A 227,814-nucleotide genomic window follows, 5' to 3' on the forward strand; every position below is an offset into this window, starting at 1 on the left:
TGTTTTGTTTCTGTAATGACTCTCACTGTGCCATCTGCTGCTTTCTATTCCTGAACATGGCGGGTGCCGTGTAGGTAGCCACCAGCTCGGGTGCTCGCTCCCTCAGCGGCAGCCACACGCCGGCAGTGCTGAGGCCTGCGCCCTGGGTGAGCACTAGCAGGACTGCCTTGCTTCCTCGGAAAGGTGGCCAGATCTTTCCACACCACACAATCCACACCTCTGTCATTTTACTCACCCATACTTTGAGGGTCTGGCACGTACATTCGTGCTTAAAAACACAGCGGGCCTCGGCACCCTGCTGGTGTTAACAGGCCTGAGTCCCTTGGCATTTGGGAAAGCTGGTTTACACCGACTGGCAAAAAGCTGCGTAGTGTTTAAGACATCAATAGCCACAGGCACAGACATTTTACGTTCTTAGTGATGAGTGGAAGTGAGATGAGAGGGCTTGTCCCACTCCTGCGCTCATTTTACCTACATTCGGTGCCACGGGTTGCAGCAGAGCTAGCCTGGATTTGTAAGTGAGCAGACCTGGGGGCTTCTGTTCTGCCCCATGTCACTCAGCAACGTTTGTACCTTACTTTCACCCTTTTAAATCCTGACCACAAACTGGGAAAGCAATGGCAGACTGTTGCATCATACTGCCCGTTGGTGTGGTTTCTCACATCAGTTTTGTGCCCCGTTCATTTCAGGACATAGTTAACCACTATTTGAGACAAGTTCGGAACACACTGCTGCTTGGAGAACACCTTTGGATAATCAAGTTTAAAAAAAAATAAAAATAAAAAAAAAAATCTGTCAGACTTCTGAGAACTGACTGAAAGTCTCTCATAACAGTGGCGTTCCAGTTTAGCTAACTGGAAATACTTGAAAGCTTCTGCACCCCTACAAAAATGATACTGAAGTTTTGCATTAGTTTAATTTTTAACAGTTGCCTTCATGTGTGGCATTCTTTTTGGCTATTTTGGTCTAATATTTGTTGACTTGAGTCTCCTAACAACTGTGTGGCCTAACGAAAGTCCATAGACAGTGATAACACAGAAAATTTACCTTATGGTCTATTAGCTATACTAGAAAAGTCTTCTTGAAGGTATCCATGCCAGATGTTTGGCTTGGCAAATATGTGGTTTGGGTTCCTTGATGTCTGCAGTTTGGCTTCCAAACATGCTGCCCAGGGAGGTTGTGCAATCTCCAAATTTAGAGGCTTTCAAGCCCCAACTAGAGAAAGCCATGGCTGACCTGTTCCAGTGTTGGAAATGATCCTCCTTCGAGTGAGAGATTAGAAAAGAGCTGTCTAGGAGGAGATTTCTGTTATTTTGAATCTGAAATCAGCTTTTTCCACAGCCATGAAAATTTAAAATTTACTCTTACAATTACATGAAGTCATGAAAGCATGAAGGAAACCTTCTAATGTTGAAACTTGAAATAACAAGTGTGGTAGTACTAAAGGACAGTGGTACCTGAGGTTCGCTTCATAACAAATTTGAACACAGCCTCAGCAAGTTTCTGGCTTGACTTTGAGAACTAGCCCAAGAAAAGACACTTTGGGACCTTATTTTAGGAACATTGGACTTGACAAAGTGACGATCTTTCTTGAATGTATCTGGTACAATAATAAAGACCTGTCCCAGCTGCATAATCTTAGCACCTGTCCTGTGGGGATTCAGCAAGAATAATTCCCTGAGTAACATGGAGCTCCTATGAGTACAAACACCTTCCTCTTTATCGAAGTATGTGGGAAAGTAAGGCTCTCGGCTATATAATGTGCTGCGGAATCACCGGCGTAACAATTCTGATCAAAACTGACACCTCCCATCTGTTTCTATATGCAGTCTGTTCAGCATAAATCATAAACAGATGGTGTCATGGTGTCAGTGTCTCACAAGTCATGCTGCAGTCACTGGGTGTTAGCTAGGGCTCAGTCAATGATTAACTTTGCCACTTTACCCTTAATTGCCAAGTGTGTTTCATCCATAGAAATAACCTTTTATCCATCTGAAGCCAACTGCTTGCTGGTTTCCATGGTGTGGGTGGCCAGAGAACAAGTTTTTCCACCAGCCAAGCTGTTCATCTTCCAAAGCTGCCTGGCTGCAGTACCATTGTCAACAAGTTTTGCAGAGGATCAGGGGCTCGTAATGCACGCCGACTCCCTCCAACCCATTTCCCATCTCTTTGCCACCCACATAGTTAGCCTGATTCTCAGAGCAACACATGCTTTCACTCTTTCATCCTACTAATTTGTTAGCTGGGGTAGCTAGTCATCTTGCTTTACTCCACTTGATCTTGCAAGCTAGGCAGAGTTTTGGAAGAATAGCCTACCTTCACATAAAAAGCCTTCCATCAGTCAAGGATTTTGAAGGATTGGATAATGGTGATGTGAGGCTTAACCCTTATTATTTGTGACTACTGTTGAACATCTGGTACTTTAATAGTTGTTGTTGCTGGCTCAAAATCCAATCAGCTAAATTCCTCCTCTCTGATTTCTCCCTGAAGTTGTAGCTGAGCATATTCAACAGCATTTGAATGACTGACATTAATTTTTCTCCTTTGTGGTTTCCTATTTGGCCATATCAAGGACTAAGCTTCAAATTCATCTCTGCTGCTCTGATTTAGAGTCCAATCAGCAAAGCTGGGGCAAACTCCAGTTTCTTAATTCTCCTTGATGTTGTTGAGAATGAGAGTCTTGGCTATGTCCTGTTCAGAGAGAGGTTGCTGCTTCAAAGCTTGGATGTAAGTCCGGACCCAACAAGCTCGAATGGCTGGGAATCATCTGTGCCTCAGTTTAACTGGTACCTCTGTCAGGCTACTGGGCAAAGACTTTTAGCAATGCAGCTGCGACCCTGTGATGTGACATTGACTATTGACAGCTCTGTCCCAGAGCCCATGGCCCATGTCCAAAGCAGAATGAGTCATAGTTTGCAGAGACAAAGCTCCAGGAAATTAATTCTTCACCTCAGCAGCAGCTTCAGCTCTTCTTGGATTTCTTTAAAGCCTATGAGAAAACCACCCTGTGAGCATCAACAACACCTGAATGTCTTGCAAATCAGAACAGCCAAAGTTCACCTGCTGTCCTCTCGCTTTGACATGAGTGTCAGTGTGTTCAGACGTGAGGCACCACATCAGTGATTTATTTCAAATAAAGCAACAGCGGATGAAACCCCAAAGCAATTTTCAGCCTGAGTAATCACTGCAAATTTGCTCCAAATGTTGAACAGATGGAATCTGTATATGACTTCTCTGAGTATAAACACAAGCACCCTGTCATATTTCAATTGCTGATGTAACAACATAATGTGGCTCTTTCTAAAGCGAAAGTACATGAATTTGGGGGGTCTGATTATTTGTTTTCTCGGTGCAGTAAAAGATCTGGTGTATTCACTTGCAAATAACACATGACAATTGCCAATTGGTTCCACTCCATTCAAATATTTGCTCAGCAATGCGGTAGTATGAGTTCTCTGCAAAAGGTGTATCCTTGATATCAAAACCAACTTATGCTTAATTTGGCTCTGCTATTGCCACATTTGGTCACTTCTGATATGCAAACCAGCATGAGAACAGAAGTGAAAGAGAGGGAGTGTTTTCTTGAGTTGTGGCCTCCTCCCTGCTTGAAGAGGAAGGAGGCCTGGCAGTCCCTAAACAGGGCTTTCCTACTGTCTCTTCACTTGCTCTCTGGCTTTAGGAAAGTCACTTACCAGTTCAAGCCTGTGTCTGTGAACTGTGAATAGGTGGTTATTTTCCTTCCGTAAAATGTTTTGAGATCAGTTGATAAAAAATACATAAATTAATATTCTTACTGTTATGGCTTAACATAGACATTTCAAATGGGGAGAGTGAGGCTCTGTTCTTCCTCTGCAGTCAGTGTTTTTGACCCTGCAATTTCTATTACAGAAAAGGAGGAACAGGGGCAAGACCCCCCTACTTCTGAAACGAATGACTGGAGACCTCACAGGCTCCTGCTGGGTTGTCTGGAGCAGGTTGTCCTGACTCTTCATGGGTCCTCCCCAGAAGGGACTTGCGCCTTCCTCCCCATTGCCTCCATAGGTGACCAGGATCACAGTTTCCTTATGAAAGTGTGGAAATTCCGTTGCTGTCTCCTCCCTTGATGCCTGGCTTTGACCTCTCTGTATTTCCCTTCTATTCCAAAGAATGAGCTGGGATATTCTTCCTACCTTCTTCCTCTCCACTAATGTGGGTCTCCCAGTGCTGTTTTCACCTCCTGGGCACCTGGGATCGATACCCCTTTCCCTCTTCCACCTCTGCCAGCTCCAGACCTGTGAGTGACAGGAGCTGTCCCAATACCACTCCTCTCGCTGTATCTCCAGTGCAGAGGGACTCTTTCTTCAGAAAACTTACACTGCTGCAGACGGGTCCCCTGAACTTTTCCTGCCACCTTTTTCCCAGCTGCATAAATTAATTATGTCCAAAAAATATCCTGAATGGAAGAGGGGCCAAGCAGCCAGATGACAGCTGTAGGTGACTCCAGCGTCTGCTAGACCCTCATTAGTGTTTTAGCTTTCGGATGTAGTTGCAGGATAGATTTGCTAGCTTCATTTGCTTCTAGCAAAAGCTGCTTTAGGCTTACGTATGTGAGTCCAAGTACCCTGAGGGAGGATTTAACATGGCAGGCCTATGTGTTAATGTTTTACATAATGTTTAATAAGAAAACCAGCTGTCATTTACTCTTAGTGAGTTGACCGGATCTTCAGCAGTTTCCAATAGTTATAGCAAACTTCTTTCCTGCTGGAGATGCTAAAGGGGTCAAAACTTCACACACCGTATAATGTTTGGGCATGTGCGAGTTTCTGAAATGTGTGCAGCAATTTCCATCTTCTGCTCTTTCTTTTTAGATCTTGCTAATATAATCTATATAAATACACAGACATGCAAATTTTCACACCTCGAACTTGCTTTTACTTCTCTGTTAGTCTCCTCCTCTCCTTTTTAATAGATGCCTTAAAACTCTTTGCTGTTGGCAGATTCTCATCACCAGCCTCCACTCCAGATCCAGTTATATCTTCCTGACTCTTTTTTTTCTTTTCCCCTCCACTAGAAAAAGAGAGGAAGGGAAGATGGGCTAGAGCGGTGTTCCCAGTACAGACCTGCCAAGGGACCTCTCCTCTTGTGCCTGTGGAAATCAGTTGCTGGAATCTCTCAGCTCTGCCATCACTGTCAAAAAGTTCAGAACTTGGTCTGTGAACATCCTATAGTATAACTTGCTGACTCTGCTGCCTTGTTTGTGAGCTCTGGCTGATCTGAGATTTATGACAGGGGCCTGCTGTCTCCCCTTTGAAATCTGTCATACTGAAGAGCTGTCAAAATATTTATCAATAGTAATGGTAACTGAGAAGTGTGTAGCCTGGGGGCTACAACAGTAAATTGCAATTTTGTATTTCACCTCTGCGATTCCAAGTCTGTCCTGCATGTGCATGTCCTCTCTGACATGTGAACAATTACTTTCCAACACCCAGCTTCAGTCAGAATTTTGTTGCTCTGAATTTTTTTTTCCTCTTTTTCAGTGATGGGTGGTGTGTCATGGCTCACAAGTCACAGGATGGTCTCCTGATTCTCACATGATGAAGTAAAGGAAATTTATTTTAGTGCCCCAAAGTCCCTGCTAGTCCCTGCTTGCTATGTACCTTTTTTCAGTTATGCTCTGAGTAGCCACATAAACCTTTTCAGGCCACATCATAGCTGAGCCTCAACATCCTTTAACTGGAACCTCATCACCCTAAACACACGTTAAACTTTGCTGGCTGTTTCTATTTTACATTCTGCCACTGTGAACTGGGAACTTCTGAGTTTCATCTCACTGTTCCTTTTGGGTGGATTAAAGAATACTTTGCAATGTGATATAGCACCTTCCGATACTAAGCTAGGTAATTCTTCTATGTATGAGAATTAACAAAAGAACATTCAAATATATAGTTATCTTCTAAGTGACAGAAAAGGATAACCTTGTTTTTCACTCCACTCCTTGATAGAGAAAGCAACTGAACAAAAATGCAGACTTTGGAAAATCAGGGTGACAAAATCTTGTTGAAAAAATGATCATTAATATTTTCTGGGCTAAGCTTTGTTTTGGACCTTGTGTAATGAATACTGTGAGGAAGGTAGTATCAAAACTCAGGAAGTGTGGGCTGGATGAGTGGTCGGTGAGGCGGATTGAGAACTGGCTGAATGGCAGAACTCAGAGGGTTGTCATCAGCAGCGCTGAGTCTAGTTGGAGGCCGGTAATTAGTGGTGTCCCTCAGGGGTCAGTACTTGGTCCAGTCTTGTTTAACTTCTTCATCAACCACCTGGATGGAGAGTTGGAATGTACCCTCAGCAAGTTTGCTGATGAAACCAAACTGGGAGGAGTGGTAGATACACCAGAAGGCTGTGCTGCCATTCAGCGGGACCTGGACAGGCTGGAGAGCTGGGCGGAGAGGAACCTGATGAAGTTCAACAAGGGAAAGTGCAGGGTCCTGCACCTGGGGAGGAACAACCCCATGCACCAGTACAGGCTTGGGGTGGACCTGCTGGAGAGCAGCTCTGCGGAGAGGGACCTGGGTGTTCTGGTGGACGACAGGTTAACCATGAGCCAGCAGTGTGCCCTGGCTGCCAAGAAGGCCAATGGGATCCTGGGGTGCATTAAGAAGAGTGTGGCCAGCAGGTCGAGGGAGGTTCTCCTCCCCCTCTACGCTGCCCTAGTGAGGCCCCATCTGGAGTATTGCGTCCAGTTCTGGGCTCCCCAGTTCAAGAAAGATGAGGAGCTACTGGAGAGAGTCCAGCGGAGGGCTAAGAAGATGGTGAGGGTACTGGAGCATCTGTCCTATGAGGAAAGGCTGAGGGAGCTGGGCTTGTTCAGCCTGGAGAAGGCTGAGAGGGTACCTTATAAATGCTTATAAATATCTGAAGGGTGGGTGTCAGGAGGATGGGGCCAAACTCTTTTCAGTGGTGCCCAGTGACAGGACAAGGGGCAATGGGCACAAACTGAAGCATAGGAAGTTCTGTCTGAACATGAGGAAGAACTTCTTCCCTCTGAGGGTGACGGAGCACTGGAACAGGCTGCCCAGGGAGGTTGTGGAGTCTCCTTCTCTGGAGATATTCAAGACCCGCCTGGATGCAGTTCTGTGCAGCCTACTGTAGGTGACCCTGCTTCGGCAGGGGGGTTGGACTAGATGACCCACAGAGGTCCCTTCCAACCCCTACCATTCTGTGATTCTGTGATTCTGTGAAATGTTACTGCTCTGCTGCTGTGCTTTAGAGCTTTATCCCTCCTTAATATCTCTGTCTGCGGGTAGTCTCCAATACCACAGGTCTAACTCATACTGCTTGCAACAGGAACAGGCTTTTACCCTGCTCCTGAGGAAGAGGGCTTGGCTTGTAGGATTGATCTGGTTATCTGGTTTAATTTTTCAAGACCCAGGTCATGAGCAAATATTTTTCATCTTCACTAGTGCCACTGAGAAAGCATTCGCTTTTTCTTTTAAAGGTTGGTATCAGATGGAAGATGCTTTACTGAAGAAACAGCAAGGAAGGGCATGCCCCTGGGGACCTGACCTCAGTAGGGATGTGGTACAGCCAATGCTGCTGAAAGAGATGCTGACCACTTGAAAGATCACAAGATTTGTGTGATGTTTCATAAGCTATCTGCTTGTTCATCCACGTGAAACATAGGTAAAAGGTCATGTTGTATTTTATTTTATTGCTCTTCCAAAATCAGAGTGTAGCTTTCCAAACTATGTAAATCGCTCTACGTATGTTTTGCCATCTGAACAATATTTAAGTCCATTGGCACTTTTTAGCTTTCTGCATATTTTAAACTGCCGCAGACTTTTAAATCTGTCCTATTTCATATAGCTTTCACTGTTTAAATCCTTGAAAAATACTTGAAGTTCCCTGTACTTACACTTTTGGGAGATGAAGCTGTGCCAGAATCCTTCACAGATCCTGAAGATGGTAGTTACAGAAATGGAAGTTACATGTATGCACCAGGAGTCTGAAGAGCTGCAGCGTTTCTAGCTGCATAGATACATGGCCTAGGAAAGTTAAGCGTGGTGACTGTTGATAGCAGAGAGGCATGTAAGAAACGTCAACCAAAGCAAGTACTTTTCTTTCTTTTCTGATTATTACTGCTATTTTCAGTATTACTTTTAGTCACACACGGCTTCTGAGAGGAAAGCCCCCACTTAAGTCTCTTACTGGTTTCTGCTCTCTAGAAGTTCATGTGACAATCTTAGCAGTGGAAGAGGAAGAGAAAGAGGGGCTATAGTGGGAAGAACAGGACCAGAAAGCTGCTGGGTAAATGAATGGCAGGCTAGAGATGGTGAGAACTTCTTTTCCCTCCATGGAAAATGCTAATTAAAAATAAAATTCATAAAAATCAATGGGCTTTTCACTCTCAGCAACTGAACTCTGGGAAGCTGTCAGCTTTTCACCTTAGCTAAGTTCATCTGTATTTTGGTTTTACAAAGAAAAATATATTTTTTTAAAAGAGCAGAGCTTTACTCAGAACAATATTTGGCTGAAACATGCTCTAGTTTCTCTTCAGATCATAGAACTCTTTCATATAAATTGTGTACTCTCTGTTGAAAAAAAGTTTAGAAATAAAATTTCTGGCCAGCCTCAGTCTTTGTACTCAGCACTGCAGCTGGTCTGAGGCCTCAAATCCAACCAAGCATAGATTGCAGCCATGCTGCAAATGACCTTCCTCCAGCATTTCTGAAGGCTGCTGCTTCTTCACCGAGTGTTTTTGTCTTGGTAGTTCCTGGCATGTGGCAGCTTTGCAGGTTACCAAAGCGTCTCTCCTGTGCTGTATATAGCTAGCGCAGCGAACGCTGTGTCTCTACAGGTAAGAACGCGGGCTGCCTAGGAGGATGAAAACCTGAGGCCTGGGCATCAGGCTGAGTTGTACTCGACAGAGGAATCTAACACGCATAAAGAGGGCCCAGCACAGCTTTTGTGATTCCCAGTGTGCTGATGTTCTCCTAGCAAGTGTTAAAGCAGCCCCGGTGCTGCTCTGACTTGGCCTGGCTCTCCGTCCCTCACAGCAGCACACTTACGCTGGTTAGATGTCCCTAAGGCCCTTCTCCAAGCACTTTCTCCCTGCAGAGCGTGTACCCTGGGCATTGACAGCACACAGAGTTTATCTTGTCTTCTCAACATTACCTGAAGATTTCTCCATGCAGAGACAACGTGTACCTGCTTCTTGGAACAGGTTTATGGCTTCTTTGTGTGCCTGGAGCTGTGCACAGGTACTGCTTTGACAGCCAGGATCCAGTCTAGAGAACTCAGTAAGAGAGGTCAGCTTCTCTCTCTAGTGAGGAGTTTATATTAATGTTTGTATTTTCATCAAATATGTGACTTAGAGTGAAAGGACACATTTAGCTTATGGTGCTTGGAAACACAATCCTGTCTTTGTTGGGTTGTGATGTCATTTCTGTATATCCTGAAACAAATTTAGTAGTGTGGTATTTTTCCTAACAAATGACAAGTTATGTATGATAATTAAAGTAATTGTTTTATTCTTCTTCCTCCATCATCTTGTTACAAATCATTTCTTTAATCAATCACAAGTCTGTTGAGAGCATTCAAAGAAAAGAAAAACATCAAAAGCCATCGTACCCCAAACTGAAAGGCTGCGACTGCTCAAAACTTTTTGCAGACACTATTCAGTAACTTCCTTTTTTTACCACAGAGGCAGGGTTGGGTTTTGTAAACACCTTCCTTGCCTGCAATTGCTAATAGCTTTTCAGATTGTGGAAAATCAGATTGTGTAAGAAACTTTCACTTGCTTTTCTCAGATTGCCTCTTACATTTTGCCTGGAAAAAAATCTAATCAATTTCTTTAATTTTTTAAAATAGCCTCTCTGCTGCCTGTTTCCTTTGTAGGGCCAAATACACCAGCACATTCATGTACAGCATGCTGCCGTCTCTGCATCATTCAGCTACAACCCTTGTCAGAAAAGCAACCTGAAAAGATTATTTCCATTGCAAAATCAACCCTTCACTTCTATATTCATCCTTCTTCACTGTAGGTAATTAACCTAATTGAGGTTTGAGATGGATCTTACAAAGTTGTACCTCATTTCTCTCCGTTAGCAGTAGAAGCCAGGGGTGACTGAGCTCCTAACTTGTTTGATTCAAGTTACGTGTCTGAAGTGTGGTGGGATGAATCCAGGTTACTGCCTCATGCCCTCTGTGCATCTGTACTGGAGTTAAAAACAGCATCACAGAGCACAGGACCCAGTCTCGTGTGTTGGAGGCTGCTCTTCTTGTACCCAGGAGGGTTTGCAGCATTGTTTCCTGTGTGCTCTTTGAGTCCCCTCTGAAAGCAGAACTACTGGTTTTTGGGCAGGCTTTTTCCTGGTGCTTACTGCCCTCTCCATGCTCTGCGGACTGCAGTGAATCGATTGCCCCATCCCTGGTTTGCTATTATCCACTTTTTTTGAATAGAAAATTGAGGGAGGGAGAAAGTAAGGGCAAACATATCCATGAGATTTGGGCTCTTGGGGTAGCAAGGTGATCTGCACTTTTTGGGCTAGTCCCTCTCTTGCTGAGATACAGCCCTTTTCTAGGAAAGTGTTTGGGTGTTAAGATTCTGTGTCCATACAGCTAAATAAAACAGCATTCAGTACCGAGCTTAAGCACTGGACAGTAATTATCCGTCTCACTTAATTGGTTACTCCCTGCCATGGCTGGGCTATGCCGGTTGGCAGCCGGTGTGGCTAAGGGGAGGTGATGCTTCGGAGACCATGCCTACCTGGCAGGATGGAAAGCACTGAACAGTGTCTGACTCCCTCCTCAGTCCCCTGACACGCTCCAGCAAGCCTTGCTTCCTCAAACCCTCCTGTATGCCCTTATGCCACCCTGCATGGCACATGTATTTCACATGCACTTGCTATAAAATTATCATGCTGTTGAAATCACATGATGTGTTTAAGTCCCATGATTTCAGGCATTTTGAATTAAACACCATTCCCTGTCCCAGTAAAGTCTGAAGGCCACAAAGCATTACATGGGCCCAGGAGGACATGCAGGGCCAAGCCTATGCAGTGTGGATGTGACCCACTGTGGGTCGCTTGGCCTCAGCCTTGGTCCTGTTGTTACTTAGCAGTACAGATATAGGCAGAGAGGCTGGAGGTCTGGAGCCACGTACCTCTACGGGGAAAGGGCAGGTGGTGGGGGTGCAGACTGTAAGACCTGGTGCTGCGGGAGCTCCTGGTATTTAGGGCAAATCGGGAAGAGCCATCTGCAGCACAGAGGCACTGGCGAAAATCTCTTCTTTGGCCCAACATTAATGTAGTTTTGGGATTTATGCAAGCTGATGGTGCAGCCAAAAAGTGATTCCCCAAAGGAAAGGTTGAAACAGCCATTGCCTGTTGGGATTTTTCTGTGCTAGTTGTCCAGGTCTCCAGCCCATGGTCTAGGGCAAAAGTCATGCAATTCATATGTCCTATTTGAGGTGTCTAAAAGATCTTTAGATCTTAGTGAAGTGAAACAAACCCTGAAATCAGGTAGACAACTACACTTGGATGAATGGCTCTCCCGTATGTTCTGAGACTACTGGAGGAAGTTGACAGCAGCCTGAGCCTGTTTTGGCTTTTTTTTTTTTTTTTCCCTGATGCTATTTGGAACCAGAGTTAAATCCAGCAGAAGCTGTGCCCAGTGGGAAGTTCTGCACATTTGACACTTCTCTGAGCTCTGGCACTGACAGCTAGAACAAAGCCAGGATGAATGGACTTGATCACAGACGTGAATATTTGCTTCTATCAGAATACAAAACCAAAAGAGCAATTATTTCTGACAGCTTTCCTTCATGCAAGTCTGCAAGGCTTTTTCCCCACAGAAACAGAAAATGGGAAGTACTTTGTGGTCAGACATGTCCTCTGTAAATTCTGCGGTTTATGCTCCTTACAATTGCAGTTACTGACTAGCAACAAGCGGTTACTGTGTGCTATTGTTAATTTTAGAACCTAAATATAAATGGTGCAATGAAAGTAGAGAGGAAAAAATAATGTAGTGCTTCAAACTTGCAATGTTTTGAAACCAGCTACTGAAGTCAGAGGCTCATGCACTAAGCTCTGGTATACCTGGTAATACTGGCAGGAGTTGGGTATTTATGTCTGCAATGTGGGGAGTTAACAGCACATCTCAGGTGGCAGGTCTTGCAAATAAACAAGGCGTGACATCTGTAGATCACAACCTGTACCAAAATGCAGTGGCTGCACCTCCTAAGTCTCGCTACAGGCACAAGTCCGAAATTCTCAGCAGTAAGCCAATAGCCTTGGGCTCTAACAGCTGGAAATTAAGGAGACTGTTATCAACTAATGAATGCACAGTTAGGCCCTGTCAACACATCACTGAATGCTAATACTTTACTCCTGGCTTTGCCCTTGCAATGCTGGCCAGTTGTGAAGATCCTTCTGTAATTTATTTAACCTTTGCAACTCTATTTCTTTGTCTGCAAAATAAGACAGTGGGTGATCATGTCTGTGGAAAAGATCCACTGATGAGAAGAACTAGGTTACAGCTGGGGGGTATGGTAGTTTGCCCACATGCTGAGCAAGGCATTTCTTTGTTCTTGTTTTGTAATGGGCTGCTTGTCCTTTCCTTCACCTAGCATGTGGTGTTCCTCTAAAGGGAACCAAGCAGGAAGGGCCATATGAGACGGCCTCGATTGCACCTGTATACCTGTGCTGAGTATCATCTCTTAGTTGACTCTAGAAGGGTTTCCACTCAGCCCAGTGATAGGCTTAGCAAATGACTCTTTGGATGTGCCTTGCTCTCTTCATTGTCTAGATACAGCACCAGTTCATTCCCTCTGAATACAGTCCATAATGTCAAAGTAAAAGCCAATGTCCTTATTTTGCTTGCTTCGTGAAAGCTGAGGGAGAGTAAAGTTTACATGACTTTCATTTAGAATCTGAATTCCTCTAGGTTCACTCGAAAGTTTAATCAGCATTGCTGAAATGTTTTAGCAACTTCCTACTGAACCTCAAGACTATAATAAACCTGAAACCGAGCAATTTATTTGCAAGCCTTTAAGACAACTCAGAAAATTATCTTCTCTTCAGAAATGCATCCTCCAGGAGCACGGAAAGCAATAGCTTTTCATTTCACCCGCAAAGAAGAATTAAATTTCATTTTTAGTTAGACTTTCGCACATTCACATCCTTCCTCTCTAGGGAACTTGTTTCCCTAATAGCTACAAAGCTTTTCAAGCTCACAGAAAGAAGCCAGAAAGGACTGTAACAAGCAGATGTTTCCATAGGACTTCAGGGTTATGCATGTAACGCAGACACAGCCCATCTGTAGCTCCAACATTGTACCAAAGCCTTCTGCTGCAGCAGTGCAGCCTGCCAGTGTGGAGGCTCTGGGGAGGACCAAGGGGTTTAGGTAGGTGCTCTGGTTCCCTTCCACCAGTGCAGCGTGCACCACATGAGGCTGAGCAAAACTCACCTACTTTACGCCTCAGTTCCACCACCATTTTTGAGCCTTACCTGCAAGAAACTCTGCCCTAATCTTTGCCAGGCTGTCAAATGCCACTGTCTGATGTTTTATTGCATTTATACAAACGTCCACTAATGACTAAGCACCCCATCTACAGAGCCATGTAGGACCAAGACCCAGATAGGACCAACGCTGAATTTTGGTGCCAAGTTCCCAATCTGCAGGAGTGGGCTTCATCTCTGTTCCCCCTCCCTGCCAATTCCTTCCTTACCTTGGAGGTTTCTAACCTGCATAGGTATCTGCATCTGTTTCTAAGATGTTCTGCAGATACGTTCAGAAGTTACTTTTGGTAGGGCCAAGGAGGAAAACTGCTTTGCTTATGTGACAGGCTGTACTGGGTCTGGCTAGGATGGAGTTAATTTTCTTCATAGCAGCCTGTATGGTGCTGCTATGAAGACTAGATTGTTCAGAGGCTTGTTCTGGTGGTGTATCGGGTATAGATGGCAAGGTTTTGATAATAAGAGGTGGGGGCATGGGGATACAGGATAGGCCTGTGTGAGCAGAGGCTGGGGTTGCCGCCATGCTGGACACAGCTTGTTCCAGTCAGCTCCACAATGGACCCACAGCAGGACCCAGCTGAGCCCATCAGCCAAGCTGGCAGCACCTTTGCAAAAGCATGTTTAAGAAAGGGCAGAAAATGACACAGAGAGGAGGAGGGAACAAAAAGAGTGAGAAACATCAGAGTGAACACCAAAGTCAGAGCAGGAGGAGGAGGAAGTGGTCCACAGTACTGGAGAAAGTATCCAGCACCGCAGCCTGGGAAGGATCCAAGCTGGAGCAGAGGAAAGGTGTGACAAGTAAGAAGCAGCAGAGAGAAACCTTGCCATGCCACTCGGGGTGAGGGAAAGAGTCTGGAGTGGAGGAGTAAAGTTGAGCCTGGGAAAGGGGGCAAGAAAGATGTTGGTTTAATGTCTGTCTCCTTGTTTCTCACTGCATGAATCAGTTATTAAGTTTCTTTTTTAACTGGCAACACATTAAGTTAATTTAGAATCATAGAATCATAGAATCACAGAATGGTTTGGGTTGGAAGCAATGTTTAAAGATCATCTAGTCCAACTCCTGTGCCATGGGCAGGGACATCTTTCACTAGACCAGATTGATCAAAGTACTGTCCCACCTGACCTTGAACACCTCCAGGGATGGGACATCCACAACTTTTCCATGCAACATTTCCAGTGTCTCACCACCCTCATCACAAAAAATTTCTTCCTTATATCCAATCTAAATCTACCCTCTTTTAGTTTAAAACTGTTGCCCCTTGTCGTATTGCAACAGGCCCTGATAAAAAGCCTGTCCCCATCTCTCTTATAAACTCCCTTTAAGTACTGAAAGGCTCCAGTAAGGTCTCTCTGGAGCCTTCTCTTCTCCAGGCTGAACAACCCCAATTGTCTCAGCTATTATTCGTAGGAGAGATGTTCCAGCTCTCTGACCATTTTTGTGTCCATTTTCCCTTTCTTACCCCAAGTCAAATCTGTTTTGTCCACAACAGTAATTGCTAAGTGATCTCCCTGTATTTATCTCAATATATGAGCTTTCTTGTTCCTGGTTTTTTTTCCTGTTTTCTGCCACCTCCCCTTGGGGGCACGAGGGTGGAGAGTGAGCAGCTGGGTGGGAGTTTGACTGTTGGCCAAGGCTAACACACCAGAGGCAACATCATTGGAGCACATTTAAAATACAACCATAGAACAGGTTTCTGCCAAAATAGCTCGTCTTGTGGCTGGAGTGTTTGCCCATGGCATACATTCAGTTCGTTCCTCTGCTTAAAAGGAGTCAAAGTGTTACCACCCTGCCCTGTTGGCTGTGTACTACTCTGGTTTTCTGCCTTGCCCGTTAAAGTTGTGATTTTACAAAGAAATTAAATGTTGGCTGGACCAGAGATGGTAGGGAAGAGTAAGTGGTGCACTCACCTGGCAGGTTGATGCTGGCTGCTGTCCTCATCAACAGTTTCATGTGGAGAAGTCATTGAAGGAAATGTATGAACAGTCCATGGAGCAGGGATCAGGATCTGGGGGATCCCCTCATCCACCCATGTGACCAATCTGCTCAGCAGGCCAAAGAGTTGTACTCCCTTTTTGTCTCTCGAGGGATTCAAGGATGATAGTCTTTGGTTTGAGACCTAATAATGCAGGAAAATTATTTGGTGAAAACGGACTCTCTCTTCTAGGGACTAGAATTTCCTGAAGTGTCTCTGGCATGCAGCACATCTACAGAGTTCATCAAGATCATGCAGTCTTGCATCACGGAGTTCAAGTCCTTGCTCCAAATCAGATAGAAGTGGTGATTTGAAATTATCTAAGCATTAGCTGGACCTGTTTCTCTCTAGCTTTAAACAGCCAATCTCAGAAATGGACTCACAGCTGATATTTCTGAGCAGACACAACTACATGTTCTTCTTGGTGGCCTTCCCTGTTGGCTAGGCTCAGACAGCCCTTCGGTGGTTTTCTTGTTTCCAGTGAAGCCAGCTCCACTTTCTGCTGCTCTGTGGCACTATCTGGGGAGACTCAGACACCCTACCCAGGACTGTGTCTTTCTGGTTCTGACTAATTCAGTTCCCCTTTGGATTTAGCCCTCAGGTCAAACTATCAAATTTGTCTTCCTTGTGATTGATCCTAGTTTTAAAAACAGATTTCTAGAAAGATGAATCATCAGTGTGTTGTATCCTGTAACTTTGCACATTGCACAGGGGCAGGTTGGAGACTGCAGCCTCTGAGCTGAACAAATCCAAGACAAACTTTTGCAGAGACCTAAGAGCATTCTCAGAGTTCTCTCCACAGTCCTCTGCTTGTGCTAATGCAGGGTCTTTTAAAAAGTAAGGAGGCTTGTGCTTCTCTTAATCCCAGCAAGACACTGCTAACCATGCTGCATTTCAGTACTCTGGGCACTGTCTGATCAATTGTCTTCTCATGGAGGAAAGGCAGAGTTTTCTTCTATTACCATCACTCCTGGAAAATAAAGCAGACAAGGCATGCTAATAAACTACTTTTGCCATGGCTATACTAGGCAATATCTTTACTTAATTAGCTCAATGGATTACAACATTTACTCACAAGCACACATAGAGGTGCACTTGGGTACAGGAAAAGGCTGTATTGTATGTGGAAGGGTTAAACCGAATCAATTCTTCCTATAGAGTAGCCCGATGTAGTTTTCATCTCCAGGCAGGCAAGCCCGGCTGTAGCCCTGTGAGGATATAAATCACTGTGAAGACTTGCTCTGAAACTCAGCAGTGTGGGCTGATATGATCCCAGTTTCATTTTTCTTTGATCAGCTGTGAACCAAGTCTGGCAAGGATATGGTCTTGTGCTACCTTTGGGCTTGTTTGGGTTTTTCGGGTGATTTTTTAACTTCTTCATGCCTTAGTTCCAGTTCCTATGTCTAGTTTACTTGTTGACTGTAAACCATTAGTTGAAGTAGTAAGTATCTCTTTTCTGTGAGTTTCCTCTGAGCCATGAAGAGCTGGACAGTAAAGCAACTAGCACTGGAAGAGAAAAACAGAGTCCCAGGTCCTACTTATAGCCTCTTCAAATTAGTTTTTGAAGTTGTCTTTTTACTGAGATGCTAACAAAAGCCATAAAATGTATTTTAAAATACTAAGTTTTCTGTTCTTTCAGCAGCAATGGCTCTCCGTATATAAAAACCCAGAGAGACTGGGTGAAAACCAGTGCAAACAACAATGTTACTTTTCAGCCAGTGGTGACTGATCAGACGAGCACAAGCGGTTGGTCTATCTCTGCTGTCACTCCTTCTCAGCAGTAATGTGTATGACTACAAACTTTGTTCTCAGGTTTTGTGTGTGGCTTGAGTGCCTCTTTCTGGGAATGTGCAGTGTTGAGCAATGCAGCTAATTTTTTCCAATGAATCTACTCATATTTCCTACATTCTAAACTGTCCTGGTGGTATATGTACCTCTTCTGGGGTCAGCATGCCCTTTTGCTTGACTCTGAGCAAACACATGTGCTCCTACATAAGGATCAGCAAATACACCCCTTCTGGACCCTTAGCTCAAACTTGTGTTCTGTTCTCTTCTAATTTGGGAATTTAGGAGAAAAACAAAACCTTTGTGACATTAACTTGGTGAGTACTTTTGTTAAAGTCGAATTATCATGAAAGACAGAAGTAGGCTGGAGCTAAAACTTCACAGCTGAAATGCTTGGGTTATATCTAGTTTGTTGGGCTGTACCTGGCATGAAAGTAACTTCGACCCGCTGCATCTTTCATTGATACTCAGAGAGTTAGAGTTACAGCTATCTTGGAGAAACACAGATTTGATTCATGTGCTAGTAATATTTCTCTTCCATCCTCTCCATCTCTTGCTTGGTTGAAAGCTTCTCTTCTTGGTCTGCATGTGTCAGCTGATAGCAAATTTCTTTGGCACATCCACATGAAGCTTGTGGGTGATGTTTACTGCTCCTCAGGCTGCAACAGTAATTATGCATCAATTGTCAGAGTGAAGCCTCTAGAGATTGCAATTCCTTCTAAAATATGAAGCCTGCGACAACGCTGTCCACCTTCTAACCATGTACTAATTATGTATGTATACATAAACGTCTCCTAATTTTATTTATGTGTTATAAAGATCATTTGTATTAAATCTTGTTCTAATTTAAGCATTAGTTCTTAAATGGTATTTTTGGGTGTCGGTGGTTTAATTTTTACCACACAAAGAAAAGTGTTTACCTTACCTGCAGTAAGAATTCCTTACCAAGGAAAAGTACAGATTGGAAACCTGCAGCAGAGAACTCCTCTGTGGCTGCCAGTAGGGAAGACTTGGTGAATAAGAGGCAGAGGAAGGCCATGTGTGTGTACGACTGTGCTGGAGCCCTGTCTACCCAAGCAGAGCTAATGGGTTCTGAAGGGAGACGTGGGGGAATCATGCATTCTCATACCCCTTGCAACGCAGAGGAAACCAGGGGCCCTCACCCTCTGTTCTTCAGTGGCACCTTGTAACCACAGCTTGAGGACCTGGATAATGCAGAGCTAGGATGATTTAAATTCATTATTTAAATAGATACAGTGATTACTTTATTGAATCTCAATGAACTGTTTCTGTGTGAACCTCTGTTTGAAACATTACCCCTAATAAAATGCCAGGAGAAAAGAAGCCTTCACGTTTTCACTGAGCTCCAATGTTTCATTTTATCTCATAATAACAGTTTCCCTATTTTATTTTCTTTGCATTGAGCCTAAGACCACAGCAATAACTTTGTTAAAAAGCAATCAATTCCAATCGATTTATTAAGCAGTAAAGGAATTGTTTTGACAGATTGAAAAGCTTTTAGCCAAGTCTTTGTGGCTATCAGGCTGTGCTTGCTGGCACTGCTCTGCACTGCGTGCTTCAGTGTCCCTTGGTCCCTGCCCCACTCATTCCCAGAGCAGTGCAGGGCCTGCCTTGCAGTGCTGCAGGTGTCTGCGTGCTTTCCCCACGCTGGGAGCGTGAGCAGCTTTAGCGTATTCAGCTCACATGAGAAAGCCTGAATAATTACACCTCGGAGACTTTTCTGGAGCTGAGGGTAAACAGCAGGCAAGCAGAATTTTATTCACTTCTAATCTGAGCAGAACTTACCCAGCTTTTGGTATCCAGCATGGAACATTTCAGTTTATTACTTTTTTCACTTACCAATGCCCAGTCCAAAACCAAGCAGTAAGTTGGTGCAGGTGCTCAGGTCATTTACTTCCTGGGGCTTCCACATACCAGGGCCACATTTCTGGAATTCCTCCTATTCTTTAAAACATAAAGCTCCCGTTATCTCCAAGCTTCTGGTGTTAACTATGTTCCAGGCACCAAACTTTACCTTTTTGCAGACCAGTTAGGACAAGATTTTGCTTCTCCAGAGGAGGCTGCTGTGAGCAAGGTAGACCACAGTTCAAGAACTTCATTTACTGTTCATATGGTACAGCTGATCTGGAATGCCAGGCAAGGGAGTGACTGGCACTTGCATTAGCATTAGCTTCAAGATGGGAAACAGCCTTTGCTGACTGGTTCTGCCTATTCTCTCCAAAAGGCTATTTCTGATACGCACAAGCCTGCAAAGAGGGGCAGGGTAGAAAAAAAGGGAAGAGCAAAATAAATACACAAGGCAAAGGCTGAAGCATCAGAAGACCATCATCTGCTGGAGCCACAGTTCAGATTATCCAGTCATGCAGGACGCTCTGGCAGCGCTGTAAAGAGATGGACACTTTGCTATAGCTGACGCAAATATTGCACTGGTGTATACATCCTGGTGACATAGGTAAAAAGTTATATAAAAATTATGAGCATTTTTATTGCATGGCCTCAGAATCTGCTACAGAAAAGCACCCTAAACACTCCTTCAGGTCTCAAATCTGACTAATTACTGACCTCAGCAGGGAGTTAAAAGACAAGAAAAAATCTTGTATTTTGGCCTCTTTTAAATTAGAACAGTATTTATCAGGCTTCAGATATCTTTGGTACAAAGGCACTATTTTAATAGTTTTAAAATGATAACATTTGGCAAAAGCCTGGTAGAAAATGTCCTTATTATGAGTTCTCATATGGTCTTGGGAGGACACTTGAGAATGATTATAATGATCTATGGAGCTTGTACTCAAACTTAAAGGCAATAAATGATCTTGATTCTTGAGCAGTGAGCAGCCAGCATTGCATCCTTGAAGCAGGCCAGAGAAGTCTTTTAAATGCTGTCAGTGGGAGTTTTAAATCCACTCAAGACTGCCTTAGTGTTTGCATATTTTGTAAGGCATTCACACACCACTCAAGTGATGAGCAGCAAGATAAAACCAGAAAGAAGAGTGATAGTAATAGCTACCACTGTAATAGCCATAGTTGGCTCAAGGACAGATTAAGTCCATGTATCAGAAGTAAATTATTCAGAGTTTACACTCACCTGGACGTATTTGATCTAATAGACTTCTGTGGTGAGCTGCCAGTAAGGTGAGTTCTCAGAAAGCAAATGTTAATGCAGAGTTTGTGGATTGCTTTGCCAGTGAGGTACAAGTACCATCTGCTTCATGTTACCAGTAGGGATTTCAGAAAAGCTTATCATGACCTGTATACGTTTCCACTGCACAAACAGATCTCAGACCCACACAAGAAGCATGTTGCCTTGTAAAATGAGATTTTTGTTCATTGTATAGAGATCATCTTTCAAAAAAGTATATAAATAACCCACAGAACTCCATCTCATTAAAGGTATAGTTTGTAAAGATCCTATTCCTGCCTCTTGGTCTTAATGCTGCAGGCTTCAAAACACTTCTTATTTAAGAACTATCCCTTACCCCCAGGGTAAATTGGGGGTAACCATGCTGTAAGTGTTGCTAATTACATATTTAACTGCGAGGCTAGAACCCTTCCGTGTCTTGGGTGATAAAGCCGCCTAAAATACATACTGACCCAGTATACAATCTCTTAAGTAAATGAAAGACAGCTTAGAAATTTTCTCATTGGATATTTGCCATTGGGACTAGAATAGCTCACAGGGGTCTTATGGAGAACATAGCAATGGCATGGAATATTTGACATCAGAACTGAATGAAAGAAAAAGAAACATCTTTAATAAAGGGCCTGATCCTGCTATACTTAATGAAGGAAGGTATCTTACCAATGCTTTTGAAAGAAAACTGAATAGAGCTTAGATAAGACTTGGAAAGTGGTTGATGAATTTTGATACTGCTGTTACAGCTTTTAATCCGCTGCTCTGACAAGAAGGTGATTGAAAGCAGTTAGCATGACTTCACCAAGGGGAAATCATTCTTGAGCAACCTGATATGATGAAATGACTGGCTTGGCAGACGGTTGCCAAGAGCAATGGTTGTTGTCTACCCTGACTTCTCTCAGAAGATGCACATAGAAAAGCTGCTGAAGTAGGTACTGAACAAGTAGACAGTAAGGTGGATTAAAAATTGGGTGAATAGCCAGGCCCAGAGTGTGGTGATCAGGGGAACAAAGTTGGAGACCAGTAACTAGTGGTTTACCCAAGGGGTCAGTGTTGGGTCCAATCCCATTTAACATCTTCGTTAATGATCTGACAGATGCGACAGAGTATACCCTCAGCAAAACTGGAAAGAGTGGCTGATATACCAGAGGGTCGTGCTGTCATCCAGAGGGACCTTGACAGGCTGGAGAAATGGGCCGACAGGAACCTCATTACGTTCAACAAGAAGTGCGAAGTCCTGCACCTGGTCAGGAACAACCCCATGAACCAATGTATGCTGGGAGTCACCCAGCTGAAAAGCAGCTTGGCAGAAAAGGACATGAGGAGCCTGGTGGAGACCAAGTTGAACCGGAGCCAGCAATGTGTCCTTGCAGCAAAGAAGGGCTAACGGTATCCTGGGCTGCATCAGGCAAAGTATTGCCAGCAGGTCCAAGGAGGTGATCCTTCCCCTCTGTTCAGCACTGCTGAGGCCATACCTGGAATACTGTGTCCATTTCTGGGCTCCCCAGTAAAAGACACACTGGAGAGAGTCCAGCAATGGGCATTAAATTGATTATGGGATTGGAGCATATCTCCTACAAGGAAAGGCTGAGAGAGCTGGGACTGTTCAGCCTGGAGAAGGCGTGGGGCGGGGGTACGTCTTATCAATGTATATAAATACCTAAAGAGGATGGAGCCAGGCTCTTTTCAGTGGTGCCCAGTGACAGGACCAGAGGCAATGGGGACAAACTAAGACACAGGAGGGTCCCTCTGAACATCAGGAAACACTTTTTTGGTGTTAGGGTGACTGAGCACTGGCACAGGTTACCCAGAGAGGTTGTGGAGTCTCCATCCTTGGAGATATTCAAAACCCATCTAGACATGGTCCTGGGCAACCACCTCTAGGTGCCCCTGCTTGATCCGGGGGGTTGGACCAGATGACTTCCAGAGGTCCTTCCAACCTCAATCATTCTGTGATTCTGCGATTCTGTGACCTTTCCCTGTAACAGACGGTGAAGGCAGAGGATGAACTTACCGTTAGATTCAAATTTAATCTTGAGCATCTTTGCTCTAGCTAACTTAATATATGAAAGCAATTTCTTGGTGTAATTATTTTCCCAGATCAAATAGTTCGAACTGGAGTGTATTAAAGGAATCATTCACCTGAGAACTTTGAGACTGAAGGAAGAACCCACTGGAAGAAGAGCACCTAAAAATAGATGTAGCAGACAAACACAAACATTTCTGGGTCCCAGATTACATGTTATACAACCATGCTCATCCTTTGCCACCCACGGCTTCCTCTGGATGCACACCTTGGCTTGGGCAACATGAGAACAGCACTTGGGATCTTGCATCCTTCTTCTTCAAAAGAGAAAGTTGTGAAGCAATTCAGCAAAAGGTGAATCTCAGGCATCTGGTGACTGGGTAGCCCAGGTGCAACAGGATACTGTGAGGCAGTCTTGCAGAGGGCAGGGCTGTACACAGACACTGAGGAGTTCTTCTCACTATTAAAGGTCTCAAGACATGGCACTTGGACTGTGCTTTTCAAAGTACACTCCATATGATTGTATTTTTCATTGCAAAGCTGTACAGAGCTTTAGTACAAGAGTGTAATCAGTCACTACTGTGTTTTCTGATGTTTGCTAATGTCAGCTGTGATGTGCTATTTAATATGAAAGCAGCAAGTGCCTGCATCATTTCTACTATAGATTGACACTGAATAACCTGGAAAACATATTATCCTGTTTATTTGACTTTAGTTTGTCTAAATGCTTCAGTCTAGGCTGTGAATTATTTCACTTAGAAAGCATTTGTCCTTTTTAAAATAGAGCACTTGCCTTGCTTTTTAAATATCTCTACTATAAACCAGTTGCAAACACTAAAGCCAAACCAGCAAAACATTATCGGAATCATCAGGTGAATACTATTATTTTAAATTTACTTTCAAGTACTTTTCCTAACAATATCAGGGATATTTTTCTTGTATTTGATACTGCACATCTTGCTGATAAGCCAGGTACTAATTAACATCCCCTGCATGTAAGACTCCCTAGTGACAATCAAAGAACAAAGGTCTTGGGAATGAGTAACACTCAAAGCTAAAGATAACAGTTGACTTCAGATCAATCTGATCTTTACCAGAATGCATTTGGCTACACAGACATGAAGTAACCCCTGTAATCCTTTAAGTGAGGTTACTCCAATCATAAAGAGGGCATAAAAATAGCACTTGAAATTTAAGAGGTTTACAGTGGTCAGCGCCCTAGACTAGTTGTTATGAAGAAACATCAAAGGAAAATATTCATTACAAATAAAGCCTGCTTAGGTTTCGGGGGCCATTTAACACCTATAGCACAGCTTTCAAGCTGGGGAAAATGCACTTCATTTTCCCACCCTCTACACAAATGGTTAACTCTCGGTTCCGTTTCTCCCTCCGGCCCCCCTCCCCGGGTCTTCCATAAATACAGGACATCTTCTCTTATACAACATTTAGGTGACTTACTTTCTTTGGAGTGTGCTGTTACACGCCACTGTAAATATGTTCAATTCTCTGCTTTTTCACCTTAATGTTCTGCTTTAACTATGCTGAATCCTAAACATATTCTATTTTGGGAGCATCCTAGCTTTTGGCATGCTTATATATCAAGTCCTCAGCAACCTGAAAGTAGAGTGATGGTTAGTGTCCAAGGCTGCAAATCAGCTTAGCTTGGTTGCTGATAGATATGACAGAAACACATGCCTGCAACTAGTCATTTTCTCTCACCAGGAGGTTTTTAGGGGTAGAAATGAAGATTTTAACACATCCAATTGAAAATCTCTCTCAGACACTTTATCTACATCTTCTTAACGTACTGCTCTGGGGCTGTTAGTGTAGAAAGAGCTGGAAGAACAATTTAAACCTTACTGAAATCGAGCAAATTGGATTGTGGTGGCTAAGTTCAAGTGAAAGCTTCTTGTATATGAAGAGCTTACAACTATTTGGCTGGCAGAAAGCCATGTGATCTTACTCTTAATTAGAAGGAGACTTCTAGATGGTGACAATTCCTACTGCTCCGCTGGCTGCACAAGTGCAGGTGCAGAATCACAGAGGTGTTGAAATGAATAGTGAGGGATGAACAGCAAGGAGAGAAGGCAGGATGCTGCTGCTCTGTTGTCAGTGCTGCCACTTGCTCTGCCTGTGACAATTCTGTTACTGTAATTTCCACTCTTATTTATCACCTTAATGCCAAAGACTCAGGAATGATGGACTCGGTTCCCAGTGTGCTATGTACTCTGCAAACCAGAACAAACAGGCAATTTCTGCCTCTAACCCCAAGCCTGCCATGTAAGAATAAGATATGATCCAGCAGGGTGCAGACAGCTAAATGGGAGTACGTGGGATCCAGTGGAGACACTATGCTTAGTATCAGAGGCAGGAGGCTCCAGCTACCAGCAGCCGAGCTAGCTGGTGGCATTTTGGTGACATCATGGCAAAAGAGAGTTTAAGAAATATTTGAGGGTATGCATAAGCATGTCTGTGAACCTTCATGGAGCACCTATCTTGTGTGAAGGACAAGATAGAGATGATGCATGTTAGGGCTCTAAATAAGGGGGTCCTGACACAGTCTGATTACAAGCATGTTCTGATCCCTCTGAGAATGACTACAAGACAAAAGTGAGAATGACTACAAGACAAAAGTGAGAATGGGGTGGAGGGTTAAAGAGTTGGGAGTGAAAAGATGAGCAAGAAAAGACATTCATGCAATGCAAGAGGAGGAGAAAGTGAAGGATCCAGGCAGAAGCACAGGAAAATTATTTTCTAGAAGGATTTTGAATGAGACAAGTAGATAGCAGGGATACTGGTAAAAACAGCCTCTCGGGCTGAGATGTTACCTGGACATGGGGACAGAAGATGAGGCGCAGAGTGGCAGGGGTGAGAGGATGTCAGTGTTATTCCAGCTGAGCTAGAGAAGAGAAAGGAGACATGGTGGGACAGACAGTAGCCCTGTTGACTTTGTGTTAGTGATCACACATGTATAAGGAGGTACCAGAGAGACAGGCAGATTTGCATGCCGGTGAAAGGTAGGCCCAGATGGAATAGAGCAACAGATCTGTCAAATACCTACACACGGACGCAAGTGTATCGGCTTGGCTAGAAACTGGTGAGATTACCAGGGAACAAGTATTGATGGAGAGTAGACGATCAAGGATGCAGCTGTGAGCAGGGTGCTCAGGTGACTGCTGCTGCAGAGGATGCAAAGGAGGAGCAACTGGAGGGGGAGAGGAGAATCAGCAGTCACTGAAGCAAAGCTATGAAGAAAAGTGTGGTCAGCAGGAGCTGGCAGGTTGCAGTGGAGGAGGCTGATTCAGAGTTGCTCGTTGAGCTGTGCTTTGAACCAGGTTGTTAGACATCTCAGTGAGTACAGTGCTGTCATATTTTTTCCTCCATCACCCTCTCTTTCCTGGCACACCAAGTTCTGCTGGGTGTAGCAGGAACAGGCATCTGGTGAGGCCTTTTTCCATGCAGAGAGGAGATGCTGTCCTAAGGGCATGAGCTCTGACAGCCACAGTAGACAGCAGATGTTTTGTGGGAGTTGTCACAGTGAAGCCCTTGCACTTCCCTGCCACTGTCAACACCTGTTATCCCTTTCTTTTTGTCTCCATCTGACTGCTGGAATGAGCCAGTGGAAGAAGAGAGAGATCAGAGACAGAGCTTGCCCAAACCAAAGCTACTTCCTGGCAAGTATGCTGTTTTTGGCTGGAATAGAGTTAATTTTCTTCATAATATCTCATATGGGGTTATATTTTGGATTTGTGCAGAAAACAATGTTGATAATACAAGGATGTTTTAATTGTCACTGATCAGTGCTTACAGAGTCAAGGCCTTTTTTGCTTCTCACACCACCAGTGAGCAGGCTGGGGTGCACAAGAGGCTGGGAGGGGACACAGCCAGAACAGCTGACCCCACCTGACCACAAGGATGTCCCAAACCATATGACATCATACTTAGCACATAATTCTGGGGAAAGAAGGAGGAAGGGGGGACATTCGGAGTGATGGCGTTTGTCTTCCCAAGTAACCGTTACTCATGACGGACCTCTGCTTTCCTGGGGGTGGTGGGACACCTGCCTGTAAATGGGATGTAGAGAATGAATTACTTGTTTTGCTTTGCTTGTGTGCGTGGCTTTTGCTTTACCTATTAAACTGTCTTTATCTCAACCCACAGGTTTTGTCACTTTCACTCTTCCGATTCTCTCCCCCATCCCACTGTCGAGGAGTGAGCGAGTGGCTGTGTGGTGCTGAGCTGCCGGCTGGGGTTAAACCACGACACAAGTTTGCCCACAGGAAGGTGCTGTGTTGAGTAGGACCAAGGTGAGAGAGGGCTGAGTGGGCAGAATTGTTTGTGGAGAAGTGCTACTGAAGTGCTACAGAAGGAGGGCAGCATTTTTATGGACAGAGGGCCAGAAGGAGAGGCTGGAGACTTTTGGTTTTAGTACCAGTCCAGTTCATGGTGTGAGTCTGAGTGAATGTCGTACCCTCCTCTACTGTCCCAGTCATTCACCTACCTGTATAAGGTAAGGGTGATGTTAATTGAATGGTATGAGTTTTAACTGGTACATGAACAGTGCTTAGAAACCTCTTCATTATCCTGTCCTCAAAGTACAAAATATTATTTACCCCAATCTTGCAAATACATTCTTCCCACTTTTCACAAGTTATTTTGGTAACCAGAGATTCTTCCACTGCCAGACACCTGTTGTTGTTTCCTTGCAGGTAGAAAAAACACCTACTAACTCCACAAATTTCAATAAAGTTTGCTCATCTAAAGGAACAGTCTGAAGACCATGAGGTTGTGGGGGATGAAGATCTCTTCAGTTTCCTTTCTGAAAGACACCTTAATCTAGCCAAACTTCTCACATACATTAAGCAAACAGACTTTCAGTGGTTTCCCAGATTACAGTTCATTAGTGTCTTTACCACAGAGAACACAGCAGCTCACTAACATAAGGACACTGCAGATTTCATTGTTGCGTGGTGCTAACAGAGAGCTTGCTTCTTATACGGACAATTAGACAGGCCGTGGTACTTCAAGCATTTTAACTTGTGATCTGACGAGAGTTTTAGAAATAGGAGAGCTGGCATAAAGGATGACATGTAAAGCCACAGTTCGGAGCATAAGGCAGTGTGCTTCCAAACTGATGGCATCTAACAGCCACTGTAATATAAATGATACCCGCGGGTGGGGAGGATTAGTTTGCTGAACACTCTGCTGGACTCCTCTTTCTAGAACCTGCACGCTGGCAGGTTTTCTGACTACAGGAGGGATGGCTTGAGGCCTGGGAGACTGCTGGAAAACTGTCACTGTAGGCTATGACACCTACCCAAGTGCGTGGTCACAGAAAATAAACACCCTTAGCACTCACCCCACCCCACTCCAGTGAAATATCTCCTTCAGCTGCATGACAAACAATGTGCCATTTAAAGGTCATGGGGAGATTAGGGAGAATTTCTGCATTTTTGTGCAGAGAACCTCATCTTGAAAGGTTCTTCCTGTGGGAAGACCACAGCGTCTGCACGGGGCTCCAGCAGCCTCAGTGGCCACGCTGTCGATGCAGTGATCCAGGCACACAGACCATCTTTCAAGGACCAGGGCTGTCAGTAATCAGTCTAGGAGTTGGGACTGCCCATCTGCTAGAATGCTTGCCACACTGATGAGTGCTGCTTCCTTGGTCGCTGTGCTCTGCTCCCTGGGTGTATCTCACCAGCTATCTTATTCTACCTCCTAGGGGCATGCAGCTTTGATGGCAGTGTTTAAAAGTGCCCAGCATCACAGGCTCTAGCACAGCATTACCGCAGAGTAACAGCAGTAACCGAAATAGGCAGGAGGGGACAGTGCACATTTTCTGCTCGATGCTGTTTCAAAAGAACTGCATAGCAATATACACTAAATAGCTGGAGTCTGACTTCAGAGACAACAATAATTAAGCTTCATAATGATTAAAAGCTACTGAAGGAAAAGATGAGCCTGGAAAATGAAAACAAGCCTCCCCAATCCTTTTTCCAACTGTCCTGCAAAGGAGGAAAAGGAACCTTTGTGCAAACTCTCTAAGAGCATATTCCTTCCCCAGTTACTTTCCTGGATTTGCTGATGAATGGCACAGTTCACTGCAGAGGTTATTGGTATGTTCAGACTCAGTTTAGTAAGCCTATTATTACTAGAATCTGTGGGCTAATTAATGCTTGCATGAGAAGTTAATGAAGGACAAAGATTCTTTACTGCTGATGGTCTCAGTGAAGCAATTGTCTGTAACATATAAAAAAGCTATTGTCAGTAGCAAATTACCATTACAGCGAACCAAGTGAATATAAATCTCTCAGAAAAGGTGACATGGTCTTCATTTTGTGGCTCTTATTCTAATAGTGGCCCTATGGTCCATGCGCAGTATCTCCCTGCTGCACCCATTTGGCTTTTGATGGGCATCTGTACAGTTCAATGTCTCATCATTCTGCAGTTCTGGCAGAATCCTGTTTACCTGCCACCTGAGACTTGTTCTTCTGTCTAAAACGTCCTCGTCTCTTCTCAATCCAATTTAGCTGTCATGACTGATACAATCCCCAAGTCAAATACCTGGATGCAATGCCAGCATTTTAAGCGACATTAATGTCATTGTATGTCACTGAGCAAACAAGTGTCATGTGCCCTTCACCTATGCAAATTACTTCTATACAGTGTTGCCAGCTTGAGCTTTCACTTGGGTGGTAGCTTTGTCTCTCTAATGGATATGGGCCAGCAGATCCTTGGACATGGACTTGGAGGTACTTTAACTCCTATTTGGTAAATCAGACTGGATGGGAGTGTGCACTAGTGCACAAATCCTGCTTGAATTCAGGCAAGCTAAGAGTAATAGGATAGAGAATGTAGGTCTGGTTAATAGTGTTCACATCATCTTCAGCTGGGATCGTGATTGCTACTCAGTTTAGAAGAAACATGACATACAAGCTAGATGTCGCCAAAAGCTACTACATTTTCAATTCCTTTTGTCCTCTCTTGCACATTTAAGAAAATGTTATATAAAACAGGATTGTTTTTCATTCCAAGAAAAAAATCATAATTTCTGCAGAGTTCTACTTGGCTGGTTGATGGAACAACTTTGCACATGTGTCATGCTTATGGGTACGGCTGGGTATGAGCTGTTCCTCATCCCATCAGGCTGTGATTCGTCTGAGATTGCTACAAATCCCATGAAAGTCCCTAAGCTCTGAGTTTTACCATTAGATTTAAGTTGGCTTAGAGATATGTAAAGCAGCCAGGGGAAAGGGAGCTCCTTGTTCATTCAGTTGCTTGGGAAGTTCTTGTGCATTGTTTATCCCTGCTGGTACTTGAAATGACTTGCAAAGGCAAATTGGTGCATGGTTTACTCAAGTTGTCTGTGCACTGCTCAGGGTTAAACCCTGAAAATGCATACCAGCTAGGTAAAATGTCTTGAGTGTGGCCAATCAAGTCAAAAGACATAAAACTAAGCCTACAATAGAGAAAACCGACTCATCCCACAAAAACTGTATGGTACTTGAGGCTATAGGTGACCCTATGAGCATCCTCCTCATTCTATTTTGAGAGGGCAGTTCATGTGTAGACCTACATTCTGGATCAAACCTTTACAGTGCCACTTCTCTTACTCCTTCTTTACTGATCTTGCTAAGACAGGAGCCGACACCTTGTTTGCAGAGAGGTTATTTTCATGTAATTGCTTCACAGTGGTTACAGTTAAAGGAAAAAGTGTTTTTACTGAAGAGGAAGGGAAGGGCTGCAATGCTTCTGTTAGCATCTTCAGCCAGGTAAGGGCACACAGTGTGCCCACACAGTCCCATCTGTAAGGAGCATTCTTATGTGTATCCACACAGGGATTGCATCCAAGCCTGGCTGAAGTTTTATTAAAAGCTGATTTTGACAATATCTTTAACGTAATGGAGAGTGAAACTGGCTTGATCTCTGTGGAGCCTTGAGGAGGAAGAAGGGAAAAAATAGGAAGATATTTTTTCTGTCCTGTAATGGACAGCTTGATGGATTCAGCTTGTGGTCCCTGTGCATCTGTTTCTGGCATAAATGCCACAATAAAATATTTAGTCACCTTGGTGCAGATAGGATGAGACTTGTCAAAGGTCATGCAGGAAGCATAGAACTGAGCAGGGCACTGACCTGTGGTTTTCAATAGGCACTGTTCCATATAGGAGAAACTGTTGGATGATTATACCTCAAAGTTCAGGGAATTCTACTTTCAGGAAGTGCTAGGTGAGTGGACAAAGCAATTGGAGAAAGGACTAGCTCGTTGCATGGCCTGGAATGTCTGTCTGCCTTAATACTGAATGGCACAAAGGAAGAGAAGCAAAAAAATTCACAAGAAACTTGATTATAGGAATACCATAGATTTTCTACCCCTGCAGCGCTGGACTTCAGGAAGGATCAGTTTAGTAACACTGGTATGTAGATAAAATACAAATCAGAGTAAGCTCAGCCACACCATTAGCTGCAATTGGTAAAAACTGCTATATGCCTTAGCAGGAGCACCGAACAAAGACAAACTGTGTAAAATCTTAGTGATGCTTTAAAAACCATTTCATCTTTCAAAAAATGTCATAAATAAAAGGTTTCTTTGTGAGAAAAGATCTAGAGAAACAATAGACCAGCATATCACAAAATAGTCAGCTCCAGGATTGTCACCCCTGAAAAGGTGAATGCGTCAGAAATAATAGGGACAAGACAAATGTGCCTGACTAAGACTGTTCAGGGAGCTCACATTAACTTTACTAAGAGCCACAGGCATGTACATGTGAACACGTTAATCTGAAAATGCAGAGCATAAGCAGTGAAGAGACTGAGGTAATTAGTTTGCTCATGAAAAACAAGGAAAGTACACCAATATATATGCAAATGCAAAAGGCAGAGAAAAAAAACCTGAAAGTAAAGGAAAACTTGAAGATATGATGGAGAGTGGAAAATGTCCTGCATATTGGGTCATGTGCAATAATTGTTGCAGAGTTTACAAATAAGTAAAATGCAAAGTAAAAAAGCACCATACTAAGACAAAAAGCAGCAACTCCAAACATGAGATTAGATATGTATATGGTATGATGGAAGTTAAATAATTTTCCATCATCTTAACTGCAGAGGTCAGGCAGTGATACACAAGCAAAAGTAGCGCAACATCAAAAGAGAGTAAACAGTTTATTTAACATCAAGAGGAGAAACTGGAATTGTCACTCAGCAAAAATGAGTCATGTAATGGAGAGAAGAACAGAGATAGCTTCTGGACCACAGAGAGGATGCGTATCAAAGTCAAGTAAAAGCTATCTATTAGGGATGCTCAGACATCTATGCGAACTCAGCAAAGAGCTGCAGACATGACGTTCTGTACTGCTAACAGACTGAACGTACCCCTGACAGGATGGAGGGTATCCTGCAATAGTGTATTTCCATGTGAGGACTTAGGCTCAAAAATCTAAGGACAGAGAGCAATTCCAAGCACTTCAGCATTGCCACGAGGAACCCAAAGTACTTTTGGTGAATGCTATTGGAACTGCAACTCTGCTCTACATTACAAGAAAGGGATTGACAGGAACAAACAGACAACTGTTGTCTTCCCTAGAGCACCCTTCTAGTATGAAAAGACAGCGAGAGAAAATAAACTATGCAAACAGTACAGACACCAGCTTCTTGTGAAATTTCATTGAACCAGCAAGATGAACACAATATCTGTAGAAACCCGACTGACTCTTCATACCCAGGTCATTCTTTCAAGTATTCCTCTGAATCACTCAAACATTGATACTTGGAAAAGGAGCTATCAATTTTCTAGGTACATTGATACCTAGAAAATGAGAAAAGTTCTTTACCAAAGTGAGATCAGCAAACATAGCAGAGATCTAATGAGCTAGGGTATGGATATCTGGCAAAATATTAAGACATTTTTAGTTGCAAAATGTTAAGCAGCAAAAATACCCCACATTTCTAAAGCAGTGATGTTGAGTCAAGAATGGGCAAAGTTGAACAGGCAGATAAAATCGGTGAGATTTTTGAAGAATGTTGCAAAAAGTGAAGAAAATTAGCAATAAGCTGTTCTCAGACAAAGGAACATTTTTAACAGATTTCAGTAAAAGTAATCCAGCACAATGGCTGATACGGTACCTGGGACCACAGTACCAGCACTACTCCAGCTTGCAGAGGCAGAAGCAGGATGCACTTGCTGATCAACAACCTAAAGCACTCTGAGAACTGTGGGATCATGTAAGGATATAACTGTTTTTGGTAAAAAGGATAGATTTACATTTCATGGGGACATCAATATGTATCGTCACTGCAAACATGAGGTAAAAACATGACGATGGTGAAATATTCATTGTCCTGAGATCTGAGCATCAGCTCTTAGAAAAGACATAGGCCAGACAACAGCTTGAGGGAACACTCAAACTAGAACTGCAGGGGCAGGACCCAGTGCCAGGGATTTCCTCCCGATGCTGGAGATGGGCACTCTTGCCACAAGTAACTTCTTTGGAAAACTAGATGGTACCAAAGCATGAAAGAGCTACTGTTCTAAACTGAGAAGAAAATATTCTCTGTCGCTAAGGGAAGTCACAGCTTAGTTTACTCACTTTTTTTCGTAGCGGATACACATATATATGGATGCAGAATATGCCTCATGATACACATTCATGGAATGATCGCTGTATGAATTTTTTAACTCCTTTCGTATATTAACTGCTTTCATAGGCACGATCTTCTTGTTAATTTTGCTATGCACATTCTAGTAACTACCATTCTTGACTACAGTGTGTGGAGAAGTTCCTTTGCTGGCTTTGGGCACTGGATACTCTTAGCAACCCAGTGTAAGGTTTGGTGCCAGCTGATCTGGATATTAACCTGGCTTCTTATGCATGTGCCATTTAGCCACTGGGCGGTTTTTCTTACTGATGTCTCTTCTTCAACTCAGTCTTCACAGAGATAGACAAGAATTTCTCTTGTGCTTTTTGCATTTTGCAAATATAACAGTTTTAGGTAAAAATTCAGCTCTTTCTGGGATAACAAAGTATCATCTGGTGTAGTGAAAAGTCCACTGTGATAACTCTCCAAGTATTTTTGGCTACTAGTCTTGGATTTTCACTCCCAAGCAAAATGTACACACATCACAAATATAACTGCAATGTAATGGCAACACTTGGCTTCTACCTCCTTGGAGTTTGAGGTTTAAAATAGTGATGTGCTTGCTGCATGGATAGGGTTAGATAGACAGATGGTACACTGTTCCCACTTTGTAATTGTACAACCCATATTTCCATGAACCTACATAGACAAACACGTATCACATACTGCCTGGTAGTCAGCATGTGAATACAAAAGGTTAACTTGCTAGGTGTGCCCTGGTAATTAGAGAACTGTCAAATGTTTTCTGCACTGCTGAGCACAATGGTGCATGCTGATGATTTTCCAGGGTTGTTTAAATATATTTCTTTTCTTTTTAATAATTCCTACTGCGATGGAGAAATGTAACAGAAACTGATGTGGACAAAAGAGACTTTCTTCTCCCTTACTGTTTGTATACATGCAACTTGGAAAGTCGTATTCCCCTCATGCATTGTAGTTGCTGAGTTAATTAGTGGCATATCCTGTAAACGAGGTCCAGTTTTCAGGGCAATTGTTACATTTCCTTTGAGGCTCCTTCTAACACAGAGATTCATGTTGTAAGTGCCCTAGTTTGTTCTTTATTACTCTTTTTTTTGCGTTAAAAAATTAAATCCATTTTGTGAGTCATTCTCAATAGCGGTTGCAGTGATATCACTGGTTTAACCACCTTTTTCCATTTAACTTTGCCAGGATTATATGACTTTCTATCCCAACTCTGTAAGCTCTGTAGCAGCTGTTTTGATCCCTTTATTTGTAGCTAAGCCTATCTCAATGTGACTTCTGTTTCTTTATTTCTGAAATGTTACCTTTATCAAACTTTTGCTTTTTTGGATAAAATATGAAACCAGCATTTCAGAGGTGCATAGGGAAATCTATTGTATAGACAAGCAGTATCTTTTTCTGCAGATGTGGGAAAACTCTTTGTTTAGGGAATTCCTCAGATACACAAAGGGGATGAAACTCTGCAGCTTCTCTCCACACACACTGTATTAGTTTTGCTGGGGTTTCTCCAAATAAAAAAATCAAATTTGAATACTGGGTTATTACCCAGAAATGTGTTGCCAGGGCTCTACAGAAAAATTTTCCTTAATTCCCACTTCTCTGAAATTGTTTTGTTATACAAGCCTCAAAAATGCTCAAACAGAACACTGGGAAGACTTGGTGAGGCACATGATCTTTGATTTTTTATGTTGCCCCCTGTACAAGTTTATCTAATTGGATGGTGATTTCAGAAGCCTGGATCCATCACAGTTGTTAACATCAGCTGAGGTTTACTAAGTCTTTCCTTTCATGTCTCTCGCCTTGTCCGCAGAAAGCAGTTTCCAAACTGAACCAAAGCAGCTGTTCTTCCTGGAATGACTGTAAGGAATAGTTGGAAAATGATGATAGGGCAGAATTCATCTATTACTCTTATTCTTTTCTGCATTGTCATCTCTTTTCTATGGCTTGCCATGGTGTGAGGATAAGATCTGATTCCTTTTAAGCAAAAAAAAAAAATCCCATTGATTTCTCTAGATGCTGACTCAGGTTCTGTGCCCCATTTTGGTCATAACCTTGTCAGGGTTCTGATCACAACTGGTGCACTGAACAATACAAATAGCATTCAAATGCTGAGAGCTGGAACAGCTGCTGAACTGACAAATCCTCGGTTTTTATATTCTTCAAAAATGTTGTAATATAGGGCTGGGACCCATTCAAAGTTTCAATGTTTTGCTGGCTAATGAGAGCTTTTTACAGCTATATGGTTGTGTGTATGTGATGGTACGGACCAAGGAAATGTATCAGCCTTGTTAGCCACTCAGAGTCCCATCTGTATTCTGCAGCACACAGCTCTTGCTCTCTATGTGTCTTTTGTAGGTAAGTATTTTAATTCCTACTGGAATTCCTACTGTGAAATCACTTTTGGAGGAGCAGAGAAACTGATACTGATGCAGAGACTAATGCATCTGCCTTGAGGCTACTCTTTGTTTTTTTTAGCACAGCCGGCCTAACCCAACAAAGGGAAATAAGATGTTAGAAAAGGTAAAGGGTTTCTTCATACCTTTGTTTTCATAAACACAGTGGTCTCCCTCTTATGTGCATTACTGAATAATGCCTTTTCCTGTGACTAGTTTAAAGATACTTGCTAATATCTCTAATCTCTGATGAGCAAACCCCTTGGAAAGAGTGAAAGAGAGTGATTTATGTGGTGCTTCTTGAAACTGAAGAGCACTCACTGGGTTCATCTGGGGTTGCTTCCATCAGCCTCTATGTAATTAATCCTCATTAATGTCTCAGTGAGATCAAAATCAGTCTCCTACAGTATTGTTTTAGTAAAGGGCATTCCAGATACTCTTAATTCAGGAGAAATGTAGGAAGTGACTAAGTTTAGGAGTGGATTACTATAGCAGGAACTAGGGGAGACACTGCATGATCACAGATATGCATGACTGGTCAAAAATGAATGTTTGCCTGGGGACTGATTGTGAATATAGACACCCTCTGTGTGAGCAGCAGGAAGAAGGACTAAAATCATGTGGAGAGGATGAGAAAAATGAAGATACAGCTTGCCAGAGGGCATGAAGAGTGACACCAAGAAAGACTTTAGAGGTGTAAGACTAGCCAGACAGGTGAGTCTCAGTTGCAGAAGGAACTGGCTGCCTGTGGCTTGGGATTCTGCTGTGATCAGCAAGACAGAATTTCACATAGCTTTGTAAGTAAATCTTGACAACCTCAAATGTGGATGAATGGCTGCAGACAGAGAGTGTGGAAAGAAAAAAGGCAATGTACAACAGGAACAGATATTCTTTTTTAATAAAAATGCATTGTTTTGTAAAATATTCTCAATAGCTTTTCCAGTAGATAAATAAGATACAATATTTGAAGAAATCTAAGTTAGCAATAGACTCAGGTCCAGAATGAACTTCTGAAATATTTGTGAATATGTGCATTTGGCTCATTGCTGGTCAAAACATATTAGGCTAAACTCTCAAAGTCCAGTGACATCTGCAGAGCAGACAGCAGCAAGGTTTGGTAAGATCAAGATTCTAGAGACAAAGGCATTTGAATGTAGTTTGTGTACTGAAATGGATAATTACAGAATTAAAATGTGTAAATGCAAGGGTAAGAAGATGAGAAAGAATAAAAACTTTTTTTCTTTTTTTTTTTCTTTTTCTAATTTTCCAACTTTCTTTCCCTTACTGGCATGGACAAACACATCCTCAAACAACCCATGGTTTTTCCTCTTGCTCACGGGGCAGGATCACACAGCCCTGAAATACATTGCTGTGCACTCAAATCCCCACCCATCCTCTCCAAACCACAAAGGCATGTGCTCAGTGATGATTTCTCAGTACCTATTTCTCTTTTTCATTTATGGTGAAATTGCTGTGATTAATCGTGACAATGCAAAATACAAGAATTATTTGATGCTAATATCAATGCTTTCGTGGAAAATGCATTTCACCACCCACTGGATGAGAAATACTGACCCAGTCTCTGATACACCAACCCCTGCTACTACAGTAATGTGTGAGGCTTGGCGCAGATATGCTCAACAGAAGTGCATATTCTGCCATCTTTGGCAGTCTGTTAAACTAACACTGAGAAGACATGCAATGGGGAAGAAGATGTCTAGCAGATCACGCAGGCAATCAGCCTTTCCAAATTTCTTTGAGTAGATGCCATCCTGGAGAAGACAGTTGGAGCTTCCTAGAAACAAACAATGGACAAACCTTGGATTTCCAAACATCCGGTGTTTTCTCTCACTTTACTTTTGGCTCCCTCTGCTTCCCCATCTTCTTCACCTTCTGCTTGGACTGTCCTCTATTCTGCCTCCTTACAAGCACAGAAAGCTCCACTCTAAGGCATGTGCAAATTCAGATGAAACATGAATGCTGCTTTGATAGCACAGAACATGTGCTGGGTCTCTGTGGGGCAGCAGGCAGTGTGCTAGGCAGGAGGTTACTGCCAGACTCTCTTCCCAAGCTCTCACTGAATCAGAAAGTTGCAAAGTCACTCAGGTGGGTTTCCACAGTCTTCAGGAACAGCATGTAGTGGAATTACCACTTCTCTAGTTCCCAGTTTTGGATTTCCTTCTGGCCTGTGCGGTTCTTTAACATAAACCCCTGTGAAAGGGTCTGTATCTTCCTGCTTACAGATTTTAAAAATAAAGGGTATGAAATAAACATACATCTTCAGCAGCCCTTTAGCCCTACAATGCATCATTATATGAATGTTCAAACCCCAAAGCATAATTATACATCTGGAAAAAACTCCAGCCACATTCTCAAAACGAAAATACTTTTCCCCACATGGGTTTTTAATGTGAATTACATCAATTATAATTTCATAAGCAAATGTGCAGAGTCCTGTATAAGACCTCAGCGTGAAGGAAAAAAACGTATGAAGCCAGGTTAGGAGAAACACCCTTCAACTGTTTGTATAGACTAAGAAATTAGCAAGATCCAGGGAGAGGTTGGGTGTTTATAACAGGTACCCTGACTAACTAGCTAGTGTGAACTGAAAAAAACAAGAAACCTACAAACCCGAAAAAACTACTGAAGGATCAAATTCCTCCAAGTTTCAGGATTTAAACTAATCTCCAGCTACTTGGCATTGAAAACAAATGTTCTTGTTGAGACTCAATTTCTTCAACCTTTTTTTGCAACTTCCAGGACTAATTGGTGCTCAAGATACATGCTGGACTAGCTGGATTTTTTATTTGTTTCCACCTACAAAGCCTCTTCCTATTTTTAATAAATTACATTCTTCAGTGCTAATGATGGATGGATGCATTAATGCTGATTCTTACTAAGCCTCCACATAACCACACACACATATATATTTGCAGTGTGCAAATTACTTTCATTTTACTTGATGGATTTATAGAGTGATCTATGGAGACTTTACAGTGTGAGCGTGTTGTAAATAATTCAAGAGTGAAAGAAGTTGCATGAATGTTCAGAACAAGTATTGCACAACACCTAAAATCAGATAGACATTTGATTTCACGTCCTTAAAATTCATCAGGTAGCAAAACAGATATGACTGAGATGTTTAAAAGTGCAGTTGAGCTAGAGGTAAAACATTTTATCTCACTCCCCTCTAAGCCCGCTTCTCAGTAAACTCTGAGACTGTAATATGTTTTACTTGCTAAATAGCACAGATTTTTAACAGTGATGATGTCTTAGTACCTTTGAGTTCACCAGAGAAATCACGAGCACTCATGCTAGCCAGATATTTTATGAATGCAAAGAAAACATTTTCAGTGTTTTGGATTCCATGGTAATGATTTTCTTGTTATGGCTTTTTTAACAGCCTATGTGTAAGAAAAATAGCAGCTAGGATACCTACCTTTTGTAAGTTAGCATTTGAAAATCACTGGTGAGCGCACCAATGCTTAGCGCCTGTTGGTCACAAGTAACTCACTGTAATCCCCTCCACAGAGCTGTGAGCCGGGGGCACTGTGTCAGCGACAGCAAAACCCAGTCTGGGTTTCATGTAACTCTACTCATATTAATTGGTTCATCTGCCTGTTAAAACATGGGAAAAAAGTATCAGACCTCGGCATGATTATTATTCTGTGGGTGACTTTAAGTGTTTCTTTTCTGGATAACTGTCTTGCTCAGACTTGACGAGCTGAAAGATTTTTCTTTTCTTAGGACTTGGTCCAGGGTCCGTTGGAGTCAGTGAGCAGCAACTCAGACAGAAACACTAAGCAAAGCAGAAGGGTAAGGAGAATTTTTTAGACAAGAGATGAAATGAGTCTTCGTTCAGGAAGGGTACGGGATGTAAACATTCCAGAAGGAGTAGCGGTGTGTGTGCTTATTAGCTTCCTAACCGCCACACCCCCACACCGCGCACCAGCGCAAACCCCGAAGGCTGGGGGTTGCTGCATTCCCACCTCAGGCGAGTGGGCATGACAGGACACCCGCCATGGCAGGGCAGGCTGTGCCAGGCACAGAGCAGAAGGAAAGGAAGGGAGGAGGCAGCCTTGCTCTGGAAGCTTCTGATCTGTTCTGGGGGAAAAATACAACAAAAACAAAGCTGTGCTCTTTCACTCGGTTTTCATGGCAAAGTCACAGCTAAGCCTCTGGAGATTTTGTGGGTTTGCTTTGCATATATATAATTAAAAATTTATTAATTAGGATTAATTTCAAAACTGAAAATCAAATTTTAAGGCTAGTTAAATCTTCCAGAATACTTGCCTTTTTTTTTGTTTAATCAGTTTGTTAGAGTTCAGAAGGCTAAGATAGGAAATAAAGTTCAGTTTCACGATGGCTTGCTGTGTCACATTCAGCTCAATGGTCTGATTTATTTCCAGCTTATCAACCATCTTGATAATTTGGGCAGGAAAAGTATGATAGACTTCCAACAGTGAAAAAAACAAATTGCATAAAACACAGCCCATCCCCTCTTTTCCTTTGCACAGTCAATGCCAACAGCAGAACTAATTCTGTGAGATTCCTATCAGTCACAAGGCTAAACGCAACTTGGTACTTTTTTTGAATGATTGTGAAATGGACAGCAGATCAGTTTTCTCCAGACAAACATTTATTCAGCTGTACTGTTATGCTAGTTCAAAGAGATTTGACATAATTATTTTCTGTGTGTAGAGAATTGCATCTTTTATCAAAAGCTGTGGCACAAATATATTTTATGATGACCGTTACAGCCTGTCTGATGCCCTGATGCTCTGCCAGCCTGTTGTGAATTGGCCTGGCTCTCTCTTCCACGTACTTCCAAGCCAGCTGGGTATGGGTGGGATTTCGTCCTCGGGGTCCGCTGGTAGCAAGGTCCCACCAGTGTCCCAAGCCCAAGTAGACCAGTCCCCTCATGCTCCCTCACAGTTTACTTAAGTTGTGGGCTACACTTATTTACTACCTGATCCTCTGCCCAGCCCTCCAGGAGGAAGACACTCTCAATAGTGCACGATAAAATCAGTGTTTCAGGCTTGTAGGATCTGGCCTGCCCTCTCTCTTCTCAAGGCACTCCTAATATTCAGTGGCAGCTGTTTACCTGCACAGAGTAGACTGCCAAGTCTCTGAACAAGAAGCTCCAGTAAACACCTCCATCTTCTTGTGGATCCATGTGAAGAAGAAAACCATTGTTCCAAGGAGAAAGACTCTTGAGAAAGTGAAAGTCAGTAAAACACTCAGCGGGTCCCAAGGGCAACCCTTCAAACGGTGCTGGGCACCCCTTCTTGAGGAGGGCAGCTGTAGAGCAGATGCTATAGGGCCCCTGGGGCACCAACAGCCAGGTGCTCAGAGTACAAGTCAAACCAGAGCTGCTGGTTTGCAAGAGATGTACCCCACTCTGCCAGTCTACAATGACAGAAGTTTTCTAGTGGCCACTGACGGTAGGAGCGATTCTTCTTTTAACCATCAAGAGAATTTCCAGCCCTAGGGAGAGGTTTTACACATCTCTCAGGACCCTTCGTTGGCCCACAAGTGAAAGTACAGTGGTTTTAAGCATGATCTAAAGGGTTATGAAGAGCAAGTAAAGCTCAAGTCTGTGATGTTCTGTTTCTGAATCTGTTCTGAGCATAACATTTTGTGTGGTGCATTTAAATGTATTAAGTGTGTCTGTGGTCAATTTGCCAATACATGAAGTGAATATGACCTCCATTATAGGCTTTTTTTTTTTGCTTTTCTTGCCTAACACCTAGTTGAAACATTGGGTTTTCCTTTGTTACCTTCACTGCAGACAACATATAGTTCAGTAAAGCTAAGGCTGTGTAAAGTCATAGGAAATCAGTTTATGATGTGAGCACTGGCAATAGCCAAGAGTTGTTCATTCCCCTGCTTGACAGAGGTAATTATGGTAATTTCAAGAGATACGGTAACAGATTGACAAAGGTATGCTTTTATATTTATCCACAAGATAATTTAATACCCACTTCTGAGCAGAATGGCTCTGTGTATTCATTTGCATAATTGTAAGGGGCTTGCCATATCTAGCTGCATTTTTACTTCCACGAACGCTAATCTTCTTTTTCCCGTGTCTCATTAAACTTTGCCAATAGCCTGGATCACAACTCTCCAATGCTCACAGCCCACTGCTATCAGTAGGGATTGATTTGTTTGATGAAGCTGATGTTGCTGACCCTTAACAAGACTGTTTCAGTTGCCTGACTTTGCTGATAACTAACTCCAGGGGTCACCTCCAAAGAGTGGTGTTATCTCTTGCGTCAAAAAAGACTTTAGGCACTGAAAACTGTACACAGGGAAATTTTATTTTCTTGTCACAGGCAAAAAGGTGGCCTCTTGTCACTTCTAAGAAAGCAATAAGTACGACTGCATGCTCAGTAGCAGCCCAATTAATTATACATTTTTAAATTTCAAGTTACCCCAAAGCATGTCTCTGGATTTAGTGTTGGACGACTTTCATGTTTAGCTGCCTCCTCACTCCATTGTTTCCATGGTAACACCTCTGAAACATTGCTTCTTTCTGAGGAGGTGAAATGTAAAGTGGCTGGAATATTTGAGTGTTTAAATATTTAAATGAAAACAACAAAAAGATGGTGGGGTGAGTCAGACATGACAGGTAGGTGACACCCACAACAGCTGTGATTAAATTGGACTGTAGGGTAGCACTGCCTTTGCTGTTCTCCTACTACAAGCTGAAAAGAGCAACCAGCTCAGGGGTGCTGAGAGACAGCTGAGTACACTTATGACCAAGGCTAGCTGAAATAGCCTGCCACTAACCTCTGCAAGGAGTTAGGAATAGCAAAGAAATTAATTTGCAGGAGTGTTGTATTTCTTATTTGCCAGTGATAACCATTTCTTGTTAAAATCAGCAATAACTACTAGTTGTCTTATTATTTTACTGAGAAGTCTGTTAGGAAGTTAACATGGAAATATTGTAAGAAGTGTTCCTGCCAATGCTCGAAAATATGCCAATGTTTGCTTTAACCATGACTTTTCATTAACAGAAACGAAGATCAGTTATCTGGGTTTGGAGGAGGCTGTACTGCAGATGTGGTAGTTTTTGTAAACTTAAAGGGAGCCTTTGTGGAGGATGTGCTTCTTAAAGTACTGCACCTATCTCTCTCTCCTGCTACACCAACACTTTTCAAATTCACAGTACAAGATCTGGTCTTCAAAGTGGATGTAGCGGTGCTCATTTCCCCATTTTAGCTCGTTCCACTCATCCTTCTGATGTGCTTTGATTAAGATTCCCTTTGTCTGCTCTCACAGATGGCTGTGCCTAGCCCACTTGCTTAGAACCACCTCCCTGTCCTTGTGTACCAAAGCTCTCCCCTCCTTCCCTTCAACACCTCCTTAGACCAACACCTTTCCCCTTACTGTTCTAACCTTGGACTTTGAAGCAGCCTTCTCTGTTCTCCCCTCTCTCATCTGATCATAATGGGGAGCAAATTAACTCTCTCATGCCTTCCACAGGAGACAACATGAAACAGCAATGAAATAAATGACCTGAATTCCTCATACAAAACACTCCATTGAGCACTGTTCCCGCTCATTTGATTTCTCTGATTGCCATTCCCTCTAGACTACCATTTCACATGATTTTATACACTGAATTTATCTTCCCAGGGCAAGGTTGTTTTCTTCCTACTGCCTATGAAGGAACACGATTTCTACTAGCTTTACAGAAATAAATGCCAAGAATATTCTTCCCCGTCTCTGATTGACAGCTACGATTCCTCTTAGCTTTAACATGATAGGTTTTCAATAGAATAAATTTTCTTTTTTGAAAATCTGAGGTCAGATGAGGGGGAAAATTCCCAGAACTCTCCAAACTCTGCTCACTAACAGTGCTAAAAAAAGTTGCTAGCCTAAGTAGGAGGTGTAAATTTTCTTAACGTTATTCACCATCATTTTATTTTAAAACCTTTGATAGGCAGTCAAACAGCAATTTCAGTATCAAGATGGATATTAAGTTTCAGAGAAAGCCCACTCAATATTAGGGAGAGTTGACATTGCCTTAGAAAGAGGGAAAGAACAGGATGACCTCTTCAGGTTCCTTCAAGCGTATGTTCTACAAGTCTCTGCATGAAGACAGTTCTCACCTTTTCAATATTGTAGTTTCAAGGACATCAGTTGCCAGGACATAGATTCCTGCACTTGCTTATATAGCATTTGGAGTCTGCAGTTTGTTTTCTCCATAGTTACTAAGCATGAATGCTTATTCCTCTTTTCTTAATGATTTTGACGGACTAATCTAATGAGGGAAAAGAGCTGCCCTGCTGAATCTCTCTCAGCTACCCTGACAGGACTTTCACTGAACCTCTTCGGCCTCCAGGCTTTGAAGCACTGACATCATCTGAGGCTTTTTGTGTGTGAGAATTCTCCACAGCTTCCTCCTGTGTATTCACAAGATTACAGCAGTCCGTGGTTTGGGCTAACAACACAGCTGTTGAAAAATTTTCTCACTGCAATGAATCAATTTTTGCTTAGTTAATGATCCTTCTCATTCTGAGGAACTAGCAAAGGGTTTTGGAAACAGATCCCAGCAGGTACGAAAGCTGAACAAAAGTACGGTTGATTGAGGTGTTTGAAGGTGCCTCCTACCTGTTTGAAGGTAGCTCTTCTGAATTTCACTGTATTTCACAGACATACAGAAACATTCCAGAAAAATAAAAAACAACAAATGGAGAGCATTTTACAGAACTGAATTTAGCTTCTTCATCTGGAAGAGGAATGAGATTACGGAGAGCAAACAAAGGTGGTGTATTGTCATTTAAGAGGGCGCTGCAGTTCACCTGCAGAGCTTTGACCAGCCAGAATCCCTCATGTTTAGTGTGATGTCAGCTAACCTCGTTCCTCATAGTTATGGGTAAACACGGCCAAATTTCTCCAAGCCTTTGGCAACAGGGCTTAGAGTCAATACTAAGCTCAAACCCATGTGTACATTTAAGGGGAGATTTGAAGAGGAGGCAGGAATTCTGTTTACAGAGAGTGTTACAAATTAAAAACTTACACCAAACCTGGGAGATCGAGAGGTGGGGAACAAAGTCATGTGGAGCAAACAGAAGGCAAGAACAGGGGAAGGAGAGAAGTTAGGCAGAAAAGAGAGTGACTGTGAGGGCAGAGAGGGATAGAAAATCACAGGCAAAATGTAAAACCAGTAAAATCAGTTGGGGCTGGGATTCATTGGAGACAGCAAGCCTGAGAAACTGAGAAAGACAGAAATGGTACATGTGTAGGGGAGGATATGCTGTGTGACAGAGTCCCTGTAATTGAACCCCCATTTCATTATGGCTTTATGCATGTGCATGAGTTCTTCAAATTTGGCAAGCATTTAATCAGATGCCTATATCCCCGAGAAATCTAGTGGGTGTTCAACATAGATGCTGTGATGAATTTGAAGGGCTTAGACAATACTAATTTAAGGAGGCAAATATTGAAGTTTTCCAAACAAACTCCCTTTTTTTAGATAGATATTGGTTGAAACCTTACGGGCCGAAGAAGCACACGTTGAATCCTACTGATATCTGTAACATCTCTCATTTCATCCTGCAAGAAGACATTTTGGTGGGTTTAGAAAAACAAATCGAGCCAACGCACCTAAACTAAAATGTGTTAACAGCACATGTGGGACATCAGGAGTCAACTGATCTGATTTTCTTGTAGCTTAAACTAGATCACATTAAGAGCCTAGATCTGGTTAGAACCTTTTATTCTTATTGTATAGCAAGAAGATTATATGTAGCAGCCTGATCTCCTTCCTGGGCTTACGTGAGGTTGTTTATGGCGTGTAGGATATGAAGAACTCTTGCTTGTAGCACTTCTGCATACTGTGGGAGAATCCTGTTATTGTTCAGTGACTATTGTTAAACTCCCAGGCAGGGTCTGGGTGTGTGGCTGCTAGCTAAGTGTTGAACGTGGGGTCTAACCACAGGTGCTCACCAGAAATAGAAAGTAGCATTACCCAAGACTGTTAAAAAGAAATCAGCAGTAGGAAGACTGCAAGATGTAAAACACAAAGGAGGAGCTGGTAAGTTAGAGGAGGATGTGGTTCCATACTACAGTGTGAGACTGATGAGTTCTTCATAGCATTTAAATGCCAGTTCAGGGTTGAGCTATTTATAGCATTGGAAGCAAAACACAGGTCTGAGTTAAAGTATGAAAATAACTGTATTAAGGAAGAATTCTGCCTTTGAAGCATGCAAAAGTACAGTATGATAACACAGCTGGCAACTGTCCACTAGAACTGGAAAATGGATGGGAGATAAAGATCTGAGAATTGAGTAGAAAGACATTGAAGATCTCAGAGCAAGGATGAGTCCTTTGACAGGTACTACAGTTGGAGTTTCTCTCTAAATCCAGTGGCCCCAGTTCAGGGTTTACCCATTGCAGAGACTCTGGCGGAACCCTCAATGCTGATGCCAACAATGGATCTGCTTTCTAAATTTCAAGTATGGTTCAGCAAAGCACCTTTCACCAATGCTTAAAGAGCCACCTGAGTATATACCTGGGGATGTATGGTGGCCTGAGGTACAGTTCAGCATTAAAATATTGATGTGTTAATATTGGCTTTCTGCAAGCTTATTTTGTCAAGTCATATTAGTGCGTGCTCCTTTTCCAGAGATTGGGTCTGAAATAAGCACAGGACTTTCCTCTTCTTGACAAGCAGGTGATTATGGACAGTGCCAAGCTAAGGTTCACTCCACGGCTCCCTCGTATGAACCACCTTGACCAAATAGCGAAAGCGTTATCTCAGTCTTCTCCCTAACCAATGCCTTTCTTCTCAGTCGAGTTTTTAGGGCTTATGGGAGATTTTCTGGTCTTTTTTGAGGGAACATTGTTGGTTTTTCTTTGATACTATCTCTCGACCTTGTGGACAGGAGGATTGATAATGGGATACTGATTGGAAAAGCTGGTGTTGCACAGGCTCCTAGGGTTGGTTGGGTGCCTGTCACAAATGATCACCTTTTAGTCCTCTGGGCTTCTCAGCTGATGCACTGTCAGCTCTTCTGTGCTGGAACAGTCTTCATGGCCAACTATCAGGGTCTCAGTTTCCAGTTACCCTGCTGTGCTGCTGCTTTTCCTGCTCCTTTTAGGGCGTGCCATGGAGAATTCATCCAAACATTGTACTTCTCCTTTGACTCTCAGCAGCATCAATATTTTCTTCTCAGATGAGCTACTTTCATGGATCTCCTGTGAGACACTTCCCTAATTCAAAGCCATTTGTCTGTTGCTCAGTTCAAGATCCTAACCGTGCTTAAGATAAAAACCAAGCAAATTTGGCAGTGCTAGCTGAAGCTAGCATTAGTCTGTGCTTCTAATGAGACATTTTAGCATGGGACATACAAGAAAGTTAAATGAGCACAATGATAAGCACAGTAATAAGAAAGATTGTTGCATCCTGCTTGCTGCTGGGGAAGAGGTAACTGGAGCTGAATTCTGCAGCGCACCACTTCCCCTTGAGACATCCTACACAAACAGTGACCTGACACATTTTCACAGGAAACACCAAAATAAGTGTCATTTGGAATTCTGTTCTGAAAGTTTGGTATTCAAGCACAATTTTGAGGCTGCCCTGTGATCACCAGACTGATTAAAAATGCTAATGAGAAGCTTGTATGATTAGAAGATTAGTACTGTCAGAACTTTGATCTGCCTCATTTGTGTACACAGAGAGGGAGAGACACACACAGTCACAATGAGAACTGCTTTCATGGGTAGCATATTTCTTTCGTGTAAAGGATTCACAAAAGATCTCTTAACTTCTTCGGTTTTTGCTTCTTAGTTTCAGTTCCTCACAGCGATGGCCCCAGGGTTTCTATAGTCACTAACTGTTACCTCTAAAACAGACAGCTTCTATAGCTAGAGAAAGGAAAAAAAACTATGTCAAAAAAGGCAATATTATACTTGCATTCCTGTAACTAACCATGTGCTTTGGGCTGATCCATGTGATGTTCATAGGACAGGACAGAATTAATTAAAATCCCTCACATTTGAAACTCAGGACCTCTAACTGCTTCAGTTCCATGGTATTTGTGTAAACAACCTATAGACGCAAATATGGAAATCAGCCCCATCCCCAGACCCAAATTTACCTCAATTCCGGACAAACTTGTCATTGCATGTCTTAATACCAGTAACTCTTCAGATCAGCAGTGCCATGGCTTTGAAAATGTCTTTATTGTAAAGAGCAAGTAAGAAAATAAACCTGGTAAATATAAAAATCACAAGCAACCTCCATCAGCTAAAGGGAGAGACCCAACCATCAGGAAAGACTCTCTGAAGCCATGGCCCTCATCTGCCTTACCAGTGAAGAAGATTATAAACTTACGGCAAGTGGATACCGAAAAAACAACAAATCTCTGCAATCACTTCCAGTGTCACCATTCTTCTGCTGCTAGACAAATTCTTCATGAAGAAAACTACAGTCTTGCCAGCACCGCAACTCCTATGAAACACAGAACAAGGGGATGGCAGACTGGTGTTCACATGGCCACTTTGAGTGGAAGGCAAGGCTCTAGTCCCAGAAAAGAGGTGATAAAAAGCCACGTGAAGAATTAGCTCTCTGGCATTATGAAAGCTGAAAGCATATGCAGTGGCATCTCTACCAACACGGCCAACCAACAACTTCACTGGAGCTTAAAGGTCTTCAATGAAAAAAGTCCACTACAAATAACGGTCCCCATCTAAAGAGCTTCTGTTGCTGTTCTCCAGCTCCCCGTGCCTCTGCATCTAATTAGACTCTAAGTTCTTTCAATCAGAGATGGCTTTCATCATTCTGGGTTCAACGGTGAGATTTCCTACGTGGCCCTGGAGAGAAATAAAAGGACATAAACTGACTTGTAATCTTCTCTACTACCTTTTTTGTAGTAGGCAAGAGCTTTCAGAATTACTTTTCCTCTCTCAGCAGCTATAAAGGGAATGAAAAAGAGGAGACTGGGGCATGTCTTGGTCCCATTCTTCTAACACGCGGCTGTTTTCCTGCTTTAACCTAAATCAGAAAGTCAAAGGCCCACCAGAGCCTAGGTGCCCCTGGAACGTGAACAGTTGAGGCACACAGGTCTCTGTAGCCGTCCGAGTAATCCCTTTTGCGCTTGAGACAACTGGGCGGCCTTCAGCGTGAATCTAGAGCAATTTCAGATGCCGTGTGCACCAGAGCACCGAGCACTGCACTGCCACCTCTCACTATAGCGGATATAATCCGTAAACATGAGAAAAACCCCACATTTGCACAAAGATGGGAAAACACAGAGGATCAGCGATATTTTATTTGTGAAGATTTGCTTTAGTGGGCTAGATACTTGTATTGTAATTATGATGCCATCAGAAACAACGCCAGACATGAAGCGTTGCATGTTCTGAAGTACGAGGGCAGAGATCCAGAGGGAGCCACCCGAAAGGCCTTCCGTGGTGAGCCAAGCGCTGCACAGAAAAGATCACACCAGTTCATCCCGTTTCATCTCCACGTGCTCCCGGACACCCGGCAGAAACACCGAACCGGGGCCGGTGCTGCTGCGGGAAGTCCCCGCAGCAGTTCGGGTGCCACCGCTGCCCGCCCCGCCGCTCTGCCCCCTCAGCCCCTCAGCCCCGCTCCCCGCGGCCGCCGGCCCGCCCCGCTCCAACGGCCGCCCGCGCCCCTCGGGCAGCGCGAGCCCAGCCCTGCCCTCCCACCGCCCCAACGGCTCCCGCGCCTCAGGCGCCGGCCGCTGCCCGCTCCCCTCCGAGCGCGCACGGCCCCGCCAAAGGCCTCACCGGGAGCGGGTAATTCCTGCGCCGCGCAGGGGGAAGGATTAATTCGGCCGGCTAATTCCGCCCCCCCCCCCGCCCCGGTTCGGGGAGGGGAGGGTACGCGCGCGTTGCCATGGGCGCCGGAGGAGCCCCCAGAAAGTTGCGGGAGAGGGGCGGGGAGAAGGGGGCCGGGCCGCCCGCCCGCCCGCCGGGGCTGACTGGCCGCTCGGCGCCGCGCGGAGAGCCCCGGGGCCAGCGGCTCCCGCGGCGACGGCTGTAACGCCCACCTGCCGCCAGCGGCTAGCGACGGCGGGACGGCTGGGGGGAGGAAAGGGATAAACTTTAAACTTGGCCGGGGCGGGCAGGGAGCCGCGTGGATGCCGCCGTCCCTCGGCGCCGACTCGCAGCCCGCGGCACGCTGCCGGGCGGCCGCTGCCCGAGGAGCGCGGGGCGCCGCCGCGCCGCTTCCTCCGCCGCTGGCCATGGGGCGCGGGGCTCAGCCCGGCCCCTGAGAGCGGCGCCGCGACCCCCCCCGCCCCCGGTCTGCCGCCGCCTTCCCGCGCCGTCGCCCGCCTCCCTGCTGCGCCGCTGCCGACCTGAGGCGTTGGGCATCGGCTGCTCCCCGCGCTGCAGCCCGGCCGACATGGAGCCGTGCGCGGGAAGCCGCCGGGACTGATCCCCGCTTCCCGAGCGACCCGCTGGCCGCCCCCTCGGCGCCCGCGCTCGCTCCGATGGAGCCGGACGAGGCGCCGCTCGCCCCCCCGAAGACCGCGCTGCTTATGCTGAGGAAAGTTCGCAAGAGGCGGGAGATGCTGCTGCAGCAGCTGGGCTTCATCTGCGCCATCCTCTTCTTCGTCTGGTGCATGTCCAGCCTGCTCTCCAGGCTGGGTGAGTGGCTGCGGCGGCAGGACCAGCGGACCCCGGGAGGGCGGCTGGAGCGGGGCCCCGGGGGTTGGCGGGGTCGAGCGTCCGCGGCGGTTCCCGTTTCGCGTTGCTCGGTGGAAACAGCCCGGCGGGCGGGCGGGCGGCGCGGGTTCCCGAGGAGAAGCCCCCGCGCCGGGCAGGTGCGTGGCCGCAGCCCCGGGCACGGCGGGCAGCGGCGTCGCTGGCGCCCGGCGGCCGAGAGCTTGCCGGCACCGAGCCCTCGGGGGGCTGCGCGTCGGGAGCCGAAGGGGGTGGCTGCGGGCGGCCCGGAGGTGGATTCCCCCCGCCGCCGCATCTGAGCTGGATCCTCTCCAGCCGCTCGCCGTCCCCTCTGCAACTTCGGGCCGCCTTTCGGTTTTGTCCGTAGGTTGTAAACCTCCATCAGCTGCAACCGCTTCTTTTCTCCATCTTCCCCCTCCGATCACCGTCCCCAAATTACAGTGTGGATTTGACAGAAAATTCTGCGTTTTAGGCGAGGAACAGTGCTAATCTCGTGTTTTATAGAGCGAGTCTGTTGCATCCTTGGTTGGTAAACTGTTGCATTTCTAATTAACTACATCATTCCCCTTCGTGTTTTTTTTTCCTGCCTGCCGGCACAGTTTGGGCTGTAAGTGTGCAGCTTTAGGCCCTCTTCCTGCAATATGCTTTGCATCCCTGCGATAAGCAGTCTAAGGTTGCTGGGACAGCACATGAGGTCTCTAGGTAGGTCTGCCAACACTCCTCGAGGATTTGAGAACAGAACCAAACTAAGCCCAGATCCTATGTCCACGTTTAATGTAAGAAAATCTGATTGCAGCAGAAGTAGGATGGGTCTTCTGCTTAAATTAAAGCTGAAGTTAAAATGTGTGCTTTAGGGGAAGAAAAATCTGGTGGAAAGTGTCATACTTTCTAATGCTCTTGTGCTCAAATTATTTCCTGTGTTGTTTGAGATATATCTAGGATAGCAACAAGCCATCCATGTAAGAATTCAGTGTCTCAGACTATATTAGCATATTGCTTATCTTAAAACTTTTAATTTTTTTTTTAATTGTGGTTTTACAGTATACTGTTGCTTTCTTTATTTAGAACTGTTTGTCATGCTGATGTGTTTTTTTTTTCCTTGCACCAGCTGGTTATTTTCATAAACTTACTTGTTTGTAAAAGCAAATAAATGGGGTACGATTACGTTTACATAGTTGGGAGGGGGGGTTGTTGCAGATAACAGTTTTTGAGAACTTTTCTTGGTTTGCATGAAAAATGTTATGACTTATGAAAGTTTTTAATCTCCTGGGTTATCAACTAAATCCCTCATAACCTAATTTTTGATGGTATGCTGCATCAGGTAGGTTTCTTTCAGCTGGCTAATTTACAATATATTGTATCCCTAAACACTGACCATCTGTTAGTTGTGGTGTTATATTATTTTAGCAAATACTCTAGCCAAACTAACTTCCAAGCTAGATTTTTTTGCAAGAGTCACTGTAGCAAAGCACAAGCATTACATGATGACTGAATATAAACCCTTAAGATCAGCCATGGAAGAATTTTTGTTATAATATGTTCATTTGAAATGGATAAAGTCGAGATGGAAGTGATTTAATTAAGAGCTTCTGTTCTTCCTTTGATTATTATAATTGCATATCTTGCATTATCACAAGTGCTCTTTCTGTACTCTATTCAGCAAATTCCATTGAGAATGCTTCTGAAATACAAGTTTAGGCAAAAGCTCCGTTGACTTCTACAGAAGTTTGTTTTTCTTAAGACTTGTGGGGATTCACAATGCAGTTATTTTCCATTTTCCTTGAAAAGTTGTGCAGGGATTGATATTATCAAGTATACCCAACACTGAAAAGGTCAGCCCCTAGACTCACAGTAAATCAAAATGTAGCTGGAACATGTCCATATGCATTTTTATTTTTTGAGACATCAGTAATGTAATATGTGCAAGTGCAGATGACTAAATGGAAGTGTGATTGTTGCTCATGTCAGCATAGCTGGGCTGGTTTCATCTATAAGAACTGCTAAGTGTGGAGTTTCACAGGTGCAGGCTTCAGCATTTGCTTGATGCAGAATGTTTTCCCGTTATGGGTCGCAGCCAGGTATTCTGATAGCCAGAACATGTTAGCAGCTCTGATACTGTACCTTCGTAGCTAGTTTCACCCTTTGTAGCACCTAGCGTCTGTATGTTGGCATCTGCCCCAATCATACCTTGGTTTTGCTGCATTCACATACTGATGCTCTGTCCATGCTTGTCGCTAGTAGGGGCATATAGGCCAGTTAAGGTGATGCGGGAAAAAATTAGTGACAATGGGCATAACCTCTTTCTGTTTAACATAGGCCGAGAATCAGCTATTGCAGACAAACATGTTTTGTCAGAAATATGGAGGAATAGAAGGTTGATGGCATCACCTAACGGGACACATGAAGGAAAGAACTGTACAGAGCCAGGTAAGATCTAAAAACTTTGCAGTGTCTTGAGATGTATTGCGTAGTGCTGTCATGACCAAGTTGCGGTTACATGTTAGGGTAAACATAAAAATGTCAAACTTAAAAAAAATCAGGACTGTTCTGTGTAGAAATAACATTTATTGTGCTGTATAATGCCATGACTTTATCCTCTAAGGTAAAAGTTCATGTTCAGCTATAAGAATGTTTTGGGGTCATTATGAGACTTGTGCTGATAATTTGATTTCTCTAATTTTTTTTCTTTTAGTGACTATTCCTATCTAGCTGATGCTGTGTATATTGCACTGGTAATGAGAGATTTACTCTTCTTGAAACTATGGGTAGCTAAACATGCAGTGTTTGAGATACCATGTAAGCACAGTAATTTGTACTCATCAACATTATACATTTAATCATGTTTTGCTGGTTTAATGATAAACTGTGTATTCAGAGTAGGAATTTATATGGTGTGGAGAGGGATGATGAGGTAAGTAATATGGAAACACTGGAATCCATTTTATTTCAGGATATCTGTCCTGGCCAGGCAACAATAATTGATTGAGGGCAGGGATAGATGACGCATTTTAATATCAGTGTTAGTCCACAATGCTTTCATCTTCCCATCTGTCTTTCCAGCTTGTATTTCCTTTCTCTCTCTCTCCTTGCCTCTCTGTGGTTTACAGTGTGGGGGAGATGAGACATTTTGCCAATGGCACTAGCCAAATTAATTTAAAGTTCAGATTTTCTTTTTTTTTTTAATACGACTCTTTGATCAACGCTGTGTGACAGCAGAGTCGGTGCCTCCTTGCAGACAGTGACAGCATGAGTTCTGGGATACTGTCAGCCCCAGGCAGGGTTTGGAGCTCAGTTACAAGTTTGTTGTAATGCTGAGGCACCTTTTGTATAGATTGAGGATCACCACCGTGCTTATGCACTTCTGAGAGGAGTGGAAGAACATCACGTGAAGTATGTGGGTCTAAAAGCTTTAACTGTATCATCTTTATGTCCAAGAACTTCTCTGTGCTTCTGTTAAGAACTTTGTGGCTTAGTTTTCTGTTGTCTGCATCTGTAACCTTACGATGCTGTTGATTTGTCTGTCACAGTTGTTCACAGACAAGAAAGAAGACAAAAATTGTGTTCTTAGAAATGTAATTATTCTTGATGAATAGTCAGAAAATACTATGCTTTCCCACTCCTCTTTCATTTTTCTCCACGTATGTAGATGCATCAGCGTGATCATGTCTGAACACGTGCTTGGCAGCACACTTGAAGCCAAGCCATCAAAGGACACAAAATTGTAGAAGCTGGATCAGAAAGACGCCCGTCAAAGTTCCTGAATTTCCATTTAGCATGAATGAGGACTTTTTTACATTGATATGATAAAACTGCCCAGGGAAAACGTATGCTTATGTGTAAATTTGATTACCAGGAGAAGTGCTGACTTCTCCAGATGTTTAGAACAAGTAGCTCAGCTCTCTTCATTCCTCTAAAACTGTAAGATTAGTTTAAGAAAAATTGGGATAAATAAATAAATACAGTCAGGTCATTTTGATGTGCTTTCTGAAATTCAGGTCATTGAGGTGCACTTTTCTCTGCAGCCACAAGAGCTGGGCACAAGAGAGGCACAAATATGCCTCAGGATGCTAAGGTTTTAAGAAAAATATCATGAAACGTGCATTAAATTAATGATTTCTAGTCACAATGCTGGAATTAACCTTTCTTTTTAAAGGTGTTTCTTCTGTTAGAACACAGATTTACAGATCGAATATGTCATAGGATTGCAATTATAGCATTTCTTAGTCACTTCCTGTTATTCTGCAGTTATGTACAACCTATCTCTGTGTATCTTCTGCAGCTGAACAGGGGATTTAGATGGTGCAAGAGTGGCTAGATGTAAGATAGCTGCAAATAAAGGGAGCATCTGAAAATATCTGAAATTGATGTTTGTTAGACAGGAATGGGTCTCTAAGAACCCCATGATTGTTATTGCTCAGTAACAATTTCTGTAGATTTTGGGTTTTTTGGTGGGGTTTTGCTGGTTTGTTTTTCTGTTTGGTTTTGTGTTTGTGTTTTTGTTTGGGTTTTTTTCGTTCTTGTCTGGTAGCCAGAGATTGAGATTTGCCCTGTAATGAGAAGAAGATACAATGACCTAAAGCCTGTCAAAAAGGAGCAAGTAGCATAGCTCATCTCCATTTGAATGTAGCTTGTGTAGCCCCGTGACTACATCTGGAGCAAGTTGTCCCAGAAAAGGTCAAGAGACTTGATGAAGATTGCATAGAAAATTGTTGAGAGAATGTGGATTTTCAGTTATAATATGCAAGGTTTCAGTCATGCGCTTATCCCAATGTAATGAAAATCTCAAGAGTGTGCTCTAAAACACTTTAAATGGCTGGACTTCATTTCTGGTCTTTTTTGTTTTTGATCGTAAGAAGAGATAGTTAATATGTGTATATGTTGTATGAATACACTTCTCTCTGTAGGCTCCTTTATGAGATGTACTTTTTCTTAACCTATGTCATTTCTGTATCTGCCTTAAGCACTGGGGCCCTACAAACGCATGGGTGCGTATATGGCGTATAGCAGTTTTCTTATGCTATGTGGCTGTTTTTCTACGTGTGTTTAAGATACAAGAGCTTCATAATATCTTGGGAAATGCAATTTTTTGCTGAAAGCCTGTTAATCCTTTGTGTCACTGCAGTGCTATTGCTGTGCTCCCTCTTCATTAGTTGTCAGAAATTGCAGCTATAGAAGTTTATAAGACCATCAGATCCTTGTAGTTCATGACAGTGGTAAGAAAGACTCACCCTTCATAATATATCTTGGGAGAAAAACTCCATAAGCTTCTAGAAGTAATGTTAGAAGCTTGTGGAAGCTGCTATATGCTAGAAGCTCACATAGCCTACACTGTCTCATTTACTGAAGTAGCTCATTTTGTATTGTGTTCTGGAAATGTTATTAATGCTTCTGGGGCCATTGGATTAGAACAGAAAAAATTTTGAAGTCTTGGCAATGGTGTTTTAAAAAAGAACCCTGATGCTCTGACAAAGGAAAGGAAAATATATACGTGTGTGTATATATGTGTCTGTATGTATGTATATAAGTAGAAGAGAAAGATTTTTTTTTTCCCCCTAAGATTTGGAGGTTAGAGGGACTTAAGAGTATCTTAAGAGTATCTTAAGAGGTGCCATGCATTTATTCTGATAGTAACTATTCTGCAGTTGTAAGGGTTATAGATGCTATCTATCCCGTAACAGCAGCAAAGGAACTGTAGGGCAGCTGCAGGAAGGTGGAGCATTTGTGAGCACCAAGCTAACTAAGTTCTAGTCTGGACTAAAGCCAAATCCTTGCGAAAGTTAATGTATTGTGTAGCAGTTTTGCACTGAAGATCCTTCCTGGCTTGAAACTTCCCCTTTGATGGAAGCTCCTCTGCTGTGAAAAGATACAAGTCTTTATATCATTCTGGATCAGACTGGAGGGCTTATAGATTCTATGCAGAATGCTCCAGACTTCAAAAATTTCAGGAGAGCCTGGGATTTTTGAATTATGAGTGTTCTGCTTATTTCATATTGAGTAAGTCTCTGGATGGCTGCTGTGGGTATCCCGCTTTGAGGGAAACAAAACTGCCTTTTCTGTATGGCTCTGAAAATTTTCCTGGGTAAATTTCTGTGGGAGGAGAGGTTGATATGACCCTCACTTAAAGCAGAGTAATCAGGAAGGGACAGTTGTTGCCTCTAGCATCTTAACAGATCTCATTAGTTTGCAACCATTTTTTTTGCCTTATCCAAGTCTTTACTTCCATCTGCCATCAGTTCGCTAGCTTGCAGTGCCATCTGCCCAGCAAGTCTGATTTATAGCTTCTCTGCTCGAATGGCCCACCTACCTCTTGTTTCAAAATGTTCCCATGACTCCCTGTCCTCCAGAACTCTGAGTAACGTTTCCAGGGCAATTACAAGCTGGGATGGCTGGGTGGTGTGTTGCTTCCAACCATGTCACACCACTGGGTCGCGTTAGGCTGTTAAAGCAACTGATCTGGACTCCTTTCTGTTGCAAATGTGTTCAAGTAATCCCTGTATACAGTACAGACAATATTTAAATTACTTGCTGTGAACTGGAAATATATTCGGATACATTTCTATTAGTCTTGTGACACTAGTCAGTGAGCTGCCTTGAAACTGAAAGAGTCGGTGGGGTTTTCTGTCTAGCGGTTTGTCAGCTGTGGACAGTTCATGAGGTATGTTGGTTTTAAATAGCTGGGGATTTGGTTCAAGTGTGCTCCTCTCATTGTTATCAGTGGGTAAAGATGAATTGTGGTTTGGGGGAAAGGCAGGGGTTAGCATCTGTTTCTGAGCCATGCTGCCTTTTTACTTCAGAATTAAAAGGCCTGTTGCAGCAATGCTTCTGTCCTTGCAGTGAGAGAGGAAGAATCAGTCCTCTACAGTGAAATAAAGTGTTTCCCAGCAGCATGTGTGCAACTGAGTTCTGAGTTAGAATCAAAAGTCATTAAGTCTGTGTATATTTTACACTGTTAGTTATAACCTCGGGGACTAATGTAGGATGTGATGCATTGTAGAGAAACTACAGAAATGTTGGACATTTTTGTTAACATACCATAGAGAGTACAAGAGCCTGTTACTTTTTCTACAAAAATCGATGACGATGTTCTCACTGACTACAGAAGACGGGACTGACTCTTCAACGTAATTTTCCAAGAGGATGGAAAAAACCTTCTTGTACATTTATAGTAAAGACACTATAGGAAGAATTGATTTCCATGAACTTTATTTAACAAGCGCAGTGCTTAGTTAAATGCGTCATTCTCAATATGCTGGATTGATGTGTCCTTTTTTTTCTTAATCCTGGTAGACACCTTAATATCTAAGATTACAAACTTTGTGTTATAAATGCTGATCTAAACATACTTTTGTTGCTGGTGGAATATGTAATTTTGTGCTGATGCAAATTCTCTTTAAACAATGTGATAATAAGTATTTCTTTTAAACAGTGCGCTCGTGATCTTCCCTAGATCAAAATTCCATTTTGTAGCAGGGATAAATGCCTTGGAACCCCACTTTTAAGGAGGTGGTATTAATAATTTCACTGCAACTCTTTGTTTTGTGAACTGTCTAAATTGGTAAGCTCAGCATGACCTGCAGGTTCTCTCGCTAGGCATTTGTACAGTACCTAGCACAGAAGGACTGTGGTCTCACTGAGGAAATACAGACAGCAACTGTTACATTATTTGCAAATATTCCCCACTAGCCTTTTAGTCAGACTTGCTCACTGCCTTGATGCATAGAAAATATGCAGCTATTGTAGTACGACAGATTTATTGATAGTGCATACATTTTGATTTAAAATGTTTCTTTACTCCGATGTCTTATACCGTCAAAGACCAGGAAATTTACCAGCCTTAGATATGCTATTCTTGCATTGGTCTGAAAGGAAATGAAAATGAGGAAAGGTTAAAGAAAAAAATTCTTAGTTGCTTTATGCATATGGTATTCACATAACATATAGGCGCAGTGTCCAGCAAGTGTGTGTGTATATGCACAGATGCACATATTTATGTAGTAGTAAGACTTACTAACCAGCTAGCATGTAGCTTATTTGTGTAGCCACGTCATACGCTTGTGGGGTTTTATTTGTCCTGGGTTGGTTTGGGGTTGTTCCCCGCCCCCCCCAGGTGTCTCTGGACTCACTCTTCTCCCTGTAGATGCTGAGCAGCAGACTTTATTGATTGTGATCTCACTTGGATGGTTTCTTTTTGCAGGGGGAGATAGATGCGTGACAATTTTAAACCACTTTTAGCAGACTAGTTGAGGGCAAATGACAAACATTTCATGGCAAGTTTTTCTTGTGTGGCTTCCAAGGTCTCCTAATCAGAATTCAGACCTAGATTTAGGTTGAACTTTTGACACTCTGCCTGGCTTATTGATGTGGGTGTTAAAAGGGTTGGCAGGTAGATGTCATTGAAGTTAATTGGGAAAAGTGTTTTGTTTATTTTTTTGTGAACCCGTTTAGAAAATGTGCTTTGTTTGAAGCTACAACTTAAAAAAAAAATAGACAACCTTCTCTCTGAGCTGTTCATTTTCTAGCAGTGTATTAGTACTGGCATCCAAAATAGTAGAAAGAAATAAGACAAACATCTCTCTGTGGTTTAGCTCAACCTGCCAGCAGCATCCCCTGGAGAGCTGAGAACAGAAAACAAATTCCAGGGTAATTTATCTATTTCCCCAGGTCTAGGTGCCAAGTTTGAGTGTCTGACTAAAATGCCATTTACAGATGTAGTAAACAATGGCAAAGGAAATAGAAGGAAATACTACTTAATATATTACTCTATATTCTTAAAACTAACAAAAATGTTACTTGATATAATCTTTATTTCATATGACAGTTTTATTTACAGTTGGTTTTAGTCCAGTTGAAGCACACTGTAGATAAGGATTTTTACAAGCTAAATCTTTCCTCTGAAACTAAGAAGCAGGCTTGAAACAAAAATCAGAATTTCTAAAATACAGCAACTTCAGAACCAAATCTAATATCTGTGGACACAAGCCCTTGGAACAAAATACCCAGGTTGAATGCTTTAGAGTGCTAGACTAAGATCTAAAGTTTCCTGTATTAGCCCAGCTGTATTATTTAGATGTCTGCCTATATTTCAAACCACGTTACTTAAATATTGCTCAAATGTTAATGTAGTGCAGTGTTAACAGTGCAACGTCTCTTCTTTTGAGACTGCAGCCAACTCACGCAGACAGCAGCTGTGTAAACTAGTGACCTGAGGTCAAAGTGGAAATAAGTGGTAGAACAAAGAATCAAATCCAGATACCTCAGTCCTGATCTAGCTAGTGCAAAGATGATATTTGAACAGAAGTTGGGACTAATGTGACCTCCTGAAGTTCCATCCAACCTGAGCTTTCCTGTGGTCTGGTATGGAAACCAAATGAAGTGCATTTCACTCAGGACATACTTGAAATCCTGAATTGGGGATTTCAAAATCAGAGTTAATGGGACTTGGGCGTGCAGGTCTCCATGGCATCACTGACTGTCTCACCCTTAATGTGGGGTAAAGTGTATGTATTTAGATCTGTTCTTCACTAGTATGACCATGGAGATAGACCTTCCTGTGTGGAAATCTGCTTCATTTTCCACTCAGAAAATTGTGCTGTTGGTATAAAAGCTGTGTTTAAATTTACCCATCCTTATCCACTGCAGTTTCACTTTCAATCCTTGCTTTTTACCTTCTTGTCTGTGACATGTCACCATGTGCTGCAGCTGAGACGGAAAATGCTGCTATATTGCTTTGTAACATACACAATTGTTACCACACCTCACTTCACTGTTGGATGAAGCGGGCTGAAAAGGCATTGTAAATCAGTCTGTGAGCATTAATCCATACTCCTGGGATTGGCCTAGGACAGAGTATTTATGAGGTGCTGGATTGTTTGATAGATGTTAAAACTCTGCACTCATTACTTCATCTCTGTGCTCTCAGTGTCTCATCAGTCCATAACTTGGACCACGAATGTGGAGGATTCAGGCAGAACTGGACAAGCACAGAACTCTGGCTGCGGGGAGATAGACTGTGAAAAGCACCTGGAGGTAGAAAATGGTCACCAGAAGCTGCAAGAGGAATAGAGAAATTTGGGATTTGGAATAGGGTGGTAGAAGGACTAAGATTATCGTGGAGCCTGGAGTTGGAGGACAGGCAAAAGGGACGCAAAGACGTGAGTGTAGAGAGACTGAATTTGTATGATGAACCAGGAGAGAATCCTGGGAATAGCAGGGCAAGGGTACAGGCTCTGTGAAGTAGTAAGCAGAGAAAGTGATAAAAGAGGTGTGAAAAATCAATATGAGGTGAGAGGTTTGGGTTTGGCTGGATGAGGAATCTAGAATGAAGAGCAAAGGGAGTCACTAAAAAGGGCTTAAGTTACAAATGTGCTACCTTTTAGCCTTGTGTTTGGCACATAAATTGGAAGTAATAACAATTTATATGTATTTTTTAATTTATTTTTTAGGTTTTTGTTTTGGGTTTTTTTTAGCATGGATTGGGTATCAATGAAGAATATTTTCGCAGGTTCTACTAATAACACCATCTAGATTTAGAAAGCTTCACCAAAACCAGACCCTCCTGAACCTCAACTCTGTCTCTCTGAATCTCAGTGTTTGTTTTAAGGGTCAAAATGACTGATTTAGAGATACACTTAGGCACAGTGTGCAATTTCATTACAGTAAATTAAACTTTCTTCTGCTGATATTACTGATAACCCTCATAAGTGAATTATTTTTTCAGAAGTTACAAAATTTTGTTTAACATACCTATTACTATATTCATTAATGCCAATGACTTTTTACAGAATAGATGTGGTTATCCACCTAGCAGTCTGAAAATATTCCATGAACCTGCTGTCAGTTAAACTGGCATCACTCCCCTTCTACAGGAAAACAAGACCTGCAGGCAATACAGAGTGATGGCTTCCTTTATTCTTTTAAGTTGACAGACATTGAAGACATTATAGTAGAAAACGTAATAGCCTTAGACACCGAGTCAAAATCATTCCTTCTGGGACTCTATTGGTAAGTTGAAGTACAGCAGAGCAGACACTTAAGGTAGAACTCAGGCTATATGTATATGTATTCATTTAATTGTTTCCTTTTTTCAACATTAAATTAACAGTTTAATGTTAATGACAGGTGTTGCATGAACAATCTTGAGAGAAGTGACATTCTCTACCCGTAGTGGGCAACAGTGGCAAATGTGCCTTCCTGAGAGCAAGAAGATAATTTAGACTCTGCCTGTTCAGTTTCTATTACGTGCTTGTTGGACTGTTCTCAGAGATGGCCAAAACCTGATGAATTCTTTTTCCCCTGTGTATGATGTACTCACTTGTTCAGTGGGTTGAGGAAATATGTCTGGATCTATTGCACAGAGGTATTTAAACCTTTGAATAGCAAGATGTAGATATTCACAGATGGTGGGAAATATTTAAACTTTGGAAATGGTAAAGTTAAAATGGTTGAAAGTTATGTTTAGAAGTTCATAGAGACTGCAATGGAGAAAACAGATCAACATCTGGAGTACTGTGTCCAGTTCTGGGCTCCCCAGTTCAAGAAAGATGAAGAGCTACTGGAGAGAGTCCAGCGGAGGGCTACAAGGATGGTGAGGGGACTGGAGCATCTCCCCTACGAGGAGAGGTTGAGGGAACTGGGCTTGTTCAGCCTGAAGAAGAGAAGGCTGCGAGGGGACCTTATAAATGCCTACAAATATCTGAAGGGTGGGTGTCAGGAGGATGGGGCCAAGCTCTTTTCAGTGGTGCCCAGTGATAGGACAAGGGACAATGGGCACAAACTGAGGCACAGGAAGTTCCGTCTGAACACGAGGAAGAACTTCTTCCCTCTGAGGGTGACGGAGCACTGGAACAGGCTGCCCAGGGAGGTTGTGGAGTCTCCTTCTCTGGAGATATTCAAGACCCGCCTGGACAAGATCCTGTGCAGCCTGCTGTAGGTGACCCTGCTTCGGCAGGGGGGTTGGACTAGATGACCCACAGAGGTCCCTTCCAACCCCTACTATTCTGTGATTCTGTGATTCTGTGAACAGATTTTTTTTTTTTTTTTGACTGTGAATCATCATGTGCTTTGAATTTTGTGAGTTCCAAGCCCAAAACATAGACTCTTCGAGAGAGGCATTTGTTCTTTAGGGCTTCTGAGAGCATATCTGCACCGGTATACACTGCCTTAACTCCACTGTGTCATTACAGCCATGACAGTTTACAGCAGCTGAGGTTCTTCCCTACAGGTTTGTTGCTGGATGGCGAGATGCTGTTTCTGGTTTAGTTCTTTGGTGAGAATCTTCCCTCTTACTTTTCCCGCCTTTGTAAAGGTTGCAGTATTTGCCTGATTATGTCACGCTTCTTTAAATCCCACCACAAGATCTTTGGCTACTGTTGCCTAAAAATGTAAGGGTTTTTCTTACCTTCTTAAGCCTTTCACAGTCCTTGCCTTTCCCTGTCACTGCTAGCCTTTGTCTGCTTCCTTTACCTGCACTGAAACTTTGAGATGAGTTTCTGATGCCTGTTTGCCTTTTCTTGTTATTATTGTGCAGCCCCTTGCAGATTAGTATGTGAAAGAAACTATCTGCAATGCTGTAATTCTCTCCTTTAATGTATCTCACTTCATGAAGCCATGAACATCATGGTGCTCTCAGGAGATCGGCCAGCCAGGATTGACTAGACAGGAAAGAAGTCAAAGCTAGCATAGTAGTTGATCCTGTCTCAGTTGTGCACAGAGGCTTTGCTCGTTGAGGGTGGAGGGAGAAGAGAAACATCCCTGTAGACCTGTGGTGTTGTCTGTCCTTATTATGAGATGCAGTGGCAGTCCCTAAGAGCACCTAATGGAAATGGACCAGGAAAAGGAAAAAGAAGACTGAAAAAGGCAAAGTGACTTGCCCAAGGTCTGCTGACAGGGTCAGTAGCTAAGCTGCCTTTCTTCTCCCCCCTTAATTATAAATTGCAGCCATGGTAAGTTCATTGAGCCAGGAGCTGTTGCTGCTACCACCATCACCTCTTTGCTCTCCTTCCTGGTCAGCTCATAATGATTTCACTCTTTTATTGTGCTTTTTTCATGAGAAATGTAACTTTTCACAACAGAGATGTTTTTTCCCCTGCTCTATGTTTTTACAAAGCCTAACATGGGGCACCAAGACTACTAGTGTAAATGGGGCAAGGATATACCCAGAACTGCTTCAGTATGCTGAATGTTTTTGATTTGCAGTGATACCTAGATGTTGTCAAGAGAAGTGTCCAGCTTGCCTCTAGGAAGTAAAGTGGTTACCACTTCCCAGCCAGTTATATCAAGTAGCTGAATGCTACATTATAGAATTATTATGATTTCTCCTGCTCCTCCACTTAGAGGGAGAAGGACTGATGGAGGCACCTTGGAATGTATAGATCTTTTCAGCTGCTCCCACAAGGGGGTTGAGGAGCAGCCTGGCTGGCCCATCTGTGAGCCAGCTGCTATCCAGAGAGAATGAAGATGAAAAATTGTAACTAGGGAGTTGCAGGTCTCTGTGGTGGTGATGGTTCTGCCACTGGTGAATGTTTTTTTGGGACCACCATGTGAGAGAGACAGGATAAAATATCAACACTCCTTTGGCATACCAAGGATAAAATGAGCATCTCCTGTTGCTTGCAGGCTGGAAAAGGAAAGAAACAAAGGGTTCAGCAGTATTTTCTCAATGTGTGAGCAAACCTGTGCTCGTGCCTGCTTCAAAGGTTTTTGAATATTTGGGGGTTTTTTATTTGATTGGGGGATAGATTGTGTGGTGAAGTGAGGGGAGGCTTTCTCTTGACTGTAACTGAATTTTGAGTGTGGAACAAGTGCTTCAGGTTTGAAGTTAATTAATTATGCTTTTTAATTCTGTATGAGTTTGCCATAGTTATTTGGTTGTCCACAATTGATTAGTAACAGCACCTGATGGGAGAATTCTTACTAGGAAAGACTGTCTGGGATCATCTCCAGGAACTGCTTTAATCTGTGGATATTCAGGGCAACTAAGTTTAGTAAGTACTGCTTAGGTAATTAAAGGTTGGAGCTGGGCTGCTTTCTCTGCAAGACAACAGACTGGTAAAGAGCAATTAGTCAACTTGATTCAATGTTATCTTCTATATAGCACAGAGTCTGGTCCCACCCAACACAAAATTTGATTTTCTAATGTCTTATGGAGTTTTGCTAGTAGAAATAATATTACTTTTCATGTAGTCTTGGAGGTAGCAAAACTAGCACCAATTGCTTGTGTTGAAAGGAGTATTTATAACTGTCTATGAAAGAATCATAGTATCAGTTTTGCACTCTGGACTCAGATTAAAGAGAAAAATGCAGACTGACTAAAGAATAGTTAAGTTTCTGCTAAATAACTTCATGTGAAATTCTCTTTACTTAGTAACTCTGTCACCAGTTTTGTACCTACATCTGTAGGTACAGACCAATTTGGACATGTAAGAGAGATGTTACATTGAAAAAACAACAGTTGCCATGATCATACACAGACTTAAGCGTCTTAAAAAGTACTGTGTTTCTATAAACTCAGTGGCCAGATTTGGTGGAATGCATGAAATTATTTGCAGAGTCTTTTGGTTTTGTTGGACACTTCCAAAATTTGATGTTTCCCCCCCCATTGCACCCCCTGCAGTATTGAACACTATATAAATGCCACTAGCATTACTGTTCTGCTGGGATGAGATTCCAGATGGGATGGGACTAGTGATGCATGTACTATATGCTTCTGCATGAATTAAATTATCATATTTGCAACTAAAATTGTTGTCTTCCATCCAGTAACTGATTCCAAATATTCTGGTCCTACCACATTGCTGACCCCAGACCAGAATCTTAGAGTTGAGCACTGCTGTGCAACTCTGAGGAGGAGAGATTGCACCTCTGCCAGATACTTTTTGACAGGGGCCCAGCTGTGGTCTGTGGGTCAATTCTGTCCTTCTCCAAAGGGTTTTCAGCTGTGGGGGGTGGCACATCTGAAAACACGTGGAAGAGATGAGGACCGCTTGCACCCAAAGTGTAGGGTGGAAAATGGCTGTGTTGAACAACACGTGGCCTGCGCGAAGGCGCTGAACCCTGTGACATCGTGCTGTGCTCAGACTGTAGGGGAGTGATATCTCATGATTCTGGAGAGCCTACAGACATGACCCCAAGCTGACATCTTGATCATTATTATAAAAAAACAGATCATCATCTATTTTATGTAGAAAACTAGGTTCAGTCACTGTACTGAGTGAAGAGAGGTTTTTGTTCATCTTGTTTGGAGTTTTTACAACAAAATCTTGCTTGTCTTTTTGTAAATTGCAGATATGTTTGTCTTTTGTTTTATTGACCATTTTAATGTAGCAGTTGAAGTTTGTGTTGAGTAGTTCTGTGCCTTGACATGAAATGTACAGGGCTGCATAATAACCCTATATACCAGTCGTCACTGCAAGAGACCCAGATCCAGTGTTTCAGCATGGCATGAGGACCAGGAAATCCTCGATTCTAACTGTGGCTGCAGCAGTGACTGCCCTTTGTGATTTTCCCCTATATTCCTTCACTCAATGAAAAAGTACTGTATTTTTTTTTTTCCCAGGGAGCAAAAATTAACTGAACACTAGTGGGAACCTAGATTCCTTTATCCCTTCTGCAAATATCCAGTTAGACTGGGCTCTGAACTTGAAATGCGTCTTTATGATAGTAAGCCTTGTTCTACATAACGAATGAAGATGATCCTGGCTTTCTGGATGGTAGATTCGCACCTACTTAGGTGCCACAGTATAAATTCTGTTTTAGAGTGAGTGTAAATGTGGTATAGCTTGTCAATGAGGCATCTGTTTCTTATCTTCAGATGATTCAGTTCATTGCTCTTATTGTTTCTTTTTTTCCTCTGCAAAAATACCTTTCCTCATTTTCTGCCTGTAAAATTTATCTTTCGTATGGGAAAAATAAGTGGATTGCTTGTTTTAAAATAATGTATCAGATTAGGCATTTGTAGGAATAAAAATTCAAAATTTTACAGTCATTATGTTCCCAATGAATACATTTATATTCTGTTAGTAAACGTATTTGTGTGTTAAGGAAACAATACTAATTGTTTTACAAGGGTAGTTACTAAAGAATAATATTTCTCTTCTTTATGTAAATGGTGTAGCATACCCTTCAGTGACTTGCAATTTTAGTTGCACGGTGACTTTACACACTTAATCTTGGAGAGGCAGCTCATATTATTTAACAGCCATGGGTGAAAGCCTCTTGTAATTATGAGATTAACCAGAGTTACACTATGTTTTGATTCTTCCTGAAGTCTGATGTGTGAATACAAGTGTACTTGGACTGGACATGTGTTTGAGATTTTTAATTTCTCCCCCCCCCCCCCCCCCCCTTTCTTTCTTTTTGCTTGAGAGAAAAGTTCTGTTAACTGAAAGATTTTCGAAGAATTTAAAAGGCTTAAATTCCATGAGTGCCAGGCAGCTTTACCATTGCTGAATAACAAAAACCAAGAAAAGAAATTTGGCTTTGCTGGCTGCTGAGCTGTGTGGTCTACGTGTTATGAGACAATAATTTGGTAATTTGATTTTCTTTGAAACAGACTTAGGAAAGGAGAGTGCTTTTTCTCCCTTCTGGGAAAACATTCACTCTCCAGTGTATGAAGATAGAAACATAGTTAAAGCTGTGAGAAAAATCATACTATTGTGAGGTACTCATTGATGATAAAAATCTCTTAACTTTTGTTTTTTGACACATCGCCCCCCCAGCTTACCGAAAGTTAATACTGACTTTAAGATAGCTGTGGCTTTTTAGAGCATGATGCATCATTGTATGTATTTGGTCTTAAATATTTAACTTTAGGATATAAAAAATTTTTTTGAAGGAAAGTATCTGTTAATTCAGATGCTTGAAAATACGACCAGGTTGGCTTTCGTAAATGAGCACAGCTCATATTTCTTGATGTTGTGTAACCGCTATTGATGTGATGCTAGAATTTAAACTTCAGAAAAAGCTGATTAGTGTAAACCTCCCACGTAGCGTTGAGGACAGGCTGGAGTGACATCTCAGCTGAAGTGAAAAGACCCACACAAACATGGTTGCAATTCAGTGTTACAGAAATAGTCCTATCTCTCAAAGTTAGTCTAAATGTCTGGCTAGGTTTAGAGGTTTATATTTATTTACTTTTGGTGTTTGGATTAACCTTTCATTTTTTTTATATGTTTTTTTGTCTACTTTTTGGAAATGGAGGCTATGGAGTTTTGCAGCTGAGGTACTAGCACGCAAAGAGCAGTCCCTGGAGGGGACCATTTTTGCTTCAGGACGAAGCTGTCTGGAACTGGAAGCTTGTTACAGTACCTCATACTGCAGTACATTCACTTCAGTTTGAAGGGCAGATTTTTAAATATACTCACAGTGGATCTAATTCATGATTTCACTTGGCTCACCTGAGCAAACATTCTGTTTCAGTACATCATTTATGCACAACTTTAAAATTAAACATGTGATTAACCTGAAGTTGTTGATACTTTCTTGAACTGAGACATTTCCAGTGCCTTGAGTATCCATCAGGAGGGATCATTGATGTTTCAGCCTGTGTTCAGGCCAAATGGAGACTTAGAATCATGCAGGAATCAAGATTTTTGAGGGTTTTTTCTTCTTTAAAAGAATATTTTAGTGTTGTGGCCCCACTGGCCCTTTTTAAGCCACTGTTTACATCAGTAGGACTTCTCCATACATAGCAAATGCAGCATTGGACTGCTTTATCTGATAGAAGCTAGGATCTTGCTGTTATTACCTGCATGCTGGTTCTCTGATTTACATCAGGGATGATACACTTTTAAGCAGCACTGCTACTTGAAATGGGGAATGGAGATTGTTTATGTATTTGTCTCATATTTACATGATCTGTAAAGCTAGTGTGTGAGCTGACCATCTAATGACCTTTAAAAATGCAGCCTTTGGAGAGATGAAGAGGGATTTGTTAGTTGACAGATTTGTGCTAGCAAGCTCCAGGTTATTTATGGAAGTCTGGAATTTTGTGCTCTTGGATTTAAAGAATACTGTGTAATTCAGATCAAAGGCAAAGTATTAAAATCTTAATTCGGCTGAGAGAAATATCCTTTATTTTGGCATTCTCAGAGACATTATTCTTAATTCATGTTACTAATGCACCTTATGAAAGAGAGGAAAAAATCTAACGTTTTCTCTTAATTTATTGTGAAACCATTTTTTTTTTCACAGCAGGACTACATAGCAGTCTGAAGCTTATTCATCATTTTAAACAGTGAAACTCTGTTCTGATCTTAAATCATGAAAAATCACAGAGTTTGGTCTCAGGAGTATGTATTTCCTCCACAGTTACAAATTGAAAACACTGACATGCTCAATTTTACCATTAAAGCACTGAAATATCCCTGTGTCATCAAAATGATAAGAGAGCATAAGTAGGAGGTAGGAGGGGAGCCAAGGGAAAGGACATTTCAAAACTGTTGTTGCAGTTCAAGAAGAGTGTTTAAATCAGTACAGATGGAAGACGCTAAACTGAGTTTCTGTGGATTTTACAACCAGCTTAAAATTCATGCGTTATACATCTGAAAAAGATCACAGTGAAACTAGTTTGTCTGGTGGAAAGCAAAGTAGCCATTGCTTGAAGTGTTTCTCTCTCAGAGAGGGAGATGATGGAAATGAATTACTTCCAGGCAATCTGCTTGTGCTGTCTTTTGCGTAGAAGTACCTTGAATCATGGTAGATGATTTTGGGTGGTAAAACAGAGACTGTAAATCTCTATGCTTGCTGCTGTTTGTTGTCCTTGGCCTGTGGAAAAGGGCCAGATATATTTGCAAGTGTGGCATACGGTTTAAAAATACTGCGTCCTCCTTAAAAATTAAAATTTACTTACTTCTATGCATCCAAAGCTATGGAACTGACATTGGCAGCTTAATAAAGCAAAATATTGTAGTGTCATTTGTACCCCTGTCCATAGTGATTGTTTCCCTGACAGTGAAGTATCTGTATATGTCATTAAAAACTAATTGATTTCATTCACATTGAAGTCAGTAAGGAAAATTCCCTTGAACAGGAGAGGGAAAAGGGATGTAGAGTGAGACTTTAAAGGCCTCAATACTTAGTTATAGACAGATTCTCAGTGAAATCTTTGGCGTAAGGTTCTCGATCCTCTGAATCTTAGTTGGAGTTAGATGTCTTTGGCAGTCTAAGTGTGTCCTAAGGAACCTGGACATCTTGGCACTTCAACAGTAGGGGTTAAGTTAAAGAAAACTTTCTGCTGTGTTTCAGAACTGTATTTTCTCTCTGGAGCGCTGTAGGTCTTTAAACCCAAATCATTCCTGCAGCGCTCCCAGAGAAGTTGGTGAGGACTTCTGAACACAACATGGGTTTCTGACAAGTACCTCAGGCAGGATTGGATGAGTTGCTCTCACTACAGAATCTTTCACACTCAACGCAAAGACTTGTTGAGAAGGGGGACAGTGCAGCAGCAGAGAGCAAAAGCCTCTGACTGCAGGAGGAAACTCATGTTCAAAAGTTAGTGGGTCTCATGGAGCAGGCTGGGAACTGTGGAGCTCTTTTGTCCAGCTAGCAACACTTTCTCACTCATTTTGGTCTGATTTATAAGTAAGCGTGCAGAGATGCAGAACTGTACACTGCATGAATCAACTTCAGGGCTGTAGCTGAGATAGATGGGTTTTTTTGTTGTGAGGTTTTGTTGCTTTTTTTAGGGAGAGATGGTACTCTCTTAAACTAGTGACCACTGTCATGTGAGAACTCTAATCTGGGAATTGAAGGATTCAGGTTTAACTTTTTTAATGAAAACATCTCTAGCAAGTGTGGCTTATGCTGAATTCAGTCTTAGAGATGTGTAAGGAGTACGTTGAGCATACCTAATTGATCTAGTCTCTCTAGGGGCTTTGGCAGATTTTACTGCTGTTACTGGAGAGCAGTGTTGCCCCGGTAAAAGCTAGTTGCCTCTTTCCCCAGATGAAGGTAGCTCTGCACAGGTGAAACTGCCTAGGGAACCTGCAAGATAAACACGGAGGTGCTGAATTCCTGCTTCCTTCAGGGACAGGTAAATGCTAGTGCAGACTTTCTGGATCGTTTCTTTAGGCTTATTTACTCAAGTTCTGTGTCAGTTCTGTTTTAGCCCTAAATTTGGTGGTTCTGATCTAATCCTCTGGGTTGCAGGCCTCACTCACGGAGTTTGACTAAAAATACTTTTCTGTCTCACAAAGTACAATGAAGTTGCATGCGTTAGACCGAGATGCTGTGCTACAGTAATGGAAGCTGCAGAATATTACAAGCAGAGAGACAGTCATAACCACAGAATACTTGACACTCGTTAGTTTTGTATACCCAAGATACACTTAAATTGTTTCTCAAATTTAACATTGCGTTTGAAGTAACTCCTCCCTGAAAATATTTATGACAAAATTACAGACCTTTTGAATGACATACCAAATCTTGTGCTATAGCTTTTGTATCTGCAAATTTAAAATAATATTCACCCATTCAATACTGGTGGTAACAGTGTTTGGTTTTGGTTTTTTTTTTCAACTATTGAATATTTGGCTGTTGAGAGCACCCACCATTAAAAGTTTGGTTCCCTGTCCTGCGTATCATGTTGGTTATTTATGAAGAAAGTTCCATGTGACATTAGCCATTTAAAATTCAGACTGATAGTCATGTAAACCATGTTTATCCCCAGTGGAGACAGGCATCCTAAATACCTTGCACACTGAAGGTCGGATGAATTTGGTGTATCTTACTTTTCTGTTCTAAAACAAGCATCCTTCATAGTCAGTGTTATGTGGAAGAAATTGGATCTCCAGGGAGACAATTCTAAGTGCATTTTGGTAAAGGGCCAGCTGAGATGGTAGAAACATGACCAACTTTTTTCTTGATTTGCTATTGCATTGCATTTCTTTACATTTTGCCCGTGACTTTTCATTTTGCTTTACTTTGTCTTAAGCTTTTACAAATTGCTTGCATTAAGAGACTCTTCTACTACAAATATGATTTGGGAAGAACTTGTGTATGTGTGACTTTGAAGGTTGTTCAGTTGTCTTATTTGTGTTACTGCCAGCACTACTGCTCTGTCTCGTAGACCAAATGACAAGCGATGTATAGTGTAACTGGACCTTTCCATTATTCATTTCTTATTGATAACATGTAGTAGAGAAAAGAAGTTTAGAAAGTAAAAATCAGGATACTGTGCTTACTGTCACCATCTGCATATGGAGAATGTGATTTCAAAATGCAAACTCATTCTTTCTCCCTGGGTCTGGCTCTCATATTGGACACTAAGAGTATTTTAGGACTCTCGTCCTCTCCTTGCTCTTCCGGGACTGGCAATTCACCCCCTAAATGTTGTGAGTATAGAGTGCTCCAAATCTACTTTTCCCACAAAGCAGGCATTGCTGACTTGCTCCTCAGACGCTGTCCATCGCCAAACTTGTCATGCAGGTTCCTTCAGTCAGGCAGCCCAGCCACCATTGCTGCTGTCACTTACTGTCCCAGGCAGCAGCTCAGCACTCTTCACTTGTGACTGAAACCTGCACTGGAGGATGCAATTCAACAGAAGCCGGTCTACAGAAGCCCAAACTGTTCCTTAGACACTATGTCGTACATCATCTCACTGGTTGTTATCTTCTACTGTGTACCTTTGAGTCCTTTTTTTATTGATTTCTTTATTCATCTATTGAGCCCTGTACACAAGATCTATCAGTAGCAGCATTCTGTATCTTGTTCATACTATGTATTTTTAAATTCTCTATTTAAACACTTCCCAGTCTTTACATCCTCACAATACATTATCACTAGCTCCTGTGTGGAATGTCACTAAAATGGACGGACTGAAGGCTTTCTGTGTGTTGCACTGCTTATTGGTCTTGCTTGCAAAGTATATTACAGCTTGTAGCTGAGGCAGTAATTCGAATTTGTAATTTTTGGGCATGCGTAGCAATGCTTCTTCCATCCAGAGACCATAAACTGTAATAAATTTGGGACTCTTTTTATAGTGTCGATCTCATGTTAACTAGAGGAATTGAACTGAGAGAGTGTATTTCATGGAAACCGTGAGGAGATTGGGCCATCACAAGAGACCATTGTGGTGCCATTTGTGCTGCTCTCCCTCTGCACTTACAGCTCCCCCTCGTGTTCACTTATTTATATCTTGCCCTTTATTTGGGGGAATGTCCATAACCTCTCAGTCCTGTGTATGAACACTGACATGGTTCCATCCATCAGTAATGTATTAAATGAGTGTATTTGACCAGAAAGCAGAGATTGTATTTCTTTTCTGTGAGTAACTATGCTTATTTGCTGACACATCAAAGCTGAAATATTTTTTTTTCCCTTGCTTTATAGTCCTACCATGTTCTGTGTTCTCCCCTCTTTGTGAAAAGCAAGTCCACCTCATCATATCAGTCAGATGGGTGCAGTGTAGCACAGGAGCTAGAAGTTTGGCTGACCAGCCAAACTCATAAAAATAAATGGAAATATGCAGCATCTGAGTAGTCACACTCCAGAACAGTGCTCGTAGCCATGTTCCTATGAGGTAGCAGAGCATTTCCATTATGCCCTGTTACCTTTGGAACAGCAACCAAGCTTGTCCTTTTCAGGTTCTCAGTGGTCAGTATTATTTTACGGTTCTGGACACTTGTATGTAAATTGTGTGCCCTGGAGCACTTCTTAAATACAGATTTCCTCAGGAAAGAACTGAGAGATACAAAATTGCAAGACCAATGTTAGTAGTAACAGGGTAACACAGTCATGTTATTCTGGCATAATCATGTAAAAAACCCCCCTAGGGCTAAGATTCCTAATTGAGAGATCCTGTGATGTATGTCACATGCTTACTCTCACTGATGTGTGCATGTGTGGTGAGTGACTGAAGCAGGAGCAGAATACACAGCTGTGTTTTGCATCATGTGAACGTTTTGTTAGTGTTTCCAATGTTTGAATATGCTAGTGAGTAATACAGGTAATCTCAAGTGAATACTAATAAAATCTGTATAGTATAGCATATCCTACTCTGGTTTTGTTTACGCTAGATATTAAAGCAAAATTGCTCTAAAATGTTTATAAGGTTGTATTTTTTCAGAAAGATGTTTTTTCCTGTCCCCCTGCTCTACTAAGGCAGCTGCCTTAGTAACCGTAAGTCCAATAGCACAAGCTTTCAAGTGACAAATTACTATAAGTACATTTTTGCAACCTCGTTAAATGATCTAAAATAGCTTAATTATATAATTCTACATCTGTGGATATTTTAAGGAAGTATTTTAAAAAATCAACTACCAGCTTGGAATCTGTAATCAAATTGTGGCCCTAATTCAGGAGAGCATTTAAGCACATTGTTAACAGGCTCTGCTGAAGGTAGAAATTTTGGGTATTCTTAAACAGAAACCTTGAAGAAAATTTTCTTTCTGATTTTTGAACTAATCTTATTGTGAGAGAGTGATGCCCTTTCACAAACTGTGAAACAATACCATTGAAAAGAAAGATTGTTCATATAAAAACAAATTCTATCTTCTAATTATTACCTGTTTCATGTACACATTGGATTATGCTCCAGATTAACATAGAGCAGTGCTCTTAATCTTAAAGAGTGTCACCACGTCATTTCTTCTGAGTTTACAACCAGAGCTGGAGGTTTCTTCTTGCATGAATTATTAATCTTATTCCAGCTATTTCCCCCCCCCCCCCCCCCCCGCCAAGTCCCTCTACAGATCATGTGCATCCGCAGAACTGGTCAGCGGGCATTGCTCCACACTGAGAGCTCAGTGAAATATATGCTGTGTTAAAGTACCTTTTCTACATAGGTGGCCTACAGTGCTGTCATATGTAAGCCCCTCACTTACTGGATCTAACAGTAACAAGTAATATGAAGTAATTTATTCTTATAACCTCTGCTCTCTTTAGAGGCAGAGAACAATTATTTTGTAGGCAGAGAACTGAGCTCAGGAACAAATTTAAGCGCATAAAGTACTGAGGCTATGCACAAGTTGAAACCAGAAAAGTTTATACAGGATATAAGGCAAAGGTTTTTCACCATGAGGGAAGCCAGGCATTGGACTAGGTTGCTCAGAGGGGTTGTGCAGTGTTCGTCCTTGAAGATTTCTAAAGACATGTTTGTATAAGCACTGAGCAACCTGGTCTGATTTCACAGCTCACCCGGCTTTGAGCAGGAGGTTGGACTGCAGACTCTCTGAGGTCCCTTCCAGATTGAATTTTTCCATGCTCTTATGATCCACAAGGCCCAAAGACAGAGTGAAGCACCAAAATTTACATCAGAGTTCTGATGTGCACCATAGTTACTGCCTGTGTTTAGTATCCAGGTGCCAATGCTATTTGCAAACCTGAGCTTTCCCTGCAGGACGTGGTTTAATGATGTGCTTGGAGCATATCATTTCACTGAGCTTAGCCCAAAATAGGGAAACTGTGGCCATTTTCTTTCTAGGCTGTGGCTGAAGGAGAGACAACAGTGCTTGCGTTTTGTGTGGCAGTCTGGGAGTTGAGAGGCTTGCTTGGGGAATTCATAGTGAGTTGCATTGTTTCCATCACAGCGTCAGTGGATTCAAAGCCACGTTTCCCAGGAGCATGCCGTAATGACAAGACTGTCAAGTAGTCTGGCTGAGAGTATGGTCCACTCTTCTGGCTGAAACTGGATGACTCTGCAGCCAGGGAAGTGGCACTAGTGTGCCTAAGGGTATATGTAGGTGAAAGGAATTTGTTAATTTCTACTTTGTGTAATGCAGAGTTTACCACTTCTTGTCTTTCCTGGAACTGACAGATTAATCTTCGATCAAGAAAGACAGCAAGCAAGAGGGGCACCTTACTCTGTAAGCCTCTTGATTCAGCCAGCAAGTTGGATGGGATAGGTATAAAGGGAATTATTTGTGTGTATCCTAGGTGCTGTCACTGACAGCTATTTTCAATGTCTGCATCCAGAACAGAGACAGACTATACAACTCGAGAAAGAGGGGTGATTATTTTACTGATCCCCTTTGGCATACCATTACTTCACTATTCCTGCTCCTGGGGCTGGTACTTAACAGGTTAGCAGGCTGATGTTTGATGTCATAAAACCTAAGCGTCTTTCCAGCTGTGGCTTTAAGTGACTGAATCTTCTTCATCTAGGTCATAAGCTTTTAGCCTAGATGTATTTTTTGGCCAAAATTAAAGCTTATCATGTATTTTTCTTGTATTTTAAGCAATGTGAAATAATTTAATGTGCTTGATGGGTGGTTGAAGTACAGAAGGAGGAACTACTAATGTTTTCCCCGGACTTTTTTTGAAGTGTTTACAAAACATTCCGCTTGGCAAAACCAGCCTCAGTTTTCAGCCAAGACATTTTTGTAGGTGTGTAATCCTTTTTAATACATCTCTTAAATTCTTACTGTATTAAAAATAGATAGGAATTGTGCTTACCCAAAACATCCGTGATATGAAAATGGGCAGCCAATAAATCAAACAGTTGGAGCTAGCAGAAAGCAAAGAAAAGAGTTGAAAGAGTATGCACCTTAATCTTGTTATGGATCTTCCATCAGTATTTTTCTGTTTTTCTTACTGATTTCTGTTAAGCAAAAGGATTAAATAAGTATTTGTCAGAAAATTGAGTCATCTGTGAACACATGCCAAAAGAGAAGGAATTGCAGAGTACATTTTGATCTAAAAAGCATTGTAATTGTGAACGATCAAAAGCTTTTCCAAATGCCTCTTGAAGCAGTGTACCTACTGTACTGTAAGCAAGATAATGCCTGCTGTTTGTTGCTACTACTGATTACTAGATGTACTATTTATAGTATTAAAGCATCTAGCTGAAATTTTGTTCCCAACATAATATTCTTCAGCTTATAAAGGGGGTATTTTGATTCTGTTCATATTGTGCTTTCTGGTCAGATATGCATGAGAAGTGCTGATAGCATAAGGAAATGGAATGCAAGATGCTCATACACATGATCACTGAAATATGCATTTATTGCATATACAGGCATGGGTGTCACACATCCATTACACAATTATGCCCCACACATATGAAATACGACACAATTAAATGAGAGAATAAAATCCAGCTAACCTCATAAAGGAAGATAGGGGGATCTGTAGCAGACCCTGCTTTTATTTTTTGTAGTATTTGTGTCTATATGGGTGAGTAAAGTATATAGTGAGTATGGGTGAGTACGTATGCCAGTACAGGCAATCTGTGAGAACCTGGCCTTAGGCAAGAGTAGTAGTGGTAGGCTGCTACTTCTGGTGCTGTGCAGCTGGGTAGGAATTGTCTGGAAGTATATGAAATCTTAAAGCTCCTTCTGTGAGATGCTATCTATGGTGATAAAACTGACTTAAGAAGACCTAACCTTTGACCTCGTTTCCAAGTCATTACTCCCTTTTACTGTTGTCTTTGTTGTGCTGGAAAGCAGCTCAGGTAAGGCTCTGGGGAAAGAGCTGCCCTTATTTGAAGGCATTTCAGAATAGATGTACTTGCACAGCTTAGCTGGTGGGGAGAACAAAAGCGGGAAAAAATTGTGTGGCAGGGCAGATGCAAGACAGAAACTTCTAACTCCAGCTTTGCCACCACCTGAGACTTGGGTTTTTTTTAATTACATATGGAGTTATAACCTTGCTGCAGCACCACCTCGGAAGGCTAATTTGCTTCCTAGGCCTGACAGACTCATATTGTGCAATACTGAAATACCCATGGTGTGTCCACAGAAGTGCTTTGCTGATTCTGGGACTTCCAAAAAAATCTGAGCCTGTAGGTGATTCTTCCTCTAGCAAGATAACACCTCCTCCCTCTGCCCCAGATAAACTAAGACTGAGGGACACTGTCTGCTCTGAGATGTAAATCCAGAGACATTGAAAAAAAATAGGATTACTTCAGCTTTCTACTGAGTGTAGATCTGATAAATACTGTATTTTGAAATCTGAGCATACATGTGCAGGCCAGGATGATGTTCATGAGACTCTGATTCCTAGCTTAATCCTGGGCAATGCAAGTATGAACTGTTCCTTACTTGGGATGTATTTTTTAAGGTTTAAAAGTTCTTTCAGCAGCTGTGATAAACACAGTAGTGGAGGTTTATCAAGTGACCACGTAGGTAGTAGAACAGAACTGTTTCTGTGTCCCTTGTTACTATTTTCTTCTCTCTTTTTTTCTTCTACTTAGTGAGCAGAGTTTGCAAACACTATTTACTCCTCTATAGTAGTATCTAGATCTTGAAAGGTTGTTCTTGTCTTGAAGAAATTAGCAGTTTTTAAAGGCTTAAATAATACTGTTCAATTACCTTCTCTGGCACAGTAAAAAAAAATTAGTAGTCTTGCGGATAATTTCTTTCTGATGACATGGACATGAAAATTTTCTGTTTGGAAAAGCTCCATGACAATATGAGAAAGCTCTGAATATTAAACAGCAAAAAGTTTGTAGATGTGTAACAGGCAGGTGTGTGATTTAGTTGAGGCCATTGTTGCTCTTTTGAAAATGAGCTTAAGAATTATGTTGGTCTGCAAAGTAGTCTACAATGTAATTGTCTTTTGATTCTAGATACAGGCCTTCTCTGATCATCAGGACTGCCTTAGGGCCCAATTCAAAAATGCTTCTAGTCATTACTTAAGCTACTGATGGGCAAATGGAAGTGCTTTTTTGAAATGACGTAATAAAGAAATGCAAGCATAGAAGTTATATATGAGTGTTTATACTCAACTTTTTATCACTGAAAACTAGCGTTAGATTATTAGTTCATTCTGTCAGTTCAGCTCAAAATACTATATAGGTTGTAACAGTCAGTCAAATGCAACTCTTCATTTTGCTGTAGGTTAGTACACTGACCATAACATGTTTGTCTTCTGGGGAATGACAAAGCATTTCAGAGACTCTTTTAGAAAATAGTAAAATTGCTGTACTGTATCTGAGGATCACTCCATTTCATTTCTTTTATTGACCAGATTACGTGTAAAGAGTCAGCTTTTCCATCGCAGTGATCAAGGATTTCTCCATCTAAGCAGATTTTTTAAAATCTCAGTTTCATGAATCAAACTTTCCTTGGCATTCAGTATACCAAAGCCACCGGCACCAAAGAACTAAGGCTGAGACAGAACTCTTCTTGCTGGTCTCCACATGTCTAGGGGTTACAGTTATATACGGTGCCTTCAGTGTTAGATGATGTCTGTCTACACTTGTTTCTCTCATGCCTGTTAGAAAGAACTTAGAGTTCATTGTCTATGCAATTTGGTCTATTTTATATTGAATCAACGCTCCATTTGGCTACAGTCAGCCAGGGTTTGGTGTGGATTTTTATTTCATTTATTTAAACTGTAGGAGCAAGGTGGTGGTGCTGTTGAGGTTTTAACGTGAATCTCACTTTGTAACTAAGGAACATTGGAGATTTATTTTGTTGTCCTAATACTAGCTTTACCACTGTTCGCCACACTGTGGCTCTCACTTATTTGGTCCTATGTAATAATTGAGGCACATAAGTATTTTGTGCAAGGAAACAGCTGGATTTTTATTGCTAGAATGCCAGTACTCTAATAGTGATAAGAAGTAATGCTGGTCTCTTTAATACATGTTCTCTTTGCAATTAGAAGTATTTTTAATCCCTAGAGTAACATGAACTTCTGTGCTGTAGGTATGCTCAAGTCTTATTAAAAGCTTAATTCTTGTTTAAATCCATGAGTATCTAGTTTAGGTGTTCTAGTAGCAGTTCAAGCTTACATATTTTTCTCTCTAGCCCGTAAGTACTTCTCAGTGTGGTCTCTTCACAGTAGTGCCTAGTTCTTACTGAACACTCAGGAATTAATTAAAAAGAATTCCTGTACATCCAGCTGAAGAGACTGGAAAGTGTCAGTGCATGAGGAGTGGCGAGCAGGATCTCTGCATCTATTGCTCTTTTAAATACACACACTTAAAGGGCCTTCTCACAACATGTAAATAACATGGGGTTTTTTTTCATTTTGAAGTACTATTAATTCCAGGTTTTTTTGAAAGCGATTTGCCACTGCTGTCATCCTTTGGGATCCCTCAGGTGTGTGTCATTGGTGTTCTTTTATCTCTTCAGTCTTTCACTGCCATCTTTGTGGTAGTGACTCTCATATCTTTCTTTTGAGTTGTCCTCTGACTGTCACCAAAACCAAGCTGCTCCTAAGCTGTCTCTTCTCCAGATGGATTGGAAACTTTCCTTTAACTCAGACTGTCAGGTTTGGTGAGATCACAGGAAACAGCTTATGGCTTCATCTCATATGGCTTGTAGCCAAACATATTTTCTTTTTAACATTATTATTAGGTAACAATAAGGAATGTGTGTGGGGGTGCACACATCACCAAATGTGTTTGGAAAGGCCTGTTCCCCAGCAAATCTGTAATTCTTTTTTCCCCACTCTCCTAGTCTTTTCTTCACTCTTTTTCCCCCCCCTAATGTAGATACTAGCACTGAGTTGCTAAATCTGACCATTTCCCTGTTAATTCTACATTTTACCCTTCCTTTCATTTCCAATATGTATTCCTCCTGTACTCTTCCTGGGTCTGATACTGTTCATACATGCAGCTTCAAAGCTGTTATTTTCAGATATGGAAAACAGCTGAAATGCATAAAGACAACAGTAACCTGTGGTATGTGCATCTTTTTGATTCATATGCATATTAATAATGAGTAAGTGCTAATTTTTTCCTCTTGACATTGAAATCCTGACTTGTTATAACAGAATCTTCATAGAATCATAGAATGATTCTATGATTTTCATACAGAGAATTTCACTAATGATGTAAAATGTAGCCTGTGGCTTCATTTTCCTTATTAGAATTATTCATATGTATGTGCTTGATGGCAGAATTTGACCTTTTGTTAAAAGTAAGATCTTTTAAAGTGTGCCGTTATCACACCAGCCTGAGATGTTTCCATGTATACACAGGAGTTCTTTGGATTCAGCTGTTTTCTTCCTTTTTCACAATATGGATTCACAGCAGTGTAAATTGTTTTGCAATCCTGACACTGGAGTGGTGCAGCTGGGATTCAGCACTTCACCAGCAGCCCGACAGGGACCGCAGGGTAAGCATCAGCCCTTCATTTCAAGGGAAGCTGCAAGCCGTGGACTCTTTCCAGCCTTAGTTACTGCAACCATTTAATTGTGGCTAGCCTCCAGATCTGAACTGCAAACCAGACAGTTGTCCAGCCGAGGGAGGGTTTTCAGGGTGTTCTGAAAAGGTGTGGTGTGGGGTGTTGCAACTAAACAGGTTGCAGGAGGTGTCTACCTCTGGGCAGAATACTAAGGAATAGCATCAGTCTTGCTCATGATCATGTTGTGCTTTAGTAGTGTGGGTGTGGGCACGTAAGCCTACAAATTTCCATTGTTAAACAGTGAAGAAAAATGCAGATAAAGTTACCTGCTTCATGTATATAAGACCTGGGTAACTGTTATTTTGCCTGAGTAAGAAGTGAATTAATTTGCTGGATTTGGTAATTGCTTTATGTTTGTACAGTGATGTCTAAGTATGGGTCTGCAACTAAGATATCCTAGTGTAATGGGACTTTACAGCACTAAAATGTAATACTGTTTGCGTCTATAATATGTAGATATACTACATTAACAACCAAGAACCCCTGTCAGGAATAGAACCTGCGTTTTACAGACATTAATGGGGATAAGCCTGCGTCTGCCTCTGTGATGCAGGGACACAGGAACACCCGTCCCTGACCAAAATAACCCACCATCTTTTTTTCTTGTTACAGAACTGAGTGCCTCAATGCCCTTGAGATTATTAGCAATTTGAAATAATTTATTAGATAAGTTGTTGAGAATCTTCCAGTTTTATATCTCATCATGTTTTAAGCAGTAATGATGTAGAACTGTACTCTGGGGTATGAGATCCTTCCCTGATATAGACGAGTCTAACTATCTTGAAGTCTTTGTAGAACTGGCACTTTCATCCAGCAGGAAATGGAACTCACAAGAAAGTCTATGGTAATTTCAGAGTAAAAAGCAAACGAATGTTTTAACAATGAGTGTAATCCAGCTTCAGAAAAGATTACTTAGTGACATAAGGTATTGTCTTTAAATCCAGAGTGGATTAATAACCAAATGATTATGTGAGGTTTCTTGGCATAACCTATCCTGAGATAGGGTAAGTAGAAGATTAAGATACCTGATCAGAAAGGTCCTTTCTAGCTTCAAAATATGCAAATCTATGAAAACTGATTGGAAAAGAGGAAAAAGCATTTGCTATGATAGGAAGTTCTGCTAGGATATCACCTCACTGATTTTTGCATGTGTTTGAGAACTTAATATGAAATATTAAGCTTAATAGTTCATCTTTTTTTTTCTTTTTAGTTTTTGACTTGGTTCTTAGGAAATGGGTGAACACACTGAAATTAGTTTGAAGAGTAACTGAGAAAATGGACACTCTGCCCCTTTGTTTTTGGGAACTGCAGATGTTTAGATTATTGGACATATGATCAGTCCCAGTTGAGTCTTTTTGTTTAAGAATTTCTGCCTTCCTGAAGCAGGACCGCCCACAAATGAAGAGTGTAATTCTAATAATAGACAAAATGGTTTGCTTTCTCCCTTCTAACATCAAAAGCAGTGGAGGGTAAGCTGGAAGGAATTTTTCCAAGATCACTGCGTGCTAAGAGTCACCAAGGTGTTTCACGTAGACCAGCTTAAGTAAGTAGGCAAAACATTATACCACAGTGAGCTGGACACCTTCTAGGTTCAGCAGTTCCCAAGGACCGTGACACTTCTCTAAATCTATTTTTGCACATATTTGGTGTTTTTAGGTAAATGTTTAGATTCTGGTGATAGCTCAGTAGAAAGGAGGTCATCATTCAAAGCACTTTTCAGGCAGTTTATACTATTTTTGTTAAAAAAAATGTCAATTTATTTTTATGGTAACTCTGAAGGTATGTTTGATAAACTGTTAGGCATGAAAGTTTAGATTTAGAAAAATTATACTATGATTGAAATAATGATATACATTATTCATTAGTACAAGTCCAAAAGCACTTGATCTTTCCTTTTCTCTCTTTTTTTCTTTTTTGCTTTGTGTTTGGATGAATCATATGTGACACACCAAAAGAGAAATTAGAAATTTCTAAGGCAAATTAGATCTTACAGAAGAGGTGAAAGGTTCTTGTCAGCTTGCTTTATCAAAAGCATAGACCTAATTAGTTTTTCAGGATACTGACAAGGGGTTACAGATATTTTGCTTGCTTAATATTCTTGCAGAGGGAGTAGTTTCTTTGAAAATGATTTTCAAAATTGCCTGATATTATTTTACCTAATTTAATTGCTGGCAGTTGATGATGTTCTGGCGATGCATACTTTCAACCTCAAAGAAAAGAAGCCGAAAAAATAAACGCAGACTGGTCCTAAGGGAAACGTTAATGACTTATATACACCTGAAATGAGAAATGAAGGGGATAAGCAAATAGCAAAATGAATTTTCAATTACCACTTGAGCATTGTGTATATTTGTGACTAACATTCATGCTTGTTATTCCACTGAAACATACCCCTCTGTATTTCAGAAGAACTTGGCAGGTGGTGTCTTTTGGGTAATGGATCTTCAAAATTAAAAATGTAAGAAAAGAAATCTACTGGTTCCTTTAGGCTTCAGCTGGAGTGACAGTGTTAATATTCAGTCTGTTTTTAGGGGGTTATCTTATGGGACAATGGGTGATGTGTGTGCACAACCTTTTTGCATACAGACTCAGAACTTGTGGAAGTGATTTAGCTTATCAGATTCCTTTTTCTAATGGCATTGCAATTACAGAAAAACTATTTAAAAATTGCCAAAAGTGTCTGGCAGAATTTGAGAGATAATTAGAAACTTGGCAAGCTTTTGATTGTCAAGAAAGGCCTGACCACAAGTTGCTTGGCCTTTATCCAAACTTATGACAATGACATAGCAAGAATGTAGATAATATTACTATGGAGTATTTGAGAAAGCATCTGCGTGCATCCTTCAGTGTTAGTTTCACCTTTTCTTTTGTACACATTTGTAGTGAGATACACCATCTTATTCATGAAAGTTGTATTGCTCTTCGCTTTGCAGAGTGGAGGACAGTGGATTACCGTGTGCACAATAATCAGTTTTACAGACTATTTAGACACCATAATTTGGCAGGTTTAAGTAAGATTTCTATGTTCTGTTCTGAATTTCAGCACTTTTGTGTGACTAGACAGATGCTGGCTTGTTCTGTACCTAGCCAGAGATGCACTTCCCTACCAGTAGTCTGGGACAAAAAATAAACGCACGCACTCTAATATCTGCACATTACAGACAATTGGTGTAGCTGAGCACACCAACCCATTTCTTGTCTCTGGTAAGAGAAAGGTCTGGCTGATGGCGCGGAGGCTTTTGGGGCAGATTTTCTGCTAATCTATACCAGTTCCATCTATCAGATTACATGCAATTATTCTTCATTTATGACAGCACAAGAGGTAAATAAGGCCTTTTGCTTTTTGTATTGTGTGTGTCATACAAGAACTTTTCTTTTTTTGCAGAGAATGGTAAGGGGAAATGGAACACTTTACAAAGCAGTGCACAGGGTGCCTGCAACCCAGATACATAGACATTTTACAGTGTTCTGGACGTGCTTTGCTAAGGCTGTCTATCCTAATATTCACAGAATAATGAAAAAATCAATTTTTCTCTTGTAATTTGCCAAGCAGCTAAGCATGTAAACAGCTAAGCACAATGCAATTAAGTGTGCTGTGCAGTCTTCTCTGTAATCTCAGCAGAATGCACCTTCGTCACCTGACAGAAAGACCTTCCCTTGTAGGATGTGAGGGGTCATGGTGCTTTGTATCTTGATCTTTGCTAATCCACCTTATGTTTTCATATTGAGATTTCCCATTTTTCTGCTTTAAACACTTAATAAAGTTAAATTTTTAAAAAGATAGTCATATATTTTCTTGCTTGTTTGACAGTCATCCTGATGTGAAAAGTCATGGGGTTTACAAACAGCATACTGGTTAATTAAAACCGAACTATCAGTCTTGTAACTGCAATTTTGTGAGCCACTTCTGCATCAAATATTGTTCAGAAATCTGATTGGATATGAATTATGTTTTCCAAAACAAATAATATAAAATGAAAAGGAAAATGAGAAGCACCAAAGGTATTTTATAGTGATGAATTCTGTACTGGTTGACAGGTAAATTACATGACCTGATAGGTTTTGTCCACTTATATTTTGTATCCATGGCAAGCCACACCAGGTGGTGCTGTAATACATAAGCTTTGCAATTCCTATTCCTAGCAAGTTAATGCTTTCTTGGGAAGATAAACTGCTTATTGGAACTTTATTTTTTATTCCATATTCTCCAGAAGGGAACAGTACAAACAGTAGGGACTCATCTTGAGCCTTGATCTTACATTTGAGATTATCCTTGAAGAATAGTTACTGGGCTTAAATTTCTGAAAGAATAGATTTCTTAACATTCAGTTTGACTACCTCATTTTGCAAGTGGTGTATTTGGTCTGAATACGTATTTTTAATTTTGCATGTATTAGATATTAATAGAAATTATTTCTTCTCCTTTTCTAAGCACCTAGGAATTGCTGGAATGTCTACCTTTGTCCTTGTGTCAGAGAGCCATAGAAAACTCAGAAATGAGTGCATGATATACAGCCGAGTATTACTAATCACACCCTCTATGACTGGAAAAGTTTTCCATCATTCTGTTTATTATATCTTCGTCTTCTTTCTTTCTTTCTTCTTCTTTATCACTTTATTCTCATATTTTGTATACTTTATTTTTCCTTTGTTCCTTTTTTTTGAGAAGAGATGGATGAACTCGCAAAAAATGTACAAGTCTCTGATTCTTTACGTACAGTACTGGGAGCTGAACTCTTAAACTTACCAATATGGCACCTTTTCAGCTGGAGATAATTGTTTTGTTTTACATAACATTTGCAATTGGATTCTAAGGTAACGGGCATGTTGCAAATGTTTAAGCTGGTTATTTTACTTGAAAACATTCAAGGTAGCGTCTTAATGGAGTTTCTTGTTAGATCCACTGGGTGTAGTGTCGCTTATATTACACAGCACATGGAAACCAGAATTTTAGACGTTTTCCCTCTAGTATCATGGAATCTGAACTTCCTAGCTGAAATTTTCACAGCTGACTAAGGGATTTGGATACACAATTTCAGTAAAATCAAAATAGGACTAAATCCTCCAGATTTCTTTAAAAACTTACGTCTTTGTTATTTTGCTACTAAGTATTCCTCTTTTGAGCTGCGGTTTTGTAAGACCAAGAATGATGCTTCTGGCTTCTTAATTGCTTCCTTTCATTGTAGGGAATAAAAGCTGTTTTTCTCAGTCCTTCTGTGTCCTGTTGTGAGCAGAGTTACCTTAAAATAACTGGTTTTGTGAACTTTTAGAAGATAGGAATAGAAGGAGAAGAGGAATTTATTAGTTATTTAGGGCTATGTTGTAATACAGAACAGAGAGGAAAATGTTATAAACCCTTGCTCTAGCAAACAATCTCTTAAAATAAAAAGCCCCAAACCAAAACCCGGTACAGTCTTTATTATTTTCTTACAGCTGTGCTTTATAACCAGTTTCAAATATGTTCTAATTCAGTAAATCAAAAGAAAGCTGAAACATTGTTCCCTCCTGTATTTTTCTTATTTCTAGAGGTCTGTAAGTTTACAAGATAACAAACAGGATAGCTAGAAAGATTATTTATCACAACAACAAAAAAAAAAACAACAAACCCTAGCTTTCAATAGGAAGCACAGCCACAGACCTTGGCTTCATATAGGATGTGTTAATGTCTATCCTTCTTTGAGAAAGCATGTTTACCCATGCCTTAAGGTTTAGATTAGGGCCTAAAGTAAAATGTATGAAAGTGACTGAGATGCAAGAAGGTCCTGTGAGTGCTTGACCTGAGACAGGAAGGCTATGTATTACAGGTACAATCTAGAAAGGGCTGACAGCAGGTTTTGTGCAAAGAGAGTGGGAGGCTGAGGTAAGCATGGGTGGCAAGATGGAAATGTGAAGCTGAGAGCCGGAGAAGTGACAGCAAATGGTCAGATTGGAGAAGTACTCAGAAACAGGGATCTATGATCATGATGCTCAGACTTCGTTCGGGGCACATGCACTTGATTAAATCAACCAAATGGATCTTCCACACATCCAGTCAGAGAAACACAGGGCTGGAAGAAAAAATTTTGGGTCATCTAGGTTGATTCTCCTTTGGGACAGAACTGGAACAAACACTCATATAGCAGATTCAGGTCTTAAAGCTCCAATTCTAAATAACTTCTCCCCACCTCCAAAGTTTTATTTGAATCAGTGCTATAATGGAATTTAGGGGCTGTTTCTTCGTAAACGTAATTGTGAGATTTCTAATAGTTAGAGCTTTGAAAGTGGTATTTGATGGTCTTTAAAAAATTACACCCTACCCTTAATGCTGGGTTCTTCCTTTCTTAGTTTGATACAGAGTTGCTTGTAAGTATAGCTGTTCAGCACAGCACTGTCTGCTGATATGTCTCTGGTAACCCATTATATTTCTTGCTTGATGTTTCAATAAAAGCTAAAGAGTGCAAGTTATTTTATATTGAACTCAATTTGATCTTATCTGATGAAATTATTCTTTTTCTGTTTTCCTTTCTTCAGGAGGGTTATATAATTTATGTGGTTGAATGGGAGAGGGAAGGTGTATTAGTGGTTTACTTGTACATGGTAGCACAGGTGTTTCAAACCTGAGCTAACCTGCTGTTTTACCTGGTTATGCAATTCAGCGCAGTCCAAGTAGAAGAGGGTGCTTCCAGTTTATCTAACTCCTTTTTTTGTTTGGTGTGGTCAGAGTCTGCTTCAACTCACCTGATAAACGCAGTTAGCTCATGTCTGTTTGATATTGTTAACTAAGCTTTTACAGATACGAAGAATGAAGTAATAACGGGTCCAACTAACAAGTATATAAATGATCCAGACCTCCCACATCTCAGATGTGTCTTGAAATTGTATTCTTTATTCTTGTCAGTATCTTTATGTCTGATAAAAAGGAAAGTAGTTCTGTAGCTTGCCATTTAATATAGAGACTGTTACTTACCAAATCTTCAGTTGTAAAATCTCTTTCTACACCAATCATCAGAAGAGACAAAATGGGGAGATGCGAAACAGATGATCTGAATCCAAGCGGTTTATTCAAGGTCATGTGTCAGGGTATTGCCTGGACTGTGAATAGAATAGTAGCCCAACTGTTACATTTTATTAACTAATACTGTTCAAATGTCAGCCAAAAAGCAATTTAGATTTTGGCAGAGAGAAGTCCTTAAATTTAAAGAAAAATAATGTTGAATTGGGTAAAAATGTGCAGTCATTCTCCAGGGGAAAGCTACAATGAAAATAGTTGGACTTAAGTAAATACTGCTGGATTTATTTTACTGTGTTTTAGAATTCAGTATTGCAAATTATTGAAGTCTTGAAGATTAGCTGCCCTGAACTGCAAGTTTTGCCTCACTGAAGGTGTTTGATCAGGCCCTTTATATGTTATTTATTTTTGCGGGTTCTTTTATGGGAATTACAGTTTGATGTCTTGATCTGTTTGTATGGTTCCTCTCATACTGCTGTGGCTATCTCTGTTTCTTCCCTGCTCTTGTCATCTTTGGTGCTGTGCTGTATTGGATATCTTCTGCTTTGCTCATAGTTTCCTTGGCTTCCTTTTATTTTTCTGTTGGCATAATTCATGTTTCTTCCTTCTATTGCATTCTCTTCTTTCTAACATCTTCAGCTCTGCTCTGATGGGTTCAGTCGTCACTTCTCTGATGGCAGTTTTCATGTATGTGTATCTGTGCCTGCTTCTCACACATCTTTTCTGTTCTCAAATCTTGAACCGTCAGGCATTTCTTCCTGGATGTCCTCATGTCTCATTAGCACATCCCTGAGTGTTTAGTAAAAAATGGTACAGCATTTTGCCTCTCAGTAGTTACTCCTTACTGTGCGTGTTTTGTGTAATTTCGTACTCCTCATTTTATTTTCTGTACTTCTCTCCGTATGCTCTGTACTTATATCAGTCCTCTCTTTCTTAGCTCTTTGTGTCTTCATAAAAAGTCTTTGATTTCTTCCCTGTTATATGCTATTTTTTCCTTAAAACCTTTTACTCCCACAGCAATTTCTTTATCTTCATCCTGTGTAGTGCTGTCTATGATTTTTGTGTTCAAGACATTAACTATTGTGCTTAGTTGTATTATTGTACATATCTTTTACAAATAGTGTAGATGTAATAATGAATTTTAAGAATGCTGTGAAAATAATCCACTACTGCAGCTTCTCATAACAAGGAGAACATGCTGTAATGATGACATGATTTTTGTGTGGACGGATTTGCAGCTCTACTTCATTGGATTTGAACTGCAGGAAATTGCTTGCAAAATGAGGCTATTACTTTGATTTTTATTTTTTTTTAACATATACAGGCCTGTGCTATCACTTTCAATTCTCTAGGATGTCAGTATGGTAGCATTTAAAGGCTTACTAGAGGTGTAGCTGGCATTTAAGCCAAGTGCATGTGAACTGGCTTTGTGGAATCTCCTCCAAACACTTGTCTCCTGCAATCTGTATTCTTAACCCAGAGCTATGCCAGGTGGGTTGGGGCTTTTTTTTGAGGGAAAATGAAATATTTGACTGCATATCAAATGTGTGAAGAAATGCAACTTTGTAAAGACTGTGTATGTTTTTTTTTTCTGTAGGCATTACCATTATTCTGTATCCTATATCTAGTTTTCCTGCAGTACCCTTGCTGTCACTACATTTCACAGTTTTTTATGGACTGACTGTTGGTCAATGTTCTGATGCCTTTATGTGGCTGCACTTATTAGTAGGAAAAGATTCAACTTGTCTTGTGATTGTTCATGTCAGTTATTCATGGGTACACTGTTCCTTCTTTGAAGGTTAATTTTAGACAACTACCACCCCCTCCTCAGCTTCTTCCAGTTGCCACTGACACCTCCTCAGCCAGCTGACACTGACCGCAGTGCCATCCTCCTTTTCTCAGAAGCTGCACCTGCCTTTGGTTTTCAAGTTAATTTCTCCCCACCTAATGTAGTGGCAGAGGAGCCCTGTGGACAGAACCCAATCACTCTTCCTCGGCTATGGCCTTCTGTCATTACTTTATATTGCTGGTATTTGTTAAGGTCTAGTTATTACTGTATGTGTCAGAATCTGTCATTTCCTTCTATCTTCACCATTCACAGCCCAGTCTTAAGTGTGGTGTGCCTCATCTGAAAACTAGGGCAGGCCTCTTCCAGTGTGAAACATCATTTGTGGCTTTGTGTTCCAGATATTTCCAGAAATAATTGAGTTTATTTCAATCTGGCAATCACATTCCTAACTGCCACAGAATCTCTTGAGTAAAAGGGGTATGGCTTAGATTGGGATATTGTCGGTGTATATTAGTGTATATGCTTGGGATTCTCTAATACTCAGACATTATCCTTGCTTTCTACAGGGGGTTATTGCTTTCTACAAGGAATTCATCTTAGGTGTGGTAGCTCTTTTGGCATCACATTTTAACAGAGTGCCTGAGTAATTCAGATTATGTCTATACAGGGCCGCCACTGGTTCACCATGCAGTTTGTGAAGTGTAGTGTCCACAACACCTAGATTACAAACCAGAATAAGAAGCCCGGTCTGACATAGATGTCTCAGTACTTTTTCCCCATCAGTTGTGTAGAAAGCAGTACTTTGTGGCTCTGAATATTTAGCAGAGCCTGTGTGCTAGCTTGGCTTTATTTCGTCTGTGCTGTTTTTAGAGTAGCTGCATGACCTGGACTGCTGTTAACCTTACTGGTGTGAATGTATTAGAAAAGGGCAGCAGTGCCATTGATTATAATTAATGGCTAAAATGTCAACATATGTTTCTCAATATGTAGGATCTTGTTTTGCCAGTGATAAAGTGATAATTCCTTATAATTATTCCTCAGTGCAAATACTACTGTAGTCTAGTAGAATGTGGTTTTGCCGTTTAGTTACATCTTGAACTGTCTTCAGTGAAATAAACTGCAAAGGCAAATATGTCTACATAGTGACTTTTTTTTAGATAAGATCATTACAGGAGCTTTATCAGACTACAGTACTTAAATAGGTGCCTGACTCAAAAAACAAGAACTCTGACTGAAATGGGACTGATATTAATAGCATTATCTGTAACTGGTGGACTGGATTTGTGCTGATGACCTTACAGGGACACAGCACTCATAACCAGTTACAGAATCTAGGTCGTTGATTTGTGCATTGTAATTGTTATGAAGAGCAACGAAACCTTTGTTTCTGTCTTTGCTGAAATGCACCATCTGCACATTTTTTCTACTTCAGAGTTCTTTTGTCTAGTTCTAAACTCATACTTGAGAACAACATCGTGCATTTACAGTGTTTGCCCTGTTTATGCCTCTGAACCTTTCTAATTCAAGAAAAATTTGTGGGCTGGAATCTCAAGCTGATGTAAATCAGCAAAACTCCATTAACTTTTCTAGAGCTATGCTTCTTAATTTCAATATTAGCCTTTCAGCAGAAATATGGTTGAGAAATGGGAGTTAAAGAGACCAGAAATTGAACTGAAATGAGTTTTACTCAAATTTCTCATGTCTGCCAAGTGCAAATATGTTAAAATCCCCACGTTGACAAAAAAATAAATCAATACAATTATTTTGCTCACTGATCCATTTAAGCTGTTGATTCATCTGCAGACACATTTCAAAATCTCCCAACTGTTAAATTTAGGAAAAAAAAAAACAAACTGAAAAAAACAAGCTGTTACTTGGTCAACTGCCCAGTGTTGTATTAAAGCCCAATATATGCTTTCACAGTAAGAATGGGAAGAGCTTTGTCTAGTGGATGGAACAACTGCTGGAAATCAAACTGGTACGTATCATTCTCAACTGTGGCATTAACTATGCCGTGTAGTTGGGAAAATCATGTTCTCTCATTCAGCCTGTATCTTCACTGCCAAATTAACTTGAACAATCTATCTTGGATTAGCACAGATGAGAGCAACTGTGCTGGAAAATAATCAAGAGCTTCACACGGTGATTGAATGACTGCAGAGTGGTTGTGTTAGTGGCTGATGAGATGTGCTAATGTAAGCTGTAACTAGAGTGCTTTCTGACAGGCTAGCCAACTTGACTCAAAGCACTGCCATGCTCAAGTTAAGGATTTTAAAATGTGTAATCCATTATTAAGCAAGGAAGGTTTTTCTAGGCCTTACTGTTTCACAAACCAGGTGCATCATTTTATGCCCAATATCTGATGATTGCAAAGTAACAAAAGCATTTTCATGGCATAAAAGACTAGAAAAATGGTACTCATCTGGTAATGTCCCTTGGTGTTTGTAACTGGTTTGCTAATTCCTGAATCCGAGTAAATGGCAACACACAGATAGCTCAGTCAGCTTGCTGCATTCATCAGCTACGTTCAGCCAGGCTGTTGAAGGGAAGTACGAACAGTATGAGGCATTTTCATAGATTTAGTCTTCCCTCGGACTGGGTAAGAGAGAGATATTACACAAGACAGTGACACTGTATGTAAAGTTAATAGATTTACTAATCCAAAATGGGCATATAAATAACTTTTGAAATGTTAGGCAGGTCTGCTCTCTGGGCAGATGGGACATGATAGATCAGATCAGCAGTTTAAAGCCATGACGCCTGCTCTGCTCCCCTTACATCAGCTGAAAGCAGATCAAGTTTGTGGTGAGGCTCTGCTGTCTTTCAGTACTCACTGTCCTAGTCCACATTTCTTGGTTTTGTGACCACAGTGGTCTTTCAGCATCCTTCTGCTCCTGCAGCCATATTCCATTAGATTCTTACTATGATTCTGGCTCTGTTTTCTGGTGCACCGCAGGAATACAAGCAGCCACCTCATTTCTGCACGGCAGGTTGTTTTCACCTAACAGTTTGAGGGAAACCTAAATAGATATATGTAGAGAGAATATGAATATTTTTCTTTTTCCTGTGTATTTCTACTATATTTTAGGAAAGTGGGTTTTCATCTTCAGTTCTAAACAAGTGGTAGGAGAGCAAAACCAGTTTCTGAACCACCTGATGCAATGAGACAAAGGTGATACAAGCTTATCTGAAGAAAAAGAGAGTAATGCAGTATTATTCCTATATGGGCAGATGTGAAAGCATTCTGTATGTTTTGCAGCTGGTTATGTCTTGTGTGGTCCTATTGCACTGAGTGGCACTGTAAAGTATGGTGTGGGTAACAATGGAGTCTAGCCTTCTCAGGCCAGACTAAGAAAGATCCCTTGAATCAGCTATTTCTGACTACATGTATATTGCTGGGCACCATCTTGATGTGATGCTTCTTGAGAATATTTTAGATGGTGCTCCCAGAGACTTTTTTAATTTACTGTGTATGGTCTCAGAAAGTGCTTTATAATAAAAGTGCTTTATAATAATCTGTCTTAAATACCTGCTACTGTTTGGTATGCTTATATGAGTATGCCATTTTCCTATTTCTTCTGTTGTTAAGAATATAAAGCATATATTTAACTGATTTTTTTTTTCCTTCCTTAGCTTTCAGACATCGATTTTTTTTCCTACCATGGTCTAAGACTCTCCATAATTCCTCATCTTCATTTATGTAGTTACCTCAATGATATTTACACACAGTGATTGTTCCCTGTGGGTGTCTTTCTGAGACTCCAAATAAATGTACCCTTCTTGCCTCTCAAGGCAATGTAGTTTGGTGCCTGTTGACCCAAATGCAAATGTTGATCGGGTACAAATACATTTCTGATGTGCTGATTTAGGATTTTCTGGTGAGGGTTACCCCACAGTCTGCCTGCATGCAATGTAGTAAACCAGTGCAGAGTAAGCTGGAGAGAGCTCCACTTTCATGAATTTGCTGGTCAGCCAATGAAGTTTGGAAATAAAATAAAATCTGCTAGCCCTCTTTAAATGGTTTGCACTTCTGATGGCTGCACTGACATCAGAAGTGCTGTTCTTTGACTGGGTTTCATACAGCGTACCTGCACACGGGATTGTGATGGTGTGATGCTTGATTTTAGAAAGCAACACTCCAAACTTACAGATGGAGTATTTTTGCAGTGATGGAGAAATACCTGAGTATATGTGAACTAGCTGTGGTACCAGCAGCAACAAAGCAGAAGCTCCAGCTATGACCTGGCTAGTGTAGAGACACACATGTTATATTAAACTATATATTCTTCTGCACTTAACTTCTAGAGTCTAAAAAAACCCCAGTACTAATCTTTCACAATTGGGATCTTCTTTCTTTGGCCATCTTTCTTTCCTTTTGCTAATTTCACTTCTGCGGCCTTTGGCCTTGTACTCAACTTCGTGTATTGCACTGCTCAAAGTGAAGATTACATCTCCCCTTTATGTGAATTAGTATGACCTTCATCGCAATATTCATTTACAGGTACTAAATAATCATGGAATAGGATTTCACATGGATGAAGACAGTATGAGAAGGACTGTAAATTTGGATTGTGGAATTATTGTAAAGTTTGTCTTTTTACCTTCCAGCAGTGGATTCTTCTGCTGTATGCCTCTATTCTGGATTAAGATCGCTTTTCTTCAGGAACAATTACTATGCATTTAGAAAAAAAACCCACTTTCCCTCCCTCAAATCTTAAGTGCTGCTTAGGATGCTGCTAAATATGTGGAAGTCTCAAAATCTTTTAAGAAGCTGCTTTTTACTTACCAGATTTCATATCAAAGGTGAGGCTGCTAAAGTATTGTAGTAGAGGCTAGGACTCAAAAAAGATCATTCTTGAAGCCCTCCAGTAGTGTTTACAGCTCCTTATTGAATTTCTAGATTAAGGAGAAAATGCCCCAGGGGACACTGTCTGGGGAAAAATAGCACAAAACTGTGCAAATCTTTCATCTGAAAAAATATTTTATCTAGTAAATGAATCATGACATAGGAGCTGGAGGATTAAATCTTGGCTGCCTTATATGGGATTGCTTGTGTAGAAAAGGTGAAGTAGACTTTAGCCTATGGTATAAGAAACATGCTGGCATCATTTTATATCATCAGACAGAAACCACATGCTGGAATGTGCGTGTATTTGTGACTTTGAGCTAAAGCATATGAACTAAGGAATAATGCTAGTAATCCTGTGAACTCAGAAAATGTAAACCTGGCCCTGCAAAATTGTGACGTTTGTTTAAAAGATAAACAACAAGTCTGGGTCTCTTTTTTATTTGTCTTCTGGATTTCGTAAGTCTTTTAGGTTTTTGGGCTTGAGCCCTCTTCCACAAATACAAAGACTAGAAACAGATTTTTTTGTTTTAAATGAAAGCTGGGGTTCTTGCATAATTGCATGATTCCAGAACCTTGGCTTCAGGAAAAGGAAAAACCAGTTATCCGATGGTTTACAACGAAGTAGTGAGGCTATACCACATGAGCATGGCTTACAGGGAGAAACTGTTGTGCTTCTGTTTGTCCATATGAAAATGAGTTTTTCAAAGCACCAGGAGGTACGTGGAACAAAAAAATTTCCTAAATACTCAACTCCAAAACCTGAATTCATTATAGATCCAGTGGTTTTTAACACTGGTGTTTTTGAGAGCTCAATATGTGCAAATTGAACAATATTTCAAAATTCAGCTTTGAGTCATGGAATAGTTTGGGTTGGAGGGGATCTTCAGAGGTCATCTAGTCCAACCACCCTGCAGTGAGCAGGGATATTTCCAACTCAATCAGTGTGCTCAGAATGTTATCCAACTTGGCCTTGAATGTTTCCAGGTGTTTTGGTTTGGCCTGGATAAATGACAAGTGCCCATCAAAACCGCTCTATCACTCCCCCTCCTCAACTGGACAGGGGAGAGGAAATATGATGAAAGGCTCGTGGGTCGAGACAAGGACAGAGAGAGATCACTCACAATTACCGTCACGGACAAAACAGATGAACATGGGGAGAAAATGGAGTTTAATTTATCACCAATCAAATCAGAGTAGGATAGTGAGAAATAAAACTAAATCTTAAAACACCTTCCTCCCACCCCTCCCTTCTTCCCTGGCTCAACTTCACTCCCGTTTCTCTCCCTCCTACCCCAGAGCGGCACAGGGGGACAGGGAATGGGGGCTGTGGTCAGTTCATCACACGTTGTCTCTGCCTCTCTGCCGTGCCTTCCTCCTCAGGGGAGGACTCCTCACACCCTTCCCCTGCTCCAGTGTGAGGTCCCTCTCATGGGAGACAGTTCTCCACAAACTGCTCCAACGTGAGTCCTTCCCACAGGCTGCAGCTCTTCATGAACTGCCCCAGCATGGGTCTTTCCCATGGGATGCAGTCCTTCAGGCACAGGCTGCTCCAGCGTGGGTGCCCCATGGGGTCACAAGCCGTGCCAGCAAACCTGCTCCGTCATGGGCCACCGTCTCTCCACAGGGCCACAGGTCCTGGCAGGAGCCTGCTCCAGCATGGGGCTCCCCACAAGGTCACAGCTTCCTTAGCTTAGGAATTCTGGCCCCAGAAAGGTCACCTAATGAACAGCCTTGAGGGGCTTCCTCTGCCTTATTATTGTGTCTTTGTATTTTACCTGTTCCCTCTTGACTGATGGAGATTTTTGGACAAAGTGCAAGAAAACTCACTGTTGGAAAAAATCCTGAATTGGCAGGGGGTGGAATAAATGTTTGAGTAGGTCTTTTTACTGCTGCCTTCCAGCATTTTCCTCCTATATCTAGAAAAAAGAACTTCTAAGTACAGAAAATTCAAACAATACCTATGCCTGGCTATTTTATGCCTTTCTCTGTTTGGTCCCTGTAGAAGTGACTTAAAGTCTGCTGTTGCTCTGCTACCTTGTCCCCATTTGTTTCTAGAAAACCAGCTTATTGAACTTATTCTTAGCCTGGTAGAAGATACAATCTATAGTTTTTGTGCTGTTTCAACTTGGAGATCAGCACGGTTTTCCTGGGTGGCTAAAATCTCTACTTGGATTGGGTATCAGAAAACAGTAAAAATACGTATATTTTAAATACTGAATTTCATTTCCTTTTCCATAGATTTGGGGGAAAAAGAATGGCGTGTGCCGATACAGCTGCTTTTAAATGAACCATACTGCAGCTTTTGCTGAAGTAGAAGGGATTCGAAAGCCCATTATTATGCATTAACTGTGCTGAAGGCACAATAGCACAGTTTCATTTAAAGTGCACTTCTATTCTAAAAGATAGCTGCTCTGGCAGCTCTTGCAGTTGCTTGTTTTTTCCTTCTTGGTGTTAGCTGCAAGTAATCTGTTCAGTTTTCAAGTCACCTGGTAGCTTTTCCAGCTACCAGCAGTTCAAACTTAAATCTGTGGTCTGCATTTGATCAAGTTAAATGTTACCAGTCATTTTGCAGTTTGAATGTGGTTGTCACTTCTGTTGAGGATGTACCAGGCAGGAAATAGCCTTATATTCTATGTTATTTGAGATCTATTTCCAGCAGGTATAAGGAGATAGTAACCCTATTTTATTCACTGAAGAAGGCTAGGAAGAAGAAACTTGGTTGCATGGAGAAATACTTTTATATTCTGTTCGCAAGCAGAGATGTTCATTAAACAGAAAAGTGTTATTTTCTGCCACTCCATCTATATCCACTCATAAATGTGATTGTCTTTCATATTAGCTCTGTCACTGGTAGCCAGCTTTTCTTTTTGTCTTTGAGGGCAGTTTTGATCCCATTGTTACGTGCCATCAGTGGAATGAGAATGCATCCCAGTTTTGATATGGGTGACATCTGCCAAATGAGCTCTTCAGATGTTCAGGGAGGAAAGAAACTTCAATCTTGGGCCAGATTCACTTAACTGATCTGTCTTGCTTGCATATTCAAGCAGCACAGAAAAGAGATTCATCCAGCTGTGAAGTTCTGTGTCAAGAACAAATTCTGTGGTGATTGGTCCTTGTGCACTTGCTGAAAGTCATTTTGGGGTGTGTTGTTTCAAGGAGGGTTACTGGTCCACAGGGTCTTAAAATTATGTTACACTTTCATAATCTAAGTGCTATAGCTTGCCTGGTTGACTTTCAAAGCCTTCTGGTATTGAAACCAGACTGCCATTTTCCCTGGATATAAAGTTTACTAATAGTGTAATGAAATCCTCTTGCAGATGTCATTGACATTGCAGACATCACAGCCTCTCCTTGGCAGCAGATTTGTGGCCTTATTGTGTAGAGGTAAGAAAACTGAATTTATGAATGGATAGGCCGAACAACTAGCATAAATGCTTGCCATCCTTTAGTTCTGGAAGAGGTTTTGAAGTCTGACTGGGAGCAAAAGCCTCCCAAAACAAGACCACATTGAGCTTGAGGTGATAATGCCAACAACTCATAGAAAGTAAGCTATGTTTGATTCTCCGACCTGTATACAGCTGGAAGGCTTGCCTGTGAAAAACATGAAGAATCATTCTTTTTCTGTTGGGATGAAAAAATGCTTGACATTTTAATAACTGTCCTTTCTTATGAGAATCACAATGTTGATAGTTAATCCAGTCATCATCCCTTTTCCAAAACTTTTTTTTCTATCAGCTAGTGGTTTTGCCAGGGACATTGATTTCTACCTGTATTCAAAAAGGACACAGCCAAGTTGAGTCCAGAGCCGTGCATAGCCAGAGGGCTCCCTCGCTCAGTTGAGACAAGAGGCTGTTGACCATAGAAACGATCATCTTTCAGGAAACAAAAAATGAGAGAAAAGTGAAAGGGAGAGGGGAAGCTGAATGTATGAAGCTCAAAGTGAGAAACCAGAGAGAAATTCCCTGTAGAAGAGAGCAGTTTTTACTGGTTGCTGATGTCTGCAGTTAATTCACAGACCAGTCATGAGGTAGTACAATTTAAACCTGTTCACATTATTCCACAATGATTGTTCAGTCTTGAGTGGAGGATGAACCATATTATTCCCCCTAAGCTGGGAAATGACATGTCCAAATAAGCCACACCAGTGCTGGATCCTGCTAAGGTTTGAACTGCTTTGGCAGCCTTTGCTCAGAGTGGTGTAAACACAGCTGAGGCAGAATGAGGCAGTAAGTAAAAAAGGGGAGAATGATAAAAACATTTTAGTACCTTCGTTTAGGAATCTGAGGTGTAAAATAAAAGGGTTGGTGTCTGTGCATGAGTTTTGAAGAATACACGTATGCTTTCTGGAAAACCAGTACCATAATCACAGGAGATGCTAGCAGAGTTCAGAAATTCTGTGACTGGTCACCGAGACCAACAGCTTATTTCCCATAAGCACTGGAGAACTCTCAAACAGAGGCAGATTTAAGGCACTGCACTACACTGAACTTGAAATCCTTTGATGTAAGTTGTTCTTAGACTGCAATAAAACTAGATATTGGTAATTTCATCTCTGCTCAACACTGATTTAGAAATGTTCATGTCCTCATTCTTAGTTAATTTGAGTGGACTTCACAGTTTGACAGCTGTACTGATATCCTGAATTGTGGTAGAGGTATTCCAGGCGGGTTCCAACTGTATTCTGTGGAACTAATACTTTGCAGTAATAAGGTTGAGATGCAGCTGTATGAAGGCATCAGGCAAGAGCTATCTGTATGAGAAAATAATGTGAAATAACTAATTGTTGCCAGAAACAAAAGAAAACTCATCATGAGGTTCTTGATCCCTAGCTCTTTAAAGGTGGTTTCTAGGGAGTATATCTGCTGCACGCCAGGGAAAAAATACACCCGTGATCCTAAACCTTGGGGTCCTGTTAGAGTTATCCTGAGGGCATTTAAAACCATTAACACAAGGCCCAGTACACAGGAGATGCTGCACTTTCATACGCTGATGCATCCCCACGTTGCAGTACTTGTGTATCCGTCTGCCATCACTGACTCCCTAGATCGCGAGATGAGATTTCATCATGCCTTTCAATTTGCTTTTCATTGGCAGATAATTGTTAATGTATTTTTATTTGATTGTTTGACATTGCCTTAATGATTGCAAATACTTTTCTTTTTTATAGAAAAGAAGCTAAATGAAAGTCCAGGGTTTAATAGGTATTAATGTTACTTTTTATTGTAGCTAATCCAGTTTTGTTTAGATATTTTCATGAGTTCATACTGATGGAAGGAGAGTTTTGAAGGCTGTTTCATTAATACACCAACCTTTACATATTTTAAATGGATTTAATAGTTTAGAGTTGAGTCAGTTATTTGCTTCATAAGCTGCCAGTTACCATTGCACAGATAATCGCAGTTGGCAGTCCTCTTTTGGTTGAGCAGTGCAAATTGAGTTAATATACCATAGAGATAAAATTTGCTCACAATTCTACTGTTTGTGAGGTGAGGGCTATGGAGGAGGATGCTTACTGTGCCTCCTGCCATATGGTACTTTGCCTGGAAATAGAAAGCTTGATCTTTGGCATCACACGACATTACACTGGTACAAAAATGTCTCTCAAAGAAGCTGGGTGGTATTTAACATAATTTCATCGCGCTTCATGTGGATGCTCAGTTGCTGTAGATGTGGTATAATCCATAAAAACAGGTTACTATGGAGTTCTCTGAAAGAATTTTGTTGCAGAATTGTCCAAGTAAATGTGTGTGTTTCTTTGAATTTGCCCATTCCTGATTTGCTTTAACACTGGTGCCTAGATTAGTATCCAGCAGAAACTGAACTGAGTATTTGAGGGAAAATCCACATGTCATCCTGCTGCAGAAAACTGGAAAAAGCTGTCTAGTGGGAATGGGAGCCTAAAGATTGGCAATTCTTGTTTTTCCAGATGGCACCCAGGATTGTCAGCAAACTCTTCTTTTTTTCTTCTTTGGTCCTTGTAAGATTTTTAAGTTACCAGCTTTCATGTGTGAAAGCACTTGCTAAGTATACCATTTTTCTACACTGACAATTCAGAGTTAAATGTATGTTAGCCTGTGGTGTCAGAAAAGATTATTTTAAAATTTGTGATTTTGTTTCTGTAAAAAATATAGCTTTAATGTACTATGGCACTTTTATGATTTCTAATGACTGTTAAGATTTGTTACATCTAATTTGGAAAGTAGTATTAAAAAGGAGGACTTTCATATGACACATTTTATATGTGAGTAAACTAGTTTCACTGTTATAATAGTGGATAGACTTTTGTTTCCACTGTTAATGCTGGAATACATAACTAAAACAAGTCAATGCATTTCTATGTGCAGAAGAGACCCTGCTCTTCTTTTCTAAAGTATACAATTGCTGTAACAATACTGGCAGCGCACAGGTTATGCAAGAAGATCAGATAAGTGTATTATGCCATTCCCCAAGACTACCTACATGTCTGGCTGGCTGTACTGAGCTTACCACAGTCATTTCTGAGACTGTCACCGCTTCAGCACCTAATCTAATACGTGAAACGCGACAGGGGACTGACCCTCTTGACATTGGTGGTAAAGAGAATATGGGAAGAATTTCTCCCAGTGCCATCAAGATGCTTTCAAAGTGGCTAACCTACTTTCGGTAAAAATCTTCCTAGTGCACTGATTTTTGAAGAACAGTATGGGCCAAAGCCACAAATGTTTTGAAAGCAAGGGTGATTCTAAGACATACTTATCCCATTCACTGCAACTCGGGTCATACAGGACCCCTGCATTCAGCGAGACGTGGTTGGCAAAACTGATGTTTTTCTGGCTTTTGCTCAAATCTTCTAATGGATTATATTAGTATAGAATTATGAATTAGTGCAAGTTGCAGTACCATGGAGGCTGTTGCCTGTTTAACTCTTGGTGCACAAACTGTTGACAACACCAGGTAAGGGTGCATGCATTTGCCTGACAGGTATAAAGAAGCTCATTTCTGTACAGAGTGAGGTGTTTGTGTGCTGTCCCTGAGGCACAAATGCATGCGCATGAATGTAGCAGCAGGCCTCGGGAAGATGAGGCTCTGCAACATGAAAAGGGAATTGCACATAAGCTGAAATGCACGAAGTGCAGAGATGCCTAAAGCTGCTTGCAGTGCTTAAAACAAATGACACAAATCTGAAATATTCAAGCTAGCTTGTGAATATGGTTATAGAGGGGGTAAAAGTGGAAGTACGTAATTGTCTTCTGTCTGTCCTTCTTCCCCTTATACCTCTGCCCTGAGTGAGTCTGATGATCAACAGCCCCTGAATGCCAGGGCAAAGGGGTAGGTATTGCATCTGTGATGTAACATGTCCTGAAGGGGCAGAGGAACACGGGCGGAGGAGCAAGATGCAGGCATTGAAAGGAGAAGTGGGCTTCTATGTACATCGTGTGCCTAGCCCCCTGGCCGCAGAGGCAGAGTGGAGCTGATTGCGTGTGTCCTTTCAAACAGCTACAGCTCCCTTCTCCCTAAGAGGAGAAATTTAAGAGTCGTTAACAGGCTTGAACGCTTAGCAGGTATTAAGAGTTGGCATGTCTGTTGCCTCTGTGAGTAAATCAACTGCTGATAAGGTGAAGAAATCACATGTCGAGGCAGGTTATAAAACCACAGATCCACGTGGTTGTTGAGATGTGCTATCAGGCTTAGGAGATTTTGAAACTTAATTTCACTAGCAGACTGCCTGTCACAGTATGGATAGGGCATATGGGAACAATGCTCTGATGGTACCCAGAAGTAATCCAGTAACAGCCTAAGTCCGGGCAGGTGTCACTGGCATGCCTGGGTTGCCCCAGCTGCTGCATGCCAGGTCTTCACTCCAGAGCCGTGCAGACAGCTTAAGCTTTGCAGCTTCTATTATGTTCTGTTCTGAAGCATGCTGTTTGCATGCCTGCTGTAGCTCTTTAGCCACAGACAGCTCCACCAGTTTTTTATCAAAGGTGAATCATTCTTTCTGTCACTGCATAATCAAGGATTTCTTGTTTCCATCACTCAGATAAAAAAGGTGGTGGTGTCCTCTCCCAGTCGTGGGGGGATAAGCTGCTTTTGTTTCCCCGCTCATGACTGGGGAGAGGGAATGAGCTGCAGAATGTGACAGTTCCAATATAGACTTGGCTTTCTTGTTGCCCTCCCTTCCCCCTCAATAAATCTGTGCTTGATAAGATGAGCTGCAGGAGACATGGTTTGCAACAGTACCAGCAGGATAAATATTTCTGTATTTCTAGGGGATTTTAAGATGATTGGTGTATGTTCCACTCCTTTTTTTGGCAAAGGTTAGCCCCATTAGATGTACTGCTCTGCATTTCATCTCCTTCTTCCATCTGTTCTGTCTCTTTTCAGTAGAAACCGAGGAGATGTAGCTCCCACTCGAGCTGCCAGATAGCTCTGTCTCCCCTACATGAGAAAAATATCTCTGTGTGAAGCAGAGTAGTGCCCTGCTGTGCACACACATCAGATTGTATCATGAGGTCTCTCAAGCTCCATGATAATGTCATATTCCTTCTGTCAGTTTATACAGATGACAGAATATCTCTTCCGTCCTCAGTTAAGTGATGTTGATTCCCAGGCCTAAGCTAGGAGCCAAGGGAATCCAAACAGCCTTTTCCTGAGCAACCAGGTTATCATAGCAGTGGGTAAGAAAAACAAATGTTTAAAATATTAAAACCATGATACTGTGAGTAAATAAAGAATAGTGCATGTAGATAAGGTATACAGAATTTATAGATGACAATTATACAAAACCTGTGATTATCTGGATGATAAAGCCATAAAGACAGCAAATGCTGATACTGAAAAACTCCAAACTTTACCTTGGAACTCACTGGCAGGTGGCCATTTCACTAAGGAAGAATTTTTCTTAATGAAGCTCCAAAGCCTTGCTTCATTTCCCTGACTTTTAGAAAAAGATTTTGTAGTGTCTGTATGGGAGAACAATTGTGTGCCATGAGTTCTGTGTAGAGAGGAGCATTATCTCTGAGAAAAGCTGTCTTCACATTAATTAATTTAAAATTACCTCTGTGAGGCAAGTAGTTATTTATTACAAGTAGTTATTTATTACAGTTACTACATCACCAGACTATATATGAAGCAAGATGGTTTGCAATGAAGCTCATTTGCTTTTTCTTAGTGATCAGATGCCTGGGCTCATTTCTGTCTTCTGGCTCTCACTTTTGACGTCTTCTGATTTCCTATTTAGTATTAACTTTGTGTAAGTAAAGTCACATTAGAAAGATAGTGATTTTTATTCATGCTTCTTGAAACTTTGGTTTATACTGACTTAACCATTTTTAATGTTATAGTGTGGAATATTTTATAGTCAACAGAATGAGATTACCAGGTAGGTAATAGCTTCCCAGATGACACATCAGTTTTGCCAAATTATGGTACAGGGTCATATTCCCGTTGCTACACGATGCAGGTAAGGGGGATGGTGCTCCTGACCCGAGTAACTTTTACAGGAGCTGCAAACCTTTGCTTCAGACTGTGTGAAAGGGCGTGCCCCGTATGCAGGGTCATCTTGTCATTTCTAGAGACTCAGGCCAGGGCTCTGGCCTCTGCTGTCCTAGTGCATTGCCAGAATATGTGTATTCTCACAGCCACGGCTTGAATGGAGGAGACAGAGGAAAAATGGGGGATGTGATAAGAAAAATAGTAGTCCTGAATACATCCATGTGGGCATGGTATTTTAGCCAATGATGCAAAAACAACCATACTGTGTAACATGCTAGCAGCTGTAGCTCTGGGACTTTTCTCCCAAAGGAGTAGGGTCCTTAGTGCTTTTCTAGTTATTAATCATTTTAGTTAATGTTAATTGTTAATGGGCAGGATTTATTTAAAGCCACATGCTTTGGGTGCTGATTAATTTTTTTGTCATACTTTATTTCCTGTGGTAGGGAATAACTTCTCTGCAAAATTTTGCTTTTGGCAGCTAGAGTAGCTGACAAGACATTCTTAAATTTGATGGTATTCCAGTATTATTCCAGAGGGGTATTCCTCCCTGATTGCTATGTGGGGAGAATGATATTACTGTATTTTACTATATTACATTTTATTATATTACTACATTATTATATTACCATATATAGCAGTATATTACTGTAGGGAACCTGCTGGCATCTTAAAAGGTTTATCTGTAGGTAAAAGCATTACAGATTGCTGCGTCTTGATGAATAGTTTGTGGATTATACTGCATTGTCTTCCAGTAAAACAGTAAGAATGTCAACTCTAAATACAGTGTCTCAAAACTACAATGCAACCAGTTTTCTCCCGATTTATGTGTATTTCCACTATCCTTTTCCTTGTTTGAGGGTAATAGTGGTGAAAGCAAAACAGAAAGGAAGATGTTTTATTTGCATATTTTGATTTTAGAAGTACTGGAATTAGTTTGGCTCAATAGGCAAATGTCTCTTATTTACAGTGTGGTTTGCATTTGTATAGCAATGCTATCTCCTCAGACTGTTTGTAAGGTCACAAATCTCTCTACAGTGCAAATCACAGCCCTTGAAGACTGTGGAGTTCTGTGGCAACCCAGACCCACTTTCTTGAAGCTAGTCCTGCTAAACACTGGTGTGCTGATGTTCTTTAGGCACTGAAGTACTCTGGATACCCTTGAATGGTATTCCAGAATTCACCGAGTGATTGGGTATTGTTGTACTATTCTGTTGATGCATTTATGTGTTTATATCCACTATTGCCTTCATTTTTCCTGGAGATTACGGAAGGAGAACCGGGAATAGAACATTTAGCTAGGAGTAGGAAATCTCATGCAGGAGTACCTAAGCAAAATTTAGTATAGTTTTATGTAGTTTTTGTTGTCAGATTTAAAAGAAAAAGTGCATCTATATCGTGGGAAAGCTCTGTTCAACATATCAAGTGCTGATATTGATTCCAGTCAGAATTCAACAGTAAGAACAGGTCTTATTAAAAAGTCTAATGAAAATCAGTAGAGGAATTGCAGTCAATCATTGTTGCTGAACTTTTATTTTATGCTAAGTGTTTTATAGACTGTTAGTAGTTTTAAACAAAACTGTAATGGCTTTTAAATGTTGGGTTGGAGGATTTAGAGAGATTTCATAAAATGGTAACTTTGACTTCTGGAAGGAAGGTATGATTTATTTATAAGGTTTTAAGCACTGCCTGCTGCCAATATATTAGTTCAAAAATGATACATTTATGGTAGTGGGCACTAAGAAAAAAGCAGAGCTATGGGAACTTCAGCTTTGTATGGAGACACTGTTCAAGTCTTTGTCAAGCTAGATATATGCAACATATGTAGCAGGTGTGTGTAATACAGATGAGAAGAGCCATTTTTGTATTTATATAAAACTCAAACATTGAGGAGCTGAGAAGTCATTCAGGTCTTTGAAACTACATTATCCTCTCACTGCAGCTAAGATTTTCAAGTGTGTTTGGTGAGTACAGGTAACTCAAATTCAAAATACTCCAACAAGTGTAATTTTCAAAGAGTTACAGTGCAACATTTCCTGAAAATTAGGCTGGTGTACAGTGTTTGAAGTTTAGTAGCTAAAAACATCAACCATACCTTGAATTCTTGGTTTCTATGTTCATGGTTATTGTTTGCAGAATTATATTGAGAAATTGAGAAAATTTGCCATTAAAATTGAAAATGGAACAGCATGAATATGGGCACAAATGGCATAAATATGGGCAACGGGCACAAAATGAAGCATAGGAAGTTCCATCTGAATATGAGGAAGAACTTCCTCCCTCTGAGGGTGACGGAGCACTGGAACAGGCTGCCCAGGGAGGTTGTGGAGTCTCCTTCTCTGGAGATATTCAAGACCCACCTGGACGGGTTCCTGTGCAGCCTGCTGTAGGTGACCCTGCTTCGGCAGGGGGGTTGGATTAGATGACCCACAGAGGTCTCTTCCAACCTCTAACATTCTGTGATCCTGTGATTCTGTGATAAATATCATATATTGTACTCTTAAGCATTTCTTCAAACTGGCAGACTTGAATATGAGAACGACAATCATATATTCCCTCGGTTTCCTTCCCTGAGTTTCAGTATATTGTGGTAAGGTCATAAGAACCTTCTGGAGCTCATCTTGTCATCAACCTACATCTACAACTCCTTGAAGAAAGTAATATCTCTTTCTGAATAATAATTTATTGACTTCAGTGCATTTGGATTCCAGTGGCTGAAATAATTGCCACCTTTATACTTCCCAGACTCCTGTCTAAGGCACTGTAAATCTCTATCCCTGCCTGTCTTATCTATCTGGATGGTTTTCATCTCATATATTTCTTCAGGCCTTTGATTTAGTTGCTGTCTTTGTCTCCACCATCTGGAATCTTTCTTTCACTCTGTTGCCTTTGCGTGGAACATAGAATCTTTAACTGAGCACCACATAGCTTTACTGTCACCCAGAAATAATCCCAAATCTCGTGTCTTTGCACATTCCAATCATCTACCTACCATTTCTGTTTCATTCCTTCGCCAGGTTTAGATAGTAGGCTTTCTGGAGAAAATACTTGGAATCACTTTAATCTTTGTGAAACGATTTGCAAGACTGTGGAGCCCTATAGAATTTAGTAGTTAAGATGGAAGTTTACAACCATTGCATAATTTTTCAGGCAAGACAGACTGAAAGCCAGGAATGTTATTTCAGGATGAATTTTTGTGCTTGTGCCTATCACTTTGGAAGTATGTTTAGAAGAGACACAGAGGAGACAATAGTGAAAACAAGGCATTAAGAATGTGAAACTCTTAGTACAGTGGAGGTTGGTTTAAGTCATTGGAATTATGATAATTAATAACACTTAAGTATCAGTTCTCTGTTTTTTCTACAGAGCAGAAAAGAGATTCTGAGCTGGCAAGCTATAATGTAATAAATTGGAAGATACGCTCATGTGTAATCATATATTTCTACAGATGCATCCTTATTTTTCAGTCTTATGTTTATAGATGCTGTACATTTTTTTTAAATATTTTTTTTCCTTCAGCCATTAATGAATTTCCTGAAGATGTATTTACAAATAAAGAAAGGCAGCAAGGAGGAGTTATGCTTCATATCATTGCCGTAAGTTTTTCTCTACTGTCCTTCATTTTTGTTTTCCTTTTATTTGTCTTGTTAAATCGTCTTAGTGGCCTTATTAAATAGAGCTCTGTACATATCAACATGTTTCTAATACTTTGATTTCAGTATTTCTAATATGCTTATATGGGTGCAAATGCTCAAAAGGTAACATCTTATGGACATGGTTTAGTGGTGGACTTAGCAGTGTTAGGTTACCAGTTTGACTCGATGATCTTAAGGGTATTTTCCAACCTAAATGATTCTATGATTCTGTGATTTAGTTAATAAAATGATGGAAGCCTGGATTTGCAGTGCCTATGCATTTGTCCTCTTGGAGATAAAATACTGGCTGCATGGATGACAGAGGGATTTCTTCCACTGACTTGTATTTGTTTGTGTTTCATCTGGTAGAAACAGGGTTTGGGGTTCCCTTGTTGCTGACATCAAGCATGGAAGATTATTGATTCTCTTTCTTTCCTATTGTGCCTGTATGCATAAGACGCAATTATAATTAGAAAAAAACAACCCTGAAGAAATCTAGAAAATTTCATGTGGAGTTTTATATTTTATTGTAGAAAAACCAAAAGAAGTAAGGCCTGTGGGCTCCAGTTTTCCATTCCCAGCTCAGGGAAAATAAAGTAAAAAGGAGTTGTGTTTGATAGACAACAGCAGGATTAGACCCACTGCATGAGTGCAGCACGTAAAGCCACATAAGACAGTGGGAGAATCACATGTATGCAGGGAACCAAGATAATTCCTGAGAAGTTTGGTGCAGTGAGCCATGGTCAGGGTCCGCTTATTTTCAGGTGTGTTTATTTCTTGAGTGTTGTTAATCTGCATGGTTTCATTTTCTATTTAATTACTTGATCCAATAATTAATTGAAAATATAGAAGATGACTGAAGTATTTCCTGAATTTATTTTCTTTACAGGCTCTTTATATGTTCTATGCTTTGGCTATAGTATGTGATGACTTCTTTGTTCCATCCTTAGAGAAAATTTGTGAGGTACGTTAAAGAACTTTATTCCTCTTTTGGAAATTTGTTTAGAGAATATTATAGAATCAAACATTTTATGCCAGCATTGTTTGGAGTTCATTCCTGTCAACTTTTTGCCCTCTGTCCTTTTCAAATGATTTGTGCTTTCCATCAAAAAATGAACCTGTGGCCAGGCCATATTGGTCTCCCTGGCTGCATTCAAGGAGAAAAAATGAAAGATTTAATGAAATCAGATGGCAAAACCCACTCTTAAATACCTGAAGCATGCAGCTAGGATGGATATGACGTACAGATGAGCTGGGTTTATTATTGCAGTCCTAGCTTTAAAAGTCACTTGTGAAAAGAAATCGTACAAATTAATGTGTTAGCTATGCAAGTTTTATTGTGCATCTACCACTGTATCAACAAGGAGAAAGCAAGCGTATATGGTTCTAGCACAGAGTGGAGAAAAGAGAGAATGCATGAGAAAAGTATGTACATGCATGAGAATGCATGAGAAAAGTATGTACTTTGGTTTGTTATGGAACGAGAATACATATTTTACATGCAAAAAATTAGTAAATAAATGTAATTCTTTTACATAACTCTTGAGAAGATTTTGCAAAATTACATGTAGGATTCTAATTAAGTGATTTGATCAGACAGGGTAGATTTTATACTTGGCATGTAAATGTTGTGTTAGGTAAGGCTTTGATGAACTAACACAAAATAAAATAAAATATCAAACCAGATTTTAATTCTGTTTTGAGGGCAAAATGAAAATCTCATCTCCTTTGCTTTTTAACAAAAATGTGTGTGACCATTTTCTGAAAAACTCCTGTAGCTAGTTAAAAGGTCTATTTTCCTATGGATGTATGTACTAAATTCCTATTAGGGTAACTCAGAGCTATGTACTTGCACTTATCAATGGAATAAATGGAAGAATAAGGGAGACGGCTAAAACCAGTAAAATACTCAATAGGGATTTTTTCTTTCCCTTTTCAGATGTTCTGTCTTCAGCATGCAACTTATACACCATATTTAAGTTGTACCGGTTGGGTTGTACCAATTAAGTTGTCATTGATCCTTCATAAAATCTTTGCCTCTTGCCTCATGTTCTCCTGAACATGAAAATAGCTAAGAAGAGTTCAGATAGCACACTTACATTTGAGCTCCTGCACCCATATGACCAGTAATAGATCAAACGGTAGAGAAAGGGCTTGTGTTTATGTTTTGTCAGGTTCTGTACGATGGCATTTTCATCAGCTCAAAATGTTGCATACTGCCTGAAAAATACAGGATTTCTGTACTGGTCCTTGTCACTAATCACTTTTCTATCCTTGGAAGATAAGTAAGGTACTAAAGATGAGTCTAGAGACTCTCAATAAGGAAAAAGCTCCTTCATAAAACCTGCTTTATAGTTCAAGGGAGAGATCTTCAGACAGTATTAAATGGATGCAGCCCACTTGTGGAGCTACATATGTTTCTGCTGGTCTGAGAACTCTTAAGTTGTCTATATCCTATTAGAGCTTAAGAGACACTGTCATAAAAATAGATCTGTCTACAGTACACAGGCCTCTCTGTGTCTAACTGGATTAATTTTTTCTGTGTCAGCAGACTCACTTTTGATTAACACAGTTGTAAGGTGAAGCCACAATCAGGCCTGCTGTTTGAAAGAGTTATTCAGAGAGGTTGTGTTTTTCTCTTATGGATTTTTTTTTTCAGATTTTAGAAGCCTCAAGAATTGCCCTTTAATTCTTGAATGATTGTGTTTAGAGTGCCAAAAGTAAATTAATGAAAAGAATATAAGATGTTTACAATCTTTTTGAAGCTGCAGAAATGCTTTTCTCTAATCAGCTACATGTAAGCCATAATTGGCTATTCAGTTATATATAAGTAGGTAATTTTACCTGACCCTTCACTGAGTTAGGCTATAAACATTTTACTTGCCCAAAATATATTTGCCTTCTCAAAAGGCAGTGTCTAATTTTGTATCACAGCGACTGTTCATCCTTTAACAGCATTGTGGCCAGAAAATAAAGAGCTTCCATTATTGCAACTGTAGAACTGTGCAATGTGAATACAGTAGCAGTGCTGAAATTACCAGTGCTTTTTTTCCAGAAACTGCATTTGAGTGAAGATGTTGCTGGAGCCACATTCATGGCAGCAGGGAGCTCCACTCCAGAACTGTTTGCATCTGTTATAGGTATGGAGCCCACACACTAGCTTTTATGAGATCTGCTGTTCAAAAAATCAGCAGCAGATCAAGCAGAGGTATCCAAAAGTGCTACCACTCTTCAGTCAATTTATAATCAGCAATTGCAGCTGTCAGCTAGTCTGTGGTTCATGGTATAATTAACTACTCACAATATCTCATGAAACTATGAATCTCCTCTCAAAACACAGAGAGGAATGGCTCATTCTGAACATAGGAAGTAAGAGAAGAGATTTACTGCAGTCCCCTGAGAGAGAATTTGAGATATTTGATGCCTCTTTGGCTTCTTTTTTCACAAATAAAGGGAATTAATTTTAGCAAGGAAGTAGAAGAACAGGGAAAGTAGGAAAATAATGAAATAATGTATAGATAAATCAGATCTGTTAGAGGCAGAAGGACATGGTGTATATTACTTACAGAATTATTTGAAGTAATCTCTGAAGTACTAAATAGTATTGGTATAGAGAGGAGGTATAAATGGCAAAAGCAGTACCTATTAAGAGAAGGAAGGATGCAGGATTACACTGATAGAGAAGGGGGAAAGCAGCAAATTTGATAAATCCATCTTTAGTAAAGTCTTACTAGGCTTTCTGCTGCTATCCTGACTGACATTTTTACAGACTTTAGGGAAATACAGTCTAAATGAATGCATGATAACATCACGTCCAACTTATTAAAAAGCAGTGAACATAAGCTTTTAAGGCTCCCTTTAGCAAAAGATTTCAAGTACAAGTAGACACAGCTCTGTAGAGTATTCATGTTATCTTTGCTTCTATCTCAGTGCTGAAGATTATGTTAGATAATCCCTGGAGGTCTACTCCAGCCATTAATTTTTGTCATTCTGATACAATTATGTTAAAGATGGGTATCTGAGTCATAGGTGGGTTCAGTACTAAGGGGAGTCTGGAAGTCAGTACTAGAACAGGTGAAGTCAGGATTGTGGTTGTCTGAGTCAGAAGGCACACATTACTGCACCCGAAATGGCTACCAGTTATATTGCTGTTTTTCAAGGAAGAACACGCTAAATGTAGAATATCTGGGAGAAAGGTTTCTGTGCTTTATTATACTCTTGGAAAGAAATTCCATGCTCCTGATGTGACTGGAGATGTTTTATACTCATTTGAATGGATTACTGCACAACTAATAACCAAACTGTGAAATACAGGACTTACTGTTGAACTAACTAGCTAAGAAATCATTCACTTTTAATGAAAATATATATGTAAAGATGTTAAGCCAAAAATGGGGAGCTGCTACCTAGGCTAAAAGCACAAAATATTCCACAGAGAAGTGACCATTTATTATGAAACAAGCTGTGGTTAAACTTTCAAGCAGTCTCTTGTTCTCAGGTAGTACATGTTCTATGTAATTGGCTGTGACCTGAAATGAAATGACAGAGGTAATAATGCATGTATTGCTCCCTCTGCAGGTGTATTTATCACTCACGGAGATGTAGGAGTAGGGACTATTGTTGGTTCAGCAGTTTTCAACATCCTCTGCATTGTTGGTGTCTGTGGAATGTTTGCAGGACAGGTTAGTAAGATACTTCTCTTTATGGAGTTCAATTACTTACAATTTAGGGGTTTCCATGAGCAACTATTAAAAAAAAAAAAAGGAGTATTAGTCAAAACCGAAAATGAGCTGGCATGTCAAATCTTGAAAAGAATTTACAAATAGCAAATGTTTCCAAAACGTTCAGCTGTAGTTTCAGCACTCTGACCATGTAGCATAGAGAGCAAACTGGTTCCTCTTCATACAATATTGTGTTCACAGTCAACTGAACAATGGCATCTGCTAATCCTTCCTGGTACTGAGAGTGATCACAGAATCTAGGACACAAGCATGAGATTTGCTCCATCTACTCAGTAGATGGCTAGACTGTGTATCATATTTTTTCAGGCATTAAGTCCGATATATCCACAAATATAATGAAGTGGGAACCTTTGATTTGCTGCAGTACAATGAATTGTACTTTACAATTGAAATTATGACCAATTAAAATATCATTAGTAAGAAATGTATTTCATTAATGGAAGTTTCTCTATGATTTTTATTGCTGATGGTTATCATAGATCCATTGTCTAACAGACTGATATGTCTTCTTGTTAGCATAAAACTGCGATTCGTTCCAAAATTGTTGCTAATAATAATTCTGCTCACACACTTAAGCGATTGCAAGATAGAAGCCTTTGTTTAGTCTTTAAAATCACATATTTTTGTTGGCTAAAGTTCTGATATTTTTCAGGTGGTTTGTCTCACCCAGTGGGCTGTGTTCCGGGACTCTGCATACTACACGGTATCTGTGATCATACTTATTGTGGTACGTAGTTCTCTTACCAATTAACATGTTTCATTGCTTGAATTTTTGGAGGACTAGCCTGCTAACCATTGATATACGTTGGTAAACAATTATTTTCCTAGGTAGTTCTAGTGACATCTGGAAGTGAGTGCTCAGCTCCACAACTCGGTCCAAATATGAAAACTTCATACAGCCCCGCAGTGTATGTGTCCATCATGTCCATCAATGTCCTTTCATTTTGTACCTACAGTCTGTGAAGTTCTGCAGGCTAGCAGGCTACTGTTACACAGTGCGCAGTTAGTACTGTCTTCTGACCTAGGGGACTGCTTGTTGTGGAGATGAAAAATTTTGAGCTGCACCTCTGTTTTAAATGAGGAAAGTGGCTGTTTCTTGCTTCTACACAGTAATTTTGTTTCACAGCTTCTAAGTAAACTTTTCTAAATAGATGTGGTGGGTTCATCCTGGCTGGATGCCAGGTCCCCACCCAGGCCGCTGTACCACTCCCCTCCTCAGCTGGACATGGGAGAGAAAATATGATGAAAAAGGCTCGTGGGTTGAGATAAGGACAGGGAGAGATCACTCACCGTCACGGGCAGAACAGACTGGACTAGGCGAAAAAAAATTAATTTCATTTATTACAAATCAAATCAGAGTAGGATAATGAGAAAATAAAAACTAAATTTTAGAACACCTTCCCCCCACCAAGCTCAGCTTCACTCCCGTTTCTCTACCTCCTCCCGCTGAGCGGTGCAGGGGGATGGGGAATGAGGGTTGCAGTCAGTTCATCACACGTTGTCTCTGCTGCTCCTTGTCCCTCAGCGGGAGGACTCCTCAAACCCTTCCCCGGCTCCAGCGTGGGTCGCTCCCATGGGATACAGTTCTCCACAAACTTCAATGTGAGTCCTTCCCATGGGCTGCAGCTCTTCACAAACTGCTCCAGCGTGGGTCGCTTCCATGGGGGGCCGTCCTTCAGGCACAGGCTGCTCCAGCGTGGGTCACCCTCGGGGTCACAAGTCCTGCCAGTAAACCTGCTTCGGCGTGGGCTTCTCTCTCCATGAGGCCACAGGTCCTGGCAGGAGCCTGCTCCAGCGTGGGGCTCTCCACAGGGTCACAGCCTCCTTCAGGCATCCGCCTGCTCCAGCGTTGGGTCCTCCCTGGGCTGCAGGGGGACAGCCTGCCTCACCATGGTCTTCACAGGCTGCAGGGGAATCTCTGCTCTGGTGCCTGGAGCACCTCCTCCCCCTCTTTCTTCACTGACGTTGGTGTCTGCAGAGTTGTTTCTCACACATATTCTCAGTTCTCTGTCTGGCTACAACTACAGTTGCACAGCAACTTTTTCCCCTTCTTAAACCTGTTATCAGAGAGGCACTAGCACTGTTGCTGATGGGCTCAGCCTTGGCCAGCAGCAGGTCCATCTTGGAGCCAGCTGGCATTGGCTCTATCAGACATGGGAGAAGCTTCTAGGAGCTTCTCACGGCAGCCACCCCTGAACCCCCGTGCTACCGAAACCTTGCCACACAAGCTCAGTACAATAGAGCACAAGTGAGGTACCACTTTGTTCACATAAAGCGGTGTAGTAGTTCATGAATGTATGCGTTTACTGTCTCTGGTGGCAGGGAGGGGAAGGATCCATTTAGTTTCTTTTGTAATAAATACGGATCTCTAGCAGCTGCCCATTCAGTTACAGGAGTTACATAGGATGGAATAAAATGTGTATAACCACTTGGTCTAAGAGCAGAAGTAAAATGGCTGCCTTTTCTGCTAAAACTAGTCTGGCTGTTGAAAGGACTCAGAGCTAGATCTCTTCAGAATATATATGACTTTGCTATCATTTGCACAGCACAGCATGTGGGTATGTGTGTAAATCTGTCTGTCCAAAGCTCACACTGTTTTACTAAATGGTGTTTGTGACAATCATGGAGTGGGATCCAAGCCTTGTTCACAAGGTTTGTGCTTTATGAGGGACACAATCCATACAGTGAAAGTTCTGATTAGAAAGGGTCAAAACTCAAGCAGCTTTTGGCTAGATATGACTGATATTTAATAAATAAATTTGACTGGTTTTCAAGATAGATCAAAGAAATGATCAGTTTATATGTTTCCTTTTTTTTTTTCCTTCTTTTAGTTCATATATGATGAGAAAATAGAATGGTAAGTTGTGTAATTTATTCCCTACAGTCGTGTATTTGCCATGAGACTGATCAGTAAATAGAGTTGCCGTGTCATTAGCTTTCATTCATACACACTGGGAGTATGAGCTGGATTTGACAGCTAGGAAATCTGATGTATTTTCTTCGGTTATATTTTTTATGATGATCAAGGAAAACTAAAAGAAAATTTAAGAACCTGGAAACATTAACTAAGTAAATAGGCTAGATGTAAGGCCTGAAAACTCACTTGTGCAGAGAGGGTAAACAAAGTTCTGCTGCTCTGATTCTAGCTGCTAACATTTATGGAGGTGTTAGGTGTCCCAAAGAACAGTCCAAGGTAAGATCCTAGTGAGAGATCATAAACATCTTCTAAAAGAGTCCTCTCAGAGCACCTGGCCTGTGCTTCAGCGCTGAAATAACAAAATGCCTTAGCATTGTGGTCCTCAGAGGGTAGCTATGGTTTCAGTCTGCATAGCACATTTCTGCAATATATTAATTGCTTTTTATTTGCATGTTTATTGGAACTGCTTCTCCCCAATCTGCCGGGACACCGTCTGATCTTAATAATGTGAATCCTGTGTATACAAATGTGACTTGTACTAGATTTTTAATGCACACTCCTACCTAAAACTTGTAAAGCATACAGCTGTCTGAATGGCCTTTTAACACTTTTTTTGTCTCTTTGAGGTGGGAAAGCCTTGTGCTCATCGTTATGTATTCATTCTACATACTTATCATGAAGTAAGTGCTTTTCTCCTCTGCATGCCCTTGAGGTGTTAATTGACCATCATTCTTTTGGTGTGGTCCTTGGCCCTCCTGCTGAGGACAGTACAGCCAGTCATGTTTCTGTGTAAGATCTCTTGTTTTTTTCATGCTTAATCAGTTTCGCTCTAGATTTGTGCTCAGTCAACAGCAAATATTTTCATGCATGCAGGTAAAGTAGCTTTCAGAAATGGTTAAGAGAAAATGTCATTTATACAAAGATATATGAAAAAGTCCACCGGGTACTCTGGATTATAAGTACACAGCATGTCAGCTATTACACATATTTTGTAACCTCTAGAGAGCAAGGTCAAGGAACATTAGACAGACTGCTAAGCATGTATTGATCTTCAGACTGTCTCATACCAGATTGTATTGCAAGGATCTGTGAGCCCATGCTTCTGCTGCAAGTTGCTTAGACTTATCCCTTGGTGCCCTCCCCTCACAAATCACCATTTTTGGAACTTCAGCCTCCCTTTTCTCCTACATCAGGTCTTAGCAGAGATCATTGACAGCCCTCTTAGATCCCACCCTAGTGCTAAAATAGATGCATTCATTCTTTAGAAGGGTATAGCCAGAAGTCCCAGAAATGCTCAAGCACCTTCCACGGGGAACACCGTACTGAGAGAAACAGTGAGGTGAATTGAGAGCTGATGCCAGAGGGAAGAAGCCATTGTATAGCGGATGTCCTGGCTCCAGAATCCACAGCTCCAGTGTTTTGCCTTCACTAAATCTGCTCTGGTGTCTTTTTGCAGTTTGCTGTATTTCATGAGAGACAGGTGCAGCCCTTGCTCTCCTGTCAGCTTGCCACTGAATTAGATAGTCATTTCTCTTAACTTCCTATTTGTTGTCAGAGAACATGCATCTAGGCTTTACTGCTTGCCTGCATGCGTTGTTCTTAGAAGCTTAAAAGTTTGATGAGGAAATGCAATGATCCAACCTTTTCAGACCTTTCCTTTGCACTTTCAGGTACAACGTGAGGATGCAAAAGTTCTTCAACCTTAAAAGCAAGAATGTTGGAAATGGTGACACAGTCAACAATGAGCTGGAAGATGGTAATAAATGTTATGCCTCTAGTTATGATGACCCATCCATTCCATTACTATGGAAAGGTAAGGCTGAGCAGACAGGACTTGGAAAAAGAGTAGTTCACAGAATATCCTTTTTATTTCTTTAATGGGGATCAAAACAGTGTTACTATTCAGTTGTAAACAGGAATTTTTATTGGGTTAACTTGACAATTCAGCAGTCAGACAGCCAGATGAAAAAAACCCAATCAAAAAAATTTTTTTATACTCTGAAAACAAAGCTGCTTTGCACATAGGCAATTTTTCTCTCTTTTTATCTCCTGTTCAGTGATGATCTACAACACTGTGAAGGAAATATATTGTTTTTTGCTAGCTAGAAGGTAATTTTCACTTCAAAAATTAGCTTGGAACTAGATCCTGAGACTTGAGTGTTGAAGGAAAGGACGTACGTAGGCAGATCAGTGGGCAAGTGGGATTACATGTTGTGTTCAGGTCGTCAGAAGACTGGCTTTCACATGCCTAGATAGCTATGCATACATTGCCAAACACATATGTAAAACTGAGAAATGCAGGTTCTTTGCTGTCTGTGTCTTTGTCATAAAGGGGAAGATGATGATACCCAGCTTCTGGTACTGAAGGTAAGCAAATATATCTGGGTATTTTTGGCTATTTTGTAAGCCTGTCTTTATCATTGTCTTATGCCTCTTCTCTTCCATTCGCTCTTTTCTCTGTAGAGCAAAATCATTCCTACCTTCAAAGCACAAACCATATAATTTAGTGAGCTCTTGGGCTGCTCTTGACAAGTGAGGTCTCCTAGCTTTGTACTTTGCAAACATCTCCCATTCTAGGAGACTGAGCTCAGCAGCAATGTAGGTAGCAGCTGGAAACATCCTAATGTGATAACAAATAGTAGCAAACAGGAATTTAGAGCAGACTTGGAGAATCCCACTCTTTTCTTCTTTTAGTGTTTAGGCTGGTATCTCTTCCAGGTAAGCAGTGTCACTTACTACAGGTTTATGCAATGAGAGCACACTGATACTCTGGTCTCCGATATGGTGTTTAGACAATTGTTTATATAGATTTAAAATTACTTCTCACAAGACGTTGTAGCATAATTAAAGATGTCTTTGAAATACTTTGATCTCATTTTACAATAATTTTTGTGAACATTGACTATGATACAGTGAAGTCTGTCACTTGGACATGGAGATATGTACATACAAGGTTTAGAGGATACCTCCTGGGGCAGTAGTTACTGATGTATTCAAGTGGGGACACAGGAAAAGAGTGATCCAGTGAAAGAAAACACAGATATTAGTGTTTTTTACTTCTGAGGCGTTTGTTATGTTCTGATGTCATCTCCCTGATTGCTCTCCTCTCTAGCCACTGTGTGGTAAAGGGGTTATAGCACCAAGTGCTTGCCTGTCCACCTATTTCCTTTTCAGGAAATGTGAAGATTATTTAATGCTTGTGAAGAACGTGCAGAACTTTCAGGAAAAGGAGCAAGAAAGCTAATAAAAACCTGGACTCATGAGAATTGTGTCTCCACTAGCAACTGTCCACAGCAGATTTCTTCTCTATTTCCCTCCGAGATGCACTGAGGCTGCAGTCTCCGTCAGATTCCCTTTGCCTTCTCCAGCACCCATTACACAAATAGATGCTGCCTTGAAGGGACCATTGTTCGAAATGTGAGACTGTAGATATTATCACAGGCAAACCTACCTGGGATGAGAGAAGAAAGAAAAAGATATGACAGTTTGGAGTGAGCAGTGGGAGAGAAGGGTGCAGTGTTAGTTTAGCTGCTTTGTAGATGGGTGCTTTATGTGTGAAGAAGCTGTCCTAGAAAACCATCGCATGGCTGCCTGTTGCATCTCCCTCCTGTTGAGTCAAAATATGCCATGACCTATCAGTGACTTGCTGTCAGTTGACACTTGGCTGGCCTCACAGGCTGAGCTGCACCTTCCCCAGCAGCAGCTTTCAGAAACAGGAGCACTGCTAGTAGCAGGGAGAGAACTAGAGCTGGCCTGTGCCTTACCTCCATCCAGTGGTTAGCAAGTTTCAGGATCCACCGAAAAACCTCCCTTGGCTTCGCCAAGGTGTAGGTCTAACCTTAGTCTGATTTTTCTACAGGAGGAAAGACTGATTACTTCCCAAAAAAGAACAGTTGCTTTGGGTGAGGAGCTTTCTTCCTACCAAGGATGGTTAGTCTGTTGCTTAAGCTGCAGACAAAAGAGGGGCTCACGTGCTGCACAGATCTTCTATGCTTGTAAGTTTAATCTTACACGCAGAGTTGAATAATGCTCCTATTTTGGAAGTACAGACATGTGCTCACTGCCCTTGGCTTTTATTACGCTGATCCAAATTTCCACCAGGTGGCATGGTTCGATTCCTGCCTGAAACTAGAAACCTGAAAAACATGGGTTTCTGAACAGTGTGAAATAGATATCTGAGGGCCTGATCAGGAGTCAGCTAAAGTCAGCAAGAAGCTCTCTGTTGATTTTAACAGGGTTGTTGGTGATGACCCTTCGTGGTGAGCAGGAAGTTTAGGTAGTTTGTTAAAGGGAAAAGCTGTTCTCAGAAGATATTTTTCTGAGGAATATCACAAAGGAGAAGCAAAAAAGGCGTTTCTTTGTCTCACATTTGTGGAAAATGGTTATGCAATCTTTAGTTGGAGCCGGTTTGTACAGTATGGGACCAAGGTATGTATGTTTATCGGCATAGGGAATGAGACTGAAGAGATGTTATGAAAATATAAGAGCAATGTGCTGCAGCAAGTCAAAACAGCTGCAGTTAATTGTATATATATTTATAGTGATATATTCTGCATCAGTGCTGAGTTTTTTTTATCATGGTATTTCATCAAAGCTGAGTGTATTTGGTCACCATCTCCTTAGTGCTCTGAAACAGTTCCGGAATAACTGCTGTGCTTCCATGTTTTTCATGACACTGTACGATAAAGAAGCACTTTGGAGACTTCACTGGGGAAACTCACTTGAGAGCAGTTCATCTGATGAGACTGTTAAAAGGATATCTGGCCTTTTTGTCTTACCAGGATTGCTGTCAAACTTTGTCTAACTAAAGCAAATGTTAAGCTCCTGTGGTGGAGTTGTCTTCTGTGAGATTGGTTCCTAGATGCCGAGTTTCAGCATCCGTGCAGGGACAGGAATGACCCTCACACATTGATGCAATGCACAGTCGATTCGATTTATTGGTCTGCTTGCGTGGTTATATACATTTTTCATATCTGCACACGCAATCACGCTTATTCGGATAGGCTACAGACATAAATCACGTGCTGTTCACGCACCCCACATTCCCTTATGATTGGTAACTATGCACTAACGCCAATAGCAACAGGCCGCCTGCACGTCCTTGAACACATCTTGTTTTTGCTAACCCACATCATGTGCACTATCAGAACTTTCTCAGTTGTTATTCTTAGCTGTCCTTTCCAGCGGCCTGTTCAGTTATGCGAACTGTTTTGCTTAAGTGGCCTAGTCATACTAACTCTCAAACTACATCGACCCCAACACCTAGGTAGCCGCTTCTGTGAGGATTCATTCCTAGGAAGCGTGTCTGGCTATATATTCCTTCACAGAAAAGCTGCTATGCTCTAACTGTAAGAGTCATTGGAATGGGTGTCCTCCTTTTTTGCATCATCAGCTGCAGTACTCAGCAAAGTTGATTTGTTTTAGACATTGGGGCAGGGGCAGGACAGTTGCTCATTTCTGTTTACCAAATGCAGAGTTACTACTAGTTCTGTTCTCCGTTGGAGATATTAAGCTGCAAGGCAAGACTACAGAGTGGATTCTTTGAGTAGGGTATATTTCCTTGTGAAACCAAAGATCTCTTTATGACACTTCAGGTGACCCCAGTGTGCTCATTGAAAACTCATTTTAGTGAAACAAAGCAAGACACTCAAATGCTAATGGGTATAAGATATAGCTGTTTACTGGTGATTTACAGGCTTGCTAGGTTTTTCCTGTTGAATGATAATGGAAGGATATTTTTCTTCCACTTCAAATATGTTAGGAGATGCCTGAGACAGCAAAGCCGTTATTGCATCATGTGATTTACCTGCATGCATGGATCCAGTGTTCTTCCTGAAAAACAAAATATTTCAACACTGTAACAATGCAAAAAAATAACAGCATATATTTCTGTGTATTTAGAACAGGTCCATTTTAACTCCTTTGTTTGAGTTGAATGTTTTCTTAGATTTCCTTTGCTTCCTGACTGACACCATGCACTAATAATTATCTTTCACTTCTACCTCCTAAATTCTCTCACTCTTCTTAATGCAAGTAACTTAATGCAAAAGGGAGTGGGAAGGTGAAGCCAAGCTAAGCAAAGCAGAAAACAAGCAGCAAAGAATTTTGTTGGGTTTTTTTCCCATATGTATTATTACATGTAGTAATTAATATTTATGACAGTCATATGCATATTTCCTGCGCTGCTTTCTAACACCACATGGGTATGTCTCCTGTCTGCTGAGCCTTGCTCTGCTTACTGTGTGTAGTGTGTAGCATTTGTGAGAATATTGGTTTGTTGTTGAGCTCTGAAAGTCCTTGCATGTACTTGTGTTGATTCCCAATATAATTTTGTCTCTCTGTTTGTGTTCTTAACACAGTAGAACAAAACTCCTAACCTTAGTACAAGTTCCTCTATATTAACAAAGGCTTACTTATAACATGCATTTGTTCTCGACAGTTGTTGGTTTTCATTGTTTCAAATCTTGTCACTTTAGAAATGTTGATAATGTTCCGTGAAGGTAAAGTCAAGATTTCCAAAAGCAGTCAGCACACCATTAGGGACTTCTGGATGTGCAGTGCCTTGATCCTGGGGGGATGGCTTTCAAGGTTTCAGGAGTGCTGTCCACACTGCCACAGTGCAAGTGCTTCTAGAGAAGGCTCACAGAACTGTAGTGGGACATGAGCCGTGAAAACTGGTACTACAGCTTAAAAGACTGGGGAAAAACTGCTCCCACTCATCTGAGAGTGGGTTGGTGGCTACCTTAGCAGAGTGAAATCCCTTTTCAGCATGTGATCTAAACGAAGTGCACAACAGATGAGCAGATTCACCAGGCTGCAGAAATATAGGAAAGTCACTTGTAAATTCAAGCATTCAGATGAATATTACCCCCACCTGAGCCCGAAAAGAATGACTCTGAGTGATGGGAAGCATGGTAAGATCAGTTCCACAACTAACTCTGTCCATTGTGATCATTAGTGAAGGGGATGCAGCAGTATGGCAAAAACAGTGTTGTGATGGTGGATGAGATCATCTGCTCCAGTCCCCCCAAATACCGGTTCCCTGAAGCTGGATTACGAATTATGATTACAAATAAATTTGGACCACGCACCAGAATGAGGATGGCAAGCCGACTCATCATTAATGAGGTAGGTTCATTAAGAAAACAATAAATGACTGTGAGGCAGAGTGGTTGCCAAAGAGCCATGCTCATAGTGGTTCTGGAATTCAGAGTTTCCCACGTTCCTAGGGATGAGCTAGAGCTATGTCTTTCTCTAGCAGCTATGTCACACCAGATCTGAAGGTTGATTCGCGTTTGGCGATGCTGCCTGTTTTAACGGGAGCAGTCACCAAGGAGGGACTCCATTATCTCCCTGCTGGAAGATGTTTGTTTCAGTAGGGGAGGGGGGGTGTGGGGTGTGTGTGTGCACAGTTGGATTTTCTCTGCAGCAGAAGAATTGGTTTTGATCATTACAAAAGTGGTCAGTCTAAGAAAGGATAATGGACAGGGCAACCAAAAATCAGTAAGAACTGCTCTTATACCACCAGCACATCAGGATTGTGTCAGATGTTTGCCTACCTCTTTAGTCTTCAGTGTAGTCCTCAGCTCAAAATGGAAGTGGACCTAAATATTTTCATGAGGGGAATTTGCCCTGGACACTTTCAGTTAACTCTGACTTGACATATTGTCACCACCATATATTGCTTGTTTCATACCCTGCATCTGAAGTGACAGGACTGGCCAAGTAATGCTGTTCTGAGCTTGTATGAAGTACTTGAGGTGAAATCTTTGACCTGCCAACCTTGGCTTCTATGAAGGCAGGATTTTATCCTTTGCTCCCTACAACGTCAAATATGAGAGGTTTTCTCTCTTTTCAGTAGTTTAGGAAATACAAGCTTTAGCAAGTTGTTAAAATTTGATCATCAGAATACAGTTTGTGTGTCTACCCAGCAGTGTGAATACCCCAATGAAAGGAAGACGTACTGATGTATTTGTAACAGAAGTCCAATCTAACAGTAAAACAGTGACATGTTTTGTTAGGGAGTGAGCTTGGTGGCGTACAGTCAAGAGCAGAAGATCAGATAGGGCACACAGCAGCAGTTGACTCTGTAATCTGCTTTGATCATAAAAAGAATTGTTTCTTAATGGATATGAGCACAGAGAGCTGATACTTGATAGTTCAACATCTGCAAAAAACATTCTCTAAACCAGAGCATTTTGGATCTATGTTCTGGTGTATTCCTACTGCCAAAGTTTTGCAATGTATTCAGATATGAGTTTTCTCTATTTTTAATTAGTGTGTTACTACTAGTTTCAGAATTTTTTTGCATGTTGTGCAGTTACTTTGTTTTTCAGGGCATTTCAGAGCACTTTTTAGGAAGTTACAATTTATCGTGAAAAAGAGAACATGTATCAACCCTTAATTATCTGCTCTAACAAACTAAAAAGATTTATTTTTTTGTAAAAGTATGAGATTACTGTTACATCTCACATTCTTCAGTGTATTAATGGGTAATGTATACTGATGTTTAAAATGTATCCCTGGAATTGTTGTACTATGTATTGGAACTGTAGCAGTCTTATACATGTCTGCAAGGGCAATTACAAGCTTCATGAAAGTCTTCACTTGGACGAGGGCAACAGGGGTTAGTCCTGCTTTTGAAATTACAGGTAGGACCTTTACATTTACCTCAAGGAATAGGGATTAGAAGGAGGGAGAAGAGTTGGATGTGACTAGGAGAGATCTTGGATAATGAGTCATTCATAAGCGAACTCTAATAGTGTGGAAATGTCTTGAGTGTTACCACTAGATTATGGTGCTGTTGGTGGTTGGAGAGGGAACTATTGAGTGAGAAGTCCTTCAGAATAACCACACTCATTAAAACATGATGTGGAAGAACAGATATGACAACTTTCTTCATCATGGTTTGAAAGACTCCTGCCAGTAATTTTGTGGTGGATGGCAAACACTGGCCTGATGAAGACCGGTGGGTCACAGACAGATTTGTTTGTTGCTGACTGGAAGGAAGGCTTTTGAAACATCACAGCTCACGTGGCTGGAGCTGGACAGACAGCAAAACCCAGATTTAACAAAGTCAATATTTTCCAAACTATGACAGTTTTGTCTTTGACACTGTACAGCGTCAGCGGTTAATCCAGTCTGCCAATGGCTCAAGCAAACCACTTCAGAATGGGAGACATGAGAATATTGAAAATGGGAACATCCCTGTGGTGAACCAAGAGGAGGAAAATGAACAGGACAATCTATCTCCCTTTTCATTGCCAGGTAAGGCTTACTTTCCAGGTGTTTATAGTAAGGAAACAGAACATAATTAAAACGCCAAACAGTGGATTGTAAGAAAAGACAACATAAGGGGGGAGAGAGGACGAAGGGGATTGATTTGACTGTCTGAAGGCTGGATTTTATGAGAGTAAAACTGGGTTGGAGTCTATATGGCTAAAAGCAGACCTTAGGAAAGTGTTTTCCAGCCATCATGCACAATAACGGTAGAAGTGCTGGCTTGCCAGAGGTGAAGAGAAAGCAGGTAAGGCAGATTTGTACTAAAAAAATGTGTCAGACCAACCCAATAAGCACGGCACTGGTAGTAATTTTGAAGTCAACAGTTAATAATGGCCTGCTGCAGATTGCTAGGCCCAAGGCAGCTCTGGGTGTATAAATATATGATAACTTGATTTGATGACTGTAGGGAAGGCTTCTTGGATAAGAGGAAGAAAGTTTTAGGGGGAGAAAGAGTGTTTAACATCTTTGACAGTGTTTAAAATTCTTAGAATAGCAGTATGTAATAATATTCGCCTTTTGAAATTTTTGGAAACTCTTTGGTGTGAAGGGCTATATATAACTAACCTTATGTTGGTGCCCTTAGCATATTGCAGGTTGACTCTCCCCCAAATGCTTTGGAGATTGGACAGCAGAGATTAGATTATCCCTTACAGACACGTAGCCAGTAGTCATCCGTCACACTGTTTAACACAACTATTAGTTGGCATAAATTAATATCACATGCAGTGAAAAAGAAGGAAGAATTTTCCATGTTGTATGTGATCCTAATTTCTTAAAGATCCCATTGCTCTTGGTTGCTGTCATTTTAGAGGAGATGTTTGTGACTGAACAAACACTGAAGCATACTATGTGAGGACTGGATAAAACCATATGTTTTCATGTGTTACTGTACGGCATGCTCCTACAGGAGCTTCTTGCAGTCAGCAGTTATGGACTTTCATCGGGGGTGAAGAATGGAAACAAATTTATTCACTGAAGATAGGTGCGTTAGGTGGCCTCCTGATAATCACTGAGATAATGTAAAAACTGTTTTTTGATTGTGTGGTGAAATAAGTGGATTTAAGTCAGCAATATGCTTGTGCACATGAACATGTTGTTAATAATAATAACAACAACAAGAACAGTAACAGTAATAAACAACATCTAAACCCAGAAATGTCACCTCAAACCATCTTAAAAATGCAGGATTCAATACACGTGTTGGCAAAGAAGATTTTTTTAACTGAGTTGGTTTTAACCAGTTTTTGGATTCAAGTTTTAATTAGGGCAGTGTAATCATGCATTTCTTCTTACATTCTGGGACAATGCAGAAATCTTAACATGTGGCAAACATTACCTGGAGACCATATTTGGGTTTGTTTAAGACTCAGACAGCTTCTTTACGAATAAAAAATAGATTTCAAAATAAAGCTTCCTAAGTATGTGACATTCACAATAGACAAAATATTATGCCATTGGCCTTTTTTGAATGCAGTTTTTCTGCATTATTGAAAAAGTCTTTAAAGATAATTGAGGTGTATCAGGTCAAAGTGGAACCACTGATGATACAGTTCATACTGGAATGGAGCAAAAGTTCAGCATGAACTCAGAGAGTTGCATAAAAGTGGTAAAGTGATTTTTTAAAATCCTTGTCATTATCTTCAGATTTTGTTACTCATGTTGTCTGGAGATTATTATCTATTGGTTGGATTCTCATTGCTCAACTCATATGTTCTGAGGGAGAATTCTTTTATTTTTGCTTTCAGAAGTACCAGTGTAATAACATTGGAGAAACTGTAAAGAACCTGCATCATGCTTTGTTGTTGTTTAAGTACTGTGGCACAATCAGTAGCCTAAAAAAGTCCTGACATTTAAAACTGGCTTTAGGGAAAAGGTAGTTTGCAGAGAGCTTCCCAGAATACCTTCTGTTTTTCTTTTGATATATTTTCAGCCCAGGAAGAAGGCACATACATTTTCTAAAGATCAGAAGTTCATGTATTCTTTTAGTACTGTAAAGAGCTCTGTGAAGAACAGGCTTTCACTTTCCAATAGGACTTTCCAAGTTAGCTGCTTGCAGTGTGCTAAGTAGAAAATTCACTCTGGTATTTTAAGAGCTGCAAAAGAAATGGTTATGAATTGACCCAAACCCTTTTTTCTGCTGTTCTGTAATCACCTTTTTTGGCCTAGTTTGGGGGTTGACTTCACTCCTTCAAATTGCTTATTCTAGATCCTTTTGCAAGAACAAGTTTTTTCTGAAACAGAAGTAAATGTAAGTAAAGTTTAAAGCACTACATCATCTCTGAGTGATTCCCAGTAATCATTTGCCATCTGCAAGTTTTGCTTATTGTTCTCTTTTATCCTCTGTCAACAGCAGTGCTTAGCAATAAATGTAGGGCTTTAGCACACAGAAATAGAGAATAAAATTGCTACATGAAAACAGTCTCCAACTATAGCATCCAGCCTAGATCCCGTATGTCAGACATCCAGAGAGATTCACCCCCGGGGTATGGTTCAGGCACATCTTAAAACAGGAGACAACATACAGTTTTTGTGGAAACTACATATGGTATCATACAAACCGGCCTTTGCCTTTGGTTACTCTGTGGGAAGAAACAGTGTCTTTAAAAGAAGAAGTTCTTTCTTGGCCTGAACTTTAGGCCATGATGATTATCTTCCAAGAGAAAGGCTTGTGTGATGCTTTACAATTAGATTACTCTCCAGTTGTTCAGAAACAGGTCTTAAGCTTTAAAAAAAAACACCACAGATCAGAATAAAGCAGGATGAAACTGAGCAGGCATATGTTGACAACAAAATGATACGTAAAAGCCTTTGCATAGCTCAGTAGTCTTTTAGAGCCCACACTTAGAAAAGCACTTCTGTGCAGCTCTTAATGGATGCTTAAATCCTATTCACTGTCACGTGCTCAGGATCCTTTAAAATGCTCGGTGTTCTCAGCTCCTGCTGGTTTCACAGAAATTAAGAACTCCGCTTACAGGATTGGACCATGGATGCTTTATGTAAGTCGTGATAGTGTTAGCTAAAATAGGAAGAATAATTCCCATAGCTAAAATGAGATGGCAATAAAAGAGATTAGCAGTCCTGCCCATTTTTGTATGGATCCAAAATATGAAGACAACTTGTAGGACAGACACAAAAAAGAATTAACATTATCTACTAAAAATGTAAAAAATGTTTGTACTTGGTCAAACCAATTATTTGTCTTGCCCAGTATTCTGACTTCAGTCATGACTTTATGAAGAAGCCTGGGGAAGAATGAGACAGGACAAGTTGGCCTTCAACTATTTTCGGCTGAAGGAGCTTCCTGGACTGGGTGTAATGTCTGAGTGTTTAAAAATCCCTAATGTATTATTCTTCATTAACCTGTCTGATTCTCATTGAATCTTTGCAAACATTTAACACCCACAATATCCTTTAGGAAGGAGTTTCATGGTTGTGTAAAGAACCATCTCTTTTTACTTGCTTTGAACCTGGCTCCTACTAGCTTTGTTTGATGTCATCTTTTATTGGAAAACACAGGGGACAAAGCAAACCCCATGTGCCTCACTTGAACACTCAGGATGCTGTAGCATATATCCCCTATGGAGCTGTATGTCCTGAAAGTTGAGCTAGAGACAGAAGAGAGTTCCCTGTAGAAACCTCTGTAGTTTCTGTCTCTGCAAACACTGATGCAGGGAGTTCTTTTAGCTTCTCTGCAATGCCTGTATCTTCTCTCAGTGCTCCTTTGTACTTTGATCACTAGTGGATCCAGCAGACTTCCTGCTCCTAATATATTTGAAGTAAGATTTATTATGAATTTTGATATCTCTTTGTAGTTATTTCTCAGACTCTCTTTTTGGCCTGCTTTATGGTGCTTTTGCCGAAGTTTGGAAATGTGACTTAGGTAGCCGAGTTAGGAAGAGAGCTAGTTTCCGTAGCTTCTTTGATGTTGCAAGAGAGAAGTTCTTCCAAGAAGGTGGTTCAGAGCAGGCCGTAAATGTAGTATTCTGAAATGCTTTTTTGGAAGAGCTTCCTCTTGCTACTGCCTATGTAATGACACATCTACCTTAGATTTTTATTTCAGAACACAAGTTTGCATCTGAGGCACATCTCACTGTTGTCCTCATGTACTGTACTTTGATTGTCTTTATGTTCTTGGAGCTCACAAACCAGACTCCTTTTACAGAAAACTAAAATGGAAGGTGTGCTCCAGAAGAGCAGTGAGTGTGCTTTGCATTGGAGGAGGATACACAGGATAAATTGGAAGAGAAGTGGGCAAGGAATTAATTCAGTAACTCATCACTTCATTCTGAAAGGGCAAAGAGGGACTTCAGGAAGTCTATAAATCCCAGTTGTCCCTTAAAAAGAATTGATAAAGTAGACAGCAAGGTTAAAACATACAAAATAAACCATGCCAAAATCCTAACAAGTCAAACAAGATGAGAAGCAGCTCTGCTCAATTTGCATTTTATTTTCATTGGATATTGTCCTGTGTAAACCTGTAGTAAATCTGAGACTAGAGCTGGTTTCTGCATACTGGAGCAAATTCTTTTTTCGGGACCAGTTCCCACTTTACTAAAAATGTGTCTTTAAGAGAAAATTATTGGCATAAATCCAAATATGCAAAGTGTGATAAAGGCACAGGCTGACAACAGAAATCTGAGTTCTGGACAGATGTCACGGTTTGGAATTTAGAACTTGTATTCTAGAAAATGGAACTTCCGAGAAAAGTGTAAGTAGTTTGGAAAAGAGTCTGTTTTGGATGAGGATGAGAAGTAAAACCTCGGTATTTTCCACAGAAAAGAAGAATTGTTTCCAAAGCTCTGTTGCAGGAGAATTGCAGTAAAAATGTTTTAGTATGTCAACTGCCCCTTGGAAGGCTGACAAAGGTTGAGCCTTCTTGGATACCCTTTTACACACTACTTAGCCTGTCTCTGGTGTGGTGAGACAGAGTGTCTTGCCTCCACAGTTCCGTGGGAACATTGCAGAGCTGAAATCAATAATGATTTTTCCAAGAAGGTGGAGAGGCATCTGCTGTGTTAATTTTCCTAACAACGAATAGAAAACCATTTTCTCAGCAATATTTTATTTTGCAACAAAGGCAATTTTCAGTGGAAAATAATGGAAAATTCACAATGGATCTAGTTTGTTATATCTATTTCAGTTTCTGTCTTGAGCCCCATACTTGAGACAAAAATTTATATTCCTCTGTTGTGTTTTGGATACTGTAAATCATTTCAGTACTTAAAAATCATTTCAGTACTTAAAGGGAGCCTATAGGAAAGATGGGGACAATCTGTTTAGTAGACACAACAGTGATAGGACGAGGGGTAATGGTTTTAAACTAAAACAGGGTAGGTTTAGGCTAGATATAAGGAAGAAATTCTTTACAATGAGGGTGGTGAAACACTGGAATGGGTTGCCCAGAGAGGTAGTGGAGGCCCCATCACTGGAAACATTCAAGACCAGGTTGGACAGGGCTCTGAGCAACCTGATCTAGTTAGTGGTGTCCCTGCTGGCTGCGGGGGGCGTTGGACTAGATGACCTCTAGGGGTCCCTTCCGACCTAAAACTTTCTATGATTCTATGAAATGCCCAGAAATGAATTAGGCTTTCAGATTGGCTAATGTATTAAAGTTTTCCAGTCAGTCTCAACTCTGATGAACAATAGCACTTTCTAGCAGAAATTTTCTTGCTCTCTGGGTTGTTACAAAGCTCTCAGTGTGAAGGTGTGTTTTTTACTGTTGCACATTTTCAGACTGAGATTTGAATTAATACTGGGAATGATACGTGGGTGTAAATATGTCTTTGTAAATATAAAGTCTAAATAGGCCCAATGGGACAGGTGATTTAAAAATCACTTCTCACTGGGGGAAAAAACAGTTGGATTTTTTTTTTCCAAATGAAGAATTGTAGAGAGATTTAAAAAGATAAAAAATTAATTTAGAAAAAGTGGAGCACCAAAAAAATTTGCCACAGTAATCTTCCTAGGCCAGCCTGGACATGCCTTATTTTTCTTCTAAGTTTGCCGTCGTAAAAAGCAAGGAAACCCAGAAAAATAGAAATCAATAGTAAACTCCAGGAAGCTTTTCTCATTTTGCAGATGGACTGAAATTAGAGAGAACCTTTCCCATTTTTCAAGTTCCTTTAAATTAGAGATTTATATGAATTCTTAACAGTGCAGTTATGAAAATTCTACATGAAAAGCAGCATGGCCAGCGAGTCAAGGGAGGGGTTTCTGCCCCTCTACTCCACTCTGGTGAGACCCCACCTGGAGTCCTGCATCCAGCTCTGGAGTCCTCAGCACAGGAGAGACATGGACCTGTTGGAGTGGGTCCAGAGGAGGCCACAAAAATGATCAGAGGGCTGGAACACCTCTCCTGTGAGGAAAGGCTGAGAGAGTGGAGGCTGTTCAGCCTGGAGAAGAGCAGGCTCCAGGAAGATCTTATTGCAGCCTGTCAGTAGCTGAAGGAGGCCTACAAGAAAAATGGGGACAAACATTTTAGCAGGGCCTGTTGCAACAGGACAAGGGGTAATAGTTTAAAAGATGGTGGTTATAGACTGGATATAAGGAAGAAATGTTTTACAATGAGGGTGGTGAAACACTGCTATAGGTTGCCCAGAGAGGTAGTGGAGGCCCCATCACTGGAAACGTTCCAGGTCAGGTTGGACAGGGCTCTGAGCAGCCTGATCTAGTGGTAGATGTTCCTGCTCATTGCAGGGAGGTTGGACCGGATGAGCTCTAAAGGTCTCTTTCAATCCAAACTATTCCATGGTTCTATGACTAAACACCCATTATTATTTGGAGCACTTTCAAGTTTGTGCCTCTGGTTCAACTTTATACCAGAGGAATCTCATTGGTGTGATGCAAGGCTGCTCCATGTTACAAACTAAAATATAGTAAATTGCAAGCCAAAATACAGTAAATGGGGACAATCAGGACATTTACTTCACGGCTACACTCGTGCTCTGAATGAAAACACAAATGTAATTTCACACTTTTGTACGGAGCTCCTCTCAGCTCTGTGTGAATGTTGCAAATAGGACAGTATTTTTCCTGTAAAAGACACTTTCTTTAGTGCCTTAAGGAAATGTTCCTTTCCTCTCAGTGCTGTGATGTTTGTGGTTGACTTTGTTCACTAGGACACTGTCTGTATGTAAAAGTAATTATTGTGAGCATAACATCTGGAAAGATGACAAGCCCAGAAATAGATTGAAAATTAGAAAAGGGCTCTTTGTTGTAGGGCTGCCACTTCATTTTCAGAAACATTGTAATCAGGCTCTTCTGTAATGATACCTCTCTGAAATACCCAAATATCTGGAGAAACAGAAAACTGGATGTATAAAGTAGGAAAAACGACTTCATGGAAAAAGCCTCATCTTTCTGCTTTACAGTAGGGTAAAGTGAACAGAATATAGATGATGCTTACTGTAACAAAGCTGTATTCCTTCATTATTGTTGTTAGGGGTGCAACAAATAAAATACAGCTTTCCTCAGCTATGTGGGTTGCTGCAGGAGCCTTCAGACCCAGCGGTCACAGGAGTGGCCAGTAATGCTATTAAAACAACTGAGCTAGGGTCTTGTAATGGGACTGTTTGTCTGATTTTACAGAACAGCTATGTATCAAATAATAGCCTTAATGAGGATGATAATTTTCTTCCTTGCAGATGTACTAGGAAGCTAAGCAACAAACATAAAACATTTTGTCATGAAATAAAAGCATACCCCAATTTAAGAAATTTATCACTAAATCATTTTAATGATTATTTTAGAGTGGGTGGTCAAAAACAAAATAACAGAGCAGCACAAGAAGTAATTTCAAAAGAACTGAAAAATGATAAATTAAATTTTGAAGCTGTATATAGTTTGTGCATGCATCTAAGCCAGGTGAAATGAATGAGGTCATCTGTTTCCTGAGGAAATGAAGTCTCATTTTAGGGAGGATACTGCTAAACTTACTTACTAAATTCTTACAAAACTGCCAAGTTACAGCATAAGAGTAGACTTCTTTGGCACTGGGTGCCACACAAGTTCCATGACCTAGCATAGTAGGAGCTGTAGAAAATTGCCTGAGGAAGAACTGAGGCCAGATATACTTCAGACTTTATCTAATAGTTTATAAAAGCTAGCAAACTTTGACATGAAAAAGACAATGTAAAGTGTGTCAAATAGGCTGCTTTGGCCATGGTGGCTCAGAACTATTTCAGGGTAACTGCAGATGGCCAGTTAGCTTCTTTGTTAACCGCACAAAACCCAGAATTACATGCAGTTGTTGTTCCCCGAGGTCTCAAACCTCGTTGCCAGGTAATGAATGCAAATGTCACTTCCACAAACCATCTAGTTGTAAAAAACAGTTCTGATTCGTGATGTTGTGTGGATAAAGCATCACCCCCAATAGAGCTAAGAATTTTAATCTGACATAGATCCATTTAAACTGAGCAAAGATAAGGGAAAGGCAAGTCCACCTCCACTAGTATTAATTTTTCCTGGAACTGAGCAAGCATAGCAGTACCAGTGGTAAGGCACTGTGAATTCTCACAGTTAAGCATTTGTTTAAGTAATTCAGGGCACTAGACGGGATCCCTGATAAGATACATATTCCCCAGCAGAGGCTGAGTGCATCTATTTATTTGTTCTCCAGGCAATTTTGTTTCTTTTATTCGTGTTATTGAAAAGAGTCTGTCAGATTACACCCACATCTGATCAGAATCGGATCCTTAGTTTTTTCCTGTCAAACAGCCGCCCACTCACCCCGCATTTGGAATTACATACCGAGGAAATTACTGGGCTAGGCTATGCTGGCTTGTTTGACTATGAACAAAGATTAGCAACTTGGGTAGACAAAGAGCAGAAATTAACTAGCAGGAGTCTTTTAGTGATCCAAACTGTAACAAACTGAACAGGAGGAGGTATAAATTACATAAGATATTTACAGCCTTGTTAACAGAATTAAAGTGAGATGTGAGCTAAGAGGTGTCATTGTCTGGACAGAACAGATAAAGATAACGGTTTTAAAAATCTGTATGTCAGTAGAAGTAACCAGAGGGAAAAAGGACTTTCCTGTAAAATCTGTAATATATCCCCAGTGACATGTAAATTTCTAGAATTAGAATTGACCCTAGGAGACTTCAGAAGTTTTGTGTTAGAAGTTCCACAGCCACAAGCTAAATGGGAATAAAGAGCCAAGCTTAGTCCAAGATTTCCTGGTGGGTTGATGGCATCTCAGAATTCATGAGGAAATCTCAAGTTGAGGAGCTGATTCATAACTTAAGCAAGACAATTTATTACTAGAATACATACTGAAGTAAATTAATAAAGACTTGCATTTTAGATCTCAGGCTGGCGGCTGTTGTCAGAGATAACAAAAAATGTTTAACAACAAAAACAGGGCCAAGGAGAATCTCCATCCTTTATTGGATGTGGGGGGGAGCATTGCCACCAAGAATGAGGAAAAGGCTGAGGTACTTAATGCACTCTTTTCCTCGGTCTTTAATAGTCAGACTGGTTATTCCCAGGGTATTCAGCCACTGAGCTGGAAGACAGGGATGGAGAGCAGAATAAACTCCCCATATTCCAGGAGGAAGCAGTTAACAACCTGCTACGTCACCTGGACACTTACAAGTCCATGGAGCCGGATTGAATCCACCCAAGAGTATTGAGGGAGCTGGCAGAGGAGCTGTTCAAGCCACTCTCCATCATCTATCAGCAGTCCTGGCTAACAGGGGAGGTCCCAGATGACTGAAGACTTGCCAATGTGACACCCATCTACAAGAAGGGCTGGAAGGAGGATCCCGGGAACTACAGGCCTGTCAGCCTGACCTTGGTGCCGGGCAAGATTATGGAGCGATTCATCCGGAGCGCGCTCACTGGGCATGTGAAGGACAACCAGGGGATCAGGCCCAGCCAGCATGGGTTCATGAAAGGCAGGTCCTGCTTGACCAACCTGATCTCCTTCTATGACCAGGTGACCTGCCTAGTGCATGAAGGAAAGACCGTGGACGTCATCTACCTGGACTGTAGCAAGGCTTTTGACACTGTTCCCCACAGCATCCTTCTGGAGAAACTAGCTGCCCATGGTTTGGATGGGTGTACTCTTCGCTGGATAAAGAACTGGCTGGATGGCTGAGCACAGAGAGCGGTGGTGGATGGAGTTAAATCCAGCTGGCAGCCAGTCATGAGTGGTGCTCCCCAGGGCTCAGTTTTATTAGTGATCTGGATGAAGGGATTGAGTGCTCCCTCAGTAAGTCTGCAGATGATACCAAATCGGGCAGGAGTGCCAATCTGCTCGAGGGTAGGAAGGCTCTGCAGAGGGATCTGGACAGGCTGGATCGATGGGCCAAGGTCACTTGTGTGAGGTTCAACATGGCCAAGTGCCAGGTCCTGCACTTAGGTCATAACAACCCCATGCAATGCTACAGGCTTGGGGAGGAGTGGCTGGAGAGCTGCCCAGCAGAAAAGGACCTGGGGGGGTTGGTCAACAGCCGGCTGAACATGAGCCAGCAGTGTGCCCAGGTGGCCAAGAAGGCCAGTGGCATCCTGGCTTGTATCAGGAACAGTGTGGCCAGCAGGAGTAGGGAAGTGATTGTCCCTCCAGTACTGTGTTCAGTTTTGGGCCCCTCACTACAAGAAGGACATTGAGGTGCTGGAGCGTGTCCAAGGAAGAGCAACGAGGCTGGTGAAGGGTCTAGAGCACAAGTCTTATGGGGAGCAGCTGAGGCAACTGGGTTTGTTTAATCTGGAGAAGAGGAGGCTGATAGGAGACCTTATCGCTCTGTACAGCTGCCTGAAAGGCAGTTGAAGCAAGGTGGATGTTGGTCTCTTCTCCCAAGTAACTAGCGACAGGACAAGAGGCAATGGCCTCAGGTTGCATCAGGGGAGGTTTAGATTGGGTATTAGGAAAAAATTCATTACTAAAAGAGCGGTCAGACATTGGGAGCAGGCTGCCCAGGGAAGTGGTGGAGTCCCCATCCCTGGAGTTGTTCAAAAAACGTGTAGATGTGGCACTTCAGGGCACGGTTTAGCAGACATGGTGGTGTTGGTTTGACGGTTGGACCTGATGATCTTAGAGGTTTTTTCCAACCATAATGATTCTGTGTTTCTATGATTCTCTTCCATGATTTGGACTCACCAAACTAAATTAGACTAGTAGGTAGCTTCATAAATTACAAAAATGTTATTGATTTTTAAATGTTTAATATTTTACTTCATTGCATCTGGTGCACATTGGATCAGAGGACAGATTTCAATCTAATTAAATTCACTGAAAGAAACTCCCATTAAACAAATCCTAAATCCCAATGTCTTTGCTGAAAGAAAATTCCTGGTGAAATTGATAGGAGCTTTCACTGATTATTACCTGCCCTTTATAATTTAGCTAGATGACTTCACTGGAAGATGTACCTGATAATTTTCCTCAATGCGATCAACCATTTTATTAAAAATGGCATGTTTTGTTAGATTTCACGCATATCATTATCAGTTAGTGATAGAAATCCTTACCAGCATAATTGTAAAACAATGTAAGGAAAATCAAACAAAAACGACCATGCTCTTGGCTGTGATACTCTGGTTTATCCTGGTAAACAAATTTGTTATCCTACTTGCAGAATATCTCATGAAACATATAAGTGCCCCATTTATTTATGGCCCAATTATAAGATAATTTTCTTTTATGTATTGAGATTTATGTGCACATTTACAATATTTTACAGGTTTATAAAATGAGAAGGTATGCTTGTCTTCAGCAATGACAGTTCTCTGGTATTTCTCATTGATTTTGGAGAGTTGTCCAAGGGAAGTCAGTATTTTTGGGTTCCTTCTGTAGAGGATAAGAGACCATCTCAAGGTGGTGCTATATGCAATTGGATAGATTTAACCAGTCTAGACTTCCTATGTATCAGATTAAAAAGTTCTGCCCAAGTGATCACAGTGAAACAAGTTTGTCTTGTTCATAGTTTGGGTCTGCGCTTTTGTTTTCTGTCAAAGTATTTTCTGTTGCTGCACAGAAGGTACAGGTTATTTTCACTACAAGAGTTTCCATCTTTCTTTTTAAAAGGTGAGGGGGGGCATGGGGTTTTTTGGTTGTTGGTTTTGGGTTTTTTTTTAATTTTTGGATTAATAGTAATACAGGTATTTGAAAGAGCAACAAACCTGACTGTTAATTTTAGTTTTAAAATCAGCCATGCTTTTAAATTATTGTAATTCTTTCATGGATTTACATAGACCTTGGCAGGCTTAACTGTAAGATTCCGGATGTGCATGCAGAACTTGGCTGAGAGTGATGAGACCAAGTATAAATGAAAGGTATACTGGAAAATGAGCTGACATGGGATCTGCTGGGATCATTTGCTGTGTTCAGAGAGGTGTAATTGGGCCTGGGATAGTGATGGGAAAGCTAAAGTGGTTCTTTCCTTTCTTTCCTGCAGATGGAAAAATGAACAAAATTAAATGGATTTTGACATGGCCATTGATATTTGTGCTCTTTTGCACCATTCCAAACTGCAGCAAACCACGCTGGGAGAGGTGTTTTATGATGACATTCATCTTATCCACTCTCTGGATTGCCTTGTTCTCCTACTTCATGGTGTGGATGGTAAGTGCACGTAGCAGGGCTTCCCATACTGAGTGAAATGTGCATCTCAAAACAGATAATATATCTTTTCTCTGTTTGTTAAAGAAAGGCGTGTAATTGTAGTACAGTCTCTTCAGCTCATACTCTAATTATTATAATTCTAGCTTTCTGCTGCTCTTTTCTGCACCAGTAATTGGGCCTTTACTGTACAGGGGCCAGTACTGTACAGGAAGGTGCCATCCATCCACAGGAGGATGTGGATATCCACATCTACTAGTGGAAGGGAGTTTATACGAAAGTGTTTAACTCTCAGCTGCTGAGACATCCTTAGAAATTTGGCTACAGGGTCTGATGCTGAAACATGCATAAAAAGGCAAAATTTGAAGACTCAGACGTGGTGTAAAACACCTTGAATATTATGATTGCTGATATGTTACTATTTGCCCTCAATCTGTGAGAAGCTGTGTATCAGGTGTAGATCTGTAAATTGTTGTCAACTCAGGAGCACACTTGCTTGAAGAATTGAATTAGTTCCTATTTTTTTCTTACCCTCCAGTTTCTCAAGTTTATGTTATCAGTCTGAGAAGAGGCGTGAACAGGAAAGCTCCTCACATGTTTTCTGTGATGGAAAAATTAGCCATAATTTTGAAGTATAGAAAGTTACCTTTTTCTGCACTAAAAGATGGAAAACCAAAAATTTGTGTATACCTATAACTGCAAGATTGGTAGGATGTGCTGCTGAGGAATTTATAAACCCATTTTTCCTTTTGAAGGAAAGTACAGGGAAGAAACCTTCAGCTGGTTTCGTACTGGAATATATATAGTCTCACATATGTACACTCTTAGTCATATATATAGATATACAGATATACTCTTCTAGTCATGCATGCGGAACAATTTTTGTTCATGAGCTTCTCAGCTGCAAAATCTTTATTGGGTGGAGAACATCTCTACCTTCCTCAGATGTATCAGGCATTTGTGAACTGCTTTATATATATGTTTTGTCTCCTGGGAGATTGTGTTTTCTATATACCTTTTGCCGCTTTCTATAGAAGTTTTGCATTGTAAAGTAATCCTTTTTTATCTTCACATAGACTGTATTGGAGAAATTCATATGCCAGCCACTCCTTTGGCCTGGCATAGTGGTGCCAAAGCCACGCATTTGTTTCATACTATACGTCCTTTGCAAGGCCACACTCTGTACCTTGGTTCCATTTGTCATATCCGCTTCACAAATGAGAGATGTGCTCATGAAGGCTGCAACACAGCTTATTTTAAGAGGCAGGCAGACCTTAATACCTCGTTACCACTTGCAGCAGGAGAGTCATGCCCACTCATATTTCTGAGTCACAGCTTGCCCCTGAGACTAAGATTTGTGAGCGGGTTCCTAAAATACACCTTTGCTTTGACAAAGGGTCCAGTTTTCCTCATGTAAGAGACTGGCAGACTATTTCAGGAAAACAACACCGGGCCTTAAAGACTTCCACCTTTAGTAGTCTCAGCAGGGAAGCAGCTGCCTGTCCCTGATTCAGTCTTCTCACTCTCACAAGGCTATTTCTTTTTCAGCTGCCTATCCAGCCTTTTTTTCTTGACAATTTTTCAGCCTTCTTCAGATGTTCCAGCTAAACACAGTTCTCTGTCCTTTCCAAGAGCTCTGCGACAAGCTTCAGCCATTCCCTAAGCTCTCTTAAAGCTGCATCTTGACTCTCAGGGGACAGTATAACCAGACCTGCTCACTTTGTGATTATATCAGAAGTCATGCAAGAAACTGGTTCCTTCTTCATGTGTTGGGATAAAAGAAGTTCTTTATATCTCTGCCTCTATATCACAATATAAACTGGTTGCAATCCTTCCAAGAATAGAATCAGCGAGAATCTTGCCATTCTTGGGAATAAATAAAAAAACCCACGGGTTTGATTATGTCTATGCTCGTCCTTAAAAGATCGGTATGTGCTGTTAGCAGTACAGAAAATGGAGCTTTTTGTTTGCTCATAGGTGTTGAATAATATGACCCAAAGTACTTTTCCTGTTCACAGGGTTGGTTTTAGGCTGGTTATTGCACAATTATTTAATTTTCAGAAATGGGTAAGTATCCTGAGTCTAATCCTGTTAGGGTCCATGCCAGAAATCAAAGTTAAGAGTATGCTACAACTATATTGGAGTGAGGAGACTTTCCAAGGTTAATCTGTTTTCCTCACTGTTCAGGTGACTGTGATTGGATACACCCTTGGGATACCAGATGTCATCATGGGCATTACTTTCCTAGCTGCAGGAACAAGCGTCCCAGACTGCATGGCCAGCCTAATAGTAGCAAGACAAGGTACTGTGTCTGCTGAAGCATAATTGCAATCTTACAAACTTTGTATGTCTTCCTCCATACACACAAATTCTCAGTGCAATCTTATTCTTTTTTCTTTTTTTTTTTTTATTTCTATTTCTTTTATTTTTACTGTTTCACAGCATTGTTAAAAGCCAAAACACTTTGCTAATTATTGTGAACCAAAAAAATAATCCTCGTCCTGTTATCTTTTGGGACTGGGCATACCCTAGCAGAAGGTCATTCAACACTCAGATATCCCATGCATGGGATGTATCAGTCAGGGTAAAAAGATGAAAGTAGTAGACAGAACTGGACTATCACTTATTAAAAACTACATTGAAGAATATATGCTGACCAGCACTTGCCTATGTAAAACTTGTACTGACTTCTAGAAGACCTCTCGAACACAGGGAAGTGAAGTGGTTTAAGAGGACTTGGCAGAAGTGATGTTGCTCCAGGCATACTTCTCATCCAAATGCAGACCTCTTTCCAGTTGGGACATATGAATAGCGGCACTGGAAAGGGTTTTAGATAAATGTCAACTATGTCCTCATCAGCTTTCCAATTGAAATTGTCAAAGGCTTCCTCATGTATCTTTTAAGTTTTAATTAAAGTTCTTTACATTTGTTTTTTGACTTGAGAAATACCTGTAGCCTCCTGTTGTTGAATAACATTAAACCTGACAGTGTGATCTCCTGTACTGCAGTAGAGTAAGAAAAGGTCCTAATTGTGTTCTTTTCCACTATTCCAATTCCCATAGTCTTTTTTTTTCAGATAATGAGATCTCCAGCACACATCATTGGGCAAACAACAAGGGTTCTGAAGTGATAAATTAAGCACTCAAAAGCCCCACCTTTATATTTTGAGATAGGAGTAGTGCTGTTAAATGTTGCTTGATTGAAAAGAGTTATATATTTAAAATATTTCATTTTCCAGGATGTATTATTTGTTGTGTGCTGGAAAATCTCACAAAAAGCAGTACGAAAAAGTATTCAGGATTCTTATAGAACCACCTTCCTACTAAATTAGTTTTCCATATGTGGTATTAAAGTGAACAGATTTTTGCAAGAACAGAAGGAAAACATGTTACATTTTTAAATAAGCAGACTGCTTCTTTTGGATTAGTTCTGCTTTAGTATTAGGCAAAACTATTGTAGGGATTGTTTCCTCTGAAAGTAAAGGTAAGCACTAGCTGGGTAAAAAAGCAGCCCCGTTCTCTCAAAGACTGTACAGGGACTTTGCACTATGTGGATTCAAGAAATGTTTACTGATAGATTGCAGATAAATATCTATAAAGTAGAGACGGACACTACTATAATATGGATACAAAGCATAACCTTTCTCTTAGCAGCTTCCTACAAGAAGATATTGTACTTACAGTGTGATAGTGTCTGTCTCCACTCTGTGTACTCTCAAAGTGTTTGTGGGACACATACCATTTACATCAGAGTTCCTCTTCCTTTCCGGTATTCATTTTGTGGAAGTGATTTAACAGTTAGGCCAGTGCCAAAGGGAGGTCAGTAACAGCAGAGAAAAATTCTGCCTTCCTCACATCCCTTGACACCGGTACAGAATGAGATGCCAGCCAGTGATGAGCGTTAGGGGTAGATTTTGAGTAATGCCTAGGGACTTCACCAACATTCACCCTTTTTTTTTTTTTTTTTTTCCTTCCCTGTAGCATTTTATTGTTCCTGAAGTAAAATCATTGCTGATTAAGCCCCACAGAAGCGCTTAATATCTTTGACGACCACCTGGTTGGGTTCTTTTTAGGATCACTTTTCATCATTCACATGAGATAAAGGCCACATATCCACATACTAAATCCAGTCCATAATCTCCAGGTTCCCTGTGGCTGCAGACTACCTATACCAAGACTTGTTTTTCCAAATGATGTTGAACTTGGGTGCTGAATGGATACCATGCACCCAGCAAAGGCTCTCCAAGACACAAGAAAGATGTAGTTGGAGTGAGCAATTTTGGCACACTTTTTTCAGAAGTCATGCAAAGATTATGGAAATTGTGTCCCTACTTCATACTCTGGCCAGTCCAAGGGGGCTTGGATCAATGCAAGTCATTCCCCTTTAGTTTCCCCTAGTACACAGAGTAAAATGGTCTATACTTTGTTTTACCGAAGAGGGTTTTTTTTTTTCCTCTGCAGGCCTTGGTGACATGGCAGTATCCAACACAATAGGGAGCAATGTCTTTGACATTCTGGTGGGTCTTGGCGTTCCATGGGGTTTGCAGACCATGGCGATTGATTACGGATCAACTGTATGTATACTTGGCAAATCTGTAATTTGTTCTTTTTGTCTATTTAAAAAAGAAATCCTAAAAAGAAAGCATTCAAATAAAATTAAAAACACCAACAACCTGCTGAGCATGTTATTGGTTGCTAAATAAGGTGTTATTTCTTTGCTAAGGGACCAGGAGTTAAGGAACCAATTCTCCTTCCACAAGCTGCAATTAATTCCCAGTTTGTCAACTGGAGTACATTATCCTGTACAGCAGAGAAATAGCGCCACGGATATCTGTTCACGGCTCTGCCATTTTCTCACTGTACAGCTTCAAGCACACCTGTCTGTCTCCCCATACCTTACTATTTTTGTCTGTAAGAGGAGAATAAGAGCGTCTCTCTCTCTCCTGAGGATCTTTTAACATAAAATTCATTATAAATGCTGATTATTTTTTTTTGTGGAGGTGGGATTACTTACACATTTGTTTTGATTCCATAATATTCCCGTTCTTCATTATGATAAATCTGTCATGGATTTGCATAGTTTAAAATGTGCAAGTCAGTCACTATTCAGAACAGAAGGTGTACTATAAATCAGTAAATTGATTTCTGGTCTCCAAAGCACAGTTGTTATATGCTGAGCATTTTAAAGGTCTCTTCTGTGTCTGATTCCCACAGGTTAAGATAAACAGCAAAGGACTGGTCTATTCAGTTGCACTTTTACTAGGATCAGTGGCACTTACTGTAAGTATTTGAGTGTATCCAAGTATTCTAATTGCAAAATATTTATTAGGTATTTATACGTTACAGAAGGACAAAATGGAAATACTTATTATCCCCGAAGCATGGATTCCTGTAAAATATCATTATTCTAGCAATACCATGAAATGCGACATTTGGTACAAGAGATGCTGGATGCATGCAGATCCCATTGGTTTCAGTGGCAGTGTTGTAATTGTGGGATCCAGTAATATTTCTGTGCTCCTGTGTCCAGCTGCATACCCCAGGCCTGTCTCTACTTTATGTTGGGACTAGACCCAGGTATGGTTCATCACTCTTTGCCCTTGTTTCTGATTTTCAAAACCAGCCCGGACTAATCAAGTGCTGTAGCCAAAACCCTTAATGAAGACTGGTCTGTGAGGACTGTGAACCTTCAGGGCTTTGAATAAGCTTACTAAATGTTACGCAGCATAAGGCACTTACCCTTGTAACACGTGATTTGTTAAGGTGAAACAATAATTCTGTTTCAAAAGTCAGTTTTGCTGGTGCTTAAGGTCTGATCCTGCTGACTCCCAGGGAACCCTCTGTGGGAAGAATCAAATCCCAAAGGTATAAAAATATCTGCTTATACTAACATCTTTCACTGAATGGCTGTGGAGGCTGTGTAGAGTCTCTGTAGAGGAGGGGATCATCACTGGAGATTTCACACTGTTGCATGACTAGTCTTCAAAACTCCACATTGCCTGTGCACGAGTTAAGTGATAAAATGACCAGGGCTGTTCCCTCTGCCACTAACTTCCTAATGCATCTGATATATAAGCTGTGGGAGCCTGTTCTTTTCTTTTCTTATCCCCAGTTCTGCCATTATGCACAGTGCCTGTGAACAAAAAAGATTTTCTGTAGATATTTGTGTTTGATGTTGCTGCATGCATATTGGTAATCAGCACTTTGGCAGAAAATGGATTATGCATATGTGTTACTATGCTAGCTATTTATGCTTTTCTGAAAAGAGTCTTTTCATAGCAGAAGCCATATCACCTCAGTTAAAAGCATCTATTATTGTCTCATTTGTTCTGCTGGATACCCTGATTCACACAGACTCTCCCAGCAAAACTCGGTGGAGACTTTTGAGCAAAACAATAATTCAGAGGCACTCAACACCATTGAAAATAGATGTCTTCATGACGACTTCATTGCTTTGCTACCTGTTACTTGTAACTCTCCTTAGTGCTGGAGCTGAGCAAAACATCAAAGCAAGCGCCTCTTCTGAAGATGTTGAAAGAATGAACATTAGGTGCTGGTGTACTACTGGGACGTAAAGGTTTTGTAGAGGAACGCTGGAGGGAGAGGCATTCATGTAGTTCAGTGCATTCCTTTAGTTCATACTGAATCAGTGCATGCGTGCTGCCTGACTAGAACATGCCCTGTGTGCTGAAAATGCACCACAGACTGACACTGAGCACCTGGGGGCCTATTTCTCAGTTACATGAAGAACTTGTGACGAGGCCTTAAAGTGGGTTCATTTCGTATTTTGTAAAAGGGTCTTAGGACAACTGAGAGTCAGGTCAGAGTTTGAGTTCTTAGTTTGGGTTTTTACATTCCTTTTTTTGATCAGAAAAACGTATGTTGCCTTTTTTGATCTATAGCATACCGAGAATATGTTTTTATCTTTGTTCAGGATCTCTAATTCAAAAGACTCTCATTTTTAGCTTATAGTGGTTGTTTCCAGAAGTCTCCTTTGGGGCTTAATTAACTAACACTTTGTTTGCTTGCAGGTGCTTGGGATCCATGTAAATAAGTGGAAACTTGACAGGAAATTAGGCATCTACGTGTTGTTTCTTTATGCTGTTTTCCTGTGTTTCTCTATATTGATAGAGTTTAATGTCTTCACCTTTGTCAACTTCCCGATGTGCCGAGAAGAACTTTAAACCACAACAAGGAGAGAGACTGAAATTCTTCTGATTACATGTGCTGTAAATGACAGGAGGCATTTCACATTTCTGCGTTCTTTCCGTCAGTAATTTGAGTATTGTTCCTGCTTCATCAGCTAACAAGCACTTTTACCTGTGTGGAAGGAAAGCATACCTTTCTTTTAACATGCTAGCTCGAGGCAACCAAAGCATTTTCCTCCTCTTTGGATATTGCTGCTCAGTCATAAAGCTGTGTGGATCTTATGCAGAACTCTAAAATGACCCATTTTCTGGGACATTCTGTTGTGGTTTTCATTCTGCTTTTGCAGACAATCACCCACCACCACCAAGGTTAGCAAGAGGACGGGAGAAAAATCTTTATAGTTCTTTTGGTTTTGACATTTACTTTCCATGGAAGAATAAGAGGCAAGTTCAGAACTTTTCTTGGCTCAGTCAAAATATCTCAGCTACAGGACCAGAAAGTCCAAGGCACATATCATGGCATGCACTGTTGAGGACATTATTTCCCCTTTCAAGTGCTCTGCTTACAGAGGAACTGCACTGACTATTTTTGATGGCAGTGTTGAATATCACTCTTTTCAATGAACACGAACAATGTGGCAGAGAAAGAAGAGGAAATGATTGTATGTTGTATCAGTTGTGATGATGCACACTAAAAGTCAGAGTATCTGCATACTGAAGAGAGAATTCCACGCAGAAATTCATACTTGAAAAATATGTTCTACCATTAATGAGGAATGCTGTATACATAAGTAGAAACTAACATTTGTGGAATATTACACCACAAGAAAAACTTTGCATTGGCCCTTTGTAAGCCTATTGTGTAAATTTAGAAGAAACTAAACAAATAAAATATAACTGGGTGCTCAGTAACTATCAGTTATTGTTATCAGCTGAGGGTAGTATCTGAACTTTATCCAGACTTTCTGACAACAAAACCCACCCTGTTTATGATTTGATTTGGTTGGTGGGGAGAAGAAGCTTATTTCATCAGTCAAGAAGCTGGTGTGTTCTTCTCCATTTTTTATTTATTCCCAGAAGCTTAATGAAGATAAGTGTCTGACACTGAGCAGTGCAGATAAGAAACATCTAGACAAAAGCAAGTCTGTCAAGAGAATATGGTCCTTGATTTGATTGCATGCAAGTTTTGAAGCATTATATACTTCTTTTTAACCCGCACTACAAGCCAAGTTTTGATATCCTTTCCACCAGCATAAATCCGATATAAGGAATTACTCTGGATGTAATTGACAGCAAGATCTGGCTCAGAGTATTAAGAATAATGGGTAACATTCCACACTGTAACAGCCATATGATTGCAAATCACTGAGAAAGTGTATTTTGAATTGCTACTACACTTTAAAAATATTTTAAAGCTGTATGTGAATGATCACATAAAGTTTCTAGAGAAGCACAGTTAACTTTATACATAGATTTTTATTGATTTTTTAATGTTTATAAACCAAATCTATCAACTAACATTTGATGCATTTTTAAATATATTAATATTTTGCACTTAAGACTATATACAAAAAAATCCCATTAGTGTGTCATTGAGAACATACTATAAATCCTTAGCAAATAAGCACTAAAAAAGAAAGTTCTTTATTTTGACATATACGACAAATTATTCTGTTTAGCCAGCTTACATGCAGAATATTGTTTACACTAGGCAATGTGTTTACAATTAAGGCTATTTTAAAAATCATTTTGGTACAAATTAAGGAGTGTATTCTGTTGATTTTTTTCAGGAATTGGATCCTTTCAATGTAATCCCAAGGAAAAAAATAAGCAAAGTATTTGCTATTTGCTTTACACTTTGTTACAAATGTCAGTATTAGTATCTATTTAGGGTTTTTCATCTTAATTAAGTAGTTATGTAGTTAAACTAGTCAGTCCTAAAGATGGCAACAAACACAGCATTATTAAAATGTTTTATTGAATAGGCAAGCACAACAGTAAACACATTTGATCTCAAGTATGCCGGTGACCCCATTTCCAGGAATTCAAGACATTTTTGCTGCAGTGTAAAGCTGAGGAGATGGAATTCATGTTCATCTTTGAGTCTTCTGTTGGAGAAAGGCTGTGAAGATGCAGCATACTGCTGCACCACTGTAGGAGCATCCCTCTCTAGTCTTACTCTCTTCCCTGCTATTTTTCAGGAGGAGAATTTGCTGCTGAAAATCCTGTGGTGGCTTAGATACGAGGCTGAAAGGAGCAGAGAGAGAGGCTGAGTACATATTTTTTCCTGTGTTCTGCTGTTGGGTGGGCTTGGAGAACTAGCTGTTTCCAAGTAAACATTTGCTCTTCTGTGCACAGTTCAGGCAGCTCAGATGTCTTTGCACTACAGAAGAGTTGTTCCAAAATCTAGTTTTGAATGCCTAGTGATCAGCTGAGTTGACAGTGGTGAGGGCATCAATGTTTACAGTGCCAGACCCAGCAAATTGTACTGTACCTTCATATTTCTGAGCCTGGCAACTTTAGAAACTAGGGCCACTAATTTGTTCTGTAGCTAATATGCCCAAATATGCATGAAATTTTGTTTGCTAATGCCATGAACCCTTCAGACATCATTTAGAATTATTCTGCCTAAACTGAATATCACCTGCTCCAGAAAACCAGAGTGTTCTGTTGTAGTAAGAGGGATTCTCAGAAGGTAATACTGACCTTAAATCTCGTGGGCGGTCCTGTTATCTGTAGCCCTCCCTAAAACATAGACCCACTTCAGGACAATTTATGTTGAATTCTAATGCTGCATTTCAGGACGAGGTCTCATATACATCTGCTGCTATGAGACAAGTGTCATGCCATGCTTATCATATAGATAACAGTAGGATTCTCCTCTGGCACTTCTATATGACCAGGGATGTATTGTTTGCCAAAGAATTATTAGATGCTGTACCAGGGCCTTGATGACACATAATCATATGAAGTAGCTTAAAGAGTCCCTATGTAGTCATTATCTATATGCTAAAATAAAAAAAATATGGCAGTTAGAGACCAAACCATGCAGATAAACTGAATGGCCCGAGAAAGATCTGACTGACGAATTGTTATATGTCAGATAAGCCCACATTAGAATGTATCAGTAATTCAGGGGGCTATTGCCAAGTAATAGTGGACTAGTGCCTTTCATGTGTATAAAAAAAAAAAAAAAAAAAAAAAAATTGCTTATGTGATCAGGAAATCACTACAAATTTTGCCATTTTCCAGTCAAGAAATTGCAGCTGTTCAGATTGTGTCTGTAAAATTTTGTAGCCATTTTGTTGTACTAACCATTGCAAAAGTTATCTGTCTGAGTTTGGAATATATGTCACAATGTTGTGTAAGTCAATGTTCAGCTCAAGAGTGAAAAGAAAGCTGGTGAATGTGAGAGGGAAAACTGTTACTGTGATCTGAAAATTGCCAGCATACTAACACTGAAAAGTAATACAACTCAGAAGATGATATCCGGTATCCAGCAAAGCTTAACTTCAGTAGGATTGATTCCATGCTTAAAGCTAAGCATATATCCAAGTGCCTTGTGTCCTAAGATTGCAGCGGAGCATGGTTTCTGGGTTTTCTGCCATATTCAGATCTTTTCATATTTTAATGGTTATTGTAGTCTAAAGATTTTATTTCTTTCTCAGATCAAAAGGTTTGGCCAGAATCTGTGGACTTCTGCTCTGCTGGTACCACTTGGGATTTCAGATCTTGTAAATAAGAGAACTGGTTCCTTGTCTCAGACTTCAAAATTGTGCATCTGCCCTGGTTACAACCAGGATCAAAACTGAATTGCAGCTGGCCAAGGAGAGCTTTTAGCAGCTCTTTTCTATTGCAGTTCCACTGGAGTAGCACAGTCCCTCATAGACCCACAGGGTGCAGTCCTTTCTGTGGTGAGAAAGTGGGAGCATTTCCATTGAGTTCAGCCGTGTTTGGTTGCATTTATTTACCATAACAATTGTACTGCATTATAAAGTATTCCCTGAGTAAAGATTTCAGGCTCGGTATCTACATGTCTAAATCTAAAAAGCTACGGTTATGGTTATCTTAAAGACTATTTGATGATCTAATGGCTGCTCTCTGAGCTGAAGTCTGGCCTAGAAGAACACCATAAGTCCTCCCAACAGGTTCAGCATAGTCAACCACCTTTCTCCTGGCTCAGTCATTGGTGTGCCAATTTTATTTTATTTTTATATGCTTGCTACAGCTGTAATAAACATATAATTAGTTCCTGGGTTTAGATTATATTTGTAAACATTCTGTTAGCATGTAAACAAATGGAAAAGGTCTTTACTAGTCTAATACTTAGCAATTATAGAGAAGTTTCTATTCTGTCTTTAATTTCCTTTGTGACTGTGCTTTAATTACACACACTTGTTTCTGTTATGTGTTTGCTCTAGTTGCACAAATCCCTCATGAGTTTTGTTGTCTTCCCGTCTTGGATTTGTTGCAATTGTGATGCCATTTATTTGCTTCCTACAGTTAGATGGTTTTGGTAGAGTGCTTTAAGCTGTGTAAATACTGCTTGATTATTCATGCAAAGGAAAGATCAGACCTAATGTAATATGAAACAGACACTAAAATAACACTGATAGCCAGGTGAAACCAAAGAATATTCCTATTTGAAATTCATCACCTTTGAGCATAATGTTCTGTCATTGCAAGCCTCAGATCTCTCAGTTATTTGCATTTAAGCACTCAGAAGAAAATCTCTGCAGGACATGCATTTAGTACACAATCTCCTTTCTATTTCTTTGAGTCTGAACTCCAAATTTTTCATGTTGTTGGGTGGTGAGATTTATATGATGGTTATACGGGTAAATGACAGCATTTAGTTCCAGCAATTCTGTACTAAACACTATTATTCCCTTGAACTATTTTGAAAACTGTATGCAAGTGATCAATGTTCTGCTGAAGAGAAGAAAGTTGTTCAACTGACATGTGCATTCCAGTTTCTGACCTACTGTGTACATGTTTAAAAACCTTGTTTTGAATAACTGGAGCATACACGTTTCTCACATTTTCCCCTGAGTGGCGTCCTGAAATTTTCTCCCCAGAGAATGCTGTGAAATCCTATGCATCCCTGTCTTGAAATGTGAGATACATGTAGCTTCTTCTCCACAGGCAGAGATGTGTAGTGATTGTGGCAATTTGTACATCACGTTGTTCTGCTAGCTACCGTACTTCTGACATACAGTGCACTGTCTGAATGAAATGAAAGATTATGGGAAACTAATGCCATTTGGATATTTTCTTACAAGAATTACCAGTTTGAATTTAATTTCATTTATTTTTCTTGCACAAAGAATGTAAGCGATTATTGCCATCTTACCACTGAGATGATCTTGGTAAACTTGAAAGACAACTACAAAGGTTGATCTATAGCAATAGGGAATTGTGACAAAACCTAAAGGTCTCAGAATATATCAAAACCAGACAGGTATAACCTCTGGAAAGACTAATACCAACTGAGATGCTGGCTTTCAGAGGGTTTTTACAGCAAGATTATGGCCTTCATTCATATACCAGTTGTGTATGCAAAGAACAATGTAAATCTGCTTCCCCAGCAGCATCCATGTTTCAAATGACTGAAACTCTGCAGCAAAGTTACGACCAAATTCTTGCCTTCACATTCTTGGGAGTGGTGCCAGTGCTCATTAACGTCCTGGTAGGCAGCACAAATTTGTATCAGTAGAACTGAGACTAGAATTTGGCTCCCATTATCTCCTCCATTGCAAGAAAGTATTTGAAATCATTTATGATCACTGAAATAACTTCTGGACCTTTTACAATTCCCTGTGTTTCATAATTACAGGCATTTGCAGTGCACCCTTAGGAGGTGCAATACCTCTTTAAATCTTATTAAAACTTTCTAGAACTGCTTACTTTGAAAACAGAAAGGGATGGGTTTGTAAACTGTAAATAACAGAAATATATTTATCATGTTATTTATTTTTTCAATGACTGTGACCTTATGCACTGTGAATGCTCTGTGATATGGGGTCCTTTGTACAGATAAATATGTCATGAAATCCAAATGGATTTAATGTGATAATTTGTTACAAAATGTTGGCATGATATTTGATTATTTTGGTTGTGAAAATTTAAAAAAAATAGTTAATTCAGCATTTATAAAAGACTATAGCAGTCAGTATTGTAATGCACTATATAAAAACATGTATACTATCAATAAATTATATAAACAACTAGAGTGTTTGCTGTTTTTTTTCTCAGATGATGAGAACATGTGAAACATTCTCATATTTATTGTTGAAAATTTAAAATTTCAGGACGCAACTAGGGATATGTACCTGCACTTTCTTGGAGGAATCTGGACCCTACTGAACTGAATGACAGAAGGACCACATTTTCATCTGTTCCAGGGAGTGTCACCTGGATCAAACCATTATTTAGGGTGAGTTAAATGTGTCCATTTGATTCGCAGCAATTCTGAAACACACGATTTGCTCTTTTGGGACTAGAAATGTGCGATTTGCTGAGAACATAGTTTGCTGTACTGAGGCACTGATCCAGAAGCCATTATGGCAGCCTCAGGAACACCTTCATCAAGAGTATTTTGGCTATATCCCATGGTATAGTGGTATCCAGCAGGTTCACACTCTGTACTGGATGCTGACTAGAGGGGATGGAAACAAGGTCCAAAAGCCGCGTAGTACTACTTTACTTTCCCAGTTACCTAGGCTCTGGAGATACTGTGAAGAGAAGGAATGATCCCTCTTATCCTTGATTGCCCATTTCCAACATCCCTGTAGTCCACCTCAGGGTCTATGATGACTACTGGTATATGTACATAGGCTCTAGTACAGTCTGTTCTGGGCTGACAAAAAGCTTTTAAATGCAGTTCTTGGAAAAAGAGGAGCTAAGAGTTAACTTCATCTCACGTGCTGGTGTATTAACAATTTCACTGGACGATAGTCTTCTTGTGAATAATCCTAGTCAGTTGACTACCAGGAGATGCAAGTTAAAACAAAGCTTGACCTTATTTTTCTTAACCACAATGCCTGCTTGTGGAATCCCTGTTGCTGTATAAACCTGGTATTAGCCACTGTGGGTTTTGTGCATCTACAGAAGAGTCCTAGTGAAGTGGAGAAAAGGGATATCCTGCATTCTTTGACTTTTGCGTAAGGGTTCATTCTTTAGTGTATGCTAGGCTAAAGTTTTCTAAGCTGGGGAAAGGAAAAGATTCCTCCTTACACACAGAGTAAACTTCTAAAAACCAAAATCTGAATGTGAAAAGTACCTCTTCTTTTAATCCCCCATAGGTTTGACATGATGACCCATCATGATCTGTTATGTAATAGGCTTTATAAAAGGCACATAATCTATGGATTAGTGACACAATAGGCATGACGGTTCCTACGGGCTCTTATCGTATGCCATATTATTGATGCAGCGGCTTCCTACTGTATGGAATGCAGAACTGTCGTATAATCTGTGCATGTGCTGAAAGCACTTTATTAGAGCCAAAGTGCTCATTGCACTTAAGGACTACCCCCATAAGCCATTTTTAAACCTTTCCAAGTCAGTTGCATAAAAATACAAAAAAGGGCTGCAACATGCTATGGCTAAAGATGGAAGGGGTGAATCAATCCTAGAAAAGACAAGAATTCCCCCATTCAGCTTGGATCTATCACAGAGAAGCAGCATTTTGCAATAACTGGACATTATTTTGTCATTTAACTTTTGTATAATTGTTTACTTCCAAAGCCTGATACTAGAACACGTCACATTCCAAACCTGTCAGATTCTGTCTTAAAAAAACACCCAGCAAAGCTAGGACAAAATATCTTATGTTAAAATTTGTCTCAATTTTCATATTTTAAATATTTTACTGAAATACTTCACTATGTTTTAGAAATACTGAGTATTGCACTGAAAAATATGAGAATTTTTCATGAAGTTTGGTCAATATCTTTAACAAAGCTAAGAAAATAGTGTGAAAGATTTCACAAAATAAACCCCAAAAAACAAATTTCTCTCAAATCATGTGAAACTGAAATATCACCACAACACTGGACGTTTGCATTCTGTATTTTTGCCATTTTTTTCCTGGGTCTTTTTAATAGTTCTAGTCTTTTTCTTTTTTCTTCCCTAACAACATCTTTGGAAATGCCTAACACTCTCTGAAAACTGATGTTCTGCATTTGCAAAATATTAGGTCTTTGCCTAGGATGGCTGCATATTCCTGTGAACACAGTTTTCCCCCATCTGGGCAGGTCCATGCAGAGCAGCACATCTTCACAGTTTTTTGTCTCAGAAAACTCACTTTTCAGCAAAGCAAGTGTAAACTCTGAGTGAGCCTGGTTGCTGTTGAATTGTAGTGGAGGGAAGCAAAAATCTAGGGTAGAGTTGGATTTGTGTGATGCATCTGGAGCTTGTCCTCATGCCAATACCCAAGGTGCATTTCAAATGTGCCCAGCTGGTGAGCAAATCCAGAGCATATTTTTTTCTTGGACCTCTGTGCCCAGAACCAACAGAAGGATTCAGAGCTGAGATCTGACAAGCCTGCAGTGAGGGAGGAGTGAATCTCAGCCAACCAGTTTGTCTAAGAGGGCTAAATTCTTCATTGAATGAGTTCATCGTCATTTGAAAATAGCTACAGGACTTTCAGCAAGGAGCTCCTTAATTTAGTATAAAAGAGCATTATAAGATACAGTGGCTGAAAATTTAAAACTAGTCAAGGCAAAAAATGAGGTGTGAATTTGAATAATATCAACAATTAACCACTAAGACACCTTATGTAGAAGGGTGGTGAATTTTCCATCATGCAGTCTTTCAGTCAGGCTTTTTGACTTTCTAAGAGAAATTCTTCTAAAAGCTAGAAGATGAATTTTCTAATGTCAACAGAACCTACAGGCCTGATCAAAACATCCCTGAGAAAAGTTTGTCTTGTGCTACACAGATAGTGTGACTGGATGCTCATAAAGGTCCCTCTGACTCTCCGTAGCTTAGTGCTAGCAGAGTTGGCTCTGTGTTCTACACTGAGATCTAGTTTCCATCCTGCCATCCACTGGCAGCTGCCTGGCATTTGTGTTTCCACCGGGGGCTGTATGGCACAGTCTACTTACCCTTAGAAAGCTGGGAAACGCCTGCTAAAGATAAAAGGGGCAAAAAGTTACCTTTGTCTCCCTCTCCGTTCCATGCAATTGCTTTTCTCTGCCTCTGCTTTGTACTTCTGCCTTATTTTCTCCATTATGTATTCTCCTAATGTCAGATATTTCCGCAATGGTAGGGCTGCCAAATAGGAGTGCCACCAGCCCTGTCTAACAGCACATCTGTCAGTTCCCAGCCTCCACAGCTGGTCTATATTCAGTCGGGTTTCCAGTACAGCAAACACTACTCGACCACTTAAGTAACTCCAGGTCGAATGTGCTCTGAGACTGACGGGAGCTTCACAGCGTGGATAGCTGTTCATCTACTAGCAGTCTTGCAACCTAATTATTAGCTTTTGCTTTAACTGGGAATTTTTTGTGAAGCTGTCCTCTGCCAGTGTTAGACATTTCATTTTCTCAGGTCCTGTGTAAATATAAGGGTTTCCAAGCTCCATCTGGTTCCAGTTACTCAAGCAATAGAAATACACATGCTTCAGGAATTTGCAGACGGAGACTTACTGCTTTGCTGCCTTATAAAATCCTTTACAAAGTTCACCATGCTCTGTTGCCTCCTGATATACCTGTAGTCTGTAAAACAATTTCCCCTGAAATGTACTTAAGTCAGAGAAATAAATAAGCTGACAGTCTCAGGCCCTTCTTTCGAATAAGGTTAACCTGCCTTCACTACTAAATATGGCTTTATAATGCACCCCCACACACACACACGCACACCCTTGACCACCAAAGACTGCCTCTTCCTGAAATCCCCCGTTCATATAAATACAGGAAGTAGAAATAAGAGAGGCTAAAATCAGACCTTCTTGCTAGTTTGCTTTCATTTCAGTGCTTGTTTAGTCCTCTGCCTTCCGATACTACTGAACCTGAAGCTGGTTTTAAACATCCTCTGCCTGCTGCCCCTGGAAATATCATCTTCAGTACAAAACGTAAGGATGTGGAGGTTCTGCTCAGCGATGGGAAGGAATTGCTGTCTTTACCAAGGAACTCTAAAGCCACTGTGAAACAGAAAGTGTCTGAAAGTTTGCAGTAATGATGAAAACATCAGCAGGAGACAAGGGAGCCAGGGATGACTCAGGGTAAGTCCTGAATCTTTGGTGTCTGCTCATTTTTAATAACTGTTGCTTTCCTTTTCCTACTCAACAAAGAGCTCTCGGCTGCATTTGTGAATTGGCTGCCGAAATATCAGCTACACAATCACAATGGTGTGGCATGATTGTACTGTAATTTACAGTATTTCATTTAGCTAACATGTTCCAGCTGAAAACAAACTGCAATACCTTTATTTAGCTTGAATCTTAGCTATTTAGGGAAGAAGGAGGATGAATTCCAACTTGCGGTGTAGGGCAAAGGACAAAATAAGAGAGTTCTGTGCTTTTGGAAATATGACAAATCTTTTCTGGGAGGCTTGCTTTGTTTCTACTGAAATGCTGAGAAGTGCATAAGGGCTCATCCCTATGATCTGATGGTCACTCCAGCTCCAGCATTCCAAGGTACGCAGAAACCCTGTCCACAGACTCCCAGGAGATTTCAGATGTGCTTTCTGTTAGGAAAAGACTCCAGCCTTTCCTTGCTCCTGGGCAACAGACAACTTGCAGGATCAAGACCCAAGAAAACCTAGTGGGAGAGAAAATTGGTTTTGACTGGGAGGTCAATCAGCTGCCCGGACTCCTGGAATCCCCCCGAGGCTTGGTTGTATCATAAAGCCCATGCTGAAGCTGAGCATTTCTGTTTCCTCTTGAAAACAATCAGGGGAAAATTACATAGCTGCTGAAACCTTCGGTTACCTCCCTTGGAAAAACATTTAACACCAGATATTAAGAGTGTTTCTTATCTGTCTGACACACTTAGCCTGTTTCCCACGAATAAAATCTCCCAGTGTGTCTGTGATGGGTGCAGTAGAAGCAGCTGTATAGGTGGATAGATACAAGGTACGTGCATTTGCAGTCACTGAGTGTGCTGCAAGTCAGTCTCCTCTGACTTGGAGCACACTCGGTCAGAAAGGGGACAGACCTGCTGCCGACAGCCTGGTGTGCTACAGCTTCACCATAGCACCATTCCCAAATATGCACATGGAGCGCAGGGGGTGGAGGGCAAACCCTGCTTTACAACTGTCACTGCCTTTGCCTTGTTCATTAAGTGGAACAATGAGACTCCTGTTCCAAAGTACAGTTCCTCAGTTCCACTTCATGTTAAACGCTGAGGGACAAAGATCACACAGCCATAAGGAAAGAGTGAAAGAATTCAATCCTTGTAGACCAGCAAGAGGAACTTAGTAGATGGTAATCCAAAGAATTTGCACTTTGCAGATATTCCCTGCATTTATGATAGTTAAGATGCCAAGTATTGAGAAAATGAAAGATTTATACTGTGTATCTCTTTCTCAGCCTGTCTGAAAGGAGCCCCATGCTTGCAAAGGTTTGCTTTCAGTTTAGAGTTGCAGGAGAAAGTTAACAAGCCATAGACCCTAGATCTGGACTGTAAATCAAGTGGTTGCAGGAATATTGAAGCATGCATGGGCATGATGCATGCATTCTTCATAAGTTTATGAGCACATGAACAATTTAACAGAATGGCCTTTTATTTCATTAACTGACTGTCTTTATTTTCAATGTATCTCCCATTCATAAAAAGGAACTCAGGTGTTTAAGAAAATCTGTTTTAACTGTCTGTTTATGTGCCATAATATTGCTGAAGATCCTCAAAATTGCTGCCTCTGAAAGGCAGAGAGATACCGAGGAGAAATCTGCCTCCAGAATTAGTAGCTCCTCAGAGAGGAATGTGGGGAGAAGTACAGCTAAAGGCTGGATGGAAATCAATCTAATCAAATTCTTCCAAAATGGGTTGGGAGAGAAACAGGGAAAATTTAACCAGTGATTCTGACTTAGAGTCAGGCTAAGTCCTAAGAACGTTAATAAGTGGTGAGATCACAAAACGAGAAATGTGAGCTGATTGAGCCTGGTGACCACGGTTTCATGAAAAGGTATATGCCTTCATTCCAACATCTGGCAAATGTATGGGGGAGATGATGAGGAGAGCAGACAAGAGCTGAGACAGAGACATAATATGCAAATATTAAAGTCCTCTGGGATAATGGCTGGTTCAGGTAGCTGGGATGGGTTACAGTGGTTCTCATTTCTGGGGCACTAGGCTGCCTCATGAAGTAATGACTGTGCATCTTTTCAGTGACATGTCTTTTTGGCACATCACAGTTGACAGATTTCATGTGATGAATGTAGGCATAAAGAGGTCAAGCGCTGGAGGAATCTGGAAACTGAACAATTCTCAAAGGTTTACAGATTTTAGCTTCAAAAGGGACTGTTTTGATTGTCTAGTCTGATCTCCTGTGTAGAGCAGACCAGAGAACCGCTTTAGTAAGCACCCTATCAGACCCATGACTTCTGCTGGAATGGGAGCTTTTAGATACTTGTTGACCACAAAAGCTTTCTTATCAAATGACTTTTCTACCCAGGCTACATATCCATCTGTGGTGGAGCAAATAAGTCTAATACCAACATTTACAGGTTAGAACCGAGAAAACAATTTTTAAAAACTCCTCAAGAGGTGTTCTTTGTAAAGGACTTAATCTGAGCTGATTTCAATCAGTGGAACAAGTCCTGTTGGCCTCAGGAGATCTTGGACCCAATGCAAAGTACTGGTGAAAGAAAACCTCAACCTAGAACATGTGAGATGTAGTGTTGAAGTGGGGAAGGGACAGTTCAGGCAACTGGAAACAAATCAGTGTCATCAAATTTCTGCTCTCTGTCAAACTCTTATAAGGGGTATACTTCCCAGTCCTGGGGAATGGTGCTTCTCAGGAAGAAAATGTCTGTGCTCGAGATGCATTGCACCAAGATCAGGATATTACTGTAAAGGCACAAAGCAGGAGGTGCTCTCCAAAGATACGTGGATTCGGTGCATCTAGAGAGGAGACATAAAATCTCCTGAAATGCATTTAACAGAAAAGCATGCTTACAACCACACTGACCTGTCATGTGATCTTTCTAGCGCTTCTCCATGAGTGAATTCTTGCCAAACTTAGTGGATGCTTTGAGCACGTTGTGCAGTGATACTGGTGGTAGCGCAGCAGTCAACTGCCCCTTTGTTTGCTAGAGGGTAGAGCACACTGGGAATGTCGCCCCTGAGTAGGGAACTCCTCATCATTGCAGTCAGTCTCATACCAATGTTCACAGGAATGGGGGCACGAGCATGAGCAGTATTCTGCTGATCTCCTTTCTGCTGCAGTTTCAGCTAAATACAGTTTTCCGCTTCTGTCCTAAATGGCTACATGCTGGTTTGTATTGTTGACTTTCCAACCTAGAGGCAGCATAGGCTGAAAAATCTACACGTGTGCATGCATCTCTCTTGCTCTGCGTGTAAAGGTATACATGTAAAACAGCGTGTCCTGGAGAGTAGCTATCAGGGTTGCTTGGCACAAATTTGAGCTGCCTTCATCCCTTATCAAGCCATGTGTATGTAGTCCAGATATCTCAGAGATTATCTATTTTATAGCATTTTTCCAAATGATAGTAGGACTATACTTTAACTCATCCACCAGTAAATATAGACAGCTTCTCGGACATCAAGAATATAGGCTTGTAAGACTCAGGATCTCTAAAACAACCTGAAAAATAGACATAAAAGCCAATACCTAAACCCAGTCTATTAGAAAAAGAAGCTGCAGCAAGATTAACTTCCCAGAGTTTCAAATGCTTGCCTGCTTTGATTGCTAAAGAGCAGAAAAACCGAAGTGTCTTAGTGAAACTAGGACAAAAAATTGTCTATCATCGCAGACCTTTAGCCATTATAATTTTGAAAGGGAGGAAGGGTTTTGCATTTGGGAATAGAAAGAAATGTTCTTTGGCTGGGTAGTTAGAAAGAAAAGGCAGCTGTTTGGAATGACTGACCACATTCTAGTGACACAGACAGATCTGTGAGTAGAGGGTAGATGTGGTCATCAAAAGCCCTGTGATGTCCCGGAAGACCATCACAACTTCCCAACCACATCACAAAGGTATTCCCCCTATGCAGGGAAGGGGTTGTGTGTATGTTTGCGATTGCTTGGGTTGCGTTTTGTGAGGAATTAGAAATGAATGACAATAAATGCAGATTTTTAAGAAGTCATTATGAGATTTAGAATTAGGAGGAGCCAGGGGAAAGCATGTTTAGCACATGTTCTCTAAACCAAGGAGAGGTTACAATCCCTCTTGCCATATTATCATCAGTACAGAGTGGTCCCACAGTCAAAGGGGCTGCGGTGTGCTGGGATGGACCCGATTTTGGCAGCCGTGGTGTTCAGGGTAGCAACTATATCATAGATCACTGTGCTGATCTGGGGCCTTACATGGAAGGGACTTCTAAGAAATTAAAGCAGGAATAGCTACAAACCTGAGATGTTTGGTCATTAAAAAGAAAACAAAACATAATATTCTGTAGGTTTGAGGTATTCATACTACCAGAGAAGACTTCAGAGTTAGCTTTCTGAACAGTTATGGATCAAAACTGAGAAAACAAGAATGGAAGAAGACTATGTTTCACTGCAGAAGAGTAGCTTTAAGAAGCCCTTCAGGAACCGGTGGAAGCAGTTAACGCAAAGTCATGCTACAAAGGGCAATTAAGCAGCAATTCTTGGATCTCAGAGAAGGCACTGGTCTAAGCAGTGGTCTGCAATTCAGCCTGTGTCCTAGATTACTTCCCAACCCTATTTTTGAGATTAATTTTTTTCTGTTGTGTTGGGCAGCTATTTCCCTATAGGTAACTAAAATGGAATCTCCAGAGTAAATCCTCATCTAGAGCCAGGTAGGAGCTAGACTAAATCACTCGGTTGTCTTTAATTCAACTTCTTTCCACCCACTCCCACACATGCACCATCCAAGGAGCTCTTGTGACCTCTCACAGCTGGCTCTGGTCACTACAGAGGCATTTTTCTGGTAACCAAGTAGAAAATCCACCTGCCTCCTCCTCCGACTTCTTCATCCATGGGGTTCTGACCGGCTGGCAGTTCACACTGGAGCTGGCCCTCAAGGCAGTGGGATTGTGGATGAATTTCTCCTCAAAGATGCTGCAGCCACATCCATTTGCCACAGCTGCAAATTGGATTACTGAAGCAGTTTGAGGTAAGGGCCCTCTCCAGTAATGAACATGCCCTTATCCTTAGGGAGGATTGAGGATTCTATTGCAATACAGATAAGTAGGTAAGTAGACCCCTAAGTAAACAGTGCTTCTTTCAAAAATAATTTGAAAAGTCAAGACCTCGTGCTTGCTGATCTTACCCTCCCTGTAGCACAGTTGTCACACATATGGATAATAACTGAGTAGCAGCACTACAATCACAAGAGCAACATAAGAATTTATTAACTGAAATCGGTTAAAAGTTTTTAAGGTGGAAAGAGGATACTGATGTTCAGAGGAGTAGGGCTTGAAAACCACTCTGCAGAGGAGGTATGTACATCTGTTTCTCAGCGTTGCAAGTTCTATAGCAGAAATTCTGCTGTTCAATTAATTATGTCTACTTTAGGAGAAATAATTTGCTCCTATGGGATGTTTAATTTGAGGATGAAGAGATCAAAATTCTGCCAATCTTTTGTTTCCCCAGTTACATTTCTGCAAACTTTTAGGGGGGTTGTATGTGGACAGGTAAGTGATTTTTTTGCCACTGTATTTGTTGATCATTATGTCTGAATTGGAGCGGTCTTGAGTGCTTGTTGGGTATTTTATAATGCTAAAAACCTTCAGACGTTAATATTCTGATATCACTCCTGCCTGTCTGCCTGTATAAGAAAATGTGTGTCTTAAAATTTGGGCACAGCTGGTACATAAGGGATTTAATAAAGGTGCTTTCTTCTCCGGAGTTTGCTGAATGAGGGGAGGCCTTACAGCCCTGGTGGGCATGGCCTGGGTTACTGACTGTGTTATCAGAGCTGTAGGACTTGTTCAAAGCTAAGTCAGTTTACCAGAATTACTAGCCATGGGCCACAGGGGACATAGTAAGACACTTGTGAGGTGGAATCAATAGCAGCTACCCATGAATTTGAAGAGCAAAGTACTTGAGGAGATATATACGACTGAGTCCTGTCACACCACTTGAATGAGGGTGCTTAGCTCTTCTAGGAAAGCCAGCCAGCAGTGGAGTGCTCTGAAATTCATGGTTACAGGGGCAGGACACATCTATGCAGCAAAGTGGGAGATGTAAGGGTGCTGAGCACACCCAGGCCCTGGAATTGATCTGGCTGCACAAAGAGAAACAGCAATGAGAAGACAGCTGAACGGGCAGGCAGGCATCCACAGGAGCTATGCGCCAAAAAGGGTGCACAGCGTCTGCAGGGTTTAAAACCTGGCTGTCGAACCATTTCTGTGCTTCTCCGCCAGAAAGGACTGCCTGTGGTATGCAGGGCAGAGAGGTGTTGTCCTTGTGTGATGGTTGCGCCCCATCTGCTGTGGAGGGGCATGGGGCTGTTGTCCAAAGCTGCTTGTGTGTATGCTGTATTTTCTGCAACAACCCTCGGCACCCTGCTCTCCCTCCACCATTGTGTTCGCAGTCGGCGATCTGCTCTTACTGTGTAGGAACACGTGCATTGTCCCCATTCTCCCCCCTGACGGAGGGAATCCCTAGAACACAAATACGTGCGTGGCTGAGTTGGAGTCAGTCCAGAGTAAGTCCGCGGAGCTGGAGAGGGGCTGAGTTCGGAAGCCATCCCAGGCCCTTGCTTCTCAGAGAAGGACGGCAAGCTGTCAGCTTGTGTTTTTTAACTGTGAAGTTGGAGGGGGGGGGGGGGAGCGTATGTGTGTGAAAGTGCCCGATAAAACAGCACTGCAAAGCAGCTGTGGTCAAGCAAGCGGCGCTATTTAAGTTGTGCAAATACAATAAAGCTACAAGCATCACCCGATATGGTAAATAGGGTAGCCGCAAGCCTTTCCTCTGTCCATTTTGTACCTCTCTGAGCTATCTAAGTAATTCTGCCCACCTCCAGAAATAAGATCTCTGTGCCAATGTACTCTGCTGGAGTGGGAGTGTTAAGGCAATGCTTCCCTCAATATTTCAGCGGCAAGAGGTTTGGAGCACTTAGCTCTTCTTTGCCTGCACCCAAAATAGTATAAATCTTTTTGCAAGTGAAGACGGTTACTTGAGCAGCAAAGGATTAGCAGATGTGAACATTGCATAGCTGGTTATGCTAGTCACATTTTCCTAAATAGACATTCTATTAGATGCATGCAAGCCAGGGAGTGCTATGGAATGCAGCTCTTTTCAAATAGATGGAATATATAGACACGTATCTGTGTGCCTTTCCCAGACTTTCCATCACCTTTCTGCTAAACAAGGAATATACTTACGTCTGAGTAAAGGCTTTCTGCTTTCTTCGTTACTCGTACCTTTAAAAGGGACAAGTTGTTTTCAGTAATTTTAATGACATTCTATGACTGATATGAAGCCCTTGTAGGTATGAGAGGATCTCTGGGTGTTTCATGAATATTAAGCCTCCCAACAACCAGCTGAAGGCAGATATCTACTACTGCCACTGTAGGAAGGCAAGCTGAGGCATGAGCTCATGGAGCTGATTTTGTTGCAGTCACATACTTTGTAGCCCAGTCCTCTGGATCCTTGTCAAGCAGTTAAACCCTGGCCTTGCCCCAACCCATCCTTCAGGTTTGGGGTGGTGCCCGGAATAGAATCCAGTCCTCAGAAAGCCTTTTCTTTTTGGTGGATGAGTTCCCTGCTGGATTACAGAGCTGAACCGGCTTCCTCAGTGTTTACACAGCCTTTACAGCTGATGCAAGAGAAGCAAGAGAAGTGTGGGTAGTGCGTGGCCGGGGGACTGCCCTTTCTGCAGTATCCTGCCATTGCCCCGGGTTAGGAGGAGCATGAAACCACCCTGAGGGTTGTCCTCTGAGGTGGGGCTGCAATTCTGGCTTGGATAATGGTCCTGCAAGGGCTGGGGCTGCTGGTGTTTGCTCTAGGTGACTATCTGGGTTCTGTGGATCAACATCATTCCTGGTAGGGTTGAAAGACCTGTCTTACTGCTTGAAATTGTCTCCTGACTGTATTAATTAGTACTTTCTATTTGCTTTTGCAAGGCTAATAAAGTGTTGGGGAATTTCAAGTGCTTTGTTGAAACCAGCAGAATACATCCAACCTTTTGGATGCTGGGAAAACCTTGCCAAATCTAGGAAATCCACACGGCTCGGGTACACCCCTCCTGTGGCCCTCTGGAGAAAGCCAGTCTTTTGAAGCCTCTGTCTTGTAAAATCAGCTGCAGACAGAATTTGGAAGCAGCTGCAGCCCCTTGTGAACTGGATTAAATTTTGTGCTGCTTGGGAAAATTCGCCAAGGAAACTAAGAGACCAAAAAATATCAGAGTCTGGAGACTGACAGCTCTGCTGGCTACCTGCAACACTGTTCTACAAATTGCTAGCAGACTTCTAGGCAAAAGAAATTTGTCCCACATACTTGGCTAAATGGCAGCAACCTTTCATCTTGCCTGCCAAGAATTTTTCTCTCTCTTCTCTCTCCTTTTTTTTTCCCCCTTGAGTTCTCTCCAAGGAATTTGTCACTCCTGATACCCCACACAAAAACAGAAACCAGGCAAAGCTCAGAGCTTCTCCTGCTGAATCAGCAGACAGGAAAGAGCTTGGCTTTGGACGACTTTCTGTTCTATCCAGAGGACAAACATGTAACACAGGACATTTTGGTGTAATTCTGTACTGAACCTCCATTCTAATCCTTTCTACGGATTAGAAGTTAGTTTTAGACTGGATCTCATCGGTAACTTTTCCAGCCAAAAGCAAAAGTGACTGTGTTATCCTCCCAGCACGGATGAGTCCTCTGGGCAGCAAAACCGTGGCAGAGATCGTCTGGGGGGCACTGTGAAGAGCAGCCTGTGATAGGGACGGGTGGTAGGGGTTAGTCGCTTGGACTGGCATTCTGTTATCTCCCTTTGCTATTGGACCTAGCTATCTAGGTCAAGCTTGGATTTGCCCTGCCTAACTTTAGGTGTTGAATTGTTGCATCCCATTTAGGAATGTGTGCACCCATGAGGATCTCTGGTCTTACCAGAGAAGAAGCAGCTCCAGGGACTGATTCAGGGTGACTGGTGCCAGTGGGCTGAATCCAAGTAAAATATTTGTTCATGCCTGACCGAGCTCAGCAGGGAGCCAGGCCAGAGAGCTATGTCCAGCACAAACCTTCTTCCACCCTCCGGCCGTTGAGTCAGATTGCCCCCGGTCAGACAAGCAATGGTAGCCTGGAGGTGGGCGTGGGTGCAGCACTGATGGGGAGGACATGCAGCACTTATGGGGAGGACGTGACCAAGGTAGCCATGTTCTGGATTGTCTTAAACTGCTGTGAACCCACAGACTTTGGCTGATGATTTATTTACGTCGTAGCCCTAGTTACCAAGTGACCATAGACACTGTTAAATGAACAAGCTTGAGGTCCTGCCAATGGTTTAGCTGGGTCTGCAGGGAGATTTCAGCAGTTTCTGACGCTGCTCCACTAACCAGTCCTTTGGCCCCAGGCCGTCCCACCAGCACAGGTGGTGAGCCGCAGGGCAGGTTGCTCAACTTAGCCCAACAAACTAGAACACCTCTCTCATCCTTGTTGTGAGGGACCATGCGCTTTCACCACCTTTCCATATCCCTGAAATACCCCAACAAAGCCTTTTTCTTCTTCCTCGCCTTCCCCCAGGAAGGCGGATCTCTAACATTGCCTCAGTGTGAATGCAGATCCTATCAGATCATAAAGCAAGAAATAAACACGTTTCTTCAGTGCCCAGTCGAAATTAAATATGAGGAGTGTGAAGTTGCTGGACTAAGGCTTAGGGATGACAGACAAAGAGTAGGTTCACAGATTTAGATATTTATATTTTTTGAACTTGAAAGGAAATCTTACCCAAAATATGAATATTCGTGTGTAAGTCTGTAGGTCAGTGACTGAATGCTGGTTTGAAGACCGTTTGCATGGTGCCTTGACGAGAGGGGGGGACCTCTGAGGCCTGTGCTCTGCTCCTTGAGATACCGCAGGATGAAAGTTCAGTGGATTTATTTCCCATGGCAAAATGGCTATGTCTAGTTGCAAATCATGACTGAGATAAGCGTTTGCAGGTATTTCTTAGAAGAAGTGAAGACTGCTCAGCTTTATGCAAGCCTGTGTGGTTAGCATCTTGTGTCTTGTGTGTCTCATATGTTTACACTAAATTCACTCACAGGGTGAGGAAAGCCATTGCTTTTTTTAACTAGTCTGACCTTTCCCTTAATATTTTGTCCAGGATTTTGGCTCTGACATGTCATGGAGCTTCAAATTATTTATAATATATAGAGTTTGCAACAGAATAGTTTTGTTGAAGCAAAACCACAGTATATTCTTAATGAAGTCTGAATTTGGGAATTCCTCCCTCCTCTTTATTTTCCGTTTCCCTTTCCTCTCTTTGTTAAGTGAGTACAACACGGAAAAGCATTCCCCGGGTTTTCATTCCTGTCTTCCTCCCTGGCCAGATGAGCTGGGAAAGGGCCAAACCTCTGCCAGCAGCCCCGGCCCAGCAGTCAAACCAGGGTGCTCTGGGCTTCCAACTCTTGCGGCGCTTTCCAAAGGTGCAGAGCAGACCCATCCACCTCCTGCCCAGCTGGTGGCTCTGCTGTGCCCTTCTGGTGCACTGACACCAGAGGTGAGGAACTGCTGTGACCTCCTCATGTTCTTACAGCTTGGGAAATTACTTCTCTTCTTCCAAACATTTGCTTCTGGTTCCTGCACCTCACAGGCTTTTCTGGAGGAGTTAAATTACCCAGCAAACACTTTCGCAGCTTTTTGTTAAGGAAAATGTTGCTGTCTTTGGCTCCTCTGACCTGGCCAGAAATGACTCCTGGCTAGGCCCGCGTTTCAGAAGCTCTCTTCTTTGCAGTGAAAGGGCCTTGCAGAAGCATAAATCATATAAATTCCTAGGAGAAGAATTTGGGTTTGAAACAGGCAAAGGACAAATGACTTGAGAAGCTCTGATTACGAATACAGGGGAGAAGGGCTTATCTTTAACATAGCAACTGTCTTGTTAGTAAGGGAGTAGGCTAATAAAACTTGCAAAATTATTTTGACTTGCAAAAGTATGTTTTGACTAAGTAAAAAGAGAAAGACGGTTGATAAGATATTTTGAGACAAATTGTTTGATGCAAAATATCTATGTGCAAGGTTACAGAAAGACAGCAGTATGACTTGTGAGTGGAACACAAGCCAAGCCATGTTACACCAGTAGGATACAGCAGCCCCAGTCCACTCCGGGGCCACAGGCAGCATATACCATCTGCATTATCTTCTGCATTAATGAATGCAGGAGACAGCTAGACTGAAGAAAAACAAGGGCTTTGAAAGAAGGCCTCTTCCTTCAGGGAATTTTGGATGTTTGGTTTTTATCATGTTTCTGCCCGTGTCATGGCTGTGAGTGTGAGGTGGCTTGTTTGTTGTTTGTAGGGCTGACCTGGGTACTAGCAGTAATGTGAATAAACTCGTATTTTGTTTGGGGGTTTTATGCATATGCAGTTTTTTATAATACACATACCTTTGTGTATATAAATGGAGGGACAGACCTAATGAACCTAGGAAACATGGTGAAGCTAGCAGCTTAATGAACTTCTAGTTGCACCTCCCTGCTGCTTGGGAGCACATGGGAGCTGAAAGATTGTTGACAGGGTCAAACAAGAGGCTTTGACAGGGGTATTGCCACTTCTTCACTGTAGGCACTTACAACTAAGCTTGAGCAATTTAGTTGCAGGAGCAGCTCTCTTCTAGAGGAGATGAGAGCTGGCCCCCGACACCTGAGATGGGCACCCCTGCAATGGGAGCTCTCTCTGAGTGACTACAGCAGAAACCCAAGCAGGTAACACAGCTGCTGCACTTGGGTGGTTTACTTGGGTGCTGCAAGTACCCCCTCCTTCTCCACTCCCAAGAGACTTGGCTATGCTGCTGTGATAATGTGATGTGGTTAAGAGAACGGTCATTAGTCTTAATCACCAGGTTTGCACTCTGAGGAGTGACAGTGGTTACATGTCCCTCTCAATATCAGTAACTCTTATCCAGCAAGTCTTCTTCAGAGCTGACCTGACTCCTGACCTTTGAACGAGGGCAAGATTCTGCTCAGTTCAAAATCCAGATAAGCTGAGGTCGTGTCCTTTGACTGTGTGATGGCAGCGATGAGGAAATATACATTTGTTAGCTTTAAACCTGGTAATGGCAGCAGCCAGGGCACCAGAGCTTAGCGCAAGCTGAGTTATTCTGCCAGCAAGCCCTGTGTTTTTGCATAGAGCCTACTCCTGTGGCTCAGCAAACATAGCTCAGCTGTCCTTGCTGTGCTTTGCAGGCAGCAGTACAAGTCCACACAGTTACTTCAGTGTGATGCTGATCTGTCAGACCTTCAAACTGAGCCCTGTACTGTAGAAGACAGCAACCTGGTGTCATATGTGAGCAGAAAACTGTCTGTGGCCACTTACTACTTCATAGATGGAACATGAATTAGCATTCTTCCACCTGCACAAGTGGCCATTACGCTCTTTCCCCCAGGAGTATAATAGCACTTGCTCATTTTTGTGATTTCCTCTGATTTAAGGGCAGATGAGCTGTCTCACACCTGATCCCTCTGTGCCCATTTGTGGAGCTCCCAGGCAGGGTGACGACTTTCTCCGCTTTGGCAAACATATGTGAACATGAGCAGGCAGGGTCCAGCTGGTGAGAGGTGGATGCCTGCAGTCTGTGTGTGCAGAGCCCTGCTAGCCTTCACAGAGGCGGGCAGCCTGGAAATCCATGGCAGGTACAGAAAAGCTCACAGAAGCGAGCCTTCAATTGCAGGGTGCAAAACTTCACTGCTGAAATCGAGGGCGCCTGTAACAGAAAGTAGAGGAGGTGGGGAACGGGGAGGTTTGCTGAGCTATGAGGTGTCAGGGTATTTAGGAGACCCTTGGTTTGCCGCACCTTTTAGCAGCTGGAAGAGCTGCTGCCTTGGCTATTAAGCATGGTGCTTTCCAGGCTGAGTTGAAAGGCCTGGCCATGCAGAGCATCAACTGTAGCTTGAAGACCAAACAGGCAAAGGGTGGACATAAAAGTAGAGTGGAAACAAGGAGAGCAGTGAGCAAGAGGAAGTGCTCTGCCAACCACAAGCTGTCCACAAACCGCAGTTTGAGAAGCCCAACTTCCTGAGCTACGCGTTTGTCACCAAGGTGGACCAATAACACCAGCATTCAGCAAGGTAGGAAGGGCTACTCAACAGGCAAGCCTGCTTCATGGGGCACACTGAGCCTGTTGTGTCGCTTCCCTTATCCAGTTTTTCTGGAGAACCTTACTGTGCAGGAAGCTCCCATGGCTTTCTTAACACCTGACATAATTTCCCTTTCTTTTCACCTATCAGACAACAAGAAACTTGTTTTTCATTTCTGACTAAAAGGTGGCAATCAGCTGGATGTGTTCTCTGAAGACCTCAAGAACTTAATTTTCTGCTTTTTGGGTTTTTCTTCTTGTTTTTTTCCCATTTGTTGGTTTAGTTTTGTCAGATCTCTTGGCTCTGTTATGAAAAAGCATTTATTAAAGCCTAAATTTTCTGTGAGGCAGTGTTAACATTTAGTAGACAAAGATAGCTGCTGTGCTATGGGTTTTTCCATTGTCACCTTGCTGCCTTCCCTTCTTCCTATTACTCTGTTTTATGATGAGATGACTCAAGAAGTTTACAGATGACAGAGCTCTCCCTGTAGCTGGGCTGGGTGCAGTGCCTCAGTTCCACCATGCGTTGGAAGGAAGGAAGAAATGAGAATCCACCAAGGTGACCCAAGCCAGATCCAGAAAGTAAATGAATCCTTCTCCTCCATCTTGGATTAGTTTGACCTGAACTGATCAAGTGAGCAAAGATCAGCTGGTTTGTGAGAATAATGAGAAGGCATTGAGAAATGACCACATCTAAGATGGAAGCAAAATGAAGCTTGATGTCCTCTAGCTGGGGCACTGCATAACTTCTTTCCCAGTGAACTAGAAGGAACAGCACATTAATTCACATGTGTCCAAACAAAGGTTTTGACCAAGTCTATGTAATAATAAGCAACTTCAAACCAAGGAAAGTGTAGGTAGCTATTTGTGCAGCAAGGGTCAAACTGATGAAACCATGTTGCACTTCTTTCACTGCTACTCATGTAGTCCTGATTACTCCTTCTCCAGTGTGCTGGGTTCAGAACTTCATGCTCTTTTCATCAGGAAGGTGGCTATGAAAAAAAGGGATACAGAGATCTCCCTTTATCACCAGTGGCACAGAGCGCTGCAACCAAGTCCAACTGGGTGGGTTTTGACACGGGATGTAAAACAGGGCTGTGAGTTTTCTGTCAGTCTTTTAATCTCAGCACCATCATCTGACTCGTCTCCACAAAGCCCCGTGCTCCCAGCTCTCTCTTTTAACCACAGGAATTATCAGCATTGTCCATCTTCTTCCACTGGGACTGGTGTGCTGGCTTCAGGAGCTTCTGTCTTTCCCTCCTGCCTCACATGCTCCTTGCAAACTGTGTTGCTGTGCGTGAAGGGTTTCCACACATGAGCTTCAGACACAAGCTGGCTTGTCCTGAATGGTGTCCCTTCAGGTACCAGGTGGCTTTGGTGCAAAAAATTGCTTTTCACCTGGCACATGGAGTTTATGGCCACTTGTCCATCTTTCTCCCTCAGCAGCAAGCCAGCTGGCACACATTTTAAGACCTGTGGTGCCTGCTCTGGTATAAATACAAATATACCAGAGCATCTCCTTCCTTGAGTAGAGCACAGCAAACTCTTGCTCTCTCTTGATGTCTTCTAATATTCAAGGGGAGAAACAAAAGCAATAAAATAGAATGATAAAAAACTAGCTCCTAATTCTTACACCTGGTCTATTTAAAGAATGTTAAGGCCCCCAGTCTTTATTTATTGGTGCACTACAGACCATTTGATTTCTGATTTAAGATTCAGATTTAATAATACCTGATACGTCTTCTTAGATCAGCTCTGGTGACAGGCAGAAGCTGCAAGTGTGTGGGAGTGATGAGGATGATGGGGGCTGACATGGTTGGAAACTCTGTCCCAGCTCATCTGTCAGTCCCTGCTGCTGTTGCACACAATTTCTATGTCTCAGCTGCCTCGGGGAAGTTCAGACCGACCAGGCCTATATGGTAGAGCCAGGAAGCCTGTAGTGTCAGCCAGTTTGTGGCAATATTTCTGAAGTCCCTTGCAAAGGCATGTCCAGGCCTGCACCTGCATGAAATTCAGTGGATTATATCCCCCTGCAGTTCTGATGATCTCTCAGAATATTCAGCTGGCAAGCATGGCTCTTCGTTTCTAAAGCAATGAGTCACACTGGTGTCATTACTTCAGTGTACAGTCAATGTGCAATAAATCAAATCACCATTGTCATTATTATTACTTCCAGCCAAGCAATCTGATACCCTCTGCCAAACTGGGGCAGGTGTGTGAATGTAATCACTGTGCAATTAATTAATCTGTGTTGCCAATCTGTATGCAACACACAGCTCCCTGCATCCCAGCTGAGTTCAATTTAGCAGAGCGGCTGCAGGATTTGAAAGTACTTTGCAGTAAGAACTCAGTAAAAAAAATGAAAACCAGGCAGCTCTAGGACCAGCTTTTCACCTGCCTATATCAGTCAGAGGGTTTTGCAGGACTGCAAGAGAAGAAGGAGAGAGTTAGCCAAACAGCATGTTATTTCTGAAAACTCTGAGCTCAGGAATCATCTGATGCACACTCTAAGCGAGCGAAATAGCAAAGGATGGCTGCTCACCATGGCAGCCCCACAAATCCCTTCAGCTGGCAGCACAGCAAGACCTGGGAGCTTCCTGGGCTCCCTCCTCTCTGTGCAGTTACCAAGCTACTGCGGAGCCAGATTAAATTGCTGGATTAAGCACTCCTGCAGCCTGGCATCTGGATCTTCATGACAGCTGTGCCCAGGAAAGAAGTCAAGCATCAGTGCCATAACTGCGTCAGCTGGTGTGTCATGGGTCACAGCATTACAGCTGGAAAAGGTCTGTTAGGTCATTCACTCCCGTTTCTTAGCCAGCAAAGGATTTGACTCAATAAAGTGTTTGCTACTGCTCTTAACATGGTGTTTTAAGAGATCTGGGCAATGCAATCCTCTTTGCCCTCTCTTGGGAACTTATCTGTCATCTGTTATAACTCACTGTCAGGAAGCGCCCAGCCTACCACTCCCCTGTTTTAATATGATCCCGCTAATAACTCTTCTTGACTTTCCTTTTTGTCAAAGCCTCCCCGTTTGTTGAGCTGTCCTTTCCCTGCTCTGTACGGGTACAATAGCCTGCTTAGTTACTTCTGGGCTGGGCTGGCTTTTGAGGGGAGGATAGCCCACACCAGGGCTCTCATCGCTGAGGGTCCCCAAAAGGCTGGGTTGCTATTCTGCCAAACAGCCTCACCCACTGCCCTTAGTTACCTGCACTGAAACACCCTGTATGCACAAACTGTGAGATGTTTCCATTAAGACAAATATTTTCAGACTCTTCATTTTTTATCTTGTATGTCTAAGTTTGGAATGATTTTATGGTTTTCATCCATTCTCCAAACATAGATGCTGGGCTCTTTGCACAGCCGCATGCTTTGGAAGGTCAGTTCTGGTTTTTTTTTCACCAGTCTGTTGTTCTTATTGCCAAACCCGCGTTGCTGCTGTGAGCAGGACTCTGTCCAGATGATGTGCCAGTCGGAGGGAGCCGAGGGCTGGGTGCCTCTGCCTGCATCGAGCCTGGGTCCCCCTGCGGGGAACACCATGCCCGCGTCACTACACGCCTGATGCTCACCAGGTCCAAGCTACTTTGTATGACTTCCTTGCCGTTGTTGATATCCCTCATTTCCCTCCAGGCAACGGGATTCTTGAGCATCAGTGCTTTGCTGGCCCTTTTCTTTTCACCTTGGAGAATTAATGGGTAACTAAGCTCAGCATCACTGGAGCTGTTGCAGCGCATGTCAGCTTCTGGTGCCGCAGCAAGGCTTTGTCAGCATTGGCCGCCTCCTGGTCTGGGTTTCACGCATCATTGGCAAGATCAGATTCATGCTTGTGTGACTAATTTGGGGAGTAGCTTTTGCTAACAGCGTTACGGAATATTTCGTTATAACTAACCTTTCTTTTCCTTCAGGTCATTACTTGTTTCCCGTTATCGAGTATGAATGTTGCCATCCAACACATGCTTTCCTTTCACATGATTACTAGGTATTTCTTTTGGTTTCTACTGTAAAGAAAGAAACTGAGAGGTGAATCAGGTTACATTCCGAAAGCTGCCCTCCACTATTTTACTCTAGATGTTCAAATTATACTGATCAAACTCATATGCTGTTGCATCCAAAAGAAATTTCCTCACCTGTGTGACAAGCTGCGCTTTTATCGCAAGTGAAGAGAAAGTGTCTCACTTATTTCTGTTTGCCTTTTTAAGCACAGTTCTTGTTCTTACTGTCTTGACTATGATCTCAAAAATGGATTGATTAAAATCAAGATTCTGTGGACTAATTTTCTGAACCAGCAACTGGGATTGCAGATAAAAATGTGTTTTCTAAGGAAGCTGTCTCTACAGGGTTGGAAAATAAAAATCAACTACAAATGTCATTTGGTTGTGGAATTTGATAGGCTTATTTTTCAAAAAACTAACTTTTGAGATAAGCATGCTGTGTTAGGTTAGGCCTTTGAAGGGAGTCTCTTTTAGTATTTTAATTCTGATGTTACTTGAAATGTACTACTTAAAGATCTGTATCGTTAAAAATAAAAGGGAAAAGAAAAAGACTTGAAATAATGCTACATCAAAAGTGAGAGTCTTGTTCTTTTCAGCTCTGACATCTAAGCAGCAAAACTGGTACAGAAAAACGTAATATTTTGTGTGTTCTACATTTTCTTTTAAAATCTGTTAATCGAATGACAGGCCTGTATCCATGTCTGTAGCCTTATCCAGTAGAGCTCTTAAGACCAGATCTTTCAGCACAAGTGTTTCCACTGACTGCAGTGTTAAGCACATGTATAAATGCTTTGTTGAATCAGCGCCATAGCTAGAAACCAGAATTTAATACCAGTCTGCCATTAGACTGCAGGGACTAAAAATAAATAGAATTAGGTCTTTGTGTCTCTCATCAGACAGGAATCTAAAAGAGAATATGTCCCAGATCTTCAATATTCTGAACAGCATAATTTCAGTAATCTTACATTTTGTACAGCTGAGAATAAGCTCTGAGAAATGAGGTGTGAGTGGGCATGGCTAACACATGGTGCCACAGGATGGCCCCTCTCTTGTCACTCAGCATCTCCCATGCATCTTTTCAGAGCTTCCAATTACGTCTTTAGGACTGGCCAAAATGATAAATGCGGCAGGAAAGAAGGAAAGCAAGTCTTCATTTCCTCCCTCCTGAAGGTCCCTCTGATGTTTCTCCTGTGCTCCCTCCCATTCCCCTCCCTCAGCACAGGTAGAAGGTTCTCTCTGTCTGCATCCTTTGAGTCTTGTCCTGCAGGACTTGCTGGGTTGCACTGAGCAACGTGGGGCTGTTTGCGAGGCTGCACCCTGGCTTATTCTTCTGCTGCAGACCAGTCTTTGGGAACCAGCAAAGATACCTCTTCTGTAGTGGATAGCTTGCTGCTGAATGCATCCTAACACACCCTCCTTCTCCTGTACTCTGTGAGTGACAGCGGAGGTGTAGAATTTCCCCCTCCCTATGAGCAGCTCCCGACGGCTCCCTGGGTGCAGGGGTGGAGGAGCGTCCACCTCTGCAACCGCCAGCACCAGCACAGATGCGTCAGTGGAGTCGGGGAGCACTCAGAGTTATTTTTAAGCAGTGAGATATCTTAGTCTGCCTTTTTGTAGACTACCTAAGCGGGGTGCAGAGGGTGGCTGCCAAAAAGCAGGAGCAGCTGACAGTGCCTCTGGCTACTGCTGGCAGCCTTCCTCCGAGGGGCTCTGAGAGTAGGGCGAGATACCATGCCGGTGCCCATCACAGCTTCTGCGTGGCCAGGGAAGTGCTGACAGTGGCACAGTCACAGGGTGAACTGCAGGCTGCCTGGCCCCAGCATACCTGGGATGCTGACAGGCACCGTGACTTGGTGTGTGCATATTCCGGGCTGCTGGAGAGGTCTGTGTCCCCTTCTCTCTGCTGCAGTGCTCCCTTTGAAGCCATGAAGCATTGCTCTGACCCTTCAGCTGCAGGGGTGTCCAGGGGACAGGCATGCTCTACCCTCTGCAGGGCTGGCTGCCTCTGTGCATCCCTTACCTCTGTCTCTGGGTACCTGTGCTTAGGCAATGTAGATAGATGAGCTGAAACCAACAGCACAAAGCACCCTGCAAGCCTTTGGTCTGAAACCCAGGTGTGCATCACCCTTAGGAGGGGTCGGTGCACCCGGTTTGCCTCTATCATAGCAAGGCGTCTGTAGTGTGATGCCCTCGAGGAACTCTCCTGGTGTGTGAGTGCCTCTGTGTGTGCATTTACAGTCCTCGCTATCCCCAAGTTTTCCATTTGCAGTTCTGCTTACAAGGGACTCCCTTGCTGTGTTTCAGCCCGATCACAGATACCGGCGAAGAGGAAAAAGAGACACATCTCTGTCAGGCCACTGCCCCGCGAAACTGCCTCCCACTTCCAGGGATCAGCATCCTTGATAAACTCATCAAGACCTGTCCCGTCTGGCTTCAGCTGAACATGAACCAGGAAAGGGCTGGGGCGATACTTGGCAAAGAAACAGCAGGGGTAAGTCCAAAGCGGTTTTGGTTCAGACAACAACAGTTCCTGTCCTTGGTGGAGCTAGTTAGGACAGCAGTGCTTTTTTCATGTGGAAGCAAAAGTATTTGGCAGACTATGCGCTCTGTTTCCATTACCTTTTGGTGCTTTAGCCACTTGCAATGGTACAAGACAGATTTAAGGGCTTTGGGGAAGCAAGAAATCTTGTCTCTGGTTTTATTCACTTAGCATGTAGATTGATCGAGGTGCCTTCCCATTAACCACCATACCCACAGGTATGTCGACTATCCTAATTTGGAGCAATAAAAAAAATCCCTGAAGAAAAGGCCATTAAATTCTAGGAGCTGCTGGAAGTAGTTTTTATGGCAATAATTGGCATCTGGTCCCCATAAGCTCAGTGTTAGAAGATGGCAGACTCATGCAAAACTCAGAGCTTGCTTGAGGAAAACAGCTCTGTAGGAAAGGGAGCTCCTCACTCCTGGGGTCTCAGAGGCGAGACGTGGCAGGGAGTAGGTGTCCTGGCTGGGTCCGGGGAGGGCAGGTGCAACCGACCGGAGTTGATGCCAGGGCACAAAGGGAATTCACTCACGCTCCGAGGAGGTTTGGACCTGTCCCTTGGCTGAGTTGGACTATCCCGGGGCTAAAAGCTGGCACAGACAAGTGACAACCTCCAGTGGGACTCACCTGGCCAACCTGGACTGTGCAGCATGCCTCACCCTGAACCAGATGTTGAGCAAATTATTCTTTGTTTTTTTCTCCACTGACTGTAAAGGGAGACCTTTATTGACACAGCTGCATGTGGCCCCAAGCCTCCTCAGTCATTAGCCATTCCCTGCAGGCAGGGCTGTTCCCTACTATTCCCCATTTATTTTGGGGATAGATCTTGCCTCTGTTCCTTCTACTCACACCATCCTCGGGCATGTTCTTCAGCTGTGGCTCGAAGCAGGCAGGAGAAGAGCTGACACATCAGAGGTGTTCCACAGCCAGGGCAGGCTCTCCTGCCCACTCTGAGCCCACCTGAAGCTGAATCAGCACCGTGCCTTTCCCACCACCGGTGAAAATGGAAGAGACTGGTTTGCATACCAGTCCTGACCCGGGCAGTAGCATTAGGTGCAGCTCAGAAAGCCCACGTCCCTCTTACCTGAACAGCAAGGGTCCAGTTTTAGCCTTTGGAGCCGGCAATCAGTTGTGCTGATCAGGAAAGCAAAGTGATTAATTTCCAGGTTTCACTTCTTTTGTTGCTTAAATTTAATTTCAGATGAAGCACTTGACCGATGCAATGTGAGACAGTGCTGTCTGATACCCAAGGTCACAGTAGTCTCTCGAGGTGGGTTAGAGGGACCGTGCTGTCATTGGGTGGTAAGGCCTGGGGAAGGGAGAGCCTCTATGGCCTTTTCCTACCTGCAGATACCTTCTGTGATGAAGAAGGTGGGGACTGCCCTGAGTTAGAAGTAGGCCTGTGTTTCAGGCATGCAGCTGTTTGCCCTGCACTTACATGGATTTTCTCTGTGCTGCTGGTGGACCTTAGCCTGCAGGGCTCAATTTCTTTTGAACGGCAGAGGCTAAGACAATGTCACTGTGTGAGGTTGCAAAGCTGTTCCAAAGCAGCGTGTTTGGCATGGGTGCTTCGAAGTGACAGGAGGATGCCCTTATGACTGGGACTCATGCAGAGAATGGTCCTGGCTTTTTTTTAATTTCTCGGTCCAAGAAATTAATGAGTTCTTGGTAGATTTCCACTGCATTGTAATTGATTAATCATTTTATCAACTCACATTTCTTCTTTCTAATATTAATATCCAGACTCCAGAATTAGCCCAATTTTTTAATTCAGTGTTTATAAAAATACCTTGACTCTCTCCTGCCAAAATCTGGTATCAAAGAACAGATAAAGATGAAGATTACTGTGTATCTGCAGCTTCAAGGTACAACCTAAAAATATCCTTGACAATGAGCTTTAATTAGAAACACACTTAGGAGCTCACACAATACAAAGAATAAAAATGTTTCCTTTTTTCTTTTTTTTCCCATTTTCTTTTTTATTTTTCTTAATTTTGTACTTTTTCTCTTTTTGTTTTTCTTTTTCTTTTGTCTTCTTTCTTCTTTATTGCTTTGTTCTTCCTATTTTCTACTTTCTTTTTTTCTTTCCTCTTCTTTCCCCTTTCCTCTTTCTTCTTTTTAAATCTCACTGGTCCCATTGGTGGGAACTTATAGCTACAGTGGTTCTACTGGTTCCAATTAAAGATTCAGAGGCCTTTTATCAATGTGTATAAATAACTGATGGGAGGGAGTACTGAAGATTGAGCCGGACCATTCTTAGTGGTATCCAGTGAAAGGATGAGGTGCAGTGGCCATAAATTGAAACACAGAAAATTCTGTTTAAACATTAAGAAAAGGTTTTTTACTGTCAGGATGATCAAACATTGGAACAGGTCGCCCAAGAGGCTGTAGAGCCTCCATCCTCAGAGATAATAAAAACCCAGCAAGACACAATCCTGGGTGACTTGCTGTAGTTGATCTGTCTTTGAACATGGGGATTGGATTAGATGATCTCCAGAGGTTTCTTCCAACCGCACCTGCTTTGTGATTTCAGGACCAGCCAATATACTTGAAGTCAGTGCTGCCACTCAGAGGGATCTTAGACAATCTGGGGGGACAGGGCTGGCAGGAACCTTCTGAAATTCAACCAGGAAAAATGCAAAGCACTGCCCCCAGGAAGGCAGTTCCCCAGCGGAGATCCAGGCTGGCACTGCCTGGCTGGGCAGCTCTGTGGGAAAGGCTCTGCAGGGGTGGTAGGCAACAAGATGGGCACAGACCCACCAAGGAGAGGATGTGGGACCAGGGTTTGTTCAACCAGAGGGAGAGAGAGCTTCAGGGGGACCACACAGCAGCCACCTGGTACGTACAGGGAGGTCATGGAGAAGATGGAGCCAGGCTCTGCTCAGCACCATGTGGTGGGAGGACGAGAGGCAACAGGCATACGTTGAAACCGGAGGGGTTCGAGACTGGGTACAGGGAAATACTTTCTCCCTGTGAGGACAGTAACTGGTCGGACAGGTTGTCTGGAGAGGCTGTGCAGCCTCCATCCTTGGAGGTTCTTCAGACCTGTCCAGACAAAGCCCAGCAACCTGGTCTGGCCTCAAGGTTTTGCCCAGGGGGTTGGATGAGAGTCCTCCTGGGGTTTCTGCCAGCCTGAATGATCTTCTGGTCCCATAAAAAACTCTACCGTAAGACGCTGTGACCACCAGAGCCTTTGGCCTCATGTTCCACTCATGTACACTTGAATCCTTTCCGTCTCAATGTACAAGTGACTTCACTGCTTTAGACCTGAACTGGGACATTCTGGGGTGAATTGTCCATTATTTAGGGTGTTTATGTGAGGAATATCACTTGACAAATTGTGAGTGCAGCTTTATATTCTTCAGTTAGTGAAACAGTTTGCCTTATGCTTAAGTGGGACATCAGTGATGGACAGAAATTTTGCTGGTCCTCCACATGTCTGAATTTCACCCAGATGAAATGTCCCTTTATTCATTATTTTTGTCATGTAAAGTTCAACCAAGTGGAATGAAGCTAAAATAAGATCATTTAAAGGTGGATTGTACTGATAAAAAACTTCACTGCCAATGACCTAAAATAAAGTTCAGAAGCTCACATAAGGTAGCTAAGCTCTTGATTCCTTTCTCCTTTTTCAGAAATTCTTGGTTAGGAAGGAGGGTAATGTGAACAACATGGTTCTTGCAGTCCGCCTGCCAGCGCAGAATGAGGCTCCCAGTGTGCTGGAGTACAACGTTAGAGAAGAAAAATCAAGTAAGGTCTTTACATTTTTTGATCTTGCTCTGATTATCGTACTGAATCCTCTTGTGATTACCAGCATTTATGTAATCTCACTCACAATGAGCAGGCTCCTCTTGCGGCCAGCAGCAGATCTTGCTTTCACAGTGTAGTTCATTTAATATTTCCTGCAGCTGCTTTACCTCAACTCCCCTGTGGTTCTGCACCTTGTGTTACCATTTACAGACCCACAACAGGAAAATAAAGCACCTCCAGACGAGCAGGTGAGCCCACTGATCAAGCGAGAGGAGCTGCCTGTCACCAGGTGGAAGTCCTGAGCAAAGCGCAAGGCACTGACAGACTAAGCCCGTTAATTCACTGACTGCCTCTACTTCTGCCACTGAATTTGTGGCCCACCACGCATCTGACATCTGCTGCATTCCCTTTTCATGCACCTCGTACAGTCATGCTGAACAACCGGTTACTGGTAAACTGACTGTTTTCAGTGCCTCACTGTTTCTGGGAAGCAGCTGGGTCTCGGGGCTGGTGGTCCCGGTGCCGTCTCCCTGATCAGACAGTCAAGCCTGCCGTGAGCAAGCAAAAATGAACCCAGCTCACAGTCAGCCACACCTGATGCAGCCCTTGGTGTAAACGGATGTGTAAGGCATGTGATTTCCACTTTCGAAGAAATATTTGTAAGCATGGGAATTTTAGGATAGTCATGGAAACACACATTTGAAAGAGTTCATCAGAATAACTTCCCACTATTTATTTATGTGAACACACCCAAGTCCTCTGTCACTGAGCTCTGCCCCAAAGCCAGCTCCCCGGGGTATGTGTTTTACTCTCTGCTAAAATGCTTGTTTCCGCTGATTAGTGTCGCAGCTTATTTCTTCCCCCTTGACACCTGCTCAAATGAATTTTTTTCCTTCTCCTATGTATGTATCACATACCTCTGCATTGTAAACAGACTTTAAAGCCAGAGGGGCAAGTGAGCCTCTTAACCCGCTGCAACCTCCAGCGCAGACCGCAGGCTGCTGCCGCGTTGCTCCCACGCACAGTGCAGCTGCCGGCCTGGCTGCCTGTTTCCACGGGAGAGATTTCTCTCTCGTCTCTGCGCACCTTGGAGCACACGGTTGTGGAGATGCCACACGTGCTCAGTGCTCGTGCATAACGGCTGGAGTAGCAAACCTTTTGCCACAGCTCGGGTGTCCAGATTAGGAACACAAGGGCAAGGGCTAGCTGCAGGGTGGGGGAGCTTTTTTCTTTAGTTATTTGAAGTTGACCTAGGCTTGCATTTTGCATGTTGGGGAATTGGTTTTTGATGATTCAAGTTATCCTCTGGATAAAAGTTAAAAAATGGAATCCTGCCATCCTAAAAATGTCATTTATAGCAATGTTACTTCGTGACTTGTGTCCTGTGACATAAAATCTGATTTCTCTGAGGACAGGCAAAGTAAAATATAATACAAAAATTTCACTGTGAGCTAGCCTAGTTAGAAAGACTTTTGTGCCACGTTTTTCAAACTTACTTGCTTGCTGTTTCTAATTTATCACTCACTGAATGCAAAGGATGTGTTCAGAGACACAGCTTGCTGGTAGGAACAAGAATTAAATCAGTTTCCATCACTTTCATGCAAGTTGCAAAGTAAGTGGAGGAGGATAATTAAAAATCAGCTCTCGTTCAAAAAGCAGGAGAATTGCCATCACATGTGCAGCAATCCCTGCGGCCAAGAGGCTGGTGCATTCCTATGGTGGATATTCACATTATTTTTAGCCTGAGTTCTGTCAGCATTGAGCTGTAGAAAGCCTCTCAGTTCTCCATCCCGCACCATTTTGACAGGAACACACTAGGCAAGGAAACGGTCATGCTTTTACTTCCTTTCTCATCGAGGGTGAGTAGCCTGGCTTTTCACTTTAGAAGGAATCGAAGTAATTCCTGTTAGTAAAGCCAAAGGACTATATCTGGCACAAGCAGAGATGGTAAATCTTCTGCGTCTTAGTGCAGCCGAGTACATTAGCTCTGATTTATTGTCTCTGTTTTACGCCAACCTCTTTCTAAACTTTTTTAGGAATTAAAATTATATGATGTCTGAATGCTTTAAAAGAATTAAGACTAGAATCTGAGCTTCCTAAGTACGCTGGTACGTCTGGCTTGCCCTAGCTTAATGAAGTGCCCTTCACTCTTCCCTGCTATTCTGTAAGCGTCAGGGTAGGAGACCTCTGAGTGCCCTCGGTGAGTAACTGCAGACCAGAGACGTTATCCTGCTGTGGAATGCAAGTCGGTTGGAAGTTTGGTGATGTGCTTCCTGAGAGCGTGTGCAGCACGCCAGCTGCATAGCCTCACGACTGCTGCAGACTGGCAGGGTTTTTTCAGGCATCTAGTCCTTAACTTCAGAAAATCCCTCTTCAGTTCTATGCTTGCTAAGAGGAGGCTTCAGCTTGCCACCAAACATCGTAAACCGGGAGGTGAGTCCTCCTGATAGCTACCTGCTCTCTGAGTCTGCGTGAAGCAGAGCAGAGGTGGTGCCGCTCTGTGCCCTTCCAAAGGAGCAGCTGTGACTCCCCTGCCATTTGGGAATCCCCTTTCCTGGCTGTACTGGGGACAAGCAGCTTCAGTTTTGCTGGCCTGCTCCTAGTATTCCCTTTCTCAGTTGGCACATAAGCAGTGATCTGTGTAATCTGCTCCACGGAGAGCTGTTTGTCGCTTTCTGAGAGCTGACTCCTCCTAAAGGGTTTGAAGAAGTGGGAACAAGTTCTTCTCCCTGTTGCCTCGGATCAGCTCGTTAGACTCTACAGACTTGATGCATTCAGATGTAAACTGAAAGCTGAATTTGCCTTGATGTATGTAGTTCAGATTTTACGGAGATCCTCCCTTCCAGTTAAAATTCAAGTTGCAGCCTGTCCCAGCTTCCTATTCTGGAGCAACTTGCCAGCTGCTTCTTGTCATTCTCATGAGACTCAGTGCAACCTCAGCTTCACAAGCGACACAGAGTAGGATGCACTACCCTGAGAGGTGACATTATGGCTCTGTGCCATCTCCACAGTGATGTCCTTACTTTTACCATATGCAGCTCTAAACAGCAAGTTTTACTTCTCAGCTGTTTGTAAAAAGCCATTCTCGTCCCATCCTACTTTTCAGATAGTATCTGAAGAGGTTTTCCCCAGTATCATAATGATGGTATGGAGGTTGCTGTCCACCCCCCGAGATCCATGTATAGATGGCCATTCAGTGAAGTACAAAACCAGAAGCTTCCTAGAACTGCACTGCCAAATAATGGTGGATCGTTGTTTTTCTCTTTCTTTTCCCCACATCAGCTCTGCTTTGTTGATGTTTGATGAAATATTTAGGGAAGTATAATTTTCAGAGGGGAAGACCAGGTTTAATTGTGATTTTTTTTTTTAAATGGAAATCCCCAAAGAACCCATGAGGTAAGAGGGTCAAGAAACAAAACCTCTTTCCACTTTTTTCATGGGGAATTTTCACCTGTTCTGTGAAGTAGCCCTTAGAATCATGAAACATTTTATTGTTCACACAAATGAAGAGACTGGATTTAAGAAATTTTCTTCTGGTTCTTCATCTTTGGTTGTAATTCCTTCAGAGACAGGAAGGCTAAAACCTGGTTGCAGCAGCAGGTATGGCAGAGACCCTACAGCAGATACCACGTGGTTCATCAGAAAGTTGAGAAATCTGGCAACTTGCAAAGCCTTGGATCTCTGTGGTTTTGCTTCTCATCCTGAAGAATCCCTTATGTCTTATTCAGAACAGTGGAAATCTCCTAGAGAGAAGGCTTGTTACAAGATTTCTTCCATTTAGAGATGCAGTGTTGGGAGGTACCTCTCAAACTCTGCTAAAATCTTGACTACTTTGTGTGCTTTCAGTTCTGAGAGTTGTCCCATACTTCTGCTTCATCCCAAAATGGAGCCTTAGCCTCACATACCTCAAGAACTGAGCACCATTTCCTCAACTGACTCCTACCCTTGGCTCTTCTCAGCAAACCGGTCATAACCTCAGGTCCCGATTCTCCTTCTCCTTTATGTTGTATACAGTCAGAAATCATTCCACTGGCATCAGTGACGTTGCAGCAGTATTTATTAAAAAGAGAAGAATCAGATGTTTGAAGTAAATGTGGATGTTTGAAGTAACATGTACTGAGAGCTTGAAAGAAGCATCTGAGTATGGTAGACCACTTGGTGCAGATAGTGACAGCAGCTTTTACTTTCACACAGAGTTATGAAGACACATCCCACAGGGGTAAAGTCCTTTAATAGAAGAATGCTCTAGCACCATATACTGATTGTAATGCTTCTATTTTTCTGGGAAATCTTGTGAATTATAGCTGAAAATAGTTTGATTTCATGAAACACATGAGTTGACCATATACTTCTCAGGAGTCACGCACATATGCTTTGGTGCGCAATGTGTACTAATTGTTTTCCAAACTCTTCTGTACCAAAAAAAAGAGGATGCAATTCCTTTCCAAATAGGCAAAATGACACTAAACAGGAGAAGCATCTACAATTGCACAGAATAAAGAAGAAGATGTTATTCATACTATTAGAAATTTTTCTAGAAATAACTGTGGAATTGATTCAGTCAGTACTGAACTCCTCAGGCTCATGTCCTAAGGGATTTGAGGCTGGCCTGACCCTGCCACGGATGCCCGCTTTTGTGATCCTGCGCCTGCCTTCCCATCACGGCAGCTGGCTTTGCTCTCTTGGAGGTGTACTTTCCTGAGGCTGTTCACATGAGCCCATGTCGTGGAATTGCTGTCCCTGTTCCTGATTTGAACCATATCCGCGTGGGACAATCTACCACCAGGTGTTCAGAAGCATCTCTTCCAAAGCGCTGGGCCAAGGCCGAGTTGAGCCCCAGAATCAATGGGTACACAGCTGAAGGAGGGGTTTGTATTGAAGCCTTGTCTGTAGTGTGGTTATTTTGTTTATTACAGGAAAATTCTGGAATTCAAATTGAAACTCTGCCTGCTCTGACTCTCCTGGCTTCTCTGGAGACAAACACTGACAAGCTGGAGCATAACGGAGGTCTTGAAATAACCTTAACACAATCAAACAGAAAAGCCAAAATAAATTATTTCCAGGTAATACAAAAATGTCCAGATCATGATTAATACCACCTTTGAAAGACGAGACATGGTGCCATTGGACACGGTAGATTATACTCAATTTCTGGTTTATGGACAGCAGCTGTACTTCAGGCTATATGATATGGGCTTGTGGTAAGGACCCACAATCCACCTTGGCAGAAAAGATACAGGCAATTACTGCACTCAAAAGCAGTTTAAAAGCAATCACTGAGTATTGCTGCAAAGTTGCAAGTCTGGCAGCGAGAAGTATGTTGATAAAGAAATCCAGTGTCCTGCCCTGGTCACCTTATTTGGTCTTTCTTAAAGTTAGACCTTGCTCAGGAAATGCAGGCTGGAGCCTGGTATGAAATGCTTGAGACAGACAGCAGGGATTTAGGAGAAAATCACAGCAGGACTTCACCTGCCTGGTTAATTCTCTAGCTGCTTTTACCAAAGGAAAGCTTTTTGCCATGAAAGTTCATGAGGACCTGACCGTTTTGTACCTCCACCACCCACTGAGCTCTGTCTATCAGGACAGAAAGAAGAGGTACACCAGGTCTAGAGACACCAGGAAGGCGGGCCTTGCTGGGGAGTCAAAACAGAAATTCAGAGAAGCAAAATGTTCCTTTGCACACTGGATTTTAGGAAGGGTGAAATCAATTGGAAAAGGTTAGAGATTATTTAAGGGCTAAGATTTCAGTAATCATGCAGCAGCATGTTTACAGAGGGGCATTAGAGTAACATCAGGATGGACTTTGTTCATTTTTGCAGGCTAAGTTCAAAACAAAGATGCCGAAAGCCTTGGTCCTTACAGCCCACCCAGCCCAAGGGGAGGGCTGTTAGCATGGCTGGCATGGTGGCAGAGCTCAGATGAAAGCGATATAAGTCCCTGCCTGTGCCCTGCTTGGGTCATCGAGTCCAAGTGCTGTGTGAGGGCACTCACCAAGTGAGCATGAGGCAGGGAAGAGGGGGCAGATTGACGAGGAACTACTCAGTAGATGCTCTTTGTTGGCTCAAGCACCTTCAGCTGCTGATAATGGACTTGTGTAGTGCACTCTGCTGGCATCCTGGCCACTATGGCCGGATATGATCCCTTATGGCAGATTTCCCTGTTTTATTTTGTTAACATTTCTTCTAATACACGTTGCTGAGGCTGGATTAACAAATGCAGAGATCAAAGTCCTTGTTGCTAACATGGTACAGCATAATCAGGCCATATTTTCCCACATGAACTGCACTGAAGTACTGCACGAAGGAGGTCATGGGGAAAAAATGAGAGGATAGCTCTGTCATGGCAGCCTACTCACTGTTTAGCTTCTTTAATGAGAGTAACCAGTTGTGCAGATGATCTTTGTGTTATGAATATTTTTGTGGAAGTGTTGGCAGCTCTTGCAGTAACCTCCTTACTTTTGCAAGTCTTTTTGCTAACGCCCTGCCTGCTGGAATCAGGAAGTAGAGAGACAGAATTCCACCCCACCCCCCCACCCCCCACCCCAAAAGAGAAAAAACCTTCACAATTGCAGAGAAAAACCTGAAGATGTAACCTTAAAATTTCTTAAAGACTCAGAAGACATAAGACAACAACCTACAGGAAGATAATCTCCCATTTTTTAAAATTAGTTTAAATTGCATTTATTTTGGACCACTTCCAAACTGGAATGGAGATGGAAAAGGTGGAAAACTGTGGTAACGACTGAGGTCACAAACACGGGATCTTTCACTTCATAGCTAAAGTGAATGAGGTGAAGTGTGTGCTGGTATTCATGACACTGACTTCTAAGACGAAGCCATTTATTTGGGTAGCACTTGCAGATTTTCACGGGAGGTTTCCAAGCCAGGGCTGGATGAAGCCTTGAGCAACTTGGTTTGACCTCATGGCTGACCCTGCTTTGAGCAGAGGTTTGGGCTAGAGACCTCCGGGGGCCCACCCGAGTGATCCCATGAAAGGGAACCTGCTGGTGAGGCTGAGTCAGGCTGTGGGCAAGCTCGGGGCAGGCAGCAGTTCTTAGAAGGGATGTCTCAGAAAAGCAGCAAAGGCAGTTGCCGTTCTCTAAGACCCAGGCTCTGGGAGAAATATCGCTAAGATTTACAGAGGGATGGTGGTGAAAAAGGATAAATAAAACACAAATATTTCCTAGGTTAGTGTCTCACCTGTGATCTTCCACAAAACTTCCTTCCTTTGGTAGATACTTTGTGTACGGGGGAAAGGAGACAATGTGCTCAGTCTACTTAGTGGGCATTTCCAGTTGACTTGACTCATAGGAGGTATCTCAGTGTGCTTGAAAAGGCCCAGTAATGCCCTGTCGATGCACTTCTATGCCCTTTGGCCTATTGCAGAGGTAAGCTTGCTGCAGGGTGAGACAGACTCCATCATGTGGAGTTAGTAGCACTGCAAGGCTTCTGGGCTGGTTTTGCACAGGGGGTAAAGGGACTTTTCAGTTGGAGCAGGCCAATCGAGGAGTAACTGTACATCCTGTCCTTCCCAAGTCAAACCTCTGGAGACAACCTCTGGCTCATCAGAGGGCAGGCAGAAGGGCTTATCAGAAAGTACATTCAGTTACTTCTGTTATCAGTGTAATGGTACCATAGTTCTTTTTTAAATGGTCACTTTAACCAAAACAGTTGGCCTCCTTGAGTGGAAACCCTGCAGCTTGCAACGCCGGAAAGAAGAATTCTTCATACTGTAAACTAAGGCATGAAAAGCAGGGTAGAACTATTTATAGCTCTGATTTCCTCTGAATAGACGTGAGGCTAAACCTGAAATTACAGAATGAAAATATAAAGTTATTTAGATATTTTTTTTTATACCCCACACTGCTATTCAGCGATAAAGCAGACAAAGAAGGGACTGCCACGGTAGCCACCTCATGAACTGCCCTGGAGACTGGTCTACCAGCCAGAAAGGTCATTAAGCATCTTCAACTTCAGGTTTACTATAGAATATGATTTTATTGAAAATATGCATATAGAAGGCAAATACATCAGTAGTCCCAGTAACTAGTAGTTAAGGTCCTGCAGCCTCATGAGCACAAGTAAAGTAGATGGAAAAGGGTGTGAGCACCATCCCTGGGGGAGGCAGGAGCCAGGTTTTAGGTGAGCTCAGGCTGTAACTTTGTGCTGACACTGCTGTCACACACTGTCCACGTCTCGCCAGCCCTTATCTGCCAGCCGCATGTGTCCATGCTCTCATGCCCCTCTGGTCCCCATCTTCCTCTCCCTCATGCAGGCTGTGGCCACGGACGGGGTCATACCCTGCAGTGCTGGAGACTGCGTGAGCCTCCGAGATGCTCCAAGCGAAGGTGACAGGAGGCTGCCCGTGGAGGCAGGCACCCACCAGAGCTACCCCATGGGGCAAGCAGAGGAGGCTGCAGGCAGCGGGCAAGCACCATTGGGAAGGGTAGGAGGTCTGCAAAACTGCGTCCAGATTGCCCCATGGCAGGCAGCCTCCTCGAGGCAGAGCATCGCTGGCAGCGTGCCGAGGAGCTGCCTCTTCCCCTCCATGCCAAGCTGGGTTCGGCTGAGTTTTCCCAAGGAAGTCTGTGTCATTGCACCCATTTTATCAACTGAGAGCTGAGGCACAGGTTGCTGAAGGGGCTCGACCAGCTGCACACCACCAGCCCTGAACAAGCTCAGCTCCCAGCCAGCGCTGTACTTACTTACCGGGCTGCAGAGAGGCCCTTTGCCTGCCAAGCACTTGACTTTGTTCAGCGCTGAGGTACCAACACTACTACTCAGACATTTTTTGTATGCTTTCTGTATACCCTGACAGGCAACTCTGCTGCTGTACTGTGAGGGAAGCCAATTTGTCTGGTTTTCTTCAGAGGAAGGTTTTCCTTTATTGTTGCGTGATGGAGTGTGTGATTGAGGCAAAGTAAGAGAGTGTTTTCAGCTCTGGGCCTGACTAGCCTGAAAAAAGCAGAAATGCGCTGGAAAAAGCAACAACAGAGTTATCAAAGCCCTTAGGAGAGAAGATCGCTCTTCCCTTCTCTTGCCAAAAAAGGCTGATTTCCCTAATTCCATCTCAATTAATCAAATCACACATTTCAGCAGCAGAACTTGTCCAAGACTACTTTTTTAAGGATTGGCCAGTTGAGAAATATAAGTTTGTGTATTTTTGGTAGGGGAGGCTGGTAAAGCTGAATATGTAGTTAACCTTAAGCATCAAATTTTAAGCAGTTTAATTGCGGATCAGGAGGCCTCTGGGCATGCAGGCTAGTATCCTGTTTCTCCTGTTCAGTGTGGTAGACACCTTGCTGTTAAGGAGGGTAGACCGACGAACGTTATCTTTTAAAGTGGTTCCTGTTGCTGCCAATGGTGTGTCTGTGCGACAGCTCTGAAGATGCAGAGCTACCCTAGTTATCTTCAATTAGCCTCGCTGAGACACAGATAACAATCTGTCCGCATCACCCAGGGCTCAGCATGGGCTAATTTCCCCTGTTTATGTGTGTACTATATTGTTCATTAGCGAGAAAAGCCTGCTGTCACCTACGCAGCTTCTTGCCAAGAAGGGTCTACCACTAAGCGAGTTTGTCCCATGGCGTGGGGGAGCTGGGCAGCTCTGCCCCGGGCCTGGACTCCAGCTCAAGGCGTGCCACTTCACTGTTGCTTTCTGCTGGATCTCATCTGCCTCCACGGGCATTGCAAGGCCAAAGGCCACCTCTGCCTGGGCTGTTACAAGGACACAGGAGACATTATCGTTGTCTGGTCTGCTGTCTGTGGTTTGACTGGAGATAGAGACTGAATGATTTCTAGTCCCCTCAGGATGTCTAGCCTAGACATCTTCCCAAGGTTAGTCCACCTGGCAAGGAGGAGTTCTCCATATCCCTATCATTATTAGCCCTGAAAATTGAGTTAGTGTCCAGGAGTTCCCACTCAGGAGACTACTCTGAAGTACGAGCCCAGAGTCTCAGTTTGGCAACAACAGTGACCAAGGGCTTGGGAGATATTGTAAAGCATGGTATGAGGACACATTTTATAACCTGTTGTGCAAATTCAGCATTTCTCTTCTAAATTCGGGCGTGCACGAGGAAAGCAGAAATTGTCACCAAGTCCCAGTCGTTTGAGCAGAGTTCCACATCGCTTTGACACACTGCTTATTTTAAAGCATAAACCACTTTTAAGATGTAAAATACTTTTAAAATATGAGACACTTGTGCAGCTGCTTTTTGAAGACATAATAGTGCCAGGTTTCTCTGTGGTTTACCAGTTGTTTTGGAAACATTCTGGGTGCTTATAGCGAATGGGGTTTTTTTCTTTTTTTTTTTTTTAAGCTCTCAACCTGACAAGTTACCTCTTCTCTCTCCATGCAACCGTTTTCATTTTTACTTCAGGCTTTAAACTGATAGGATTGTAGGGAAAGCCTGTTGGAAAGAAGCCCTCAGAGTCTTATTAGCTTTGTTAATCCTCACTTTGGCTTTTTTTTTTTTTCGCCTTATTTTTCACTCCCATGAGGCATAGTGCAAAATCTGTATGTAATCAGAGCTAGAGACTATGCGTGCTGTTCTAGGATAATATTGTCTTACCCTACTCTGCTTAGTACCTTGAACATAACCCAAAAAGCTTACTGGTTTTAAAACAGCTACTCTAAATCGGCACCCGTAATACCAGTGCCCTTGTCTCAGTGACTAAACTGGAACAAATTATGATTTTTGCCCTTGGAAAGTGTTTGCTATCTGAAGATCTTAAAAAGCTTAATAAAGAAGAGTTTAGGCTTGTAAATGAGGTAAATAAGATACTGCTCGAAGTAAAATAAGGGCAGTAAGGACCTCAGAATTTCACCTTTGAGTAAGACCCTCAAAGTCAGCAAGAGTGGAATCTATCCCACTCAGAAGAGTGGGAATCAGAAGACCTTCTTCCACCAGGTTGGCAACTAGGTGGGATCTCAGCTCCCGGAAGCAGAAATGTCTTTTTTTCCTTTTAGTGTTCACCCTATTGACCTCTGCCATTTCAGACAGGGTTAGTTCCTTCCATCACTCACCTTTGAAAAGGGTGGTCTTTCTTCCTGGAAGTCTCTCATGCAAAATGTGGTTCTGGGTACCGGATGGCGTCCCATAAAATGCTCAGAAAACTTCCTTTTTCTATATGATTAGCTTCAGCTCTATGGTATTTCCTGACATATCTCAGAGCCAGAGAAATAAACTTTTCTCCAAAGTAAATGGAAAAAAATAGTTCTTAATAAAACACTTCTGTATGATAACATATATTTTTCACATAAGGACTGTTTCTCACAATTATTTATATGACCTAGAAATTGTTGCTAAGAACTAAACCCCCAGAACTGCAAATCATAGCGTCCTTTCCTGTTACATGAGGCTCAGGGGAGATCCTTTATATATCTGAAAGCTTCCTTTACTTCACAAAGTTTTACCAAAGAAATTTGCCTTCAGAGAGCAACTTGCAAGTATGTGCATTCAGTTTGTCTTGTCAGCCATAGCCCTGAGCCCTGACAGTTTGAATTCTCTGTGCTGGGCAGCATAAGTCTTGTACTGCCATTGTAGTGTACGGGGGGATGCTGGATTACCTGTGAAAATTTGACTTCTCCAGCAATGATCCCACAGTACTGAACTGCTTACAGCATGGACCACGCCGATCAAACGTGTCACCCTACTCCCCTTGGTGTCCTTGGGAGCCCTCTTAGTCCTCAACATTTTAGAAAGGCCACCACCCCTGCTGTGTGAGAGCAAGAAAACAGACCTTGCGTGACTACGTCTAAAGTTCCAGCTAAACCTCATGTTGCCATCTGGTCCTGGGAAGAAGTCCTGGATCTCCCCCCTCTGGCTGAAGAAACAGTGCAGATCAGGTACGGAATTTCCACCGACTCTAAGGTGTTTATCTGAGCCCTGAAAAGGAGATGGAGGGTGAGGATCTGACAAGGAAGGCAAATGCTTTGAAAAGGAACAGCCATTTGCCAGACTGTGCTCTGCTCTTAACCCCTGAAATGTCTGGCAGTGCCTGTGGGCCTGCCGGGAGTGTTCACATGGATACCTGTAAGGAAAGCACCGAGGAGCTGTGACACTTTTCTTTTAGCTGGGTTAGCTGTGCTTGAAGTTCCCTTAAGAGCCGCCCTCTCAACCCCTGCTGAAACACCGATGGCAATAAGGAGGAAGCAGAGCAGCGAAATGCCTGTAACACGCTTCTGCTCAAGCATCCTGCCAAGACCCCTGTGGCTGTTAGGTGTGAGGACTGTCCTTTTTCTTAGCACCAGGATATGGACATGGAGCACAGGGAAACAGTGAGCCCTGCTGAGTGTCCCCCCGACTCAACCCCAGCCTCAGAAGGGGGCAAAAGCCTGTGTTTTGCATCTTTTTTAACAGCATTAATTTCATTCTGCACAATACAATTATATTTTGTGAAAAACATAGTTTAAAAACAGATGTCTGTTACACTCACGACCCAAGCTCGTTAACTCTATCACTTCATAATTCATTAGTTTCAATTTCCCAGAAACTGCCACCAGCGGTGACTTTTTTCATCATGGCCAGAAAGATTAAACTCTGTAGGAAACAGTAAAACTGAAATCCTGTGAGAAAGCATGAGTTGGATACACAACAGAAGGCTCTGGCAGAAGTCCAAAACAGAGAAGTTTCTGCCCTTCCTTGATGAGGGAAAAAAATAGAAACAACTGACTGTTTCATGAAAGAATCATTAGGAAAGACAAGAAAGACAAAACAGACCTGGCTTGTCCAAGACAGTCTAGAACTGTGCAACCAAAAAGGAAACTACAGCTTAGACATCAGATGGAAAAAGCAGAGGCATCAGATTTCAGAAGAAATAAAAAGGCCCTGAGAAGGGAGAACAGATAAACAGTGACAGCGTTTTACAAGAGCACAGCACTTGAAGGCCATACAGCACCCTCCAGAAGGTCATCAAAAAGTAATATAAGAAACAATGTCAGGGACAGATACTAGCAACTTTCAAGCAAACACAGATGTTGCAGAAAGACACCGTGAACACCCTAAGGACTTCTACCAATGTAATCTAAATCTCCCTCTCTCCTGCTTAACGCCACCACCAGCCTAGTGCATGAATAAGGGCTAGAAGGAGATTTGCACGGGCTCAAGGAACTGAAGCAATAACCTGAAGGAACTACATCACACTCTCACACGTTTCTGTGAAGCACGGCAGGTACGACAAGCGCAGTGTATCGTGACACACGCAACAGGCTCAGCACTGGAGTTATGGTAGTCCCTGCAGTCCTCTTCTACAATACTCAGGGCTCATTCCCCAGGGTCAGGAAACTGCTGACCTGTGCACCAGCTAGGAACGTCGGCATCTGGAAGTAGGATAGTCGGTAACCTCTGCCTTGGAGTGATCCCGTCTTCACAGCGAGTAAAGGGCTGAGGGTAGCAGAACAGCACCAAAGCTGGCAAAAGTCAGTGCAATCAAGGTCGTGGCCACTGTGGTATCAAGACAGAGATTTATCAAAGGAGGGGAACACCAATGAGAGGTCTGGTTAGGAGACGGTGGAGTTATACTCTTAAATAGAAACAGGAAAGTGGAATCACTCCCATGATGGCAGATCTCTCAGTTTTGCCAGAATCTGGAAAGATAAGAGCATCTGAAGCACGTCCAATCAGGACTTATGAGGATGGCTGTGTTCTCAGTAGTCTCTGTCAACACAACTGCTGCAGAATAAGGAATTAAGATCTCTGAATTCAGATGTCTCTGAAGGATTACACAGATATCAAAAACAGTGAATAGGACTAACAGCGCCATTAGAGAAGAGGAAGCTGAAGTAATTGGATCCCGTGAGCCTAAGTAAGCAGTAAGAAGATGGAAATTGGGGTGGTTTGTCCATGTGACCAGAACAGGACTAGCAAACACAATTCTGCAGGGAAAAATCAGCGAGGAAAGGAAGGCAGAATGCCCAGGGACAGCATGACTCAAAAACATCACCGTCTGGACGGAGAAATGATGGGGACATCTAAAGAGTAAAGGAAACATGAAGGCAGATTTCAGTCAGTGCCCAAAGCTGACACTCTTCAGAGCATGTTGGTGTAGTAAAGGGAAAGGTGGAGCAATCATAAATATTTATAGCAGTTCATAACCTGGCCATATCTTGTTCATTTATTGACTTGCACAAAGGACGTAAACCAGAGTATGATCAACAGTGAACCACTAATTTGTGCAACTAATACTTCCATCACCCATAAATTTTTTTTCAATTAATTCTGATATCTTTATTTCAAACTGCTCAAAATTGCTCATTAATGCACACATTTAGCCTTGTATTTCCTGAAGGTGGCTTTTTTTTCTGTGGGCTTCTACATATCAGGTAAAACTCTACGTACTGTGGCAATACATTTGGCTCACAGAATCCAGCCTATTTTACTGTTGCTTTTGATCATATTCTTGACATCCTGCCACTGTTCTGATGAGACACAGAGATTTGCTTGCTCTGCAGATGCCCTGAGTGTAGTGTTATGAGCCCAAGAAAGCTGAATTTTGTCTCTGCAGTTTTCAGCAGGATTACAGCAGCCTGGCAGAAAAGTGTCTGCATGTAGCTTTTGCAAAAGTCATGAGTTCCTATAAATGGCAACATCACGATCCCTCCCTGAGCAGCAGTGCTCGCGTCAGTGAAATGTCCTCAGCTACCCACAACACGTCCACAGCCAGAGAAAAGGACCTCTTCCCGACTGTCTTCTCAGAGCAGGGTGCCTTGAGGGCAGCAAGGGCACTGGGGGAAAGATACATTGTCCCCAGCAGCTAGCAGAGCCCTTTTAGCTGTACAAACTTGCTATTTTCTGCATCTTTCCAAGAATCAGCAAGATGCAGCAGGACCCACTGAGTGGTCTCCACAAGTGAATGACAGCCATTCCCACAGGAGATGTTCCTGTAGGGAACCCATCACCTGCCACCCGACAGCAAAGCAGTCAGGAAGCACTGCTCGTCAGCGATGCTGCTTGCTGTCAGCAGGTGTCCAGATAAAAACAGGTTAAGAAAAAAGGTTGCAGTTTCTCTCAAGGAAGATCTTCCCCACAGGAGACTGCGAGGCTTTCCCCATGGGTGCTGTGCTGGGGGCGGGTCCAAGCGGCCGGGGTCGCCCTGCGCAGGCTGCTTGATGCTGTCACTGTTCAGAAGAAATTTTGGGCAGAGTATTGATCCTGATGGTGCTAGTACCTTGAGTAATGATCCATCTAAAGCACTGCTTTTCTGTTCCTGCTTGTTCTCAGGCCACCCAAAAACGTCCCAGCAGAGCTTTGGGTCTCTGTACGATGAATTCCAGCCTGCTGACAAGTACACTTGATTTTGTTATGTTCTATGACCTCTTAGAGCAGAGCAGGGAGAGTCCAGTTTCTGCCTGCCATGTGCTGAAAACTCCTGTCCTTAAGCTCCAGCAGCTTTTGTACCTAGACTGCTTTAGCTATATAATTCCTGGTGATTTGTCGTGTTTTATGCTATTTAACTGTATATGGGAGAAGGAGTAGCTGTACGGTGACAAGGCACTTCTATGTAGATACTCCTGACACCGAGGATCTGGGACTAATATTCTTTTGTCTAAAATTCAGGCTCCCAAATGGCAGAGCTTCCTGGCACAGAAACAATCATTAGTCCTAATCCAAGTGATCTGCTCGTGTCTGTAAACATGTACAGGTGCAGCCTGCTCTCGTACGTACACCTGCAACTCAGGATGCCAAAGTGAACATGTGGCTCTTAACGGAAAAGAAGTCTTTAAAACCATCGTCCGCACAAAGGGCTTTATTTAATTGCTGGAGGTTTGAGTGAGCTCAGTCTCTTGCATTTTGTTTCATTCTCTGGAACAGCACCGGGGTTTGTCTGTCTTTGTTTTTGTTTCCTGTGTCAGTGCTGCAAAGCAGATGGATTTCAAACTATAGGAATTGTTCATGGTAGATGTTTAATGAAAATCCCTGACTGAAACACAATTCTTACTAAGGAAAAGGAAAAAACTTGCTGAACATTGATTTTTCCACTTGTGGGACAAAAGGGAAAGGGATTGTTTTACCCAAACTATGTTTTAAATGCCACGTTGCAGTCTGGTATCAGTGTGCACATTGAGGTTGATCTGTTCATGCTGATCCAACACAAATTGATGTTAGAAATGACTGCTGAGAACTACACAGACTTTGCCTCCTTGAAAAAATGCCGACTTTGGTGTCTTCAACCCAAAATAGCAATCTGCAGGGCCTGGGCTAGGACAAAGTGAGAAGTAAAAGGAGGAAACGCTTTGTTGGGGGAATGAACTGTGAAGCTGAACAAGAGACAAGCTTGAGCATTTCATTCCAGTGGGATTCTCTGCTGGCTGGAGAACAAGAGGCCATGCATGGAGCCGGGGTTGAGGACAGCCGGGCGGGTGTCTCCCTCCCGCCGGTGCTGGGGGTCCTGCTTTGTAAGGAACTGATACCAGGCAGGGAGGTCAAGGAGCCAAAGACGTTTCACAGGGCTGTGAATCATGGCAGAGCAAGGAAGCTGATTCACGTTAGCTGAGCTTCATGTCCACAGCTCTGTGCTGTGGCCGGGGAGACAGAGCGAAGGCAGATGGAGAGTGGCTGCGGGCACCACTGTGCGGGTGTGAGCTGGTGGTGCTCCCCGAGGACTCCCAGCACGCTCCTGTGGCAGGATCGGTGCAGCTCTGGGGCTCCAGTTCTCCACCATCCGTAAGCAGGAATTTTTGAGAATCCACCACAGATTTCCTTAAACTTGTCAACCTCTGTTTGTGATGGTGTGTTTACATATGGGCACAGACAATTTGCCAGACTATAAATCTGAAGCAAAGATGGACACTTCTCTCCCGCAGATCCAGCTCTTTCTCTCTGCCTTGGGTTAAAGTGAAATTTTCTCCATCGGCCAGTGAATTTTTTCTAGTTTAGCAGCCAAAAGCTCTATAATAACATGTGAGATTTGGACTACGCAATGCCATAGCATGCTGTTATAAAGGAGGTCATCTTGGAGAACTCTGCAATGTGGTGTAGATTGTATTTTGCCACTTAAAGGAAAGTGCTGTCTCTGTATAACACGATGGGAGGGAGGAGACAGGGGAGATACAAATAGGTTGTGCTCACACTGCCTGCGTGACCCAGGTCAGAGCCCACACACAGAGTAACGAAACAGTAATTTCTATTTTTTTACTTCAAAATGCTTTGTCCATCCAGACCAAACCAGATTCCAGCATGGGGAGTCACAAGGTCAGCCCCATATGTATTGCGGATATGCACATCCTTAGAGATAGATGGGCTTGTAACGAACCCTTTGGCTGAGACCTGGGGTTTTTTTTCTTCCCATTGTTTCTGTTACTGTCACAACACTGATATCTTGAGCTCACTATTCAGAAAGCCACGCTGAGATATTTCTTCTCTAGTGTTTCCCTGAAGAATCTCATTGTGTTTGGCCATCTGAAGCCAGTTGTTTACACTTCTTCATCTTAGTCCATGCAAATATTGGACAATCACAGAATACAAGATGTGTGAGCCAAAACCACCAGCTTTTTTTTACCATACAGCTCAAAGAAAACAGTTGCTGACTGTCTTTTTCTTTTTTTCATCAGTCCTGTACCTAGAAGGATCTGTCCTTGTGTTTGAGGATGTCTTCAAACTGGTTGCCTTCTACTGCGTCAGTAGGTGAGTCAGACTCATTGCTTCCATGGAGGGGTCACGTCATTTCACTCTCCCCTCTGGGCTGCCTTTCCCCAGTATCCAGTCACAGCACAGCTGCCGCTGTTTCCTCTGGTTTTCTCTAACCTGCCAGGCCAGGAGCCATCTCAGATGTTAGCATCTATGATGGGGCCAGATCACCCAGTTTCTAGCCAGGCACACCATAATCACAGCTGTCCCTGAAGCTGGACGCTTTGTCTGAGGAAGTAGGGCTGCATCCACAAAGGACCGAGGCACAGGACTAGGACTAGCAGGGTGGGGAGGAAAAAGGTTCCTGGATTAAGCATCTCTTATTAAAAGCAGCTTTAAGCTTCCACACACACCTGGCAGGAACTTAGCAAGCCTGCTAAGTTACTGTTGCCTGCAGGAGACTCAGAGCACTGAGTCAGCTACAGAGAATCTATCAAGGAGAGTAGTCCTGAAACAATTTCTGTTCTTCAGCCAAAATTTAAAAATAAAATAAAGCGATGAACAACAGACCTTGGTTGTTTGCTCAGCACAGAAATACCAAACATGGTGGGCACAGAAACGGGAAAGACCTCTAAGGTCATTTTCATTAGAGCAAGGTTTGATCGGCAGCTGATGAGTCTCCCTGTGTAACTAAACCCGTGTCTCTGCAGTCTCCTCTAATCTGTGCCTTTATGCTAAGCACACTGCAGTGCTACCTCCACAACCTACTTCCCCCATTCCTGCTGCAGCAGGCCTGGTTTTGAGTTGGATGTAAACTTTTGACCTCCCCTGTATAAACTTAGATGACTCTTAAAGTAGTTGTTTCCATTTAAGAAGGGAAAGCAGATTCAGGACACGTTTACAAGGCAGTCATGTCAGTGACTTGATTAGGTCACAGAACAGGAACGATCTATCTATGGTAGGATACAGCGCACTGCAGCTTACCCAGCCAGTCATACTCGCGCTATTTTGGGGGCTGCTTCTGCAGCCAGCTGAGTTCAGCGCTGCCGGGCCAGGGCTCCTACCCACATGCAAGGGACCACACTCCGTCTCGCCCCATCTAGATGTGCATAGACATAAAATGGGCATAAGTTACACCTGGCCGCATATAAAGATTTCTGTCTTACCAAAGGAGCAAAGAAGAGCCCAAATGCAAACAAGAATTGGGTATTTCTAGTCAAATGGCTGCTGGGAGGGAAAATCTGCTTGCTTCTGCTTTCCTGCAGAAAAGATCATGGCTTAAGAAAGAGTCCCAGAAAGAAAAGCTTTTCTGTTCTTTCCTGTTATAGGTGTTACTTCTGAGTGTCAAATACACATTCAGATGGTTCATGTGATTTCTTAGGTTGCTGTCAAAAGACAAGGTAAATAGGGAATAATTATCTGAGAGAAGCAGGTAATAAAAAGGCTGCTTAGGCACTAACCTACCATTTGCTGGCTGCTTATAGGAGCTTTCCATGATGGTGAGTGGAGAGGCCTGTTCTCACGACTGTAGTAAATAGTAATTAAAAAATAGCTGGAAACAACTTATCATGGCTGACAGGCTCTTCTCAAAAGAAAGTTTAGTCTGGCTAGATTACCATAGATCACAAAAATAACACTTGTAGGTAACAGGTGACTCGGTGGCTTGTCTGCAAGCTACTGCCCCATCAATAAAACGAGATTTTCTTTATGTTAGGGTAATGTCTTAATGTTTCCTGATTTTTAGATGTCTTTTTCTATCAAAAAAAAAAAAGAAAAAAAATAGAAAGTAACTACTCATGCATATAACAATAACAAACAAAGAAAGCAGAAGGTCCATGGACCCTCTTCCTCTTTGAAACCTGATATCTGCCATGAAAAAAAAATAATGCTGGGATCACGTCAGTTTATGTCAAACAATGTGACAACAGAGTGCTCAGTAGTGCACAGAGAACCCAAGGAGTGCACAGGACATCAGTAAGATATGTATCTGTTAGTAAGGGCAAAAATAGCCCCTCTGCATTCATCTGTCAACACATCGGTCCTCCCCAGCTCTGTAGTCACCCACATTTTTGGGGTGTACGTTTGGGTAGCAGAGACCACCTACTCACAAGGGCAGCTTTTTCTAAAATAATTTCCTGCAGCTTGCAGAACGTTTTGTTAAACTTTTTAATGTGTAATATGGTCCTGTGCCATTCCTTGCTACTTTCAGGGACTATTATTACTGGCTTTTCTAGTCCTTTGTAGAATGGGCATTGAGGTAGGAACAGGTTTAGCAAATTGTCATTGGGCAAGAGGCAAACCTGAATAGTTTGCCACCAGCCCAAGAGCTCTGTTAAATTATGTGAGACTTAGGGTTTATTTCAGTGAAACCCAGCTAATGTCCCCTGATAAACTGCATGTTTTTTGCAGTAAAAATACAGCATCTTTCCAGAAACCAAGCAGTCAGAAGTCTGAGAGCGAGAGTAGAGGGATATATGTGTTTTCTCAGTGTCATGCAGCACTTCATCGTTGTCTGTCACTTCACCCAGGGGCTACCCTTCCCCATGAGGGGTCTTGCTTCCCTAACCCCACTGTGTCTTGCCATGTCCCCACGCCGTACACTTACATTGATTTTTAAAAGAGGAAGCAGGGTGGGGAGAGAGGGGTAAGCAGAAAGAAAAAGGACTGCAAATCCCCTCCACACCAAAAAAATGGCTTTTCTAATTACATTAATTACCATTTGCAACACCTCACTTTTCATGGGAAGATATTTCAGCCCTTGTGGCCTCCCCTGAGGTGAGAGGCATTCTTGCTGTTTTCGGGGGAGGAAGCCAAGGCGCAGTGATTAAGCCAGCGACACGTCACGAAGCATCGCCACAGGAGCTGGTGATCTCTCGTGAAACCAAAGCAACCCAGGCCAGCACCATGTCCACATGCCTTACCGGCCATGAGATCTCCCTTTGACAACATCCAGGACTTTGCAGAACAGGGCTGAAATTGTGAGCCAATTCAATCACTAAAACCAACAGTAAAATCTGGAGTTCCTAACAGTTGTGCAGTTTGGTCTTTTGTTGGTTTTTCACTGTTTTTCTTTTTACAGGGATTTGCTGCCCTTCACCCTGAAGTTGCCACAAGCAATATTAGAAGCCAATAGCTTTCAAGACCTTGAAATTATCTCTAGTCTGGGGATAGGTAAGTTCCTCAAAGCAGCCAGAGTTTCAACTCAGACTTGTGAGAAACATGGTGCCTCGCACAGACAAAATGCAACTGGAGGAGACACGAACTGTTGTCTTCAGAATAGCTGAGGAGACCTGAATGCAAGAGAGGAGATGTTTATGACCTTTATCTTTGTAGAAGCACACTGAAAAAGAGGCCACTTGGACATAAACCTCCACTCGGACTTCTGCACAAGGCGTGGGACCTGCAGACTCACTGTGTAAGCTGGGGCTTTCAACAACTGAAGTGTGGCGCAGTATCTCAGGATAGCTTACACACCCTGGAAGTAGTTGGCATCTGGGTTATCTGAAAAAAGGAAAACACCTTTGCAATTTCCCCTTCCAATGTGTGGGGGCACTGCTGATGGAAGTGTGATATTTTTTAATTTTGCTATTTCTGCTTCCTCTTGCAGGATTTCTAGTTGGTAGAGAAAGCTGTAGTGTCCCAGCATGTTCTCTCACCTCACACTAACCAGATACAAAAAGGAATGTTATTTTTAATGATAGCACCAAATGAGCAAATTTTAGATCAGATGTATAAAGCTACAGAGTTGAGACGTGCAGTTCTGTTAACTAAAGGAGGTCTCCTGCCTCCTCCTTCCCATTTAACGCACGCCACTTGAGACAGCTATTAGTTAGCCACTCTCATGCTACTTTGCTTTTCAGTTTTCCCTCAGCTGCTGAAAACAGCCAAACAATGGTGAAAGCTGAAGAGTCAGCTCACTTAGAGATACTTACTAGAGCACCCTGGGGCTTTCAGGATCTATTTTTGGATCTTCTGCATTATACCTCCCAGAAGGCATGGGCAAACCCCACTGGTTTCAGTTCAGGTAGCTTTGTTGAATTTGACGATCGGATTTGCCTCTAACACTTTCAGCATCCTCTATTTTGAATCTGTTCCAATTTGTCAAAGCATATTTGAACATGGGTGTCCAGCCAGCACTTACTGCTTGAAAAAAGCTCCTCTGCAACTTGAGATAGCAAGTTTTAAACTTGCTATTTTTTGTATTATAACAAGTGTAAATATTTGGATTAAAATGAAAGAAGTGTATCATGGTTCTTCAACCTTCTGTGTAATTTTAGCCAGCAGAGGAGATTCTGACTCAGGCAAGTCTGCAGCAACTTCTGAAAGGAAGAAATAACTAAAGCACAAGCACCAAAGCAATGTTGACTGTAGTCTTCCTCCTTCTTTCCTGTACACTGGTGGTCATAAAAGTGGTGCTGCTTGGAGGTTTGCTTGCCACCGTACATTGCATGCCAGAAAAGTTTCTGGCAACAGAAGAAAACCTGCTGTTGTGTAAAGATTTCCCTGGAAATGATGGTAGCCTCTTGGAGTGCTGTGCTGTCTCAGTGAAGTCAAACAGGCTGAAGTAATGACAGACGCTGCTTACTGCTTCCTGGAACAAGATTTCATGGGTACAAATGGGTGCACAAACAAGAAGTGCTGCCCAAAATGGCACTCCCAAAGGAAAGCTAGCATTGTTTGAAATTCTTATATATTGCTTTTTATTTATTTCGAAGTGATATGTTTTTCAAGGGGGTAGAAGTAAGACATCTACCTGCAACCTGGATTGTTCCACACAGGATCCAGCCGTTTTTTATATTGTAAAAGAGGATGTACCGCAGGCCCTCTAGTCCTGACCTCGCTGGCGCAGAAGGCATCTTAGCAGGAGAATTAGTGTGATTACACTGCACAAAGAGCACATACCATCACAGACATGCGAAAGTCTTCAATAACTGCTTAATTATCCCTCCAAGAGTGTAAGCTAAGAGAAGAGCCAGGACAGCAATGGGAGACGATCATACTGCTTTTCCTGCTGTAGAAGACAGTGTGGCTGGGCTGGGAAACACCCGCTCCGAAGCAGCTGTGTAACCCTTGGGAAGACCACCTCATCTGGTCCTTCACAGTCTGAGTGGAGCGTTGCGTTTTCATCACAGTATCTTACCCTGGCCGCTACTGAGAAAAATAACCAACTTCCCTTTTGTAGGTCGGTTTACTCACCATTTCCTCAGCCCATGAGACTGCACAGCATTATATTCTGACTTCAACAAGCAACTTCCACTGGTTTGCGTTTGCTGATACTCAGTAGAATTGGAGCGTTCAAAGGAAATCGTACCCCAGACAGTCGCAGGCGAGAGGGGGACTGGCAGCGTGGTGCTGTTCTGTGCATTTGCATCTGCACGTCTGCTCCCGAATTCTGTTGTCAAGAGTGCTGCTGTTCCTGGCAACTCTTTGATTTTAAGCTTCTTTGTTCTCCTCTCTGTCATGGTAAGAAATAGGAGAATAAAGCCGTAGTAACCTCAGCCTCTCTGAGAAAACACGGTGAGATGGTTGTGCAGTCGAATTAGCCAAGGACACTGGCCTAGGCGGCGGGAGGCTGCGTCTGCATTTTTACCCTGACGGGAATGGGCAGTCTTTCAGTCCGCCTGTGCGTGGGTGACTGTGCCTGTGTTACAGAAACCCGTGGTGAGAGAGAGCGGAGGGGCAGTGAGGGGTCAGCATGCCCATCCTGCCCACCTGCAGCCCTCACGCGGCTGGAGGGAAGGGCACGGTCCCTGTCCCCAGGGTAGCAGGCTGCGTCCCAGGGGACCACATCGCTGGCAGAGGGAGGCAAGGCCGGCCGGCTCAGGGCACCGAGGGGGAAAGGCAGAGCCCTGCAAGGGCAGGTCATGGCGGCGGCAGAAAGGAGGGGGCTTTGACAGCAACGGCGTGGATCTGGCTGCGAGCAGGAAGCCATCGAAAGACATGGCCCCACTGGGGAGCAGAACGGGAAGAAGTGGCCTGTCTTTGGGGACACCGCAGGCAAGGGAAGTCCCTTTGAGCTTTTCTGGGGTGCTGGTTTTTAGGAAGAGGCCCAGGCAGACCCTGCCCAGGGCTCTGGCCAGCTCAGCCCTGTGTCCTTTCCCCATGATGGGCTGGGGGGGGACCATGCTGTGCAGCCGTCAGGAGAAAAGGGCCCTCTCAAGGCACCACTGAAGGCACCATCCTGAGAGCTGTACTGCTGTACCTCAGCACTGAGGGTCATCCCACGCCTGCGCAGCCCCGTCCGTCCCCTCCTGGGCCCGGCACGCAGTGTTTTTCCAGTGAGACAGGCCTGACACCAAGCACAGGGCAAGGTTCAGGCACTGTGTGCAGCCCTGTTTGCGGCCCCTGTAAGTCCACCCAACAGAGTGTGCCATCGGTGTCAGCTCTGTGTCCAGGGACCAAGCGTGCTGAAATGGTTATTTAGTTATCTGCAGCCCATGTTTTCAGGATTTCCCATCTTCCCCTTGCCCCTAAATCTGTGGGCATCTGTACAGTCCTCACCCAGAGAATACCCTCAGAGGTTTATACCCTTTTCCCTTGGTCAGAGCACATGGATTTGCAGGATCCTGCTTCCTGATGCTTCCAGTAGTGGACCTTGGATTAGCAGCTCTAAGAGTGACTAAAAGCAATCAGACTGGTAACACAAGCAGGTTTGAAAACTCGCCTCTGGGGGAAGGGGAAAAGGTTAAATGTGATACTGAATCTATTCAAAAGATGTACACTTTGTAATTTTTTTAAGACAAGTTATTCAAAGACAGCTTCTAGTAAGAGGTATGTGACATACAGAAGTGACTACTTGCATCTGAAACACCATCTTCCTTTTCCAGTCACAGCTGATGGCACTGAAGTAGAAAACTATTTGTTAATCCTTCAGTATACGACCTCCCTGCGTACAGAGTCTTTTGCACCATCTTCCCTCTCTTACACCTGCAGGCACGCAGGCTCAAGGCAAGGTGCAAAATAGAGCAGGCATGGCTGTGGATAATTGTCATCCAGAGCAATAGACTTTAATAGTAATTTTAATCTGTGGAAGGTATTTAAAATCATGTGTTTCCGGACTGGTTGTACTGCAAAGTACACACACCACATGAGCTTGCTGCATAGTAGAGTCATCTTCATCGGACATCTCTTGTGCTCCCGGTGCACGCTGGATCCAGGCTGTATATCTCAGCCCTGCACCTTCCCATGGTCAGCAAGAGGGAGACACAACTCGCCTGGGATCTGCACACCCTCACCTCATGTATCCACAGCTGTTCGCATTTGGAGGGCAGTGATCACCGAACAAGCCATAGACCCCTTTTTACAGTCATTCATATTTGTTACTTGTACCTTCCTGCTCACACTGCATAGGCTGCACAGCATTAACAGTTTTCACTAGATGAGTGTCCTAAAATTGGCAAGAAAGAGATTTCTGGTGAAGCTTCTGAGCTTGTCCCCTTGTATGAAGCATCTCACACACATAAAACAGTCAAACCTTTCTTCACACTGTTTTCTGCAGAGGTGTGAAAGCTTGTGTACCATTTCTTTTAGCAAAAAGTAGGACATCTACACACTGTTAGCAGCTAAAATCATCTCAGATAATTTTTTCATTTTTTTTTCTTTCTTTTCTTTTTTTTTTGACAGATTTCTGGGATTCCTCCTTAAACTACAGAAGAAGAGGAGAGGAGTTATCCCACCCTGCAAAAGGCTCTGCTTTCAGCACTGCGCAGGCAGGCAGCTTAAGATCTACCCAATGTTTTGCAAGTAGCACAAACCACTGCTCATGTGAAATTGAGCTGTCAATAGGAAATGACAGGCTGTGGTTCGTGAATCCTATTTTTATAGAAGAGTGCAGTAATCCTTCTCCTCCAGATGTACCTCCTCCTGAAAGCCATGCTGTGAGAGCCGATCTCCCCGCTGCCACCACGCTTGCTGAAAGAAAGTCTCCCCGCCGCCCCCCTCCACCTCCACCTTCTCACACTCTCATTCAGAAGTCTTCTCTGAAGCTCCTGCAGGATCCCATGACTGCCTGTGAAGAAAACGAGCTGCTTCTTCAGCCACTAGGAAAGAGCATCAAGGAAATGAAAATTGAGGGCGGTGACAATAAAGAAGAAGAAGGGAACCAGAGCTGCTCAGTCAACGAGCCCTCAGCAGTGAGCCCCAAGAAGGGCTCTCAGCCTTCTGTTCCCCCACGGAGGCGGCTATGTGAGAGGACCTCAGACGAGAGCTGTGTGGGTAAGCCTGGAAGTTGTGAAACGCTGAAAGGGGAACGGACAGAAGAAAAACAAGACACGAATACAAAGAGCAGAGATAAAAGGTTGCTGTGCAAAAAGGCTGTGGAAATGCCTGGGGAGGTTCCCGAACGGGCTGTATCACAGTTTCAGGAGACCAAGCCTGAACCTGCAGAGAAGAAGAAGGACATGCCTGAGATACAAAGCAATGCCATTCAGAAAGCAAAGTCACCTCCAATCCCGCCACCGAGAAGGAAGAGGCTTTCCCAGGTGCCAAGGGTCACCAGCTCCTACCAGACGAAGCAAAGAACAGTGGCAGAGATGGCCACGGCCACGGCGCAGGCTTTGTGCCAGAGCAGCTCAGCTACAGTGGCAGGAGGTGCCACTTGCACACACCCCAAGACTGGACGGGGACATGGCCGCAAATCCCTCAGCTCAGCTGAACTGAAAGGTTCGCACTCCTCCCTGGAGGGCCCGGGAGGCAGCGCCGTGGCTCAGGCGTCAGTGTCCGAGCCAGACTCCTACTCCACCAGCAGCACAGAGGATGACCTGGAGGTGCTGAGTAGTTCATCCAGTAAAAAGACACGCTCCATGATCTTGGGCAAGGCCAAGAACAGACTGTCCTTTGTGAGCCTGTCCAACGTCTTCACAGTCTTTTTGTCTAGTGACAGGAAGCTGCAGAAGAAGATAGTGGAGCTGGCACAGGACAAGGATTCATACTTTGGCAACCTGGTGCAGGACTACAGAGTGTACAGTTTAGAGATGATGGCAAAGCAGAGTTCCAGCACAGAGATGCTACAAGAAATTCGGATGATGATGACACAGCTGAAGAGTTACTTAGTGCAGAGCACTGAGCTGAAATCTCTGATAGATGCAGCCTCCTACACCGAGGAACAGCTAGGTAGGTGACTCGTGTTTGGGCAGAATTCGGGAAGGTGAGGAGGAAGACAGGATTATGCACACACAGGTTCTGCTTTACAGAATTATAAACCATCTCCTAAAAGCTGAGGGGTGCGAACTGAAGTCTGCTCTGTGGTTGCCAGCACTTGGAGGAGCAGCTCTAGAAAGTGAGAGACCAATAAGGGGGAAAATCCCATTATGAATGTTTTAAAGGGAAGAGTTTAGGCAGAAGAGATGTGTTTGTGTGTGTGAGAGACATATATATATATGTATAGATGTATATGTATATACAGACATACAAATATGAGTGTGTGTGTGTGTATGTGTGTACATATCGACACACACACACAGAGCTGTGCTCACTGGAAACACAAAAGGCCAACTTCTCCCTGCACAGCTGTGTTCCCCATGGCCTTCCACATCCGCTGCCCCACGCTCTGCAGTGAGGATGAGAACTCTCTGCATGTGGCAGCCAGATCAGGGGCTCAGGGGTCAGTCACTGTCTCACAAGGAGGGACAAGCCTAGATGATCTTGAATGGCAGGTTGGAGGAATCACTTGATCCTGCTCTGTGCTCCTCAGAGCTCAGAGGCGTGGAAGAGCTGCCTGCTGCAGGACCACTGCTGGCTCTAAAATGCAGCATTCACCTCTCTTTGCCACAGACATAGTTTGCCTTTGGGAAGGAAGAATAATATTTGGGGCTGTTTAGGTGTGTTTTGTTGCTTCTCATTCAATATGCTGTGAGGGAGTAACATGCTACTTCCCTCCTTGCTAAGCAACGGACTGGCCTGTTTAATGTACATTCATAAGGGAATATACAAAGAGCTGTAGGATTTTTTATCCCGGTCAAAGCCATACAGTCAGAAAAAGCATGCAGCCACACACTCACGTGCTCTTTTGACTTAAAACTGTTTCTTGAGGACCTGAGAACCAATGCAGAGCTGTTTATGAGATCCCTGCATTGGCATAAAGCAAGCTGGGAGCTGGGAGACCCCCAACACAGAACATGGCTGGCTACAGAAGTGGCAAGGGATTACAGCAGATCCCGCAGCTCCAGTACTAGGTGGAACCCAGCTAAGTGGTGAGCCACGACCCAGAGGCACTCAGCTGTCAGTCTCAGCAGGCCCCGGTTGACTTCTTTCTCACCCAGCAAAGGCTGCATATGATACTGCAGTTTCCTGAGCAGAACAGACCTGCTGCAAGGCCCTTGCCATAGCTAGGAGAGGGGAGCTACAGTTTCACTTATCGTGCACCTCGTGTAACACCTGCAACTTTTGTCCCAATAACTCCTTTCTTTGAGGCAAAGGGGGTGTCAGCAGAGAGAAGCCTGTCTTGAATCTTGATTAGGGAAGGTGGAGAGGAGGCAGAAAGAAGAAGTGTCCTTGTTCTGCTTCGTAGAGCTGCGTGCGTGCAAGGATCCCCTCACCTTCACACAGACACGCCTGGTTAGATTTAGCCCCGTTCGCTGGCAGTTCCTTAACAGGACTATATGGCCCAGCCAGCCTAGGGAGGACTGTCTTCTCCTGTGGAGGACAAGGATTCACACTGTGGAAGATTAACTATTTCAGTTTGTCCTGCTTTAGGCTGACTGATTCTCTGGATTCTTTAAAATAGTTGCATTTTGTGTACATGAATATTACTGCCTTCTGTTTCATTCCTCACTGGCTGAGCAGATGAACCCTTTCACCTTTGTGCCTCAGTGCAGGGGTGACAAGAGGATCCCTAGCAGTCCCCCTGGCTCTGCCTCTCGTTGCTAGGAGTCAGACAACAGACTTTCTCACAGTTTCTCATACTTCCTTTTGTTTCCTGCTAAATATTAAGCAAATGCTCAACCCACACAGACTATTTCCTCATCCACAGCTGGCGTAAGAGGTGACTTAAAAGCATCAGTAAGTTAGAGTCACTTGAGCAATAAGGGTGAGAAACTTCTGACCAGATGTTGGTGTCTGCCTCCGAGCTGGTGGCTACAACCCCTTTTCAGTCACTGTGGAGAAAGGGGTGCTTTGAGGATGCAGTTGATTTCGTCCAGAGTGAATATCTCAAACAGGTCAAAGGGCGATGTCAGAAAGGACATAAGATGGATCCCACCTGGGCATCTGTAAGGGCAGGGATGTGAAAAGAAGAACAGTTAGGTGAGGTTCCTCATCTCTTCCCAGGGTTGGCTTTCATGCTGCCTGACAGTGCCACGCTGGTCAGCCACGAGTCAGACAAAGGCAGCAGGGGCTGCTGGTAGCAGGAGCTCTCCTATGGCTCCGGTGGCAGAGACCATCACTGATGTCCATCTCAAGCCTATCCAGGATTTCTGGGAGGTGTTGGTAACAAAATGTTTACTTTCTGGGATGTAATTTCTGTTCCCTGCTCACAGCTATGCAGTAGTGCGTGAATAACCAACCACATGCTTTCTTAGGAATTTTACTTGCACCTGTACTACTGTGTTGATTATTTATGGTGGACTTTTGTGTTCTCCCTTCTCTGTGCAGAAGTGATTGCAGAGACGGCTTTGTACAAATGTGTCCTGAAACCTTTAAAGGAAGCCATTGATTCTTACTTAAAAGAAATCCACAACAAAGATGGATCTTTACAGCAGCTAAAAGAGAACCAACTTGTGATACAAAACACAACTACCACTGACCTAGGCGTGACAACCAGTGTGCCTGAAACTGTTGTGCTGGAAAAGATCCTTCACAAGTTCACAACCATGCACAAGGCCTACTCCCCAGAAAAGAAGATTGCCATCTTGCTGAAGTCCTGCAAACTCATCTATGACTCCATGGCTCAGGGAAACCCAGGTACAGCACTCCTACTGAAACGGTATCCCTCGCTGGTCCTTCCCCATGTATCAAAGGAACAGGGTTTATGGTACAGTTGATGTGATAATATTGAAATTAGAGGTACCTGTGATTGTCAATGTGTTTGGTATCAGCTGTCCACACGTTGTGTCAGAGTGGGCTGGTTAGTGACTGTGAAGTTCTCTGCATTGATGACAGGTATAAGATGTTACCTCGTTAACTTTAAGCTCCATAACTCCAAAATACAGACATCTCTGTGTGTTTTATGGGTAATGGCCTTTTTGCTTAGGTCTTCACACAGCTCTCCCTAAATCCTCAGAGCTCTGTCCCAGCTTGTAGCAGCTTAATGGCAAATTCTAGGAATGGGTCTCTGGGAAAAGTCTCTTGTTTTGGCCTCTACAAAGTTTTGCCTAAACTGAGGAGAAGACGCAGAATGCTAGCACTGTTTATTACTAATTCATGATGCTCCAGTAAATTCCAAAAGCCACTACTACGCTTCTTCGGTATGAGGAAGTATGTGCTCTGAGTATAACTTGAGCCTTAGGCCAACCACTAAATGCACACAGGCCTGCAGACAGGATGCGTTTTTGCAGATAGTCCAGGAAGCCCCTTTCCTCCAGGAATCTGCCTTGCCAGTTTAAGAGCTTTCTTTGTATACTGGTGAGCTGATGGCCAGCCATGCATAAATTTGGAGAGAAGCCAGATATTAATTTGCAACAACCTGCAGTTGTTCAAGAACTCACAATCTCCAAAGGTGCTTTTAGCTGTTCTGCTTTATTTTGTACTGACAACAGCCTTCGAGGACTCAGACAGGAATTGTTGTGGCCCTTCTGAGCCTCACCTCAGGGTCATCCCTCGGACAGTGCGCAGCAAGGTTCAATGACCAATGTAGACACATTAACAGCAGAGCAAGAAGACACCTCAGGGCTGAGCCTAAGCTGCAGGGTGTATAGGACCTCTGACTGTCTTCAAGTATTATGAGAAGATCTGGACACATGCAGGGGAATTTGCTGTAACTTTGCTAAAACAGTTGTGTTAAGTTTGAGAGTGCATTTGGTATAGATCAAAGACTCGCATGGCTCATTAAAACCACATAGGAGACACAGTCTCCTTCCAGTGCTAGTGGTACATTACGTATCTCTCACACCTTAGCTCAGGGCTGGAATTTCTCTGTTGCAGGAAATGCCGTTGTGTCATTTTATGTAACAGAAATTAGGGGTCAGGGAAATAATTCAAAAACCCCTACATGTTTTAAAAGATTGTCATTAACGAATTCAGATTATTTCATTGTGGTTTGCTATGCTAACCGCTTCATTTTGTCCAGCTCAGCTGTTTTCTCATGCTGAGCACCACTGCAAGCGAGGTGTACATCAGAAGCTGACTTCATCCCTGTGCATCCAGTTCCCTCTCCAGTTTATATGATCCATGATGCCTATCAGGGCCTGGGCAGAAGGAAACTGGCTTGGCATTAAGGAAATGTAGCACAATGAATTCAGACCAGAAAAAGAGGTTAAGTGGAAGAAAATGCTATAGCCTAACTCCCAGAAGACAGTGAACTCAGAAGAAAATTGAGTGAAACGTCCTGTAGACCCACTTAGAAGTGAAATGTGTGAAACTTCTTGAAGAGAATGAACTGACCCCAGATCATGTTAATTTTCTACCTGGCAAAGAAAAACGCTCAGCAAGCTGAAATATTTTTCCGACAGGGATTTCCCAGCTGGTGGTGTGCAGAAGAGTGCGCTGCAGGCTGCTCAGACCAGATTTCAACGGGTAGGAATTGTCCTCCTGCCCTCTACCTGTCTCGAGAGCAGCAGCCCAGGGCCCCTTTTGCTGTCAGCCAGCCCCGAGGCAGCACAGTGCTCTTCGCACAGGAAGAGCAGAGGCCATGCTCAGCTTCCTGTGCAATAGTCTGTTCTTCTTTTAGCTCCTTTTACTCACTGCTGAATTAGACTTCCCTCCTCATCCAACATCAGAGCAGGTGGAACGCAAAACAATGATTATTCCTTCTGTCACAGGTCTGCCTCAGAAAAATAGAAAAATTATCTGTTCAGTGACATGATAAATAATTCTGTTGTCCGGTTTAATTTGCAGCGTGGCAGCTCAGGCCGCATCTTTATTCACTTTAGGCTGACTCTAAGACAAGCTGGCCTGAGAATATGGTTTGGTATATCAAAACAAAGTGCAAATACCACCAAATCAAGCATCCTTTTTTCCCAGACCCATATGAAAACATAAGTTTTTTAACATTTTGAGACCCATGTATAGCAGTCCAGGTTTGGCCAATGTGTCCCAACAGGTACCAAGTTTTCTTTAAAACTAGGGGTAGGCTTACTCAGGAACATCTGTGCCTGTGGCAATGCCCATCTTTGCACTGCTGAAAGAGTCATGAAACTTTGAAGTCAGCCTTGACGGTCTCCATGTATATCGGGCCATTTTAAGAAAGGAGGAGTTCTTTGGTTTGGTTACAACTCACACTACATGATAAAATCTCCCTGAAAAATTGGCTGTGGTTGAACCCCCTGATACTTAGACTATGAACTGAATGGGTCAGATCCTCAGCTGGTTTAAACTAACATTTGTCCCTCAAGTTGAAGGCAATCAACATGCGGATCTGATTCATCACAAGGAATCAGGACGGCAAGTTCACATTCTTTGTCAAAACACCTTTCTCCCAACAGACCTCTGAGTACAACTATAAGATACAGACCTATGTTGAAGCAGGACTCATCTACAGCTACATCTAGCTGTAGGTGGCCACAGATGGGTATCATGTCTAGCTTCTCATTATAGACAATGGGGACTTAGTCAACAGAGTTCATTTGATTCATCTGGCTAGATGTAGGTGTCTGCTTTAGGGTGAGATGACTCATCAACAGACTCCACTGATGATATTGATTAGTTCACTGGCTATAAAAGGAGTTTGGGGATACTGGTTCACATGTGCACATGTACAGTGTAGGCAGTGGTATTAGTAAGTGAATTCTCCCACAGAATCACAGAATCACAGAATGGTAGTGGTTGGAAGGGACCTCTGTGGGTCATCTAGTCCAACCCTCCTGCCGAAGCAGGGTCACCTACAGCAGGCTGTAGAGGACCTTGTCCAGGTGGGTCTTGAATATCTCCAGAGAAGGAGACTCCACAACCTCCCTGGGCAGCCTGTTCCAGTGCTCTGTCACCCTCAGAGGGAAGAAGTTCTTCCTCATGTTCAGACAGAACTTCCTATGCTTCAGTTTGTGCCCATTGCCCCTTGTCCTGTCGCTGGGCACCACTGAAAAGAGTTTGGCCCCATCCTCCTGACACCCACCTTTGAGTTATTTATAAGCATATATTAGGACCCCTCGCAGCCTTCTCTTCTTCAGGCTGAACAAGCCCAGCTCCCTCAGCCTCTCCTCATAGGGCAGATGCTCCAGTCCCCTCACCATCCTCGTAGCCCTCTGCTGGACTCCCTCCAGTAGCTCCTCGTCTTTCTTGAACGGGGGAGCCCAGAACTGGACACAGTACTCCAGATGAGGCCTCACTAGGGCAGTGTAGAGGGGAAGGAGAACCTCCCTCGACCTACTGGCCACACTCCTTCTAATGCACCCCAGGATGCCACTGGTTTTCTTGGCAGCCAGGGCACACTGCTGGCTCATGGTTAACCTGTCGTCCACCAGGACACCCACGTCCCTCTCCGCAGAGCTACTCTCCAGCAGGTCCGCCCCAAGCCTGTACTGGTGCATGGGGTTGTTCCTCCCCAGGTGCAGGACCCTGCACTTGCCCTTGTTGAACTTCATCACGTTCCTCTCTGCCCAACTTTCCAGCCTGTCCAGGTCACGCTGAATGGCAGCACAGCCTTCTGGTGTATCTACCACACCTCCCAGTTTTGTGTCATCAGCAAACTTGCTGAGGGTACATTCCAACTCTTCATCCAGGTCATTGATGAAGAAGTTAAACAAGACTGGGCCCAGTACTGACCCCTGGGGGACACCACTAGTTACCAGCCTCCAACTAGACTCAGCACTGCTGATGACACCCCTCTGAGTTCTGCCATTGAGCCAGTTCTCAATCCACCTCACCAACCACTCATCCAGCCCACACTTCCTGAGCTTCCCTAGGAGGATATTATGGGAGACAGTGTCGAAAGCCTTGCTGAAGCCTAGGCAGACAACATCCACAGCTCTCCCCTCATCTACCCAGCCAGTCATGACATCGTAGAAAGCTATCAGATTGGTCAGGCATGATTTCCCCTTGGTGAATCCATGCTGACTACTCCTGATAACCTTCTTTTCCTCCACTTGCTTGATGATGACCTCCAGAATAAACTGTCCCGAAAGGGACAGTTATGATAGCATTGCATGGTCTCACTGAGCTTTTCCAAGTTCTGTGCGAACTTAAATAACAGGAACATATGCCTCCAAGAACGTAACTTACAATCTCAAAATAGGTAACCTGCCTGCTAAAAATACTAGGTATAGCTAGTAAGAATAACATGCATTAAAAGAATAGAAAAAGAAGAGTTTGGAAACCCATCTCACCCCCCAGAAACTGGCTGGCATTTTTTGGTTGCATTTTTTTGTCTGTGAACTAGAAAAAGTAAGAGGCAGGATTCATGGGGAACTGTAAACTCCCAGCTCTCTGACTGCTCCTACATTTGGAAGGCATGCCTCAACACCCACTGGCAGAGTTAGGGGCATAGTTGATTTATATAAAAGCCCTGTAATCTTATGTAGAAAAACCTGCTTATGATTTATCTTTCAGAAACACCTTGACTCCAACAAAATGTCAAGTGGTAGGAGTAGAATGAGAATCTCTGCTTTTTGCTCTATCAAAAACACAAGGGACACTTGTAGAGTGACAAACAAGATGCAAACCTGCAATGTGTATGGTGTGTACTGGCAGTGGTGAGCCTGGAGCACCCAGCCCTGTGCTACCTGCGAGCTGCCACTCTGTGGAAGAGAACCGATGGAAAAGCAAAAATAGAGGAGCAGTAGGCATCGGTTTATGAAGAGCACTGTGTGAGACAAACAGGCCCAGCTTGGTCAGTCCAAGAGCAGGGAAGATCAGGCATGGAAAGGCTCTAAGCTTAAGTTGGAAGTTTGAAAGATGGGGAGACTGCTTTCTAAGGAGATTCAAGAAGTTTGAACAGAGGAACAGTTTTATTACTCCAAAAGAGAAACAATTTTCTTACCCCAGCATTTTTAACTTGTGGACTACCTAAGGTTATGAAGCTTCATTTTTGGAGTATCTTTGAACTGCACGTGGAGCTGGAGTATACAGTTCAAAACCAGTTCTGTACTAGTGATGGAGTTAGTTAGGTGACTGGCCCTAAAACATGATTTAATAATTTTAGTTTTACACGGTTAATGCATAGTCTGCTTTTGGAAAAAGGGACTAGATAGGAATTATATGCCATTGGAATATTTATTTTCCTTTGCTTTTAGGATTAAGTTTGTCATTCCCTATAGAACACAGCAGCTGGGAATTAGTTGCCCTGAGGCACTCCTATATGGCTCTGCAGTGGACAACGGCATGGACAGGAAGCAGTGTGTCCTCACTCAGTGGGGCAGCGGAGCTTGTGAAAAGGGAACTGGCCTCAAATACTTCAGCAGCTCATGTCGAACTGATGCTAGAAGCTCCTAAACTAAGTCAGAGCAATCCTGCCACACTGCTCATTATCACATCTCACTTCTGAGAAGGAAAATAAAGCTATACATAACAGTTTTACTTTGTTATCTTTAGGAAGAGGATATTTGTATTTAAGCTACTGTTAATGAAGGCTGATGGACTAGAGATTATATCTTTTTTTCTGGCTAGTGCAATTTCCGTATTTGAATTAAAGAGCCAGTTCAAATTTTTCACGGGGAACAAATTCCTCTGATCTGTAAAACATATGTTTTTGAAATGTATTCATGCTGCTTGCATGTATTAACTCTCTTAATTCGACTTCATCATAAATCAAACTTTGCTGAAGTAGTATGGGATAGACAAGAGACAGCAAAATGCTAGTGAGTGGAAGGATGGTCACAATCTTTTCTTATGATCCTGAACAAATCTCAGTTAACCTTTTTTGTACCTCAGGTTTCCCAGCTATAAACTGAGGCTAAAATTTGTATTTCCTGGAGAAGTGCTGCTAGACATCATGCCAGTGTCTGTAAACTATTAGAGCAAGGTGCAAAGCATCATCACTGTCTGCTAGATATCAGAATATACATGGAGGGAAAAGAAAAGCATGAATGTGCTAAAATAGGCTGTAATTTCTTTATGGAGGCTTGGGCAGAATTCCAGTTGCTTTAAATCATGTATTTAATTAACACTCATTCTATTCAAGTGCTACATCCCAGCCAGGAGCTGATGTCGTGTTTGCTTTGCTATAAACATAATAGGATGAGTTTGTGGCAGAAAAGAAGGCTTATTTTAAGCTTCTTATATATATTTATGAAATAAATGTTTCCTGATCCTGGGGAGAAGAGAGAGAAATAAAGCAAGCAAGTCACATCTGGAGTAGGAAAACACCACCTTGAACAAGCCAGCTCGGTCCCAGTGCCACTGAGACCACTGGCAGGGTCAGAGCTAGATTTAACTCTGTCAGCTGCAAATACACCCCTCTGTGAGAGACCACAAATGGAGCTCGACATGCAGGTCTGGGAGCTGGCCCAGATTGAAAGTGGAGCTGAGAGGGCAGCGGCCTGCAGAGAACATCCATGCTGCAGCCCCCAGAAGGACACTGGTTAGTGCCCTGGTGCCTTTCATGACACAGGGAGCATGTGGGTTGCAGGATGTGAGCAGCATCAGCCTCTCTGGTGTCTTGGTTCACAGGTGTTGTTTCATATATATCTTTGTGCTTCCTGCTTCTGGTCATATTTGAGGTGCTGACTGCACCTATTATCCCCATGGATGGACTGAGTTGCAGAGCATCTCAGGGCCATACTTGGTCTGATGGCTGTAGATGTCTAAGATAGTCCCTGTGCCTGCTGTGACATCCAAGACCAGTAAAAGCAGTGTGGCCAGCAGGTCGAGGGAGGGGATTCTGCCCCTCTGCTCTACTCTAGTGAGACCCCACCTGGAATCCTGCATCCAGCCATGAAGCCCTCAGCACAGGAGAGACATGGACCTGTTGGAGCAGGTCCAGAGGAGGCCACGAAAAAGATCAGAGGGCTGGAATACCTCTCCTATGAGGAAAGGCTGAGAGAGTTGGGGCTGTTCAGCCTGGAGAAGAGAAGGCTCCAGGCAGACCTTAAAGCAGCCTTCCAGTACCTGAAGGGGGTACAAGAAAGCTGGAGAGGGACTTTTTACAAGGGCGTGGAGTGATAGGACAAGGTGCAATGGCTTCAAACTGAAAGAGGGTAGATTTAGATTAGATAGAAGGAAGAAATTCTTTACTGTGATGGTGGTGAGGCACTGGCACAGGTTGCCCAGAGAAGCTGTGGATGCCCCCTCCCTGGAAGTGTTCAAGGCCAGGTTGGATGGGGCTTTGAGCAACCTGGTCTAGTGGCAGGTGTGCCTGCCCATGGCAGGGGGGTTGGAACCAGATGATCTATAAGATCCCTTCCAACCCAAAACGCTCTGTGATTCTATGAGAACAAGAGGAGGTCAGAGTCCTGCCCTCTCAGACACCTATCCTTGGCTCCATGTGCAGTCAGTGGAGAGAAGCTGTTGCAATGCCTACAAGGAGTGCGCACAATATACCATGCCTGACCTGCCCTAGGCAACACTGGAAGTTTGTGGCCATACATGGAGTCAGAGCTAGATCCCTGATGATTAGCTTTGCTTTTCTCTTGTTGACACCTACAGCTCCTGCTGACTTCAGGTTTAGCTACAGATGTATTTAAGAATCACAGAATCACAGAATCACAGAATAGTAGGGGTTGGAAGGGACCTCTGTGGGTCATCTAGTCCAACCCCCCCGCCGAAGCAGGGTCACCTACAGCAGGCTGCACAGGACCTTGTCCAGGCGGGTCTTGAATATCTCCAGAGAAGGAGACTCCACAACCTCCCTGGGCAGCCTGTTCCAGTGCTCCGTCACCCTCAGAGGGAAGAAGTTCCTCCTCATGTTCAGACGGAACTTCCTGTGCCTCAGTTTGTGCCCATTGCCCCTTGTCCTGTCACTGGGCACCACTGAAAAGAGCTTGGCCCCATCCTCCTGACACCCACCCTTCAGATATTTGTAGGCATTTATAAGGTCCCCTCGCAGCCTTCTCTTCTTCAGGCTGAACAAGCCCAGTTCCCTCAACCTCTCCTCGTAGGGGAGATGCTCCAGTCCCCTCACCATCCTTGTAGCCCTCCGCTGGACTCTCTCCAGTAGCTCTTCATCCTTCTTGAACTGGGGAGCCCAGAACTGGACACAGTACTCCAGATGAGGCCTCACCAGGGCAGTGTAGAGGGGAAGGAGAACCTCCCTTGTCCTGCTGGCCACACTCTTCTTGATGCACCCCAGGATCCCATTGGCCTTCTTGGCAGCCAGGGCACACTGCTGGCTCATAGTTAACCTGTCGTCCACCAGGACACCCAGGTCCCTCTCCGCAGAGCTGCTCTCCAGCAGGTCCACCCCAAGCCTGTACTGGTGCATGAGGTTGTTCCTCCCCAGGTGCAGGACCCTGCACTTGCCCTTGTTGAACCTCATCAGGTTCCTCTCTGCCCAGCTCTCCAGCCTATCCAGGTCACGCTGAATGGCAGCACAGCCTTCCGGTGTATCTACCACACCTCCCAGTTTGGTGTCGTCAGCAAACTTGCTGAGGGTACATTCTAACTCTTCATCCAGGTCGTTGATGAAGAAGTTAAACAAGACTGGGCCCAGTACTGACCCCTGAGGGACACCACTTGTCACCAGCCTCCAACTAGACTCAGCGCCGCTGATGACAACCCTCTGAGTTCTGCCATTCAGCCAGTTCTCTATCCACTTCACTGACCAAGCTTCATATTCTCACAAGTGGATTAAAATGATGTCTAGCAATTTATGCAGGTTATGAGTATACAGCATATGGACAATGTGTACTCTTTCCATTATTGCAGTCAGACATCCCTACTCTGAATTCATTAATCAAAAAGAAACTATATCAGATTTTCATGTTTAAACCATATAAACAGCTTGGAGTCCAATAATATTTCTATGAAATCTTAAAGCTGAGGAAGATTTATAACAAGGACTGATGGGCAGAACAGGTGAGTCATCTTATAGAAATGAGATAGAGAGCAATGAAAAATAATTGACTCGGTGCCTGCTTGTACATACAACCACTCCTCAGCCAATAAAAAGAAATAGATTCTGTAGGATTTCTTAAAATGTGTCCTCTTTCATTTCAGTTAATACTAGAAGTTGATGGCTAGGGACACTGAATTGTTTCATTCCAAGTTGCTGTTTCCACTCTGCATTCGTTGGTCAGTCTGTTGGCTGGCTGGCGATCTCTTTCAGTGACATTTTATTAAAAAACCCAGCATTTTTTTCCAGTGGATAGGAATTCATGTTGTGAAGTAACAGCTTTCTTGGATGCTCTAGTAGGCACAACATGGCTTGGTCATGCAAAAGAAGCGGTAGGGAATATTGTGCTATTGGTGTTGCACTGGAAATCCCTTGGCCATCAGGAAATCAGAAGCACCCAATCCATGTCACTGGTCAGTAACTACTACAACATAAAGAAAGAGTTTTTAAAGAAGGAAAAAAATTAGCCTAGCAAACTCTTTTGTACTTCATCTTCCTTTACACTAGTTTTATACAGAGCTAACTGTTGAAATCTGATTTACTGAGGTCAAAAGGAGAACAGGGCTTTTCTGTGTGCAGTTTTTCTAGTGCATTTTAGTGTCTCAGTTGTGTCATCTTTTTTTGCTAGACAATATTAAGTAGCTATAGTACTAAACTACTTGTATTATGGTAATATATATGACAGTAATGAATTGGACCCTTCACAGAGCTGAAGCCTTCACAGAGACATGACGGAGCATTGGAACAGGCTGCCCAGGGAGGCTGTGGAGTCTCCTTCTCTGGAGATATTCAAGACCCGCCTGGATGAGGTCCTGTGCAGCCTGCTGAAGGTGACCCTGCTTCGGCAGGGGGGTTGGGCTAGATGACCCACAGAGTCCCTTCCAACCCCTACCATTCTGTGATTCTGTGATAAGCCAAGCCAACAAGAAACAAACAAAATGTCCACCCAGATGTTAATGAAACAATACAGTCCTTTTACCGTTTGGTTGAAGACCTAAAGCTGTGTCATTTAGCTAAAGGCAGCCATAAAAAAGCAAACAGAATTAATCCAGCATTCATTAAATAGTCTATGTCGTGGCGTGTGCGGATTCTTTTAGAATTACAGCCCTGACAATCTCTCATGCTCCAACACTTCATTGTAACTGGATCAACTTTCTCTTCACTAGATAGATTTCTGGGTTTATTTTAAAGCTACACTTTTTGGTTTTTTTTTTAGATCAGGGGCTAAGCTCATACATATTTGAGGCTTCAGAAGAATATCTTTCTTTGCCAGTGGAGAATCTGTGTCAGCTATGAATGACAGAAAAGGAAAGCTGACTCATGGCAAAGACTTGAAATAAGTCAGTGGGAATATCTGAGAAATAGGAATTTATGTCCTACTGTGGAAGGGCATGTGGACTATGGGCCAAAAATGGCTAGGGCATAATTTCGCCATAGCTACATCAAGGGTAGCTTTGATTCTTTGAGGCGAGGAAAATGGTTCTTGTGAGACGCATGACCCATGAAACAAACACATCCAAGTGCTCAGGTGAGGAAAACTGCCTGCCTTCTGGGGGAAGGCATTCAGAATGAAAGCAGTCTGGGCTTAGGTTAAGAGGAATGGTCAACCCTGAATGATGGGAAGATAGGCTTATTAAGCAACTTGTTATTATGGGTTGTCCATGATGAATTTATGACATGTTGGTGGAAAGTAAAAGCATCTTTCAAATAAGAAAAGTTATCCTTGTGCTCTTTGTGGTTTATGTGGTGAAGCTTCAGTTTCTGTTTTAAGCAGTAATTATTTATAAAGATGACTGTTAACATATATGCTTTCTTGTCCTCAGAGACTCCAAAGACCTTTTACAGATTACATATAAGATCACTTTGTTGACTTTGTTGATATGAATGTTTAAGCACAGGAAATCTTGAGCCCATGAGGATCTGTTCCTCTAGCACCTGCTGCACACCAAGTCCAAAACTAGTCCAATGTGAAAGGATTTTTTGTTTTCTTACCTAGACACCATGGCTGGAAAGATGCTTCCTCTTAGATCCCAGCTCTTGGGAGACTGTTTTAATTAGGAACATGTAGTGTGATGTTTTGCCTTCTGAAGGAACATAAACACAGAAGTCCTCAGTCGAAAAACCACTCTCAGATGTTGTTTTCTGCTCTTTGGTCCCACACCGAGAGAATAAATACCCTTAACGCAGGTAGACAACTTCACTGCTAATATTGCAAACCTGAATTGCAGTCTTAACGGCAGGGTCAAATCAGTGGGGCAAGCTGGCAGCCTTTGCACTCTTCAAGAGCTGTCCCTTGTTTGTGATCCATGAAGTTTAAGTTTCTCTTTCTCCAGTTAATAATGACTGGAAGAAATGAAGCTCACTAAAAATTTTCAAGCTCATATTTTGGGCTTCAAGCAAGGTTACTTACTTTTTAAGTGAACTAACTTTTCCTTCTTTAGCATTTTTTCTTTGCGGGTGCTTTCGAGCTTTAACTCTTCAGATAACATAAGCTAAATTCTGCAAAGGACATGCTGGGTGAGAAGCTGTCACTGATATGTCAAACATGTCTTTGTGGTGAGTTTATCAGGACCACTCTGTGTTTCTCTTTGCTCAGGGAAGCCATACGGTGCAGACGACTTCCTCCCCGTGCTCATGTATGTGTTGGCCCGCAGCAACTTGACCGAAGTCCTTCTGAATGTGGAGTATATGATGGAGCTCATGGACCCTGCTCTGCAGCTAGGAGAAGGTAGAGTACAGTGTTTGCTCCTGAGATAGTCACTTTGGGAATCATTATTCACCTTACTTCAGTGTTTGTGAAAGTGGGACAGCAAGGCTCTGGCTAGGCTTTGTGGATAATCTTTGGCAAGCTTTTCAAATCCAAGGCTCTAAAATTATTGTCAAACACTTTAACTGTTTTTAGCAGTACAGTGCCCTTAGACACCAGCTAGAAAGGCTGGGACCCAGCATAAATGAGAACCGAGTGGCTGCATTAGTAACCTAAACAGAGACATCTAGTGATCCTCGGACCAAAGGCTGAAAAGTTAGAAGGTCTTTGCCTAAAATTAAACTGCTGCTGCAATCCATTGTGCAGATGCTTTTATTTATTCCAATAAGAAAAGAGTATCTTTCTTAAACTGCATTGTGTGCCTGGGGCCGTACATCATTCTTGTGGTCACTGTACTCTTAAATTTCACTGATCCCTTTGACAATGTTCTCTGACTGAGTGTCATAGTGAGGCAGAGAAAGAAAGTCAGGTTAGAAAAAAATATTGGGTTTGGATGTGAATAAAGACTTCTGCTATTAGAGGGATAAATACCTTAGGGAACTGTGTGCCTTTAGTTTCTTAAATATAGCTTGGGAAGCAAACGCTACTAACAAACAGTGGCAGGGTTATGCACTCTGAGTTAGGAACATGGGTCCTTTTTTGCCATGTAGTCACTAAACCAGTAACATGGGGTTTATTAGGCTTTGTTTTGGTAAATACTGAAGTTCTAGAAAGGAGTCCTGGACGAACAACAGCAGACTAATTTGATTTATATTAACTGGAGGCGTAAGTCTGTGACTAAGAGCATGTCATCCCAGCACAGTGCAGAGATGGGCAAAAGAAAGTGCTAACAGAATCAGCAGTAGCAATGCAATTGTATTAGCGAAGCGTTCCTGCTGAAAAAAAGTTGTTAGCAGAAAAAACATTAGCCTAAGCACAGCATTTTATTGACGTAACTGAGCTGGTTTTGGTAACTACACTGCCCGCAGGTTCTTCATTTCAAAAGGGCACACTGCCAGGCTGGTTACTGAAGTCAGCTGGGTTGGGGAGCTCAGGCTATTGAAGGCAAAGCTGGCTGGAAGTTCTCCTAAGTCAAAGATGCAAAGACTGTGTGAAATGTGTACTCCAGTCAAAGGGGAAAAACTTTGTGAGGGAGTTCCAGATGAAACTGGCTGAATAACCACACCAGTAAGGAGACTGGGAGTAACTGAAGATACAGGGAATGGGAAAAAAAGAACATTTCAGTGAAGCTCTGAGATTACAAAGTGCAGGGCTAAAACAGGAACTGGCAAAAGTCGACTTGAGTTAGGCCTTTCAAAGTTAAATGCCAAAAGGTGACTCAGGCACAGGAACAAAAGGAAAAAAAGACAAGCAGAAGTGAGAAAACTGTGAAATTACATCAGGTCAATATGCAAAATCATTTCAATCTGGCCTCCAAATTAAAGATTTACTTTGAATGAATTTTATAACAACAGTGGTGTTGACTACGGGGGCAAAGGCAAGGACAGATGATGGGGAATGACTGTGTGGAAATGAAGATACTGGAAATTGGAACAAATATTAGTCCTTAGAGAAGATGTAATGAATTCCTGTCGTGGGGGACTGGGAGATCTTCCTCCATGGATTCTGAGGGACGGGCTACACCAGGTCGTGGGTCCCATCACCGGCACTCCTGGCTCTGCCAGAGCAGGAGAAATGATGAATGACAGCCAAGGGAAGCTAGTAACTGTATTTAAGAGGGGAAAGTGGCGCTTGCAGGCTTGTTGGCCTGTCATCAGCAGCATTTCGTGGGAGTCAGTGAAGAAAAAAGGGAGTGTTTTCAGTGACCCACGCAGCTATGGGACACTGCTCATCCATCCACCCTAGCACGGAAAGTCAAATGGCAATGTCTTGGTCTCGCCTCTGCTACACCAAAATTTAATGGTGCTCTAAAAATACTGCTCTTAAATAAAATGCTGCCTTAGCCACCACTTACGCAACCAGCCTGAAGCTCACCAGAGCCTGAGGAAGGGCGACCAAACCCCGGGAGGGCTGGTGCAAAGTTTGGGTGATGTGGAAGTGCCATCTAGAGGCAACTGCAGCGATTATGAAACATATTAAAACCAGAGAGCTCCGATAAATTTTTATTTCTCTCTGTTTTCCTGGCACTGGGGCTGAGTGGAGCAGCGGCCGGGGCGCCGGACCCGGCCCAGCCGGGGCCTTGCAGGGGAGGCCTGGCCCCTCGCCGCGCCTGGGACCCAGCCTGCTCTCGCCTGGAGGCCCCGGGGCCGTGTCCCCGTCCCCGCTGGCGCCGGGACGCCGCTCTGCTACTGCTCGGGCAGCTCTGCAGGCTGGCTCCTTCCCTCTGTGCAGGGCGGACCCTGGCCCGAGCCCCGCGCCCCTCACCGGAGCCGCGCCCGGAGGTAGCTGGGAGAACGAGCGCCTTTAATAAACCGGGCGCTGGGGCCGTGCCCTGACGCGGGGCTGACCCGCAGCCAGCACAGCAGCTTCCTCCTGCGCAGCTCTGACTTCTCACCAGCGCTTGTTTTCATCCCTGTGGGTGAAGCCTGTTCTTACCATGCTCCAGCTACTTCCCTGCCTGCTGCAGTTGGTTAGTTATTACCTGCTGCAGCCAACACCACGGCGGTCAGTGAGTTTCTGAGGGAAAAGGGCTGGCTGCTGGCTTTTACTGCATTGTCCCGTTTGCTTTACCAAGATTTATCCTACAACTCTGAACAGTCTGGGAATTACTCTCAGTCAAACATCAGGGCTCCCCACCTGGCCGACAGACACGGAGAAAGCAGAGGGTAACTTGTCCTTGCAGGTCTGCGACGTCCTTCAATGGTGCTGAGCCCGCGGGGGACCCAGGCCCTAAGCATTTCGGCAATGTAGCCAGAGTTGGAGGCGCTGAATCCAAGCCTTGTGCTTTTCCTGCATGGTATACTACAAGTGTTACCATTTCCTTGAATTATAGGGACTGCTCAGCAGCCCAGATTACAGACCTGTTGCACTGACACTGTTAAACACAGCAAAAAGGTGGCCATGCCCCAAAGGACAAACCATCTGTGGTCAAAGGTGTTGGTATGAAAACCACTTTTGTAGTAGTTTACCATCAGTCTGTGTTTCCTCCTAGGGCATCTACAGCCTCATCGGCCTGGGCAGTGACATTGCTGTGAAGCAGAAGCGGGTGGAGGACATGGGTGGTTTGGGCTCCTTTCCCCGGGGTTAACATCAGACACCCCTGCAGCGAGGCACAGCCAGTGGAGCATTAGCCAGCTGCCACTGCATGGGCACAAGCAGGCAGCATGGAAGTGGAAATCTATGGGCCGTGCTGGTGTGATGTTCATGCAAGACCTTCTCCTTTCACAGGCTCCTATTATTTAACCACCACCTACGGGGCTCTGGAGCACATCAAGAACTATGACAAAATCACCGTCACGAGGCAGCTGAGCATGGAGGTGCAGGACTCCATTCACCGCTGGGAGCGACGGAGGACACTGAACAAGGCCCGGGCTTCCCGCTCATCAGTGCAGGTAGCTGGCATTACTTTCTAGGGAAAGAGCCTGGAAGATGCACATGATCTCTCCATACTTACTAATTTTTAATATGATAATAATTTTTTTAAAAAATTAACCCATATCATCATTAAAAAACAAGAGCACATACCGTGCAAGATTTCCAAATTTTAAAAAAACACCTCATTAGAAATACAGGTTACTTACAAAATGCATTTTAAAGTCCTGAAGTACTTAAATATGATTGCAGAGGGATTTTGTCGTTCGTTCTTGAAGGTGATGTGCTAGGAGCCTTCACATGTGGAGAGCTGCAGTGGGGAGGCAGGGAGCCCTTCTCCATTGCCCCTAGGGCCTGGAGAAATCACAGGCTAAGTTGAGAAGATATGAGCAGACTACGCTGGGGCAGTTCCTAGGTGGCATAAAGCTGTAGAAGGACCAGAGACACCCCAAGCGCCGGTCAGACAAACACCTTCCAGAGCCTGGCTTCTCCTGGCCAGCAGCAGGAGATCCAACGACGACTGGCTAGCCTTGAAGCCCACGCTGGGCATGGCTTTGAAGCCCACGCGGTGCATGGTGCGGCGAACACCAGCGGGAGAGGGTCCCAGGAGGGATGGGTGCTCTGGACCTCCAGCCATGGTGAGGGTGGGTACAGGACCAGGCAGTCGGGGTGCCTTGCCAGCCCCATGTCCTGTGATCAAACTGTCACCCACAGGGAGGCAGCAAAGGCCGCGTCTCAGCTTCTGTAAAGCCTTCACAGCACGAAACCGAAAATTGTGAATACCGTGGTGAAGGCCAGAGGAAAGTCTCCTGAGGGGGAGACGCAGTCCAAATAGCCCTGTGAAAGCGTGGAGTTGAATAGGTGTCTCACACTGCAGTCAAAACAGCCCCTGATGATCTCAGAACTTGTGAATGGTGGATGGGATACACCAAACACCCATCTGGCCCCAAGCGCTGCTCCAGCAGTGGCTCATAGCAAGTACCTCGCACGGAGCATAACAGCTGAGCGAGCAAATGCCATTTCCCCAGAAGATTCCCGCCACCTCCAGCGGTGTAAGGACTGTTTTCCATCTCATTCTTTGAATGAGAGGTGATACCAGAGATGTGCGAGCCCATCCTGGCAGCATGCCCCCTGCATATCCCTCTGGCTGAAAATCATCCGCAGTGATACTCCGTCAGCGCAGTCTGGAAACTCATAGTCCTGATATTTGGCAAATCTCACTTCTGCTGGGGTATTTGACTGTTTTCTGACCAAAACGGCAGGGAATTTTTTTGAACTTCACAGATACAAATTAAACATGCAGGTTCCACTGTGGCCAAAAGCTCTTTAGATTCTGTTCCTCAGGAGTTGGGCAAGAGGAAAGTCGTCGTAACAGTCGTTACTGCCTGAAACAGGATACAAGTCAATCAGCCTCCTCAGCATAACTACTACTTCTGTTTCCTCACTGGTGGAAGGAAGTTTGGAGGACACGCTCTCAAAGTGCTGTTTGGGTGACAGTGGAGTTAAATGTGTCACCGCACTGCCAGTCCTTCCCCGTTTCTGTGAGACAGGGGGTTCTCAGGCCAGATCTCTGAAGTTTTTGGCTTGTCATTCTGGTCTATTACTTCTTTGCATCCTATTTCTTCAGGAGCTATAGAAAGGTGGGAGAAGGAACTGTTGCAGACTGCTCACTAAGGATATTCACTAAAGTCAGAAAAAAGCTTTCACTTATGTGTACAGGGCTAATTATTTGTTTTTTTAGTTTAAGTACTTGCTGATTTGGAGCTTGTTCATCAGAGGGGAGAAAGGAGAGAATAACTAGGGCATTGGAGAATGATTGGAGGACATTTGGGATTGTTTAGGAGCTCCAGGCAGCTAGATCTTTGGGGCAGAAATCTACCTCCTTTGGTCCTAAGTCACTGTGTTAACTGCAAGATCTAACCTCATGTTTTCCAGGATTTCATCTCTATCTCCTTTCTGGAAATTGGTGCTCAGTCAAGGACACTTGCTTCCCGGAATGACACCACGGCTGAGCAGCTGAGCCAGCAGTGTGCCGAAAAGTTTGAAGTCTCCCATCCCAAGGACTATGGACTCTTTGTTTATGTTGATGACCAGTGGCTACAGCTGGACAAAGATGCCCTTCCTCACCATATCAAAGCCTCCCTGCTGAAGAGTGAAACCAAGAAAGATTTCCATTTTATTTATAAACCAATAGACCATAAAACCCCATCAGTTCCAATTGTCAAAGAGTCAGACTTTTCCTAAGGGCCATGGTGCTCTTTTGTTATGTTTGCTGTCATTCTGGAGGGCCTGGATAGTTTGTCTCATGAGTTACTCTGATATCTGCAGACCTCAGAAGGTCTCTGGAGCATGGCCTTCAACAGAGGGCAGATGCGCTACTTGTAGATGCTGTCTGAATACAGGACATTTCTCAGCAGAGTTCATTTGCAGAAATAAAAGGAGCATTCAGGAGAACATTCATCCTCTGGGAAACTTGAAGCATCAAACGTCAGAACCTCCTGCTGGCAACCAGCCGATGTCGCAGAATGTAAGTGGACAGTGGAGAGAATCCAGAGATCTTGCAGAAAAGTGGACATTTACTCCGTAATAAATTATGGTAGGTGTGAACCACCTCTGTGCACAAGGCCTGTGAAAGGTCTGCACACACCGCAATCTGTTCAAAGGTAAGACAGCGTTTATGCCTTACAGTATCTGTTCACCCAGCTTGAATAAACTGAGTCTTGTCTGATGTATTCAGTGGAATACGGTTACCACCTGTAGCAGAACTCCATCTCTGTCTTGCTGTCTACAACATATCATTGCCTTTGAAATCCACATAATTACAGACCGTGCAAGGTGATCCTGTACATTCACTAAGAACACCTTTTCTGCCATCCATTTGTCACTGAATTCAGGTAGTGTAGGCATTTTCATCAGTGTATTTTTCTGAAAGATTGAAAGTCTTCACCATCAGTTTTACATGTACAGCAGTTTTAATCACATTGGTTGTATGATAGTGTCTGGTTAATTGTATATTTATTTCCATGTGTGATATGGTGCAATTATTTTAAAATAAGCATTTGTAAAGAACTAAATAATTTGCCCAGTGTAGCAAACCAGATTAAAAATCTGAAAGTCAAAAAGACTGAGAATTAAATACCTGTCACTTTTTACTCAGATGTCATTTCCTCTAGTGTTTTCGTATCCACAAGTCCCACCAGGTTATTACTTTAATAAATTCAGGCTGTTGCAGACAGAACTGGCTAATTCTCCTTTCTACCCGGGCTTTCAGTCATTCAGTCATTGCAGAATTAAATTTCCTTGCAAACCCAAAATTCCCACAGAATAAACTGAACCAATGTAAAAATGCATTTCATGAAGTCTGAAAACAATTTTTCAGGACTGGATAGTGGAAGCGGGAGCTTTAATTGCAACACAGATCCATGTCTTCTGGGTGCCTTCGTTCAGGCAAGATTCTCGACTATGAACACAGGAGACTGGATTGTCTGCACGCAGGAGGCAAGCAACACAAACTTGGGATCAGGCCTAGCAAAACTCTGATTAGAAAGAAAGGGTGGTTTAGGATCATAGAACCATAGAATGCCTTTGGTTGGAAGGGACCTTTAGAGGTCATCTAGTCCAACCCCCCTGCAGTGAGCAGGGACATCTTCCACTAGACCAGGTTGCTCAGAGCCCCGTCCAGCCTGGCCTTGAATGTTTCCAGGGATGGGGCATCCACCACCTCTCTGGGCAACCTGTGCCAGTGCTTCACCACCCTCATTGTGAAATAATGTCTTCCTTATATCCAGTCTAAATCTACCCTCTTCTAGTTTGAAACCATTACCTGCCGCAACAGGCCCTGCCAAAGAGTTTGTCCCCATCTTTGTTGAAGTCCTGAAAGGCTGCTTTTTGTTTTTTAACCTGTGGGTTTTGCTCAAAGCTGCTGTTGTTTCCTCCCATTAACATTCAAAAAAGAGTTGGGACTTGTAGGCCAAGTTGCCCAAGGTCCCTGCCTCACTCCTGAATCTCCAAAGGTAAAATCGTATCGCGTGTAGCTGGTCACTCTCTCAGTCTCTGGGGCTTGAAATGTCCACGTCTATGTTCCCCAGCTGTAGTGTACACTGACCAGATTCACATACAGGTACCAGCCAGTGCTGTGCATCTGCCAGCTTGGGCTGCGTGCACACCTTGTCAGGAAGGGACAACAACCAAGAATGACAAACAGTGAATAACAGCAATCTTGATTTCAAGGACATCATGTGCAGAGCTTGCAGTGTGTGACGCTGGCACCGAGCTGCCTCCAAATCCGTGGTTATTTCTGCTCATGTGCAGCTGTCGGCACCCTGCCTCACCCCTGGGCAGCACGCTGGAGCTGAACTCTGGACGGCGTGCTCCGCTGGGAGCCTGTGCTGCGCTCAGGGCGGCACGCGGGATGCCGTGACTAGACCTGAGATGCAGGTTTGCAGTACCGCTCTGACCTAGGAGATGCTGCTCTTCGGGCCCTGAGGGCACTCACTTGCGGCCTCCGGTGCCTCCCCAGGGCTACCCCACCCCGCCCAGGACCCCATCTCAGCCCCCCACACTGTCAGCCCAGTGTTGCTGCTCCCCACAGCCATGCCCCAGCCCAGCCTCAGCCTGTCCCTGTCCCCGGGGAGGTGCGCGATGCCCGCGACCGGGGCTGCCCCTGGTGCTCCCCGCTGTCCCGTTCCAGGCTGTAGCAGCAGGACGGGCCCCCAGGGACCCCCAACGGCCCGAGAGCTGCAGGCCTCGCTGCCCCACGGCGGCTTCCCTGCGTCCATCCTGCAGCTTAGTTCTGCCATGGCTGCTGCAAGTTATTTTAAGCCCAGGAGCAAAGACGTGTATGTCTGGCAAGGTCCTTGGCCTGATCAGGTTATCTGTATGCTGTAACACTCACAGTTAATGAGCCTAAAGTAATCTGATGAGGTGGAGGCTAAAGTAGAAACACGCAAGGAAGAAAGCTAGGACTGATTTTCAGCTGGATATTTCCAGAGAGCAACCAGACTTTGCACCGGCCAGGGATGAACAATGGGTTGATGAACTGGAGTGCTCCGGCACCTTGCAGTGTCCTGGGACGTCTGAGTCAGCAGCTGGACCTCAGGGCAAGGGGAACTGCGGACTACATGGCTGGTCAGTGGAGCACACAGAAGCCGTGACAGTGCTAAATCACTGCAATCCAAGTGGGCTCAGACTAAAATTTACCAAAGCCTACTCCCAAAACCAGACCTGCAGGTCCCAGTTTTCTAAAGGCATGGAGAGCCAGCTGAATTTCTGTGGTCTTTTACAAAGGCTTTCAAATGGCACATGCGACATTTTCCTCTGGTGTAACAATTGCAAAGCTCTGCTTTGCTTTGCAAAGGTTGCCATGGCTCTCCCGAACACGGAGAGGTTATTGGCAGTAATGCGAGTTTCTGTGCCTGGCAGCCAGCTGCCTGGAAGGAAATGCCGGTGCTGGGGCTTGGTGCGGAGCGGGGCTTGCTCAGAGGCGGGGGGAGGCCCTGGTCTCTTTGGTCACATTATATAAACCACCAACAACAACTTTGTTAAACATACATCACTGGGGTACAGGGGTGACCCAGCTCCTCCAGGGCCTGGCGACAGCTGTCCCTTGTCAGGGAACGGAAGCTGGGAGATGACCCAAATGATGGGATCCTGGAGGACCCAGGACAGAGAAGGCTGCCACCTCTCCGGGCTCCCAGCTCCATGGTGGGACTTAAGCTCTGCCCGC

At 42.7% G+C, this 227,814-nt stretch overlaps 2 protein-coding genes across 4 annotated transcripts; both read left to right on the top strand.

The window, feature by feature from the left end:
* Window positions 1–49,721: 49,721 nt before the first annotated feature.
* Window positions 49,722–149,757, top strand: SLC24A4 (solute carrier family 24 member 4). 3 transcript variants are annotated; one of them, XM_075426208.1, is made up of 18 exons: window positions 49,985–50,069; window positions 50,705–50,807; window positions 52,422–52,532; window positions 106,790–106,866; window positions 107,795–107,869; window positions 109,961–110,045; window positions 111,484–111,587; window positions 112,300–112,374; window positions 114,479–114,504; window positions 115,191–115,244; window positions 116,235–116,377; window positions 121,523–121,692; window positions 123,687–123,831; window positions 136,248–136,414; window positions 138,599–138,713; window positions 140,872–140,984; window positions 141,625–141,690; window positions 143,442–149,757. In XM_075426208.1, the coding sequence occupies exons 2-18, from the start codon at window positions 50,747–50,749 to the stop codon at window positions 143,592–143,594; spliced, it is 1,740 nt and encodes a 579-aa protein (XP_075282323.1). In that variant the 5' UTR covers window positions 49,985–50,069; window positions 50,705–50,746; the 3' UTR covers window positions 143,595–149,757. The 3 variants fall into 3 exon arrangements, with proteins under 3 accessions (XP_075282321.1, XP_075282322.1, XP_075282323.1); XM_075426206.1 differs by lacking the exon at window positions 50,705–50,807 and having other exon boundaries at window positions 49,722–50,069; XM_075426207.1 differs by lacking the exon at window positions 50,705–50,807 and having other exon boundaries at window positions 49,722–50,069; window positions 116,235–116,320.
* RIN3 (Ras and Rab interactor 3) lies at window positions 145,759–225,317 on the top strand. Its single transcript, XM_075426205.1, has 12 exons — window positions 145,759–145,831; window positions 149,870–149,994; window positions 153,537–153,786; window positions 173,228–173,414; window positions 177,098–177,212; window positions 194,763–194,835; window positions 197,858–197,949; window positions 202,402–203,889; window positions 206,368–206,676; window positions 218,448–218,579; window positions 221,946–222,109; window positions 224,025–225,317. Exons 3-12 carry the CDS (start codon window positions 153,740–153,742, stop codon window positions 224,331–224,333), a joined length of 2,916 nt encoding a protein of 971 aa, XP_075282320.1. The 5' UTR covers window positions 145,759–145,831; window positions 149,870–149,994; window positions 153,537–153,739; the 3' UTR covers window positions 224,334–225,317.
* The last annotated feature ends 2,497 nt before the right edge of the window (window positions 225,318–227,814 follow it).

This window comes from Opisthocomus hoazin, chromosome 7 (genome assembly GCF_030867145.1).
Source record: "Opisthocomus hoazin isolate bOpiHoa1 chromosome 7, bOpiHoa1.hap1, whole genome shotgun sequence".
In the NCBI taxonomy this organism is placed as follows: domain Eukaryota; kingdom Metazoa; phylum Chordata; class Aves; order Opisthocomiformes; family Opisthocomidae; genus Opisthocomus; species Opisthocomus hoazin.

What these genes read in the sequence shown, in the direction of transcription:
- SLC24A4 (XM_075426206.1), top strand. Translation starts at nt 49,913, where the DNA reads ATGGAGCCGGACGAGGCGCCGCTCGCCCCCCCGAAGACCGCGCTGCTT. An exon ending in ACTGTTTGCATCTGTTATAG is followed by an intron (nt 110,046 to 111,483) that starts GTATGGAGCCCA and finishes CTCCCTCTGCAG; the next exon opens with GTGTATTTATCACTCACGGA. An exon ending in ATCTCCCTTTTCATTGCCAG is followed by an intron (nt 123,832 to 136,247) that starts GTAAGGCTTACT and finishes TCTTTCCTGCAG; the next exon opens with ATGGAAAAATGAACAAAATT.
- RIN3 (XM_075426205.1), top strand. Translation starts at nt 153,740, where the DNA reads ATGATGAAAACATCAGCAGGAGACAAGGGAGCCAGGGATGACTCAGG. An exon ending in CATGGCTCAGGGAAACCCAG is followed by an intron (nt 206,677 to 218,447) that starts GTACAGCACTCC and finishes CTCTTTGCTCAG; the next exon opens with GGAAGCCATACGGTGCAGAC. An exon ending in TGCTCTGCAGCTAGGAGAAG is followed by an intron (nt 218,580 to 221,945) that starts GTAGAGTACAGT and finishes CTCCTTTCACAG; the next exon opens with GCTCCTATTATTTAACCACC.